The sequence below is a fragment of the Mobula birostris genome, chromosome 10, assembly GCF_030028105.1.
Source record: "Mobula birostris isolate sMobBir1 chromosome 10, sMobBir1.hap1, whole genome shotgun sequence".
NCBI lineage: Eukaryota > Metazoa > Chordata > Chondrichthyes > Myliobatiformes > Myliobatidae > Mobula > Mobula birostris.
Genome location: NC_092379.1, coordinates 73,606,493 through 73,882,749, shown reverse-complemented (window position 1 = coordinate 73,882,749; position 276,257 = coordinate 73,606,493). Strand labels below are relative to the sequence as shown.

The window sequence follows — 276,257 nt, the reverse complement described above, 5'->3', positions numbered from 1 at the left end:
ATTTTGTGTGGATGCACGATGATCCGGAGGAGCATTGTATGGTTGTATACATTTGTACAGTCAGATAACAAACCTGAACATAATCTATACCATAAGGAAATTACTGTGGTAGCCTAGTGGTTAACATGATTCTATTAAAGCTCAGGATGTCGGAGTTCCCGGTTCAACTTTGATACCGTCTGTAAGAAGTTTGTACGTCCTTCCCGTGAGTGCAAGAGTTTTCTCTGGGTACTCTGGTTCCCTCCCACATTCCAAAGACACACCAGTTAGCAGGTTAGTTGAACATTGTAAATTGTCTCGTGATTGGGCTAGGGTTGCTGCGTGGTGTGGCTCGAATGGGCCAGAATGTCCTGTTTCGCACTGTATTGCTAAGTAAATAAATAAATAAACCCACAAACTGTTGGAGAAACTCAACAGGCTGAGAAGCACCTGTAACATGCATCACCATCCTTTCCCTCCTGAGAAGCTGCTCAACCCGCTCAGCTCCTCATGCAACTTGGTTTTTGCTCCAGGTTGCAGCATCCCTTCAATGTGGAAGATACTCCACAACTGCATCTGCTGTCTTTTAATTCTCTTCCCCTTCCACCAATCCACTCCTCCCCACCTCTGCCCCACCCCCCCAAAGCTTTCAGGCCAGAACCTTTACGTTCAGCAGCGAGAGTGCAAACTGATGCTGCGCTGAAATGTGCTGGCAATCACTTGTGCACGTGCATCAGGGGCTGCGCTCAGTGCATAAGCGCGGTTCAGTGGCTGCTTCGTCTGTCTGCAGTCATGTTGCTTGGGGGGTAATTATTACTCAGCCTTTCAGTAAGTTCTTTTTCCTAATTTCTCTAACCTGATGTCATGTCTCCACCTGTATACGCGACGTCATTTTCCTCGCACAGATACTGTTTCACCCACTGAGTTCCTCCCAGATTCCAACATTTGCCATCTCTAGTGTCTCCAGAAAACAAAGGGATGAGTGTTTTGATGGAATATGAGGTGAGCCAAGTCAGAGCCAGATAATGTTATTGGAGGGCGATGCAGAAGCTGTTAATATTCCGCGGATTGTGCGCTTCCCAAATTTAGTAGGTTTATCTGGTGTGGGATTTCTGACCATCAGTCTGGTAAATTGATAGGGAATGGGTGCAGAGTGTTTGCTAAACGCATGTTATGCTGAAGCTGGGCATTATCAGTATATGTGCATAAACTGGCAATGTTTTCAGATTACACTGAGCAAGTGAAGTGTGAGAATGAGAAGGAGAATGCAACTATGGGTAGATTCTTGCACCACGTAAGGGAATGGCACAGGTACAGGAAAATAACCCATTGCTTTTGATTCTCTAACTACAGGGAGGGAGGAGGGAACGTCGACTCAGACCATGAGAAGCCTGCGTCGGGCATTTTCACACCTTACAAGGCGCAGATTGGAAGTCTGTGTGGGGCGCCACTCCTCACACAGACCAGAGCAATGTGTGGTTAAGTGCCTTGCTCAAGGGCACAAACACGCAGCCACAGCTGAGGCTCGAACTAGCGACCTTGAGGTAACTAGACCTTAACCACTTGGCCATGTGCCCAACACAACTACAACTAACTATTAATGAAACCAGAAATGTGATCTTACCCAGCTAGGTAAAGTAAAGAGCTTTTGAGAGAGGATGATGTGACTAATTATCAAGATGGACTAGGAGGGATAGATTATTTTTATCAAATTATATAGGGCATGATTATTGTCGTTGCTTTCCACGTCTCGTGGCACATTGGACGGCAACCTTGCCATTTCTCTAGCGTTTGTCTGTTTGTTACGAGGCTGCTGGCTCAACAGCATGGATGGAAAGAGTGCAAGGAGCCAGCCAGGTTCGAACCCGGGACCACTCACCTCGAGGTCCGGTGCAGATACCACTACACCACCAGCTGGCTATTATAGGGTGTGATTAGTGGCTTTGAAATGAGCTGTTTCAACACTGTAATTGTGATGAAAACCTAATTGGAGGGTCTAAAATATGACTTCTGGGTAAGAAGGGGATGAACTTTTGAGGCTACAACACATTCAACAAAACTGAGGGAAAGTCTTAATTGGGTCTTGCCCCAAAATGTTGACAGTTCCTTTCCCCCTACAGATGTTGCCTAACATGCTAATTTCTTTCAGCAGTTTGTTACTTGCTTCAGATTCCAGTATTTGCAGTCTATTTTGTCTCTAAGAATTTACAACCTTCTTCACTCCAAGAAAAATAAACATAAATTATTCGATATTTCTCCACAGGGAAAGCTTTCCATTCCAAGCAACACTCTGATGGATCTCCTCTTCACCTTTCCTAGCACACCCTTCCTATTGTATGACATCAAGAATTGTACAGAGTACCTCAAATGCAGCCCGGTAGCATAAAGTAGCAACATGGCATCCTAACTTATAGTCTATGCCCTTATCCATGAAAACAAACATTCTGTAGGCTTTCTTCATAACTCTATCAATTGGTCTTGCCAGTTTCAGAGAACTATGGAGTTTGAACTCCAAGGACCCTCAGCTTATCAATATTCCTCATTGTCCTAATGTTGGCCATGGAAGAATTAAAATATGGAAGAAAAATTGAACTTGAATGACTCAAAGACATAGAAGTAGACAAACCAATGGTCTTTGTTCTTGCCAAGTGGTTGAAGGAATGCAGGCTGCCATTTTGTGAATTTCCTCTGTAACCTCTATTTTGTTCTGCTCAGGAACAGCTGTATCAGTGCTTTAAAGACGATACGATGATGCTCCTGATAACCTGCTGAACTAGAGATAATTTCCGAATATGACGTTATTTGTGAGGTGTTCCTTGGTAAGGTAAAACATGCAAGTTTATGAATAGGGGAACACGAGGAAATCTGCAGATGCTGGAGGTGGGGCATTAACAGAAGTTAGAGAAGTCAGTGTTCATGCCATCAGGTTGGAGGCTACCCAGATGGAATATGAGGTGTTGTTCCTCCAACCTGAGTGTGGCTTCATCTTGACAGTAGAGGAGGCTGTGGATAGACATATCAGAATGGGAATGGGACATGGAATTAAAATGTGTGGCCGCTGGGAGATCCTGCTTACTCTAGCAGACAGAGCATAGGTATTCAGCAAAACGGTCTCCCAGCCTGCGTCGGGTCTCGCCAATACATAGAAGGCCGCATCAGGAGCACTGGATGCAGTATATCACCCCAGCCAACCCACAGGTGAAGTGTCGCCTCACCTGGAAGGACTGTCTGGGGCTCTGAATGGTGGTAAGGGAGGAAGTGTAAGGGCATATGTAACACTTGTTCTGCTTACAAGGATAAGTGCCGGGTGGGAGATCGGTGGGAAGGGATGGGGGGGGGCGCGAATGGACAAGGGAGTCATGTAGAGAGCAGTCCCTGCAGAAAGCAGGGAGGGGGGAGGGAAAGATGTGCTTAGTGTTGGGATCCCGTTGGAGGTGGTGGAAGTTACCTAGAATTATATGTTGGACCCGGAGGCTGGTGGGGTGGTAGGTGAAGACAAGGGGAACCCTCTTCCTAGTGGGGTGGTGGAAGGATGGGGTGAGAGCAGATGTGCATGAAATGGGAGAGATGTGTTTGAGAGCAGAGTTGATGGTGGAGGAAGGGAAGCCCCTTTCTTTAAAAAAGGAGGACCTCTCCTTCGTCCTGGAATGAAAAGCTTCATCCTGAGAGCAGATGCGGCGGAGACGGAGGAATTGCGAGAAGGGGATGGCATTTTTGCAAGAGACAGGGTGAGAAGACAAATAGTCCAGGTTGCTGTGAGAGTCCATAAGCTTACAGTAGACATCAGTAGATAAGCTGTCTCCAGAGATAGAGACACAAAGATCAAGAAAGGGGAGGGAGGTGTTGGAAATGGACCAGGTAAACTTGAGGGCAGGGTGAAAGTTGGAGGCAAAGTTAATGAAGTCAACGAGCTCACCATGTGTGCAGGAAGCAGCGCCAATGCAGTCGTGAAGGAAAAGTGGGGGAGAGATACCAGTACAGGCTCCATTAATGCCCCACCTCCCCTTTGTACCCCATCCGTTATTTATTTATTACTATTAATTTTTTTCCTTCTCTCTCCTTTTCCTCCCTTTGTTCCTCTGACTATACTCCTTGCCCATCCTCTGGGCTTTCCCCCTCCCTCTTTCTTTCTCCCTAGGCCTCCCGTCCCATGATCCTCTCGTATCCCTTTTGCCAATCAACTTTGCAGCTCTTAACTCCATCCCTCCCACTCTGTCTTATCCTATCATTTCGGATCTCCCCTCCCCCTCCCACTTTCAAATCTCTTAATATCTCTTTTTCACGAAGGGTCTCAGCCCAAAACATCGACTGTACCACTTCCTATAGATGCTGCCTGGCCTGCTGCATTCACCAGCAACTTTTATATGAATAGGGGAGTCTGTGTCTGACCTGAGTAACTCAAGCCTCACAATTGGCAGGTCTGCTCAGATTTGGAACAAAGTGACATCAATTACAAGTCGTTACTTGTGAGAAGGGCCATAAAATGATGCTGGCTTGGACCAGAGCCAATGGGAAGCTGACACATGTTAGCCGGATAGACCAGAGCCAATGAGCTTGAAGCACAACATTTGAACTGATAAGGATAGAATGTAAGATTGAGGAGCTTAGCATACAAAGCAGTGAGAAACTCTGAAGACTAACTATTGCAAGGAAGCCCCTCCTCCCAATGCTGGGAGTTGGGAGAAGAAGGATCAAACATTTGGTCAACAGGAGATCTCCATTTCAGTGTTATAAATTGGAGATATAGTCTGAATGAGTATTGGCATGGAGGGAGCAATGGAATTCATGGTTTAAGTTGTTAGCCCAGAGTCAACATGGTTACGTTGGTATTTGTACAGAGACAATAAAGTGCAAACTTTGATTAATTAAGAGTTGCGTAGTGAATTGCCTAAACCTTGATCAGTTGATGATAGTCAACACTACTGTTTACTGTATGTGTCTTCCCCTATTTAACTTCCCAAATTCCATCCCCCATCACTGTCCAGCTTTCCAGCTGAGTTAGATGTACTGTAGCCTTAGATAAACTTCCTCTCTGTCTGTAACATCAGCAGTATTCATGCCACGGGCATACTTACTAATCATACCCCCTATGTTTATCAAAATGTTTTTAATATATATTACAAACAACAAAGGTCCCAGCACTGATCCCAGTGAGACACTTTTCATCCCAGACTTTCAATCACAAAAACATCCTAACTTCACTACCCTCTGCCTCTGTTCACGAAGCCAATTGTGTATCCAGTTAGCCTACATGCCTTAGATGTGGCTTAACTTTTTGAACCAGCCAACCACACAAGACCTTGTCAAGGGCATAGTTCAAGTCCATATAGAGAACATCTGCAATGCTGCCTTCATCAGTTTCCTTTGTACCTTCTGAGAAAAGAAACAAATTAATGAGACAGTATTTCCCAGTCACAAACCGATGCTAAGCATCTCTAATCATCCCCTGCCAACAAAATCTTCTCTTTAGAATTGTCTCCAACAGCCTCCTTTCCCCTGATTAAGGCTCGCAATGTTGTACTGACTTTCCTGGCTTACTTCTGTTGCTCTTATTAAATAAAGAAACAACATTACCTATTCTTCTATCTTCTGGCATCTTGCCTGTAGTTAATTATGATGCAAAAATCTGCATCATAGCCCCACAAGTCATCTCCCTTGCTTCCCATTTTTATTTTACTGAGATACAGTGCGGAATTAGCCCTTCTGGCCCTTCAAGCTACACCCCCAATTTAATTCTAGCCTAATCATGGGACAATTTACAATGACCAATTAACCTACCAACTGGTACATCTTTGGACTGTGGGAGAACACTGGAGAAAACCAATGCGGTCATGAGGAGAACGTGGTACAAACTCCATACAAGCAGCAGGCTGGAAATGAACCTGAGTCAATGCAACCGTGAAGCATTGTGCTCACCACTATGCTACTCTGCCTGTCTCTAGAAACCTTGCAGTGATCTCATCTGTTCCTGGGGATGTATCCACTCTTTTCTCTGCAACTTGTGTTTCTCATTTCTGCTGCTGTAATGTTTCTCTATTTTAATGTCCTTTGTGTCTCCTTCATAGTTTTCTAAATGGTTCCTTCTGGTCAATACTTCAGAAGCTGCTGATAGTGATACTGGATTAGAGACCCAGAATTATGAAGCCTGTATCTCCTTCAAAAATCAAATTCCCAGCTTTTACTTCATCCCTCCCCACCCCCCCAGTTTCACCTATCACCTTGTACTTCTTTTTCCCCTTCCCCCCCCACCCACCTTCTTTGACTCCTCATCTTTTTTTCTTCAGTCCTGATGAAGGGCCTCGACCTGAAACGTCAACTGTACTCTCTTCCATAGGTGCTGCCCGGCCTGCTGAGTTCCTCCAGCATTTCGTGTGTGTTGCTTGGATTTCCAGCATCTGCAGATTTTCTTTTGTTGATTATTAAGCATGTTTGACAAATTCATATTCTGATTGTATAAAGAATAATTTGATAAACAAGAGAAATTCTGTAGCTGGTGGAAATCCAAAGCAACACGTACAAGATGCTGGAGGAACTCAGCAGATCAGGCAGCATCTACGGAAAGGAGTAAACAGTCGACGTGGCAGGCTGAGACCTTCAGGACTTATTTCAGGAAAAAAAATTGATAAGTTATTTAGTAAAAAAATACTCACCTACAGAGCCTGCAGACTCACTTTATGTGTGGATGTATTCCTTTATTATCCAAAGCATGGAGGTTTTACTGGAATTGAATCCAACAATAGCCGAGTTGTAGCTGGAAGATTGTGTATGGTACTGGTCACTATATTACAGGAAAGACTTGAAGTGGAGGAAATTTATGAAGTCTTTGGAAAATTGTGACTTTGAAGAAAGGTTGGATAAGTTAGGTTTGTTTCATCTAATTCAGAGATGAAATATAAGTGTGTAAAATGATGAGGGGCCTAGATAAAGTAAAAAAGATCTGTTTATCATAGCTGAAGAGTCAAGAAGATGCATGGATTGGTAGAAAGATTACAGGAAAAACAAGGCATTGTAATTCATTGTTTGAAAGCAGGATGGAAGCAGAAACCACATTTAAGAAAAAATGTCTGGTTGTGTACACGGAGGCATGACTGCAGTACTATACATTAGACGCTGAAAGATGGAACTAGGTTGGGGGGCTCTTCTTTAACTGGGATAAAAACAACGTGTTGAATGAACTCCTTCTCTTTTGTGAAAGTACAGTGACTCTTTGATACCAGGAGATACGCTTCCATTTCTACTAGTACATTTCCACTACATTGATTATGTGGTTACCCATTCAAATAAACAAAAATTGTATGCCAAGAGGAAGTATTTAATATAAACATTAACGAAGTATAAAAATAGGCTTGTAATGGTTGATGCTACTCTTTTTATTTCCCTTCGAGTCAACAACTGACAAGTTTGTGTCCCTCAGGATTTGTGCTGGAACGCTTGATGCCTGTAATAGATGTGAAAGGCACGATCAGTAAGTTTATGAGTGACACAAAGATGAGCAGCACACGCAAAATGCTGGAGAGACTCAGCAGGCCAGGCTGCAGCTATGGAAAAGAGTACAGTCAATGTTTCGGGCTGAGACCCTGCCGAAGGGTCTCGGCCTGAAACGTCGATTGAACTCTTTTCCATAAATGCTCCCTGGTCTGCTGAATTCCTCCAGCATTTTGTGTGTTGCTTGGATTTCCAGCATCTGCAGATTTTCTCTTGTTTGTGCAAAGATTAGCAGAGTTATTTATAGTGTGGAAGGTTGACTTTTGCTCCAGAGACGTATAGACATGCTGAAATGGTATGAAAATCAGCAGATGAAGTTTAATCTAGACAAAGGGGAAGTGATATTGAAGTGAGGACATACACCATGAACTGTATGCTCTTAGGGCATGTTGAAGAACTGCCACACGTCCATATATTTTTGCAGGTGACAACTCAAATATAATATGGTTTGGATGGTATATGAGATGCTGTCCTTCATTGGTCAAGGCACTGAATATATGGTCTGGTCACAATGTGTTGAAGTATTGAAGAGAATGCAGAGGAGATTCAGCAGGATGGAATATTTCAGTTATGAGGAGAGACTGGAGAAGTTCGGTCTGTTCTGGAACAGAGGGGCTTAAATGGGGACATGATTGAAATACAAAAGATAGGTCGTGTAGTATGCAGGAACCCTTTCTCCATATCAGAGAGGACAGACTCAGGGTAAAATGCAGAGATTTGGAGAGTATTTAAAGGGGGATATTATTCACCCAGAAAAACGTTGGTATCTGCAATGCACTGCCTGAGAGAGAGGTTGAAGTTGGGTTGACAACAACATTTAGCAGACATCTATGTCAGCATCTGAATCAATTGGGTATAAAAGGTTGCAGATCAAGTGCTGGAAGATGGGATTAAAACAGAAGTGCGCTTACTGGTTGGCATGGACAATTTGGGCTGAATGATCTGCCTCCACGCTGGATGATTCCATATTGAAATTATTAAGAGCTGTGTAGCACAGAATCATGTTTTTTGGCCCAACTCATTTGTAACACCAAAGATGCCTATCTCGGTTAATCCAAATTGCCTGCATTTGGCCCCATACTTCGCTAAACACTTTCAACCCATGTACCTGTCCAAATGATCTTTAAACATTATATTTGTATATTATGTACCTACATCATCTCCTCTGATAGCTTCTTCATATACCCACCACCATTTTGTGTGGAGAAGTTTGTCCCTCAGATCCCCTTTAAATATTTCACTACTCTCCTTAAAGCTAAATCTTCTAGTCCTAGAGTTCCCTACCCTTGGAAAAAGACTGTTACTGTCTATCCTACTTGTGACCCTCAACATTTTATAAATCTTTATCAAGTTGCTCTCTGCCTCTTTCAATTCTAAAGAAAGCAGTCCCAGCCTATCCAACTTGTCCTTATTTGGATTGATTTCTCTGGAGCATTGGAGGCTGAGGGGCAAACTGATGAAAAAATATAAAATTATGAGAGGTATAAATAGGGTAAATAGTCGGAATCTTTTCCCCTGGATGAAAATGTTAAATAGCAGAGGGCATAGATTTAAACTGAGAGGATGAAAGTTTGATGGAGATTTGCAAGGCAGTCTTTATACCCGGAGATTAGTGGGTACCGTAGCCAGGGGAGGTGGTAGAGGCAGCAAAGTTTAAGGACATTTAGACTGCACATGATCAGGCAGAGAATGGATGGTTATAGTCCATGGGCAGGCAGATAATCTTTAAATTGTCATTGTGAGCTAGCAGCCTGTTCCTGTGCTCTGTTTTATGCTCCAGTCCAGGCAACATCCTTGTGACTCTTCTCCACACACTCTCGCTGAATCATTTCCTTCCCATAGCATGCCACCCAAAAATGTACACAATTATCAAAGTGTGGTCTAACCAAAGTTTGGTACAACTGTAAGATGAGTTTTCAATTCTTGTTCTGAATGCCAAGACTGATGAGGGCAAGGACACCATATGGCTTCTTCATCATCCCGTCTACCTACATTACCATGGGAACTGTGTATATGTATCCCTAGAATACAACACACCTCAATGCCCTAATTGACTGAGAATTTCCTGGCCCATTTTAACTTTCCAAAATGCATCAATTCATACTTGTCCAGATAAAATTCCATCTGCCTTTCCTTTGCACATCTTCCCGATTGATGCATATCTTGTTGTCGCCTTAGACAACTTGGCACCTGGCACTGATTCCAGTGTTACATCAGTGGTTACAGGCCTTCCATCTGAAAAACTATCTTCTCCTACCATCCTCCATCTCCTACACCAAGTGAATTTTGTATTCAATTGGCCACCTCACCCTGGATCCTATGTGTTTTCACCCTCTGGAATAGCCTAAATTATGTTGAAGTTTTGTTCTATGTTGAACATGTTGAAGTCTAGAGATGCTGCCTGGCCTGCTGCGTTCACCAGCAACTTTGATGTGTGTTGCTTGAAGTTTTGTTGTTCAGTTGTTAAGTCAAGTCTGAATCTTTGTGACCTTGTGGACTCCTGCACACCAAGCCTTCTTGTTGGAAACTGCCTCCCTAAGATCCCCCAAGGATCATACACATTGTCTGAGCAATATAATCTATCCATCGTAGCCTCTGTTGTCCTCTCCTTTTACCTTCTGTTTTACCTAACATGAGAATCTTCTCCAATGAATCCTGTCTTCTCATGATGTGGCCAAAATATTTGAGCTTTTATCTCATAATCAGGCCTCTTAGTGAGCAGTCTGGCTGTATTTCTTCAAGTATTGACTTATTGGATCTTCTTGCTGTCCAATGAACTCTTAGCACTTTCCTTCAGCATCCAATTTCAAAGGCGTCAATTCTTTTGTATTCAACCTTACTAATAGTCCAGCTCTCACAGCCGTACATCACAGCTGGAAATACCATAGACTTGACTGTACGGATCTTCATAGACAATGTTATATCTCTGCTCTTCAGTATTTAATCTAAATTTGCCATTGCTGCCCTCTGCAGAAGTAAGTGCAGTTCAATTCCGTGGCTGCAGTCACCATCTATAGAAATCCTTGAACCGAGGAAGACAAAACCTGTCACTGCTTCCACTTCCTTTCCATTTATTACCACGTAGTTAATGGGGCTGGTTGACATGATCTTGGTTTTCTTAATATTGAGCAACAAGCCAGCTTTTGCACTTTCTTCTTTCACTTTGATTAGAAGCTTCCTCACATCCTCCTCACTTTCAGCCATTAGAGTAGTATCATACACATATCTGAGGTTGTTAATATTTCGTCTCGCAATTTTGATTCCAACATTTGAGTCCTCTAGGCCAGCACTCCTCATGATGTGTTCAGCATATAGATTAAATAAGCGGGGTGACAGTGTGCAGCCTTGTCGTACTCCTTTCCCAATCTTGAACCAGCAGGGCCACGCTTTCTCCTCTCTGTTGCCATCATGAAGAAGTTACAGGAGCCTCAGGATCTGCACCACCAGTTTCAGGAACCCCTCAACCATCAGGTTCTTGAAAAAGTGGGGATAACTTCACTTGTCTCATCACTGAACTGGATTCCCTTTCAAGGACTCTTCTTCTCATAGAACATAGAAACACAGAAATTTTACAGCACATTACAGGCCCTTTGGCCCACAATGTTGTGCTGCCCATGTAACCTACTCTAGAAACTGCCTAGCATCTCCCTAGCGCCGAGCTCTCTATTTGTTTCTAAGCTCCTTCTCAAGTTCTTGGTATTTATTGCTTATTTATTTATTATTATTTCTTTTGTTACTCTTCCTTTTTGTATTTATGCATAGTTTGTTTTTTTTCACATTGATTGTTGTCTGCCCCATTGGGTGTGGTTTTTCATTGATTCTATTGTGTTTCTTCTATTTACTGTGATTGCCCACAAGAAAGCAAATCTCAGGGTTGTGTATGGTGACATATATGGCTTTGATCATAAACTTCAAACTTAGATATCAGTTATGGTGCAGGACTCTGCAAGCCATGTAGGCAGAATCAGTCTTCTTGGAAACTGCTTGGAAAAAGTTCATCAGTTTTGACACTATTTCCCATACAGAGGGACACACTGACTATTCTTAATGAGTTTCTGTGTTTTTTTCCCCAAATACAAATAAACCCTGTCTGCCCTTCCAATAAACTTAAGAAGAAGAATGCAAGTGCTGGAAGAAGATATTTAGAAATAGAATCAGCTGTCACGTAGCCAAGACAGAGGAGAATGAGTTTTGTGTGAGATGCCAGTTGGCACTTGTAACATAATAAGCATGCAAGGGTCATTACGTAAGAGTACCGAGGGGAAAGGATACAAAAACTGATCGACTAACATCACGTCATTGAGGTTATTGAGAGGAAATTGCTACCTATGTTCATGTAATCGTAATTAATTCCTAATTTATCAGCGAAGACCATCATTTCATTCTACTTATTGTATCCATACATTTCAGTATCCTGACTGCTCTAAATGTGGTAATTCCCTGGATTTATTTTACCAGCTGATAGATCTGTCAGTGACCAACATAATGCTCAAGTACAAACACAGTGAATTTTGATTAACTGGGGCACATTGGCACCAGTATATTTTGGCCCAAGTAAGTGGCTGCCCCAATTAGCTAAAATTTCATGGAAATCATTGAAAGGAAAAAAAATAGACAAACTCCTGTTTAGCTGACTAACTATTTATGTAATACCTCTACAGTACTATGAAACTGTGTATTAGTTCCTACTAATTTTTGATGGAGGTTATCACCTGCTGTGTTCCTTTGATTGAACGTACAATGCCTATAAAAAGTATTCATCCCCCTTGGAAGTTTTCATGTTTTATTGTTTTACAACATTGAATCACAGTGGATTTAATTCGGCTTTTTTGACGCTGATCAACAGAAAAAGACTCACTCATGTCAAGGTGAAAACAGATCCCTACAAAGTGATCTAAATTAATTATGAATATAACACACAAAATAATTGATTGCCTAAGTATTCTCTTCACCCTTTAATATGATGCACCAAATCATCACTGGTACATCCAATACACATCAAAGTTGCTGGTGAACGCAGCAGGCCAGGCAGCATCTCTAGGAAGAGGTACAGTCGACGTTTCGGGCCAAGACCCTTCGTCAGGACATCCAATTGGTTTTAGAAGTCACTCAATTAGTTAAATGGAGATCACCTTGTGCAGCCAAAGTGTTTCAATTGATTGTAGTAAAAATACACCTGTATCTGGAAGGTCCAACTGCTGGTGAGTCAGTATCCTGGCAAAAACTACATCACGAAGACAAAAGATCACTCCAAGCAACTCCGAGAAAAAGTTATTGAAAAGCATAAGTCAGGGGATGGATAGAAGAAAATTCCCAAGTCACTGAATATCCCTTGGAGTACAGTTAAGCCAATTATCAAGAAATGGAAAGAATATGGTACAGCTGTAAGTCTGCCTAGAACAGGCTGTCCTCGAACTGAGTGACTGTGCAAGAAAGGAACTAGCAAGGAAGGCCACTAAGAGACCTATGCCATCTCTGGAGGAGATACAAGCTTCCTTGTCTGAGATGGGAGAGACTGCACATACAACAATTGTTGCTCAGGTGCTTCACCAGCCGCAGCTTCATGGGAGAGTGGCTAAGAGAAAGCAACTGTTGGAAAAAAAAACTCACATGAAATCTCAGCTAGAGTTTGCCAGAAAGCATGTGGAGGACTCTGAAGTCTGCTGGAAGACGGTTCTATAGTCTGGATAAGTCAAAATTGAGCTTTTTTGCCATCAGACTAAACATTGCATGTCACCAATAATGCACCATCCCTACAGCGAAACATGGTGGTGGCTGCATCATGCTGTGGGGATGCTTCACTGCAGCAGGCCCTGGAAGGCTTGTGAAGGTGGAGAATGAATGCAGCAAAATACAGGGAAATCCTGGAGGAAAACCTAATGCAGTCTGCAAGAGAACTGCGACTTGGGAGAAGATTTGTTTTCCAGCAAGACAATGACCTCAAGCATAAAGCCAAAGCGACACAGGAATAGTGTAAAAGCAACAAAGTTAATGTCCTGGAGTGGCCAAGTCAGAGTCTAGATCTCAATCCAATTGAGAATCTGTGGCTGGATTTGAAAATGACTGTTCTCTCATGATCCCCATGCAATTTAACAGAGCTTGAGCAGTTTTGTAAAGAAGAATGGGGGAAAAGTTGCAGTGTCCAGATGTGCAAAGCTGATAGAGACCTATCCACACAGACTCAAGGCTGTAATTGTTGCCAAAGGTGTATCTAATAAATACTGACTTGAAGGAGGTGAAAACCTAAACAATCAATTATTTTATGTTTCATATTTGTGATTAATTTAAATCACTTTGTAGAAACCTGATTTCACTTTGACACAAAATAATATTTTTCTGCTGATCAGCGTCAAAAAAGCCAAATTAAATCCACTGTGATTCAATATTGTAAAACAATAAAACATGAAAACTTACGGGGGGAGCGGGGGGAGGGTGCTGAATATATTTCATAGGCACTGTAAATGAAGAAAATCAGTGCAGGCACTGTGCAGATAATGAACAGCCATTATGTAATATTTTAAGCGATTGCATCCTCCAAATCTTCCATGTTATTGTAAAGTTCAAGATGATTGGTCGATACCTTTGTAATTCCTAACTTGTTGAAGTAGTGAAATCATTTCACCTTCATTCCCAGCCATCTCTGGCATCTCCAAGCCTGAATGCTTGAAACCATGGTGAGCAAACCTGTTCCAAATTGTCTCGCTGCTTATTTCTTGCCAACTATCACTGACAAAATTCACAGCTTTCTGAATACAAATATATGCAACTAATTTAAAAATTGATCTGTCTAAGCATGGATTCGCTTCACGGACTGTTTGGCAACAGTCTCCAGCACAAATTAAGTGCCATAATGTCCCAAATAAATAAAGCGAATCCCAGCTATTTTCTCGAATTAGTTTTTGTTCTCTCAGGGTTGTTCCAAATAAATGGCTGCCCCAAATAACTGATGGCCCATTTAAATGGAATCCATTGTATTAACAAATGTTTTCAATATTCATTAGTTCTGTCCCTGTAAAGAATACTGCACAGCTGGAATTCTTAAATCTGTAAGGATATATTGTACAGCATGTTCTGTTTAAAAGAATTAATGTGACAAATATCAGCTACAATTCACAACACACAGAGCACATCTAAATGCCCCCAAAACAGAAAAAAATTAGTCATGAAGAAGAGGCTGTTCCATTTCATTGGAAACCAAGGAGTTGGGACAACAATTCTAAGAAAGTATAAAAAAGAAAGAATGGCCACACATATGGAATGATGTCAATTATGGAGTAAAATTTCAATTCTGTGTTTCCAGGAAGGAGTGGGTTTGTTATTCTGCCAGAAATTAATCTGTATCGGTGTGTCAACATCTGGCCACCAGCTTCTACATGAATTCGTCTTTTTTCCTGTGTCGTCTTGTCATTTGTCATCTATGGAAAAGTGTGATTGAAGATAAACACCTCATATCTGGTACATAGCTTGTAAATCAGAATCAACATGTGAATACTCATTGATGGAATAAGAGAAATTTTCTATCAATCTAAAATTCTGGACTGGGTTTTGAGCAATGAGGAAGGGTTAATTAGCAATCTTGTCGTGAGAGGCCCCTTGGGTAAGAGTGACCATAATATGGTGGAATTCTTCATTAAGATGGAGAGTGACATAGTTAATTCAGAAACAAAGGTTCTGAACTTAAAGAGGGGTAACTTTGAAGGTATGAGACGTGAATTAGCTAAGATAGACTGGCAAATGACACTTAAAGGATTGACGGTGGATATGCAATAGCAAGCATTTAAAGGTTGCATGGATGAACTGCAACAAATGTTCATCCCAGTTTGGCAAAAGAATAAATCAAGGAAGGTAGTGCACCCGTGGCTGACAAGAGAAATTAGGGATAGTATCAATTCCAAAGAAGAGGCATACAAATTAGCCAGAGAAAGTGGCTCACCTGAGGACTGGGAGAAATTCAGAGTTCAGCAGAGGAGGACAAAGGGCTTAATTAGGAAGGGGAAAAAAGATTATGAGAGAAAACTGGCAGGCAACATAAAAACGGACTGTAAAAGCTTTTATAGATATGTAAAAAGGAAAAGACTGGTAAAGACAAATGTAGGTCCTCTGCAGACAGAAACAGGTGAATTGATTATGGGGAGCAAGGACATGGCAGACCAATTGAATAATTACTTTGGTTCTGTCTTCACTAAGGAGGACATAAATAATCTTCCAGAAATAGTAGGAGACAGAGGGTCCAGTGAGATGGAGGAACTGAGTGAAATACATGTTAGTAGGGAAGTGGTGTTAGGTAAATTGAAGGGATTGAAGGCAGATAAATCCCCAGGGCCAGATGGTCTGCATCCCAGGGTGCTTAAGGAAGTAGCCCAAGAAATAGTGGATGCATTAGTGATAATTTTTCAAAACTCGTTAGATTCTGGACTAGTTCCTGAGGATTGGAGGGTGGCTAATGTAACTCCACTTTTTAAAAAAGGAGGGAGAGAGAAACCGGGGAATTATAGACCGGTTAGCCTAACGTCGGTGGTGGGGAAACTGCTGGAGTCAGTTATCAAGGATGTGATAACAGCACATTTGGAAAGCGGTGAAATGATCGGACAAAGTCAGCATGGATTTGTGAAAGGAAAATCATGTCTGAGGAATCTCATAGAATTTTTTGAGGATGTAACTAGTAGAGTGGATAGGGGAGAACCAGTGGATGTGGTGTATTTGGATTTTCAGAAGGCTTTTGACAAGGTCCCACACAGGAGATTAGTGTGCAAACTTAAAGCACACGGTATTGGGGGTAAGGTATTGGTGTGGGTGGAGAGTTGGTTAGCAGACAGGAAGCAAAGAGTGGGAATAAACGGGACCTTTTCAAAATGGCAGGCGGTGACTAGTGGGGTACCGCAAGGCTTAGTGCTGGGACCCCAGTTGTTTACAATATATATTAATGACTTGAATGAGGGAATTAAATGCAGCATCTCCAAGTTTGCGGATGACACGAAGCTGGGTGGCAGTGTTGGCTGTGAGGAGGATGCTAAGGGGATGCAGGGTGACTTGGATAGGTTGAGTGAGTGGGCAAATTCATGGCAGATGCAATTTAATGTGGATAAATGTGAAGTTATCCACTTTGGTGGCAAAAATAGGAAAACAGATTATTATCTGAATGGTGGCCGATTAGGAAAAGGGGAGGTGCAACGAGACCTGGGTGTCATTATACACCAGTCATTGAAAGTGGGCATGCAGGTACAGCAGGCGGTGAAAAAGGCGAATGGTATGCTGACATTTATAACGAGAGGATTTGAGTACAGAAGCAGGGAGGTACTACTGCAGTTGTACAAGGCCTTGGTGAGACCACACCTGGAGTATTGTGTGCAGTTTTGGTTTTGGTCCCCTAATCTGAGGAAAGACATCCTTGCCATAGAGGGAGTACAGAGAAGGTTCACCAGATTGATTCCTGGGATGGCAGGACTTTCATATGAAGAAAGACTGGATGAACTGGGCTTGTACTCGTTGGAATTTAGAAGATTGAGGGAGGATCTGATTGAAACGTATAAGATCCTAAAGGGATTGGACAGGCTAGATGCAGGAAGATTGTTCCCGATGTTGGGGAAGTCCAGAACGAGGGGTCACAGTTTGAGGATAGAGGGGAAGCCTTTTAGGACCAAGATTAGGAAAAACTTCTTCACACAGAGAGTGGTGAATCTGTGGAATTGTCTGCCACAGGAAACAGTTGAGGCCAGTTCATTGGCTATATTTAAGAGGGAGTTAGATATGGCCCTTGTGGCTACGGGGGTCAGGGGGTATGGAGGGAAGGCTGGGGCGGTATTCTGAGTTGGATGATCAGCCATGATCATAATAAATGGCGGTGCAGGCTCGAAGGGCCGAATGGCCTACTCCTGCACCTATTTTCTATGTTTCTATGTTTAAAAGGAATTTTATTCAGACACCATATAAGAGTTATAAGTGTCCTTCAGTAAACATTTACCAGTGCAGTTAAGGAACTAATACAGAAACAATCGGTTGTAGTTAATGTATTGACAAAATAAGACAAATAAGTGCATTGTGTTTATACTTGGACTATTAATTAAACAAAGTCACGCAGTATAATTTTACATGCTTTGAATTCTCCAGCCCTGAAAGTGCCCAATTACATAGAGGTTGCAGATTGTGACCTCTTGCGATCCAAACTTGTTTCTTAAACTACAGGGGAGAATAAAGACTAACATTAATAAGACCTTGTAGGAGATATGTTAAAATGAAAACAAAGACCCATTTGTACATTTTCTATAGGTAACATAAAGCACACTCTGATATTACTACACAGAAGAGCACAGTGTAAGAGCCATGTCTATTGTCAAAACAGAGATTTCATTTCCATCTCTGTAAGACATCGTTCAAAGACATTTCACCAGTTTGAAGATGCTCAATGTCATCATGAAGAACCTGCAGATGTTGGAATGTGAAGTAACATAAAAGACACTGGAAGAACTCAACAAATCAGGCAGCATCTGAGGAGGGAAACGGGCAATCGGCATATCAGGTCAAGACCTTTCATGTGAACTTAGTTTAGTCAAGATGAAGGGTCTCGACCCAAAATATTGACTGCTCATTTACCTGCATGGACACTGCCTGAATTCCTCCGGTGTGTGTCGTCATCAACGATCCATTCTAGTTGTCAATAAAGCGTGTTACTGACCGGGCATCGTTTGTCAAAAATCACATAGTGCGATTGATTTAGGAGTAGTTTAAAAGGTTGGCACAGCATTGTGTCTGAAGAACCTGTGCTGTGCTGTACGGTTCAATGTTCAATCTCACAGTCTTTCATAAAAAAACCTTTTCCAATTACACACTCATTTCATTTTTTTCAAACTAACACAAGGTGATTATTCTTTTGTATTTGAAACCATGTTTTGACTTTCAATTCATGTCCATCACTGAAATAGTACCCATACATAAACTGACTTGATGAATAACATGACACCAATATTAAATAGCATTTCTAAAATCAGAGCAGCTCAGAAATATACACCCAGTGGCCACTTTAATAGGTATAGGAGGTACCAAATAAATTGGCTACTGAATTTATTTCTGGATATTCGCTGTCTTCTGATGCTGCATCCCATCCACTTCAAGGTTTAATGTGTTCATTCAGAGATGCTCTTCTGCACACCACTGTTGTAATGCTTGGCTTTTTGAGATACTGTCACCTTCCTGTCAGCTGGAACCAGTCTAGCCATTCTCCTCTGACCACTCTCATGAATTTTTGCCCATAGCTCACTTGGTGACTTTTGTTTTTCACACCATTCTCTAAGTTCTGGAGACAAATGTGCATGAAAATCCCAGAAAATCAGCAGTTTCTGAGATGCTCAAACCAGCCTGTCTGGCATCAGCAATCATTCCATAGTCAAAGTCACTTAGATCACATTTCTTCCCCTATGATGCTTGGTCTAAACAACAACTGCATCTGCATTGAGTTGGCCAATTGGCTATTTGCATTAACAAGCAGGTATACGGGTGTGCCTAATAAAGTGGGTGCATTGTCTGTAAAATAATCTGGGATTTCCCAAAGTCATGGAAATCCCTAGATAAATTCAAATCTTCCATCTTTTTTATCTGCAGTTGCTATAACATTCTAATATCAGTGCAATTGAAAAGAACAAAAAAAACATACAATCCACTACTTTCTGCCTAATTTGTCTTGTAATTAGATATAATTTATATATGTACACATCACAAGTTTAAGCAAATAACATGACAGTCATAAATAAATTTTAAGAGTATAATGATAATATTTATCTTCGCAAAATTTTAGGAAAAATACACTTAGAAATTCCAGGGCAGTAAATAAGTATGCGATCTCTTCAAGAGTATGAGATGGAGGGAGAGTGGCCTGCTTAAAAGGAGCATAGGATACTACACCTGGGTGAGTAAAAGGTGTGTGCAGACAGGGTCTGACTGATAGAAACAGAGCCCCATTGGATAAGATGGTGTGTGCAGGGAGACTTAGTAATTGAAAGGATGAGTTTTACAGGGAGCAGATACCCACAGCTTACTGCCACAAACTGTACTCGTAGGTACAGAAATCGAACAGCTGGATATGGAAACATTGTGGAAGGGAGAGTTTTGCACTTAGGTTAGATTAGATTAGATTATGAGGACACTCAGTCCTCGTTTATTGTCATTTAGAAATGCACGCATTAAAAATGATACAATGTTCTTCCAGAAAGATATCACAGAAACACAGGACAAACCAAGACTAAAACTGACAAAACTGCATAATTATAACATATAGTTACAACAGTGATTTGATAAAGAGCAGACCAGGGGCAGGGTAAAAAAAAGTCTCAAGTCCCGATAGCCCCATCATCTCACGCATTCGGAAGCACCGCAAACTTACCGATGCATTGGAAGCACCCGACCGCGGCCGACTCTGAGTCTGTCTGAAAACTTCGAGCCTCTGACACCGAGCACCATCTCTGCCGAGTGCTTTGACCCCGGCCCGGCTGCAGAGCAACAAGCAAAGCTGAGGACTCGGGGCCTTCCCCTCTGGAGATTCTTGATCACACAGAAGCAGCGACAGTAAAGCAGGCATTTCAGAAGTTTCACCAGATGTTCCTCCGTGCTCTCATGTCTGTCTCCATCAAATCAGGATTGTGCACGACACCCTACTTGACGCATAACAGATATCATTCACCGGAGTGGCCACTGCAAACTGCATCGCATCGCCATCTTCTCCTCCCAATCAGAGGATTTGTATCTTGCTGATGCAGATTGCACCTGTATGATTGAGAAGAGTTGGGCCTTAGTAGGGTGGGAGTTCCTTCGTGCTATTGAGGTAGACCCAAAAGCACTAGGAACTCCCAACCCAGTTTGCCAAGAAAATACAAACATTAAAAGGAATTAGGAATGGAGAGAAACAAAGCAGGAGGGGGATATCAAAATGTAATTAAAAGAAGACATTGACAAAGTCAAACAGTAATGGGTTTAAAATACAGAAAAAATGTTAAAATAACAATTAAATACACTGTATCACAAAGCTAGCATCTCTGAGTTGTACTCTGAATAAAGCGTAAATAAATCGATCAATGAGACAAATAGAAGTGAATAGATAATGTTCCAATTCCCACCATCAAAATGTACTGCAGGGTGTTCAAATTTCAGATTTCAATGTTCCAAGGCACTTGATATTTATGAAGGATATGCAATAAAGAAAAGAGGACAATGCTGTACCGTTAATAAGAGAGGACATCAATGAACAACAGAGAAATGAACTTAGTTCAGCTAGATTCAAATTTGTTCAATCTTAGAAGTAGCAAAATGCAGAAAGTATTAGACACCACCAAATAGCATTTGTAATATCTGGCATGGCATAATTCACCAAATTAGAGATGTGTGTAGCAGGAGTATTATGATAAGCATGACGAATTTTATCATACATACAAATTGGACAGTGTTAGGGAGTATTCTGGAGTTGTGTGAATATAGCACCTATTAATTCAAACAGAAATCAGGCTTCAGTCCTTATTGTAAATGTAAATAAATTTGAGAAGCTAGCAATTACCTTCAGTTTTTTTTGTAAATTGCATACAGCAAATTTAAGTCAAAAGCACAGGCTGTTCCTTAGACTAAGAGATTGTATATGAAAGAGCCAAAGGTTAAGACAATGGGTTTGTGTTAATTGGCTTGGATCAAATCAGGCAACATGGGCAAGTTATTTGTACCATTGTGACTGAACTCAAGCTGGCTGAGCTGGCTGACCCCTTCTCCCGTCTTCAATCCTCCTCTTCTTCATGACTCTTCCACCCCCACCGATGACCCCTTCTCCCAGCTTCAACCCTCCTCTTCTTCATGGACACCCCGCTCTGGTCTTCTGCCTGCTCTGGATCTCTTTATCACTAACTGCCGATGGGACATCAACCGTCTCGACTTCACTGCACCTTATTCCCATTCCAACCTTACTCCTTCCGAACGCTCTGCTCTCCACTCCCTCCGCACTAATCATAACCTTATTATTAAACCTGCCGATAAGGGGGGTGCTGTTGTAGTCTGGCGTACTGACCTCTACCTTGCCGAGGCACAGCGACAACTCGCGGATACCTCCTCTTATTTACCCCTCGATCGTGACCCCACTAAGGAGCACCAGGCCATTGTCTCCCACACCATCACCGACTTTATCCGCTCAGGGGATCTCCCATCCACTGCTACCAACCTTATAGTTCCCACACCTCGCACTTCCCGTTTCTACCTCCTACCCAAGATCCACAAACCTGCCTGTCCTGGCAGACCTATTGTCTCAGCTTGCTCCTGCCCCACCGAACTCATTTCTGCATACCTCAACACGGTTTTATCACCCCTTGTTCAATCCCTTCCGACCTATGTTCGTGACACTTCTCACGCTCTTAAACTTTTCGATGATTTTAAGTTCCCTGGCCCCCACCGCTTTATTTTCACCATGGATGTCCAGTCCCTATATACTTCCATCCCCCATCAGGAAGGTCTCAAAGCTCTCTGCTTCTTTTTGGATTCCAGACCTAATCAGTTCCCCTCTACCACCACTCTGCTCCGTCTAGTGGAATTAGTCCTTACTCTTAATAATTTCTCCTTTGGCTCCTCCCACTTCCTCCAAATTAAAGGTGTGGCTATGGGCACCCGTATGGGTCCTAGCTATGCCTGCCTTTTTGTTGGCTTTGTGGAACAATCTATGTTCCAAGCCTATTCTGGTATCTGTCCCCCACTTTTCCTTCGCTACATCGACGACTGCATTGGCGCTGCTTCCTGCACGCATGCAGAACTCGTTGACTTTATTAACTTTGCCTCCGACTTTCACCCTGCCCTCAAGTTTACCTGGTCTATTTCCAACACCTCCCTCCCCTTTCTAGATCTTTCTGTCTCTATCTCTGGAGACAGCTTATCCACTGATGTCTACTATAAGCCTACTGACTCTCACAGCTATCTGGACTATTCCTCTTCTCACCCTGTCTCTTGCAAAAATGCCATCCCTTTCTCACAATTCCTCCGTCTTCGCCGCATCTGCTCTCAGGATGAGGCTTTTCATTCCAGGACGAGGGAGATGTCTTCCTTTTTTAAAGAAAGGGGCTTCCCTTCCTCCACCATCAACTCTGCTCTCAAACGCGTCTCCCCCATTTCACTCACATCTGCTCTCACTCCATCCTCCCACCACCCCACTAGGAATAGGGTTCCCCTTGTCCTCACCTACCACCCCACCAGCCTCCGGGTCCAACATATTATTCTCCGTAACTTCCGCCACCTCCAACGGGATCCCACCACTAAGCACATCTTTCCCTCCCCCCCCTCTGCTTTCCACAGGGATCACTCCCTACGTGATTCCCTTGTCCATTCGTCCCCCCCATCCCTCCCCACTGATCTCCCTCCTGGCACTTATCCTTGTAAGCTGAACAAGTGCTACACATGCCCTTACACTTCCTCCCTCACCACCATTCAGGGCCCCAGACAGTCCTTCCAGGTGAGGCGACACTTCACCTGTGAGTCAGCTGGGGTGATATACTGCATCCGGTGCTCCCGATGTGGCCTTCTATATATTGGTGAGACCCGACGCAGACTGGGAGATCATTTTGCTGAACACCTACGCTCTGTCCGCCAGAGAAAGCAGGATCTCCCAGTGGCCACACATTTTAATTCCACATCCCATTCCCATTCTGACATATCTATCCACGGCCTCCTCTACTGTAAAGATGAAGCCACACTCAGGTTGGAGGAACAACACCTTATATTCCGTCTGGGTAGCCTCCAACCTGATAGCATGAACATTGACTTCTCTAACTTCCGCTAATGCCCCACCTCCCCCTCGTACCCCATCCGTTATTTATTTATATACACACATTCTTTCTCTCACTCTCCTTTTTCTCCCTCTGTCCCTCTGACTATACCCCTTGCCCATCCTCTGGGTTCCCCCCACCCTGTCTTTCTCCCCGGACCTCCTGTCCCATGATCCTCTCATATCCCCTTTGCCAATCACCTGTCCAGATCTTGGCTCCATCCCTCCCCCTCCTGTCTTCTCCTATCATTTTGGATCTCCCCCTCCCCCTCCCACTATCAAATCTCTTACTAACTCTTCCTTCAGTTAGTCCTGACGAAGGGTCTCGGCCTGAAACATCGACTGTACCTCTTCCTAGAGATGCTGCTTGGTCTGCTGCGTTTACCAGCAACTTTGATGTGTGTTGCTTGAATTTCCAGCATCTGCAGAATTCCTGTTGTGAGCAGATGGATGTTGTCTCTTAGCATATCAAACATGGCCACAGGTAAAGGCAAGCAATAATTATTGTGTACTTACGTATTTGTGTACTCAGAGACAGCCTTGACAACATTAGTTTTGTGTGACTGGGATTTCTGCCCCCAGAAGCTTTTGGACTATTTGTGTGAATGACCTTGTGACAAAGGTGATTGAACATCTGGAGGCACCTGTCACTGTTGCTATGTAATTCAATGGAAGCATTATCAATCCTAAGTTCTGAAGTATAGAATATCATTGTAACTATTGAAATTGTACTGAATCACCTTTGATATTAAAGGTACAAAACTGTTATATAACTTTGAGTTTGTTAGCCACTACTGACGGTGTCTCCAAATTGCTGCTTGCTTGTTGTGCTGAATGAAGACTTCGATATCACCAGCTTCAGTGTCTCTCCAGTGACTTTGATCACAGTCAGAACAAACGTTGCTGTAATAAGGAAGAAGATGAATTAATTAGACTACACAAGATGCTTTTTAGATCAATATATTGAAAAATGAACTTGCCTTGTGCCATGAGAAAGGGATGGGAAGTTGGGGGGGGGGGTGAGAGTTGGGGTATTAGCAGATTGAGCCAGTTAGCGGAGGGGTATGAGTGGAGTTCAGAGGCAAACAGAAAAAAAGAGGAAGATGGCCATCCCTGGCTCCAGTTGCATGCCATTTTGATTCCCTTACCCTTTCCTACACTGAGTTGCCCTTTTTAATTGCCAGGGTGAGGCCCAATGCAGATTAGAGGAACACCAGCTCATATTTTGCCTGAGTAAACCACAGCCTATTGGTACATACCATGTATTTTCCAATTTCAGATAACCAACACCTTGGTGTTTCCCCGCCCCCCCCATTCTAATTCAGATTCAGATTTATTTATCACATGTATTGATAAATAAACATATAGTGAAATGCATCATGTGTATTAACAACCAACAAACCCAATGATGTGCAGGGTGCAGTCCACAAGTGTCGCTATTCTGGTGCCAACATAGTGTGCCCTTAGTGTTCAGCAGAGCAACTCAATTAGCATCAACACCAACAACAGAGCAAAACAAGACAAGAGCAAACCAAGCCTCTTTATCACCACCTCACACTCAAAGGCAGGCCTCCTCTGGGCCTTCGGTCCCCAGCCCCAGGGTCTCAGACTTGAAGGCACCAGGCTTCAGGCCTCCAGGCCCTGGCCTGGACTCACAGACTTGATCTTTGAGCCTTGACTTTTGACCTTATTGACTGTGGTCTTCAACTTTCAGGCTTTCTACTTCACTGGGGTCTGGACTTCAACCTTTGGCTTTACCCTTTGGACTTTGCCAAACTATGGGTTTTCATCCCTCTTCCCTCCGGAAGAAGGTTCAGGAGCTTGAAGACTCATACGGCCAGATTTGGGAACAGCTTCTTCAACTGTGATAAGACTGCTGAACGGATCCTGATCCGGATCTGGGCCGTACCCTCCAAATATCCGGACCTGCCTCTCGGTTTTTTTGCACTACCTTACTTCCCATTTTTCTATTTTCTATTTATGATTTATAATTTAAATTTTTAATATTTACTAATTTTAACCGTTTTGAATATCTTTAATATTTAATATTTGTAATCCAAGGAGTGTGAAGCGCAGAGTCAAATATCGCTGTGATGATTGTACGTTCTAGTACCAATTGTTTGGCGACAATAAAGTATAAAGTAAGTAAAGTAAGTATTGACCCCAGCGCTTGCTGGTCACTGGTTTGACCTTCAGGCCTCACCCCCAGAACTCGACAATCATGGGTTTGATCCCTGGGCCTTGATGTCCAAATTCGTGCATTCCTCCGACCGTAGAGACCTAGGGGATCACTGTACTTCATAACTCCCATCCGTAATAACGTCCACTCGGAATGTCAGCCTGGGGATCTTGACCTCCTGGATCACTGACCTTTGACCTTGGCGGATTTTTGGCATCGACTCTTGGACTTGCACAGTCTCTGGCCCCGGTAACAAGGATGATCACCATCCCTTGTGACTCTTACCCATACAGACCTTCGACCTCTGACCCAGGACTCACTAACCTGGGGATTGCTGCCCTCGGCGCCTGTTGACTGTGGAACAGCCAACCTGGACTTCCAACACTGAGTCCTACTCAGACTCTTCATTCTTCCTCATGCCTGCCTCTAACCAAAAAATAAAACATCTACAGTAAGTCTGAACCACAACATCAACAGATACTTCAGCTCAGTACCCTCTCGTTTGATCCTGCTCTGGTTCCATTTTTGTCCTTTTTATCATAACCTCCTCCCGAACTATATCAGCTATTTTTATTCCCTTCCCCCTCCTGGTTCCATCAATTTAGTACTGACACACATCACCTCTTGGCTCTTCCCCTCTCCCGCAACTGGGTCATCTTTCACCTGCCGATCAACGTTCCCATCGTCACCTTACTTATTAGATTTCAGCACCATAAGCCTTTGTGTTCCTTCTTTTTCCCTCCCAGCTGTTTAGCTGTCTTCAATATTAAACACCCCACAACCTGGCCTCACTTGCCTCTCTTTTTTATGTCCACCTCCGTCTGTACCGAAAGTTAAATTTGCCAGAAGTCATATTTGACTCCTCCTTAGTATGTGCAAAAGTATGTAAGACAAAATGGTGGTTGTAAGTCAAAATAGTGTCAGTTTGGAATGTAGGAAAGTATTGAGAATGTAAAAGAGTACCAGTGCATGGCTTTGAGAGTAGATAATGATGAAAAACATGCTCTTCTGTGAAAGAAATTGAAGTGCAGGTGTGGGTATAGTTTGATACCATAAATAAATAAAAAATGAAAAAGTATTAAGCTAGAGGTTCTTAAGGATATAAAAAGGGGCTGCTTCGCTGTGCAAGGAAAATCTTGCTTTTGGCTGGAGTCATGGCCAGCCCTGAGAAACAACTTGTGGAGAGGAATTGGGAAAACAAATCTTGAAAAATAGATGTATTGCCTAAAAAGTGATCACAAAGCTGCCAGTTCCATTAACACTCAATGATTCCTCTTGGAAATCAGTCAGTTTTACCAGGATGAGCCAACGTTTGAGTCCGGTTCCATATACACATTTGACAACCCTTCGCTGGACTCCAGAACACTTTTTGTAGCATGAGACTATGCCACTATCCGAGTAAGACAAAAACAGAAAACCAAAATCAGAATTGTTTTTTTTATCACTGGCCAACATGTTGTGAACTTTGTTGTTTTGCAGCAGCAGTACTGTGAAAAATTGTACTTAAGTACGTAAAAAAAGTATTGAAGTTACAGTAAGAAATATAATAAAATACGTAAATGCAGAAAGAGTGAAAGATAATGAGAAAATATTCATGGGTTCACAGAACATTTAGAGTTCTGATAGAAAGCAGAGGAGATTTACGAGGATGTTGCCTGGATTGGGGAGCATGTCTTAAGAGAATAATTGAGTGAACTCAGCCTTTTCTCCTTGGAGCGACGGAGGATGAGAGGTGACCTGATAGAAGTGTAGAAGATGATGAGAGGCATTGATCGTGTGGATAGTCAGGGGCTTTTTCCCAGGGTTAAAATGGCTAGCATGAATAGGTTGCTGGCGGCGGTGGTGGAGGTGGAAATGATAGGGTCTTTTAAGAGACTCCTGGATCAGTACATGGAGCTATGGGTAAACCTAGGTAGTTCTAAGGTAAGGACATGTTCAGCACAGCTTAGTGGGCTGAAGGGCCTGTATTGTGCTGTAGGTTTTCTATGTTTCTATGAAATCTGAAAATACTGAACAACTTGACTACATAACTACGCAAACACGAGGATCATCTAGCCAGGTCTCATCTATGAAAAGAGAAACTGAGTTAATGTTTCAGGTTGGAGATCTTTTTTCCAGGACTGACAAAGAATCTTAAACTTGAAGATTTGAAATTTAAATTTTATTTCCCTCTCTGCAGGTGCTACCCAGCCTTCTGTTTATGTATCATATTTCCTTACAGATTGATTAAGAATTTGTATTCACTCTGTTTTGAGGAAGGTTCACCAAAAGACTAACATAACATGGCAATTTGTTTGAATTTTTTAATATATATTCGGAGAAGGACATAATATATATGTTCGGAGAAGGACATAAAGATATGGAAGGTGCTGGCGTGGAGGGCTGTGAAAGACATGAAGGAAATCTGGAAGTTGAACCTGACCTGGCTTAAAAAGTGGAGCTTCATAGCAGTCATAGAGTCCATTCTCACGTATGAATGCGAGATGTGGACACTCACCAAGACTATGCGGAAGTCTCTAGATGGCTGCTGTACACAAATGCTCCGGATGGCTCTCGACGTGAGTTGGCAACAGCACATGACGAACGTCGAGCTCTATGATGACCTACCAATGCTCACCACTAAAATCGAGCCGAGAAGACTGCAACTAGCGGGGCACTGTCTACGCCACCCCGAGCTACCTGCCAGCCTAGTCATCATATGGGAGCCCATGCATGGGAGGGTGAATCCTGGGCACCCTCCCAAGACTATGGTCAACACACTCCTAGAAGACAGTGGCGCGGCTAATGTAGATGAACTGAACACACTGGTGAGAGACAGGGAGAAATGGAGAGTCCGTCATCGTGCCCGACGCCGGCCCCCTAGGCCTGAGTTGATGTAGTAATGGTAGTAGTTTTATACATATACACAAATTAGATGATAAATGGAAGGAAGATTACAAAGGCATCAAATTGCCTTGGCATAAAAGGATCAAGGGTTGGAAAATGGGACTAAAATGCACGAGTCCCCAGAGTGAGACAATAGTCCACCAAACTACCCCTCCCTCAATTGTCACTGGGACATTGAAGAAGAAATATGCAGGCAGGTAAAGGAAAGGTGCAAAAACAGCAAGATTATCATTGTGGGAGATTTAAACTTCCCCAGTATAGACTAATCTTGACATTTAGGGAAGAGTGGTCACAACTCCATAATTTCTAAGATAGCAACAAATAAGGACAGGTATGGACCTTACAGGAATGTACTAATCTGGGGGTAGATAAATTATGAGGATGTTAGGCAGGAGCTAGGGAGAATGAAATGGGAATAGCTGTTTTTCATGGAGCAGTTGTTTGAAGACCAACCGCACAGAGTTGAGGACCAGTATATGTTCCAGTGAGAAGGAAGGACAAGGATAGCAAGGTAAGGGGATGGCAGATGACAAGAGAGGTGATGAATTTAGTCAAGAAGAAAGGGAAATGATATGTAAGATTTAGGAAGCTGAAATCAAACAGTGGCCTTGAAAGACAAAAAGAAGCCAGGAAAGAACACATTAAGGGAATTAGAAAAAGTCAGGACAGGCCATGAAAAGTCTTTGGTAAGTAAGATTAAAAAGAATCCCAAAGCATTCCAAATAATCAATAAGAGCAAGAGGATAACAAGGGAGAGGGTAAGACCATTCAAGAATAAAGGAAGGAACACGTGCTTGGAGGCAGAGGCTGAAAGTGACATCTTAAATGATGACTTTGCATTGGTATTCAGCAAGGAGAAGGACATGCAGTATTGCGGGGGGGGCAGGATTCGGTGCTAGGCATACTAACATGCTAGGTCATTTTGACATGGACATTTTGAGATAAAGAGTTGGATGACTTGAAAAATGTGATGGTGGACAAGCCTCAGGGCCTGATAGGATATACCCAAGGTTATTGAGAGAGACAAGAGACAAAACTGAAGGGCCTTGACCTGTGCTAATCAACCAGCTGGAAAGTTATCTGATTCTCGCTTTGGCATTCTGAGGTACCCACTTGCTTCAAGAAAGCATCAATCATACTGATGTCCAAGAAGAACATAGTAACCTGCCTCAATGATTATCATCCAGTAGCAGTCATATCCACTGTGATAAATCTAATTCACAGTGCCTATTTTTGCTAACTATCACAACAGGTCAGCAGTAAATATCATTTCATTGGCTTTTCACCCAGCTCTGGAACATTTGGACAATGAAGATGCATACATCTGGATGGCTTCATTGAATATGGCTCAGTATTCAAGAGTATCACCCCCTCAAAACTAATCACCAATGTCTAAGATCTAAGCCTTGATACCTCCCTGTGCATCTGGATCCTTGATTTCCTCACATGCAGGGCCCAGTCAGTACTGAATAGCAACAATATCGCCTCCACAATTAGCACAGGTGTACCACAAGATTGTGAGCTTAGCCCCCTATCTACTCGCTTTATACCTGTGACTTGGTGGCTAAGTACAACTCTAATTCCGTTAAGTTTTTTCATGACACCACTGTTGCTAGCCAAATCAAAGGTTGTAATGAATTGTAATGAATTGGCATAAAGGAGTGAGATTGACAATCTGGTTGAATGGTGCCACAATCACCATCTCTCAACCAAGTCAGCAAAAGCTGACTATTGACAACAGGAGGAAGAAACCAGAAGTCCATGAGGCAGCAACACACACAAAATGCTGGTGGAACGCAGCAGGCCAGGCAACATCCATAGACAGAAGCACAGTCGATGTTTCAGGCCGAGACCCTTCATCAGGACTTAGTCCATGAGGCAGTCCTCATTAAGGTATCGGAAGTGGAGAGGGTCAGTAACTTTAAATTCCTTGGCGTTATCATATCTCCGATCACATCGGACTTATCATAAAAAAGTTACAACAGAGCCTCTATATTACTAGAGCTTTACACAGATCCAGCATGCCATCTAAAACTTTGACAAACTTCTATTGATGCATAATGGGGAGTACCCTGACTGGTTACACCATGGTCTGGTATGGAAACACCAATTTCAAAGAAAAGTAAAGCCTGTAGCGGTGTGCTACACACAGCGTTAGAATAACCACTCGGAGTCGGTGAGTTGGAGTTGCGATAAAGAGATTTATTCAAACTTCGCGGCCTGCTTTAAAGCCTTCCCGTTCCCGCCCTCCCTGGGCGGGACTGCTGTGGGGAATGCTTTCCGCGCGCAGGATTTTTCCCCTGCTGGTGAAGATGGCCTGGCGCCCTTTTGGGGCCGGCCCTCTGCCCGCGCGTGCTGTTGTGAGCCGGTTCGTGTGTGCTAGAAAGTGGGTCACCACAAGCCTATAAAAAGTGGTGGATACAGCCCAGACCATCACAGATTATGTTTTCACCATTGTTGAGCTCATCTATAAGGAGCACAGCCACAAAAAAGCAGCATCCATCATCAAGGACCCCACTGTCCAGGCCATGCTCTTTTCTTGCTGCTGCCATCGGGAAGGAGGTGTGGGAGTCTTTTGTCTCACAGCACAAGGATTGGGAACAGTTATTACCCTTTAACCATCAGGCTCCTGGACCAAAGTTCAAGGTAAATTTATTATCAAGGTACATATATGTCACCATGTGCAACTATGAGATTCGTTTTCTTGTGAGTATATGCAATAAATCTATAGGATAATAACTATAACAGAATCAGTGAAAATCTGCCCAACTTTGGCATTCACCTAAAGTGCAGGAGACAACAAAATGAGAAAATACAAAAAGAAATAAATAATAATAAACAAAATAAATAGAGTAATGTCCTCTTCTCTCTGTGGAACCAGGTGGAAAACTTCACTCACCTCGACTCTGAACTGATTCCACAACCTATGGACTAACTTTCAAGGCCTCCACAAATCATATTCTCAGTATTATATATTTACTTATTTATTATTAATATTATTTTTATTTTTTTCTTAGCTCAAGCTGGTAAAACCTAAGGTACAGGCAGAGCCAAGTGCACTCATTTCTCAATTGCTAGGAACTTTTGGACTATTCTAGTGGTGTTTAGAATTGTGGCTTTCTGGAGATTTACCTACATATTGCTATGGAGCCCTAATTATTTAATGCTATTGTGTAGTGACTTTGGGATGTTACCAGTTGTAGATATTACTATTGGGATAATGTATACCCTGTTCATGTTCCAAAGCTTTTCAATTTCCTCTTTTAATTCAGCATATTTCTGGTGTTTTTCAAATTATTGATTTCTGTATTTTATGTGTGTTTGGAATAGCTATATTTCTTAAGTAAGTTGTTCTTGCTTGTTTGTTCATCTTTGCTTGTTTGTTTGTCTGCACTTTAAGTTCATCTGTTTGTCGAGGTAAGTGGGTGAGTAGACTTATTTTTCCTGTTTCATTCCTGTAGAATTAGATAGCATGCCTGCAGGGTTAGTGCTTTGTTCAGGGTGTCAGATGTGAGAATCCTGGGAGACCTCCAGCCTCCCTGATGGCCACATCTGCGCCAGGTGCACCGAGTTGCAGCTCCTCAGAGACCGTGTTAGGGATCTGGAGCTGCAGCTTGATGACCTACTGCTTATCAGGGAAAGTGAGGAGGTGATAGAACTACAGGGAAGTAGTCATCCCTAGGCTATAGGGGTCAGAAAACTGGGTGACTGTCAGGAGAGGGAAGGGAAATGCCTGGATAGTGGAGAGCACACTTGTGGCCGTCCCCCTCAGCAACAAGTATCTTGTTCTGGATGCTGTTGAGGGGGATGACCTGACAGGGGGTGCCCACGGTGACCGGGTCTCTGGCACTGAGCCTGGTGCTGTTGTGCAGGTGAGAAGGAGGGAGAAGAGCAATGCGATAGTCACAGGGGATTCCATAGTCAGGGGAACAGACAGGAGATTCTGTGAGCCTGATAGAGATACCCGCATGGTGTGTTGCCTCCCGGGTGCCAGGGTACAGGATGTCTTGGATCGGGTCCAGAATATTCTGAAGGGAGAGGACGAGCAGCCAGTTGTCCTGGTACATGTTTGTACCAATGACATAGATAGGAGAAGGGAGGAGGTCCTGAAGAGAGATTTCTGGGAGTTAGGAAGGAAGCTGAGAAGCAGGACCTCCAGGGTAGTAATCTCGGGATTGCTAACTGTGCCATGTGCTAGCGAGGGCAAGAATAGTAGGATCAGGCAGATGAATGCGTGGCTGAGAGACTGGTGCAGGGGGCAGGGCTTCAGATTCTTGGATCATTGGGATCTCTTCTGGGGGAAGTATGATCTGTTCAAAATGGACGGGTTACACCTGAACCCGAAGGGGACCAATATCCTGGCGGGAAGGTTTAAGAGAGCTGTTAGGGAGGGTTTAAACTAATTTGGCAGGGGGATGGGAACCGGAATGATAGAGCGGAGGAAGGGGAAAACAGAAATAAATATAAGATCGTGAGCAGTAAAGATGTCAGGAAAGACAGGCAGGTGATGGGGCAAATTTGTAGCCATTGGGATGAGTTGCAGTGCAATCAAAGCAAAAAGTACTAAATACTGGTCTTAAGGTGTTATACTTAAATGCACGCAGCATAAGGAATAAGGTGGATGATCTTGTTGTACAGCTACAGATTGGCATGTATGATATTGTGGCCATCACTGAGACGTGGCTAAAGGATGCATATCTCTGGGATCTGAACGTCCAAGGGTACATGGTGTATCAGAAGGATAGGAAGGTAGGCGTGGCTTTATTGGTAAGAAATGATATCAAATCATTAGAAAAAGGTGATATAGGATCGGAAGGTGCAGAATCTTTATGGGTTGAGCTAAGAAATCGCAGGGGTAAAAGGACCCTGATGGCAGTTATTTATAGCCCTCCAAACAGCTGCAGTGATGTGGACTACAAATTACAACAGGAAATAGAAAAGGCTTGTCAGAAGGGCAGTGTTATGATAATAGTGGGGAATTTTAACATGCGAATGGATTGGGAAAATCAGGTCGGCACTGGATCTCAAGAGAGAGAATTTGTAGAATGTCTATCAGATGGCTTTTTAGAACAGCTTGTTGTTTGAGCCCACTAGGGGATCGGCTGTACTGGATTGGGTATTGTGTAATGAACCGGAGGTGATTAGAGAGATTGAGGTGAAGAAACCCTTAGGAGACAGTGATCATAACATGATTGAGTTCACCATGAAATTTGAAAAAGAGAAGCCGAAATCCGATGTGTCGGTATTTCAGTGGAGTAGAGGAAATTACAGTGGCATGAGAGAGGAACTGGCCAAAGTTGACTGGAAAGAGACACTGGCGGGAAAGACGGCAGAGCAGCAGTGGCTGGAGTTTATGCGAAAAATGAGGAATGTGCAAGACAGGTATATTCCAAAAAAGAAAAAATTTTCGAATGGAAAAAGGATGCAACCATGGCTGACAAGAGAAGTCAAAGCCAAAGTTAAAGCAAAGGAGAGGGCATACAAGGAAGCAAAAATTAGTGGGAAGACAGAGAATTGGGAAGTTTTTAAAAGCTTACAAAAGGAAACTAAGAAGGTCATTAAGAGGGAAAAGATTAACTATGAAAGGAAGCTAGCAAATAATATCAAAGAGGATACTAAAAGCTTTTTCAAGTATATAAAGAGTAAAAATGATGCTGGAGAAATTATAATGGGAGATAAGGAGATGGCAGAGGAACTGAACGAGTATTTTGCATCAGTCTTCACTGAGGAAGATATCAGCAGTATACCAGACACTCAAGGGTGGCAGGGAAGAGAAGTGTGCGCAGTCACAATTACGACAGAGAAAGTACTCAGGAAGCTGAATAGGCTAAAGGTCGATAAATCTCTTGGACCAGATGGAATGCACCCTCGTGTTCTGAAGGAAGTAGCTGTGGAGATTGCGGAGGCATTAGCGATGATCTTTCAAAAGTCGATAGATTCTGGCATGGTTCTGGAAGACTGGAAGATTGCAAATGTCACTCCACTATTTAAGAAGGGGGCAAGGAAGCAAAAAGGAAATTATAGACCTGTTAGCTTGACATCATTGGTTGGAAAGTTGTTGGAGTAGATTGTCAAGGATGAGGTTATAGAGTACCTGGAGGCATATGACAAGGTAGGCAGAACTCAGCATGGATTCCTTAAAGGAAAGTCCTGCCTGACAAACCTATTACAATTTTTTGAGGAAATTACCAGTAGGCTAGACAAGGGAGATGTAGTGGATGTTGTATATTTGGATTTTCAGAAGGCCTTTGACAAGCTGCCATACATAAGGCTGCTTAATAAGATAAGAGCCCATGGAATTATGGGAAAGTTACATACGTGGATAGAGCGTTGGCTGATTGGCAGGAAACAGAGAGTGGGAATGAAGGGATCCTATTCTGGTTGGCTGCCAGTTACCAGTGGTGTTCCACAGATGTCGGTGTTGGGGCCGCTTCTTTTTACATTGTACATCAACGGTTTGGATTATGGAATAGATGGCTTTGTGGCTAAGTTTGCTGATGATACGAAGATAGGTGGAGGGGCCGGTAGTGCTGAGGAAACAGAGAGTCTGCAGAGAGACCTGGATAGATTGGAAGAATGGACAGAGAAGTAGCAAATGAAATACAATGTTGGAAAGTGTATGGTTATGCAATTTGGCAGAAGAAATAAACAGGCAGACTATCATTTAAATGGGGAGAGAATTTGAAGTTCTGAGATGCAATGGGACTTGGGAGTCCTCGTGCAGGATACCCTTAAGGTTAACCTCCAGGTTGACTTGGTGGTGAAGAAGGCGAATGCAATGTTGGCATTCATTTCTAGAGGAATAGAGTATAGGAGAGGCTCTATAAGGTGCTGGTAAGACCTAATTTAGAGTACTGTTGACAGTTTTGGTCTCCTTATTTAAGAAAGGACGTGCTGACATTGGAGAGGGTACAGAGAAGATTCACTAGAATGATTCTGGGAATGAGAGGATTAACATATGAGGAACGTTCGTCTGCTCTTGGACTGTATTCCTTGGCATTCAGAAGAATGAGGGGGGACCTCATAGAAGTGTAAGGGGGTTTTATCTCTTATGTTACTGCATAGGCTCATTAAAATGGCTTCTTTGTTATGTTATACTTGGCAATGCTTCTTTGTTATGTTAAACGCTGAGAAAGTTTTTGCGCTAGCAGCTTGTTTTGGTTTAGAGTGTGATAAGAATACGTTACAAACCAATTGGGATAGTTGTTATGTTCTTGGTGTATTTGAAGATACTGTATGCGCGGGGTTTTGTGGCAAATGGCGAGAGAGAGACAGAGGATGGACCAGGTGCTGTGATGTCCGCTAACGGGGTCGGACCCCGAGGAGCGCGTTTGGTGAGGAGACGGAGACGGATTCGTGTGGAGCGTCTGGTCAACCACCGTTGTTAGTCCCAGGCGGCCGGTTCACGTGGTCCGAGGGGGTCGCAGGGTGAAGAAGAAGGGTCCTGAGCTCCAACTGTTTGTGCACGAAGAGTTTGAACTTTGATAAGTGTGGTGCCTTTTATTTTCCTTTTATATTTTATTCTCTCTTAATTTTATAGTTCCAGTAATATCTATAAACTGTAAATCATTTAATCGTATCTGGTGTATTGTCTGTTATTTGGGCGGGGTGGGGTACATCACACAAACTCACTATCCAGTTTGGCGGGGCCAAGGGCTGTTTCCCTAGACAACAGCGAGCCGGCGACCCGGAGGTTGGCCGGGGGGGGGCTATATTGTTGGGGCTCATCCGAAATTGGGTCTACTGGTATGTGGTGTGAGTGCCCTGTTTAAATCTGTAATGAGTGTCTCTGTGGGTTATTTGCTGGTTATTGCTGTATGCGTGGTGGGTGCGGTCTTTGTTCGAGTTCAGGCTGGCATTGACGAGTTGGAGGTGGCACTCGGGGCTGTCCATGCTGTTGGGAGAGAGAGGAAAGAGTGGTCTGATTTGGAGGTAGTCTGTGGGAATAAATGTTCTAGCTCTGGCAGGCTCCGCCTAGTGTTTGGGATAGTGCCCACCCCAGGAGGGGCGGAGACGTGTGAGACGTGGGCGGAGCGGATCTCTCAGTTGTTAGATGAGTGGCAGTGCTTGGTTGAGGGAGAGCGACAGGGATTGGTTGAAAGTTTGAGTAGGCGGGCTGGTGACGGTGTTAGAGCTGTCAGGTTCACTTACACCGTAGTGACAGCTGTCAGTTATTTGAAAGAGGGGGGGAAAGTTTTCAGTGTGTCTTCTCTGGCTAGGAGGGCAGCTAAATTGCTTGCAGTGCCAGGGGGATCATTTCAGGGAATCAGCCCTTCGTTCAGTTGTTCAGCCGATCAGAGAGGTGTCGGGAAAATTAGTGGAGGCCCAGTGGGGGAGCGGTTTGAGGTCTCTGGGGAAGCACGTTCCCAGCAATGTACCAATGAACTTCCACAAGGAAAAGGCCCTATTCCTGAAGGCTTAGAGGGGCCACGCCCCAGGGTGTCGCTATGGATAGAGAGAAGCGATGCTAAAGCTATCCTCGACCCCGGGGCGCAGGTCAAGTTGTTGTACAGTTCGTTTTACAACTGGTGTCTGAAGCATTTACCCTTGACAACCGCAAGGGCACTGGAGACTTTGGGTACTAGTGGTAGTAGTTATCCAGAAGACGATGATTGGTTAATGACCCTGGGGTTCAGGGGAGCATTGTCTGGGCACCCAGCGTGTCGAGTTGCTTCTGAGGACGTGTGTAGCAGCCTTGAGCCAGTACCGAATTTAAACGAGACCCAGCGGTGGTACGGCCTGGGGAAAGTAGCTGAGGATGAGACCCTCTTAGTAGACGCTCCGAACTACCACGAGGGAGGGGAGTTGACTGCTGAAGACACCTCAGTGAGAGAGAGGTCACGGCAACTGGACCCTGGCGCCGTGGAAGATGAAGGTAGTGTGTGTGTGGATTATGTGACATGGTTTAATGTGCTGCATCTGAGGAGTGGATGTTGCAGATCCCGAGGAGTGCGGCTGTTAAGCCGAAGATAGCCGTTATTAGTTCCCTAAGATTCTTCCGATCCGAAAAGATGCCCAAGGGCATATCTGGAGCCCCTGCATCCTTCCCGCGGGGCATGAGGGAGACCATGGGGTAAGTGAAGGTGTGTAGAGTTTTGGCGTATGTGGATGACCGCCTAGAGCTTGGATTCGCCTGGGGGGACTATGAGGCGAGGTGAGTGGCTGAGCCCGGGCGACAGAAGCGAAGTGTCACATGTGGAGGAGTTTTTGGCCAGAGGAGTTTGGTGCAATGTGAGAAAAATGACCCGACATACCAGCTCAACTTCCTGGTGTTGGAACAGATGGTGGTGGATCTGGGGATGGAAACCCAGGTCGTCAATCTGAATGAGACACAGGGGAGATAGGGGATTTGCACCGCTGAACTGAGTGCTCAGAAATGTCGGCCGGAGACCGAGTGCTGCACTTGTGGGACGACCATTGCAGACTTGGAATTCACGCTCGTCAACGTGGAGAAGGAGCAACGGAATTCCGAGTTGACAATGCGGTCATGTACTGATGAATTAATCCAGCGAGAAGAAACAATGACCCACCTTCGAAGGGATCAGCAGAAACTCAAGACGTTGATTCAGAAAAGATTGGAAGACTTACAAGTTGGGGAAGATTAAGGAAGTGTTCTGACTAAGGTCAACAGAAAACCGAGAGCCCAGGGAGGGGAGTTTGACTATAGTCCGAGGAGGTGAAGAAATGGAGGACAGAAATCGGAAAAGGGAGGCAGACGCTTGAAAGGAACCTGAAGATGACTATTGCGAGTTTAAATGAAGTGGAAAAACTGAAAGCTGACCTGGAAGACGTCATCAGGAAGTAAAAACTGGAGGCTGAACATCTTTTAACTGCTGTTTTTCAGGTCAGGGTGGAAGGAGCTGGTGGGGTAACTACATCCCAGATGGAGATGGCCAAGAACCCTGAGTCAGAACTGCTGAGGCTGTGGTGAGAGTTGAAGGAGTCCCCGAAGAAGCTGACATCTTGACTGCAGGAGGCTGAAGGGGTAGCCCTGGCTAAATGTTTCAGTTTGGAGAAACTCAAACAGCAGCTACCGATCGAGGGGATGAGGGAGAATACGGGTTCAAAGGATGATGTGCTGCACATGTGGTACATGCTGCCTTTCGCTAACTTCCCCGTGATTGAGGAAGAGACCTTTGGCCCTTCTCCCACTGAGTCAGGTGTAGTGGGGAGGGCTCGCTGTGGGCAGTCTGAGTTACGGCAGGATCAGGAAGGAGGAGAGGCGGGGCCCCGGACACGGGACAGGGGGCTCCGAGCTGTAGTGGTGGCCTGAGTGAGAGAGGAGTTGGCAAGCAGGCCCAAGGTATCTCTAGTAATGTCTGAGCCTTGTGGGTTTAGGTGAGGGGGTACGGAGGTCTCAGAGGGTTAAGAAGCTCCCAGATAGGTTGGCCTATGTAGTGCCCGTGGGACGGGCGTAAGGTCCACTGTTTGAGGAGCACTGTCACTGTGTGTATCTGTGTATGTGTGTGTTGTGTGTCTGCAGGACTGGTTGGTGAATTATTTAGAAGTCATGAGGACATGACTTTATTTGGTGGGGGGAGAGTGTAAGGGGGTTTCATCTCATATTACTGCATAGGCTCATTAAAATGGCTTCTTTGTTATGTTATACTTGGCAATGCTTCTTTGTTATGTTAAACACTGAGAAAGTTTTTGCGCTAGCAGCTTGTTTTGGGTTAGAGTGTGATAAGAATATGTTACGAACCAATTGGGATAGTTGTTATGTTTTTGGTGTATTTGAAGATACTGTACGTGCGGGGTTTTGGAGCAAAAGGCAGGAGAGAGAGACAGAGGATGGACCAGGTGCTGTGATGTCCGCTAACAGGGTCGGACCCCGAGGAGGGCATTCGGCAAGAAGACAGAGACGGACCCGTGTGGAACGTCTGGTTGACCACCGTTGTTGGTCCCAGGCGGCCGGTCGAGGTGGTCCGAGGGGTCGCAGGGTGAAGAAGAAGGGTCCTGAGCTCCAACTGTTTGTGCACCAAGAGATTGAACTTTGATAAGTGTGGTGCCTTTTATTTTCCTTTTATATTTTATTCTCTTTTAATTATATAGTTCCAGTAATATCTATAAACTGTAAATCATTTAATCGTATCTGGTGTATTGTCTGTTATTTGGGCGGGGTGGGGTACATCACACAGCATCCACACAAACTGATTACCCAGTTTGGTGGGGCCGAGGGCTGTTTCCCTAGACGACAGCGAGCCCAGCGACCCTGAGGCTGGCCGGGGGGCTACAGAAGCATTTCGAATGTTGAAAGGCATGGACAGAGTGGATGTGGCAAAATTGTTTCCCATGATGGGGGAGTCTGGTACAAGAGGGCATGAATTAAGGATTGAAGGGCACCTATTCAGAACAGAGATGTGAGGAAATTTTTTTGGTCAAGGAGTGGTGAATCTATGGAATTTGTTGCCACGGGCAGCAGTGGAGGCCAAGTCATTGGGTGTATTTAAGGCAGAGATTGATAGGTATCTGAGTAGCCAGGGCATCAAAGGTTATGGTGAGAAGGTGGGGGAGTGGGACTAAATGGGAGAATGGATCAGCTCATGATAAAATGGCGGAGCAGACTCGATGGGCCAAATGGCCGACTTCTACTCCTTTGTCTTATGGTCTTATGGTTTATCCTGTAATATTATATCCTGATGGTAATTAGGGATTGTCCTATCTGTCTTTCTTTCTTTTTAAATCTTTTTATTGAATAAGTATACAAAAGGGTAAGCCATAAAGGCACTAATACACTGTTAGAATATAATAAAATTACAGGAGATATTAATACAAAAAATATGATACAAACAATGTAATTTAAACATAACATACTAAGGTAACATAATAGTATACTAATTTTTATATATATATATCAATAGAAAAAAAGAAACCCCCCCCCCCAAAAAAAACACCGTGCAACTAACTAAAAGCAAAGCAAAGCAATGGGCTAACTTGGAACCAAGCAGAGTTAAAAAACTTAAAATCACGTCCTCAATCCCGACCTCCATTAAAAACAGTAAAAAAAACAAGAAGGGTATATAAATATGGAGCAAAAAAAGAGGAGAAAAAAAATTACATTAAATGAAAATATGTCCTATCTGTCTTAATGGATTGGCTGTAGTATAATTTGTCGGACTTTGACTCTAAAACCAGATCAGACTTGTATTTACGGTAAGTTATGGTGTCTTTTCTGAGTTTGTATTTTAAAGCAAGTTTTTGGTGAATGATATTTGCCATTTGATTGTGCCTGTTTAAGTAATCTGCTGCAGGATCCTGTAATGTGTTGGATTGTTTCTGGTTTCTCTCAGCATTTTACGCATTTATCATCTTGAATTGGGGTCTTTTATTATGTTTTTTTTTGTGTGTTAACCACCTGTTCTTGTATTGTCACAACTCTGAGCCAGGTGTTTGATGCTTCCTTGTGGACATCTAGTCTGCTCAGATCGTGGGAATGTCTTCCATGGAGGGTCATGTTCATCCATTGGGTAACTTTTTCTTCTGTCGTGATAGAACATAGAACATAGAAATCTACAGCACATTACAGGTCCTTCAGCCCACAATGTTGTGCTGACCATGTAACCTGCTCTGGAAACTACCTAGAATTTCCCTACTACATAGCCCTGTATTTTTCTGGGCTCCATGTACCTATCTAAGAGTCTCTTAAAAGACCCAATTGTATCTGCTTCCACCACCACTTCTGGCAGTGCATTCCACGCACCCACCACTCTGTGTGAAAAACTTACCTCCGACATCCCCCTTATACTCATTTCCAAGCACCTTAAAACTATGCCCCCTCATGTTAGACATAAGTTCATTTATCTAGGCTGTGCTTTCATTTAAGTTTAGTAGTGTGTACTTCTTATCAGAATTGCATATGCTCGTGTGCAGTGCTGAATCCTGTTTTCATTGATGAAAGTATATCCTCATAAGTTTTATCTGACTGTTGTGTAAATTTTTATGTCTGTTATTCACCTTTCTCCTTCTGCCCTAAGTAGTGTTAATCTAAGTGCATTCGAGTGTACACAGTGTTTTCTACAATATGTCATTTCAGTTCTTACTTTTCTTTGTAAATTTGTAGATTATGTTAATATGGGTGCAGTGAAAGTGTTTATTGCCTTTATACTATTGAGCTCTGTTTGGTAGGTTCTCTTAAGCCTTGAAGTAAATTCTGTTGAACATTTTCCTTTTTTCAAAGTATAAACTATTTTCTTTGCTTGCTGATATCCCAGATAATTATAAGTTTCATATTCATCTGTCAGTTGTACTGTATCCTGCTGCTCTGTTTTGTATTCTATTAGCTCCATTGCACCTTTCTTTATGTTGAACGTTCTCCACTTACCTAGTCCAAAGTTCATGTTTGTATCTTCAGAAAATAGTTGTACTATTTGAATTAATTGCTTTAGCTTTACTGATGAAGGAGCGTGTAATTTCAAATCGTCCATGTATAGAAGGTGCGTCAAGGAATAATTCAAGGTTGTCTCTGAATTGATACCTTATTTTCATCCAATTCAGTAAATTAGAGATTTAAAGCTAGACAAAACCATAGTGGGCCTAGAAAGTCCCATGGAAAATGCCCTGGAAAATAATATTAACTATTTTTAGTTGCAGTTTTTCATCTTTGCACATTGTTTGTTAGTCAGTTACTGTGTGTAATTCTATGCAACTCAATGCGTAAAAGCATGCAGGCATGGTCAAGAGATTCATTTGTTGTTCAGACCAAACCTCAGAATAGAGAAATGTGATTCAACCATGCATTGATTGTTGGTGCTAAATTGGGTGACTTGAATATCTCCGACACCGCTGATCTCCTGGAATTTTCACACACAACAGTCTCTAGAGCAGGGGTTCCCAACCTTTTATGTGCCATGGATCCTTACCACTGACCGAGTGATCCATGGACCCCAGGTTGTGAACCTCTGCTCTAGAGTTTACAAAGGATGGTGCAAGAACCAAAGAGATATCCAGTGAGCCACAGTTCTGTGGGCAAAAATGACTTGTAAATGAGAGAGGTCAGACGGCCTCAAGCTGGCAGGAAGGTGACAGTAACTCAAATAATCACACGTTACAACAGTGGTGTGCAGAGGAGCATTTCTGAATGCACACGTCAAGCCTTGTAGTGAATGGACTGTAGCCTGCAGAAGACCTCTGGTCACTGAGTGTAAATGACCTGGATGAAAACTTGGAAAGATTTGTTAGTAAGTTTGCAGATGACATAAAAATTGGTGATGTTGTGGATGGCGTCAAAGACTGCCAAAGGATACTGCAGGATATAGATCAGTTGCAGATATGGACGGAGAAATGGCAGCTGGAGATTAACCTGCTAACATAAAGGGTAACTCTTTGGGAGATCAAATATGAAGGGATAGTACATGGTTAAAGGCAGGACCCTTAACAGCATTGATGTATGGAGGGATCTTGGGGGTCCAAGTTCATAGTTCCCTGAAAGTGGCTACACAGGTTGATAGGGTGGAAAAGCCGGCATATGGCACACCTCCTCTTATTAGTCGAGGTACTAAATTCAAGAGTTGCAGTTTCATAAAATTCTCGTTGGCTACATCTTTACTATTGTATTCAATTGTAGTCACCGATTATAGTAAGAACATGGAGTCTTTGGAGAGTGCACAGTAGAGTTTTACCAGAATTTTGCCTGGATTGGAGGGTAGGAGCTATAAGGAAAGGTTGAACAAACTAAGGTTGTTGTTTTCTGGAGCAGCGGAGGCTGAGAGGGACCTGATAAAAATTTATAAAATTATAAGAGGCATAGATAGAGTAGATAGGGTCTAATTGTGTAATCCTAGAAGGCATCCATTTAAGGTGGGAAGGGGGTAAATTCAAGGAGGCATTTTACACAGAGAGTGGAACGTGCTGACGGATAGTGGTGGAGGTAAGTACGACGGAAGTGTTTATGGAGCTCTTAGAAAGACACATAAATGTGCAGGCAGAAAAGATGAGTTAAGTGGGTACAATAAAGTGCTGGAGGAGATCAGTAGGTCAGGCAGGCTTTCCGGAGGGAAATGACCAGTTGGCATTTTGGGCTGAGACCCTTCTTTAGGACTGGAAAGGAAGAAGGCAGAAGCCAGAAAAGAAGAGTGGGGGGGGGGGCGGTGGAGAAGGAAGAGCATGAGCTGACAGATGATATGTGAATCCAGGCGAGGAGGAAAAATGGGTGTGGGATGGGAGCAGGTCTGGGAATGACGTCAGGAGCTGGGAAGTGATAGCTGGAAGAGGCAAAGGGCTGGAAAAGGATGAAATCCAACAGAAGAAGACAGTGCAATACGGATGAAAGGCAGGGAGATGGGAAACCAGAGGGAGGGGAGGGGACAAAGAAGGGGTAATAGGTCCGGAGGGATAAATGCAAACAAGGGGCGGGTGGGGGAGAGGTGTGTGGTTGTCAAAAGTTAGAGAAGTCAAGTTGGAGGGAAGCAAGATGGAATATGAGGTGATGTTACTCTAATATGCGTTAGTCTCAACTAGGTGTAGCGGAGGCTGTGGACAGTCAAGAAGTCCCTCAGTCTGCATCAGGGATCATCAATGCAGTAAAGACCACACAGGGAGCATCAGATTCAATCCATGACTCTGATTGATTCACATACGAATTGCTTCCTCACCTGGAAGGACCATTTTAGGTGTTTGTTTCGGATGGTTGCAGGAATATGTACATGGAGGAGGTTTGGTGGGGAGGAGCAAGCAGACAAGGACAAGAGAGTTCTGGAGAGAGTGATTTCTATGGAGTGCAGAGAGGGGAGGGGAGGTGAAGGTGTGGCTGAAGGTGGGATCCCATTGGAGATGATGGAAGCTGCAGAGAATGATATTTTGGATGTAGAGGATATGGACAACTGTTATGTCAGAGGCAGTATGGGCTGAGGGTAGATGTATGGAAAATGGAGGAGATGTGTGTGTAAAGTCGACATTGATAGCAGTGGAAGGTAAACATTGTTTCCTGATGTTCCGCAACAGAAAACATCACCCTGACAACAGATGCGGCAGAGGTGGAGGAACTGAGAGAAGGAAATGGCATCCTTGCAAGTGACAGGGTGGAAAGAGGTGTAGTCAGGGTAACTGTGGCAGTTAGTGGGTTGCAAAAGATGTCAGTAGATAATCTGTCTCCAGAGATAGAGAAAAAGAGATCAAGAAAGGGGAGAAAAGTGTTGAAGATAGTCCAAGTGAATTTGGGGGTAGTGAATTTGAGGAAGTTGGTGGGGAAGTAGATAAAATTGATGAGTTCCACATGAGTGCATTATATGGCACCAATGCATTTGTTAGTGTAGCAAAGAAAGCGTTGACAAGCATTATCAGTGTAGGTTTGGAACACGATTGTTCCACATATCCAACAAAAAGGCAGGCATAGCTAAGCTGAATCCCATGCAAGAACTCATAGTTACACCTTTTGCCTTAGCTTAGTTAGACTTGCACTACAATGTTGGTCAAAGGTCCTGTTCCCTTTCTATTGTGTTCTAAGTTCTATTGTTAACATGGATGTGGTGGACTGGCCTGTTTCCATGCCGTACAACTATGAAAGAGTTCATTCCCACCGTGAATTGAGAAAAGGTCCTTGTATGTGGGATGGCCTCTTATCTTCACAAGAATGGGAGATGATGCAGACATTAACAATAAAGAAGGAAAGCATGAAGTATAAATAAAGATAAATCAATTATCTTTTGATAATAATAGGCATCTGTTAGTCTCATGAGACCATGGATTTGTACCTTGGAAAGTTTCCAGGGCCCAGGGCAAAGTTGTATGGAAGACCAGCAGTTGCCTATGCTGCAAGTCTCCCCTCTCCACACCACCGATGTTGTCCAAGGGAAGGGCATTAGGACCCATACAGCTTGACACCGGTGTCATCGCAGAGTAATGTGTGGTTAAGTGTCTTGCTCAAGGACACACACGCTGCCTCAGCCAAGGCTCGAACTAGCAACCTTCAAATCACTAGATGAACGCCTTAACCACTTGGCCACGTGCCAATGCATTTGATAATGTCTTTTGATAATGTCTATAGTTTTATTATACAAGTTATTATTTATTATCAAAGATATATTATTAATCCTATATCTTTAAAAGCAGTTAGGTCACCAGAATGCAAGAAATTCTGCAGATGCTGAAAACCCAAAGCAAAACACAAATGCTGGAGGAACTCAGCAGGTCAGACAGAATCTATGGAAATGAACAAACAGTCGACACTTCGGGCTGAGACCCTTCTTCAGAATGAGGTGAAATCTAGCCCAGACTAGGCTAGATATAGTCATAGATCTAGTCATGTCATACAGTATGAAACTTCTGCTAATTAAGTAACAAGGAGTGTGAAACATGGGTTATGACTGATCAGAAAGCTAAAAACCTTTGGAATCCTAGGCTAAGTTCAAATTGGATCCAAAATTGTTCCTGAGATAGAAGGCAAAGAGTTACATTGAACTGATGTTTTAGAGATTGGAGTTGTGTGTGGGGTTTTGTTTGAATGCTATTTCTTCAGTTCATGTAATGTAGGCACCACTTACAATGCCAACGTGTATTGCTCATCCTTAATTGCTCCTAAATTGAGGGAGTTTTAAGAGTGAACCACATGAATGAGTCTGGCATCACATATGGGTTAGAATGAATGAGAAAGCCAGATTCCTCCAAAAGGAGACAATTGTGAACCCAGATGTCTCTTCTGAAATGAAAATCCAGTTGTTTCATTATTATTGTTACTTATGACAACTTTTAAAATGAATTTCTTGAATTAAAATCCCCTGCCTTTCAAAGTAGTGTTCTAAATCAGGTATCTGGATCATTAATGCAGAACCTTGTCTATTAGTCCAATACACTGAAGAGATTTGTTAATTCAAAGATTCAAAGTAGATTTATTACCCAAGTACGTACACAGTATACAGCCCTCGATTTGCCTTCCCACAGACAGCCATGAAACAAACACCATGGAACCAGTTCAAAGAAAAACAACAAACACCCAGTGTGCAAAATAAAAGAACAAATTGTGCAATTGGCGTAAAATGAGCAAAAAATACAGAATATAAAACATTAAACCATAAAGTCTTTGAAAAAGTTTAGAAATGCTCAGTTAGTTCAGCTCAGTTCAATTTGTCACTGTTCATTGACTGCAGGCTGCAGAAATAGTCCACCCTGCCAAAATCACACAAAGTAACAATAAAAAATCAATATGGGTAGAGCTGCGTAACACTAAGGGGCAGAAGACGCTGGTGGGAGTTGTGTACAGGCCACCTAACTGTAGTAGTGAGGTTGGGGATGGCATTAAACAGGAAATTATAAATGCGTGCAGGCAGTGACTAGTGGGGTACCGCAAGGCTCAGTGCTGGGACCCCAGTTGTTTACAATATATATTAATGACTTTGATGAGGGAATTAAATGCAGCATCTCCAAGTTTGCGGATGACAGAAAGCTGGGCAGCAGTGTTAGCTGTGAGGAGGATACTAAGAGGATGCAGGGTGATTTGGATAGGTTAGTTGAGTGGGCAAATTCATGGCAGATGCAATTTAATGTGGATAAATGTGAGGTTATCCACTTTGGTGGCAAGAACAGGAAAACAGATTGTTATCTGAATGGTGGCTGATTAGGAAAAGGGGAAGTGCAACAAGACCTGGGTGTCATTGTACACCAGTCATTGAAAGTGAGCATGCAGGTAAAGCAGGCGGTGAAAAAGGCGAATGGTATGTTGGCATTCATAGCAAGAGGATTCGAGTACAGGATTAGGGAGGTACTACTGCAGTTGTACACGGCCTTGGTGAGACCACACCTGGAGTATTGTGTGCAGTTTTGGTCCCCTAATCTGAGGAAAGACATTCTTGCCATAGATGGAGTACAAAGAAGGTTCACCAGATTGATTCCTGGGATGGCAGGACTTTCATATGATGGAAGACTGGATCGACCAGGCTTATACTCTCTGGAATTTAGAAGATTGAGGGGGGATCTGATTGAAACGTATAAAATTCTAAAGGGATTAGACAGGCTAGATGCAGGAAGATTGTTCCCGATGTTGGGGAAGTCCAGAACGAGGGAACACAGTTTGAGGATAAAGGGGAAGCCTTTTAGGACTGAGATGACGAAAAACTTCTTCACACAGAGCGTGGTGAATCTGTGGAATTCTCTGCCACAGGAAACAGTTGAGGCCAGTTAATTGGCTATATTTAAGAGGGAGTTAGATATGGCCCTTGTGGCTAAAGGGATCAGAGGGTATGGAGAGAAGGCAGGTACAGGGTTCTGAGTTGGATGATCAGCCATGATTGTACTGAATGGCGGTGCAGGCTCGAAGGGCCGAATAGTCTACTCCTGCACCTATTTGCTATGTTTCTATGTAAAAAGAGTAACTAGAAACCAGAAACACATCATAACATGAGCTACAGAGTCCAAGCCGCAAACTACATCAATTAAACCTTGCCAAGACCCAAGATTCCAGCACCATCCTCTGGAAGTATCGAAAGAGAGGGAAAGAGTTCGGTAGTTTGCAGGCACCTTCCTCTGGCAGCAAGAGTGACAGAGAAACTGGTCAACAGTAGAGCAGAAAGTTGCAGGCTGTAGTGGATAACAGTAAGATTGGTTCAATGAATAAACAATTAGCTGATTGAATCCAGAGAGGTGTGGGGTGGTTAGAAAACAAAGCTGAGGTATACGGAGTAGATATTGGGCTTTGACGAGTGTAAAGAATGCATGGATATTAGATTTGTGCCCATAGATCTCTAAATATAGAAAGATAGTGAGGCAAGGTGGTAATGGAAGTTTTAGATATGTTCCTCTCTGCATGGAGTATGGAGTTAATTTTGACACGATGTGGAATACTTATTTGGCCTTAGCTGATTGCTCTATAGTTTGTTATTATGCTCCTTGAACGAAGTTCATGTGGCTAGATGCGCACTTCTGTTTTAGTTTGAGGTTGTAAAGGTAAAGCTATTGCACAAGTTTAACCTAAATAAGCAATGATATAGTTTTGGTGGGAATGCGTGAAGAGATATTTGTTTTTGCAGGGGACGTTCATGAGTCTGCCTCCAGGATTGAAGGATTATGATTTTTAGATTATGAAGACATGCAGTCCTCTTTCATTGTCATTTAGTAATGCATGCATTAAGAAGTGATACAGTATTTCCTCCGGTGTGATATCACAAAACACAGGACAGACCAAGACTGAAAAAACTGACAAAACCACATAATTATAACATATAGTTACAAACAGTGTAGCAATACCATAACTTGATGAAGAAGTCCATGAGCACAGTAAAAAGTTCAAAGTTTCTCAAATGTCCCACATCTCATGCAGACGGGAGAAGGAAGAAAAACTCTCCTTGCCATGCCGACCACAATCCGTCTCTGAGTCATCCGAAAACTTTGAGCCTCCGAATCAGCTCTCCGACACCGAGTACTGAGTGCCATCTCTGTCTGAATGATTCGATCTCAATCTCGGTTGCCAACAGCAGGCAAAGCAGATTTTGAGGCCTTCCCTCTGGAAGATTCCCAACCACGCAGTAACGACAGCAGCGAACGAGCGTTTCAGAAATTTCTCCAGATGTTCCTCTGTGCTTTCACGTCCATCTCCATCAAAACAGAATTGTCCACGGCCCCTATTTAACGGATACGATATCATTTTTCACCAGAGGGCTGCGCACACGCGGCGCGCTGCTCTCTCTCCTCCCGCCTCAGGAGCAGCTGAGTAGAAATAAAAGAAACAGTGATGAGATATAACTGAGGTACACGATCATGTTTCATCTGACAGTGCTCCATTAGACTACTAGGTAGGATTTAAATCTCAGAACTCTGGCACCGACTAACCATACAACTTTAATGTTCAGAACGCCATGGACTATAATTGGTGGAACTATTCCATTTGTAAGGGTGGATCATTCCTGTAATTTTGTCTATCCCTTATTGTAGCTAACTCAGTTCTACTTGTAGGACCTTTCGGCTCCTGCACTGCTCCTCAACTCCTCCCTTTTCTTAGAAGCATTTTTTTTGTGTTTGTCCATTGTCGTCGATGAGGACCTCGACACCATTATGATGGTGTTGAGACTAGCACGTGATTTGGATTTAAGTGAGGGAGAGTTGCGCAGCGTCAACCTCACTCTCTCTCTTCCCAATTCCCATCTGGATCCAGTGGCAAGACAGATTCGAGACGGCTGGAGATGGGATTAGGCGCAGTGGATGATCAGGACATCTTCTGTGTCTTGTCCTGCTCTACACGTTCCACGACGCTTGCAGAGACCGCCTTCTTGACCGTTGGACCTTCCATTGGTCTTGTTGGCTCAGCCCGCCGGAGTCTGTCTTCACATGTGGGATAGACAACTCCCTATCTCATCAAGGGTTTGAGATCCATTGGCTACTCTCACCTGGTTTAACCAGCTTGTCGAAGCCGTTGCCCGGGGTGTGGCCACTGTCGCATGTAAACAGCTACAGGGAGCCACAGGTGAGAACTAAGTTCCAGGTGGGGACCAAAGGTGGACTAACTGCCTTGAAAAGGACGTGACATGTTCCCCCACCAGGGTGCTACCCCTCCCTGACACCCCTGGGACTAGAAACATAGAAAGATAGAAAACCTACAGCACAATACAGGCCCTTCAGCCCACAATGCTGTGCTGAACATGTCCTTACTTTAGAAATTACCTAGGGTTACCCATAGCCCTCTATTTTTCTAAGCTCCATATACCTATCCAGGAGGCTCCTATTGTATCCACCTCCACCACCGTCACTGGCAGCCCATTCCACGTAATCACCACTTTCTGCGTAAAAAAAAATTACCCCTAACATCCTTGTACTTACTTACAAGCACCTTAAAACTGTGCCCTCTTGTGTTAGCTATTTCCGCGCTGGGCAAAAGCCTCTGACTATCCACACGACCAATGCCTCTCACCATCTTATACATCTCTATCAGGTCACCTCTCATCCTCCGTCGCTTCAAGGAGAAAAGGCTGCGTTCACTCAACCTGTTTTCATAAGACATGCTCCCCAATCCAGATAACATCCTTGTAAATATCCTCTGCACCCTTTCTATGGTTTCCACATCTTTCCTGTAGTGAGGCGACCAGAAGTGAGCACAGTACTCCAAGTGGGGTCTGACTAGGGTCCTACATAGCTGCGACATTACCTCATTACCTAGTTTTTCGAACCTTTTGAAAGCTTTTCTTTTCTTATTTACTAGATTTACAACAGCCTTTTTACACCATGGATCCTGCACCGTACCATCCTTTCCGTCTCATTGGAATGTACCTATGCAGAACTCCACGCAAATATCCCCTGAACATTTGCCACATTTCTGCCATACATTTTCCTGAGAGCATCTGTTCCCAGTTTATGCTTCCAAGTTCCTGCCTGATAGCCTCACAGTTCCCCTTACTCCAATTAAATGCTTTCCTAAATTGTCTGTTCCTTTCCCTGTCCAATGCTATGGTAAAGGAGATAAAATTGTGATCACTATCTCCAAAATGCTCTCCCACTGAGAGATCTGACACCTGACCAGGTTCATTTCCCAATACCAGATCAAGGACAGCCTCTCCTCTTGTAGGCTTATCTACATATTGTGTTAAGAAACCTTCCTGAACACATCTAACAAACTCCACCCCATCTGAACTCCTTGCTCTAGGGAGATGACAAGCAATATTTGGGAAATTCCCACCACGGCAACCCAGTTATCATTACACCTTTGCAGAATCTGTCTCCCTATCTGCTCCTCGATGTCCCTGTTACTATTGAGTGGCCAATAGAAAGCACACAGTAGAGTTATTGAGCCCTTCCTGTTCCTAACTTCCACCCACAGAGACTCAGTAGACAATCCCTCCATGACTTCTTCCTTTTCTGCAGCCGTGACACTATCTCTGATCAGCAGTGCCATGCTCCCACCTCTTTTGCCTCCCTCCCTGTCCTTTCTGAAACTTCTAAAGACTGGCACTCTAATTAACCATTCCTGCCCCTGAACCATCCCAGTCTCTGTAATGGCCACAACATCACAGCACCAAATACAGATCCACATTCTAAGCTCACCTGCTTTGTTCACAGTACTCCTCACATTAAAATAGACACATCTCAAAGCATCGGTCTGAGCGCATCCCTTCTCTATCACCTGCCTATCTTCCCTATCGCGCTGTCTCCAAGTTTTCTCTATTTGTGAGCCAACCGCCCCTTCCTCTGTCTCTTCAGTTCAGTTCCCACCCCTCAGCAATTCTAGTTTAAACTCTCCCCAATAGCCTTAGCAAACCTACCTGCCAGGATATTGGTCCCCCTGGGATTCAAGTGCAACCCATCCTTTTTGTACAGCTCACGTCTGCCCCAAAAAAGGTCCCAATGATCCAGAAATCTGAGTCCCTGCCCGCTGCTCCAATCCCTCAGACATGCATTTATCCTCCACCTCATTCTATTCCTATACTCACTGTCGCGTGGCCCAGGCAGTAATCCCGAGATTACTACCTTTGTGGTCCTGCCTCTCAACTTCCTTCCTAATTCCCTGTAGTCTGTTTTCAGGCCCTCCTCCCTTTTCCTACCTATGTTGTTGGTACCAATATGTATCATGACCTCTGGCTGTTCTCCTTCCCACTTCCTGGATAACATTTAAGGATTAAATGTGTGACTTTATGGTTTTTCTCAAAGTCAGTCTTCCATTCTGGCAGCGCTTTCCCATGGAAATATGATTCAACAAAAGTAACCCGAATGTATGTAAATTTCTGGTCTTGCATTGACCTAAAAGTGAAAAATAAGAAACATATAATAATAGTTATATATCTAGTTCAACAAAACACAGCATTCCCCAATCCATTCTCCTGACCATGCTGGTATTGCGCATCGTGAATTAAGTATTGTAATCTCAGTTCGGAAAGTTTTAGGGACCAAATGCTTGCAAATGGAAATGACTCAGGAAGACGACTTTGTCAGCGTGGACGAGTTAGATTGAAAGGCTTTCTTTGGTGCTGAATAAATCAATGACTGTGATTACTACATACAGGGGCCATTGAGACAGACGCCTACGGAATAAGCCACAGAAGAAGACAATACTAATCCAGTCAAGCAAGATATATGTAGATGGTTACAAAAGTCATCATGGACACTAAGGCGCAATAGGATTATTTTTGTTATATGTGTCTAATAAATCCTAGGCTTGGCAACGCAAACTAACGTCCCTAAATTTGTGAATGACATTCAGCTTGGCAGGAGAGTGAACTATAAAGAGATAATAAATTGCGGTGGGATATAAGTAGGCTGGTGGAATGTAGAGAAGATTAACGTAGAGAAAGGTGAGGTGAATTGCTTTGCTACTAAAAATGAAGAGAGGTGATACAGAATAAAGAACATTATTCTGAAAAAGAGCCACTGGCAGAGGTAACTGGAAGACGCGTGCTCAAGTTATTGAAAACGACAGAGCAGGTTGGAAAGCATATGGGATACATGATACTGAGCTTTATCACTTTGAGGCACAGAGTATAAAACTGGAATAATTACTGAACAAAATGCTGCTTAGGTCACAACCAGAGTGTTATGTTCAATTTTGGGCATGGTGTCAGAAGAATGATTGTAAAGACATTGGAGAGAATCCAGAAGCTATTTACAGTGGTGCTAGAAAGTTTGTGAACCCTGTAGAACTTATGCAGAAATAGAAAAAATATGATCTAAAAAGTGATCAGATCTCTGTGCAAGTCCTATATCCAGATAGAGAACCCAATTAAATAACTAACACGAAAAACATTATACTTGTTAATTTATTTATTGAGAAAAATGATCCAATATTACAAGTATTTGTTGGAAGAAGTATGTGAACCTTTGCTTTCAGTAACTGGTGTGACCCCTTCTCACAGCAAATAACTTCTACTGAATAGTTTCGGTAACTGTTGATCAGTCCTGCTCTTCGGCTTGGAGGAATTTTAGGCTACTCCTCCTTACAAAACTGCTTCAACTCTGGGATATTCATGGGCTTCCTTACCCTTGCATGAACTGCTTTCTTCAGTCCTTCCAAAACTTCTCTGTAGGATTAAGGTCGGAACTTTGACTCGGCCATTCCAAAACATGAATGTTGTTTTTAAACCGTTGTGTTGATTTACTCTTGTCTTTCGGATCATTGTCTTGTTGCATTATTCAACTTCTATTAAGCTTCAGGTGATGGACTGCTACGCTGACATTCTCCTGTAAACTGTCTTGATACAATTTTGAATTCATTGTTTCCTCAACGATTGGAAGCTGTCTAGGCTTTGAGGAAGCAAAGCAGCCCCAAACCATGATGCTCCTTCCACCATGCTTCCAAGTTGAGATGAGGATTTGGTGTTGATGTGCAGTGCCCTTTTTCCTCCAAACGTAGCAATGTGTGCTTCTGCCAAGAAGTTTAACTTCTGTCTCATTTGTCCACAGAATATTATCCCCAAAGTGTTGAAGAACATCCAGGTGGTCTTTTGCAAACTTGAGATATGCAGCAGTTTTTCTTTTGGAGAGCTGTGGTTTCCTCCGTGGTGTCCTTCCGTGGACACCATTCTTGTTCAGTGTTTTCCTTATAGTGGACGCGTGAACAGTGATTTTAGCAAGTTCTAGAGATTTCTGCAGGTCTTTTGTTGTTACCCTTGGGCTCTTTTTTACCTCCTTCAGTATCGCACGTTGTGCTCTTGGTGTGATATTTGCAGAATGTCCACTTCCAGGGAGAGTAGCAACAGTACTGAGTTTCCTCCATTTCTAGACAGTTTCTCTTATTGAGGACTGATGAATACTCAGGTCTTTAGAAATACTTTATAGCCTTTTCCAGCTTCATGCATCTCTACAATTCTTCTTCAAAGGTCCTCTGAAAGTTGTTTTGATCAAGGTATGGTGCACATGAACAGATCTTTCTTGTGAAGTGCCAGCTCTGTCAACAACCTGACTTTGTCTTTTTTACAGAGCAAGGCACCTCTACAGCCCATATTTCCAATCTCATCTCATTGATTGGAATACCTGACTCCAAACAGCTTTTGTGGAAGGCATTACTCCAGAGGTTCACATACTTTTTCCAACAAATATACGTATTATTGGATCATTTTTCTCAATAAATAAATGAACAAGTATAATATTTCTTATGTTGTTTATTTAATTGGGTCTCTTTATCTAATTTTAGGACTTGTGTGAAGATCTGATCACATTTTATGTCAGATTTATGCAGAAATAGAGCAAATCCTACAGGGTTCACTAACTTTCTAGCACCATTGTAAGATAGTTTCTACCTTGAAGGTTGTACTGTTGCACTGTTCTATGTTCTAGGCAACATCCTGGTTAACATTTGCTGTACCCTCTCTGGCTTAACCTTGTGCCTCCTAACATGCGGTGACCAGAACAGCTCACAGTACTTCAAATGTGGTCTAATCAAAAATCTGTTATATTATTCTGATGCAGATTGATTTGTAGGGCAAAAATGGGAACTAATTTTTTTGACAAGGCAGTGTTTACGAGTGGAGTTTCAGACTGCCCATTTATCAATTGCCTTTCTCTTTCCTGCAGCATTATTCATTGTTCACTGCTCTCAGCAGCTGCAAGCTGTGCCTGACGAGGTACCTGAATGGTGATGGAGTAGGGGCAAACACCTACCCTCTCTCTATTTCTGGTCAAAATGAAGGGCAAATAAGATCTCATTCTGGAGTAGCCATTCAGCAAGAAGGTAAAGGAACGTCTTGATATCCTGCAGAATAAATGGGCAGATCCCATCAAGAAGATGGAGGAGTTTCATTCTACACGATGTTTCCATTTGTGGAGGACTGGGAAAACTGATGGTCTTAAATATAAGATTCACAGCATTGAAGCAGGGGTCCAACTTGTCCAGGGGGCCCATCTAAGCTAATCCCATTGGGTGGTGGATCTGTGGAATTCATTGCTATACATGGCTGTGGAGGCCAAGTCATCGAGGGTACTTAAAGCAGAGGTTGATGGGTTCCTGATTAGTAAGAGCATTGAAGGTTATGGGAGGAGGCAGGAGAATGCACGAGGGTTCTGATTAGGAGAAAAATAAATCAGCTATGATCTAATGGTGGAGCTAACTCAATGGGCTGAATTGCTTAATTCTGATCCTATGTTTTGAGATTGTCTTATGGCCCATATCCTTCCAAAAATAAGTATTTGATAAGCAAATACTTATCAAAATGTCTTTTAGATGATGTAATGTTACTTTCCTCAACTATTTCCTCTGGAAGCTCTTTCCCTATATGACCGCCCCCTGTGTGAAAAAGCTGTCCCTCAGGTCTCTTTTAAATCTTTCCCCTCTCCCTGTAAACCTATGCCCTCTATGTTTTTGTTCACCTTCCTTCATCGAAAAAAAAGCTATATGCATCCACCCTATCCATGCCCATCATGATTTTATACACTTCTATGGACTTGCTTATATGTAGATTCCGGAGAACTTTATCCACAATGGTTAGAATATGAGATGAATCACATCGAGAGTATTTGATGTGAATATTGTCCAATGGAACACTCATAAATCAGGGAGAAAGGAATAGGAGAAATTTATGGAGTTAGGAAAGTGGATCTGCTCCAATTTTCTTACTGAAGCAGCAGATACCATCTTATTGGCTCTTTATACAACCCTGGAACATTTGGACAGCAAAGGTGCATACATCAGGATGCTCTTTATTGATTAAGCACGGCATTTAATACCATCACCTTCTCAAAACTAATCAGTAAACTCCAAGACCTGGGCCTCAATATCCCCTTGTGCAATTGAATCCTGGATTTCCTCAATTGCACACCCCAGTCAGTTTGAATTGGCAAAAACATTTCCTCCACAATTTCCATCAGCACAGGAACACCACCGGATGTGTGCTTAGTCCCCTGCTCTGCTTGCTTTACACCTATGACTGTGTGGTGAAGTACAGCTCCAACACTATACAAGCTTGCTGATGACACCACCGTTGTGGGCTGTATCAAAGGGGTGATGAATCAGTATACAGGAGGGAGAATGAAAATTTGGTTGAGTGGTGTAATAACAACAGCCTCTCACCCAATGTCAATAAGACCAAGGAACTGATTGGAGACTTCAGGAGAGGAAACCAGAGGTCCATGAGCCTGTAATCATTGGAGGGTCATAAGTGGTGGGGGTCAGTAAACTTTAAACTCTTGGGTGTCACTATCTCGGAAGACCTGTCCTGGACCCATCATTTGAATATAATTGCAAAGAAAGCACAACAGCACCTTTACTTCCTCAGGAGTCTGCGGAGATTCCGCATGTCATCAAAAACCTTGGCAAACCTCTATAGATGTGTGATGGAAAGTGTGTTGACTGGCTGCATTGCAGCCTGATATGGGAACACCAATGCCTTTCAGCAGAAAGTCCTACAAAAGGCGGTGGATTCAGCCTAGTACATCACGGGTAAAACCCTCCCAACCATTGAGCACATTCACATGAAATGATGCCGTAGAAAAGCAGCATCCACCATCAAAGATTCTCACCACCCAGGCCATGCTCTTTTCTCACTGCTGCCATCAGGTAGAAGGTACAAGAGCCTCAGGACTCGCACCACCGGTTTCAAGAACAGTCCCTACCTCTCAACCATCAGGCTCTTGAAAAAAAGGGGTAACTACACGACTTCTTTCTACTTCTGGCACTCCCACAACTGATGGTCTCACTTTACGGGTTCTTTATCTTATTATTTCATGTTCATTATTTATTTCTATTTATTTATATTTGCATTTGCATAGGTTGTTGTTCATTGATCCTGTTTATAGTTACTGTTCTATAGATTTGCTAAGTATGCCTGCATGAAAAAGAATCTCAGGGTTGTATGTGGTGACATGTATGTACTCAGATAATAAATTTTACTTTGAATTTTGAACTTCACTGAGCACCATCTGCCAGAAAAAGTGACATCTCCCGTTGGCTACCCATTTTAATTGTACTTCCCATTTCCATTACAACATGTTAGTCTATAGCCTCCTGCACTGCCTCAATGAGGCTACACTAAGGTTGGAGGAGCAACACGTTATATTCCATCTGAGTAGTCTCCAATTTGATGGTATAAACATAGATTTTTTCTACTTCCGGTAATTGCTCCCCTTCACTATTTCCCCATTCCTATTTCCTTCTCTCACCTTATCTCCTTATCTGCCCACCACCTCTCTCTGGTGCTCCTCCCCCTTCTCTTTTATCCATAGTCTTTCTGTCCTCTTCTATCAGATTCCTCCTTCTCCAATCCTTTATCTCTTTCACCAATTGACTTTCCAGCTCTCTACTTCACCCCTCTGCCTCTCCCTCTCTCGATTTCACCTATTACCTACCACCTTGTATTTCTTCCTCTCCTTTCCCCACCTTCTTACTCTGACTTCTCATCTTTCTTCTCCAGTCCTGGTGATCGATCTCAGTCTGAAACATCGACTGCTGACTCTTTTTAATAGGTGCTGCCTGACCTGCTGAGTTCCTCCACCATTTTGTGTGTGTGACTTGGATTTCTAGCATCTGCAGATTTTCGCTCATTAACAAAATTTTAAAAAAATATTTATTTATATACAGAGGTACTGCACAAGAGCAGGCACTGAGCGCAAGAGCAATAGAAGCAGGGTTCTATCGTACCAGACAAGACCTGAGGTGCAAACTGGTCGAGGAATTTGCTGAAACCATTCAGCACATGTTAGCAGGGTGCAAGATGCAGGCAGGGACAATATACACTGAATGACATAACCGAGTTGCAGGAGTTGTGTACGGGAACATCTGCACTGAGTATGGATTGGAGACTCCCAAGTCCAGATGGGAAACACGATAGAAGGTAGTGGAGAATGACAGTGCTAAGGTCCTTTGGGACTTCCAGGTACAGACTGATAAGCAGGTACTAGCCAACCAACAGGACATAGTAATACTGGACAAGGAACTGAAGAAACCAATAGTATTAGATGGGGCAATACTGAATGACAGGAAGAAAGAATATGAGAAGCTGGAGAAATTTGGAGAATCATGGTCTGATCAGGGACAGTCAGCATGGCTTTGTGAAGGGCAGATCGTGTCTAACAAGCCTGAGGAGGTGACCAGGCATATAGATGAGAGTAGTGCAGTGGATGTGATCTTTATGGATTTTAGTAAGGCATTTGACAAAATTCCACATGGTAGGCTTATTCAGAAAGTCAGAAGGAATGGGATCCAGGGAAGTTTGGCCAGGTGGATTCAGAATTGGCTTGCCTGCAGAAGGCAGAGGGTCATGGTGGAGGTAGTACATTCAGATTGGAGGATTGTGACTAGTGGTGTCCCACAAGGATCTGTTGTGGGACCTCTACTTTTCGTGATTTTTATTAACGACCTGGATGTTGTGGTAGAAGGGTGGGTTGGCAAGTTTGCAGACGACACAAAGGTTTGTGGTGTTGTAGATAGTGTAGAGGATTGTCAAAGATTGCAGAGAGACATTGATAGGCTGCAGAAGTGGGCTGAGAAGTGGCAGATGGAGTTCAACCCGGAGAAGTGTGAGGTGGTACACTTTGGAAGGACAAACTCCAAGGCAGAGTACAAAGTAAATGGCAGGATACTTGGTATTGTGGAGGAGCAGAGGGATCTCGGGGTACATGTCCACTGATCCCTGAAAGTTGCCTCACAGGTGGGTAGGGTAGTTAAGAAAGCTTATAGGGTGTTAGCTTTCATAAGTCGAGGGATAGAGTTTAAGAGTCGCGATGTAATGATGCAGCTCTATAAAACTCTGGTTAGGCCACACATGGAGTACTGTGTCCAGTTCTGGTCGTCTCACTAGAGGAAGGATGTGGAAGCATTGGAAAAGGTACAGAGGAGATTTACCAGGATGCTGCCTGGTTTAGAGAGTATGCATTATGATCAGAGATTAAGGGAACTAGGGCTTTACTCTTTGGAGAGAAGGAGGATGAGAGGAGACATGATAGAGATGTACAAGATAATAAGAGGAATAGATAGAGTGGATAGCCAGCGCCTCTTCCCCAGGGCACCACTGCTCAATACAAGAGGACGTGGCTTTAAGGTAAGGGGTGGGAAGTTCAAGGGGGATGTTAGAGGAAGGTTTTTTACTCAGAGAGTGGTTGGTGCGTGGAATGCACTGCCTGAGTCAGTGGTGGAGGCAGATGCACTAGTGAAATTTAAGAGACTAGTAGACAGGTATATGGAGAAATTTAAGGTAGGGGTTTATATAGGAGGCAGGGTTTGAGGGTCGGCACAACATTGTGGGCCAAAGGGACTGTATTGTGCTGTACTATTCGATATGTTCTATATAAACACCAGGGCTTAAAAGAGCAAATGGAAAGGATGTGGAATGCTAAAGCCAGAGTAATCCCAGTGGTGATAGGAACACTTGGAGCTGTGATACCTGGACTGGGAAAAAGGCTCCAACATATCCCTGGAGCAATATCTAAGTTCTCGGTCCAGAAGAACGCATTACTGGGAACAGCAAGGATATAGCGCCAAACCCTCAAGCTCTCAGGCCTCTCAGATTGAGGGAAAAATGCACATACACACCAGCCACAAGGGGCGGTGAAAATTTAGAAAGTAGTGCAAAAAGGGAGAAAAGTACTGAGCTAGTGTTCATGGGTTCATTGTCCATTCAGAAATCTGATGGTGGAGGGGAAGAAGCTGTTCCTGAAACATTGACTGTGTGTCTTCAGACTCCTGTACCTCCTCCTCGATGGTAGCAATGAAAAGAGGGCATGTGATGAGTGATGCCAGAACATTTAATTTAAATTAATAATAGATGCTGTCTTTTTGAGACATCGCCTTTTGAAGGAGTCCTGGATGCCAGGGAGGCCAGTGTTCATAATGGAGCTGGCTGAGATTACAACTTTCTGCAGCTTTTTCCAATTCTGCTGTGGCCCCTGCATACCAGATGATAATGTAACCAGTAAGAATGCTCTCCACGATACTTGCAAATCTGTAGAAATTTGCACATGTTTTTGGTGATAGACGGAATCTCCTCAAAATCTGCTAATTAAATATAACTGCTTTTGTGCTTTCTTTGCAATTGCATCAGCATGTTGGAGCCAGGATAGATCTTCAGAGATGCTGATGTGCAGGAACTTGAAGCCGCTCACCCTTTCCACTTTTGACTCCTCAGTGAGGGCTGGTACATGTTCCCTTCACAATCATTCCTTAGTCTGACTGACATTGAGTGCAAGGTTCTTGTTGTGACACCACTCAACCAGCTGATCTACCTCACTCCTGCACACCTCCTCGTCACCATCTGAAATTCTGCCAACAATAGCTGAATCATTGCCAAATCTACAGATAGCGCTTGAGCTGTGTTTAACCACAAAATTGAGGGTGTAGAAGGAGTAGAGCTGTGGGCTAAGCATGCATCCTTGAGGTGCCCCGGTGTTGATTGTCACTAAGCATGAGTTGTTATTTTCAAACTGCACAGATTGCAGTCTCCCAGTGAGGAAGTCAAGGATCTAGTTGCAGAAGGAGGTACAGGGGCTCAGATTTTGGAGGAGTGAAGGAGTAAGAGGGGAGCTAGAATGAGAAATGAAAAAAAAGAGAGATGGAGAAGGGGAGAGAAATGATACAAAGTTAGAGAAATTGATGTTCATGTGCTGTCCGGTGGGCATCTCCTCCATTTCCCAGACTACCATTGACGCTGTCCTCACCCGCATCTCCTTCATTTCTCAGGCATCCACCCTCACTCCCTCTTCCCAGCACCTTAAGAGAGATAGAATTCCTCTTGTCCTTAACTACCACCTCATGAGTGTCCACATGCAACACATCGTAGTCTGCAACTTCTGCCATCTTCAACAGGATCCTACCATGAAGCACATCTTTACCTCCCCCCTTACTCTCTGTTTTCCACATCTCTCCGTTCATCCCTCCCCACTGATCTCCTTTCTAGTAGTTATCCTGCAAGCAGAAGAAATGCTACACTTGCCCATTCACTTCCTCCCTCACACCATCCAGGGACCAACGCAATCCTTCCAGGTGAGGAAACACTCCACTGCAAATCTGTTGGGGACATTTACTGAATCTGGTGCTTCTAGTGCGGTCTCCACTATGTTGGTGAGATCCGACATAGATTGGGGGATTGCTTGATCGAGCACCTTTACCGTGTCTGCAATAAGCAGGTTGCCACGGTAACCAACCACTTTAATTCCAATCCCCATTCCCATTCTGACACATGGAACCACAGTCTCCTCCACTGCCATGATGAGGCTATTTGCAGGCTGAAGGAACAAAAATCTCATATTCTGCCTGGGAGGCCTCCAACCTAGTGGCATGAACAAAGATTTCTCCAGCCTCTGGTTATTTCTTCCTCCTGCTCTTTCTTTCTGTTTCCATTCCCCATTCCCCTCTTACTCCTCCTCTCCTCTTTACCTGCCTGTCACCTCACTCTGGTGCTCCCCCTGCTTTCCTTACTTCCATGGTCTACTCTCCTCTCCTACCAGATTCCTCCTTCTTCGGCTTGTTATCTTTTCCACCTATCACCTCCAACTTCTCATTTCATTCCCCTCTCCCCGCTCCACCTATCTTCCACTCACCTGGCTTCACCTAGCACCTTCTAGTTTGTACTCCTTCCCCTCCCCCAACCTTCTTATTTTGGCTTCTTCCACTCTCCTTTCCAGTCCTGATGAAGGGTCTTGACTCTTCGTTCCTTTCCATGGATGCTGCTTGACATGCTGAGTTCCTCCAGCGTTTCGTGTGTGTTACTTAAAGAGAATTGAGACCAACACAAGAAAATCTTTCTTTTAATTCAGAGTGTGGTTGGAATCTGGAATACACTGTCTGTAGATGTTCTGGAGATGGGTTCTATTGTGCCCTCTAAGAGGGGACTGAAAATATATATTGTGGAGAAAAATTGGCCAGGCCACAGTGAAAGAGCCGGTGGATGGAACTAGAGAGTTGCTCTGATAAAGAGCCAGCATTTATTTTTTGGCCTGAGTATTCTCTTGTGCAGTAAGCTATTTTATGATTCTGTGAACCTGAACAGAATTTTAATTCAAACCTTTAGTTATAATATTGAACTGTTTTCTAACTGTTGTTTAATCTGGATTTGGCTCAAGCTAACTCGATCAGAAATTCATTTGGTTTCAGGAAATTATAAACACAAGAAAATCTGCAGATGCTGGAAATCCAGAGCAACACACTCAAAATGCTGGAGGAACTCTGCAGATCAGGGAGCATCTATAGAAGTGAATAACCAGTCAACATTTCTGGCCAAAACCCTTCTTCAGGACAGAGAAGGAAGGGGGAAGACACAGAAATTAAGGAAATTATGTTAAATTAGCACTAACATAGAAACATAGAAACCTACAACATATTACAGGCCCTTTGGCCCACAATGTTGTGCTGACCATGCAACCTACTCTAGAAACTGCCTAGAATTTCCTTACTGCATAGCACTACTTGTTAATCTGTGCTGGTTGCTCCGGTGCCTCTGGTGCCTGATATTTAACTATGACCCTCGTGCAAATGTGCATTGTAGGCATGAAACATAGCCCTTCCAATGTTGAATGTAAATGCCTGCTGATGGAACAGTACCTTGCATATGGGAACTGAACTGATATTGGCACTCCTGCTTTCGAGTTCCTGAGCAGTAAAGCACACCACCTGGAAGTCTTGCAGGTGCTTTCTGACTAAATGGTTGTAAGGATGTACCTGGAGCAGGTTATTCAATCTATTGAAGCAGATTTCAGCATTCCAGTTTCCAGGCTAGAGGAATATAAGGAAGTGATCCACATGTGATCCTGGAAAAAAAACCTATGGAAGGAAGTGACACTGGGAGCAAGTCACAAAGAAGTAAATGTCTCCAAGGGTCTGATAAAAACAAAGTAATTCTCATCACCTTACTCTATGATCAATATCATCTTCCTGTTAATACATTGGAACTTACTTTGTCATAGGCTGCATTGGAGTGGTGTCTGTAGTCTGGTCACCATGCTGTAGGAAAGATTATAGGATGATTGAGCTGGAGAAGGTGTAGAGAATTCTGGACTGGAGGGTCTGAGATTGGATAGGCTGGGACTATTTCTATTAGACTGAAGGTGACCTTACAGAGGTGTATCAATTTATGAGGGGAATAGATGGTGTAAATGTTTTTTTCCAGAGTAAGGAGTCTAAAAGGAAATGGCATAAGTTTAAGGTGAGATTGGGGAAGAATTAAAGGGAAGCTGTGGGGTACTTTGTTACAGAGGGAGTGGTGGGTACATGGAATAAGTGCCAGAACAGGTGGCAGAAACAGGTATAAAAGACACTTGGACAAGTTCATGGATAGGAAAGGGTTAGAGGGATACGGGCAATGCAATTAGCTTAGATTATTATCCTGGCTAACATAGATAATATGGGCCGAAAGGCCTCTTTCTGTGCTGAATAACTATTGATCAATCAATCTGCCATTTTAATTCCCAATCCTAATGATAGGACAAGCACTTCAGATTGTGTGTTTGGGTTCTGTGTGTCTAATTACAGCCAGAACTGATGATACAATGGGTGAAGATAATCTGCTCTTTCAAATGCATCCTGTCCTCTGTTTCTATCCAAGTGCATCTCCGTTGAGCATCATGGCGTCATTGTCACATGTTTTCACAAACAGGCATGTGCTTTTTCCCATTAGCAATGCAAAAGCACAGGATATCGCACCTGTCTGGTCCTGAGAAAGAGCATTCCAGCCAGAGGACGTGTCACTTTGATTAACAATCCAAGCATCTTTCAAAAGCAAAGCATGGATTAAAGAGACATATTTTCAATGTGATACAAGAACTAGTGTAAGGACAAAGAAATAGGGAAACTAGTTATGAAGTTACTCCTAAATTTAACTTCATAGGCCTTGAATGAGATAGGGAAGCCTCGCTGCGGATGTCAATGCAAAAGCAGATGGATACGTCTGACACATTTCCCTGCCTGCCCAAAGTCTGTGAGATATGTCAAGGAGTGTGGGGATGCGTGGGGCAAATCCTTCAACAACTTCTCATGGGACGTTACAGGAAAGATACTGGTATGGGTAGAGGAATGGTTGACAGGCAGGAGGCAGCAAGTGGGAATAAAGGGGGCCTTTTCTGGTTGGCTACCAGTGACTAGTGGTGTTCCTCAGCGGTCGATATTGGGACCAATACTTTTCACATTGTTTTTCGATGACTTAGATAAAGGAATTGATGGCTTTGTGGCAAAATTTGTGGATGATATGAAGATAGGTGGTGGGGTAGGTGGTGCTGAGGAAGCAATGCGGTTGCAGCAGGATTTAGGCAAATTGGAAGAATGGGCAAAAATGTGGCAGATGGAATACAGTGTTGGGAAATGTATGATAATGCATTTTGGTAAAAGGAACAGTCGTGCAGACTATTATCTAAATGGGGAGAAAATTCAAACATCAGAGGTGCAGAGGGACTTAGGAAACCTTGTGCTAGCTGTCCAGAAGGTTACTTTATAGATTGAGTCTGTGGTAAAGAAAGCAAATGCAATGTTGACATTGATTTCAAGGGTAATAGAATATAAAAACAAGGAGATAATGCTGAGGCTTTATAGACACTAGTCAGGCCACACTTGGAGTATTGTCAATAGTTTTGGGCCCCATATCTCAGAAAGGATGAGTTGTCACTGGAGAGAGTCCAGAGGAGGTTGATGAGGATGATTCCAGGAATGAAGGGGTTAATATGAGGAGTGCTCCTGTGTCTTATGGTCTTATAGACTCTGAACCATCTTGTAAAAAGGTAAGTACTGTATTTCTATTTCAGCTCTTACATCACAGCAGTTATAAAGTGGTCACTTTTATCCTCCATGTTTATGCCAGACTTTTTATTTATGCACACTCATCTGATTCTTTCTTCTTCAGCCCTTTATCCTTCCTACCCACTTATCCGTCTACCCCATCCTTTTATTCTGGCATCTTCTCCCTTCCTTTCCAGCCCCAAGAAGGGTCTTGACTAGAAACATTGACTGTTTGTTCATTTCCATAGATACTGCTGGACCTGCTGTGTTCCTCCAGCATTTTGTGTGTGCTACAGACTAATCCTATTTACTAACAATTGGTCTGCATCCTTCTATACCCTTCCTAATCAAGTGACTGTTTCTTAAATGTAGTGATTGCAACTGATTCCACTATCTCCATTGGCAGCAAGTTCCAGATATCACGCACTCTCTGTTGAAAACAAAACTATACCTATAAAAACTACTTTAAAACTCTTTCCTCTCATGTAAACCTATACCCTCAAGTTCTTTGATTTCTCTGCCATAAGAAAAATATTTTGACTACTGTATCTACCCTATGTCTGCCTCTTATACTCTTACTAACTTCTGTCAGCTTCTTTTGCTCCAGAGAAAGCAAGCTCTGTTTATCCAAAGCTTAACCATAATTATGGTTCTCCAATCTTGGCAACATCTTCCTCTGCACTCTCTTCATTTCAACCACATCCTTCCCATGTACTCAAGTACACAAGGCATACCAGTACTCAAGACTGGCACCAACCAGTATTTTACAAATTTGCAACAGAGTGTCACAACTTTTATATTCTGTGCCCTGACCTATGAAGGAAAGCATTATGCCTTCTGCATTGTTCACCACCACATCTACCTAGGTTTCAGGAACTTGAATCCCAAGATCTCTATTCATCAGTATTCCTTGGCACTCCATTTATAATTTAAGTTGTACCCCTATCTGACTACCCAAAATATATCACGTTGCACTTGTCATGATTAAATTCCATCTGCCATTGCTTCACCCGATGTATCCTGGTATAGCCTTTATCAGAGGGCACTACCTCAGAATAAAAGGACATCCCTTTAGATTACAGATAAGGAGCAATTTCTTAAACCGGGGGTGGTGAATTTGTGGAATTCATTGCTGCAGAAGGCTGTGGATGCCAAGTCATTGGGTATATTTAGAGCGGAGGTTGACAGGACCTTGATTGGTAAGGGTGTCAAAGGTTAGGGAGAGAAAATAGGAGAACGAGGTTGAAAGGGAATAATAAATGCAGAGGAAATTTACAAGGATGTTGCCTAGATTGGAGGGAATAGGTTGAGTGTACTTGGCCTTTTCTCCTTGGAGCGACGGAGGATGAGAGGTGACCTGATCGAGGTGTAAAAGTTGATGAGGGGCATTGATCGTGTGGATAGTCAGAGGCTTTTTCCCGGGGCTGAAATGGCTAACACGAGAGGGCATAGTTTTAAGGTGCTTGCAAATAGGTACTGAGGCGATGCCAGGGGTAAGTTTTTCACACAGATTGGTGGGTGTCTGGAATGCGCTGCCGGAGGCGGTGGTGAAAGCGGATAAGATAGGGTCTTTTAAGAGCCTTTTAGACAGGTACATGGAGCTCAGAAAAATAGAGGGCTATGTGCTAGGGAAATTCTAGGCAGTCTCTAGAATAGGTTACATGGTCAGCACAATATTGTGGGCTGAAGGGCTTGTAATATGTTGTAAATGTTTATGCTCTATATTCTATGTTCAATCGGGTATGATCAAATGGTAGAGCAGACGATGGACCAAATGGCCTACATCTGCCGCTATGTCTTATGGTCTATGGACTTAACTTCTTTGCTATCCACAACACTACCAACTTTCATGCTATCTGCAAATTTTTACTAATCATACTTCCTGCCTTAACATCCAAGTCATTAATATATATCACAGATGGTAAAGGTCCTACATCCGATGTTGGTACAGCACTTCCAATCAGAAAAATACTTTCTACTACTACTACTCTCTAACCCCTTTCACCAAGCCAATTTTGTTCCCTATTAGCCAGCCAACCTTGGATCCCATATGCTTTAACTTAGACCAACATACCACTTAGAAATTGGCAAATGCCTTACTGAAGTCCATAGGGACTGCATTTATCATCCCGTCTTCATCAACCTTCTTTGTTATCTCCTCAAAAAACTCAATCAAATTGGACAAGATTTCCCTGGACAAAGTCATGAGGAGTTATCAGCCTATGTCCTTCCAAAACTACATTACTGCTATCCCATAGGACTTTCTCCATTGGTTTACCTCCTAGTGATGGAAGACTCATCTGTTGTTACCTGCTGATCCTTGTTGCCCTGCTTAAATAAAGGATCAATATCAGCTAACCTCTAGAATTCTGGCATTTCACCTGGAGCAAATGAATAGGCAGAGCTATCTCCTTCCTTGCTTCCCACCGTAACCAAAAATAGGTCACATTTGACTTTGGGGTTTTATAAACCCTTGTACATCCCATTACATCAAATGCTTCCTCCTTAATACTGTCTTGTTCCCAATTATCCACAAAGCCCTCTATGAACTCACTATTTACCACTTGGTGAATACAGTTGGGATGTACGCATCCAGGACCTTGCCTGCATTTCCTGGCTCCACATGTAGGTTACCCTTTGGCCCATAAGGTTAACATACTCTTTCTCTGGCCACCCTCTCGCTCCTAATCTACAAGATGGGGTTCTCATAATCTTATTTGAGAAGAGTATCTCTCGGCCCCTTTTCACACACCTAATTTCCTTCCTAAATTCTTTCCAGTAGCCTATACCTGCCGTATGCTTCATTTTATTCATCTGATTAAAACCTTCAATTTTCTTTGTAACTTCTATAATCTTGCCACATTGGCCTATCACCCTTACCAAAACATTCTAGCCTGAAATATTCCTAACTCTTCCAAAATAACTCCCACTTGTTGGCTGCTGTTTTACTTGGAAGCGTCTGTTCCCAGTCTATTTTTGCCAGGTCTTCTCTTACATGATTGAATTTAATATTCTGCCAATTTAAGGACCAATCTTATTCCTTTCCATAACTATCTTACAGAATTATGGTCACTTTTTCCAAAGTACTCTGCCATTGACACTTCCACCAGCTGCCCAGTTACATTTCCTAAGACAAGGCTGAGTATTGTCCTGTCTCTAATAGGATTTCGCTATATTTTGTATCAGAGAACTTTCTTGGATGCACTAAGTGAATTCCAGCCCATAGAAGCCCCTTGTGCTGAAGCAATCTTGGTGAATACTGGGAATGTTATGTCTACTACTATACTCCCACACTGCTTTCACATTTTTGTTAACAAACCCGTTAATCAAATTCTTTCTACTCCTTGGGAGACCTACAGAGTCATGCAAAAGTTTGGGCTCCCCAGTCAAAATTTCTGTTACTGTGAATAGTTAAGTGAATAGAAGATGAACTGATCTCCAAAAGTCATAAAATTAAAGATGAAACATTCTTTTCAACATTTTAAGCAAGATTAGTATATTATTTTTGTTTTGTACAATTTTAGAGTGAAAGAAAGGAAAGGAGCACCATGCAAAAGTTTGGACACCCCAAGAGTTTTAAGCTCTCAGATACCTTTTACCAAGTTCTTAGACCTTAATTACTGCAGCTTGTTAGGGCTATGGCTTGTTCACAGTCATCGTTAGGAAAGGCCAGGTGACGCAAATTTCAAAGCTTTATAAATACCCCCAACAATCAGCAGCCATGGGCTCCCCTAAGCAGCTGCCTAGCATTGTGAAAATTAAAATAAATGATGCCCACAAGCAGGAGAAGGCTATAAGAAGATAGCAATGTGTTCTCAGGTAGCTGCTTCCTCAGTTTGTAATGTAATTAAGAAATGGCAGTTAACAGGAACGGTGGAGATCAAGTTGAGGTCTGGAAGACCAAGAAAACTTTCTGCGAGAACTGCTCATAGGATTGCCAGAAAGGCAAATCAAAACCCCTGTTTGACTGCAAAAGACTTCAGGAAGATTTAGCAGACTCTGGAGTGGTGGTGCACTGTTCTACTGTGCAGCAACACCTGCACAAATATAACCTTCACAGAAGAATCATCAGAAGAAAACCTTTCCTGCATCCTCACCACAAAATCCAGCGTCACATGCTTGCAAAGGAACATCTAATCAAGCCTGATGCATTTTAGAAATAAGTCCTGTGGACTGATGAAGTTAAAATAGAACTTTTTTGCTGCAATGAGCAAAGGTATGTTTGGAGAAAAAAGGGTATAGAATTTCATGAAAAGAACACCTCTCCAACTGTTAAGCACGGGGGTGGATCGATAATGCTTTGGGCTTGTATCGCAGCCAGTGGCACGGGGAACGTTTACTGGTAGAGGGACGAATGAATTCAATTAAATGCCAGCAAATTCTGGAAGCAAACATTACACCATCTGTAAAAGAGCTGAAGATGAAAAGAGGATGGCTTCTACAACAGGATAATGATCCTAAACACACCTCAAAATCCACAATGGACTACCTCAAGAGGTGCAAGCTGAAGGTTTTGCCATGGCCCTCACAGTCCCCTGACCTAAACATTATCGAAAATCTGTGGATAGACCTCAAAAGAGCAGTACATGCAAAGCAGCCCAAGAATCTCACAGAACTAGAAGCCTTTTGCAAGGAAGAATGGGTGAAAATCCCCCAAACAAGAATGGAAAGACTCTTAGCTGGCTACAGAAAGCATTTACAAGCTGTGATACTTGCCAAAGGGGGTGTTACTAAGTACTGACCATGCAGGGTGCCCAAACTTTTGCTTCGGGCCCTTTTCCTTTTTTGTTATTTTGAAACTGTAAAAGATGGAAATAAAAAAGTAATCTTGCTTAATATATTAAAGAAATGTGTCATCTTTAACTTAATGCCTTTTGGAAATCAGGTCATCTTTTACTCACTTAGCTATTCACAGTAACAGAAATTTTGACCGGGGGCGCACAAACTTTTGCATGCCACTGTATAGTATAAACCTCATTAAACTATCTCTTCAGGATATTCCAAGTACTGTCCTTATGTTGTCCATAGTCAATTTTGTAACTCCCTCTCTTCTGCATTCCTCTCTGTTCCTCATGAAACTTTAATACCCTGGAACATTAAATTAGAAATCCTTCCTTTTCCTCAATTAGATATCCATGATGTTATAACATTGTGCTTTCAAGCACATCTAACTTATCTGAGAGGCTCTTTGTGTTGAAGTGAATGTAGTTGAGCCTGTCAACCCTCCCTTGCTGCCTGTATCTGCCCTGTCCCCTGGACTTGCTTCATTTTTCTCTCCTCTTGCCTCACTGCTATTATGCTTCTAATCTCCCTCCCAAATCAGTTTAAACCTTTCAGAGAATGTGAACAAATCTCCTCTGCCTAGGGGTATCTGATCCTCTTGTAGGGAAGCAGTCCCTAGGACTCAAATACTGAATGTCCTCCTTCCTGCACCTGCAAAATGCTCATCTGCTGGTCCCACTTCTGCTTCCAGGTCTTAGTTGGCTTAGATAGGTTTTAACTTTTATTGAAACACAGGCAGAGTTCATCCAGAGTTTATATGCATTGGTGGGAATTCGGATGACCACATCAGAGGTCTAGTTGCTGTTAGCCAACTGCTGTTTTCTACCGGCAAAGTGCAGACAGCTGCTATCCAGGAGCAGTCACTTTCCATCGGTGTATTTTCTTTTACTCTCAAGTATTTTCACAGGATTGATGACTGTGGTAAAACCTGGCTTCCATAAGTCGCAAAGCCATTTATTACCTGGTCTGTTGAATGTTCCAGTGGCTCTGTGAGAAAGAAACAAATGGCAGCATCCACGTTGCCATCCTTGGCACTCCAGGTATACTCTTGTATGTAGCCCACAGGCAGTAGAGCCACCGTGCTGCTGTATACACCGAGAGTTTCTCCAACTCAATCATCTGGGCCTATTGTTGGTCTTCAGAGACACCCATTACTTCATCCACTATGCGAGCATAGCTTTTAACTAGTCTAGCACTGGGCAGAATTAGTAGGCTCAGAAAACCAAGTCAGATGGCTGTAAATAAAGGTTATCCCCAGTCATAGAGTTGTACAGCATAGAAATAGGCCCTGCAGCCCCCTGTGTCATTCCTATATATACTCCATCCACTGTGCATTTTGTACCTATCCAGGTGCCTCTTGTAGTGGTGGCTAATAGGTTAATAGGTTATTCCTGTGCCACTCAGTTAGTAACTTCCAGATGGGAGGAGTTTACATACTGTACAAGCAGAGTTATCAATAAGGTTCAGTTGAATAGCCTGTGTACTGGCCTCCTGGTGTGCTCCGCGCTCTCCCTCATAACCAACGCAACATGGTGTTAGAAGTTGTTCATTGTCAATACATTGGTGCTACAGAACAAGTCAGACCGACAACAAGAAAGAATTTATAATAAGACTGTTCTTGTTTGCTTATATCTATGAAGAATACCAAGAGACTGATCAACCTAAACTGCTTATGCTAGTTGCTAATTATATGCACCATGAGACTGAGCTGACAACTGGCCAGGGTTGCCAGGCAATGCCTTCTAGCTACACCCAAGAGTGGATAATTTGTAATAATCTGTGGGCAACTAGCCTAGGGAAGTGCATAGAGCCACAAACACAGCAGAGAAGTCAGTCAAACTCTCAGGGAGAGGAAAGAAGACTTTTGCAGTCCAAATAAATAAAATAATAAATAAACAAACAAACAGGAAAATGGAGCGAACACCTGAAGTAATTAAATCTACTTACCTAATAAACACCATCCCCGCACCCCCCCCCCCCAGACATTTGATTTCTCCAAACCAGAGGACTTTGACAGATGACTCAGAAGCTTTCAGAGATTTAGGTTTGCAAGCTAAGATGATGAGAGGGATGATTGTGTGGATAGTCAGAGGCTTTTTCCCAGAGCTGAAATGACTAATACGAGAAGCACAGTTTTAAGCTGGTTGGAAGTAGGTACGGAGATGTCAGAGGCAAGTTTTTTTACTCAGAGTGGTGAGTGCGTGGAATGGGCTGCTGGCAGCAGTGGTGGAGGCGGATACGATAGGGACTTTTATGAGACGCCTGGACAGGTACATGGAGCTTAGAAAAATAGAGGGCTATGGGTAACCCTAGGTGATTTCTAAGTAAGTACATGTTCAGTACAGCATTGTGGGCAAAAGGGCCTTTATTGTGCTGTAGGTTTTCTATATGTTTCTAAGCAATCTCAATCAGGCTTCAGAAGAGCATCAAGTAAGCACTTTCTTGCATGGGACACAAAGCAGATGAAACAATGGGTGGATTGGAACTCAGATATTTAGGAAAAGGAGTACAAAACACTACAGGAGAAATTCAAAGAATATTTCATGGGAAAATGACATATAAATGTGATATATGAGATGAAACAAGGTGCAATCAGAAAGGCTACAGAAGGGGGTGACAGTAGAGCTCGGCTCAAACAAAACAGGCAAGTGCAAAAAAAGAGCAGGTAAAATGTCCCACTGCAGGAGATGTGGCAACTCTCCATTCCATGTCAAAGAGCTCTGTCCAGCAAAAGAAGTGAAATACCACCAATGCTGTAGATCTGGACTTTATAAAAGCCTGTGTCACTCAAGAGCAGTTCTTCAGTGTCAGTACCTCAGGTTGAACTCTGTCTTTTTATGTGTTTCCCCTAGCCGTCATTAGTCATAGTCATACTTTATTGATCCCAGGGGAAATTGGTTTTCGTTACAGTTGCACCATAAATAATAAATAGTAATAGAACCATAAATAGTTAAATAGTAATATGTAAATTATGCCAGTAAATTATGAAATAAGTCCAGGACCAGCCTATCGGCACAGGGTGTCTGACCCTCCAAGGGAGGAGTTGTAAATTTTGATGGCCACAGGCAGGAATGACATCCTATGACGCTCTGTGCTGCATCTTGGAGGAATGAGTCTCTGGCTGAATGTACTCCTGTGCCCACCCAGTACATTATGTAGTGGATGGGAGACATTGACCAAGATGGCATGCAACTTAGACAGCATCCTCTTTTCAGACACCACCGTGAGAGAGTCCAGTTCCATCCCCACAACATCACTGGCCTTACGAATAAGTTTGTTGATTCTGTTGGTGTCTGTTACCCTCAGCCTGCTGCCCCAGCACACAACAGCAAACATGATAGCACTGGCCACCACAGACTCGTAGAACATCCTCAGCATCGTCCGGCAGATGTTAAAGGACCTCAGTCTCCTCAGGAAATAGAGACGGCTCTGACCCTTCTTGTAGACAGCCTCAGTGTTCTTTGACCAGTCCAGTTCATTGTCAATACGTATCCCCAGGTATTTGTAATCCTCCACCATGTCCACACTGACCCCCTGGATGGAAACAGGGGTCACCAGTACCTTAGCTCTCCTCAGGTCAACCACCAACCTCCTTAGTCTTTTTCACATTAAGCTGCAGATAATTCTGCTCACACCATGTGACAAAGTTTCCTACCATAGCCCTGTACTCAGCCTCATCTCCCTTGCTGATGCATCCAACTATGGCAGAGTCATCAGAAAACTTCTGAAGATGACAAGACTCTGTGCAGTAGTTGAAGTCTGAGGTGTAAATGGTGAAGAGAAAGGGAGACAAGACAGACCCCTGTGGAGCCCCAGTGCTGCTGATCACTCTGTCGGACACACAGTGTTGCAAGCACACGTACTGTGGCCTGCCAGTCAGGTAATCAAGAATCCATGACATCAGGGAAGCATCTACCTGCATCACTGTCAGCTTCTCGCCCAGCAGAGCAGGACGGATGGTGTTGAACGCACTGGAGAAGTCAAAAAACATGACCCTCACAGTGCTCGCTGGCTTGTCCGGGTGGGTGTAGACACGGTTCAGCAGATAGACGATGGCATTCTCAACTCCTAGTCGGGGCTGGTAGGCGAACTGGAGGGGATCTAAGTGTGGCCTGACCATAGGCCAGAGCAGCTCCAGAACAAGTCTCTCCAGGGTCTCCATGATGTGGGAGGTCAATGCCTCCGGTCTGTAGTCATTGAGGCCGCTGGAGCGCGGCGTTTTTGGCACAGGGACGAGGCAGGACGTTTTCCACAGTACAGAAACCCTCTGTTGCTAGTTTGCCAGAACCCAGTGATGGTCCTCAACCCCCTCCAGACCTCTCTTATGTTGTTCTGCTGGAGTTTCCACTCAAGCTTCCTCCTGTACCTGTCTTTATCCTCCCTGATCCTGGCTTTCAGGTCCCTCTGTATTGCCCTCAGCTCCTCCCTAGTTCCATCTCACAACACCCTCTTTTTAGCGTTCACAATATTCTCAATGTCCTTTGTCACCCATGGCTTGTTATTTGACCACATTCTGTGGTTTTCTATTGCCATGTGCTCTTGTTTGTTTTCATGCCCCATCAGCTCCTGTCCCTGTCCCTGTCCCTGCTCTACTCCGGCCCCTGTATTACTGATTACTCCACCTCTCACCTGTTTCTCATTATTACCTGTTCTGCTGCCACCTGTGTCTCATTGTGCTCCACCTATCATCTCCCTCTCTGTTTATTGCTGTGCATTTTAGTCCTGTGTTTTCAGCTGTTTGTTGCCAGATTATGCCAGTGAGTTTTCCTGAGCTTTTTCAGCATTTGTAGCTGAATTCTGTCCACCTGAATATTGACTCTGCCTGTTTCCCAATTCTGGTTTTTGGATTTCTCTGGAACTTTTGGCCTCTGCCTGAGCTTTGATGCCGACTTTGTTTGCCTCTCTGGATTTGCTACTCAAGAAATATCACCGTGTGCATAATGCTTGGTCTGTGATTGGGTCCCTGCTTTAGCGTCCTGACTCTTCAGAAGGTCAAAGACCATGATTCATATGAATTGAGATTTCCTTGGGACTCCAGATTCAAATAGACAAATCTGGTGTACTACGGTTCAGTTGTAAAATGAGGCAATGACATTTAAAATGGATACTGTGGCGGATGTCACAACTGTCCCCGAATGTCTGTTCACAAAATTGGTGAAGAAAACTGGCATTATGCTAAGCTGAATAAAGAAAGTATTCATGAGCCAGGGAAACATAAGCTCAGTGTGAAAAGAATGTTTGTCTTCCATCGTAAAAATGAGAAACAGTTAAATGTCTATGTTGTTCAGAATTGCTTCTTACCACTACTGTCATCAAGAAGCTGAACCTCATTGCAAGGTTTGGATTCACTAAGCAATATTCAGTGACAGGAAAAGTGCTTGGAGTTATTCACAGGCCTGGGGGTACTGAAAGACGAGTATCATATCCAACTGAGACCAGCACTGATGCCCTACACGCTGACCACAGTAAGGTATAGACCAGTCCCATTGATGAACAAGGTCAAAGCTGAACTTGAGAGAGTGGAGGCACTTGACATCATAACTAGAGTGAATGGACCTTCCTACTGGTGTACAGGCATTGTTCCCAAGCCAGATGGCACTGTAAGGATCTGTGTTGATCTAACAAAATTGAAAAATGCTGTGAAGTGGGAGAAGTTTACTCTCTTCTCTGTTGAGCACACATTGGGTATGCTGGGTGGAGCAAAGTTCTTCACCAATCCAGATGCAAACTCGGGATTCTGGCAGATCCGTTTAGCTCCTGAGTCACAGAAGCTCACAAAATTTATCACACCATATGGATGCTATGCCTTCAAGGGACTCCCTTTTGACATTTCATCAGCCCCTGAATTCTTTCAGATGAGGATGAAGCAAATTTTGCAGGGATCGGAAGGAGTTGTCTGTTATATGGACGATATACTCATCTTCAGAGACTCACGTGAGAAACGTGACCAAAGAGTGGAAGCTGCCTTGAGGAAACTGAAACTGGCCGGAATTACCCTGAACAAAAAGAAATGAGAATTTGTGAAGTTGGAGGTGAAGATCTTGGGTCACCAACTGTCCTCAGAGGAAGTGCAACCAGATTCAAACAAACTCGTAGGAGTTCTAAATATGCAACAAGCTACAAATACATCAGAGATCTGCAGTTTCCTTGGCATGGTGAACCAACTGGAAAGTTCACTACAGATTTGGCAGAAGGAAAAAAAAAACTCCTTATGAGACCTCATCTGTCAGAGAAATGTTTGGACCTGGGATGCACAACAGGAGAAGTCATTTTCATAGCTTAAAGCAGAGCTTATCTCTCTGCCAACACTGGCATTCTTTGAAGTGAATAAAGCAACCAAGGTCTCAGCAGCTGCCTCTTCCGTTAGCCTAAGGGGAGTGCTTATGTAACACTGCAATAGTGTATGGAAACTGATGGCATCGGCATCGAAAGCACTGACTCCAACTGAACAGCGTTATGCCCAAATCAAAAAGGAGATGCTGCCTCTCATGTGGGCTTGTGAACGCTTCAGCTACGACTTGAAAGACGCTAAGTTCCTACTTGAAACAGACCACAGCCACTTGTCAGCCTCCTCAGCTCAAAACACTGGGATGACTTACCTCCATATCTGCAAAGATTCAGAATGAGGCTTATGCAATACTGTTGTGACATTGAACCTGTCCCTGGCAAATCCTTCACAACACCAGACACTGTCGAGGATGCCATGCAAAAGTGAGTGGTGATCATCAAGGCATTGAAAACTGTCACCTAGGAGCCAAAGTAATATGCGTGGTGGCCCGGTTTGAGCACACAGCTGGGAGATTATGTAGAGCAATGTGAAGCATGAAGAAAACCAGACAAAATCATGTTGGATCTCTCTGTCCCACTGAATTCCCAGACTTCCCATGGTAAATTGCAGGCACAGAAATGTTTGAGCTGAAGAGAGACAAGTATCTTTTCTGACTGTGGATTTCTACTCCTGGAATGTTGAGATGTCCAAGCTCTCCTCTGCATCCTCAGCAGCAGTTATACAGCACCTGAAAGCTGTAGTTGTTTGCCATGGAATACCAGAGACGTTTGTGTCAGACAACGGTTCACAATTCAGCTGTTCAGAATTTAAAGCCTCTTCCAGGGACTGAATTCAAACACCAGACAAGCAGTCCGCAGTATCCACAGGCAAACAGAGAAGCAGAAAGAGCAGTTCCAACCATTAGGAGCCTCCTATTGAGGTCAAAAGACCCCTACAAAGCACTACTAGCTTATCACCCCACACCTCTCGCGCATGAGAGCTGTCAGAACTGTCAATGGAGACTGTGAACAAGTCTGCCCATTCTTCCTTTCCTCCTCCAACCTCACTAACTGGACTTAGACAAAATGAGAAATTTTGAGACAACACAGTGTGAGAAAATGAAGAGCATGCACGATCTCAGACACAGAGCAAAAACTTTGTTGCCGCTCAGGAGCGGTGAAGCTGTTTGGGTTTCAGGCCAACTCACCAAAGGAACAATAGTTCGGCAGTATGCACAACTATAGTTTGTGATCAGAACATCACAAGGTGAAATCAGGCTGAACAGGCATGTGTCCGTGAATCTTCAAAGTCCACGAAAGATAGAGAAAGAAATAGAATGACCTGATCCTTATGATGAGGACCACTTACCTGAGGTGGATACAACTGTTCAAGAATCTCCATCACTCCAACACTTCCAGGAACCTATACCAGGTCAAGTAATTTATCTGTTCTATCACAGAGATAAACTTACTCCATAGCGTAATAGCTTTGGGCAATCCTCTCACTTTGTCGGAGTGTTCAAGTAGTCTTACCTAACCTCCATTTGATTTAGTGTCTTTTAAAAAGAATTCTAATGTTGAAAACATTGTACAAAATGGGGCTGTTCTTAAGATAAAAGGAACTGGTGAGAAAAGGAGGAAAACAAAGTGAGAGACTGTTGAAAACAAAGAGAAAGACTGTTAGAATGTGAGCAATTTTTTATGTTATGTAAGGAGCATAAGTTACATGCTATGGGTAAAGTAGACAGAATCACTCAATTTCAGTACTATAATTTCAATGCATATCTGTGAACAAGAAGTACATAGTTAATTTTTTTCTTTTTTAAGAATGGGAGATGTTGTGGTGGTTCATAGAGTTATTGTTATGCCACTCAGTTAGCCACTCCCACATAGGAGGAGCTTACGTACTGTACAAGCAGAGTTATCAATGAAGTTAAGTTGAATATCCCACATGTAGGTCTCCTGGTGTGTCCTTTGCACTGTCCCTCAAGTAAGAACACAACACCTCTTATACGTTGTTATTTTTCCTACCTACATCACTTCCAACAGCAGTTCATTCTAGATATGAAGTTCTCTTTTGAATGCTTCCCCCTCAGCTTAAACTTATGCCCTCTCATATTCCCACCCCAGCAGAGAGACTCTGACTACTTGCCCTATGTATATCCCTCATCATTTTGTAAAACTCTATTAGGTCACCCCTCAGCCTCTGACACTCCAAAGAAAACAATGCAAGTTTGTCCAACCTCTCCTAGGTAATAACTCTCCAATCAAAGCAACATCTCAGTGAACCTCTGCAACCTATCCAAAGTCTCCATATCCTTTCTGCAGTGTGAGAACAGAACTGTGCACAATACTCCGAATGTGGCCTATCAAAGCTTTGCACAGCCGCAACACGACTTGACAACTTTTATACTTTGTGCCCTGACTGAAGAAGGCAAGTATGCTTTATAATGGGGAAGGTTAGCAAAGGATGCAGCAGGATGTTCAATAGTTGCAATGTTGGGCAGAGAAATGGCAGATGGAGTTTAATTTGGTGAAGTGAGAGGTGTTGCATTACAGGGAGTCAAATGCAAGAGGGAATTTTACAGTAAATATCAGGAACTATAGGAGTTTCTATCTTAGAGCACAAGTTCATTGTGGTGGAAAGAAAGACAAAGAAGGAATGTGGTATGCTTGCCCTCATCATTCAGAGATTTGAGTATAAAAGCTGTTACACCTGAATAGAACTTTGGTTAGATCCTATTTGGAATATTGGGGGCAGCTCTGGTCATGTTACTATAGGAAAAATGTTGAGGTTTTGGAGAAGGTTCAGAGAGGTACACCAGGATGTTGCTTGGATTGAAGTGTAATAGCCATAGGAAGCAGTTGGACACATTTGAAATATTTTCTCTGGAATGCTGGAGGCAATGGAGTGACCTGAGAGAACGATATAAAATTGTGAGTGTAGATAGTCTAGGTTTTTGGTCCAAGGCGGAAATGTCAATTACTACAGGGCACAGATTTAAACAGAAGGCAAGTTTAAAGATGTTGTGCAAGGCAAGTTTTAACATAGGGAGTGGTTTGTTCCTGAAACATGCTGCCAGGGGATTGGTAGAAGCAAATGCAATAGCAATGTTTAACTGATACTTAGACAGACAAATGAACAAGCAGGAGATAGAGATATAGAGATACAGACTATGTGCAGCCAGATGGGATTAGTTTATAGAACATAGAATAGTACAGCACAGTACAGGCCCTTTGGCCCACAATGTTGTGCTGACCCTTAAACCCTGCCTCCTATATAACCACCCACCTTAAATTCCTCCATATACCTGTCTAGTAGTCTCTTAAATTTCACTAGTGTATCTGAATCCACCACTGACTCAGGCAGTGCATTCCACGCACCAACCACTCTCTGAGTAAAGAAAAAAAAAAAAAATTCCTCTAATATCCCCCTTGAACTTCACACCCCTTACCTTAAAGCCATGTCCTCTTGTATTGAGCAGTGGTGCCCTGGGGAAGACGTGCTGGCTATCCACTCTATCTATTCCTCTTAATATCTAGTATACCTCTATCATGTCTCCTCTCATCCTCCTTCTCTCCAAACAGTAAAGCCCTAGCTCCCTTAATCTCCAATCATAATGCATACACTCTAAACCAGGCAGCATCCTGGTAAATCTCCTCTGTACCCTTTCCAATGCTTCCACATCCTTCCTAGGCGATCCTTGTGGGACACCACTAGTCACAACCCTCCAATCCAAATGTACTCCCTCCACTACAACCCTCTGCTTTCTGCAGGTAAACCAATTCTGAACCCACCTGGCCAAACTTCCCTGGATCCCATGCCTTCTGACTTTCTGAATAAGCCTATCATGTGGAACCTTGTCAAATGCCTCACTAAAATCCATGTAGATCACATCCACTACACTACCCTCATCTATATGCCTGGTCACCTCCTCAAAGAACTCTATTAGGCTTGTTAGATACGATCTGCCCTTCACAAAGCCATGCTGACTGTCTCTGATCAGACCATGATTCTCTAAATGCCCATGATCCTATCTCTAAGAATCTTTTCAACAGCATTCCCACCACAGATGTAAGGCTCACTGGTCTATAATTACCCGGACTATCCCTACTACCTTTTTTGAACAAGGGGGACAACATTCGCCTCCCTCCAATCCTCTGGTACCATTCCCGTGAACAACGAGGACATAAAGATCCTAGCCAGAGGCTCAACAATCTCTTCCCTTGCCTTGTGGAGCAGCCTGGGGAATATTCCATCAGGCCCCGGGGACTTATCTGTCCTAATGTATTTTAACAACTCCAACACCTCCTCTCCCTTAATATCAACATGCTCCGGAACATCAACCTCACTCATATTATCCTCAACATCATCAAGTTCCCTCTCATTGGTGAATACCGAAGAGAAGTATTCATTGAGGACCTCGCTCACTTCCACAGCCTCCAGGCACATCTTCTCACTTTTATCTGTAATCGAACCTACCTTCACTCCTGTAATCCTTTTGTTCTTCACATAATTGAAGAATTCCTTGGGGTTTTCCTTTACCCTACTCACCAAGGCCTTCTCATGCCCTCTTCTTGCTCTCCTTGCCCCTTCTTAAGCTCCTTTCTTGCTACCCTATATTCTTCCATAGACCCATCTTACCCTTGTTTCCTAAACCTCATGTTTGCTGCCTTTTTCCACCTGACTAGGTTTTCCACCTCACTTGTCACCCATGGTTCCTTCATCCTAATAATCTTTATTTTCCTCACCGGGACAAATTTATCCCTAACAACCTGCAAGAGATCCCTAAACATTGACCACATGTCCATAGTATATGCAAAACTATGCATAGTATATGCATCTGCAAAAACATCATCTCAATTCACACCTGCAAGTTCTAGCCTCAGAGCCTCATAATTTGCCCTTCCCCAATTAAAAATGTTCCTGTCCTCTGATTCTATCCTTTTCCATGATAATGCTAAAGGCCAGGGAGCGGTGGTCACTGTCCTCCAGATGCTCACCCACTGAGAAATCTGTGACATGACCCGGTTCATTTCCTAGTACTAGATCTAGTATGGCATTCCCCTGGTCGGCCTGTCCACATACTGTGACAGGAATCCGTCCTGGTCACACTTAACAAACTCTGCCCCATCTAAACCATTGGATCTAATCAGGTGCCAATCAATATTAAGGAAGTCAAAGTCACCCAAGATAACAACCCTGTTATTTTTGCACCTTTCCAAAATCTGCCTCCCAATCTGCTCCTCTGTATCTCTGCTGCTACCAGGGGGCCTACAGAATACTCCCAAAAGAGTAACTGCTCCCTTCCTGTTCCTGGCTTCCACCCATATTGACTCAAAAGAGGATCCTGCTACATTACCCACCCTATCTGTAGCTGTAACAGTATCCCTGACCAGTAATGTCACCCCTCCTCCCCATTTTCCCCCCTCTGTATCCCTTTTAAAGCACTGAAATCCAGGAATATTGAGAATCCATTCCTGCCCTGGTGCCAGCCAAGTCTCTGTAATGGCCACTACATCATAATTTCATGTATGTATCCAAGCTCTCAGTTCATCACCTTTGTTCCTGATGCTTCTTGCATTGAAGTACACTTTAGCCCTTCTACCTTACTGTCTTTACACCGTTTATTCTGCTCCTCTTTCCTCAAATCCTCTCTATATGTTAGATCTGGCTTTACTCTGTGCACTTCTTTTGCTGTTCTATCGCTCTGGGTCCCATCCCCTTTTCACATTAGTTTAAACCCTCCCGAACCATGCTAGCAAACCTACCTGCAAGGATATTGCTCCCCCTCGAGTTCAGGTGCAACCCATCCAATCTGTACAGGTCCCACCTTCCCCAGAAGAGATCCCAATGATCGAAAAATCTAAAACCCTGCCCCCTGCACCAACTCCTCAGCCAGGCATTCAACTGCCATCTCCTCCAATTCTTACCATCACTGTCACGTAGCACTGGCAGCAATCCTGAGAACGCCACCCTTGAGGTCCTGTTCTTTAGTCTTCTGCCTAGTTCCCAAAACTCACACTTCAGGACCTCATCCCTCTTCCTGCCTATGTCGTTGGTCCCAACATGTATCACGACTTCTGGTTGTTTTCCCTCTCGTACCAGGATGTCGTGCACCCGGTCAGAGACATCCCGGACCCTGGCACCCGGGAGGCAACAAACCATGCAGGTGTCCTTCTCACATCCACAAAATCTCCTGTCTGCTCCCCTGACTATAGAGTCTCCAACGATGACAGCTCTCCTCTTCTCCATTCTACCCTTCTGCACCACAGGGTCAGACTCAGTGCCAGAGGCCCTACCACCGTGGCTCACACCTGGTCGGTCGTCCCCGCCAACAGTATCCAGGAAGGTATACTTATTGTTTAGTGGAATGGCTACAGGGGTGATCTGCACCACCTGTCTACTCACTTTCGCTTTCCCCCCTCTGACTGTCACCCCACGACCTGCTTCCGGCACCCTAGGTGTGACTACCTCCCTGTAGTTCTCATCTACGACTGCCTCATTTTCCCTTGTGAGTCGAAGGTCATCCAGCTGCTGCTCCAGATTCCTTACACAGTCTTCCATATCACCCAGCCACATGCACTTCTGGCAGATGTGACTCTGCGGGAGAGGGGCGTTCCCCCAAGACTGCCACATCTCACATGAGAGGTACATCACCATCTCAGGAGGCATTGTAAAGCCTAACTGGGAGCAAGCTCGTCCTCTGCCTCTTCTTGTCGAAACCTTAAAGCACCACTCCTTCACTGGCCCGCTCACTCACTGGCCACTCCGCTTGAGCTACCCCTCTATTTATTTGTTTGTGCTTTTCAAACTGCTGGTCACCTGACCTCGATTTCCCAATCAGCTGCTTCCTGCTGAGTCTGAGCTATTCAAATCTTAATTGTCTAATCAACTGCTTTCTGCTGAGCTATTCAAATCTTTTTTTAAAATTTGTTTTATTTATTGCAATCAAACAAACAGAAACAAAAAAAATACAGCACTTCCACAAAAACCACAACCATAACAAAATCAAATTAAATATTGAGCAGCAAAAGGGAGAAAAATATTAGATTATTAGATTAGATTAGATTATGAGGACACGCAGTCCTCTTTTATTGTCATTTAGTAATGCATGCATTAAGAAATGATACAATGTTCCTCCAGTGTGATATCACAGAAACAGAAGACAGAACAAGACTGAAAAACTGACAAAAACCACATAATTATAACATATAGTTACAACAGTGCAAGCAATACTGTAATTTGATAGAAGAACAGATCATGGGCACGGTAAAAAAAAGTCTCAAAGTCTCTTGAAAGTCCCAAAATCTCATGCAGACGGTTGAAAGATGAAACTCTCCCTGCCATGAGCTTCCAGTGCCCCAAACTTGCCGATGCAGCATCCTGGAAGCACCCAACCACAGTCCGACTCTCAGTCCGTCAGAAAACTTCGAGCCTCTGACCAGTCCTCTGACACCGAGCACCATCTCTGCCGAGCTCTTCAACCCCAGTCCCGGCCGCCAGCAACAGGCAAAGATGAGGATTTTGGGCCTTCCCTCCGGAGATTCTCGATCGCACAGTAGCAGCGGTAGCGAACTGGACATTTTAGAAGTTTCTCCAGATGTTCCTCCGTGCTTCTCACATCCATTTCCATCAAATCAGGATTATACACGGCCCCTATTAAACAAATATGATATCATTTCACTGGAGAGGCCGTGCGCGCTGCGTTGCGCCGCTATCTTCTCCTCCCTCCGATATAAAGGCAAAAGTAAACACACACAGCAGAGGTGCACCGCACCAAAAAACCTCAGTCCTCACCCCGTGAGAAAGTCCAATACAGGGCCCCATATCCTTTCAGAGATATCCCCTCTGTCCTCATTATATAGTCTCAGTCTCTCCAAATATGAAGTATTTGCCAGTTCTCTCAGCCATAGATCGTACATAGGCACAGAGTCCATTTTCCACATTTGCAGGATTAACTTCTTAGCAATCACCATTCCAAACAATACAGCCATTTTTTCATACATATTGGCTGAAGATAGGGAGCTTGTTGCTCCAAGGATGGCTATGAGTGGGTCTGGTTCCCACCGCTTCCCAAAAGCCTCAGAGAAACAGTGAAAAATACTTTTCCAGTATGCATAAAGCTTACAACATGACCAGAATGAATGTGACAAATTACTGTTCACAGATTTACATCTATTATAAACCAATGAAACATCAGGGTAGAAACTGTGCAACTTTTCTTTGGAATAATGGAGTCTATGTATCGTTTTAAACTGTATAAATCTGTGTCTGACGTTGACTGGACAATGATGTATACTCTTTAAACACTCACCCCAGACCTCCTCTGTCAGTTCTATACCCAGTTCATCCACCCATGCCTGTTTAAAACCTGCAGTATTCACCCGAGCTCCATTATGTAGGATCTGATAACAATAGGATACCGCACTTGGAGTAACAGGATCAAATTTATTTATTGCCTCCAGGGACTCATGTTTGTCTAAAACTTCGAAGTTAGGTATATATTTCCTAACATAATCCCGAATTTTTAAATATCTAAAAAACAACTAGATGCAGGGATATCATAAACTGCTTGTAACTGCGCAAATGAGGCAAAGTTTCCATTAATATATAGGTCACCTACACTACAGATGCCTCTCTGTTTCCAGGTAGGGAAAACAGTATCATTCAGGCCAGGCAAAAAGGAATGATTGTCACAAATCGGAGTGTCAATATAAGTTTTTGGGGCCTTCATGTGTAGTTGAATCTGCTTCCAAATCCTTACAGTGCTGCCAACCACGAAGCTGTTACTAAAATGTGACTTATTAACTGCAGTGGGGCTATTAAAGAGAGCTGGTGAGGAAGTCTTCTTACAAAGCATTCGCTCTGATTAATCATGCTGGGCATGAGTCTGAGGTAGAGGGTGGGCCTTTTTTCCACCATGCAAGAATGGATAGGTGAGCACCCCTGTGATACATTTTAACGTTCAGTAGGGAAAACCACCTGCTTCCTTGGGCTTTGACAAGTGTTTTTTAGTAATTCTAATGGCTTTATAATTCCAAATGAAGGGTATAATAATTGAATCCAATCGCTTAAAACATGACAGAGGAATAAAACATGGAATTGACTGGAAAAGATGAAGAAATTGTGGCAGTACAATCATCTTGATTGCGTTAACCCTCCCCTTTATTCAAATCTTGATTGATTTGATTGCACAGTCCAACTGCCAAAACTGCCAGAATCTCTCGAGTCAAAGCATCAAAGCTCCACTCCTTCACTGGCCCACTCAGTCACTGGCCGCTCCGCTTGAGCTACCCTCTATTTATTTGTTTGAGCTTTTCAAACTGCTTGGTCACCTGACCCCGATTGCCCAATCAGCTGCTTTCTGCTGAGTCTGAGCTAGTCAAATCTTGATTGTCTAATCAACGGCTTTCTGCTGAGCTATTCAAATCTTGATTGACTTGATTGCACAGTCCAACTGCCAAAACTACCAGAATCTCTCAAGTCAAAGCCTCAAAGCTCCACTCCTTCACTGGCCCACTCACCCACTGGCCACTTTCCACTGGCCAGCAACATAGCACAGACATGGTGAGTCACGTTTCTATGTTGTTGTTATATTTGATTTTGATGGTGAATCAAAGCTGCAAACTACAGTGAGCTAGAATGATACTGAGGCTATGGGTTTCAGAATGTCACGTCAGCAGGCAGAGCTGTCCAGATGCTGGCTGGTGTTCCTTCTGCAGATGTTTCCGCTGTTTTGAAAGAACTTGGTTACCAAATACCTTGCCCCTCAGAGGGCCTGACATGGATGAATAGCTTCTTATAGACTTGAGGTAATAAATGGGCCAGATTCCTTCCTCTTACTTTGGTGACAAGTGAAGCCAATTTTCCGCACTTACAACAACATCTCTGTGACTCCTACAAAGTCCACTGTTAAGGTCAAAGAGATTATAACTGGAAAAATAACATCATGGGTCCGTCAAAACTCTAATAGATGGATATTTCCTGTCATCTCTGATTACCTCAAAACTCATGTATAGCACACAGACACTTACATGAAAAGTGATTGTGGCCCTTTAAATAGCACTCCTGATGCTAAATAAGATGCTGTGAAACTTTCAATCTTGCCAAATAATAATAATTTACACCATTCAATTTTATCTGCCATCTGTCTGTCCATTCCTGCAGTTTGTCCACATTTCTCAGCTTACTTTGCAAGTTATGTCTCTTCTGCTGACTGAACACACTGGACAACAAAGCCATTAGTATATATTAAGAAAAGAGGTTGTATTGGAACTTACCACCAGAGAACTCCACTGTACAATTTCTTTTATTCACAATGAGCTTCCTATAATCAGCAGAGTGTGAAACTTATTTAGCTAATTTTCTCTTCATGTTTTTACATCCTGTGTAGCTAGCCAATATAGCTAAAATCCTGATGATATGGCATGTATCAATGGCTTTTGGAAGCTGATAGAAGCCACTTCAACCACAATTTAGCCACTGACTGCCTTCATTTCCCTTTAGTAATGCGTATTGGTTTTGTCTCAAGTTACACTTGTTGAAGTGATCGCTGGCACTGTCCTTGAGGATTGCTTCAGAAACTTTCCCACCAGTGAAGATAAACAAAAGTACTCAATAGAACCAGGAGAAGACCAATTAGCTCCTCGAGTCTGTCCAACCTTTCAATACAAATTGAAGTTGATCTGCACAGAGCCTCAGTCCCTTTTGGTGCAGGTCCCCCATAGCCCTGAATTCCCTGTCTTTGAAAAATATATATCTCCCTCTTGTGTACATAACCCTCGTGATATAGCTTCCACAATCATCCAATATAGAGAACTCTGCAAGAAGAAATTGCTACACCTCAGTTTTAGATGAGTGCCCCTTATCTTGTAAATTTATTCCCTCATTTTATACTCTCCCCTAGTGGAAAAACCTCAACATCTACCCTGTCACCTGCTCTTTGGATCCCACCTGTTTCTTCTAAACTACAAAGAATAACTTTTTATTAGGACAATCTTATCTTCACAGCGGTTAATCTAGTGAATCTTTTGTGGACTGCCTTCAATGCTGATACATTCTTTCTTAAATGAAAGTATCAATTCTAGACACAGTACTCCATTCTCATGCTGCAGAATAATAATAAATCCCTACCCCTTGTAAGAGAGACCAGCATGACATTAGTGTCCTTAATCACTCCTGTACTTGCAGAGAAACTTTCTTTATGTTTTATTTTTCTTTATGATAAGAGGCATTGATCGTGTGGATAGTCAGAGGCTTTTTCCCAGGGCTGAAATGGTTGCCACAAGAGGACACAGGTTTAAGGTGCTGTGTAGAAGGTACAGAGGAGATGTCAGGGGTAAGTTTTTTTACACAGAAAGTGGTGAGTGCGTGGAATGGGCTGCCGGCAACGGTGGTGGAGGTGGATATGATAGGGTCTTTTAAGAGACTTTTGGATAGATACATGGAGCTTAGAAAAATAGAGGGCTATGGGTAAGCCTAGTAATTTCGAAGGTAGGGACATGTTCAGCACAATTTTGTGGGCTGAAGGACCTATATTGCGCTGTAGGTTTTCTATGTTTCTACGTTTATGCAAGAACACGTAGATCCCTTTCATTTGTCTCCATTCAGATCCTCTGATTCCTCCTAACAAAGTGCATGTTCTTGCAGTTGCCCATTTAAAAACAGATTTGTCAAATCTATGTTCCTGTTGAAGATCCTAATTACTGTTTGCCTTCCCACCAATTTTGTTGTCACAGGTAAACTTGGAATAACTTGGAAACTTGCATTTTGCCCCCTGCTCGAAATCCTCACTATAGGTAATAAAAAGTTGAAACATACCACTGTGCAGTAACTTCTTCCTGTAGATGATCACTGCTTACTGACCTCCAATTACAATGACTATGCTCCATCACTACACTGCCTTCATTGGTCAGGCCAATTTTGAATCCAATCTGACAAGTTTCAATAGATTACATGTGCCTTAGTCTCTGGATCAAACAACCATGAAGGACCTTATTGAAATTGTTACACCTCACCTCAGTTTTAAATGTACGTCCCTCATCTTGTAAATTAGCAGTCTATGTATATAACATCCATTGTCCTTCCCTCCCTCCTCCTGAAAAATCTCAGCCAAGTTTGTAAGACATGTCTTACCCCACAAAGGTTCATATTGACTATCCCTAATAAGTGTATGCTTCTCCTGTTATAAGTAAATCCAATCCCCAAGAATCTTCTTCTTAAATAATTTCCCTACCATGGATGTAACACCATCTAATTTCCTTTGTTTCCTTTCTCAAACAAAGGAGAACCTTGACAATTCTCCAGTCCACTGGTACCTCACCTCTGGTTAAAAAGGATATGAAGATCTCTGTCTGGGCACAAAGGACTTCCAGGGTTGAATTCCATCACGCCCTGTGTACTTAATGTACTTCAAGAGCTCCTTGACATCAACATGCCCAATATCATCTCCTCCTTGGTCTTACCATTCTCTTTGGTGAATACCAATGCAAACCATTGCATTGCCTACTTCCTCTAGCTTTAGTCTTAGCTTCCCTTCTTTGTCTTTAGGTGGTCTTGCCCCCTTCCTATGTATCCTTTGCTTTTTAATGTATGTATAAATACATTAGGATTCTTTGTTAGCGAACTGACCAAGGATATTTCACGGCCTGTAGTTCTTTCCTGCTTCCTTTATGTGTTTCAAGGTCCCTGTCTAATTTCAGCTCCCTACATCTTGCACAATCTTCCTTTTTCTTTTTGAAGTTTACAACATTCCTCATCATCCAAGGTTCCTGAAATCTTCAATAATTGTCTTCCTCAAAAGAACACGTTGGTCCTGAACTATAGACTTTAAATGACTCGCACATGTGAACTCAATAACAGTTTCTCCAATCGACTCACCCTAGTCCCTGCCTTATTATTGTTGCAATTAGTGTCTAGCATTTGCGCACTTCCACTCAGGGACCAGTCTTATTCTCATCCATAAATATATCTAAAAATATCAGGAATTATGATCCAGACTTGATCCTTGGGGCACTCCATTAAATTGAATGTCCTTGTTTGAAAATGACAAACTTTCTTCTGTGTGACAATTAGTCTTCATTCCACCACATTAAAATCCTTCTCCCAAGCCTGTGGCCTTCAGTTTTGTGTTTTTTTTTTATGACACTTTCTTGGCTTACTGGTCTGTCATTACTCTATTTATCTCTGCACTATTCTATTAAACAAGGATGTAGCATTTGTAATTGTCTTGCTTCATCCCTGAATCTGAAAGCCTGGTTGATTAAAACCAGTGTCTCTGCAATTTCCTACCTTGGTTTCCTCAGCAACTTATGATGAAAAGTTTTTTGTACCAGATGGCTTACCTACTTTAGGTGTATTTATTCCTTTTGATACCCTTTTTTTAAAAAAAATATTGTTTGACCTCTCTAGGAATGTTCCTTTATCTTTATTTGCTGACACTCAAGCAGCATCTTCACTGGTAAAGACTTGCGTAAAATATCACTTACAATGCCCTCTGCACCATTACTAGGTATCCTTTTCAGTCTCTGATTAGCCTCACCCTTTTCTTATTCACATCCATATAGAATAATTGTAACAATCATTGTTCAATATGCTTCTGTCAAGTGTTCTTGTTCACTATTGTTACTTCAACCATTAAATCAGTTCCTGTTTCTGTTCAAGAAGTAACTTAACACTTAGAGTATTGCACTTTCATGATATCCCAAAGCACACCATGGTCAATAAATTTCTTCTAATTATATGTGCATGTACTTTCTACTCAACTCCCTGTACAGTAAGATCCACAAAGTATGGAGAAGTAGTTGATGCAATTGCATTAAATTCAAGTTGCATTATGGTATAAGCTTTCCTTATTAGTCAGTTTCTAGGTTCTGTTTTCTTTAAGGAATGACACAGCAATGCACTTTGAATAAAGGCAGCATAAGAGCTGCCAGAAATAATGGATGAGGCAAAGAACATTTAATAGCTATAAGTACATAAAAGGAGAGCTTAAATGACTGTAGGCCAAATAAGGGCAGATAAGACTAGCTCTGCGGCAGCACAGTTTTGGTGTTGTATTGGGCCAAAGGGCTTAATTACACTGAGTACCTAAGACTCTAAACAATAGAATTGGGTGAAGCTGCAGTCGTTATAGCTCATTCTAAGTTAAAGCAAGTTGAAAACGTCACCACACTTTAATTTAGGTACCGCAGTAGCCAGAATCCTCGGATTTCCCATTCACCACGTATCAAATGTCACATCTTCATCATTGCAATCTTCATAGCAGCATAATATGTAACTCTGTTTTGACCTGAAAGATACAAAGGCACTGTATGTATTAACTGATATTAGATATCCTACTGGAGCTAAAGTTTTCAGGGATTTTACTAGAGGACATTCACATGTCTTTACTACCCTAATCTTGATTTAAAAAAGTGATTTAAATGATGCCTTACCATTCCATCAAATAGGAAGATTGAAACTAACCAGGCAACTGAGTTTTAATGACTGAATTCTCAATAGTGAAGCCTAAGAAATGACTCTTGAATTGCTTATTTCATTAACACTCTTAAACCTCCAAAATGTATTTGGACATATAAAATTGTGTTTTAATTTGTTGCACCCTAATTGAAAGAGTCCCACTTTCAGTTTCTTAATAATTCTATTAATGCAATATAAATTGACTATCACTTGGCATACACTCCCGTACCTAATAAAGTGGCCACTAAGTGGACGCTCATAGTCCTCTGCTGCTGTAGCCCAACTATTTCAAGGTTCAATGTGTTGTGCATTCAGAGATGCTCTTCTGCACACCACTGTTGTAATACGTGGTTATCTGAGTTATTCTAACTTTCCTGTCAGCTTGAACTAATCTGACCATTCTCCTCTGACCTCTCTCATTTTTGTTCTCAGAACTGCTGCTCACAGGATTTTTTTTTTGGTTTTTTTTGCACCATTCTCTATAAACTCTTGGGACTATTGTATGTGAAAATCCCAGGAGATCAGCCGTTTCTGAGAAACTCAAACTACTGCATTTGACACTAACAATCATTCCACAGTCAAAGTCACTTAGATCATATTTCTTACTCATTCTGATGGTTGCTTTGAACAACTGAACCTCTTGGCCATGTCAGTATACTTTTATGCATTGAGTTGCTGCTACATAATTGGTTGATTAGATACTTGCGTTAAAGAGCAAGCATACAGATGTACCTTATAAAGGAGCCACTGAACGTACATCCAGGTGAATATAAATCAGGACATTTGCTGAATAGACTTGGTCAACTGAGTTTTTAAAAAAATTGAACTGAAAGTATATAATATCATAATTCCACACATATCCCTATATGTGTAAATCATATTTTATGTTTAAATACAAGACAAATTAAGGAATGTTGTTATATCATGTAAATAATTGCCTTTTCCTCTTGGTTGGCATTTGACTTTACAGACATTCCATCTTCTTACTCCCTTCTAAACTTACAACTACTGCCAAAAAATTAAACTAACTTATAGCACTCTTCAAGTACATACTTACATAGCTAGCTATTAATTTAACTTGCCTTTTCTGGACCTTGGCTTTTACATAGGGACCTCTGGAATTGGCCTTGGATGTGAATTCAGAATCAGGATTAATATCATCGGCATATGTTGTGAAATTTGTTAACTTAGTGGTTGCAGGACAATGCAATACATGATAAATATAGAAAATAAATTACAGAAGTATATATGTATATTAACCAGTTAAGTTAAAAATAGCTCAAAAACAGAAATAATAGAAGTAGTGAAGTAGAGTTCATTGGTTCAACGTCCATTTAGAAATCGGATGGCAGAGGGGAAGAACATTTTCTGAATTGTTGAGTGTGTGCCTACAGGCTTCTGTACCTCCTACCTGACAGTAACCATGAGAAGAGGGCATGTCCTGGGTGTTGGGGGTCCTTAATAATAGATGCAATCTTTCTGGGACACCGCTCCTTGAAGATGTCTTCGATACTACGGAAGCTAGTACCCAAGATGGAGTTGGCTGATTTTACAACTTTTTGTAGCTCTTTTGGGTCCTGGGCAGTAGCCTCCCCCCCCCCCCCCCCACATACCAGACAGTGATGCAGCCTGTCAGAAGACTCTCTACGGTAAACTGTAAAAGTTTGAGTGTTTCATCTGAGAAACCAAACCTCCTCAAATGTGTAATGAAATATAGCCGCTGTCCTGCCATTTTTTTATATAGCTGCATCGATATGTTGGGATCAGGTTAGGACCTCAGAGATCTTGACACCAAGGAACTTGAAACTGCTCACTCTCTCCACTTCTGATCCCTTTGTGAGGATAGGTATATGTTCCCTCATCTTACCCTTTCTGAAGTCTACAACCAGCTCTTTCGTCTTACTGACATTGAGTGCAAGGTTGTTACTGCGACACCACCCAACTAGCTGGTATATCTCACTCCTGTACACCCTCATCTCCATCTCAGATTCAACCAATAATAGTTGATTCATCAGTAAATTTATAGAAGGCATTTGAACTGTGCCTAGCCACACACTCATGGGGAGAGTAGAGCAGTGGGCTAAGCACATATCCCTGAGGTGCACCAGTGTGGATCATCAGCAAGGAGGAGATGATATCACCAATCTGCACAGATTGTGGTCTTCTGGTTCGGAAGTCAAGGATTCAATTGCAGAGGGAGGTACAGAGTCCCCAGGTTCTTAAGCTTTTTGATCAGGACTGTGGGAATGATGGTGTTAAACGTTGAGCTATAGTCAATGAACAACATCCTGACATAGGTGTTTATATTGTCCAGGCAATCTAAGGCCATGTGAAGAGCCATTAGGATTGCTTCTGCTGTAGACCTATTGTGGTGATGCAGTGGGTCCAGGTCCTAGCAGAGGGAGGAGTTGATTCTAGCCATGATCAACCTCTCAAAGCATTGCATCACTATAGATGTGAATGATAGTCATTAAGGCAGTTCACACTATTCTTCTTGGGCAGTGGTATAATTGTTGCCCTTTTGAAGCAGGTGGGAACTTCCAACCATAGCAGTGAGAGGTTGAAAATTTCTTTGAATACTCCTGCCAGTTGGTTGGCGTAAGTTTTCAGAGCCTTACTGTTACAAGATGCTCCCAACCTCTGCAGCTTCTGAAATTTAAATGCTCTAACTCTCCGGAGTACGAATAGCTGGTACAGCCTCTTTAAGGGCTTGGCGAGTTCCCATTAATTGATAACCATGTTTTGGGCCCAAAGAACTGAGTATTTAAGGAATACGTGAACAAACGTGGCCAAGTGGTTAAGGCGTTCATCTAGGGATTTGAATCACTAGTTCAGCTGTGGCAGCGTGTTTGTGTCCTTGAGCAAGGCACTTAATCACACATTGCTCTAGTCTGTGCGAGGAGTGGCGCCCACACAGACTTCCAATCTGCGCCTTGTAAGGCATGAAAATGTCTGACACAGCCCTCTCATGGTCTGAGTCGACGTTCCCCCTCCCCCGAACAAAAGTTCAGTGCTCACTTGTAAGCCTACCAGTGATTTCATCTAGCGATTGTTTTGTGCTCAGTTTCTCAATCCCGTTTGAGACCATGTCTCAATCCCAGCCTCAGACTCCAGCATTTGGGTCCAAGCCATCCTCATCAAGGGCTCTCATCACAGTACGATTGAGCCAACATGGACCCAACGGGGTATCATTGTGACCAGCCACGTTGAAGATATTTCTAGACAGAGCCTGGAGATCCATGACCCTCCAGGTAGCCATTCTCAACTTTTGCAAGGAGGAAGGCAGAGTCGCTCAACAGAGCCAGTCGGTCCCACCCCAGAGAGGTTCAACGGTAACCCGGGCTCTTGCCGTGGCTTCCTCATTCAATGCTCAATAGTATTTGAACTTCAACCATCCCATTTCTCTTTGGAGCATGGAAAAGTGGTCTTCATTATCTCTCTCCTGACTGGAAGACCCCTGGCCCAGGCCACAGTGCATTGGGAATGTAGGTCAGAGATCTGCGTGGATTCGGAGGAGCTCATGGCTGCCATGAGGGAGGTGTTTCATCACCCCACCAGAGCCAACCGAGCCTCAGACAGCCTGATGAAGATTCGATTGGGGGGACGGTCAGCGGCTGATGACATGATCAAATTCTGGACCTTGGTTCAAGTGGGTGGTTGAAGCAGGAGGCTTTGGCCACGGTATACCACTATGGACTCCAAGACAAACTGAAAGAAGAGCCATAAGAGAACTTAGAAGTTCTCATCGACCAGTCCATCTGTCTTGATAATCATCTGGCAGAACAAAAGTGGGGCCACTTCAGAAGATCGAGGTGAGCTGGTCTGAGCCCAGTCCCTACAAGTCGCAGTTCCACTCTGCAACCGCGGGCCATGACCCGCCCGTCACCTGCACAAGATCCAGTCAAGCCCATGCAGGTCGGTTGCACTAGGCTCTCCACCGATGAGAGGTCCTGATGTCTGAGTCATGGTTGCTGCATTTCCTGTTGGGAAGCGGGTCATCTGTAGGCCAAATATCTGAACCTACAGCCACCTGGGGAACTGCTAAGACCATTCAGTGTTGGGAGGTCTGTGATAGTAGGGGCCACTACGCCCAATCCCACAGATTCTAGTTTTGTGCTGAAGGCAGAGTTCACCTGGGGGAAGAATTTGAGGCAAGTGAAGGACCTTATGGACTCGGGGGCAGTGGGTAATTTTCTGGATTTAGAAATTGAGCCAGTCCTTGCCCACAACTGCCTTGGACAGCTGATTGGTAGGTTCCAGGCAGATCCAGCAGAAGACTGGAATTGCAGATGAGTCTAAAAGATCAAGCGAAAGACATTAGTTTCTACAATATTGACGGTCCACATTCTCCTGATTCTCAGGAATCCTTGGCTGTCCCAGCATAAGCCATCCATGGACTGAAGAGCAGGGAGAATCATTGCTTGGTTCAGTTCTTGTAAGATGCTTTGTTTACAGTATGGTGTTCCAACACCCAGACTCTCTAGTGACTAATGCCCTCTAAGGGGGCAAGCTTCCCTGCAAGGGAACCCGAGACCTTCTGGAGTCCTAATACAGTCCTCGAGCTTACAAGCCAATTTTGGCCAACAGGATAGTTCAAGTCCCGACACCATCTTGTGAGAATCCCACAGGAACTAGAGAGAGGGAACTTCTAGCTCAGGAGAAGACCAAGAAGATGCCCGAGCAGTCTGAGATACCTGCCGTTAAGCTGAAGGGAACTAGCCGCCAGGTCTCAAGGAAGTGAAAGACTCCTTTAAGCCGATCCTTGAAGCCTATTCCAGGGAATGCAAGAACCCTCTGTAACACCTCACAGTTGATTCCTGTCAAAACAGATGGGAAGTTGGACCCTGATTTGGCTCCTGTTTCCACGGATGAACTTTGTGCGCTCAGAGAGAGGACTCTGAAGCCAGTTGAATCACCCCATCACCAAAGAAGTCTCAGGAGTCATCCTCAAAGGAAGTCTAGAGAAGATAGCAATGCCCAAACTGGTTGAAATCCCCTCTGTTTACAAGGACTTAGAGGAGATCTTCAGCAAAGGAAAGGCCTCGATTTTTCCACTACACTGACCCAACGACTGTGCCACAGACATGCTGCCTGCTACTTGTCCTCCGTGGGATCATTTGTACGTGCTCTCAGGGCCAGAGAGAAGCACTGTGGAGGAGTAGATAACGGAAGCTCTTACCACAGGCATCAATCAGCCTTCTAACTTGCCCGCTGATGCAAGTTTCTTCTTCGTACAAAAGAAAGATGGAAGCCTGCAGCCGTGTATTGATTACAGGGGATTAAACCACATAGAATCTCAACTCCTTTCCTCTTAGGAATAAGGTTTTTGAGATGCTCCAAGAGCATGGACATTTACAAAATTAGACCTCCAGTGTGTCTACAATCTGCTCTGTACCAGGGAGGGAAATGAGTGGAAGATGGCATTCAATACACTGGCAGGGCACTAAGAATACCAGGTTATGCCCTTCAGCTTTGCGAATGCCCCAGCCATTTTCCAAGCCTTAATAAAACACATGCTCAAAGACACTCTCCAGAAGTATGACTTTCTGGACTTGGATGATATCTTAATCTTCTCAAAGTCCATGGAGGAATACGTTGCTCATATCAGGGACATTGTAAAGAAACTACTAGACCATGGACTTTACACCAAATCAGAGAAGTCTGAGTTTCACGTGATAACTGTTTCATTTTTGGGTTTTGTCATCTCTAATGGTAATCTCGAGATGGACCCTAGCAAAACCCAGGCAGTCAGAGACTGACCACCACCATCTAATATCAAACAAGTTCTGGGGTTTGCTAACTTCTACCAGAAGTTCATGAGGAACTTCAGCTCAATGGCGGTTCCACTGACAGCCTTAACTAAGAAATCCGCAAGCCCTTTTGTCTGGACTACTGAAGCTGCGGCTGCTTTTGCAGAGCTTAAACAGCAGTTTACTACAGCTCCCATCCTGGTTCCTCTTAACCCAGAGCCTCCCCTCATCGTGGAAGTGGAGGCTTCAGATATCGGACTCAACGATCACATTCGAACAGTAAACTGAACGCGTGTGCATTCTTCTCCAGGTGGATATCCCCGGCAGAGAGGAACTATGACATCGGGAATCATGAACTTCTTGCAGTTAAGTTAGCTTTGAAGGAATGGTGTCACTGGCTGGAGGGGGCCAAGAACCCTTTTATCATCTGCACTGACCATAAGAACCGAGCCTATATTCAGGAGGCCAAGAGGCTGAATTCCAGGTAGACGAGGTGGTCTTTGTTTTTTAACCAGCTTAATTTCATCCTGACCTATCGACTTGGGTCCAAGAACTAGAATTCTGATGCCTTGTCCCACTAGTTTGATGGACCACAACAGGAGCAGCAGCCACCATAACTTTGCCCCAAGCCAGGGTCGTAGCAGCAATTCATTAGGGAATTGACGTTCTTGTTCACAAGGTCCAAGTACAAGGGGAGATTCCTGAGAACGGTCCTCCGGGTCGGCTGTTCATCCAAAGTTCCATCCGGCCCAGGTACTGCATTGAGGTCATTCGTCAAGAATGACTACACAGCCAGGGAATGCCAGGACCCTCGAGTTTATCAAGAGGAAGTATTGGTGGCCTGGAATGATGACAGAAGGTTGGCAGGACGTGCAGGCATGTGAGGTGTGCAACTGGAAAAAGGAGCCCCATACTGACCTCAAGGGCTTCTCACCTCCTACCATTCTGAAAACACCCTGGGCACACCTCTCCATGGACTTTGTCATGGGTCTCCCGCCATCCAAGGGGAAGTCGGTCATCACGGTGGTTGTTGATCAGTTTTCGAAAGCCTGCAAGTTCATTGCCTTGGAGAAGCAGCCTTCCGTGACAGAAATGGCTAAGATTGTCCTGGATCTGGTCCTTAGGGTCTACAGATTCATGGTGGACATTGTCTCAGATCGTGGTCCTCAATACTCATCACATTTCTGGAAGGATTTCTGTAAACTGATAAGTGCAATAGCGAGCTTTTCCTCCAGGTTTCAATCACAGTCCCATGGCCAGACGGAGTGGACCAACCAAGATTTAGAATGGACCCCGAGATGCCTGGCCTCAGAAAGACCAGATGAGTGGTGTGACCATTTGATGAGGGCAGAGATCGCCCACAACACCTTACAGCACTCAGCACATACGATGTCACCATTCGCATGCTAATTTGGTTATCCTCCGCCTCTCTTTCCAGAACAAGAAGTCAAGGTTCAGGTCACTGTGGCGGAAGATCTTGTCCAACACTGCAAGGAGAAATGGATGAGGGCAAGAGAAACTTTGCTGGCCTCTACAGAGTATGGATACTAAGGCAAACCAAAGGAGAAGTCTGGGACCCACGTTACAGCCTGGGCAACAGGTCTGGCTGTCCACTCATGATTTGCCTCTCTGAGTGGAATCTAGGAAGTTGGTGCCCAAGTTCATGGGTCCCTTTAAGTTCCTGAAATAAAGTAAACCTGGTGGCTTACACCTTGCAACTCCCCAAGACCCTAAATATCAACCTAACCTTCCACATCTCCAAATTAAAACCTGTCTTCACCAACCCCTTAACTCCACCATCATCGGCCCCGTTGTCACAGAGGTTTATCGAGGGGGAACAGGTTTTCACAGTGAAAAGACTTTTGGACTTGTGTACTGTTCGAGGTGTTTAGCAATACCTAGTGGATTGGAAGGGAGATGGACCGGAGGAAAGGTGCTGGGTGGCAGAAAGAGACATCTTGAATCCAACTCTCATCCATGATGACCATCACCAACTCACCAAGCAACTAGGGCTGCCCGGAGACAGCCATAAGGGAGGGAGTCCTGTTACTAGATGCTCCCAACCATGCCAGCTTCCGATATTTAAATGTCTAACTCTCCAGAGTACAGATAGCTGGCGTGGCCTCTTTAAGGACTTGGGAAGTTCCTGTTAATTGACAATCATGTTTTGGGCGCCAAGAATTGAGTATTTAAGGAACACCAGAACACAAGTTCAGTGTTCAATTGTAAGGCTAACAGTAGTTTTGTGTAGCGTTTGTTTTGTGCTCAGTTTTTCGATCCTGTTTAAGATGTGCCTCGATCCCAGCCTCGGATACTCCAGAATTTGGGTCCGAGCCATCCTCGTCAAGGACTCTCATCACACTTACCAGGTACTCGACCAGGGCCTGCTGTTTTGTGAGGGTTCACCCTCCTGAAAGACAGCCACATTCACATTTCAAAGTATCATTGGACTGAGGCTTCAGTCTTGGTTTGAGGTCAGTTTGGTTCTCTGAAGCTTGGATGTTTTTTGGAGACTCAGATGCTATCTCATGAAATGAATTGAATTAGACCATAATAAGGCCATAGATATAGGAGCAGAATTAGGCTGATCCAATTTTCCTCTCAGCCCCAATCTCCTGCCTTCTCCCAATATCCCTCAGGCCCAGACCAATCAAGAAGCTATCAGCCTCTGCCTTAAATATACAAAAAAACAAGCCCAGAGCCTTCAAAAGCTTCTCGTATGACAAGCCATTTAATCCTGGAATAATTTTCACAAATCTCCTTTGAACCTTCTCCATTTTCAGCACATCCTTTCTAAGATGTTGGGCCTAAACCTGTCACAATACTCCAAGTGAGACCTCACCAGTACTTTATGAAGTCTCAACATTACATTCTTGATTTTATATACTAGACTTCTTGAAATGAATGCTAACATTGCATTTGCCTTCCTCACCACAGACTCAACCTACAAATTAATAATTAGGGAACCCTATACAAGGACTCCCAAGTCCTTTTGCAATGGAGAGACTGCTGAACCTCTCATCACAGCGCTAAGCAGTATTGCATCCGTATTGTACTGTTTTAGTACTTTTATATTTGTGTGCTGTAGCACTTTTTTTATTCGCAGTTATTTTGCATATAACACTATTCTTTGCCTTTCTGGTCAGATGTTAAGTGCATTTCATTGGCTTTGTATCTGTACTTAGCACAATGACAATAAAGTTGAATCTAATCTAATCTAATGTAATTTTCTCTCCATTAAAATAGTCAACCCTTTCATTTCTTCTACCTGTGTGCATGGCCACATACTTCCCAACACTATATTCCATGTGCCATTTCTTTGCCCATTCTCCTAATCTAAGTCCTTCTCTAGCCTCTCTACTTCCTCAAAATTACCTGCCCCTCCACCTATCTTCATATCATCTGCAAACTTTTTAACAAAGCCATCTATTCCATCATCCAAGTCATTGACATATAACATAAAAAAGAATCAGTCCCAACACAGACCCCTGCAGAACACCACTAGTCACCAGCAGCCAGCCAGAAAAGGCTCCCTTTATTCTCACTCTTTGCCCTCTGTCAATCAGCCACTGCTTTATACATACTAGAATCTTTCATACTATGGGCTCTTAATTTATTAAGCAACCTCATGTGTGGCATCTTGTCAAAGGCCTTTTGAAATCCAAGTACGTAACATCAACCGATTCTCCTTTGTCTATCCTGATCGTTACTACTTCAAAGAATTCCAACAGATTTATCAGGCAAGATTTTCCCCTGAGGAAACCATGCTGACCACGGCCTATTTTATCATGTACCTCCAAATACACTGAGACCTCATCCTTAATAATCAACTCCGACATCTTCCTCATCACTTGAGTTCAGACTAACTGGCCTAGAGTTTCTTTTCTTCTGCCTCTCTCCCTTCTTGAAGAGTAGAGTGACTTTTGCAATTTCCCAGTCATCCGGAAACATTCCAGAAAATAATGATTCTTGAAAGATCATTACTAAAGCCTCCACAAGCCCTTCAGCCACCTCTTTCAGAACTCGGGATGTACACCATCTGGCCCAGGTGACTTATCTACTTTGAAGGTTTCCCAAGAATCTTCTCTCCAGTTATGTTAACTTCATACACTTCATGGTGCCTGACACCTGGAACTTCCACTAGGAATGATCTGTAGAGTTGTTTATATGATGACAAGAATTTCTTCAGGAAGCCAGGATGTAACATTTTTTGGCAATTATGGCTGTTCCACTTTGTCTCTGATACTCTCATTCTAAATTCTGTTGCTGAAAATGGGGATTTTGTTGATTACTTATCCACCGTTATTCATGATTAGATATGGCAGACATTATAGCTGTAAGCTGATTCAGTAGTTGTGAGATTGCATAGCTCTCTTCAACATCCTCATTGCGGCAGAGCTCTGGTCACCAAGGTATAGGAAGGATGAAATAGACCTGGAGAGGGTTTAGAGGAGATTCAACAGGCCAGTGCATTTATGAGGAGAGACTGGGGAAGCTAGGACTATACACCGTGGAGAAGAAGGTTAGGTGGAGTTGTGATTGAGATGTATAAAATCATGGGTGGTATAGCTAGGGTAGGGAAGACTGCCAGAAACCTTTCTCCATATCAGAAATTTAAGGTAAGGGAGAATAGATATAGAGAGATTACGAGGGGACTTCACAGTTCACACAGAATAGTAAGTATTAGGAATGTAGTGCTTGAGAGAATAGTTGAAGCTGGGTCATTGACAGTATTTAAGAAGTGTCTAGAAGTGCAATTGCATCACTTTGGCGTATGGACTAAGTGCTGGGAAATGAGATGAATACAAAAGAATAACCACTGATTAGCATGGATGTTCTGGGCAAAATGGCCTGTTTCCATGCTTTGAGGTTATGATTGTGCAATTTTACTAGTGAGAAGGAACATGTTGCAGTTTACAAGGTATACCCAATGCTGGTGATGCTGGTGCCACTTTTCAGCATAATTGTATAAGGGCTAAGAGAGTTGAAAAAGAGCGCCTGAAGGCTTTGTGTGTCAATGCAAGGAGCATTCGTAACAAGGTGGATGAATTGAAAGTGCAGATTGTTATTAATGATTATGATATAGCTGGGATCACAGAGACATGGCTCCAGGGTGACCAGGGATGGGAGCTCAACGTTCAGGGATATTCAATATTCAGGAGGGATAGACATGAAGGAAGGGGAGGTGGGGTGGCGTTGCTGGTTAAAGAAGAGATTAACGCAATAGAAAGGAAGGACATAGGCCGGGAAGATGTGGAATCGATGTGGGTAGAGCTGCATAACACTAAGGGGCAGAAGACGCTGGTGGGAGTTGTGTACAGGCCACCTAACAGTAGTAGTGAGATCCGAGATGGTATTAAACAGGAAATTAGAAATGTGTGCAATAAAGGAACAGCAGTTATAATGGGTGACTTCAATCTACATGTAGATTGGGTGAACCAACTTGGTAAAGGTGCTGAGGAAGAGGATTTCTTGGAATGCATGCGGGATGGTTTTTTGAACCAACATGTCGAGGAACCAACTAGAGAGCAGGCTATTCTAGACTGGGTTTTGAGCAATGAGGAAGGGTTAATTAGCAATCTTGTCGTGAGAGGCCCCTTGGGTAAGAGTGACCATAATATGGTGGAATTCTTCATTAAGATGGAGAGTGACATAGTTAATTCAGAAACAAAGGTTCTGAACTTAAAGAGGGGTAACTTTGAAGGTATGAGACGTGAATTAGCTAAGATAGACTGGCAAATGGCACTTAAAGGATTGACAGTGGATATGCAATGGCAAGCATTTAAAGGTTGCATGGATGAACTACAACAATTGTTCATCCCAGTTTGGCAAAAGAATAAATCAAGGAGGGTAGTGCACCCGTGGCTGACAAGAGAAATTAGGGATAGTATCAATTCCAAAGAAGAAGCATACAAATTAGCCAGAGAAAGTGGCTCACCTGAGGACTGGGAGAAATTCAGAGTTCAGCAGAGGAGGACAAAGGGCTTAATTAGGAAGGGGAAAAAAGATTATGAGAGAAAACTGGCAGGGAACATAAAAACGGACTGTAAAAGCTTTTATAGATGTGTAAAAAGGAAAAGACTGGTAAAGACAAATGTAGGTCCCCTGCAGACAGAAACAGGTGAATTGATTATGGGGAGCAAGGACATGGCAGACCAATTGAATAATTACTTTGGTTCTGTCTTCACTAAGGAGGACATAAATAATCTTCCAGAAATAGTAGGGGACAGAGGGTCCAGTGAGATGGAGGAACTGAGCAAAATACATGTTAGTAGGGAAGTGGTGTTAGGTAAATTGAAGGGATTGAAGGCAGATAAATCCCCAGGGCCAGATGGTCTGCATCCTAGAGTGCTTAAGGAAGTAGCCCAAGAAATAGTGGATGCATTAGTGATAATTTTTCAAAACTCGTTAGATTCTGGACTAGTTCCTGAGGATTGGAGGGTGGCTAATGTAACTCCACTTTTTAAAAAAGGAGGGAGAGAGAAACCGGGGAATTATAGACCGGTTAGCCTAACGTCGGTGGTGGGGAAACTGCTGGAGTCAGTTATCAAGGATGTGATAACAGCACATTTGGAAAGCGGTGAAATGATCGGACAAAGTCAGCATGGATTTGTGAAAGGAAAATCATGTCTGACGAATCTCATAGAATTTTTTCAGGATGTAACTAGTAGAGTGGATAGGGGAGAACCAGTGGATGTGGTATATTTGGATTTTCAAAAGGCTTTTGACAAGGTCCCACACAGGAGATTAGTGTGCAAACTTAAAGCACACAGTATTGGGGGTATGGTATTGGTGTGGGTGGAGAATTGGTTAGCAGACAGGAAGCAAAGAGTGGGAATAAATGGGACCTTTTCAGAATGGCAGGCAGTGACTAGTGGGGTACCGCAAGGCTCAGTGCTGGGACCCCAGTTGTTTACAATATATATTAATGACTTGGATGAGGGAATTAAATGCAGCATCTCCAAGTTTGCGGATGACACGAAGCTGGGTGGCAGTGTTAGCTGTGAGGAGGATGCTAAGAGGATGCAGGGTGACTTGGATAGGTTGGGTGAGTGGGCAAATTCATGGCAGATGCAATTTAATGTGGATAAATGTGAAGTTATCCACTTTGGTGGCAAAAATAGGAAAACAGATTATTATCTGAATGGTGGCTGATTAGGAAAAGGGGCGGTGCAACAAGACCTGGGTGTCATTATCCACCAGTCATTGAAAGTGGGCATGCAGGTACAGCAGGCGGTGAAAAAGGCGAATGGTATGCTGGCATTTATAGCGAGAGGATTCGAGTACAGGAGCAGGGAGGTACTACTGCAGTTGTACAAGGCCTTGGTGAGACCACACCTGGAGTATTGTGTGCAGTTTTGGTCCCCTAATCTGAGGAAAGACATCCTTGCCATAGAGGGAGTACAAAGAAGGTTCACCAGATTGATTCCTGGGATGGCAGGACTTTCATATGAAGAAAGACTGGATGAACTGGGCTTGTACTCATTGGAATTTAGAAGATTGAGGGGGGATCTGATTGAAACGTATAAAATCCTAAAGGGATTGGACAGGCTAGATGCAGGAAGATTGTTCCGGATGTTGGGGAAGTCCAGAACAAGGAGCCACAGTTTGAGGATAGAGGGGAAGCCTTTTAGGACCGAGATTAGGAAAAACTTCTTCACACAGAGAGTGGTGAATCTGTGGAATTGTCTGCCACAGGAAACAGTTGAGGCCAGTTCATTGGCTATATTTAAGAGGGAGTTAGATATGGCCCTTGTGGCTACGGGGGTCAGGGGGTATGGAGGGAAGGCTGGGGTGGTGTTCTGAGTTGGATGATCAGCCATGATCATAATAAATGGTGGTGCAGGCTCGAAGGGCCGAATGGCCTACTCCTGCACCTATTTTCTATGTTTCTATGTTTCTATCTCGTACTCAGAGAAAGTTTCTCCTTAGGCTCATCGATGAACTTTTTGATATTCCGAACTCCAGACCTTTTTTTAGTCAACTGAAAATATAGTTGGACAGGTACATTCATAGGAAAGGTTTGGAAAGTTATGGGCCAAATAGGACAAGCTTGAATGGGCTCCTTGCTTAGCATGGACCAGTTGTGTGAAGGGCCTGTTTCTATGCTGTATGACTTTCTGACCCAGAGTTCTGACCATTTGCCTTCCACTCACCATCATACGCCTGGGTCATTTTTGCAAGTCTTTATTTTCTCAGGCTCCTCTGCACCTTAGTGGTCCTTCACACCTTTCTCTGAGGTTTGGCTTTGTAATTGATTGGGTCACTGCATCAAGGACTTAGCAAAAAGCTTGACAAAGGAGAAGAAGCAAAAATGTTGACACCTTGAACTTTTACAGGAAGGGCATGGAATCCATCAGTAATTACATTAGCGGCTGATGGTTCAAGCTAAGTATAAAGTGTATTTATTGTATGCTGCCTTGTTTTGTGTGAGCACTTAACATAATTTTAACCTTTATATCGCTTTGAATTAAGGTTTGAATTTAGGTTTTCAAAGCTTGCAGGCAGATTTAGGCCAGTTGGAAGAGTGGGCTGAAAGATGGCAGATGGAGTTTAATGCTGATAAATGTGAGCTGCTGCATTTTGGTAGGACTAATCAAAATAGGACCTACATGGTAAATGGTAGGGCATTGAAGAATGCAGTAGAACAGAGGGATCTGGGAATAATGATGCATAGCTCCCTAAAGGTGGAATCTCATGTGGATAGGGTGGTGAAGAAAGCTTTTGGTATGCTCGCATTTATAAATCAGAGCATTGAGCACAGGAGTTGGGATATAATGTTGAAATTGTACAAGGCATTGGTGAGGCCAAATTTGGAGTATTGTGTACAGTTCTGGTCACCGAATTATAGGAAAGCTGTCAACAAAATTGACAGAGTACAGAGAAGATTTACTAGAATTTTACCTGGGTTTCATCTCCTAAGTTGCAGAGGAAGGTTGAACAAGTTGGGTCTTTATTCTTTGGAACATAGAAGGTTGAGGGGGGACTTGATAGAGGTATTTAAAATTATGAGAGAGATAGATAGAGTTGAAGTGGATAGGCTTTTTCCATTGAGAGTGGGGGAGATTCAAACAAGAGGACATGAGTTGAGAGTTAAAGGGCAAAAGTTTAGGGGTAACATGAGGGGGAACTTCTTTACTCAGAGAGTGGTAGCTGTGTGGAACGAGCTTCCTGCAGAAGTGGTTGAGGCAGGTTCGATGTTGTCATTTAAAGTTAAATTGGATAGATATATGGACAGGAAAGGAATGGAGAGTTATGGGCTGAGTGCAGGTCGATGGAACTAGGTGAAAGTAAGAGTTCGGCACGGACTAGAAGGGCTGAGATGGCCTGTTTCCGTGCTGTAATTGTTATATGGTTATCTGCGGCAAGTGTGAGGTCTCCAGAAAATTAAAACAAATGAAACACTGACTGAACTGTGCAGTCCTTTACAAAGTCTGACAGATGCTAACTGTGAGCTAGCTGATATAATCAATTCGTTCCAAACTCAAGTCATAAATGTGAAACTTGATACCGTATTTCCGGGTTAATAATTATTCAATTGTGACATATTTGAAATTGAGAAATACCTTCACAAATTCATAATAATGAACAGATAACATTGCACAATGCAATGATTAATAACTGTTGTTCTTAAACAACAATCTGGTCTATTCAGTTCTGAATTTCAAAATTAATTGAATTTATTGACTACTAGTTCTGAGTGTTGACATGTAATTCTGATGCCTGGATATTTGACAGTAAACGTCATTGTTTAATTAGCATTCAAAGTAGTTATAGTGCTATTTACAAACTACACACACGCACCTTCCCTCCCAACCCCACCCCCAGTCCCCAGTCTCATGCATCACCCGCCAGCTTGTACTCCTTCCCCACCCCCTACCTTCTTATTCTAGATTCTGCACGTTTCCTTTCCAATCCTGATGAAGGGTCTTGGACCAAACCGTTGACTGTTTATTCCCTCCCCCCATAGATACTGCCTGACTTGCTGAGTTCCTGTACAATTTTGTGTTTTATTCATTATCTGTAGAATCCTTTGTGTCTATAGTTATACATGACAGAATTTTGATTAGAAATGTTACCTCTATTTCTCTTTCCACCACTGTGGCCTGACCTGCTGAATGTTTCCAGCATTTTTTTTTAAATCTTGGATCAGTACTCACACCCTAATTTCTCGCATTCAATTTCCATCTGGTCTTTTGTCCTGCACCTCATTCCTCCAACTCCACTTTGAAAAGTGACACACCTCCTCTCTTTCCTCAGTTCTGACCCTGGACAGTAATGTTATTTGGTTTCTCTATCCACAGATGCTGCTTGACTAGTTGAGTTCTTCAGGTAATTTCTGTTTTTGTTTCAGATTCCAACATCTGTTTTATTTGCTTACCATTTGTGTACTTTTACACTTATGCTTTATACTTTATTGTCGCCAAACAATTGACACTAGAGTGTACAATCATCATAGCAATATTTGATTCTGCGCTTCCCGCTCCCTGGATTACAAATCGATAGTAAATATTAAAAATTTAAATTATAAATCATAAATAGAAAATAGAAAAATGGAAAGTAAGGTAGTACAAAAAAACCGAGATGCAGGTCCGGATATTTGGAGGGTACGGCCCAGATCTGGGTCAGGATCCGTTCAGCAGTCTTATCACAGTTGGAAAGAAGCTGTTCCCAAATCTGGCCGTACGAGTATTCAAGCTCCTGATCCTTCTCCCGGAGGGAAGAGGGATGAAAAGTCTGTTGGCTGGGTGGGTCGTGTCCTTGATTATCCTGGCAGCACTGCTCTGATAGCGTGCGGTGTAAAGTGAGTCCAAGGACGGAAGATTGGTTTGTGTGATGTGCTGCGCCGTGTTCACGATCTTCTGCAGCTTCTTCTGGTCTTGGACAGGACAACTTCCATACCAGGTTGTGATGCACCCTGGAAGAATGCTTTCTACAGTGCATCTATAAAAATTAACGGGGGTTTTAGGGGACAGGCCAAATTTCTTTACTTTTCTCAGGAAGTAAAGGCGCTGGTGGGCCTTCTTGGCAGTGGACTCTGCTCGGTTGGACCAAGTCAGGTCATTTGTGATATTGACCCCGAGGAAATTAAAGCTTTTGACCTGTTCCACTTGCGCACCACTGATGTGAATTGGGTCGTGTGGTCCGCTACTCCTTCTGAAGTCAACAACCAATTCCTTCGTCTTGCTGACGTTGAGGGATAAGTTATTGCCTTTGCACCATGCCACCATGTTCTTAATTTCCCCTCTGTACTCAAACTCATCATTACCCGAGATACGGCCTACAATTGTTGTGTCATCAGCAAACTTATATATTGAGTTTGATGGAAACTTGGCTACACAATCATGGGCATATATGATATGAAACAGATAGAGCATATCATGTTTCATTAATATGGTTACTTTACAAAACAACAAAAGTAACACCACCCTAAATACATAACTCCATTGTAACTGACAGTCCATTTGATGTGCCACAGTAGTGTAAAATTAACCCCATTGTAAATTTATGTTTGATCATCTGGAATCTAAATCACAATTGAGACATGGTAATGTTGTATTTGGAGCTCATCCAGAAATCAGACAATTGATGAGGTACGAGATGAAGTTCAGATTTTAAGCTTGAGTGAGAATACTGTAGCAGCAGAGAAAAGGGGGGAAAACACATATACATCATTCAACGTCTAGCAATGATAACCTCAAATATAAAGCCTCTCAGTCAAAAGAGCACAGCAATCAGGGAAGGGTGGACACATCAGTCACCAGGAGTCTTTGGATTGTTAACAGATTGACCCCACCCCACCTCTCTGAGGACAATTATGACTTGTGAACCTGAGTTCCTAGCATTGAAGAAGTATTTCAAGCAGTAGTAAATGAAGGCAACCACACTTGCTGTCAACGTTTTGGGCCTTGGGTCTTGGCCCGAAACGCCAGTCCTGACGAAGGGTCTCGGCCCAAAACATCGACTGTACCTCTTCCTATAGATGCTGCCTGGCCTGCTGCGTTGCTTGAAATTCCAGCATCTGCAGATTTCCTCGTGTTCACTGTATTGTCTAGAAGGTGTCCCGCCCCTCATCTGAGAGGTTTCTTCAGTTTTGATTCATGGTGGGCAGTTTTCCAGTTTATAAACTCTGAGTAGTTTAAAGGTTATAATATTTATAGCAGTCACATGAGGGTCATTAAGAATTGAAGAGGTAATGAGAAAGTCATTAGTCTTATCAGGTAGTTTGAAAGAGGTGTTGAAGAAGCCATCTTTGTCAAACTGGAAAACCCATCCCTGAACAACACCTATCAGCTACTTACAATGCAGTCCTAACACCTCTACCTACCCTGGTGTCTTCACACCCTCCATTCATGCAAAGATAAGACTAATGACCCTCTTATTATCTCTACGACTCTTGACAGCCCTCAAGTGGTTGCTATACCTTTAAACAACTCAGAGTTTATAAACTGGAAAAACCACGCACAATGGATCAGAGCTGAAGAAGCCTCTCAGATGAGTGGTGAAATGTTTTCTTGACAACACAGCAAGTCCAGTTGCCTTGATTTACTACTGCTTGATACATAATGGCCTGGACGGCTCAGAACCTTCACAGACATCTTAAAGGACATATCAACTACCTCTCAAATTTTACCACTCATCTGTGCATTTGGGGCAATTTACAGCCACAATTTGCCATGTTTTAGGGATGTGGACCGAAGCCAGAGCCCCTAGTGGAAACTCATGCAGTCTCAAGGAGAACATGCAAATTTCACACAAACAGAGCTGGAGGCCAAGTTTTGCAAGTGGCGACGTGTTGAAGTTCAATTTCAACTGCTATCTCAGGGTATTCCTGAAGGAGTTCTCCATTGTCAAGTACTATTTCACTGCTGAGCAATTAAAACAGGGTCTATTTTTAGGTGGTGTATGAGAATGATTACCTGCACTTTTGTGAAAGAACACTAGAAGTTCCTCTCATAGCCCTGGAAAATATTTATCCAAATTCCCAAAGCATTTAAACAATGTTGTCTCTTCATAAATACCTGTATTAAAGCTTTGCCCTCTAAAACTTTGCTGCTGCATTATTCTGCATCAATGACTGCACTTCAAAAATATGTTCTGCATTGTGAAACTGATTGGAACTGACACTTTGAAGTTATAATTGCTGGCTTCTTTACTTCTTTGTTTCAAGTTTCATATTTTTATCCTTACCAGCATTCCAGTTTTTGACTACTAAACCCATGAATGAGGGGTTCATAGTTAAATATTTTAATTATGTTCTTGTCAACAGGCTGATCCAGAAATGCAAATGCATCAAGCAATTTATTTTTAGCTCCACATGGAAAAAATGTGGTCAGAAATGTGATGTATTCCAGCTCAAGTTGTGCCATATTTCAGTTATTCAAAAAAGCAATTTCAATCACATCATGATTGCCAAGGATGATGTGCATTCCATACTAGACATGAGCCGGGATTATTGATGGGAAAAGTAGGTCACGCTGTTCCCAGGAGTGCCTCTTTATTTTATTTCTTTGCTCATGTAGCATGAGTTACAACTGGACTATTGTGTGTAGGTCAGGTATCTGCACCAAAGGGACGATGCACTTGTGATAGATGGATGCAGGTAATGACAGAATTTATTGTCTGCTCCTTTTTTTTGAAACCTTAATTGAGGATCAGCTAACATTCTAGAGCCTAGTGTCAGACCAGGTGAAGATGAATGATTTCATCTCCTGCAGAGCTTCTGTTGATCCAACATTTTTGTTATTATTATAATTAAACTTTATATTTCATGTCCTGTGCCATTTATTTGCTGCAATTTAAACTTATTAGTTGTTATGGTGGGCTTTTGGATCAATGGATGAATTAGAACACCATCATGCGAATGCAAGGATAGCCTAGGGCAGTTGTAATCAAGCGAGATCTTTGAAGTGAGCCCTCTGGAGACACTTTTGCTTACTACAGACACGATAGTGTGTACTCAAGCCAAGGGAATGAAGCCTTTGAAGTGAGACCTTTCCAGAACAGTCTTCCTAAAATATGGCTTCCCTTTACACAATAGGGGATGCCAGAAACGGACAGGAAAACAGAAAAATGTGAACTATACTAAACAATTTAGGTTCTATATCATTGGCTGTCTGTTTAAAGTTTTGATTGAATTTAACACCTCTTTTGTGAATGGTGCTTGTTCTTGCGAATAAGGAATTCAATCATACTTTATACTTTATACTTTATTGTCGCCAAACAATTGGTACTAGAAAGTACAATCATCACAGCGATATTTGCTTCTGTGCTTCACACTGCCTGGATTACAAATATTAAATATTATAAATATTAAAAATGGGAAGTAAGGCAGTGCAAAAAAAACCAAGAGTCAGTTCCGGATATTTGGAGGGTACGGCCCAGATCCGGGTCAGGATCCGTTCAGCAGTCTTATCACAGTTGGAAAGAAGCTGTTCCCAAATCTGGCTGTACGAGACTTCAAGCTCCTGAACCTTCTCTCAGAGGGAAGAGGGACGAAAAGTCTGTTGGCTGGGTGGAGGGGAGAAAACAATCAGTCCCACAATCATGTACAACTTACCAAAACTAATTCTGTATTAAAAATAGCAGATTTCTGTTCAGAGTTCAGAACAGTATGGGTAACAAGCTCCATGCTGTTCTCCTTGTGCACAAATAAAATGAAAGGAAGGTTTGAGTCGTAAGAGTGTGTGTGTTCTGGGCTCAGTTATTTCATTTTATTATCGAGGACAACAGCTACTTGGAGGTTCCACTGGATTAGTTATAAAGCCTGATTTATACTTATGCGTAGGGCTACATTGTAGCCTACACCGTAGGCCTGATTTATACTTCTGCGTAGCTCTACACTGTAGCGAGCATGCATTGTTGTGTCTGCGTCGCTCTGCAATTCACTGCCAAAACGCTAGTTGGCAGTGGGGCTTCTATGCCTCTATGTTGAAGTTCTTCTTGACAGACATGGACGAGGAAATGCATTTCAAATATTTTCAGATGTGGGCAGGTAGATTTGATGATTTGGTTCTTCGTCTCCAACCATTTGTTTCGCTTCAGTGTACAGACGTGGCGGAGAAAAGCAACCGGAAATGCGACGCTACCAAGCAGACCAATCACAGTTGTTGCGGTCTGCGTTGCTGCGATGTGTGAGTTACTTTTTTGGGGAGGTGCACGTCACCCTACGGCGTAGGGTATGCGGTACCTACAGCGTAGATTTGCCGCAGAAGTATAAATCAGGCTTAAGGGAGAAAGGAATTTAGACCCAGTAGCTGATTAGTCCTAAATCCTAGGCTGCTCATATTTGAGCAAAGGCCTGAGTCTGCTGCTGGAACAGACATGTTCTTCTGTGTGGAGCAGTCTGGTACACCACTTCAGTCACTGACGTAGGAAAACTGCTCTGTTATAAAGAAAAGATGAAGCTGACTTAAGGGTTGGATCCTGCATGAGGTGTTGCCATGGTCTGGGTTGAAGTCTGCAGGAAAATTCAGTGTTTTTAAAAAAAGAGGAATTCTGAAGTGAGTGTGTGTGTGTGTGTGTGTGTGTGTGTGTGTGTGCACTCATGTGACTGTGTCTGTGTGTATGCGTGAGTGTAAAGAAACAAAGAGAACAAGCAAAGATGATGGTGTCTGTTTTAAGGGGAGAAAACAATCAGTCCCAGAATCTGAAGATGAATTAGATGATAATCATCCTCTGTATGCCAATTACCAATACCACAGAGCCTATACCAGGTGCTGCCTCACAATTATTGAAAGGTAGAGAAAAACAACAGGGAGTCGTGGTGGGGGATACCGTTTCACTGGGTAAAGGTCTGTTGGCAGAACATTAACTCTAGTGTTGGTCTGTGCCATATGCCCGTAGTGGCAGGACTGCTTGGGTGCCTGCTTTATCCTTACAGACCATTGTCTAGCTCTGAATTACAAGTTATAATAGGGTCAACTTCTAATCCTAAGAAGGATGTAGAAAGAGTTACCTTCAAGATGGAAATCCTCCATAAATGTCATAATCCAAATACCTATGATATATATGTAGTAATTGGATGCCTATTTGAGGACGGTTAAGTGGAAACAAGCTAGAGAGCACATTGAATGACCAGGGCAGGCCTAAGAGATTAATGCACTGTGGGCTAATCTACTGAAGTTTTGAGGAAATATTTCCCTCACATCGTAATTAGCATAAGATGCACAGTGTCACGCAGCAAATAGACAAAACTGTTGATGAATACATGGAACGTGTGCGTGATGCATTTCAAAGATATTCTGAATTGCCCTCAAAGGTGGGGATGCCTGCCTTGGTAAATGTTGTTGCGAGAAGACTGAAGCCCAGGCTAGAAGAAATGTTCGCTGCAACTTGTGTGGGATGGGAGGAGAAAGAGTTAAACAAAGTAGTCAACCTTTACATTACCAGAGGCAGTTACAGTTTCAGAAGATTAGAACTTTTAAAGGAAATGAGGATAAAATATTTTTTCCGCACCCAGGGTTTGGTTGGGGTGGTGGATGCGGCAGAGGGATGGGAAGGAGACATACATGGGTTGGAAAGGTGCTTTGTTTGTGGGCAGCCTGGCCACTGGGCTCGAAGATGCCCTAGCCAAAAAGGTAACTTTAAAAACAATCAGCTCCTGCCTCCATCGCCACCAACGCAGTGCTCTACACAATTTACGGCAAGTAACCCATTTGCAAACATCCCCAGCCTCCAGACTAGGAAAGCCGTGCCCAAATCATGCCCGTTCTTAAGATTTTTGAGCCTGTTATTCCTTTAATTGTAGATGGAAGAGAATTAGGCTTTTTGATTGGTACCGCAGCCTCTTTTTCTACAATCCACTCATCTCTCAGTGATGAATCAATAAAGGTCTTGGCACTCATGGGACACCAATTTCTCTAACCCCTTCCTGTTAGGTCACATCAGCTTTTTGGAACATCAGTTTCTAATAGCACCAGAATCAATGATTAATTTATTGGGCCAGTATCTTCTTTGTAAGTTGGGAATTATATTAGTATACCACCCCCCCAAGAAGGGGTACATCTCGAGGTGCCTGAGGCAGTCTACCCAATTGTTTGTGCCTCATTGAAAGACTCCGTTTGAATGACCGGAGATCTGGTGGTGGCATTTCACTGATGAATCTTTGTCTGCTAATACAATACAATTAAGCAACTGTTAGGACTTTCCAAAGCCCTGTATTGCTAGAGAAATATACATAAATAATGTCTGTGGCACATGACTGTACAGCTCACAAATCCATGGAGGGGCCAGACTACCCATACAGTAACTTGATTGCTCGAAGATCAATGAGTCATTTCCTCACTACTTTTGCCCTCTGTTTGTGTCCCAAGCGTGTTTCTGTTGCCGTATGGCTGCCGGATGTGAGCCCGCTCATTGACCTTTTAGCTGCACCATCAAATCCCTCACTGGATTTGGGATCCATGGTTAATTGTCTCCTACATAAGCCATCGGAGGTTAACTATGCCTAATCGAAGGGAACTTTTTCAATGTTTCCCCATGCAATCACTTTATGATAACTATGAGAAGCCGTACGGCCAGATTTGGGAACAGCTTCTTTCCAACTGTGATAAGACTGCTGAACAGATTCTGACCCGGATCTGGGCCGTACCCTCCAAATATCTGGACCTGCCTCTCAGTTTTTTTGCACTATCTTACTTTCCATTTTTCTATTTTCTATTTATGATTTATAATTTAAATTTTTAATACTTACTATCAATTTGTATTCCAGGGAATGGGAAGCGCAGAATCAAATATCGCTGTGATAATTGTACATTCTAGTATCAATTGTTTGGCGACAATAAAGTATAAAGTATCTATTTCCTATTCTGCTGAGTTTGAACATCAAGTCCTAAGTCTCTCTAGGCTAAGAGATGATTAAACAACCCAACACTTGCTTGCTCAAATACCAGAAACACTGTGGGCAAAAGGATAAATAGCAATGTGGGCTGAGAACTGTGTGCAAAACCTTTTAAAGTGTGACTGGATTTGGCAAAGCCACTCCTACACATACTTCAGTGTCCCTTGAACCCAGATGAAGAGAAAGCTATTAAGCCAAAATGGGAAACATTCCTGTAAAGGCAGATTGTCATTCCATCTGTGAGCCCATGTAATACCCCTATATTGCCAGTGTGGCAGCCAGGAAAGGACACCTGGTATTTTGTCTAAGATCTGAGGGCTGTTAACGAATCTGGATACTAGGCCATCCCATAGTCCCAAACCTAGCTACGATCCTCAGGTGCTTTCCCCCTAACGCTAAACACTATTCATTTGTTGACTTATGTGGGGAGATTTTTTCAATCCCAATTAATTCAGATGCCCAATATTTGTTCACTTTCACCACCAAGGTAAACAGTAAACATGAACCCACCTCTCACAGGGATATACTGAGAGCTCAGCAGTCTTTTCTCGAATGCTGCAGAAGGACTTGACAGATGTAGTCTTTCCATCTGAATCCACGTGACTGCAATACGTAGATCATATGCTTACATGTCCTCGGGATCGTGAAGCCATTGTAGACCTGTCTGACAAGGGCCACAAAGTTTTGTCAACCCAAAGTGCATTACTTTGGCCATGTCTAGAGTGAGGCCTGCTGCTTATTTTCTGACAAAAGGGTGAAGGCCGTTGTCAGCTTGCCTAAATCAGTCTTCAAGAGAGATATTGCTCAGTTCCAGGGTATGGCCGGGTATTGACGACAGTGGACTCGTAACTACACCGAAATTAGTTGTCCCCTTCAGGACTTTGCTTCACCGTTTGCTTCAGAACAAATGAAGAGGTCGACTGACACTGATGGATCCTTTACGGCTCTCATGTCTGCAGTGGCCATCAGGCTCCCAGATTACGTCCGAACGTAGAAATCTACAGCATATTACAGGCCCTTCGGCCCACAATGTTGTGTCGACCATGTAACCTACTCTCGAAACTGCCTAGAATTTCCATACCGCATAGCCCTCTATTTTGCTAAGCTTCATGTACCTATATAAGAGTCTCTTTAAAGACACTATTGTAGATTATGGTAAGTCTTTGCATCTGTTTGTACATGAAACCAGATTTTTTTAAGCAGCACTTACTCAACAAGATGGCAATGCCTATCATCCAAAAGCCTGTTATAGTATTCACCTGGACCCTATAGCTCAAGGCTATCCTAGTTGCCCAAAAGCTGTGGCAGCCGCCCACGTGCAATAAATTTGTCTCAAAATCTGAGCATGGGCTACTCAGTTGTGCTACATGTGCCTCACGCTGCCTCTACTTTACTTAATCATTCAACCACCCAACATTTTACAGCCATCTGAATGATTGGTTATGAGGCTGGTTCGCTGCCTGACCCCTCTGTTCCTATCGTCTGCTGTGTGATGTTGGGCCCTGCCATGCCTTTGCCTGAAGATGATGGAGAGCCCACAATTGTGAAAAAGTGAGTCAAACTACCTCCCTTCAAATTCTTTTTCAAAATCTGTGTGGTACACCTGAGGCTGAAAAGACTTCATGAACTAAAGCACATTGCGTGCAAGGTTCTCAGGCCCTCTGGCATCACTCAAAGGTCATCCTGGGGTGTCCTCCACTCACCTCCCCTGGCTTGACTGTATAGTATAGGATTTGACACATGTGAGAAAAGGGGCAATGACGGGTATGGTTGAAAAGGTGTGACGTGCCAGAGTTTCCAGCCTTAGTGAGAAAGGTAGCAGTGAACCATATTATTTGTCTGAGATGTAATACTGGAAAAACACTGCCAGTACCAACCAGTGTTGGACCTTCCCCCTGGGGACTATTCATGGACTTGCAAATAGACTTTACGTACTTATCAGATGTATGGTTTATAATTATGTGCTGGTCATTGTATGTTTGTTTTCTTGGTGGGTTGAAGTGATGCTTGTAGAAATGATGCTCTAACTGTCACTAAACTCTTATTACAAGAATTTATTCCTAAGTTTGGAATCTCGAGTGATAACGGCAAGGTGACACAGGAGTAATGAAAGCCTTACAGTGTAAAAATCATTTCACCTGTCCTTACCACCTTCAATCTACTGGGGCAGTTGAAGGGTAGAATGGAGCCCTGAAAAGCAAGCTGCCTAAATTGTGTGAGGAAGCTGGACTGAGGTGGCCAGACGTACTTCCACTGTTCCTCATGACAATGCACTGCACACCAAACCGTGTGACGGGATTCTCCCTGCATGCCGTTGTACTGGGATGTCCCATGTGCTTGCTGGTCACTCCTTCCTTTTGGGAAAACAGATGGACATCCATACCAAGAGTGAAGTTGTGTTACAGAATGCAGATCCTTAAAGGTTTCCACTACCAGCTATCGGAAGCCCAAAAAGTCGTGACAACTGCAGTAACATGCTCTTGCCATACTGAACATCCAGGAGATTGGGTACTGGTCAGAGCCTAGTGATGAAAGAACTGCCTGGACCCTCATGAGGAAGATCCATTCCAAGTGTTGTTGACCACATACACTGCGTTAAAGGTCCAAGGAAAGCTGATGTGGATACATGCCGTGGACGTTAAGCCAGCGGTACCACCCGACCAGGGAACAGGTGGGCAGAAGAAACTTAATGACAAGGACTGATGGACTGAACTCTCGATCTTTGCTATTTACCACCTTAAGTAATCACTATATTTTAAACACTTTGGGTAATCTGGACATTTATTTTCTACCTAAATGCAGAACTATCCTAATACATCAATACTCCTTAACACTTTTCCTTGTAGTTATGAAAATGCATTGTGTACTAACTGGCCAGGTTGGGTGTGCTCTAAAGGGCCCATACATTTGGAAGGTGGCTTGCCAAATCAGCCTATATCCCTGACTTATAGTGAATTTGATTTTGTGTTTTGCTTTGATAACAAAGCTAAATCCGTGTAGAGAGCAGGGAGCTGCACTGCCCACGGGAACGACTCTTGCCAATGCAACTGTTTTGAGGGTTGGTATCAACCTACCTACAACGGCGTGAATAATCTCCCTGCATTGAAGATGCTTCATAGGGATAGGGATGAAGTATGTTACTGTGATCAGCAAAGGACAGGACTAGACTGGGGTAACAGTACATGCAATGACTACACAACTGGTAACCCTCCCAATTTTGTTAATGGTACTTACTGGGTGTGAGGCTGCTAGGCCTATCACTGGCTACCAGAAGAAACCAAAACAAAAGAGGTTTTTGACCTAAACCAAAGCCATGGAGGGGTTGCTGTTATCTGGCTTGTGTACCAGCTGCCCACTCTCTCTCTGTATCCCATTGTGCACAGCCCCATCAAAGGAACATTACAGAAACTGAGCATTTCTAGACAATAGCATCCCTGTTCTGGGGGCCTGCCAGACATAGCCTACAAGAGCATCAAAGTACACCAGCTCTGGAGAACTTGGCTGATGATACAGCCATAGTGCCTTCAATATCATTAACGTCAAATTTGCACTGTGGCCCTTCAAAATTGATTAGCATTGGACTTTTTGTTGGCCAAAAAAGGAGGTGCTAGTGCTAACATTGGCCCGGAATGTTGCACATACATCCCTGATAGGTCCAAGAATGTCAACAATTTAGCTGTGCACATCCAAGTCGAAGCTGCTAAGGTTGGAATGGTTGGGAAAGAGCTGCATGAGACTCCATCCTCACCTTAAGGACCTTCTAGCTGGCTTCACTCTTTACACAGGAGCTGGGGCAGCTCCATTGCACACCGGGCAATTGGAGCCGTATTCTTGTTAGTTGTCATATTCCTTTCAGTCTCTTGCCTGAGATTACTCTGTTGAATGTTAGCCCAGAGCAGCTGCCTCCATCATGATACTACAGCTGATCACCCCCGAGTTTTAGAGACTGCGCTATTGAAATTCAGTAAGATTTATGTTGTCGTCTGCAGGACAAAAAGGGGGGAGTGTTGAAGGAACAGTAAAGCAAGGATAGCCTGGGGCAATTGCAGACAAGCAAGACCTTTGAAATGAGACCACCGGAGCCCTCTCTGCTTACTACAGACAAAATAGTGGGTCCTCAAGCCAAATGAATGAGGCTTCTGTTGTGAGACTTTTCCAGAAAGGACATGGTCAAGATAGCGCCTGCAAACAATACTTCCTCGGGCTACATCTGTCAGATACTCCACAAAGCTGTCTATTTCCCTTCTTCTCTGTCTTTGTTTTTGTTTTAAATATGTTTCTGGTACCATTAGAGCCTGCAATTTACAGATTGAAGATTGATTGAATGATCTAGTGCTTTGCTCTCCGAGAAAATTCCAGGAGGCAAGCGGTCTCAAGGCAAAGAAGCTTAGAGATGGGGCATGAGCCCATGATCGACTCCACTTCTTGCCAATTAAAGCATCAAGGAAGACCGAAACATCGAGGTGAATGCTGGAGGCGAGCAAGTGTTCAGCGCCAACTACCTGTCTCTCACTCGCTGCTGGAGAAGATGTCTGCGTGTGTCAGATCTCTTGCTTGTTGCTTCCAAGGGAAGTCCACTGTGTTCGAGTGGACCTTCTCTCCCTCAATGCTGTTGGAGGAAAGTTCTGTGATTTATGAATCAGACTGTGGACTATGGTTCAAATACGACTCTTTCAGCTTTATGCTTTTTTGTATTCTGTGTTTTTGCCCATTCTTGTTGCTGTTTGCATGATTTGTTTCTTTTTGTGGGGGTGGTTGGAGTTGGACATTCTAGTTGACCTTGGCACAATTTGTTTTTTTGATGTGGGGGGTTTTGATGTTCTTGTTGTCATTTGTGTGATTTCTTTTTCACCTGGGGGTTAGTAATCAAGTTTCTATTTGTGTGCTGTTTCTGTGCGTTGATGTTTTTCTTTGAATAGCTTTCATGGTTTTCTTTGTTTCGTGTCCGTTTGGAGAAGTTGAATTTCAGAACTGCATACTTACTTCGATTATAGATATAACTTTGAAACTTTCCCAAAAAATGGCTTCCTTTACACAATAGGGGGTGCTAGAGACAGACAACATAGCAGATGGATGTGAAACATACTCAACAACTAAGCCTCTATCGTCCTTACTAACTGCAAACTATCATTAGATGTACGCTCGAAGTCTCGATGGACGTTAACACCCCTTTTCTGAATGGTGATTGATCTTGTAAGTAAGGAATTCAAACATGTATAATTTACAATGATTAATATCAGCAACTCAGAAGCCAATTCTGTATAAAAATAGCAGTTTTCTGTTCATTCTGGGTGACAAGCTCCATGCTGTTCTCTTAGTGCACAAGTAAAATAAAAGGAATATTTGAGTTATTAGAGTGCGTGTGTTCTGGGCCAAGTTCTTTTAGTTATTTCAATTTTTTATTGGTGGTGACAGTTACTTTGACACTTCTAGAATAAATCCTATTATCGGAACCCTACCTAGATCCTATTTATTTAATTACTTTTCTGTTTTTCAACAGGGGTAAAGTGCACTCCTACTGCACTCCCTAGTCACTACACAGTTTCAATTAACATTATCAGTCAGATCCTAAGGTCTCATGGCCCTGTTCTCAGACTGTATTTCGGAGTTTTGATCTCCCTCCCAATCCGTTCCATGTTCCAATTTGTTTCTAACCCATAAGAACGGCCCATATCACACCATGAGGACACCTTCTCCTAAATGCTGGGCTTTTACTCTCCCCACCAAGAGCGATGTTGCATCTACTCATATGGCAGCATGATTCTGAACAGTTTCTAAACTTATCTGCATTCAGTTAGATCAGAAGGTGATAGGTGTTGAATGACAATGCAGACTGAGCGGCCTTCTCCTAGTACATACATTCTTAAACCAAACTTATTCAGCATCTGCTTGAGTTACTACTAAGGCCCAAATGTTTATAAGTTACAATCAATGAATTGAATGAGAGATCAAGTTTAATATATTCAAGTTTTCTGATGATGCAGAGTTAGCTGTGGGCTCTGAGGTGGATTCAGGGAGCTTTTGAAGGCAATGTAAATAGGACAGGTGAATAGAGAATGAATATAGTGTGGGAAAAATTGTTAGAGAGCAGATAAAAAGGCATAAACACAAGAAAGTCTGCTGATGCTGGAAATCCAAAGCAACACACACAAAAAGCTGAACTGAAGAAGTGTCTCAGCATGAAACATCAGCTGTTCATTCATTTCCTTAGATGCTGCCCGACCTGCTGAGTTCCTCCAGCATTTTGTGTGTGTTGCTTTAGGTTAAAAAAAAAGTCAGAGTGTGTTCTCAGAGGGTGTAAAACTGAACACAGTTGTTGTTCAGAGGATCTTGGTGTACATATTTACAATGTAGATAGCAGGGATGTGGAGGGTATTGTAGAGCAGAGAGTTCTAGGGGCAAAACTTCATAGTACCATAAAGAGTTGTCTCACACTGACAGGGGCCATGTTTGGTTCTGATCTTGAGTCCTGTTTGTGTGGAGTTTGCACATTCTCCCTACAAATGTTGGTGAGTTTCCTCTGGGTGCTCCTGTGTCTTTCAAACGTCCTAATGACATACTGACTGGGCAGTTAAGTAGCCACTGTAAATTGCATCTAGTGTGTAGGCGAATGGTATAATCCAGGGGAGTTAAAACAAACATGGAGAGAATCAAATCATAAACACGAGAAAGTCTGCAGGTGCTGGAAAAGCAAAGCAACACACATACAGTGCTAGAGAAGCTCAGCATGTCCGGCAGCATCTATGGAAAAGAGTAAGCAGTTAACCTTTCGGGTCGAGACACTTCTTCAGGACTGAAAAGGAAGGGGGAAGACATCAGAATAAAAAGGTGGGGAAGGGGAAGGAGGCTAGCTAGAAGGTCATAGGTGAAGCCAGGTGGGTGGAAAAGGCAAAGGGCTGGAGAAGAAGGACTCTGATAGGAGAGGCGGTGAGTCAGAGGACTGCAGAGAACACAGAGGGGGAGTAGTGACAAAAGAGTTTCACTGAAGTTCCACCAAAGAGAAGATTTAAACAACTTCAGAAGTTGCAGAGGAGATTCCCCATCAATATGCTGTTTCTTGGGAAGGAGCAGTTCAGTCTGGAGAAACTAGATCTTTTTTCCCTTGAGAGAGAGGTTAAGAGGGAAGGGTATTGATAGGGTATTGATAGAGTAGCCTGTAGGTAACCAGGGAAGAAGGAGAAAAAATGAGAAAAGATAGGGTAAGGTGAAAGAGATTCAAAGGAGATATGATCTGCTTCACCCAGTAGTTGAAGCTGTCTAGGTAAAGACCTGAATCATTTTGTCTTAGAGGGTTCTAGTTTAAGTGCTGGACAAAGGGCTTAATATGGAATGGTGCCCCTATTGGGCTGGAGGTGTTGAGTTGAATGCCTTTTTCATGTTATGCAGTTCCCTGACTCTGTGACTCTCCGATATGCTGGAGAGGTCTTTTGTAGGAAGGTTTAAACAAGGAACCAGGAAGGCTAAAAGATGCCATGAAATATTCTTGGCATGTAGGATTAAGGAAAATCTGAAAGCATTTTATTTATAAATTAAAATCAAGAGCATAGCTAGGGAAATTGTAAGTATATGCTGCGATGGAATTTGTGTCTGGGGCCTGAGGAAATGGGTGAGGTATTAAATGAATATTTTGTATTGGTATTCACCAGGGAGAAGGACATGGATGACAGTGGGTTTAGGAAAGGGTATGTTAACAGTCTAAGACATATTAATATCAAGAAGAAGTTGTTGGGTCTCTTGGAGTACGTTAAGTTGGTTAAGAAAGGAGAGTGGAGAGGAAGTATGACAAGCGAGGAGGAAAATGGGGTACAGAGGGAAAACTTCAAAACTTAAGATCATAAGACACAGGAGCAAAATTAGACCATTTGGCCCATCGAGTCTGCTCCACCATTTAATCATGGTGATCCTTTTTTCCTCCTCCTCAACCCCATTTCCTAGCCTTCTCCCTGTAACTTTTGGTGCCCTGTCCAACCAAGAACCTATCAATCTCTGCCTTAAATAAACCCAACGAACTGTCCTCCACAGCTGCATGTGGCGACGAATTCCTCAAATTCATCACCTTCTGAGTAAAGAAACTTCTCCACATATCTGTTTTAAATGGACACCCTGCTATCCCGAGGCTGTGCCCTCTTGTCCTAGACTCCCCCACCATGGGAAACATCCTTTCCACATATACTCTCTCTAGGCTTTCCAACATTTGAATGGTTTCAATGAGATCTTCTCCTCATCCTTCTAAATTCCAGCAAGTACAGACCTAGACCCATCAAATGTTGTTCAAATGATAAACCTCTCATTCCCAGAGTCATCCTTGCAAACCTCCTCTGGACCTTCTCCAATGCCAGCACATCTTTTCATAGATGAAGAGCCCCAAACTGTTCACAATATTCAAGGTGAGGCCTCACCGGTGCCTTATAAAACCTCAGGATCACATCCTTGCTCTTGTATTCTAGACCTCTCGAAATGAAGGCTAACATGACATTTGCCTTCCTCGCCACTGACTCAACCTGCTAGTTAACTTTTAGGGCAATCTGCACAAGAACTCCCAAGTTCCTTTGCATCTCAGATTTTTGGATTTTCTCCACACTTAGAAAATAGTCTGCACATTTATTTCTACAAACAAAGTGCATGACAATGCATTTTCCAACGTTGTGTTTCATTTGCCACTTTCTTGCTTATTCTCCTAATCTGTCTAAGTCCTTCTGTAGCCTACTGTTTCCTCAACACTACCTCCCACTTCACCAATCTTTGTATCATCTGCAAACTTGGCAACAAAGCTATCTATTCCATCATATAAATCCCTGATATACAGCATAAAAACAAGTAGTCCCAACATCAACTCCTGCGGAACACCTCTAGTCTACGGTAGCCAACCAGACAAGGATCCTTTTATTCTCACTCGCTGCCTCCTACCAATCACCCAATGCTCTAACCATGTTAGTAACTTTCCTATAATACCATGGGCTCTTAACTTGATAAGCAGCCTCATGTGTGGCACCTTGTCAAAGGTCTTCCGAAAGTCCAAGTATACAGCATTCTCTACATCACCTTTACCTATCCTACTTGTAATCTCCTCAAAGAATCCCAACATGTTTGTCAGGCAAGATTTTCCCTTAAGGAAACCATGCTGACGCTGTCCTATCTTGCCCTGTCACCAATTACTCCATAACCTTATCCTTAACAAGTGACTCCAACATCTTCCCAACAACTAAGGTCAGGCTAACTGGTCTATAATTTCCTTTCTGCTGCCTTCCTCCTTTCCTAAACAGTGATGTGACATTTGCAATTTTGCAGTCCTCTGGCACCATGTCAGAGCTCAGACATTTTTGAAAGATCATTGTTAGTGCTTCCACAATCTCTACCACTACCTCTTTCAGAACCCGAGGGTAAAGTTCACCTGGTCTGTGTGACTTCTGTATCCTTAGGTCTTTCAGCTTTTCCCTTGTAATAGTAACTGCACTCACTTCTCTTCCTTCACACACTACAACATCTGGCACACTGTTAGTGTCTTCCACAGTGAAGGCAGGTGCAAAATACTCACTTACTTAATCTGCCATCTCTTTGTCCCTGGTTATTATTTCTCTGGCCTCATTTTCTAGTGTTCCTATATCCACTCTCATCTCTCTTTTATCTTTTACATACTTGAAAAAGCTTTTACTATCTGCTTTGATATTGTTTGCGAGCTTGTTTTCATATTTAATCTTTTCCCTTCTAAGGATTGTTTTAGTTGCTCTCTGTAGCTTTTTAAAAGCTTCCCAATCTTGAATCTTTCCGCTATTTTTTGCTTTGTTGTATGCCCTCTCTTTTGCTTTTACATTAGCTTTCACTTCCCTTGTCAGCCACAGTTGTACTATTTTGCTGTTTGAGTATTTCTTCGTTTTTAGAATACATTATTTTCCCAGAAACTCATAGCATTGTTGCTCTGCTGTCATCCCTGTCTGCAGCTCCTTCCAATTTAGTTTAGCCAACTCCTCTCTCATACCACTGTAATTTCCTTTACTCCACCAAAATACAGCCAGGTCCGACTTTGCTTTCTCCCTATCAAATCCCAAGTTGAACTCAATCATATTGTGATCATTGGCTCCTAAGCGCTTTTTTACTTTAAGCTACCTAATCGCCTCTGGTTCACTACGCAACACTCATTCCAGTATAGCCCATCCCCTAGTAGACTCAGCGACAAACTGCTCTAAAAGGCCACCTTGTAGGCATTCAACAAACTCACTCTCTTGCGATCCATTACTAACCTGATTTTTCCAATCTACTTGCATGTTAAAACCTCCCATGACTATCATAACATCACCCTTATGACAAGCCTTTTCTATTTCCCATTGTAATCTGTGGTCCACATCCCAGCTACTGTTGGGAGGCATGCATATAATTGCCATCAGGGTCCTTTTACCCTTGCAGTTTCTTAACTCAACCCATAAGGATTCAACATCTTCCGATCCTATCTTTCCACAGATTTGATGCCATTCTTTACCAGAAGAGCCACACCACCCCCCTGCCTACCTTCCTATCCCTCTGATTCAATGTGTAACCTTGGACATTCAGCTTTCAACTGCAACCATCCTTCTGCCACGATTCAGTGATGGCTGCAACATAATACCTGATAATCTGTAATAGTGCAACAAGATCACTCACCTTAATTCTTATACTCCGTGCATTGAGATATAACACTTTGAGTGCTGTATTTGCTACCCTTTTTGATTCTGCATCCCTAATGCACTAATACTCACCCTGCTGGCTACAATTTTGTTCTATCATCTGCCTGCCCTTCCTGACAGTCTGACTGCACGCTATCTTTGCTTTTTTACCATCCATCCTACCCTGAGTCCCTTCATTCCAGTTCCCAACCCCCTACCCCCTGCCAAATTAACTTAAACCCTGCCCAGTAGCTCTAACAAAGCTGCCCGCCAGAGTATTGGTCCTGCTCTGGTTCAGGTCCAAACCATCCCTCTTCTACAGTCTACACTCCCTCAGAAGAGATCCCAACACATTGCCTTAGCAATAAAACAGATCCAATCAGCACATAGATTTGATTGCCCAGATCTTTCGCAGTTAGGTTGTATGAATGAAGGAACGAACCTGGGACAATTCAGCAGTCACAGTCCAAAACTTTCTCACTGGTGACTGATAATTCTATTAAATTAAAACAATTGAAAGAAAGAACATTTTCTTAAATGTAAAGTTTATTTTAAGTTATACATGTTTCTGTACTTTCAGTGCCATACTTTCCTTGTTGAACTGTGTGCCTATAACCCAAGTCATAAATCTTGGTTCCTTAATCAATTTCATATATTTGAAATAAACAGAGAGTTTTCCATAAGTTGACATTAGTTACCATCATTGCAGGAATTTTCTGAAGGCTGGAATTTTACCAGGATATGTGTGTAAAATGTGGCCCTAAGCATAGGTATGCCCTATTAATGCCCAAAAGAAAGGGTCCCGATTAATCTTCTCAAATCCATTTTACAGACTGCAGTTTCTCTTTATTTAGTCTTTGAATCAGAATTCGAGTCAAACTGTGAATCAGGTTTATTATCATCGGCATGTGTCATGAAATTTGTTAACTTAGCAGCAGCAGTTCAATGTAATGCATAATATAGAAGAAAATTAATAAGTAAATCAGTTACAATATATGTATATTGGAGATTAGAAATCATGCAAAAACAGAAATAATATATATTGAAAGAATAAGGTGGTGTTCCTGGTTTCAATGTCCATTTGGGAATCGGTTGGCAGAGGGGAAGGAGCTTTCCAGAATCCGGCTCTGGCAGACTGTTAGATCAAGCCTCCAGCTCAGTGATGTTTATTGGCTGTGATTTTACTCCTATCTGGCACTGGTGCATTTTCATTAATTTATTCTCTATATCTGAATACTATGGGGATTTCAATATGTAGGTAGATTAGGAAAATCAGGTTGATGCTGCTTCCCAAGAGGGGGAATTTCTAAAATGCCTACGAGATTTTTTTTAGAACAGCTCATGGTTGAATCCACTAGGGCATCAGTTATTCTCGATTGAGTGTTGTGCAATGAACCAGAAAACCAGAATTGATTAGAGAGCTTAAGGTAAAGAAACCCTTAGGGGTAAATGATCATAATATGATAGACAAGCAACACACATCAAAGTCGCTGGTGAACGCAGCAGGCCAGGCAGCATCTCTAGGAAGAGGTGCAGTCGACGTTTCAGGCCGAGACCCTTCGTCAGGACTCTCGGCCTGAATGAAGGGTCTCGGCCTGAAACGTCGACTGCACCTCTTCCTAGAGATGCTGCCTGGCCTGCTGCGTTCACCAGCGACTTTGATGTGTGTTGCTTGAATTTCCAGCATCTGCAGAATTCCTGTTGTTTGCGATAATATGATAGAACTCACTTTGCAATTTAAGAAGGAGAAGCTAAGGTCACACACATCAAAGTTGCTGGTGAATGCAGCAGGCCAGGCAGCATCTCTAGGAAAAGGTACAGTCGACATTTTGGGCCGAGACCCTTCGTCAGGACTAACTGAAAGAAGAGCTAGTAAGAGATTTGAAAGTGGGGGGGGAGGGGGAGATCCAAAATGATAGGAGAAGACAGGAGGGGGAGGGACGGAGCCAAGAGCTGGACAGTTGATTGGCAAAAGGGATATGAGAGGATCATGGGACAGGAGGCCCAGGGAGAAAGAAAAGGGGAGGGGTGGGGAAACCCAGAGGATGGGCAAGGGGTATAGTGAGAGGGACAGAGGGAGAAAAAGGAGAGAAAGAAAAAGAATGTGTGTATATAAATAAATAACGGATGGGGTATGAGGGGGAGGTGGGGCATTAGCGGAAGTTTGAGAAGTCACCTTATTCCTTAAGGTGAGGAACAACACCTTATATTCCATCTGGGTAGCCTCCAACCTGATGGCATGAACATTGACTTCCTAACTAAAAAAATCATTAAGAAGGAATAGATGGAATACAAAGGTAAGCTAGCCAATAATACTAAAAAGGATATCAAAAGTATCTTCAAATACATAAAGTATAAAAGAGAGCCAAGAGTAGATATTGGACCACTGGAAAATGATGCTGGAGAAGTAGTAATGGGGATCAAGGAAATGGTGGATTAAGTGACTAAGTACTTTGCAACAGTTTTCACTGTGGAAGATACTAGCAGTATCCCTGAAGTTTGAGAGTGTTGGGGGCAGAAGTGTGTGAAGTTGCTTTTACTTTGGAGATAGTTCTTGGGAAACTGAAAGGTCTGAAGGTAGATGTCACCTGGACCAGATGGCATACACCCCAGTGTTCTGAAAAAGGTGACTGAGAAGATTGTGGAGGCATTAGTACTGATTTTTCAAGAATCAATTGGTTCTGGCATGGCTCTGGATGAACGGGAAATTGCAAATATCACTCCACTCTTCAAGAAGGGAGAGATACAGAAGAAAGGAAATTTTTGGCCAGTTTGTCTCACTTCAGTGGTTACGAAGATGTTGTAGTCGATTGTTAAGGATGTGGTTTCAGGGAACTTGGAGGCACATGATAAAATAGGCTGAAGTCAGCATGGTTTCCTTAACAGCAAATCTTGCCTGACAGATCTGTTGGAATTCTTGGAAGAAATAACATGCAGGATAGACAAAAGAGAATTGGTGGATATTGTGCACTTGGATTTTAAGATGGCTTTTCACAAGGAGCTACACGTGAGGCTGCTTAATAAGTTAAGAGCCCACGATATTGCAAGACAGACACTAGCATGGATAGAGCATTATCTAATTGGCAGGTGGCAAAGTGTGCGAATAAACAGAGGTTTTTCTGTTTGGCTGCCAGTGACTAGTGGTGTTTCACAGGGGCTTGTGTTAGGACTGTTTTTTATGTTATATGTCAATGACTTGGTTGATGGAATTGATACCTTTGTCGCCAAGTTTGTAGATGAGATGAAGATAGGACGAGAGGCTGGTGGTTTTGAGGAAGTAGAGAGGCTGTAGAAGGACTGAGACTTATTAGGAGAATGGAAAAAGATATGGCAGATGTAATCGTGTCAGGAAGTGTATAGGCATGCACTTTGGTAAAAGAAATAAAAGGGTAGACTATTTTCTTCTTGGGCAGAAAATTCAAAAATCAGAGGTGCAAAGGGACTTGGGAGTCCTTGTGCAGGTTTCCCTAAAAGTTAATTTGAATTTTGAATTGGTGGTGAAGAAGGCAAATGCAACGTTAACATTTACTTTGAGAAGACTAGAATATAAAAACAAGGATAAAATGTTGAGGTTTTATAAGGGTCTGATGAGGCTTCACTTGGTGTATGATGAGCAGTTTTGGGCCCCTTATCTTAGAAAGGATGTGCAGACATTGCAGAGGGTTCAAAGGAGTTTCACAAAAATGAAAGGCCTGTCATATGAGGAATGTTTAATGGCTCTAGGACTCCACTCACTGGAATTCGAAGAATGAAGGGTGAACTCGTTAAAATCTATCGAATGGTTAAAGCCCTAGTTAGAGTGGATGTGGAGAGCATGTTTCCCGTGCTGGAGCAGTCTAAGACCAGGACACAGCCTCAGAATAGAAAGACATCCTTTTAGAATAGAGATGAGAAGGAAGTTCTTCAAATAGAGCGTAGTGAGTCTGTGAAATTCATTGCCACAGGCAGCTGTGGAGGCAAGGTCATTGTGTGTATTTAAGGCAGAAGTTGATACATTCTTGATTAGTCAGGGCATGAAGGGATACAGACAGAAAGGAGGAGATTGGGGCTGAAAGGCAAAATAGATCTGCCATGATGAAGTGGCAGAGCAGACTCGATGGGTTAGATGGCCTAATTCTACTATATCTTATGGTCTTATGTATAAACCTAAACCACTTCCTTGATAAAAATCATGAGAAGGTTAATAAAAGCAAAAATAAGTAATTATGCTTCTTGTGCCTGTTATTCCATTAAGTATTTTCATTGTTGATCTATTTTTCAGTGTGGAAACCACTCAAACAAAACAACATTGCTTAGAGACTAAGCACAGGGAAGGGTATGCGGAGAGGGGGTTAATCCTCAGAGACTCATTCTCCAATCTTGATCTAATAACAAGGCTCCAAAGTTGAAAAAATGTTCAATCTTTTGTTAAGAAACTAGCAGAACAAACAATCTGAAAGCAATAAAAAGTAATGAAACTAAAACCAACAATATAACAAAGTAATTGTCTTAGCATATTAAATGTACTTAAACTTTCTTCAATGTAATTAAGTATAATTAAGTTTACTTAAGCTATCTTAAATGTAATTAAGGTAAATTAAGCTTGCTTAAATGTAATTAGATAGTTAGACAGTGTATACATATCTTGCAAACCCTTCAGTAGTTGTATAGACACCTGAAGAGTAGACTATCTGTTGGATGGAAGTGACCACCAACTCTGATAGAGGCAGGTGCCAAGTTTTTAAACTCACCAGTGGGAGGTGGTGCTTTAGCACTGCTGGCCCACCACCTCGAGGGAGTCTTGATCATAAGCGGGCCGAAACTCCTGAAGACAGGTGGCAGATCAACTGATGATCCCACTGGTGATAGCACAGGATGGTTAACATCTTAGTCCATGTGCATTTTGTAACTCTTTTGTTCTGGACACCAGTGACTACCAGGAATAGTCCGGTGACAGCGTGGAGAGACAGCGGACAGCCAGGAAAGACTGGCACCGGGGGTGTCAGGATTGGCAGTCCGGGCACCAGCTCAGAAGAGCACCCACCTCTTGAAGCTTCTAGTTTACATGGAGAAACATACCCTCGGGGTCCTCTGAGAGGGAGAGAGAATGATGGACCCAATCGGACGGATACAGTTAATTAAAGGGAACGATTATGACCAAGAGCTAGGATAAGAGGCTCTGAGTGTCCAGTATGTTGGTGTGGGAGAGTGTTTTCCAGCATTAAAGGTTTACGAGTCCACCAAGCAAAGTTGAAGTACTATTCCATCCCAGTGGATGAAGATGAGATTTCTTCACCAAGCACAGATGATGTGGTCTTTTCAACCACTCATTCACAAGCCACAGCGATTCGCTCTGGAGAGCATCAGCATACTCCAGGTCAGACGAGAGATAACCCAGGTCAGGTTTCAGACCACAGTACCCAGGTAGATTCTTTGCATGATGGCGGTGGTGAGGAGGTAGAGAAGAAGAGGAAGGTCAAGTGGCCAGCAATGGCAGATGAGAAGGCTTGGCGTGTGTTTGATGAGGATATCAGTATGATGTTGGAGAACACGCTCAGCGGAACATCAAAAAGAAAGTTGGAAGTGGTGGGCGATATGATTTACGATGTTGGAAAGTACAGGTTTGGTTTGGTTGAGTTGAAGAAAACAAAGCCTACACAGCAACCAAGCAGGCACCAGAAGGAGATTAGTAGGTTGAGGAGAGAGCTTAGGTTGTTGAGACAGAGGTGGAAGGTAGCAAGTGAGGGTGACAAGCCAGGGCTTGCTGATCTCCGAGAACATTTTCGAATAAAGTTAGCATCACTCCATCGTGCAGAGTCACAACGTAAGAAGAGAGAGAAGGCAAGAAAGTCGTTCTTTGAGAACCATCACGAGTTCACAAAGAAACTGTTTGAACAAAGTAAGAGCGGGCAGCTTAACATCCCTCAACAAGAACTTGAGGATCACCTGGCAAGCACTTACTCTAATGAACAGCAGGATGCTCCTTTGCTTGACATTTCAGGGCTTGTGAAGCCTACCAGGCCAGGAGTGAAGTTCGATCTATCAGAACCCAAACTGGCAGAAGTCAAATGGTTCATCAGAAAGGCAAGGTCAGGCTCAGTGCCAGGACCTAATGGAGTGCCGTATAAGGTGTTCAAGAAGTGTGAACAGCTGAGGAAATACTTGTGGAGATTGTTAAAGGTGGTGTGGAGACAAGATGTTGTTCCTTTGTCATGGAGTGAAGCTGAAGAAGTATACATCCCGAAGGAAGAGAATTCTTCTACTTTGAATCAGTTCCAACCAATTTCACTCCTGAATGTAGAGGGGAAGATTATGTTTGGCATTCTGGCAGAAAGAATATCTTCATTTGTGATGGAGAATGGATTAGTAAATACATCTGTGCAGAAGGCAGGAATACCAGGCTTCCCAGGATGCCTTGAACATTCTAGTATGATATGGCATACCATCCAGGAGTCAAAAAGGTTGAGAAGAAATCTGGGGTGTAGTTTGGCTTGATCTGGCAAATGTGTATGATTCTGTTCCCCATTTCGTGATTGAGTTTGTGATGAAATTCCTACTGATTCCTGCGAAGGTGAGGAACTTTGTTATGCAGTACTACAACGATTTCCGGATGAGGTTTTCCACTCAGCAATTTACAACTAGGTGGCAGAGCTTGGATGTTGGAATCCCAATGGGATGTGCAATTTCACCCATCCTTTTTGTGTTAGCCATGGAGGTCATTGTGAGGGCTGCAGAATCAGTGGGACCAGCTGTCGCACTTGATGGCGGAGAGGAGTTACCACCAATACGAGCGTTCATGGACTATCTTACCCTTTTGGGTTCCAGCACGGAGGCAGTGGAAAATGTACTATCTAGACTCGAGGAGTTAATGGATTGGGGAAGAATGAATTTCAAGACCAAGAAGTCAAGCAGCCTTGTTCTTAGGAGAGGAAAGCTGGTTGACTTTCATTTCACCCTTTGCGGAGAGGAGATTCCATCCATTCAGGACCAACCAGTTCAGAGCCTCGGGCGATGGTACACGGAGGAGCTGAGAGACACCAAGAGGGTTCAGGAGACAGCAGAACAGATCAGCAGAGGTCTGATGTCTGTTGACAAGTGTGGCTTACCTAGCAAGTTGAAGTTGTGGTGCTTGCAGTACGGACTGATGCCACGGATAATGTGGCCGCTAACTGTCTATGAAGTGGCAATGTCCCACGTTGAGGCAATGGAACGGAAGATCAACAAGTATGTGAAGAATTAGCTTGGAGTACCGAGCAGCCTCACCAATGTTGCAATCCACAGTAGCCAGACAAAGCTTACCATCCCAGTGCATTCCCTTGTTGAGGAAGTCAAGGTAGCCAAGGTAAGATCATTCTTGATGCTTTGAGACTCAAAAGACTCTGTCATCAAGAACACCCAGCTGGATGTGAGACCAGGCAGGAAGTGGTCAGCCCGTGTAGCAGTTGATGAGGCAGAGTCCAGATTGAAGCACAAGGAGACGGTTGGGGCTATCCAGCTAGGCCGCCAGGGACTTGGATGGGCAACCCAGAAGTGGTGGTCATCTCCTACAGGTAAGGAGCGTCGTGAGCTTGTAACACAAGAAATACGAGCGGTAGAAGAGGAGAAGAGGTTAGCTAAAACAGCTGGCCTGACCAAACAACGGGCTTGGACCCGGTGGGAAAGTGTTGAACAACGACACCTATCTTGGAATGTTCTGTGGCAGATGGAACCGCTCCGCATTTCTTTTCTATGCAGAGCAACGTACGATCTGCTCCCAATACCTACCAACCTCAGCACCTGGTATGAAGATAAGACAGATAGGCGTGCTGCTTGTGGCAAGAAGGGAACACTTCAACATATCTTGAGTGCATGCAGAGTCAATCTTTCCAGCGGCATGTACACTTGGAGACATAACAACGTTCGGAAAGTTGTAACAGAAGCGGTTAAGCAGAGAGTACTGCAGCACAACTTATCTCATGCCCCATGCTGCACAGAACATCGCATATCATTTGTGAAAGAAGGCTCCAAGTCAAGGGTGTACAGCACAGGCTCACGATCAAGCATACTTTCTTCAGCCAATGATTGGTGTGTCAAGGCTGACCTGGATGGGAAAGGCAGTTTCCCAGAGCAAATAGCTTTCACCATATTGTCTCCAGATATAATCGTATTGTCTGACAGCAGTAGAGAAGCGGTTATTGGTCAACTCACAGTCCCCTGGGAAGACAACATCGATGAAGCCCACGAGCGCAAGTTAACCAAGTATGCAGAATTAAGATCAGAGTGCAGAGACAGAGGGTGGAAGGTCTCATGCTATCCATTCGAAGTAGGCTGACGTGGGTTTATTGCGCTCACTCTCCAGAAGTGGCTGCGTGACCTTGGCTTCACTAGAAGGGAGATCAAGTCAACCAGCAGGGCTGTAGCTGAGGCAGCAGAGACAGGATCAGCATGGGTGTGGACCAAGTATGTCCAGAGGGGCAGATAGTCAGACAGTGTATACATATCTAGCAAACCCTTCAGCAGTTGCATAGACACCTGAAGAGTAGACTATCTGTTGGATGGAAGTGACCAACAACTCTGATAGAGGCAGATGCCAAATTTTTAAGCTCACCAGTGGGAGGTGGTGCTTTAGCACTGCTGGCCCACCACCTCGAGGGAGTCTTGATCATAAGCGGGCTGAAACTCCTGAAGACAGATGGCAGATCAACTGATGATCCCACTGGTGATAGCACAGGACAGTTAACATCTTAGTCCACGTGTATTTTGTAACTCAGTGATCAACAAAAAAGGTATCACGCCCTTAGCTCAACTGAACTAAAGACAAAAGCCTGAATATGTAACTAAAACTCTTTGCTTCTACCACATCTCCACCCACATGACTAACTACCACAATATACATAATAAACATTCAACACAACATATAATGCAGATCCATATATCCCAGCCCCTTAATTACTATACTATAATGATTACAACTACTCTTCTTTTCATGTGCCTTGCACGTTACACACCCGGGCGATCATGGCTCTCCACCTCGAACGATCCCTTGTAGCATCAATGATATCTCGCACACTTAGATCTGTTAGATCTTTCGCAGTGTCCATATATTTTCTTCTTTGCCTTTCTCTACCGCATTTCCCAGGCATACGGGCTTGTAATGTAAGGCATTCTATTTCTCCCTTTCCGATGACATAGCCCAGGAATTCAAGTTTCCTCTCGTTTAGTGTTCTCATTAAAGATCTTTTTGTATGGGTACATTGGAGTACTGTCTCATTAGTTACCCTATCTCTATATGATATTTTAAGCATTCGTCTAAGAAACCACATTTCTGTTGCTTCTAAGTTTCTTTGGAGTTCTGGTGTTATAGTCCATGTTTCGGAAGCATATAGCAAGATTGACCAGATGTAACATCTTAGTAGCCTAATCCTTATTGTCATAGAAATGTGTCTGTTGGTAAAAGTGGGTTTCATTTTTTGGAAGTTGGTTTTGGCAATGGCAATTCTTCTTTTTATTTCTACTTTACTTCAAGTGTCTTGTGACATAAAGCTACCAAGGTAATTAAAGCTGGTCTTTTGTTCAGTCTCTTGGTTACCAATGTACAATTGGCAGTTGGGAGTATCCTGCTGTTTTGATATTACCATACATCTGTTTTTTTTACAGTTGATGGTTAGACCAAAATCTGCACTTGTTTGTACTACTTTATCTAGGAGGATTTGTAGGTCTCCTGCAGCACTTGCTATTAGGGTGGTATCATCTGCATATCTTATATTGTTGATGTTAACACTTCCAATTTTTATCCCATCTAGGTCTTCTATTTCCCTGAGAATTATTTCACTATAGATTTTAAATAATTCCGGTGAGGCAACGCATCCCTGTCGCAACAGAAATGAGGTTTCTTTGACGAATGCTGAAAATATCATATAGAGATAGGGTAACTAATGAGACAGTACTCCAATGTGCCCATACAAAGAGATCTTTAATGAGAACATTAAATGAGAGGAAACTTAAATTCCTGGGCCATGTCATCGGAAAGGGAGAAATAGAATGCATTACATTACCAGGCTGTATGCCTGGGAAATGCGGTAGAGGAGCGCAAAGAAGAAAATATATGGGCACTGTGAAATGGTGGCTTGAAAGGAGATAGCTGTCACAGGAGAGGAGGTTCAGAGAGAGTCAGTGGGATATTACCTTAAAGATGGGGTGTTAATGAGGAAGTGGAGACCAGCAACTGTGCCTGCAAGTGAGGACCGGGTTATTGAACATCATGTGGTGGTTCCGAAAGTTTACAGGGCTGAAATTTAAAACCTGGCTTACAGTATGCCTTTAGGTGGACATTATGGAGTGAGGAAGACAGTGAACAGGATTATGAAGGAATTTTACTGGCCTAGTTTAAGGAAGGATGTTGTGAATTTTTACAGGATTTGCCATACCTGTCAAGTTGAGGGGAAATCTAATCAGGTTATTCAAGTAGTACTACTAAAACTGATATCTCCTTTTGGTGAACCCCTTTCTAGGGTGATAGTGGATTGTGTAGGCCCATTGCCAAAGACTGCAGCTGGTTATCAGTATGTGTTAACAATTGTGTGTGCTGTGTCTAGGCCCCCTGAAGCCATGTTTTTTGAAAATATCAAGGCCAAGACTGTGGTGAGGTCATTCAGTAAGCTTTACACACTGGTAGGTTTGCCCAAAGAAATTCAATTTGACCAGGGCAGTAACGTTACTTCGAGAACATTCCAGGGGGTAGTTAGAGAATTGGAAGCTAAGCACATTGTGTCATCTGCATATCACACAGAGTTCAAGGGAACCTTGGAATGGTTCAACTCCACTCTTAAGACCATGATTAAAGCATATTGTGTGAGAAATGGGAAAAATTTGGATGAGGGGGTTCCCCTCCTCTTATTTATTGTTGGAGATTCTATTCAGAAGGCATTGAAGGGTAGTCTGTTGGAACCTGTGTTCAGTTACAGACCAAAAGGACCTTTGACCCTACTCAGAGAACTGTGGTCTGATTTAGAAACATGTGTCAGTGTGCTTAATTATGTTTTGGGACTCTGGAAGGGATTTAATAAGATTTGTGACCTTGCAAAGGGAAGTTTACAGAATGGTCAAATTAAAATAAAACATTTGTTTGCTAGAATGGCACCTGGGAGAATGGTTATGGAACAAAATAGAGTCGTGGAATCTGATAATGGGATGGAAAAACATGTTTACCCACTGAATCTAGTCTCATCAAGATGTCAGAATTCTACTCTTTTGAGAAATATTACTGATAAGGTCCATCAGTTGGACCCTACACTGCAAAAACTAGTGAGAGGGCTGATTGGCATTCTGAAATGGTGCCCAGGTTCAGTGAATGACATCATTATCAATTCAGCCCAGCCCATGAAACAGCATCTTCACAGAATGAACTTTAAGAAAAGTAAAATGGTTGAAGAAGGAATTAGAAACAAGAAAGAACAAGGAAAGAAAATGGATGACTGTATTGATGACGTGGGGAAGGCTAAATACCTTATAAAGATTGACCTGTTAAAAGGATACTGGGGTGTTCCTTTAACAGAGAGGGCTAATGAGGCATCAGCATTTGTGACACCATCTAGACTGTATGAGCACAATGTTTTACCCTTCGGGATGGAAAATGCTTCAGAGACATTTCAAAGAATGATCAATTCTGTGAAAACACAGAAAACACGGGCTTATATTGATGATGTAGTGGTCTGGATTGACACGTGGGAGGAGCATATTGCAGGGGTAGAAAGACTGTTTGACAGACTTTCCAAGGCCAATCTTACTGTGAACCTTGATAAGAGTGAGTTTGGCCATGCTACTGTTATTTATCTTGGCTATGTGGTAGGCCAGGGCCAGCTGGCTCCTGTAGAGGCCAAGGTTCAAGCTATTGCTGAAGTTCCTGTTCTGACCGGCAAGAAAGCTTTGAGAAGATTTTTAGGAATGTTTGGGTCTTATCATAAGTTTTATAAGAACTTTGCTGACATCGCGCTCCCCCGAACAAAACTCCTAAGGAAGAGTGAAAGATTTGTAAGGAATGACCTTTGCCAGGAGGCATTTGAACGTCTGAAAACCATCCTGTGTTATCATCCTGTGCTCAAAGTACCTGATTTTTCAAAGCCATTTTCTATAGCAGCCAATGCTAGTGATGAAGCTGCTGGGGCCGTACTGTTACAGGAGGGTGTGGATGACATTGAGCATCCAGTAGCTTATTTCTCAAAGAAATTTAATGTGCACCAGCAAAATTATTCAACTGTTGAAAAGGAATTGGTAGCACTTATTCTGGCTTTACAACATTTTGAGGTCTGTGTTCAGAGACCTCAAGATCTCTCTGTTGCCCCGAGACCACTTGTGGTTTACATGTACTGTAATCTGTTGGTGTTTCTAACTTCTAACTAAGATGAAGGATAAGAATGGAAGGTTGTTAAATTGGAGTCTGATATTGCAAGAATTTGATCTGACAATCAAACATGTCAAAGGTACTGACAATATTATAGCTGATTGCTTATCCAGATATTAAGTTGGAAATTGTGCACATTTTTGCTCTGTTATCTGATGATCATACATGTATTGTTTCAAACTCCGTAATTTATATTTAGACTAAAAATTTCGCCTTCATTGAAATTTTTTTTCTGAAGAAAGGGGGTGTGACGGGATCCTGAATTGCCCCTATGAACTGTGCTTTTGAAAAGAGCATATTGCAGTTTAGAAGATTCTGGTCTTAACTTGTTTTTAATTTGACTCAGAACAATTATCAACAAAATCTTTATTATGTGACTTATAAGACTGATTGTTCTATAATTTTCACAGTCAATAGTTCCAGAAATTTATGGCAGAGTTATAAATACTGATTTTGAGAGATTGTCAGGTAGTACACCAGATTCATATATGCCATTAAACACTTCAGAAAGAATATCTATGCCCAGATACTCTAGGGCTTGTATCATTTCCACTGAAATTTCATCAGGTCCATTGGCTTTACCATGTTTCATGCTTTTCATTGCTTTAGTTATTTCTTCTTTGGTAATAGGTGTGCCAGAATTAAGATGTTTAATATCTGGGGGTTCCCCTCTATTATCTTCAAAAAGCTGCTCTATATACTGAATCCACCTCTCAAATACTTTATCTGGATCTGTTAGTATGGATCTGTCTGCTGATTTTATGCATCCTGTAGAGGAGGTTTTCTTAATTCCAGTAATTTCCTTAATTTTCTTGAGCATTTCTTTGCTGTTGTTAATATGGCCTTCTACTTCATTGCATTTTTGATTCAGATATTCTTCCTTTTCAATATTGCACAACTGTCTGGTCGTCTGTCTAGCTCTCTGTATTGCACTTCATTATTCTTCACTAACATTTCTTGTTCCATCAGATCTAGAATTTCTTTGGTTATCCACCCCTTGTTGATGTGTTGGATTTCTTGTATTGGGATTATCTCTTCTGCTGATTGCTGTATAGCATATTTAAATCTGTCCTAAATAGATGTTGTTTCGTTTTCGTTGAGGTGTTCTTCCACAGCTGTTTTAAATTGTTACTTAAGTATGTTATCATTTTAAAGTTCTCCCAATATATACTTCTCTCTCTTTTTTCCACGTTTCAGTTTCTTTAATTTTGTTTTGATGGTAGCTATTACTGAATGGTGATCTGAACCACATTCTGCTCCGGGGTGGGCTTTAGAATTTGTGATATTATTTCTAAAGCGTTCATTAATGGTAGTGAAATCTATTTGATTCCTTGTTCTATCTCCAGGGCCAATCCAAGTACACAATCTACGTGGATGGTGTTTATGCCAAGTATTGGTGATAACTTGGTTGTTTCTGACACACCAATCAGTAAACCTTTCTCCATTTTCATTTTTCTCCCCTAATCCAAAAGGTCCTATGATGTTATCAGCCCTTCCCTGTCCAACTTTGGAGTTAAAATCTCCCATGATTAGTTTTATATCCTGAGATTTACATTGCTCATAAGCACTGTGGAGATCGTCATAAAACTTGTTGATATCTTCTTCATCCACATTACTTGTTGGTGCATAGGCTTGGATTATGCTACTGTTAAAAGGGTTATCCCTTAATTTAACTAAAAGCAGCTAGACGGATATTGCCCAATATCCCATAAGACATTCTGATACTTGATTACTTAAAATAATTCCAACTCAGTACATATGCTGTTGACCTGCAGAATACATTATCAGAGAACTATTCTTAGTGAATTTGCCATTGTCAGTCTAAGTTCTGACAGGCTTAAGATATCAACTTCTAACCTTTTCATTTCTTTTAATGTGTTGTCCAACTTTCCTTTCTGGTAAAGTGTACGGATGTTTGATGTTGCTATCCTTAGCCTTTCCCTATTGCTTACAGTGTCTGGATGATGGTCTGGTGTCACCTGCAGCACATGACTACCCCTACCGAGCGAGGTGTTGTTCTGTTGATTAGACTCAACTCCACTCACGCTGTTGTCTGGTTTCCGTCTTTTGTTTCTTTCCATGATTCACTAGGCAGAAATTACAACTGTGGTTTGCCATTGCTTTCTGTTGCCGCAGTGCTCAACTAACTAGAGCACTTGACTTCTACTGATATTCTTAATTGGGAATCATACACTAGACGTCGCCCAACCTTTGCTGTTGTTGTACAAAGACAATCCTCCACCAAAGCTGGGAATTCATCTCCCTGCTGCCAAAAACTTCAGTGATTTTAGGTGACACCACCACCATTGGTCTGGTTATTTTTCTGGCACCAAACACTCGCCTTCAGCAAGACATGGTGCACCCGGACCTGAGTCCTACATGAAGGTGGAGTTGTCTTGGGTGGTAGAAGCTATATAATCATTACTGGCATTTCCTGATATTTAGTCAGGACTCAACCACCCCATACATCTCGATTACAACTACATACTACTAAAAACAGGAGACATGAAATCATTAACATTCATGCAAATATTATATTTCATCTTTCTTCTTCCAGACAAGTTATGCAACATCATCTAGGCCAGAGGTTACCAGCACTTAGACAAGTACAGAGTGATCGTTATCACCACTCTTTGACAAGACCGAATCATGAAGCTTCTCGAGCTGTAGCTGCTCAAACCTCTTCTTCCTGTAGAAGACAGATCTTGGTTAAAAGGCCAACCCTAACAACTGATCTTGGTCTTGATGGGGGTATCTGTTGCACAAATCCTTTTCTATCTGGAAAAGCTTGAATGATTCTTCCCATGACCCATGAGTTTTGTGGTGCTGTATTTTTGACTATAAGCACAATATATTCTGGGAGAAATTATGTCCTATACTTGACCATTTCTGATGTTCCAATAGCTGGGGTAAATACTCGTTGACCCACTGTTCCCAAAACAAAGTTGACATGTATTGGACTTGCTTCCATTAACGATGAACATAAGCATCTTCTTTTTGGAACTCTCCTGGTGGTGAGGATGGTGAGGTCTTCAGAAGCAACAGATTGTTGTGTGTCATTGGGATCAAATAATGCTTTCGTAATCAGATGATCATCAATAATAGCTTCTATTATGTGTGAAGACCCTCTTCATCAAGATTCTGCACCTTCATGGTAAAGTTAAGAACATTTACTATCGAGATGCTCAGTCTCTCCCATGCTCCTCCATGATGTGAGCCAGCCTGGGGTTTAAAAATTCACTTAATTTCTTTCTGGAGAAGTACACCATTGACCTGAGAATGATTCCACTTCGCAATGGCTTCTCCCAACTCATGCTCAGTTCCAGTAAAGTTTGTCCCACTATTGGTAAGGCCTAATATGGAGTATTGTGCGCAGTTTTGGTCATCCATCTACAGGAAAGATGTAAATAAGGTTGGAAGTGTGCACAGAAGATTTACAGGGATGTTGCTGGGACTGGAGGGCCTGAGTTACAAGGAAAGATCAAAAAGGTTTGGATTTTATTGCTTGAAAAAGAAAATTCAGATGAGATTTGACAGAGTATACAAAATTATGGGTGGTATAGATAGGATTAGTGCAAGCAGGCTTTTTCCACTTGGGTTGAGTGGAACTACAACTAGAGGTCATGGATTAAGGGTGAAAGTTGAAAAGTTTAAGGGAAACATGAGGGGAGACTTCTTCACTTAGAGGGTCATGAGAGTGTGGAACAAGCTGCCAGTGCAAGTGGTGCATGTAAGCTCAATTTCAATGTTTAAGAGAAGTTTGGATAGGTACATGGATGGTCGGGGTATAGAGGGTTATGTCCCAGTGCTAGTCGATGGGAATAGGTGGTTTCAGTGGTTCGGTATGTACTAGATGGGCCGCAGGGCCAGTTTCTGTGCTGTATTTTCCGATGACTCTATGACTCCATCATTGTACAGTTCATGAACCTGTCCTCGTATTGCTATAAAGTGTTGAAGTGCATTAACAAAGGAATCTGTATACAAAGAAAGTGCCATTTCGGTATGAATAGCTCACTTAGTTCTTCACTGTACTCCTTCTGATTTTCACCTCAAAAGGTCCGAAGTAGCCCATTCCTACACATATGAATGGAGGTTCATCTTGGGAGACCCTGCATAGAGATAGATCTACCATGCGCTAACGTCCTGCAGTTGCGTTCAACCATCGGCAAACAACGCCCTTAGACAGGATTCTTCTTACAGCCGTACTAGCACCAAGAATCTCATTAATGTTGGTGCAACCTGGATAAAATGAGGTTACAACCATGTCCCACTTCTTGATCTACATGCCTCAGAATGATGTCTGAGGTATGGAGATCCTTTGCCGGCATAACAGGATGTTTAGACTCTTCAGGCATGGCCACCCTACTAAGCCATCCACCAACTATCAAGGCATCATCTTCAAGAACTGGATTGAGCTTGAAAATATGACCATTATTTTTCACACTTTCTCCCCTTTACAAACTCGAGAATTCATCTGGAAACCTCTTTCTTTAACAAAGAACCAGTTATCTCCATTTCAGCCTTTCTGAGCTCCTCCACTAAGAGAGAATCTTGGTCAATCTGACATTTGGCCTTCTCCATCTCTCTCCCCAAATGCCCTTCATGTTCTTCATCCAAGTTATTTTGGGACTAAACAATATTCAATCGTTTCCTCTTCCTACTAAGAAATATCAGCAAGTCTTAAACCTAAGAATGCAGCCCACTGTTTTCCTCAACTGGGACCAAGATGGGAAGTGATGGATTATATGTGTTACCACGTCCAACTTCTCTTCAGTCTTCCGGGCATTCATCATAGCAATCCTCTTGACTTCTGGATCATCTAGCACAAGTTCTCCAGAGCAATCCAAATTCACAGGCTTTTCACTTTCAGGCTGAAGAAGATACCAAGGCCCTGGCACCCAAGCCTTATTCTTCAGAAAAGCCTTCATCTTCAGCCCTCTAGAGACCACATGTGTTGGGTTGTTTGAAGTATTTACAGACCTCTATTGAGATGTCTGTGAGACATTAAGGATATCTGAAACACTGTTGGCAACTATGATTCAGAACCTGGAGGTTTCAGAAGTGCTATTAGTCAAAAAAACTAAGACCTGAAACTGCATGTGCAACTCCTTCCTCCACAATGTGTCCACATAGCTTGCCATCGTAGCAGCAATGAGCTCCACGTGAGAGATGGGAACTGAGTTCAAAGGAGCTACACTAGATCTTCTCTTGATAAAAGCACTGTGCACTTGCGAACATGAGTCACACAACAATAGATAGTCACTGCATCTTCACTTGTAACTGTGCAGTCGCAACTTTTCCAAAATCCAAGGGTTTCAAGCACCTAGCAGTCCTGAAGTCTTCCAATTGGCAAGTTTCTTCCAGCCAGCTTGTCCACTCATGACGATCTGATGTTGGTAGAGTGTCATCCCAGCCAAGCCCTTTCTTACATAGGTCTTGTAAAATCTTCTTAGCAGATAACACCACCAGACTCAAAATTCCTAAGAGATCATACATGGAGCTGACCGTGGAGAGGATTTCCCCTTCCGGTAAGTGGTCTGTCTTGGACTGCGATCTTAAACTTGAAAGTATCAGACTGAATACACAATTGCACACCTAGTATTCTCTCAACTAAAGGAATATCTTGATTAAATCCAAATCCTTCATGTCTTTCACTCTTTGCTTTTCTGGTATTACAGATAGCACACAATGTCTTATGCTTATCCACTTTGTGAGCCAAAAACTGGCCTTAGCACAAATGGATACAAGATGCTGATAAGGAGTCACTGCTTCTTCCTCAGGAGATACTGACACAAGGCAGTCATCAACATAGAAGCAATTCAAAACCCTATCCAGCGCCTCCAGCTGAACTGTTCTTCATTGTCTTCTGCACAATTCCTAAGAGTGAAATTGGCACAACTTGGTGATGAAGTTGCTCCCAAGAGATGTGTCACCATTTTAAAGTCTACCATATCTTGGTTGAGGTCATCATCAGGCCATCAAGGAAACCTGAATAGGTCTCTTCTAATGATACTTTAAGCTGATGGAATATTGATTCAATATTCACCATAATCGCCACAGGTTCTTTTCTGGGTCTGCTTATGACTCCAATCAATTTACCAGTAAGATCTGGTCCCTGTAATAACTGAGCATTAAATTACATTCCTGAAAAGTCAAACACAACAGGAAGTTTCCCTTTTTCTGAGATGATAAACACCATGATGTGCAATATACCAGACTTGCCCATCACTGCATTCTAGATCCTTTTCTGGAACTCTCTTGGCATAAGCTTTGGTAATGTCATCCTTCATGAAAACTGTGTAATCAATATGAAATGATATGTCCTTCTTGAAACTCTTCCTTAGATTCAAAGCATATTTCTCAGCAATCTTCCTATTATTAGGCATGTTAACTTCCTTCTTTCCCAAAGATAAACTAATCTGGTAGTGACCATGCACCAGTTTTGCAGAATTGTCACCACCTCCATGAAACTGTGATCCTCCTTTGACAAACTAGATTGTTCATCTTGACTGCATTCAGGGAAACCTGTCTTGAATTGCTGCTGCCAAAGTTCATCCAAGATCAAAGCTGAAATCCTGTTAACCGTCAGCTCTGGCTGTGCACAGTCTCTTTCATCACAATGGTCTCCTTTCAGTAGCCCATTCACAGTCCAACCCAACATTGATCTATTTGCATAGGGTCCATCATTAGCACTGCAAATCACTTGCAATGGCTCCAGTGCTTTAGGCACATGCATCCTTATCAGCAACTCAAATTCTAACTCAACTTCTGGCAAATGAAAATATTTCAGGTGAGACCATTCCTCAAGATCCCTCTGATGAAGGATATCCCCTCTGTGGACAGGCATACTTCCCTGCGTACAGATGTTAGGTAGTTCACAGAAGTCTAAGCCAGCCACTTCCAATCCTGAAATAATGTGGCTACTTATAACCTTCTCTTGACCCATGTTGCGTAAGAGAATGCATGTTCTTTTCCTGTCAGGTTGAGCTTGTTTATGAGCCTCACTATTCAGAACACTGCTGTACTTCCTTGATCTCGGAAAGCATACGTAAACACTCACTTGTTACCCTTCTTAGACTTCACCTGAACTGGAATTATAGGAAGTTTACAATCCCAATCGCCAGCCCCTGTAAGTCCATTAGAAACCAGGGCAGTACTCACTGCTGTGTTAGATTCATTCACAGTCTGTTTAAAATCTTCAAAGTGAATATGAAGTATGCTAGGATGTTTCCCACTGTATACCTTGCATGAAAGATGCTTCCTGCAATCCTGCACTCGAACAGCCAAAGCAGACACCATTTTCTTTTTTTGAATCTTTTTCTTCTGCTGGGAGCATGAATCCAATGTACGTCCACCATCACAGAACAGACAATCCCTTTTGGCTGACAGAACCATTTTCCTTTCATTAGATCTAGTCTTACTTTCACAGTGGCCACAGTAGTGGCAAAGCTGCTTCCTTTAGCCTTGGAACAAATTTGTGAAGTAGTTTTTTCATTCCTTTGCTTACTGCAGGAGATGTAGTATTCTGTATATTTCCATACACAAAGTGTGCAGAAATCCTTATTAGTTTTTTTGATAAACTCAACAAGGTTGGTGAAAGTAGCCTCATGGTTATACTTATCTTGTAGTTTACAGGCTACACATCTCCATTTATCCCTAAGAATATAAGGCAACTTCTGCACAGCAGTGGATATATTAATAGGCATATCCAGCTCTTACAGATGCTGAACATCTCCCATTGCATTACAACAACCTCTAAGAAAATGACCGTAGTCTTGAAGAATTCTCTCATCTTCAGGTTTGAAAAGTGGACAAGTTTGCCTTTTGCATGTAGAACAATGCAATTTTCTGCTCATCAACAAAATGTTCCTGCAGTAAAGCTTTGGGCTTTAGATATCCTTCCTCCAGGTTAACCTACTGTCAACTTTTGACAAGCTCCCTAGAGTGACCTCCAGTGAACTGTTCAAGGAAATAAAGGTGGTCACCATAATTGTCAGTCTCGCCTTTAACACTACTCCTAAAAGCCCTCATGAATATATGCTATTGCAATAGATTGCCATCGAACCTTTGAATCTCTCTTTTAGGCAGAAATGCAATGCGCTGTTGTTGTACCAATAAGGCTGCTATTTCATTTTGCGTTCTTATGGCCCTCAGTGCACTCTTTGGATATCACATGAGTGTCACAGCCATGGATTCGGCAATGAGGTAGATATGGCAATTGCGCTTGTCAGTTAATCATTTAATCGTGATAATATTTAACTCCATACCGGTCGTCGTAGTGCTTGTCGAGAATTGAACAGAGAACAGCAATGCTTCACTGTCTCTTTTGCTTTCAGACTTTTCCCTGAGAAACTGGACTTCTGAGTCAACTGACTTCAAAGACTAGCAGTATTTGTTTAATGTTTAAATTTTCCTTTCAGCCGCAGTGTAGGCTTTGATTTCCCTTTGAGAGCTTTAGTTAACAGCCCTATTTTGTCTAGCGTTTATTGTTTATTTTCCCTTAAACACTGTTCGCAATAAAGATTGTGAACTATTGATCTGCTTCAGTGTCTCTCACTCCGCACTTGGGCCAATCTGAACCTGGTAACAATGAGTGTTTCCATACTGTGTTAATGTCCCTAGAAGCCTCTTGAGCTGTTGAATATGACATAGGTTCAGAGTGTTTCCTTAGTGCAGGCAGAGAATGAACACCCTCAACTACATCTTGCTGTCCTAACTCCTGGCTCATGAGATGTTTGCAAAACAAATGGATTCACATTGACATTAAGTTGGATTTTCTCTGTGTCATGTCGACATAGGACCTCACACTATAGAACTGTCTTGCTGGAGCACTTGTAGCACACACAGCACTTGAAGCCTTTAGCGCTTCAGCTTTGGCCAACTTGGCTGCAATTACCTCCTGCAACTTAAGCTGCCCCAACTTTCTTCATATCTGCTCTGCTTATTCTTCTAACACATGTTTATCCTTCAAAGTTTTTTGTTGTGCAAGTAATTCAGCTAAATCAACCTCCCCTCTAATATGTGCCAAGGAGGTACCAGACACATGGAACACTCTGCCAGGAATAGAACTTGGAGCATGCGCATTTGATCTACTGTCATGGGTGTACATCATCCTATAAATTCTTAGTCGTATACATAGTCAAAGCATGCTCTGGAATTGGAGAAACAATTTCATTTGTTTCAGCAACATGTCCTTCATCACTGCATATTTGTTTCAGTCATTGTTCAGCTTCTGCTATGACTGTATGAATAAGAATCTCAATATTTCCAAAGCTTGTCATATACTTACCTTTCTCTGAGATGGAATTAAAGACAACACCATGTTATGTTGCTTAGCAACAGTTTCACGAAGCCGTTAAAATGAGGCAGCACTCTTGAGAGATTTTCTTTTTCTTGCATAAGACTTCCAATTAATGATATTAAACTTTCAATGTTGATCACAATTTTCTTATATTCCTTTTGAAAACTTTCATTTTATTCACTGGAGCTTTCTCAGTAAGTTTTATTTCCTTTTTGTCCTGACTTCAAGATCACTGCCATCAGCTTGACTCATATTGCTTTTACACCTGTGTGAACCAGGCCAAACAAACAGTGTTTGATTCAAATGTCAGCGGTTGAAATATTTCGGCATTTCAGTAGAACTAAGTGATGAACCCTTAGGCAAATACCAAACTATTGAGCAATGACTATTCAAAACTGTGTTCCAAACCCCAATACACAGCATGAGACAACAAAAGGACATTGCTTGCCACAAGTTGCTTTCGGCTTATCAATGCTGCAATTCGAATTTCACTGCCAAGTCTGAATGTGGATATTCGTGTGTTATAACTGTCAATCCTTTTTTGTTGATCAAGTGTAGCGCCTACTCAAACAAACAAACAAACACTGCTTAGAGCATAAGCAAGGTTTGGGGCGAGGGGTGCGGTGACATCTGTATTACTTACTCTCAAATCCTGATTCAGAAGAGTTTGCAAAGTTAAGAATGCATTCATGTTTTTATTATGAAACAAGCAAACCCATCATGAAGTGATCTAAACTAATTAAACTAAAACTAGATATAATATGATAAACAGTCTTAGCATATTAAATGTACTTAAGCTTTCTTCAATGTAATTAATCATAATTAAGGTAACTTAAGCTAATTTAGGTGATTTAAAAAGATTTGAAAGTGGGAGGGGGAGGGGGAGATCCGAAATGATAGGAGAAGACAGGAGGGGGAGGGATGGGGCCAAGAGCTGGACAGGTGATTGGCAAAAGGGATATGAGAGGATCATGGGACAGGAGGCCCAGGGAGAAAGAAAGGGGAGGGGAGCCCAGAGGATGGGCAAGGAGATATAGTGAGAGGGACAGAGGGAGAAAAAAACCGAGAGATAAATAAATAAATAGATAACGAATGAGGTACGAGGGGAAGGTGGGGCAATAAGGGAAATTAGAGAAGTCAATGTTCATGCCATCAGGTTGGAGGCTACCCAGACGGAATATAAGGTGTTGTTCCTCCAACCTGAGTGTGGCTTCATCTTGACAGTAGAGGAGGTCGTGGATAGACATATCAGAATGGGAATGGGATGTGGAATTAAAATGTGTGCCACTGGGAGATCCTGCTTTCTCTGGCGGACAGAGCGTAGGTGTTCAGCGAAATGATCTCCCAGCCTGCATTGAGTCTTGCCAATATAGAGAAGGCCACATCGGGAGCACCGGACGCAGTATATCACCCCAGCCGACTCACAGGTGAAGTGTCGCCTCACCTGGAAGGACTGTCTGGGGCCCTGAATGGTGGTGAGGGAGGAAGTGTAAGGGCATGTGTAGCACTTGTTCCGCTTACAAGGATAAGTGCCGGAAGGGAGATCGGTGGGGAGGGATGGGAGGAAACGAATGAACGCGTAGGGAACGATCCCTGTGGAAAGCAGAAAGAGGGGGGGAAGGGAAAGATGTGCTTAGTGGTGGGATCCCGTTGGATGTGGCGGAAGTTACGGAGAATTATATGTTGGACCAGGAGGCTGGTGGGGTGGTAGGTGACGACAAGGGGAACCCTATTCCTAGTGGGGTGGCAGGAGGATGGGGTGAGAGCAGATGTGCGTGAAATGGGAGAGGTGTGTTTGAGAGCAGAGTTGATGGTGGAGGAAGGAAAACCCCTTTCTTTAAAAAAGGAGGACATCTCCTTCGTCCTGGAATGAAAAGCTTCATCCTGAGAGCAGATGCGGCGGAGACAGAGGAACTACGAGAAGGGGATGGCATTTTTGCAAGAGACAGGGTGGGAAGAAGAATAGTCCAGGTAGCTGTGAGAGTCCGTAAGCTTGTAGTAGATATCAGTAGATAAGCTGTCTCCAGAGATAGAGACAGAAAGATCAAGAAAGTGGAGGGAGGTGTCGGAAATAGACCAGGTAAATTTGAGGGCAGGGTGAAAGTTGGAGGCGAAGTTAATGAAGTCAACGAGCTCAGCATGCGTGCAGGAAGCAGCGCCAATACAGTCGTCGACGTAGCGAAGGAAAAGTGGGGGACAGATACCAGTATAGGCTTGGAAAATGGATTGTTCCACAAAGCCAATGAAAAGGTAGGCGTAGCTGGGACCCATACTGGTGCCCATGGCTACACCTTTAGTTTGGAGGAAGTGGGAGGAGCCAAAGGAGAAATTATTAAGAGTATGGACTAATTCCGCTAGATGGAGGAGAGTGATGGTAGAGGGGAACTGGTTAGGTCTGGAATCCAAAAAGAAGCGGAGAACTTTGAGACCTTCCTGATGGGAGATGGAGTTATATAGGGATTGGACATACATGGTGAAAAAAAAGCAGTGGGGGCCAGGGAACTTAAAATCATTGAAAAAATTCAGAGTGCGAGAAGTGTCATGAACATAGGTGGGAAGGGATTGAATAAGTGGGGATAAATCAGTGTCGAGGTATGCAGAAAATGAGTTCGGTGAGGCAGGAGCAAGCTGAGACAATGGGTCTACCTGTACAGGCAGGTTTGTGGCTCTTGGGTAGGAGGTAGAAACGGAAAGTGCAGGGTGTGGCAACAATGAGGTTGGGAGATCCGCTGAGCTGATAAAGTTGGTGATGGTGTGGGAGACAATGGCCTGGTGCTTCTTAGTAGGGTCATGATCAAGGGGTGAAAAAGAGGAGGTATCCGTGAGTTGTCGCTGTGCCTCGACAAGGTAGAGATCAGTATGCCAGACTACAACAGCATGCCCCTTATCCGTGGGTTTTATGTGTTAGGATTAGTGCAGAGGGAGTAGAGAGCAGAGCTTTCGGAAGGAGTGAGGTTGGAATGGGAACAAGGTGTGTTGAAGTCGAGACAGTTGATGTCCCGTCGGCAATTAGCAATAAAGAGATCCAGAGCAGGCAGAAGACCAGAGCGGGGTGTCCATGAAGAAGAGGAGGGTTGGAGATGGGAGAAGGGGTCATCAGTGGGGGTGGGAGAGTCCTTGCCGAAGAAGTAGGCCTGAAGACGGAGCCAACGGAAGAAAAGTTCAGCATCATGGCGAACGCAGAACTCGCTGAGGTGTGGGCGAAGGGGGACAAAGGTGAGGCCCTTACTGAGGACAGAGCGCTCTGCCTCAGAGAGTTGAAGGTCATAGGGGATGGTAAAGACCCAGCACGGATGAGAAGTGGGATCAGAGGGGGGAGGGGGGAGGCTGGGGGTGTCAATGGAGAGGGGAGGGTTGGGGTGAGAGGAAGATGGAGCCTCTGAGGGCCCAGGAGTTGACGGTGGGATCTGAGGAAGACGGGGCTGCGGAGTGGTGGTGGGGGAAGGGGAGACGGGAGTCACAACAGCAGCACATAAAGACCCGGCCTGGAGTTCAAGGCTGGAGTCACAGTTGGTGGTTGCCCAATCGCTGTGAAGGTGTCCATGGTTGTTGGAACCTGCGTTGATGGTATTGATTCAAAACCTGGACTCCAGCAACGACCATGGACACCTTCACAGCGATTGCGCAACCACCAACTGCGACGCCAGCCTTGAACTCCAGGCCGGGTCTTCACTTGCCGCTATTGTGACTCCCGTCTCCCCTTCCCCCACCACCACTCTGCAACCCCGTCTCCCTCAGATCCCACCATCAACTCCTGGGCCCTCAGAGGCTCCATCTTCCTCTCACCCCAACCCTCCCCTCTCCATTGACACCCTCAGCCTCCCCCCTCCCCCTCTGATCCCACTTCTCATCCGTGCCGGGTCTTTACCATCCCCTCCGACCTTCAACTCTCTGAGGCAGAGCGCTCTGTCTTCAGTAAGGGCCTCACCTTTGTCCCCCTTCGCCCACACCTCAGCGAGTTCCGTGTGTGCCATGACACTCAACTCTTCTTCCGCCCACTCCATCTTCGAGCCTACTTCTTCGGCAAGGACTCTCCCACCCCCACCGATGACCCCCTTCTCCCGTCTTCAACCCTCCTCCTCTTCATGGACACGCCGCTCTGGCTTTCTGCCTGCTCTGGATCTCTTTATTGCTAATTGCCATCAGGACATCAATCGTCTCGACTTCACCGCACCTTGTCCCCATTCCAACCTCACTCCTTCCGAACGCTCTGCTCTCCACTCCCTCCGCACTAATCCTAACCTTACTATAAAACCCACCGATAAGGGGGGTGCTGTTGTAGTCCGGCGTACTGACCTCTACCTTGCTGAGGCACAGCAACAACTCGCAGATACCTCCTCTTATTTACCCCTCGATCATGACCCTACTAAGGAGCACCAGGCCATTGTCTCCCACACCATCACCAACTTTATCAGCTCAGGAGATCTCCCATCCACTGCTACCAACCTTATAGTTCTGACACTCTGCACTCCCCGTTTCTAACTCCTACCCAAGATCCACAAACCTGCCTGTCCAGGTAGAAACATTGTCTCAGCTTGCTCCTGCCCCGCCAAACTCATTTCTGCATACCTCAACACTGCTTTATCCTCCCTTGTTCAATCTCTTCCTACCTATATTCATGACACTTCTCATGCTGTGAATTTTTTCAATGATTTTAAGTTCTCTGGCCCCCACCGCTTTATTTTCACCATGGATGTCCAGTCCCTATATACCTCCATCCCCCACCAGGAACGTCTCAAAGCTCTCCGCTTCTTTTTGGATTCCAGACCTATTCAGTTCTCCTCTACCACCACTCAGCTCCGTCTAGCGGAATTAGTCCTTACTCTTAATAATTTCTCCTTTGGCTCCTCCCACTTCCTCCAAACCTAAGGTGTAGCCATGGGCACCCGTATGGGTCCCAGCTACGCCTGCCTTTTTGTTGGCTTTGTGGAACAATCCACGTTCCAAGCCTATATTGGTATCTGTCCCCCACTTTTCCTTTGCTACATCGACTACTGCATTGGCGCTGCTTCCTGCACACATGCTGAGCTCGTTGACTTCATTAACTTTGCCTCCGACTTTCACCCTGCCCTCGAGTTTACCTGGTCCGTTTCCGACACCTCCCTCCCCTTTCTTGATCTTTCTGTCTCCATCTCTGGAGATAGCTTATCTACTGATGTCTACTATAAGCCTAAGGACTCTCACAGCTACCTGGACTATTCCTTTTCCCACCCTGTCTCCTGCAAAAATGCCATCCCCTTCTCACAATTCCTCCGTCTCTGCCACATCTGCTCTCAGGATGAGGCTTTTTTTATTCCAGAGACGAAGGAGATGTCCTCCTTTTTTAAAGAAAGGGGCTTCCCTTCCTCCACCATCAACTCTGCTCTCAAATGCATCTCTCCCATTTCATGCACATCTGCTCTCACCCCATCCTCCTGCCACCCCAATAGGGATAGGGTTCCCTTTGTTCTCACCTACCACCTCACCAGCATATAATTCTCTGTAACTTCCACCACCTCCAATGGGATCCCACCACTAAGAACACCTTTCCCACCCCCCCACCTTCTGCTTTCCACAGGGATCGCTCCCTACGCGACTCCATGGTCCATTCATACCCCCCTCCATCCCTTCTCACTGATCTCTCTTCCAGCTCTTATCCTTGTACGTGGAACAAGTGCTACACATGCCCTTACACTTCCTCCCTCAGCACCATTCAGGACCCCAGACAGTCCTTTCAGGTGAGGCGATACTTCACCTGTGAGTCGGCTGGGGTGATATACTGTGTCTGGTGATCCCGATGTGGCCTTCTATATATTGGTAAGACCCAATGCAGGCTGGGAGACCGTTTGGCTGAACACTTATGCTCTGTCTGCCAGAGAAAGCAGGATCTCCCAATGGCCACACATTTTAATTCCATGTCCCATTCCCATTCTGATATGTCTATCCACGGCCTCCTCTACTGTCAAGATGAAACCACACTCAGGTTGGAGGAACAACACCTTATATTCCGTCTTGGTAGCCTCTAACCTGATGGCATGAACTTTGACTTCTCTAACTTCTGTTAGTGCCCCACCTCTCCTTCGTACCCCATCACTTATTTGTTTGTTTGTTTGTTTGTTTGTTTGTTTATTTATTCATTCATTTATTCTCTCTTTTTTTCTCTCTCTATCCCTCTCACTATAACTTTTTGCCCATCCTCTGGGGTCCCCTCCCCTTTCTTTCTCCCTAGGCCTCCCGTCCCATGATCCTCTCCCTTCTCCAGCATCGTATCCCTTTTGCCAATCAACTTTCCAGCTCTTAGCTCCATCCCTCCCCCTCCTGTCTTCTCCTATCATTTTGGATCTCCCCCTCCCCCTCCCACTTTCAAATCTCTTCTTTCAGTTAGTCCTGATGAAAGGTCTCGGCCCAAAACGTCGACCGTACCTCTTCCTATAGATGCTGCCTGGCCTGCTGCATTCACCAGCATTTTTTATGTGTGTTGCTTGAATTTCCAGATTCTGCAGATTTGTTTGTGTTTGCGTTTTTAGGTGATTTAAATGTAATTAAGTGGTCAATAAAGAAAGATATCACCCTTAGCTCACACCCTTAGCTCAACTGAACTAAAGACAAACATAATTAAGATGCAACACGAAGTACGATGCAAATAGAAAGCAGATACTTGGCTCCTACAATCATTGTCACCATCTTGCCATGCTCTCAGACTAAAAAATCTATCTTGAATGTACATGCGAGCACAATTTCAATGATTAACAGAAGTTTGGATAGCTGTGTGGATGGTAGGACTATGATGCTTGTGCAAGTGGAAGGGAGTAGGCAGTTTAAATGGTTCAACATGGACTAAATGGGCTGAAGGGCCTGTTTCTGTGCTGTTCTTTTCTATGACTTTATGACTCTATTCAGCATCTGAGCTTGTACAGTCGCTTCTGAGGAGGATTCATAAAGTTCTGCGTAGTTCTAGGTGTAGATAGTTCTCCTTTCTACCCATGTTCAGATATTAACAGCAGGGAATATTAGAAGCATTCAGTATTCCTGGAACGAAGCTGAGTGTCTTGCTGAGTGTTTTCATTTCCCTATTCCCAGACTGCAGCTTGAACCCACGCAGGTGAGGTAAACCTCATTAAGACCCACAGAGTAATACAACCCAATGCTCTTTTTAAAAGCTTATTAAAACTAAGGAAATGCTGTAGCTGAAATACTGCATAACACTGATTCTCCAGAAATCACAGTCTCCTGATCCTGAATATGACTCTTCCATTCTAACTCTCTGCCTATTAACAAATATTAATGAATGCTTAATCCTTTTCAATGTATTACTCCCATGTGTTCCAACTTTGTGTGGTATTTTATACAAGACCTTTTGAAACACTACATCATCTTGTTTCCCTTATTTAGTCTGCCAGACACAACTCAAAAACTTCTAGTGTATCTGTCAGATTTATTGTTAATAAATTCATGTTTATTTTGCCAATGATAGAACAGAAAAACATAGCAACTGGCCCTGCAGCCCTCCATGTCTGTACAAATCATGTTACGAGGGATGATTGAGAAGTTTGTGGCCTAAAGTAGAAGATGAGGAGAAACTTCAAGCTTTCTGCAGTTTCACTCAAGAGTTGAACTGCACGTGCATATAACGAGAGCTGTATAACTTATCACCTTCTAACCGAGGCCACAAACTTATCAATCACCCCTGCTGTGGACCACCTGGAGATCCAAGATGCTCTCATTACATGCATGTGCAGTTCATCTCTTTGAGTGATAATGCAGAGAGTTTGAAGTTAATAACTCATCTCCTTCGTGGCCTAAAGTAGAAGGAGGTGAGTTATTAACTTCAAACTTTCTGCATTTTCACTCAAAGAGTTGAACTGCACTTGCATATAATGAGAGCTGTATAACTTATCTCCTTCTTCATTGGCCACAAACTTATCATTCACCCCTGCTGTGGACCACTTCTACAAAGAAGGGATCCGTATGCTCCACGACCGCTGGACTAAGTGTGTACATGTAGGAGGGGACTACGTTGAAAAATAAATGTGCTAGGTTTTCTAAAATTGACTCCTTCTACCTTAGGTCACAAACTTATCAATCATCCCTTGTATATAGCACATAAACAGGTCTTTTGCCTAAACTTGTCCACACTGACCTAGTTGCCTACCATTTACCTGTAATTTGGCTCATACCCTCTCAGCCTTTGCTATCTATGTATCTGTTCAAATATCTTTTAATCATTATAATTATGCCCATCTCTACCATTTCTTCTTGTTCCTCATTCCACATACCCACTACCACCCTCTTTCTGAAAAGGTTGCTCCTTAGGTTTCCTTTAAACGTTTCCCCTCTCACCTCTGGTTTTAGAGTCTCCTGCTCTGGGAGTGGAACTGTGACCATTCACCTTAACTATGCTCCTCTTGATTTAGTAAAGTTATACACCATTCCTTTTAATTTGTCACTAAGTTTATTTTGATTATCAGGGCTTAATTGTTTTTGGCGTCAATTGGTAGAAGTTGAAGAAGTCTTCAGAACAGTTCCTCAAATATCTAAAGGTTTTTTTTTGCTTTTGCAGCTATAGTAATTAGGATGCTATTTACAGGTTTGCTGATTACACCATTGGATAGTAATGAGGTGGTGTACAGGAGTAAATGACTAGCGTCATTATAACAACCAGATTGTGGACTTTAGGAAGGGTAAGTGAGGTGAACATGCACCAGTCCTCATTGAAGGGTCTGTGGAGTCAAGGTGAGCAGCTTCAATTTCCTGAGTGTCAACATCTCAGAGCATCTATCCTCGTCCCAGCTCAGAGATGCAACCATGGAGAAAGTGCACCAACATATCTATTTTCTTAGAAGTTTAAGAAGATCCAGCATGTCATTGAACACTCGAACAATAATTTCCATATCATTCCATGAGGCAACCAGTCAGAATGCCTTCACGGCATGGTACGGAATCTTCAATTCACAGGAATTCAAGAATCTCCAATAAACAAGAATAGAAGTCGACTCAGCCATTTCCAACATAGGTACAGTTCTCCCTACCTTCCAGGGCATCTACATGAAATGATGTCTCAAGAAAGCAATATCCATTATTAAGCACCCCATATGGGCCATTCCTCTACTCATTGCTGCCATTGAACAGGAGGGAAAGGAAGCTGCAGATCCACAGCTCAGATTTCAGCAACAGCTTCTCCTCCACTGCTATCAGGTTCTTCAACTGACATGAAAAACCCTAATGCTACCTCTGAATATATTGCTTTTTTCTTGCTCAACTTAAATAATAAAATAAACATAGCAATATTACTGCCAATCAAATATAATTTACTGAATGTTAGCTTATGTTTATATTGTGCGCTGTTTCTGCCAAAACAAATTTTCATGGCATTTATACCCCATGTATGTATGGCCAAGACAGTGAACTTGAATTTGATTTGAACTTCTGATCGCTGGGGGATCGTTCTGCTATCAGAGACTGCCGCTGGCCATGGAAAATGAAACACAGATTCTCTGTATTTTGCATATGGACTTGGATTACCAACTACTTTTTCAGTCTTAAATATTGTTTTTTTACATATCGTATTTTTGCCAGATCTTTCTCACTATTTTTGTATGCTGGGGAGGGTCATTTGGGGGTTGATGATCTTGCTGCCATTCACTTCATTCTTGGTTTCTTAGGTAACAGGAGAAGAAGAATTTCAGAGTCGTATACTTCGATAATAAATGAACCTTTGAACCTTTTTGAACTTGACTTGATATCCTTTTGCACAAATGGTGCTGAGTTCTCTGGAGGCTCTTATCCATAATTGCTTGGAATACTTATGGTGATAAATTTACCCTATAAATTAACCTGGTAAATAACCAAAGGCATATACATGAGACACCAAGGCCTCAAAAAAGATATACAGCTTACTCCAAGAATCCTCGTGTATTACCATAAGACCATAAGATATAGGAGTGGAAGTAGGCCATTCAGCCCATCGAGTCTGCTCCGCCATTCAATCATGGGCTGATCCAATTCTTCATTCATCCCTACTCCTCTGCCTTCTCGCCATACCCTTTGATGCCTGGCTAATCAAGAACCTATCTATGTCTGCCTTAAATGCACCCAATGACTTGGCCTCCACAGCTGCTCATGGCAACAAATTCCACAGATTTACCAACACTGACTAAAATAATTTTGCTGCATCTCTGTTCTAAATGAACAGCCCTTCAATCCTGAAGTCATGCCCTCTTAATCTAAGTCTCTCTGCAGGCTCTCTGTTTCCTCAACACTATCCACTCCTCCACCTATCTTTGTATCATCGGCAAATTTAGCAACAATTCCATTAATCGGATAGTCCAAATTACATACATACATTGTAAAAAGCAGCAGTCCCAACACCAACCCCTGTGGAACTCCACTGGTAACCAGCAGCCAGCCAGAATAGACTCCCATTATTCGCACTCTCTTGTTTTCTGCTGACCAGCCAATGCTCCACCCATGCGAGTAACTTCACTGTAATTCTATGGGCTCTTATGTTGCTAAGCAGTTGCATGTGTGGCACCTTGTCAAAAGCCTTCTGAAAATCCAAGTACACCACACCTGCTGCACCTCCTTTGTCTACCCTGTTTGCAATTTCCTCAAAAAATGGCAGTAGGTTTTTCAAACACAAAGAATCCTGCAGATGCTGGAAATTCAAGCAACACACATCAAAGTTGCTGGTGAACACAGCAGGCCAGGCAGTATCACTAGGAAGAAGTACAGTTGATGTTTCGGGCTGAGACCCTTTGTCAGGGCTAACTGAAGGAAGAGTTAGTAAGAGATTTGTAAGTGGGAGGGGGAAGGGGAGATCCAAAATGATAAGAGAAGACAGGAGGGGGAGGGATGGAGCCAAGAGCTGGACAGGTGATTGGCAAAAGGGATATGAGAGGATCATGGGACTACCCTTGCCCATCTGGTAGGTTTTTGTGGCAGGATTTTCCTTTCAGGAAACCATGCTGGCTTTGGCCTATCTTGTCATGTGCCTCCAGGTACTCCATGACCTCATCTCTAACAATTGATTCCAACAACTTCCCAACCACTGATGTCAGACTAACAGGTCTATAGTTTCTGTTCTGCTGCCTCCCACCTTTCTTAAATAATGGAGTAACATTTGCAATTTTCCAGTCATACAGTACAATGCCAGAATCTATCGATTCTTGAAAGATCATTGTTAGTGCCTCCGTAATCTCTCCAGCTACTTCCTTCAGTACCCAAGGGTGCATTCCATCAGGTCCAGGAGATTTATCCATCCTCAGACCATTAAGCTTCCTGAGCACCTTCTCAGTTGTAATTTTCACTGCACATACTTCACTTCCCTGACACTCTTGAATGTCCGGTATACTGCAGATGTCTTCCACTGTGAAGACTAATGCAAAATACGCATTCAGTTCCTCTGCCATCTCTGCGTCTCTCATTACAATATCTCCATCGACATTTTCTATTGGCCCTATATCTACCCTCAACTCTTTTAGTATCTTTGATATTAGTCGCCAGGTTCCTTTCATAATTCATCTTTTCCTTTCTAATGACCTTCTTAGTTTCCATCTGCAAGTCTGTAAAAGCTCCCCAATCCTCTATCTTCCCACTAGCTCTGGCTTCCTTGTATATCCTCTCTTTTGCTTTTACTTTGGCTCTGACTTCACTTGTCAGCCATGGTAGGGTCCTTCTTCTATTCGAATATTACCTCTGGAGCATTCTCAAAACTTATTTGCAGTATAGAGAGAGGTTAGTCATAAGACATAATTCTTAAATGTGTGACAACCTTAAATAAATACTTATCATTCATACCCAATTTGCATAAACTCATTTAGACTTCTTCTTTGCTACTATGAATCAGACAGAATACAGTGGTTATAGTTTGCAGAACCCTTTACAAAGGTCTGTGAAGTTGATCTCAGTCTCTCTTTCTGATGAGTGTTGAAGCTGAGCGTGTTACTCTTCCCTTGTGACACTGGGAAACATACTCTTTCTAATAAGGGCCATCGCTAGTAAGGAGCAGTCTTGTCTGTTTATTTTGTCCCAAGCTAGCCATTAAATAAAAAAAAAATTATAATGGGATCAGTTCTTTTAATAGTAAAGGTCAAATATAAGATAATACTGGTCTGTGCTCATCTGGACAGTAAGGAAAATGACATAGATATTGTTTTTATTTACAATCTTTCATGTCCTTATTTGTAGAATGCATGAAGTTATGGCTTTCTGCTTAAGTTGACAGGAAAATCTGGGATAGAGGGGTCACTTTGCTATTCTTTCTTTAGGTTTTGGGTTTCTATGCAAAATATTTATAATGTGACTGATGGCCAGCAAATTGCAATAAATGCAATTGTAAACCCACGTTTGAAAGGAAGGTATGGCTTGGGGACAAGCTCTTCTCTGCTGAGGAGGAACTGATCATCCAGTGAACTTTTTTGGACCAAATTATCTAGTTCCAAACAATGTAACTAGGAGTGCAGATGCCATTGTTTAAAGACTATGTCATAACACAGAGCTACATCACTGCTGAACTTCAGTTGACATCTACATTAGAACGATGGTCATTTTTCTAATGGGAAACCTGAAGTACAAGTTTGCAACAGATTCTGGAAAAGTTAGTAGCAGGATCTGCTTTAAGTACCTTTAACAGAGTTCCCATCTCATAGATGGTGAAGCAGGTAAACGGGCCACAATATGGCATTGTAGCAGTTGTAATTTAAGCACCCATTCCCTGCTCATTAAGTTTCCAACTGAGGACGTTACTGAAAAGGCAAATCAAGTTGATGGCCAATGAATGTACAACTGTTCTTTGACTTTTTTTCCATTTTCACTTTCCTTCTCACACCACATTCTCATAAACTGCCAGATTCTGTACTCACCTACACACTGGGGACAATTTACAGTGGCCAATTAACCTACAAACCTGCAGTTCTTCGAAATGTTGGAGGAAATCTGAGAGTCTAGAGGGATCCACTCAGGGAGAATGTGCAAACTCCATTTAGGCAGGGCCCGAGGTTAGCCATCTAGTTGAAAAGCAGGACCTCGAGGGTGTTAATCTCAGGATTGCTACCTGTGCTACGTGCCAGTGAGGGTAAGAATAGGATGCTCTGGAGGATGAACAAGTGGCCGAGGAACTGGTGTAAGGGGCAGGGTTTCAGATTTCAGGATCATTGGGACCTCTTCTGGGGCAGGTGGGACCTGTACAAGAGAGACGGGTTACACCTGAACTACAAGGGGACCAATATCCTTTCAGGGAGGTTTATTAGTGTTATTGGGGAGGCTTTAAACTAGATTTGCAGGGGGATGGAAACCACAGTGCCAGAGCTGACAGTGTGGCTGGGGTGAAAATAAATGATGTTAAAAGTTCAAGCAAAGCCGCAAATAGAAAGGTTGTGAATGGTGGTAAAAATCTTCTGAGGTGTATATATTTCAATGCTACGAGTATTGCGGGGAAGGCGGATGAGTTGAGGGCGTGGATTGACACGTGGAATTATGATGTTATAGCAATTAGTGAAACTTGGCTACAGGAAGGGCAGGACTGGCAGCTTAATATTCCAGGGTTCCGATGTTTCAGATGTGATCGAGGCAGAGGAATGAAAGGTGGGGGGGTAGCATTGCTTGTCAGGGTAAATGTTACAGCAGTGCTCAGGCAGGACAGATTAGAGGGCTTGTCTACTGAGTCCTTATGGGTGGAGCTGAGAAACAGGAAAGGTATGGCCACATTAGTGCGGTTGTATTATAGACCACCCAATAGTCTGCGAGAATTGGAGGAGCAAATCTGCAGAGAGATAGCAGGCAACTGCAGGAAACATAAAGTCGTGGTGGTAGGGGATTTTAATTTTCCATATATTGATTGGGACTCCCATACTGTTAGGGATCTAGATGGGTTAGAGTTTGTAAAATGTGTTCAGGAAAGTTTTCTAAATCAATATATAGAGGTACCAACTAGAGGGGATGCAATATTAGATCTCCTATTAGGAAACGAGTTAGGACAAGTGACGGAAGTGTGTGTAGGGGAGCACTTCGGTTCCAGTGATCATAACACCATTAGTTTCAACTTGATCATGGATAAAGATAAATCTGGTCCTAGGGTTGAGGTTCTAAACTGGAAGAAGGCCAAATTTGAAGAAATGAGAAAGGATCTAAAAAGCGTGGATTGGGGCAGGTTGTTCTCTGGCAAGGATGTGATCAATAAGTGGGAAGCCTTCAAAGGAGAAATTTTGAGAGTGCAGAGATTGTATGTTCCTATCAGGATTAAAGGCAAAGTGAATAGGAATAAGGAACTTTGGTTCTCAAAGGATATTGCAACTCTGATAAAGAAGAATAGAGAGTTGCATGACATATATAGGAAACAGGGAGTAAATAAGGTGCTTGAGGAGTATAAAAAGTGCAAGAAAATACTTAAGAAGGAAATCAGGAGGGCTAAAAGAAAACATGAGGTTGCCTTGGCAGTCAAAGTGAAGGATAAGCCAAAGAGCTTTTACAGGTATATTAAGAGTAAAAGGATTGTAAGGGATAAAATTGGTCCTTCTGAAGATCAGAGTGGTCGGCTATGTGTGGAACCAAAAGAAATGGGGGAGATCTTAAATGGTTTTTTTGCGTCTGTATTTACTAAGGAAACTGGCATGAAGTCTATGGAATTAGGGGAAACAAGTAGTGAGACCATGGAAACTGTACAGATTGAAAAGGAGGAGGTGCTTGCTATCTTGAAGCAAATTAAAGTGGATAAATCCCCAGGACCTGACAGGGTATTCCCTTGGACCTTGAAGGAGACTAGTTTGAAATTGCAGGGGCCCTGGCAGATATATTTAAAATGTCGGAGGCGAGGTGCTGGAGGATCGGAGAATAGCTCATGTTGTTCTGTTGTTTAAAAAAGGATCGAAAAGTAATCCGGGAAATTATAGGCTGGTAAGTTTGACGTCGGTAGTGGGTAAGCTATTGGAGGGAGTACTAAGAGACAGAATCTACAAGCACTTGGATAGACAGAGACTTATTAGGGATATCCTTTAAAAATATGAATATTTTACGAGTTAGGCCATCAAACCCGCCAAAAAACAAATGTAGCCTGATAAATTTAATTGATCTAGTGGATATTCATCTAGTATTTAGAACCATGGTGCCCATCTAATTTAGTCCTGTTTTTCTTCATTTGATTGATATCCTCTTTAGATATTTCCTATTTAGGTATCTCTCCCAATTTACTCGAGGCTAATTCCTTCTATTTGAGTTCTTATTGTGCTGTATAACTGCCCATCCCATGCCAAAACTGTGCTCCTTTGACTCAAGTCCCTTATATTTTACTTGACATGAGGAGATGAGATATAGAGATAAGATGCATCTATCTTTTATACTTTTACCAGTCCCATGCCACCATTGTTCTTTTAGCTTTATAATATTTCTCCGTTCCAGCCCATCACATTAACTTCTGATTTGTTCTTTATGTAGACACTGCTTTGCCTTGAACAATAAGATCTGCTAACCTCGAAGAAGGGTCTTGTGGCACCATATTCTTATGCACTCCGCAACTCATTTCAATGAAAAATAAAACTTTTGTATGACCGTTCAGAACATGTGCAACTGCATCCACAACATGCAACATTTGGGACCTATGTAGTTTTCAATGTCTTATGAGTGGTTTGCACTGTCCGTAGGCTATTTATGCAGCAGCAGAGTTTCACAGAATCAGAGAAGCCTACTTTTACATGACCTGACCTAATTCAGATAGATTCCGTTTAAGGTAGGATCTTACCCGTCCTTTAGCACCCCAGCCCAAAGTGATTCTCTCCCTTCATGTGACCACCATTAACCTCTACCACCAGATGGCCATTCCAAAATTCATCAGCCACAGCTATGCCATTAGTTACACTCTTTCAACTACCAATCCCCAAACCTGGAAGTCCTACCCAAGACTATCGCATGCAATAAATCAAGATTTTCTAGGTGGCAGGACTGTGAAAAAAAAGATTCATGGGCATATAGGCAGGTTAAGTAAATGCATAAGACTGTTAGAAAAAGATAGAAATGTTTAGTATTTTCTAATAGTGGGAAATTGAAAAATGTTGGTGTTCAGGGGGACCTGGATAAATCACTAAAGGTTAACACTTGGCTTGAGTGACTAGTTATGAAGAAAAATGATATTTGTAAGATGACTTGAGTACAGAACCGGAGACATCTTGCTCAAATTTTATGGGACCCTGTTTAGAAAGCAGCTGCAATGTTGTCCAAGGCTCTAATCTCCCTACTTAAGGAATGATCTGCTTACAATAATTGAAGTACGGCAACAATTCATTTGATTGATTCCTGGAGCATTGTTTTGTTATACAGTATGTCAGAAATTAAGCAGACTGTGCTGATACTCTGGAGCTTAGAAGACTGTGAGGTGATTTTATTGAATCATACAAAATCTGGAAGTGGCACGATAGGGTCTATTATGGAATTGTGATTGCATCCGGTGGGGGTGTCTTGAACCAAGGATTAATCTCAATATAAGGGGGCAGGGTCAATCACTCAAGAATCAGGATCAGGTTTATTATCACCAGCGTGTGATGTGAAATTTGTTAACTTAGCAGCAGCAGTTCAATGCAATACATAATCTAGCAGAGAGAGAAACAAATAATAATAAATAAAATAAAACTAATAATAAATAAACAATTAAATCAATTACGTATATTGAATAGGTTTAAAAGAATGTGCAAAAACAGAAATACTGTATATTAAAAAGTGAGGTGTGTCCAAAGCTTCAATGTCCATTTACGAATTGGATGGCAGAGGGGAAGAAGCTGTTCCTGAATCACTAAGTGTGTGCCTTCAGGCTTCTGTACCTCCTACCTGACGGTAACAGTGAGAAAAGGGCATGCCCTGGATGCTGGAGGTCCTTAATAATGGATGCTGTCTTTCTCAGACACTGCTCCCTAAAGATGTCCTGGGTACTTTGTAGGCTAGTGCCCAAGATGGAGCTGACTAGATTTACAAACTTCTGCAGCTTCTTTTGGTCCTGTGCAGTAGCCCCTCCATACCAGACAGTGGTGCAGCCTGTCAGAATGCTCTCCGCGGTACAACTGTAGAAGTATCTTTCCACGGAACTATAGACAGCCCTGAGGTAAGCGTCTTTACCCATGGTAGAGTGAGCCTGTGGAATTCTGTACAAAAGACTGTTGTGGTGTCCTGAAGACAAAATCAATAGATATTTAGATGTTAAAGGAATAAAAGATTAATATGCGGAATGCCACTTTTTTACCCCACCACCCTCTCTCCAAGAACCTGTTTCTTATAAACATCTATTGGACCCAACCTTGATCTAAACCTCCAATCCCAAAATGTTCATTTCTCACTCTGACTCCAAACCTACCTAATTTTCTTTGTACACTAGCAGAATGTGTGAAAGATTATCCTTTGATTTTTCAAAGTTAGTTCAGTGGTACACACTTTGGGTTCATGGGTGACTGAATCTTTCAACATTAAGTCTTGAACTGAAGTTTTTTGGACTTGTGAGAGGTAACTGAATATCAGCACAAATTTATTGTTAAGTTGCTATTCACAGTTATTAAATCCCAGCTGCAAGAGCCAATCAGTCTGGGTGCATGTCAGGTAAGCTCTTCCATAAACTACTACTTCATTCTCTGCTGAGTCAAGGTCAGGGAACATGCAGATGTCAAAAGAAATATTACAAATACACCCATAATGCATCTCTTGATTAATTTTTTCATTATTTCTGAGAAGTTCCAGTACTAAAGAAGCCAATTTAGAGCAGCATTTATATGAATGATCCACAAGCCTAAAGACAATGCTAAACAAATGCCATTCTAACTGAATTCCATTTGCCTATGTTTGGCTCGTATCCCACTAAACCTCTCCTATTCATATTCTCTGAAATATTGTGATTGCACCAACCTCTAATACTCCCTTTGGCAGCTTCTCACTTTCCCAATTGATCTATAATCTTGTGTAATTTTTGCCAACCTTCTTCACTGTCCACTGTACAGTATCTTGATAAAGGCCTTGCTTAAATCCATGAGGACAATATCTCGCAACCTTCTCTCATAAATCCTCTTCATTTTATTTGCCAGGAATATCTCATGGCCTCTTTCTGCCCATCTAATTTTTTTCTTAAGTGTACTCCTTCTTCCCTTGCACTCTTCAAAAGATTAGTTTAATCCCTGTTGCCTACATACCATACGTCTCTTTTTTTTTACTTGACCCAGAGGCTCAATATTGCTTATCAACCAAATTTTGACATTCTTTCCTTTCGTTATTACAGGAACATGTGGGCCCTGAACTCCCTGTCTCACTTTTAAAAGCTCCCCTTTTGTCAGATGTCCTATCACCTACAACAGCCTCTATCAATCAGTTTCTTCAGTTTCTGCCTCATGCCATTGATATACAAAATATGTGTTCCTTTGTTAATGCAAGATAAGATTATATGTTCTACAAGTGACATGCTGTCCAAACATTTCAGAGTGGCACAGGAAGCTAGAATGTGGTTTCCTCTGACTAGTTTCATACATGCTGAGTCAATAGTGCTAGTTAATTAACAAAAAGGGTGTGGTGCAAAAGAAAACCACTTTCCAAAATGAAAGCGGTCACACCATCATAGAGTCATAGTCACAGAACAGAAACAAGCCATTTGGCCCATTTAACCTGTGCCAAGTTTGTCTTCTGTCTAGCCCCATCTACTTGTATCTGGTCTAGACTCTTCTCGACATCTTTTAGCAGTAAATTCAGAATTGCACTGATAAAAGCTTGTTACTCTGTCAGTCCACTGACACCCCTTTCCACAGACCTCACATCACTCACCTTTATAGCAGAATGAACGTAGAACATAGGACATTGAAAACCTACAACACAATATGGGCCCTTCGTCCCACAAAGCTGTGCCAAACATGTTCTTACCTTAGAACTACCTAGGGTTTACCCTTATCTCTCTATTTTTCTAAGCTCCATGTATCCATCCAGGAGTCTCTTAAAAGACCCTACCATTTCTACCTCCACCGCCGCCGCCGGCAGCCCATTCCAAGCACTCACCACTCTCTGCGTAAAAAACTTATCCTTGACATCTCCTCTGTATCTACTTCCAAGCACCTTAAAACTATGCCCTCTCGTGCTAGCCATTTCATTCCTGGGGAAAAAGCCTCTGACTATCCACACGGTCAATGCCTCTCATCATCTTGTACACCTCTATCAGATCACCTCTCATCCTCCGTTGCTCCAAGGAGAAAAGGCCAAGTTCACTCAACCTATTCTCATAAAGCATGCTCCCAAATCCAGTCAACATCCTTGTAAATCTCCTCTGCACCCTTTCTATGGTTTCCACGTCCTTCCTGTAGTGAGGCGACCAGAATTGAGCACAGTACTCCAAGTGGGGTCTGACCAGGGTCCTATATAGCTGCAACATTACCTCCCGGCTCTTAAACTCAATCCCATGATTGATGAAGGCCAATGCACTGTATACCTTCTTAATCACAGAGTAGAAACATATCTAAAGAATAATGATGCTTTTGTTTTAATTCAGCAAAATGAAAAGGTCATTTACTCTACTTAAAGTACTTTTTGTGTACCACATATTTCTCACAAAATACCCAAGGGAATTAGTGCGCAGAGTGTGTACTGCTTAATGGCGAATCTAACTCTTCTTCTCTTTCAAACCTAAAGAAAATAGAGTTGCAGAAAATATTGAACAAAAGAGGAAGTACTTTGAGAATGGAACGACTGGTAAGTCTGATGCTGTATCAGAACGGAGCTAATATAATTAGCCTTTCAGGATGAGAACAAAATCATTGCTGAAAATTCTTTAGAAATCAGCAGTCAGTATTTCACCACATATTGTTAACTGTAACTTCTGTACCAGTGAGAAATGACTTGGTAGTTCTGTTATTAGTCTACAGAGTAAAAAGTAGGGCACAGTTTAAATGTTATAGATAGATTTAATCATGATAAATCAATTCAAGTCGCAAGTTTTAGGCAAAAGTTATTCCCCCACACTAAAGTAGCTACTCTTCTTTTAATGTAATTCCATATAGTGACTGTGGAATATGAATGTATAAACTAGGGAAAGAAGTTTGTCCCCTCAAGCCTCCTGCACCATTTAACAAGATCATAGCTGATCCGATTGTTAGCCCAAATTCACATTCTGGTCAACCACCAGAAGGCACAACAGCAACTATATTTCCCTAAGGGTTTGAGGAGATTTGGTATGTCACCAAAGACACTTGCAAATTTTTACAGATGTACCATGGAGAGCATTCTGACAGGCTGCATCATCTTCTGGTATGGGGTGGGGCGGGGGCTACTGCATAGGATTGAAATAAGCTGCAGAGAGTCATAAACTTAGTCACTTCCATCATGGCACTAGCCTCCGTGGTATCTAGGACACCTTCAAGGAGTGATGCCTCAAAAAGGTGGCACCCATCATTAAGGACCCCAATTACCCAGGACTTGCCCTGTTCTCACTGCTACCATCAGGGAGGAGGTACAGGAGCCTGAAGGCGCACACTCAGTGGTTCAGGAACAGCTTCTTCCCCTCCGCCGTTAGATTTCTGAATGGACATTGAACCCATGAACACCAGCTCACAATTTTTTAAATTCTTATTTTTGCACTACTTATTTAATTTAACTATTCATATGTATACTTACTGTAATTTATGCCTTTTTCTCTATTATTATGTATTGCATTGTACTGCTGCCTCAAAGACAAATAAATTCAGGACATATACCAGTGATATTACACCTGGTTCTGACCATGGCTTGCAAGAACCATTCATTCCTTTGCTGATTGAAGGGCTGCTGTAAATGCCAAAGTGTTGGTGGGTATGTGAGAGAGAATAAGTTGCAAGCAGTACTGTGAAAAAGAGAAGGGGAACAGGACTGATGCAATTGCTGTGCTGAAAAATTGCACAGGCCCAATGGGCTGAATGGCCTCATTCTCTACTCATAATAAATAGTTACCTATCTACCTTTGCCTTAGAGATATTCAAAGGCTCCACTTCCAGTGCCTTTCAGGGAGACGATTTCCAAAAATCCATGACCCTTCGAAAGAAGAAAATTTGCCTTGTATTGGTCTTACTTTTACATAAGGAGTTTTGGTCCTTCCAATGTTAGATTTATGTCTGCTCCTGACTCAAGGGCTTGAGATTTTCAGGTTCTTGACACATGGACCCAAGGTTTGCCACCAATGGTCAGAGAATAGAAATGATTGTTCACAAGAAAGTGCATTTCTCTGGTTCACCCAAGTTGAAAGTGTTTGCAAGGATGTTAGGAGAATGGGACCTTCCTTCATCTTCTACAAAGCAAAAATCCTGGAAACACAAACAAGAGAAAATTTGCAGGTGCTAGAAATCTGAGCAACACACACAAACTGATAGAGGAACTCAACAGGACAGGCAGCATCTATGGAAAAAAGTACAATTGGCGTTTCAGGCTGTTTTCATAGTTGCTGCCTGGCCTGCAGAGTTCCTTCAGCACTTTATATGTGTTGCTACCAAACTGGCCCACTGGAACACACCAGCTCCCTTCTCCCAACACTTTCTCTATCCTGGAAGTCACCTCACAATAAAGACATATATCATTGTTAAAGTGCACCAGTGCCAACACAGCCTATGGCCATTTGAAGAATGGTTGTTTACTGCAGTCATCTCCAAGCAAGAGAGAGAGGTACCACGAACGCTCTCTCAGCAAGGGATAAACAAACCAACAGCAGTGTTCCCTTCCAGGCCATCATCCTCAGGACTGAGGCTCTAATTACACTCAGTCATCTTTGATGCCATATTGTCTGTATCCCGGACACCAGACTTCAAAAGTGAACACTCTATTCCAGGTTGAGTCATGAGAGGCTCTAGATAATGGAATCTGAAGCAATACACATAGTGTTGGAGGAACTCAGCAGGTCAGGCAGTGTCTGTGGAGGGGAATGGACACTGGACAGCCTTCATCTTGACTCTGATCCAGTCCAGGTAGAAATTCACCTGGTCTTGGTGAAAATGATCCAATGATGTTCTTAAAGCCTCTTTGAAAAACTGTAATATCCCCAATAGTTAGTGGGAATTCCTGGCCAAAAGCCTGGAAGTCCCTGTGTGAGGAGCAGGCAGAGTCCTATGTGAATGGCCAGAGGAGAAAGGCCTGGATGTCAAGGCTTCAGAACAGTTTCCTCACTGCTATCAGACTGTGAAGCATGCACCATTTTCACACTCCCTTACCGGCGGTGCTGCCACCTTCTCCTTTTCTTAACTTTGCCTCTCTTGGCTATTCTTCAACTTCAAAGCTGCACAGTAATCTTTGCACCATTCTGCCACTTTGTGCCCGTTGTTTTTATGACTACCATGTATACTGCTTATGCTGTGATCTTCATGTGAACAGTAAATGTTATTGCTCTGTGGTATATATGATAACAACCTAATCTAATCTGTCAACCACTGGATCCCTCTTTTCCTCCCCAGATGGTTCTATCTGCCCATCATCCCTCACTTATCTGGTGCCATTTATCTTCTCTACGTAACAGATTCCAGAACCAGCAGCCTTTTGTTGTCCCTTCTTATCACCTTCCAGCTTCTGTAACTACCTCCATTCTCTCCCCTCTCCCCATCTGACTCGAAGTGCCCATCATCTCCTCCTTACATGTCACCTGCCTGCTCCTGCCTCACCCCTCCACCTCAGCTCCTTATGCTGACCATCCCCCACCTCTCAGTCTTCTTGCAGAATTTCCACTTGAAATGTTGGCCGTTTCCCTGCGTTCGCAGTTGCTGCCTGACTCAATCAGTTCCTTCAGAGGTTATATTTTATCCTAAGATCTGACAGACAAAGAGAATATGACCTATTGTGCATTTTAACATAAACAGTCCAAGGAAATCATGGCAGTATTAGAATTCTATTCAAGCTGATAATATGTTTACAATGCTTCATTTTCCTTAAAAACACCAAACTTTAATGTTGTTAAAGGATGCCCTGTTAACCAGCTGAGATGGCTTTTGAAATCCATTTTTGACAGATCTACATCTGTAGGCTTACAAATGAAATGCCCTGGTTTCCTTGGCTGCGTGAGTCTAGCGAAAGACAAGCTTCGGCCCCGTCAAACTTCTGAGATTGAGACGTGCTCAATCACACCCCAAACCCCGGTGTGTGTGGATACTGTGTCATTTGCTACCCCGTTACAAATTAATGCCATGAAATAACAGCTAGTACACTGCATACAATTAAAGGAATTATATTTATGAATCTTCACTAAAGGTTTAGCAAAGCATTTTAAAAAGAAAAGGGCCCATACTAATTAAATAGTTAAATGTGCACAAGTTGCAGCTCATCTTGAACTTCTCTGACACTCACACGCTGGGCCCTCGGTCAATGTGAAAGCACACACCACCTTCCAAACATCGCTCGCAATCCTTCTCGAACAAGTGGGTCTCCCACCGGATCGTATGCTATGACCGGTTCTTCCCAGTGTCTTCTCTCTTCACCTCCTCTCAAACAAAAGCTCCAAACCCAACCTTAGTATCCCTCACCAGAGAAACCTCCACTTAATCTGACCATCCTAATTGGATGGCGCAAATCTCTCCCCTCTCTTACTTTCATGAGTAACCCACACAAGCATGAAAACAGAATAGACTGCTCTTACAGATCTGCCAAAATGAAATACATAAAGCATAACAATAAAAATGTGAACCAGGACATTACACAAAGAAGAAAAGGAAGATGAATGAAGAACTTTAACGGCAACGGGGGGGGGGGGGGGGGGGAGATGGATAAGATTCAGATTACAAAAATGAGATTTGGAGTAATTTTCCAAAATAGGAGAAACAAAGTTTCTGATCAGAAAGCATAAGCAAGCACAGGAAATCATTTTTACCATCAATTGGATGTCGCAATGAGGACTAAGCTTTTGGAAATCTCAGATTGTGACACAGAATTTCAAGAAACCAACACTAGGGAGTTCCATAATCCAATTGATTATGAAAATCAGTTCTTTTTTATGTATAGAAACATAGAAACATAGAAAATAGGCGCAGGAGTAGGCTATTCAGCCCTTTGATATGATTACCGCCATTCAGTATGATCACGGCTGATCATCCAACTCAGAACCCTGTACCTGCCTTCTCTCCATACCCCGTGATCCCTTTAGCCACCAGGGCCATATCTAACTCCCTCTTAAATATAGCCAATGGACTGGCCTCAACTATTTCCTGTGGCAGAGAATTCCACAGATTCACCACTCTCTGTGTGAAGAAATTTTTCCTCATCTCGGTCCTAAAAGGCTTCCCCTTTATCCTTAAACCGTGACCCCTCGTTCTGGACTTCCCCAACAACGGGAACAATCTTCCTGCATCCAGCCTGTCCAATCCCCTTAGGATTTTATACGTTTCACGATTTTATACGATTTTATGCCTTTTTCACCGCCTGCCGTACCTGCATGCCCACTTTCAATGACTGGTGTACAATGACACCCAGGTCTCGTTGCACTATCCCTTTTCCTAATCGGCCACCATTCAGATAATAATCTGTTTTCCTGTTTTTGCCACCAAAGTGGATAACCTCACATTTATCCACATTAAATTGCATCTGCCATGAATTTGCCCACTCACCTAACCTATCCAAGTCACCCTGCATCCTCTTAGCATCCTCCTCACAGCTAACACTGCCGCCCAGCTTCGTGTCATCCGCAAACTTGGAGATGCTGCATTTAATTCCCTCTTCTAAGTCATTAATACATATTGTAAACAACTGGGGTCCCAGCACTGAGCCTTGCGGTACCCCACTAGTCACTGCCTGCCATTCTGAAAAGGTCCCGTTTATCCCCACTCTTTGCTTCCTGTCTGCCAACCAATTCTCTATCCACATCAATACCATACTCCCAATACCATGTGCTTTAAGTTTGCACAATAATCTCCTGAGTGCGACCTTGTCAAAAGCCTTTTAAAAATCCAAATATACCACATCCACTGGTTCTCCCCTATCCATGCTAAAAGTTACATCCTCAAAAAATTCTATGAGATTCGTCAGACATGATTTTCCTTTCACAAATCCATGCTGAATTTGTCCGATGATTTTACTGCTTTCCAAATGTGCTGTTATCACATCTTTGATAACTGACTCCAGCACTTTTCCCACCACCGATGTCAGGCTTACTGGTCTATAGTTCCCCGGTTTCTCTCTCCCTCCTTTTTTAAAAAGCAGGGTTACATTAGCCACCCTCCAATCCTCAGGAACTAATCCAGAATGTAAAGAGTTTTGAAAAATTATCACTAATGCATCCACTATTTCTTGGGCTACTTCCTTAAGCACTCTGGGATGCAGACCATCTGGCCCTGGGGATTTATCTGCCTTTAATCTCTTTAATTTACCTAACACCACTTCCCTACTAACATGTATTTCCCTCAGTTCCTCCATCTCACTAGACCCTTGGTTCCCTACTATTTCCGGAAGATTATTTATGTCCTCCTTAGTGAAGACAGAACCAAAGTAGTTATTCAATTGGTCTGCCATGTCCTTGTTCCCCATGATCAATTCACCTGTTTCTGACTGTAAGGGACCTACATTTATCTTAACCAATCTTTTTCTTTTCACATATCTATAAAAGCTTTTACAGTCAGTTTTTATGTTCCCTGCCAGCTTTCTTTCATAATCCTTTTTCCCTTTCCTAATTAAGCCCTTTGTCCTCCTCTGCTGAACTCTGAATTCCTCCCAGTCCTCAGGTGAGCCACTTTTTCTGGCTAATTTGTATGCTTCTTCTTTGGAATTGATACTATCCCTAATTTCTCTTGTCAGCCATGGGTGCACTACCTTCCCTGGTTTATTCTTTTGCCAAACTGGGATGAACAATTGTTGTAGTTCATCCATGCGATCTTTAAATGCTTGCCATTGCATATCCACCATCAACCATCATTTGCCAGTCTATCTTAGCTAATTCACATCTCATACCTTCAAAGTTACCCTTCTTTAAGTTCAGAACCTTTGTTTCAGAATTAACTATGTCACTCTCCATCTTAATGAAGAATTCCACCATATTATGGTCACTCTTACCCAAGGGGCCTCGCACGACAAGATTGCTAACTAACCCTTCCTCATTGCTCAATACCCAGTCTAGGATGGCCTGCTCTGTAGTTGGTCCCTCGGCATGTTGGTTCAGAAAACCATCCCGCATACATTCCAAGAAATCCTCTTCCTCAGCACCTCAACCAATTTGGTTCACCCAATCTATATGTAAATTGAAGTCACCCATTATAACTGCTGTTCCTTTATTGCACACATTTCTAATTTCCTGTTTAATGCCATCCTCAACCTCACTACTACTGTTAAGTGGCCTGTACACAACTCCCACCAGCGTTTTCTGCCCTTTAGTGTTATGCAGCTTTACCCATATCTATTCCACATCCTCCAGGTTAATGTCCTTCCTTTCTATTGTGTTAATCTCCTCTCTAACCAGCAACGCCACCCCACCTCCTTTTCTTTCACGTCTATCCCTCCTGAATATTGAATATCCCTGAATGTTGAGCTCCCATCCCTGGTCACCCTGGAGCCATGTCTCTGTGATCCCAACTATATCATATTCATTAATAACAATCTGCACTTTTAATTCATCCACCTTGTTACGAATGCTCCTTGCATTGACACACAAAGCCTTCAGGCTTGCTTTTACAACACTCTTAGCCCTTATACAATTATGTTGAAAAGTGGCCCTTTTTGATTTTTGCCCTGGATTTGCCGGCCTGCCACTTTTATTTTTCACCTTATTACTTTTTGCTTCTACCCTCATTTTACACCCCTCTGTCTCTCTGCACTTGTTCCCATCCCCCTGCCACATTAGTTTAAATCCTCCTGAACAACAGTAGCAAACACTTCCCCTAGGACATTGGCTCCAGTCCAGCCCAGTCCAGTATAATCAGAGACACAATGATTAATCAGCTTAAAACAAATCATCGATATATTCTGAAAAGTATAAATTGCTGAGATCCTTTGGGTTGAGAAATATCAGTGAACTATCACAATCTATGAGCATTGTAGCCTAGCAAATAACTCCAAGGCAATGCTGAGCACAATGTAAAAGGTCAAATGTGATTGATCCAAAGAGAAGTTTTGCAGAACTTCTCAGAAGCATTTAGTTAGTAAAAATAAAAGTTTTTCTGCTAAACTCCTTCAGTCTCAGGCCTTCCGCAAACACTGAATGCTGAAACTTCAACCCCTCCCCTGAAAATGATTGAAATGCATTAATGCAGTTCCTGTTAAAAGACAGTTGGGCAGTTACATGGAAAGATTTAGAAGGTTATGGGCCAAACTCTGGAAAATGGGACTAGCTTGGATGGGCCATCTTGGTCAGCATGGATCAAGTGGGCTGAAGACCCCACTTGTGTGCTGTTTGACCCTATGACTGACAGCGTGCATAAAGCAGTTACAGCTTTCAAGATCAGAATCAGAATTGGGTTTATTAGTGCCGGCATATGTTGTGAAATTTGTTAACTTAGCAGCAGCAGTTCAGTGCAATACATAATATAGAAAAAAATAAGTAAACCGATTACAGTATACATATATTGAATAGATTAAAAATGATGCAAAAACAGAAAAAAAATCTATGTTTAAAAAGTGAGGTATTGTTCAGGGGTTCAATGTCATTTTAGGAATTGGATGACAGAGGGGAAGAAGCTGTTCCTGAATCACTGAGTGTGTGCCTTCAGGCTTCTGTACCTCCTACCTGATGGTAACAGTGAGAAAAGGGCATGCCCAGGGTGCTGGAGGTCCTTAATAATGGACGCTGCCTTTCTGAGACACCGCTCCCTGAAGATGTGCTGGGTACTTGGTACCCAAGTTGGAGCCGACTAAATTTACAACCCTCTGCAGCTTCTTTTGGTCCTGTGCAGTAGCACCATCCTCCCCCCCCCCCCCCCCCCCACCATAACAGCCTGTCAGAATGCTCTCCATGGTACTTCTATAGAAGGTTTTGAGTGTATTTGTTGACATAACAAATCTCTTCAAACTCCTAATGAAGTTGCTGTCTTGGCTTCTTTATAACTGCATCAATATGTTGGGACCAAGTTAGGTCGGTCCTCAGAGATCTTGACACCCAGAAACTTGAAACTGCTCTCTCTCTCCACTTCTGATCCCTCTATGAGGAGCTGTGGTTAAACTTGCTATGAGCACGCAGAAAATGGCAATGGTTATGACACGGGCACAGAAAGAGAGAAGATGGATGACCACTCAAACAGATCTGTTATTTTAGACAGTGTCAGGGGATGTTTTCCTGGGGGCAAGCAGCAGGGAAGAGTCCTTTGGAGCACTAATGCTTACAGAATTATTAGAGGGGAATGGACAGGTATTTCTGAATCCAACAGTGAAATTCTAAAGTGGGATTTTGCCTTGCTGCTGCAAAAGTCAGGGAAATCTTGGATCAGATATAGAAAATTCTATAGGGAGAGGGAAAAAAGCCAGAGGTCAAAGTTTAGATTGGTACTAAAGACATAGATAGAAAAACTGAAGCGATTCTGCAAAGTGAGTTCAAGGAATTAGGCAGAAGTTTAAAAGCAGGACCTCTAGGGTTTTAATCTCAGGATTACTCACGATGCTCCGTGGTGGTGAGGATGAAAATAAGGGGTTGGAACAGATGTATACTTGGCTAAAAATGTGGTGCAGGAGGGTTTGTATTAGGTGCTTAGATCATTTGTGATCATTTCTGGAGTAGGTAGGGCTGGTAGCAGTAGGACAGGTTGCACGTAAACTGAATTGTAAGTGGACCAGAATGCTTGGAGGGAGATTTGCTCATGCTACAGATTGGGTGCAGTGGGGTGGGTGTTAAGCTAATTTTACAGGGGTTGGAGGGGTGCTGCGGGTAGGTAGAAAGAATTGCAGATGGTGGAGAAGAAAATGTGGAGGATAAATAAAATGTCACTGGGCAAAGCAAACACAGGTAGACTAAGGAGCATGGTAGGGCTGATGGACTCAACTGTGCTTATGTTAATGAAAGGAGCTTCACAGGTAAGCTTGTTAGGCGAGTTTAGAGTTTGGATCACCATTTGAAATTATGATGTTATTGCAAGGGAATGTGAGGGAAATGCAGGACTGGCAGCTTAACTTTCCAGTGTCCTAAACTTTCAAAAGTGACAGAGATGAATACAATTGAGGTGGGGTCATACCATTGATTAGAGAAAACAAGACAGTGGCACTTGGAAATAAGATCTTGGAGGGACCATTCAATGAGACCATGTGGGTAAAATTCAGGAAAAAGAGGAAGGCAATCGTTAAAACATAGGTCTCCCAATAGCCAACAGGAAGAACAGATATATAAACACATTGCGAAATGGTGTATTAGGATTATAGTAGTGGGGGAGTTTAACTGTACTCATTGGGATTGTCTTAGTGCAATGGGCGTAGACAGGACAAACTTCACTTTGCATATCCAATAAAGTATATTGAGACAATCTGTAAATAGTCCTACTAGAAACATGGGGAAGGATTTGACCTTGTCTTGGAAAATGAAACTGGGAACATGATGGAAGTGTTGTGATGGAACACTTTATGAACAGTGACCACAATTCTATATGTTTTAAGGTGCTTATGGGAAGGAAGAAGATTGGTCCCCAAGTTAAGATCTTGAATTGGAAGAAAACTGATTTCAATAGGAGGACAAAAATGTGCCTCGAAAACATTCTTGACAAGTAAAATTAAGAAGAATATCAAGACATTCTGTAAGTGTAGGAGGAGCAAGAAGGAAGCCAGTGAAAATGTAGGTTGCTTTGGGGAAAGTGGGCAATCAATGTGTGGAGCTTTAAATCTTTGCCCTCTCATCTTAAGCCTATGCCCTCTAGTTTTAGGTTCTCCCACCTAGGGAAAAAAGGTGTAACAATCTGGTGTTGAAGTGATCTGTACAAAAGGGACAGGCTGCGCTTGAATCCAAGGAGGAGCAATATCTTTGTGGGCAAATTTAATGGAGCTGTTGGGAGTGGTTTAAACTAATATGGCAGGCGGATGGGAACCAGTGTGATGGAGCTGAGCATGAGCCATCATGTTTACGAGTAGATGATGGAAGTAATATCAATGTAAGAAAGGACAAGCCAATGAATGGGTACCAATGCAGACAGTGCAAAGAGTTATATTGTATCACAGAGACAAAATTCCAAAGGATGAAGATGTTGTATTTTAATTTGCTTTGAATTTGGAATAAGGTGGATGAAATCATAGCACAACTAGAGATTGGTCAGCATGTCGTTGTGGGCATCACTGTGTCGTGGATGAAAGAAGGTCATAGTTGGGAGCTTAGTGCCAAAGGATATACTTTGTATCAAAAGGACTGGCAGGAAGGCATAGGCGGTGGTGTGTCTCTGTTGGTAAGAGGTGGAATCACATTTTGACATAGAGGTGACATAGGATCAGAGAATGTTGAATCTTTGTGGGTGGAGTTAAGAAACTGCACGAACAGAAAAAAATATTATGGGAATCATATATAGGCTTCCAAATAGTAGCCAAGATGTGCGGTTGAGATTACAAAGGGACATGGAAAGGGCATGTAATAAGGGTAATGTCAAAATTATAATTGAGGACTTCAATAAGCAAGGGTACTGGGAAAATCAGGTTGGTGTCAGATTGCAAGAAAGGGAATTTGTTGAATGGCTATGAGATGGCTTTTTAGAGCAGCTTGAGCTTGCGCCTATACGGGGAAAGGCTATTTTAGATTTGATGTTTTTTAATAATCCAAATTTTATTAGGGAGCTTAATGTAAAAGAACACTTAGGATGCATTGATCATAATATGATTGAATTTATACTGCAATTTGAAAAGGAGAAGCATAAGTCACATGTATCAGTATTGCAACAGAATAAAGGGAATTACAGAGGCATGAAAGAGGAGCTTGCATAGGTGGATTGTAGGAGGATTCTGGCAGGGATGATGGCAGAGTAGAGGTGGCTGGTTTCTGGGAATAGTTCACAAGGTGCAGGATAAATATATCCCACAGAAGAAGAAGGTCTCAAATGGCAGGGCTAGACAATTGTGGTTGACAAAGAAAGTTAAGGACTCATAAAAGTCAAGGAAAAGGCATATAATGGGAATTTGGATGACTGGAAAATTCTTAAAACCTCACAAAAGGCAACTAAAAAAGCAATAAGAAGGGAAAAGATGAAATATGAGGGCAAACTAACCATTAATATAAAGCAGGACACTAAAAGTTTTCTCAGTTATATAAAGCATAAAAGGGAGGTGGGAGTTTATATTGGACTACTGGAAAATGATGCTGGTGAGGTCATAATGGGGGACAAAGAAATAGCAGATGGACTTAATGATTATTTTGCATCTGCCTTCACTGTGGAAGACACTAACAGTGTGCCAGAGGTCCGTGAGTGTCAAAGGGAAGCAGTGAGTGCCATTGCTATTACAAAGGAAAATGTTCTAGGCAAGCTGAAAGGTCTTAAGGTGGATAAGTCATCTAGACCAGATGGACTACAGCCCAGAGTCCTGAGAGAGGTTGCTGAAGAGATAGCGGATGCATTGATCATGTTCTTTCAAGAATCACTTGATTCTGGCATAGTTCTGGAGGACTGGAAAATTGCAAAGGTTATTCCACTCTTTAAGAGGGGAGGATGGCAAAAGAAAGGAAATTATAGGCCAGTTAGTCTAACATCAGTGGTAGGGAAAATGGTGGAATCCATTATTAAGGATGAGGTTTCAGGGTATTTGGAAACCAATGATAAAATAAATCAAAGTCAGCATAGTTTCTGTAAAGGAAAATCTTGACTGACAATTCTGATAGAGTTCTTCAAGGAAGACAGAAGCAGGGTGGACAAAAGGTGTCATTTACTTGGATTTTCAGAAGGCATTTGATAAGGTGCCACACATGAGGCTGCTTAACAAAGTTAAAATCCCATGGCATTATACGAAAGATACTGGCATGGATAGAGGAATGGCTGACAGGCAGAAGATAGTGAATAGGAATAAAGGGGGCCTTTTCTAGTTGGCTGCCAGTGACTAATGGTGTTCCTCAGGGATCAGCATTGGGACCACTAATTTTCACATTGTTTGTCAATGATTTGGATAATGGAATTGATGGCTTTGTGGTAAAGTTTGTAGATGATACAAAGATAGGTGGAGAGGTAGATAGCACTGAGGAAGTAATGTGATTGCAGAAGGACTTAGACAAATTGGAAGAATGGGCAAAAATGTGGCAGATGGAATACAGTGTTGGGAAATGTATGATAATGCATTTTGGTAAAAGGAACAAAGATGCAGACTATTATTTAAATGGGGAGAAAATTCAAACATCAGAGGTGCACAGGGACTTAGCAGCCTCATGCCAGACTCCCAGAAGGTTACTTTACAGGTTGAGTCTATGGTAAAGAAGGCATATGCAACGCTGGCATTTATTTCAAGGGGAATAGAATATAAAAACAAAGAGATAATGCTGAGGCTTTATAAGCCACTGGTCAGGCTGCACTTGGAGTATGGTCAATAGTTTTAGGCCACATATCTCAGAAAGGATGTGTTGTCATTGAAGAGAGTCCAGAGGAAGTTGATGAGGATGATTCCGTGAATGAAGGGGTTAACATATGAGGAGTGTTTGGCAGCTTTGGGCATGTACTCACTGGAACTTAGAAGAATGCAGGGGGGATCTCATTGAAACCTAGTGAATGTTGAAATGACTAGATAAAGTGGATGTGGAGAGGATGTTTCTTATGGTGGGGGTATCCAGAACTGGAGGGCACAGCCTCAAAATTGAGAGGTGACCTTTTAGAACAGACGTAAGGAGGAATTTTATTTTAGCCAGTGCGCAGTGAATCTGTGGAATGCTCTGCCACAGACAGCTGTGGAAGCCAAGCCTGTGGGTATATTTAAAGTGAAAATCGATAAGTTTCCTGAGTGGTCGGGGCATCAAGGGATATGGTGAGAAGGTGTATGGGTTTGAGTGGGATCTGGCATCAGCCATGATTGAATGGCAGAGCACACTTGATGGGCTGAATGGCCTAATTCTGCTCCTATGTCTTATGGTCTTAATGGTCTAATCATAGTTAACAGGAAAATGGGATAGCTCAGGAATACAATCTGGTCAGCACAGACAAGCTGGGCCAAAGGAACTGTTTCTGAGCTGTGTAGTGCTCTGACAGTTTCAGGATGATAATCACTTAGTAGGTTTTCGCCAGCTCCTTGAGAAGTTATATTGTGCAGAGCAATGCCATAGGCAATCTTCTTACAGATTTCTCCAAATTTTTGCTACATGAATAATTATACAGAAGTCACTAGTAGGCTTACAGAGCCTGAAACCAACTTCTGCAAAATCTTCTGAAAGGAATTCAACTGCTTTTGATTGCATTTTATTACTTTTATTTTTTTAAAAACTGCTAGTTCTGTCAGGTGACGTTGGCTGATCCAGTTTGTTCAAACACATTTGTTGGATCGCTTTCTCCCTGCTTTACAATTGCTGACAACAGGAATTCTGCAGATGCTGGAAATTCAAGCAACACACATAAAAGTTGCTGGTGAACGCAGCAGGCCAGGCAGCATCTCTAGGAAGAGATGCAGTCGACGTTTCAGGCCGAGACCCTTCGTCAGGACTAATTGCTGCATTGCTTTCCATGCTGGATATCTACTGACACCACAGAAGGTCATCAGATATGTATGAGTCACATCTCATTCTTTTGGTGTAACAATCAACACAGGTGCACCTCAGGGATTCACACTTGTCTACTGCTCTACTCTTTTGACACTCATGACTGTGTGGCTAGGCACAGCTCAAGTGCCATCTATAAACTTGCCAATGACACCATTGCTGTTGACAGGTTCTTAGATGGCGATGAGGAGGTGTACAGGAGGTAGATTGGCTGTTTAAATGGTGTCACAACAACCTTACACTCAACATCAGCAAGACCAGGGAAATGATTGTGAAGAAGTCAGGACAACACACACCAGTCTTCATCGAGGGGCCAGCAGTGCAAAGGGTGAGCAGCTTCAAGTTCCTGGGGGTCAACATCTCAAGAGATCTATCCCGGGCCCAACACATCTGAAGATCATGAAGTAGGCACACTAGTGGGTGTACCTCATTTGGAGTTTGAGCAGATTTGGTATGTCACCAAATACTCTAGCAAACTTCTTAGATGTACCGTGGAGAACATTCTGAGTGGGTGCATCACCGTTTGGGATGGAGGCTGCAATTTGCAGGATCGAAAGAGGCTGCAGAGGTTTGTAGAGTCAGCCAGCTTCATCACAGGTACAAGCCCTCCCACCATAGAAACCATAGAACCATAGAAACCATAGAAACTACAGCACAGAAACAGGCCTTTTGGCCCTTCTTGGCTGTGCTGAACCATTTTCTGCCTAGTCCCACTGACCTGCACACGGACCATATCCCTCCATACACCTCCCATCCATGTATCTGTCCAATTTATTCTTAAATGTTAAAAAAGAACCTGCATTTACCACCTCGTCTGGCAGCTCATTCCATACTCCCACCACTCTTTGTGTGAAGAAGCCCCCCCTAATGTTCCCTTTAAACTTTTCCCCCCTCACCCTTAACCCATGTCCTCTGGTTTTTTTCTCCCCTTGCCTCAGTGGCAAAAGCCTGCTTGCATTCACTCTATCTATACCCATCATAATTTTATATACCTCTATCAAATCTCCCCTCATTCTTCTACGCTCCAGGGAATAAAGTCCTAACCTATTCAACCTTTCTCTGTAACTGAGTTTCTCAAGTCCCGGCAACATCCTTGTAAACCTTCTCTGCACTCTTTCAACCTTATTTATATCCTTCCTGTAATTTGGTGACCAAAACTGAACACAATACTCCAGATTCGGCCTCACCAATGCCTTATACAACCTCATCATAACATTCCAGCTCTTATACTCAATACTACGATTAATAAAGGCCAATGTATCAAAAGCTCTCTTTACGACCCTAACTACCTGTGACGACACTTTTAGGGAATTTTGTATCTGTATTCCCAGATTCCTCTGTTCCACTGCACTCCTCAGTGCCTTACCATTAACCCTGTATGTTCTACGTTGGTTTGTCCTTCCAATGTGCAATACCTCACACTTGTCAGTATTAAACTCCATCTGCCATTTTTCAGCCCATTTTTCCAGCTGGTCCAAGTCCCTCTGCAAGCTCTGAAAACCTTCCTCACTGTCTACTACACCTCCAATCTTTGTATCATCAGCAAACTTGCTGATCCAACTTACCACATTATCATCCAGATAATTGATATAGATGACAAATAACAATGGACCCAGCACTGATCCCTGTGGCACACCACTAGTCACAGGCCTCCACTCAGAGAAGCAATTTTCTACCACCACTCTCTGGCTTCTTCCATTGAGCCAATATCCAATCCAATTTACCACCTCTCCATGTATACCTAGCGGCTGAATTTTCCTAACTAACCTCCCATGAGGGACCTTGTCAAAGGCCTTACTGAAGTCCATGTACACAATATCCACTGCCTTCCCTTTATCCACTTTCTTGGTAACCTCCTCGAAAAACTCCAACAGATTGGTCAAACATGACCTACCACGCACAAAGCCATGTTGACTCTCCCTAATAAGCCCCTGTCTATCCAAATGCTTGTAGATTCTGTCTCTTAGTATTCCCTCCAATAACTTACCTACTACTGACGTTAAACTCACCGGCCTATAATTTCCCGGATTACTTTTCGATCCTTTTTTAAACAACGGAACAACATGAGCCACTCTCCAATCCTCCGGCACTTCACCCGTAGACAGTGACATTTTAAATATTTCCGCCAGGGCCCCCACAATTTCAACACTAGTCTCCTTCAAGGTCCGAGGGAACACCTTGTCAGGTCCCGGGGATTTATCCACTTTAATTTTCCTCAAGACAGCAAGCACCTCCTCCTTTTCAATCTGTACAGTTGCCATGGTCTCACTACTTGATTCCCTCAATTCCATAGATTTCATGCCAGCTTCCTTAGTAAATACAGACGCAAAAAACCTATTTAAGATCTCCCCCATTTCCTTTGGTTCCGCACAAAGCCGACCACTCTGATCTTCAAGAGGACCAATTTTATCCCTTACAATCCTTTTGCTCTTAATATACTTGTAAAAGCTCTTTGAGAATTGAGCTTATCTATTCACCATTGAGAATACCTTCAAAAGCTGGTGGCCTGTGCAAGGTGTAAAGGACATTCATCACCTCCAATTTTCTCTCTTCTCATTACTACCCTCAAGGAAGAGGTAAGTCTCGCATTCAACATTTTAGGAACTGCTTCATCCCCTCTGCCATCAGCTTTCTGAATGGTCCATGAACCCAGGAACACTACCTGATTATTCCTCTTTTGCAATGTGTATTTTTTATTGTAGCTCACAGTAATTCTTTTTAATTACACTGTAATGCTGCCACAAAACAACAAATTTCATAACGTATCTCAGTGACAATAAACCTATTCTGATTCTATTCCAATAACTAATTGACATAAAAATTGTGTATTTATTTGAGCGTAGCTTTGGAATTGAAAGCCAATTTGGGGGGATCTTGTCAAAATTGTAGCTCTGGGACATACTGTATGTACATGTGTTGCATTTAAACATAGATTCCATGAGATACGCAACAGTGATGTCGATCAATATTCAACACATCTTTTTGCATTGATTCTCTGGAATATGTGTTTAGAAATTACAATGGCAATGGACACAGCACAGGTTGAGTAGCTGTTCCTACCCAAATCATAATCAGGGAATCCATCAGTGAAACAAATCCTAGCGTTCTCTTTCAACGTTGGCTGAAGTGGAGAAGGAAGGTATGTATAGTAACCTAAGCTGCTCTGTGCCTATGGAGTCCGAGGCATCCAGTAGCTTTCCAAGAGTTCAATTCTGCCCATCTCTACCAATCTTCTCAGTCTCCTCAGGGTCACCAATTTCCTCATGGATCAACAGAATTGTTTTGCATCCACTTCAGGGATGTGGGTTTCACAGGCTGGGCCAGCATTGAATTGCTCTTCCGTTGTTACCCTTGAGAAAGTAGTGCTGAGCTGCCTTCTTGAATTACTGATTTAGCCCAGGTCTCGCTGCATTGAGTTGTGAGCTGCCTGATCATCTGAGTACTCGTGAATAATGCTGAACTGTGTACTTATGAAAGAAGGAAGATCATTGTCAGAGCAGCTCCGGATAGTTGGGCTACAGCATTACACTGAGGAACTCCTGTGTCTGAGATGATTGACCACCAACCACCACAAACACTATAATGATCTTCCTTTGTATTAGGTGTGATTCCAAACCGTGGAGGATTTTCCACTAATTCCCATTAACTCCAATTTAGCCAGAACTACTTGATGTTAAAGTTAATCTGAAGCTGCCTTGATGTCTAGTGCTTAAGGAAGATACAAAAATCCTACAATTTTTTTCCTTGTTTCCTGCAATGTCCTAGGAGACAGCTACTTAGCCATGGGGTTTAATCACTTTTATATGCCTCAGCAATTCTTTCAAAATGTCAGTATGTTTCAGGACATCACTGCTGTCTTTCCCAAATTTCCTACCTTCTCTGACCTTCTTCATAGTAAATACCAACACACAATATTGATTTGTCCTCACCCATCTCCAATGGCTCTAAATGTGGACAACCACATCGATCTTTAAAGGGACCAATTTTCTCTCTAGTTACACTTTTGCTCTTAATATACCTTATACATATGTTTAGGATTACTCCTTTTTGCCTTCCTTATTTCTTTAAGTGCATTTCTATATCCCTTCCACTTCTCTTGCTTGAGCCCAGCTGCCCATATCTGACAAATACCTCTTTGCTTTCTCTGATCAGACTCCCAATACCCTTTGGCAACCAGGCTTCCCTAATCCTGCCAGACTTGCCCTTCACTCTAAGAAAAATCTTGGCCTTGAACTTTTCCCTATCTCACTTTTAAAAGTCTCCCACTTGCCAGACATTCCTTTTCTTGCTCAAAGCCTCTCCCAATTAATGTTGCCTTGATGTCTTGTGGTTAAGGAAGATACAAAAATCCTTGCAGGGCTCCTGTAATTTCTTCCCTTGCAAACTCTTCTTTCTGAATTTAGGACCTTAACATGTGGATCAGTCCTATCTTTATCAAGAACTACTTTCAGACGAATAGAATTATGATTACTGGTCCCAAATTACTTTCCCACCAACCACCATCTACTTCCCCAGCCTCATTTCCCATTAATAGATTGAGTACGCCCCCACTGCTTATTTTAGAAGGATCATCTACATATTCACTGGAAAAACTTTTCTGGACATACTTAAATTTTATGCCATACAAACCCTTAGTACTATGGCAGTTTCAATCAATACTTTAAAAACTAAATTCATCTATTACAACAGTCCTACAACTATCTGTGATATTTTCTAATTCCTGCTGACTTAAAGTGCATATTCATCAGAGTGATCAGCCCCTTCATATTTCTAAATTCCCCCCATCTAGCCTCACTGGGCGATCCCTCAAGCACTGTATTTCCTTCTTAAGTATTGCCATAATGTTCTCTTAACTCCACCTCTATTATGTCTGAGTATCTATACCTTATGACACTGAGCTGCCAGTCCTGCCCATCCCTCAACCATGTTTCCGACAAGGCTATAATATCTAGTTCCATGGGCACATACTTGACCTGAGATCATCTGACTTACCTGCATTCTTGAATTAAATGAATGGTATTTAACTTACAAGGAATTTGTCACTCTCTGCTTCATCATTCCTCTGCCTATCCCATCCCGACTTTCCTGCTTTAACTTTTACATATGCCTTGGCTTTCTCATTTGCTACACCAGTACTTTGGGTCACACCCTCTGCCAGACTAGTTAAATCTCTCTTGAGCAGTTCTAGCTAATTGACAGATATTGTCTGCCCTCCATTTTGTATATTTCCTTCATTTTGTGCATTTATTTCTGGCCACATCATACACTCCAGAAAAAGATTTATAAATTCTAGTTACAACAATAATTCAGACATAGGTCACATCCTTAGTGAAATTTTACAACGTATAAAAACAGAGGTATTCAGAAATTAAAATATACAAAATTGTATGTAAAATTAATTTTAAAAAAACTGGGTTATTATTTCTGTGTTTTTCTCTCTTAGTCAAATTGACCTGACATTCCTTTACCCACGTTTTTATTTATCTGTCTCCTTGCAGAAGTATCACTGTGTGGGACACAGGTCAATTCCTTGTAATAAACAACCAAAGTTCATTAATTATGACATTTAACCCATTGTGAATCTGCAGTTCTGGCCAACTATCATCTTCCAGAAATAACTGGGTTAATTTTAACTATTTAATAGGATGTTAGAATCCTATTAGACAGAGTATAAAGGCATAATGTTCTCCAGTTATTTCTTTGCTGCTGTGAATCTCTGAAATTACTCATGATATGATTTGTAGAATTATGAACACAGTAGGCTTGCCAATATCTAAGTGCAACATGCTAATCTGCTATACATTTAGAAGTCAGTGCATTTTCATTGTAAATATTCTTCGAACTTCAATACATATTGATATTGAGTCCATTACAGTGAAGCAAGGTTGTCCAAAACATTTTGAGAGAGAATTTCATGGACTCTCAGGCACCATCTTCAAAGTCTGAATCAACTAATTAATTTGCTCTAATGTCAAGTTGATCTTATCACTAGCTCTTGGTGTTTTATTTATCATTTAGTCTTCAAGGATGTTACATCAATAGGAATAACTATATTAAAATTTCCAGCTTTATATAATCAACCTGAGTAAAATCTTAATTGATTTGTAAAGTACACAGAATTTCATAAACTAGCTTGAGGTGGATTGCAGAGACGTAATCTGGATACTTTAGCAACAAACTATGGTAACTGTTTTAAACACTTAACCTAGCAGTCATCACCATCTGCCTCTACGTAAGGAATAGTAGACCATTTGGTCCGTGTGCCAGTTCTGTTATTCAGTAAGATTATAGCCAACAGTTTAACTCAGTGGCAATTTCTTATAGTAGTACTATATACAAGAATCTCTACTTTGAACCTACTCAGCAACTGAGTCTCCATAATCCTCTGGACATATGAGTTTTAAAACTTCACTATTCGCAAGATGGAAATATTTTTCCCCATCTCTACTTAGCATGCCAATTCCTTTTGAGGCTCTGCACACGGTTGTTCCTCTGCCAGAGGAAACATTAACTCCATACCTGAGCAACACACAAGGCCTGACAAAGGGTCTCGGCCTGAAACGTTGACTGTACCTCTTCCTATAGATGCTGCCGGGCCTGCTGCGTTCACCAGCAACTTTTATGTGTGTTGCTTGAAATTCCAGCATCTGCAGATTTCCTCGTGTTTGCGCTCCATACCTGAACTGCTTACATAATTTTGTATGACATCCCAAATCCTTTTCTTCACTTAAAGGTTTTTGTTTTGGACAATTTTGCTTCATTGCTCTGCAAAGCTTTAATTTCAATAAAATACTGCGCGTGAAAGGATGGTGGAATTTTTCCAGAACACCCTTTAGTTTTGCAATGAGACCATATGGATCAACTATTATTTTTGTGCTTAGGAACATTTGTCTTAAACAGATTTATGTACATATTTAAATATAAACAAAAGTAGGCAGTTGTTAAAGGATAAAAAGCTGTTTCTACCAGAATTAATGTGATCAACTACTTTCTTCTTGTTTACTGGAGCCAAATAGCTGTTTTTATTTCCTTTCCTTCACTGGCAAAGATGGGCATCACTTGTTCACCCACTCTCACACAGAAGGACATGTGGGAAGTATAGATATCAGCAGACATTTTGAGTGTGAGGTAAATTAACAGACAAGGCTCAATGAGACCAGAGTCATAAACACTTCCAGTGCACGTTGATGAGCAAGTAGATAAAGTGATTCGATAATAATTGGATACTGGCTTGGCTGTGATGCTGAACTCAATAGTGCAATATGGTGACAGTCTTCAATTCCACTGTCTCTCCTCAATAAGTGAGGGTATTTTACAGTTCCCCTTCAGCCTTGCTATCAATCAAAGAATTCCACAGATTTTTCAGACAGTCTAATAGCCCATTCTTTTTAAGGAAACAATCCTTCTTGTCCTTTTTTTGATGCACGTTCATCTTAAACTTGTGCTCCCTAGCCCCAGCTCAACATTCTGTCCCAACGATCTGGTGAAGTCTACACTTGACGCTATTCAGATTAGATCATATCCCCTTTCAGAGTTTCTTCAATTGAACAGAAGTTGAAAATAGACACGATCCAATGTAGGAAAGCTTCGTGATGCTGTGGAGTCTGTGAAAGTCCCAGAAACTTCACCATCAGTGTTTTTGAAGCAGTCGTCATTAAACCAATATTAATCAGCATGTAGAAGGCACATAAAACTCCCAATCAGCAGCCTAGGAAAGGTGAATCTACCCCAGCATTTACATTTCAGATACCTTCAGCGCCAGCACTTGTAAATAAGCAAAATGTTTTTGGGGAAGCAATGCCTTTTTAAAGAATCATGGATTCTGGGATGTCTTTGTTGTAAATGAGGAGATACTCTTTGACTGCTCCTCTGCTTGAATCTAAGGGCCTAACAGTGAAACTTGGTTTGTATTTGTTTTGCATAATGGAAACATGATAGTAACGAAAGTTATTTCACAAATTGAAAGGTTGTTCCAAAGCTGTACAACATTGGATTTAGTTGATGCTGTTGCTTCCACTTGTCCCTGCAGGAGTGTAAGCATTTCCATCAGACTTTTCATTTTCCTGAAGCATCAACGAGCGTTTCCTTTTGTTAGATATTTGGTGGCCTGACAGTGACGATTTTCTGCTGAAAGAAATTGTGAGCCTTCGTCTGAAGTTTTCACCTGAGAAGAAGTATAATAGTGGGTCAAAGCAGGTGTTGGCAGCAGCCAGACAGAGCGTGATCACGACTGACTTTTGCATATAAATGATGTCTTCACAGCTTTTCATCTCTCGGTTCAGGAAGTGCAAGTGCACTGTACGTTGTACGTGATACGGCATGAAGCTGATCAGGAAGGCAGCAAGCACAATTATGATTAGATGCACTGCTCTTCGACGTGATGCCTTTTTCTTATGAATAGCTGCTGTGCTTTTCATTAAAGTCCTTACGATAAAGGTGTAACAAATAAGGATGATGAGGAAGGGTAGGATGAAGCCCAAGACCAGAGATATGTAGTTCATGATCAATAGGCTTTTCAGGCCCTTTTTATCTCGAAAAGCTGGAGGTTCAAAACACTTTGTTTTGTTTTCTGCTTGGTGAGAGCCGGACATCAAGAATGGAGTGCTTGTCAATGTCACAAAACTCCATATGACTGCACAGACAATCTTAGCCTTCTTAATATTCACTATTTTCATATTTTTAACGGGGAACACAATGGCCAGGAATCGGGTGAAACTCATGGCAGTCATGAAGTAAATGCTGCAGTACAGGTTAACATAGAGAGAGTAAGAGGTGACTCTGCACATTATGTCCCCAAAGATCCACCTTCCTTTGTAAGAGTAGTATAACACTCTCAAGGGCAAGGTGCACACACACAGCAAATCTGACACTGCCAGGTTCAGCATGTAGATGTTGAAAGCTGTCCTTTGTTTAAAAGTCTTCACCAGCACATAGACAGCAAAAGAATTTCCTGCTAAGCCCACCACAAAAACTAGGGAGTATACCGTGGAATAGACTTGATTACGAAAATCATCGATCATCGGGCAGTCAAGCTGACCGACCCCTGATTTGTTAGTTGGGGCCACCTCCGGATTCATTTTAGCCTTTTGATATGTCTTCAGGTTCTAAAAGGTAAAACAAAGAGAAACAATCAATGCAGTGAAATTTGGCATACAACAACCCAATACCTACACTTTTCAAATGTATATATTTTTATTCAATAATAGGATAAATGTGAACTAACAAGGCTAATGTTTATGGCTCAACCACAGATCCAAACAATCTCACAGCTCATTCCTCTTTCAGTGGGAGAGCATCTTGGAAATAGTGAGTATAACTTGGTAGACACAAGAGATACCGCGGATGCTGAAAGTCTTGGACAACACACAAAATGCGGGTGCAACTCAGCAAGTCAGGCAGCATCTATGGAGGGGAGTAAACAGTCAGCACTTTCAACGAGACAGCCTGATGAAGTTTCTTAGCCAAAACATCAACAGTTTATTCCAACCCATGGATGCTGCCTGACTTACTGAGTTCCTCCAGTGCTTTGTGTGTGCTTCTCATAATTTGGTAAGTTTTCGGGTAGTTAAAGTTAAGGACTGGATATTGGGGGAAAGTGCTAAATTTGGTAAAAATAATTGCAATAGTATTTGGCAGGAGCTGGGGAGAGTAGATCGGGAATGACCATTGTTGGGTAAGTCTTATGTCATAAGACTAGAAGTCCATTGATACAGGAGCAGAATCAGGCCATTCTGCTCACCGAGTCTGCTCTACTATTTCATCATGGCTGATTTATTATTCCTCTCAACCCCATTCTCCTGCCTTCTGCCCATAACCATTTATGTCCTAACAACCAAGAAACTATCAACCTCCACTTTAAGTATACCCAATTACTTGGCCTTCACAGCCGTCTGTGGCAATGAATTTCACAGATTCACCACCCTCTAGCTAAAGAAATTCCTCCTGATCTCAGTTCTAGGGTGATGTCCTAGACTCCCTGACAATGAGAAACGTCCTCTCCTTATCCACTCAATCAACAGTACATCTTTCAAATTCCCCTTTCTTCCAAACTACAGTGAGCACAGGCCCAGAACCCTCTGGACTCTCTCCAATGTCAGCATATCTTTCCTTAGATAAGGGGCCCAAAACTGTTTACAATACTCCAAGTGCAGTCTGACCACTGCCTTATAAAGCCTCAGCATTACATCCTTGCTTCCATATTCTTGTTTGCTTGTTATGTCCCTTATCATATGATGTAGGCGATCATGGTCTCTCGATAATCAGGATTGTTCTTGGCAAATTTATCTACAAAAGTGGTTTGCCAGGATCAATAGTCCTCAGAGATTGTACGCCTGGTGTCAGTTGTCGCATAATCAGGACTTGTGATATGCGCCAGTTGTTCATACGGCCATCCACCGCCTGCTCCCATGGTTTTACGGGACCCTGATCGGGGAGAGGGGGCTAAGCAGATGTTACACCTTGCCCAAGGGTAACCAGCAGGTTAGCAGAGGGAAAGAGTGCCTCACACGTCCCATGTCCTCTGGTAGAGAAGTATCTCCGTCCCACCTCAATTTTATATTCTAGTCCTCTCGAAATGCATGCTAACATTGCAAGGTTCTCTCTTAAGATGCCACTGGTTTAAGACAGCGACTACTTACAGGTGGCAAAAAAACGAAACGAAGGAAACTACTGTACAGCTTATTAATAATGATCAACATTATCAATCCTAACAAAAGGCGAGCGAAGGGTGGTTGAGGTGAGCGGAGGTGGAGGCGCTGTCGTGGCATGGCCAGGGCAAGTGGTAGCATTGGCACAGGGAAGACCTGGTCACGGCAGGTAGAGTCAGGGTCGAAGCAGAGTCGTGGTGTCTCCAAGAGGGAGAGAAGTCCCGGTGTCTGATTGATTTAAGTGCGGGGCTGAAATGGAAATTTCGGGTACGGGCTGAATCGTGCTGGGGGCGGGGGGGGTCCTGGACCCAGAGCGGCCCGAGAGCGAGGAATAACACGATGTCTTGGATGATTTAAGTGCTGGGCCAGACTGTAAAGGTCAGGCTGTCAGGACCAGAGGCGGTGGGGCGGGGAGCTGGTTCTGCTGGCTGACCCATGACGTTTACTCAGCTCTGCTCTGAAATGCAGTGATGCCTGGCTTTGTGTCTACGGTGTGTGGCCTCACATCCACTGCCCTTGCTGCAGTGATGCCCAATTTCACGTCTTTCGTAAAACTTCAGTTCTGAAGCTATTTGCTTATGTTTATTGTCTGCATGGTTTATTTCTTTTCACCCTCTGCACATGGAATGTCTGACGGACTTTTTATTTAATGGATTCTTTTGTGTCTTTGTGTTGTGGCTGCCTGTAAGAAGATACATCTTAAGGTTGTATGTACTGTAGAATGCATACTTCAGTGACAAATATACTTTTGTCTTCCTTATCACCTACTCAGCCTGCAATGCCAATCTTTAGGGAATCATGCACGAGGACTCCCAAGTCCCTTTGCACCTCCAATTTTGAATATTCTCCCTGCTTAGAAAATAGTCTACGTCTTTATTCCTTCTATCAAAGTGCATGACCATACACTTCGTTACACTATATTCCATTTGCCATTTCAAGCCCGTTCTCCTAAACCCTCCAAGTCCTTCTGCAGACTCCCTGCTTCCTCAACACTACTTGCCCGTCCATCTGCCTTCTTTTCACCCACAAACATGGCCACAAAGCCATTAACACTGTCGTTAAAATCATTGACATTTTATATAAAAAGAGGTGGTCGCAACACAGACCCCTGTAGAACACTAAAAGTCACCAGCAGCCAACCAGAAAAGGCCCTCATTTTTCCCCTGTTTGCCTCCTCGCCAGTCTGCCAGTCTCCATGCTCATGTATTTCCTGTCATACCATGGGCTCTTGTCTTGTTTACCAGCCTGTTATGTGGCACCTTGTTAAAGACTTACTGAAAATCCAAGTCAACAACATCCATCAATTCTCAAACACAAGGAAATCTGCAGATGCTGGAATTTCAAGCAACACACATCAAAGTTGCTGGTGAACGCAGCATCTCTAGGAAGAGGTACAGTCGACGTTTAGGGCCGAGACTAACTGCCCTGACGAAGGGTTTTGGCCCGAAACGTCGACCGTACCTCTTCCTAGAGATGTTGCCTGGCCTGCTGCGTTCACCAACAACTTTTATGTGTATCCATCAATTCTCCTTTGTCTATTCTGTCTGTTATTTCCTCAAAGAATTCCAACAGATTTGTCAGGCCAGATTTCCCCTTAAGGAAACCATGCATGCTGACTTGGGCCTATTTTATTATGTGCCTCCAAATCTCTGAAACCTCATCCTTAATAATGGTCCAACATCTTCCCACTGATGTCTTTTGCCTTCGTCCTTTTTTAAGGAGTGGAGTCACACCTGCAATTTTCTAGTCCTCTGGAACCATTCCAAACTATGGTGATTCTTGAAAGCTGATGTTTCCTCAATCTTTTCAGCTTCCACTTTCAGAACCGTGGGGTGTCGTCTATCTGGCCCACCCAATAACAACTGGTCTGAAGTCAGGACCAACATGTTCTGAGGAAGAAAAAATGGTTTAATGGTAAGATGTTGCAAATATAGTTGGAAAGGAAAAAGAAGCACATGTAAGGTTTGGGGAGTTGGACCTTGATTGTTTTCTCTGGAGCATGGGTGGTCATACAGGGTATATAGAATTACGGGAGGCATGGATACTAGATAGCCAGAGTCATTTTTCTAAGGTGGATTTGTCATAGATTTAAAGTGTGGGAGAAAGTTTACGGGAGATGTGTGAGGCAAAGATTTTTTTTACCTCCATGCCAGACAGTGGAAGGTCCCTGGAATGTGCTGTCAGAGAAATTTATGAAGAAGGTTACAACCTACATTAAAGGGCACTCAACCAGGCCACGTGAGCAGAAAGGGAATGAGGTGACATAGATTACATGCAGGCAGATAAGGTTAGCTTGGCTTGAAATCAAAGCCAGCACAGACATTGTAGGGTAAGGAGTGTGTTTCTGTGCTATACTGTTCTATGTTCTACGTTCAGTCTGCTGTGCCTGTTCAAGCCATCAAAGTAATTATCATTACTAATCCCATTTTCCAGTACTTGGCACAAAGCCTTCCCTGCCTTGCCATTTCAAATGTTCATCTAAGTACTTATTAACCGTTAAGTGACGCGGTCCTTCAGCACTCCCTCAGGCATAAAGTTTCAGATTTTAACTGCTATCTGGGTAAGAAGAATTCTTTCTCCAAGACCCTCTAAATTTCATCCCTTAAAATTTTAGCCTCTGATTATAGATATCTCTGCTTTTTACTGTATTTGTTATGCATGCCTTTCATAATTTTGCTTATTCTCAATCTTCTCTGCTCCAAAATAAGCAAACTCACACAACCCAGCCTCTCTTTATGCTCATTTGCACACAGTACTTCCGGTTTAAGATGGTGCTAGAGATGCCCAGTGACTACTTACCAGCAGCAAGAAACAAAACAGATACAACCACTAAATACCTTATTAATAACACTTTGTTAATAATGATCAACCCTAACAATGGAGAAGCCAGTGGTGCAGGTGAGAAATGGCCGAGGAAGGTGAAGGCGGAGGCCATTGAAAGCATGGCTGAGGTAAGCGAAGGTGGGGTCTAGACAGAGTAAAGGCAGAATCACGACGTCCTTTAGAGTGGGGAGATCCTGATGTCTGATCAATTTATGTGCCAGGCTGGATTGAAAAGGCTGGGTACAGGCCAAACCCTGGCAGCGGGGTCCAGGCCCCAGAGCTGGCCGAGAGCAAGAACAACACGATGTTTGGATGAGTTAAACACTGACCCAGACTGAAAAGGTCAGGGTGTTGAGTCCAGAGGCGAGGCGAGGCTGGTTTTGCCTCCTGCTCCATGATGCTTACTCAGCTCTGCACTGAACTGAGGATGTTGCCTGTGCTGATGCCTGGCCTCATGTCTCTAGTCCTGCGACATGTATTCAATCCGTACTGAACTGAGCTGTGGCCTGCTCCAGCTGTAGTGATGCCTGGCTTCGTGTCTTTCGTAGAAATTCAGTTCTGAAGCTATTTGCTTACGTTTATTGTTTGCATGATCTGTTTTTTTTAAATCTCTCTGTGCATTGAGTGTTTGATGGTCTGTTTTTTAAGGTTTCTTTGTTTTGTGGCGGCCTGTAAAATGATGAATCTCAAGATTGTATAATGTATGCATACTTGGATAATAAATGTACTTTATACTTGAACTTCTGCACTGGTGAATTGCCTCTGCATCACTTACAGTGCAGTCTTATCCTTCGTATAGTGTGGTGACTGGAGCTACACCCTCTGGCTGGCTTTCACCTAACCCGTGTTTTACATAGTTGTACATAACCTCTCTGCTCTTATATTGTACACCCTGGCTAACGAAGGCAAGCATTCCATTTGTCCTTTTAACCAGTGATGCTGCTGCCCTAGGGAATTTTCTATTCTTCAAAACATCATTGGATCCTTTATATCCCAGTATTATTAGTCCTTCCAAAATGTAAGACCTTAAATTTTCTGGGTTAAATTCCATTTGTTGTGGCCAACTCATCAGTATTGTTCTGCAGCCAAAACTGCTTTTTTTTTACCATCAACACTGCCATCAATTTTCATATCAACTGTGAATTTAAGATTCACACCTCCTCTATTAACATTCATTTTACATCCAATCGACTAAATTGTCAATTTCCCACGTAGGTCCTTGTCAGCACGTGGACTGCATTAAGAGAACTATCTTCATCTACACTCCTGTTTAACTCATTGCAAAATTCAAAATCAAGAATACTCAAACCATAGTATCCATGACTGTAAATACAAATGCAAAGCATTCTTTTTAGAGCTCAGTTATAATCTTTGCATAGATTGCCACCTGGACCTTAATCTTTCCCTTGTTACCTTTGTGCCTTTAATGTACTGATAAAATGCTTTGAAATTTACTTTAATCATGCCTACCAGTACCAGTTCATTATTCCTCTTTCCCTTCCTGCTTACATTTTATTTTCAATAGGAAAGGCAAGTACTGATTAGCAATTGCCAGCTTTATGCATGGAAAATCTTGTCTCAGGAATTTGATGGAGTTGTTTTGAAGGAGTAACCAAGAGGGGTGATGGAGTGGAGAGACGTCTCTACCAAAGGGGCTGTAAGGCTCTCCTGCCCCCTGCTAGCCTGCAGATCACCCTTGGGCAAGTTGTAGCCCCTGCTTAGCCCCTGGTCAGGGTCACATGAAGCCATGGAAGCAGGTGGTGGATGGTTGTATGAGCAGCCGGTGCATATCGCGTCCTGGCTATGCGACCACAACTACCAGGCAGACAATCTCCAAAGAGTATTGACAATGGCTGGGGTGACCTGTCTTGTAAAGTCAATGTCCAGAAGAAGGCAATAGCAAACAACTTCTGCAGAAACATTTGCCAAGAAGAATCACGGTTGAAGACCATGATTGTCTACATCATAAGGCATGCACATAGTGATGATGTTAATGATGAAGGAAGTGTGTCATTCTAAGGCCGGCCTCCAGAGTCAGACATGCAATCTATTACATAAGTTAACAAATTAATGGTGTGTATATCTCTCAGGTGAATGTAAAAGATCCCATTACAGTAATCCAAGAAAAACAAGGACCAAAGGGTAATCATTAACCTTCATAACTGCAGGCAATTGGCAGTCAGGAAGTTTGCAGATGATATCAGAACTGGTGGTGTGGTGGAGAACTGATGAAGGTTGTCTAAGGTTACAACAGCATCTAAGACAGCTGAAAAAGTTGGTAAAAGGAATAGCAGATAGAATTTATCATATATGATAAGTCGGGTTGTGGGGTAGAGGTACGTCTCTGTCAAAGAAGGTGTAAGGCACTCCTTCCCTCTGCTAGCCCGCAGGTCACTCTTGGGCAAGGTGTAGCACCTGCTTAACTTCCCCAGACAATGTCACGTGAAGCCATGAGCAGCTAGAGCATATCACAAAGTCCGGATTGTGCGACCACTGACACCAGGCAGACAATCACTGAAGAGTACTGATAATGGCTGAGGTCACCCGCCTTGTAAAGTCACTGCCCAGAAGGCGGCAATGGCAAACCACTGCTGTAGAAAAATGTGCTAAGAACAATCATGGTCATAGGAACACACATCAAAGTTGCTGGTGAACGCAGCAGGCCAGGCAGCATCTCTAGGAAGAGGTACAGTCGACGTTTCAGGCCGAGACCCTTCGTCAGGACTAACTGAAGAAAGAGCTAGTAAGAGATTTGAAAGTGGGATGGGGAGGGGGAGATCCAAAATGATAGGAGAAGACAGGAGGGGGAGGGATGGAGCCAAGAGCTGGACAGGTGATTGGCAAAAGGGATATGAGAGGATCATGGGACAGGAGGCCCAGGGAGAAAGAAAAGGGGGAGGGGGGGGAAACCCAGATGGGCAAGAGGTATAGTCAGAAGGACAGAGGGAGAAAAAGGAGAGAAAGAATGTGTGTATATAAATAAATAATGGATGGGGTACGAGGGGGAGGTGGGGCATTAGCAGAAGTTAGAGAAGTCAATGTTCATGCCATCAGGTTGGAGGCTACCCAGATGGAATGTAAGGTGTTGTTCCTCCAACCTGAGTGTGGCTTCATCTTTACAGTAGAGGAGGCCGTGGATAGACACGTCAGAATGGAAATGGGATGTGGAATTAAAATGTGTGGCTACTGGGAGATCCTGCTTTCTCTGGCGGACAGAGCGTAGGTGTTCAGCAAAACGATCTCCCAGTCTGCGTCGGGTCTGCTCGCTTCAGCAGCACATATACTAAAATTGGAATGATACAGAGAAGATTAGCATGGCCCCTGCGCAAGATGACACGCAAATTCGTGAAGCGTTCCATATTCGTTCACCAGCAACTTTGATGTGTGTTGCTTGAATTTTCAGCATCTGCAGAATTCCCTGTGTTTGCGTTTTTAATGGTCATAGGACATGATTGTCTACGTCATTTGACACGGCGCATAATGATGCTGATGGACCCAGGACAATGAAGAGGACTGGGAGGTTTATGTTGACTATGTGGATCTTTACCAGACCTTTAACAAGCCCCCACATGATAGTCTGATCCAGAAGGCTGAAACGCATGATTCCGTTGTGAGCTCAAATTGGAGACCTGTGCACAGTGATATCTCATAGGCATCGACGTTGGATCCAGTGTTGCTTGTCTTGCATATTAATGATTTGGAATAGAGTAGAATGTAAATGCATGTAACGTTGCCAGTCTATAGGAAGAATATAACTGAGCTAGAGAAGGAGCAAAAAAGATTCACAAAGATGTTGCCTGAACTGGAGGGCTTGAGATATAAGAAAAATTGTACAGGTTGGAATTGTTTGCCTTGGAGCAAAAGAAAAAGTGAGATTGTGATATGTTAGAGGTGTGTACTGTAACACTATGCTAAACAAATATGTTTACCCTTAACATACAAATGCCTACCGTTTGTTTACTTAGTAACTTGATAATGTCAAATTATAACAAAGTAATGTAATAATATCGAATTATAACAAGCCTTTTTTTTTACTTTTGGTCTAGGACCCATTTATAACTCAAGTCTCTGGGGGAGTCTTTTCTGCCTCTCAGGGAAACGTCTGTCAATAAACTTGTTTATGCCCCACCTCCCCCTCATACCCCATCCGTTATTTGTGTGTGTATATATATTCTTTTTCTCTCTCCTTTTTCTCCCTCTGTCCCTCTCACTATACTCCTTGCCCATCCTCTGGATCCTCCCCCTTTCTTTCTCCCTAGGCCTCCTGTCCCATGATCCTCTCATATCCCTTTTGCCTATCACCTGTCCATCCCTCCCGCTCCTGTCTTCTATCATTTTGGATCTCACCGTCTCCCTCCCACTTTCAAATCTCTTACTAGCTCTTCTTTCAGTTAGTCCTGACGAAGGGTCTCGGCCCAAAACATCGCCTGTACCTCCTCCTATAGGTGCTGCCTGGCCTGCTGCATTCACCAGCAACTTTTATGTGTGTTGCTGTCAATAAACGTGTTTGTTTTAATACAGAATTCCATATAAAAGTTATGAAAAGTTGACCTCTGAGCATAGGGAGTTAAGAAGATGTGCGCCTCCAACTTGCTGAGAGTTCTAGGCAGCAGATCATCTCCATATAATGAAGACTCCTCTGTGCAGCTGTCCTAGACATATATGCATCTTTGTGCTATCACTTATCTTCCTTACCCATATCTCATTTGTTCCAACTGAGCTAATTACACAGCCAATCTTCGTATTCTCCTTAGATTCAAAATAGATAGCCTAACCTTTATGATACCATCTCTTATCGTAGTACAGGTCCACAATCCCTTATCCGAAATCCTTGGGGCCAGTTGCATTTCGGAATTCAGAATTTTTCGGATTTCAGAAAATTGATAATTATATTGATAATTAATCTGGTTCAGTGCGATGGACATTAGGACCCGGGGGAGCTCCAGACCTACACATATCCTTTCGTAAATTTCAAATCATCTCTAGATTACTTATAATACCTAATACAATGTAAATGCTATGTAAATAGTTGTTATACTGTATTGTTTAGGGAATAATGACAAGAAAAAAAAACTGTACATGCTCAAACAATGAGTGCTGGTGAGAGAACTTCCAGGTTTTCCCGATTCGCGCTCTTTTACAAATACTATTACAGTTTATTTATAGAGTAATATACTGATAAATGAAATAGTGGGATAATTATAGACCATAAATACACTAGTACATTTTATTTCTAACAAAAACATTCAATAAAACATAAAAATATACAGCTTCAAACAAACCGAATCAAACTTATGGTAAATGACTTATTGGAATAAAAGTAGAATGTAAATACTGTAGGACATATACAGGTTCAAACTAAGCTAAGTACGTACAGGTGCCTCTAGTTAAGTTGCATTACATATAACTTTTCATCTTCTCTTTGTACTTCATATCTTTGTGCTGGTGATACTCAGGAGAAGACAGAGATGCTGTCACTTTTTGTGGAACACATCACTTTGGGAGTTAAAGAAATACATGATAAATTAGAGAACAAGGTTGCATTCTACACGGGTCAACTTGCAAAGAGTTTGAACAGTAACTCTGATATGAGATCCGGAACGCTCTTTCGGGCTATGATTCAGGTCCTCAGGGACTGTAAAAGTAGTGCAGGATGTCTGTTCTTCAGGTATGATCTGAAAGAATGTACAATTTGCTTAGGAGAACTCACGATCCCATCCTGCTTCCATGTGATCATTTTTATTGTTTAAAATGTATAAAGCGGTGGCTTGAATCAGAACAACGACTCTGCCCACTGTGCCGTACTTCTCGAGATGGTGATTATGTACCAGCGGTAACAGAAGAAATGAGTGAAGCTGTAGCAAAATTAGTCATATTTCGCAAGAGGTGTGATGCATTTTTCGTAGCTTCGGTTTCCATGGTCTGCTTCAAAGATGACTTGCCACCAACAAAAGAAGTGGTTGATGATCTGCTATCTCTGCTAGTTATTCAAAAGTCAGGGCAATCCAATGACTCACAGAAAGATCATTACTTTACCAGTAATCGTTCATCATCTTATGAAGCAGTTGATCAAAATCCTGTTGTTCGTTCCATTGGTCTTAAGTTGTTATTAAGCAGCTGCAGTGCTATCTGTCTGGCTCAGGAGGGAGAATTCCTTCAGGTGCACATTCAGCACAAGCGTGAAGATACAACAATAGAAACCTTACAGCTTGTTGCCAGAATTCGCCTCTGTTTTGACGCTGTTTCCCAACTTCTTTGTACAAAACAAGACACATTGGCTGAGGATTCAAAATATGTACATGCAAAAGAAACTTTCCTGCAAAGGATTAAGTGTATGATTCTCAATGGAGGAAATGATTGGTTCGATATTTACCTTGTGTGAAAGCTGTTCTGTTTGAATGGGGATGCTGGTCGTTTCAGAGATTTAAGCTTATTGAGAGTTCGCAGATCTTCCATTATCTGTTCAACTGTTAACAAGTAATTTAACTGTGCAGGTGCAGGTTTTTGTCTTTTGTCGGTAATTGGAACAGGGTCATTAGGTCTCCTCCTTAGCTTCCTAATGGTTATTGACCTTACCTCCATAGAATCTCCTGTGAGTTCCATTGTTAGCCTCTCATTCTCAATCATCTTTTTCTTTTCTGCTAACTCAATCTTTTTATCTTCAAATTACTTCACTGCTGCTTTCTTCTCTTTAATATAATTCCTTTCCACTTGTTCTGTCTCCAGCTACAGAAAAAGCTCTGCACTTCGTATTCTTTCCTTGTATTGTTGATCTAGTTTCTTCATCCTTTTCTGATACTCCTGCAAAGTGCCTTCCTGTAACTGCTGTAGCTGTCTCTTGAGAGATGTCAATTTCTCCTGGTACATCTGCTCTTTTACTTCCAGGTAGTCTTCATCATCCTGCCTATTGGCAATATCTGTCTCCCTTGCATCCTCTGTGTCTTCATCCGAGTCACGGCCACGGATACTGCATTCGTCCTCGTCGTTGACACTGTCTAGCTGCTCCTTATCATTGTAATAGTCGACAATGGGTGAGAGGAGATCTGTGGACATCTTCCCCTCGGAGCTGTCCTCCTTTGTTGACACACGTAGTGCCTTGATGGTGTGCCAATCCAACAGGATTTTCCTGAGCCACTCACGTCCCGGCAACAGTGGTCCTCCATTTTTCAGTACATAGAGATTCAGCTGCTGTGTTTTGTCTCCGCAAGTCACTGTCACTTTAATTTTACCTTTGGGACGTACATTCTGTCCTGTGTAAGTCTTCAGCAGTAGTTTAGTTCGTTTCAGAGGTATGTGTGAAAACAGTCATTTGTAGTCGTGTACAGAGATCACTGTTAAAGCTGAGCCTGTGTCCAACTCCATTTTCAGTCTCACGCCTGCCACTTGTGGAGTGATCCTTATTACTCTTTGATCATCTGTCTCTTTCGTGCTCTGAAGTTGCTGACAAGACAATTCACTTTTGTCTGAGTCGTTTTCATCAGAACTGCTTTCTTCCATTTTGTGTACAGTGTTGTATTTTCCTTTCTGTGGTTTCTTGTTTCTCTGTATTTTGCCCTTTTCCTGCTGTTCACTAGCTTTGCAGACTCTGCCAGTGTGGCCCTGTTTGCCACAGTTTCGGCATTCTTTATCTTTAAACCAACAACCATCAGGGTCATGTGACCTATTCCCACAATGGTAACATTTCTTTCCTTCATTTCTGTGCAGTGACATTCTATTCGTAGCATATTCCAGAGATTTTTGTTGTATCTCTGAAGCACCTCGTGCGGCTAATTTCAATGATATTGAAATGTTTAGCACTTTCTCGAATGTAAGGTCTCTTTCACCCAGGAGCTTCTTCTGTGTGGTTTCACAGTGCATGCCACACACTAACCTGTCCCTCAATGTGTCCGATAGACCAGCTCCAAGTTGACAATGTTCTAATAATTTGCGCAATTCAGCACAATATTCAGAAATGCTTTCATTTTTGCTCTGATTCCGATTGTGAAATTTAAATCTTTTACCAATAACCAGTGGTTTGGGGTTTAAATGCTGCTGGAGAGTGTCTACTATTCGTTTGAACGTTCTGTCAGCTGGCTTTTCAGGGGTTAACAAGCTCCGTAGCAGGCCATATGTTTTTGTTCCTATAATACTGAGTAAGACGCTAGCTTTCTTTTCATCCTTAACACCATTAGCCTCACAATATAACTCCACTCTTTCAATGTAAGTTGCCCAGTCCACAATGCCACTATCAAATGCCGTAATGGTTCCAATCATCGGCAATCTTTGTTATGTTAATTAAGCTCCATTTTTCCCTTATTTTCCTTTTTGACTCATGTCCTTTTTGCACCCGCCACGAGCGCACTCTGTCTAGATGTGTGTGTGTGTGTGTGTGTGTGTGTCGCTCATTTTTATCTCCCTTCTGGGGCAGTCAGACCCTTAGTCCCTTGGGGTCAGCGACGGCTGTGTTCTTGGCTGGACGTGCTGCGGCTGTGACGATGTCTCTTGGTCTCCTGACGTTCCCGACCCCGGCTGTGCTCCTGCTTCCTTTCAGATTCACGGCCTTGCTCTGCCTCCTTCTGCCGCTCCTTGGCTCGTTCCTTGAGCTCTTCTTCCAAGTGTCGTTATCAATTAAAACACAGCGTTCCGATATGATGTTGATTCATTAACCTCGTTGCCAATTTGCTGCGTATGTGGCCTGGTTACACAGCAATGCTATTAATAAAAACGCTGGAGACGGGAGCTAAGGTTCATGGTTCTTTACTGGCAGAAACTGAACTCGGCACACACGTACAGATCAATACGCGCCTAATAGCACATGTTCAATATGCACCTAATAGCGCATTCAATGACGTGTTACTAAAACATAAAGTAGTCCCTTATTACACTATAGGCAATACAGTACAATAATGATTCTTCATTGTTGCTGATCAAGATGCCTAACTTGAGGCAGTCCCACTTGCCTATGTTAGACCCATATCCTGTTGTTTTTCTTCTATCCATGTATCTGTATAAGTGTCAGTTAAGTGTTGTAATTATTCCTCTCTCTACTACTTCCCTGACAGTTATTGCACATATCCACCATGCTCTGTGTGAAAAACAAAATTACCTCTCCAACACTCTTTAACTCTTTCCTCTCTCACTTTAAAACTCAGTGAAGGAGATGTTTGTGACTGGGGAAACAAGTTTCCAGGCAAAATTATTTGGTTGGGGGTGGGGTGTAACTCTTATATAAGATAGCATAAATTCAATAGATCATTAAATCCTAAGGAAATAGAAAAATCAGGGACAGACTAATTCAGAGACAGAATCTTTGAGGAGTTAACATTGATGCTATTTATACAGCTTTTGATAATGACTCACATGGCATGATGATCAAAAAAGAGAAGTTTAAGAGAGAGAAACAAAATGGAGCCAAGTTTGGCTCAATATCTGGAAGCAAGGTGTAAACACAGAAAAACTGTTTATCTGAATGGAAGGCTGGAAGCACGGGGGTTCCACACAGTTTAGTATTCAATATTTGTTTTGTTTATTGCTCTGTGTATGGATGAATTACAACATAGAGCACAAGAACAGGCCCTTTGGCCCATGAGACCTGTGCCAGCTATGATGCTAATTTAAACTGTACTTTTGTCTATAGTTTCCATTCCCTGTCCATGCACGGTCAGCAAAGCTCCATTCTCTCTCTGTGCACAGTCTATAACTCTCCGTTCCCTGTCTGTACATGATCTGTAACCCTCTGATCCCTGTCCGTACGCAGTCTGTAACCCACCATTCTCTGTCCGTACGCGGTCTGAAACTCTCCGTTCTCTGTCCATACACAGTCTGTAACTCTCTGTTCTCTGTCCGTAACTCTCCGTTCCCTGTCCGTACACGGTCTATAATTCTCCGTTCTCTGCCCGTACGCAGTCTATAACTCTCCGTTCTCTGTCCGTACCCGGTCTGCAATTCTCTGTTCCCTGTCAGTACACGGTCTGTAACTCTCCGTTCCCTGTCAGTACACGGTCTGTAACACTCCGTTCCCTGTCCGTACGTGGTCTGTAACTCTCCGTTCTCTGTCCGTAACTCTCCGTTCCCTGTCCGTACACGGTCTATAATTCTCCGTTCTCTGCCCGTACGCAGTCTATAACTCTCCGTTCTCTGTCCGTACCCGGTCTGCAATTCTCTGTTCCCTGTCAGTACACGGTCTGTAACTCTCCGTTCCCTGTCAGTACACGGTCTGTAACTCTCCATTCCCTGTCGGTACACGGTCTGTAACACTCCGTTCCCTGTCCGTACGTGGTCTGTAACTCTCCGTTCTCTGTCCGTAACTCTCCGTTCCCTGTCCGTACGCGGTCTATAACTCTCTGTTCCCTGTCCGTACGCAGTCTATATCTCTCCGCTCTCTGTCGGTATGCGGTCTATAACTCTCCGTTCTCTGTCTGTATCCAGTCTGCAACTCTCCGTTCCCGTCCATACACGGTCTGTAACTCTCCGTTCCCTGTCGGTACCCGGTCTGTAACTCTCCGTTCCCTGTCTGTACCCGGTCTGTAACTCTCCGTTCCCTGTCAGTATGCGGTGTATAACTCACAATTCTCTGTCCATACGTGGTCTGTAACACTCCGTTCCCTGTCGGTACGCGGTCTGTAACTCTCCGTTCTCTGTCCATTCACGGTCTGTAACTCTCCCTTCCCTGTCGGTACGCGGTCTGTAACTCTCCGTTCTCTGTCCATTCACGGTCTGTAACTCTCCCTTCCCTGTCGGTACACGGTCTGTAACTCTCTGTCCTCTGTCCGTTTGCGGTCTGTAACTCTCCCTTCCCTGTTGGTATGCGGTCTGTAACTCTCCGTTCCCTGTGAGTACGCGGTCTGTAACTCTCCCTTCCCTGTCTTTACGCGGTCTATAACTCTCCGTTCCCTGTCCGTACATGGTCTGTAACTGTCCGTTCTCTGTCGGTACACTGTCTGTAACTCTCTGTTCTCTGTCGGTACACTGTCTATAACTCTCTGTTCCCTGTCCATACACGGTCTATAGCTCTCCATTCTCTGTCTGTACATGGTCTATAACTCTCCGTTCCCTGTCCATACACGGTCTATAACTCTCCGTTCTCTGTCTGTACACGGTCTATAACTGTCCATTCCCTGTCCATACACGGTCTATAACTCTCCGTTCTCTGTCTGTACACGGTCTGTAACTCTCCGTTCCCTGTCCGTACACGGTCTATAACTCTCCGTTCTCTGTCTGTACACGGTCTATAACCCTCTACTCTCTGTATGTACGTGGCCCATGACCCTCTATTCTCTGTCCGTGCACGGTCTTCACTCTCTGGAATCTGGTATTTCCACTCTGGAAGTAAAGGCTCTTTCATTGGAACTACCATAGTTCATAACAATACAAAAATTGACCATATGATTGATATGGGCACAAACTGTTCAGACTGCAAGATAAAGATGTGCAGGAAAAAGAGCAAATGCAATTTAATGCAGAGAGATGTGAGGTAACATGCAATGAAATAATGGAATACTAAACCATTAGAAAGATACTGAATGCAATCAGGAACAAATGGGCCTTTCAGATTATGGTCATAAATGCTTAAAAATAGAAGAACAGTTTAGTTGAAAGATATAAGGAAATGCCACTTTATTATTTGAGGCACAGAATATAATAGCAAAAAGGTTATGCCAGAACTGTATACAATACTTGGTAAGACATAACTTGGGAAATGTATACAGTTCTGGTCACCACTCTGAACAGGAAGGATGTGGTGAGTATCTGGAACAACATGTTAGAGGAAGCTGCAAGAGGTGTGTTCAATTATGTTTAAAAGACATTGGGACAGCTATATGCTTGGAATGATTTGGAGGGAAATGAGACAAATGCAGTCCATGTGACTTGCTCTGGTAGGGATGGATGAGATTTGTTGAAGTATCTGTTTTCAATATTGTACAATTATATGAGTGAACTGGAGAACACGTGGAGAAAATATACCACGACTGGAAATTAGTAGCTACAAGGAATAACTAGATGAGCTTGATTGTTTTGTAAGAATTAAGAAAGCTGTTCTAATTTTACACACACAAAATACTGGAGGAACTCAGCAGGTCAGGCAGCGTCAATGGAAAGGCTTACTTGAATCAATTCTATCCCCTTGGCTCAGTCCATTCCAATCTACATCCATGACACTTCACATTCTCTTGATCTGCTCAACAACTTTCAATTCGCTGGTCCTGTCCACGTCATTTTCACCATAAATGCCCAGTCCCTATACAATTCTATCCCCCATAAAGAAGGCCTTAAAGCTCTCCACTTTTTTTCTCAACAGAAGATACAACCTGCTCACCTCCATTACCACCCTCCTCTGTTACAACTACTCCTTGCCTTCAACAATTATTCTTTTGGCTCTTCCCACTTTCTCCAAACTCAACAGGAAGCCATGGGTATCCGCATGGGTCTCAGTTATGTCTGCCTTTTCATTGCTACATGGAACTGGAACATTCCATGTTCCAAGACTTCCCTGGTAATGCTCCCCAACTCTTCCTACACTACATTGGCATCTGCATGCATGCACCCATGCTGAACTTGTCAATTTCATCAATTTTGCCTCCAACATCTACCCTGCCCTTAAATTCACTTGCTCCGTTTCTGACACACCCCTCTCCTTTCTTGATTTTTCTGTCTCCAATGCTGGAGAAAAATGGCCTACTGATATCTTTTATAAATCTACCAATACCTGTGGCTATCTTGATCATATTTCTTCCCACCCTGCCTGCTGTAAAAGAATGCTATTTCCCTGTCTCAGTTCCTTCATCTCCATCACATCTGTTTCCAATATAAGGCTTTTCTTTCCAGGGCATCAGAGATGTCCTCCTTCTTTGAAGAATGGGGTTCCCTTTCCTCCATCATTGATGTTGCTCTCACCATTTCCAAGACATCCGTGCTCACCCCATCTTCCTGCTGCCTTAACAGGGATGGAGTTGCTTTTGCCCTCACCTAGCACCCATTAGCCTCCGCATCCAACACATCATTGTCTGCAACCTTTGCCATCTCCAAAGGGATCTTACCACCTAACACATCTTTACTGTCCCCCATACTCTCTGCTGGCATTACTCCCTTTGTGATTCACATGTCCATTTGCTCCCTCCCTACTCATCCCCCTCCTGGTACATATCAGCAACAGGCAACAGAAATGCTACACTGCCTACTCACTTCCTCCCTCACCTCCATTCAGGATCACAAACAGTCCATCCATGTGAAGCAACGCATCACCCGTGAATCTGTTGGGGTTGTCTGTCGTATCCAGTGCTCTTGATACAGCCTCTTCTACACTGGTAAACACTAATGTTAATTGGTACCTCCGCTCCATCTGCCAAAAGTGGAATTCCCTGGTGGCCAACCATTTTAATTCTATCTCCTTTCCCATTCCCACACGTTGACCCATGGCCTCCTCTTTTACCACAATGAGGCCACACTCAGGGTGAGGAGCAACACCACATATTCTGTTTGGGTAGCCTCCAACCTGATAGCATCAATTCCTCCTTCCAGTAAAAATTACTTTTATTTCCTCTTCCCTCTTCTTCTATTCCCCAATTTGGCTTCTTACCTGCTTACCTCCTCCTCCTCCTGGTGCCCGTCCTTCTTCTTATTCTTCCATGGTCCACTTTTCTCTCCTATCAGATTCCTTCTTCTCCAGCCTTTTACATTTCTCATCGAGCTGGCTTCACCTATCACCTTTCAGCTAGTTCTCCTTTCTGTCCTCCCACTTTATTTTATTCTGGCATGTTCCCGCTTCCTGTCCACTCCTGAAGAAGGGTCTCGGCCCAAAACGTAGGTACTGCCTGGACTGCTGAGTTCCTCCAGCATTTTGTGTGTTGTTACTCTGGATTTCCAGCATCTGCAGAATCTCTTGTGTTTCTAATGTTACATTTCTCACTTAATTGAAGTGTATGAGATTATGAGGGGGCTGAATAGAGAATGAGAAAAAGATATGCCAATCTGAGCACATGGATAGTCAATGACTGGGAGGATTACAAGGGGATGAGGAAACAAAATCTCTCTCGTAAAGGGTGATAGGAATTTGGAACTCAGTGACTGAACGGATGAATAAATGTTTATCACATTTTAGCTATGTAGATAAGAACATAAAGAGTTGTTAATGCATGGCTATGGAACTAATTCTATAGGGAAATAGGATAGATAGATCTATTTTTATTAGCACTGACAAGGCCTTCTCTGCCTTAACTTTTCTGTGGGTCTATTTCTTCTATTCCCCATGAGAATTCACTGCCACGTCAGTATTCAGAACCAAGTTCTAAGAAGAGAGCAAGATGCCCTCAGAAGTTTTCCAGACCATATGCTTCCCTTTTTCTGTCTGTTCACCCATTACTTGGTCTCTCTCTGCCTATAGTCTGAGCTGTAAGATGACCACCTTGTGAAGCATGCTTTCTACAACACACAGAGTCTTGTCAATAGTGTGCAATGACATTAAGCTAAACCTTGATATCCTTTGACTGTTAATACTTCCGGCACCTGCAGTTTCTGAGATATGGAATATCCTAGATATTTTCCACACGGCACAAGATACTCGTTCTGCAAGCTGTTACCCTGACATGCCTCTATTCAAAGGTAAGCTTTTTTTTTAAAGCAAAAATAAACAGTTTTTAAAAACAAAAAGTACTTACCAGCAACCTTTCCTTGTTCTGAACTCATCCAGTGAGGATTATCCTTACCATCTTGTGAAACCTTACTGTTTTTCAAACTATCGTCCTTCATCATCTAATCTCAATGCTCTATCTCTACTCTAAGGTTTTGCCATGTCTTGTCCTTTTTCTTGATTGCTCCAAGAGAAACACCAGAGTGGGTGTTACTAACAGTTGGTATATCTAGCCTACCAAAAGCCCCAGCTCACTTATACTGCAGATACAATGCTGCAGGTGCTGGAAACGGCCACAAGACCATCAGTTGGATGTACTGAGCAGGCTGAGCAGCATCTCTGGGTGTAAAGGATCAATGGTCATTTCTGACACTTCCTTTCCTTTTCCAGATCAGTCTCTCTCTCCGAAGACAAACTACCAACTGATATTTCCTACAAACCCACTGACTCCAGGAGATACCTCTTCCCATCCTATCTCTTGCAAGGGTGCCAGCCCATTTTCAGCATTGGGTCTTGAGATGAGGCCTGCAATTCCAGGACATCTGAAAAGTCCTCCTTTCTCAGAAAATGCAACTTCCCTTCTATTGTGGTTGATAGAGCCCTCTCTCACATTTCCTCTGTTTCTTGAACTTCTGCTCTCACCCTACCCTTCTGCATACAGGACAGAGATAGTCTAAGTCCAAGCACAAACTAGTGACCAAGTCACAGTTTCAAGATTTTTTAGTGTCATTTCCAGTACGCAAGTGTAAAGGAGAATGAAATAATTGTTACTCTGGATCCGATGCAACACAAAAAAAAACACTATAAAATAAGGAAAACAATAATCATAAAACACAATCAACATAAATACATAAGATAGCTTGTATACATAGATTCATTGTCCATAAATTGACGCTAGGCACAGGTGTGCCTATACATACTACAAGGTGACTCTGTCTGGAATGGCTATTCTGAACTTCCGATTGCATGCCATTTCAATTCCCCTTCCCATCCCCACTCTAATCTGTCTATCCCCAGCCTTCTGCATTGCCAGGATGAAGCCCAGTGCAAGCTACAGAAAGAACACCTCATATTCCTGAAGAATGATTGCTGAAATAAATTTCCAACGAGGGAAATCCTTCACACTCACACCATTCTAGTTCTTCATTCAATTTCCTTCTCCCTATTTTAAAAAGCTTACAACCTGAGTAGTAATTCCAAACCATGACCCATCAAGTCTCATTCTTTCCATTTAGCTTTTAATTTCCAGGATTCTTGCTTTTCTTCCCTCTGTGTCTTTTCAAGAAATATCAGAATGTTTGACAGCCAGTGGGATTCCCTTTGAAGCCACTCTTTGTCAGTGGAGTACTGAAAGTATGCTGCACTGCCAAGGGATTCTTAATTTAAACAAACCATCAAAAGAAACCCTCGAGCTAACTGTTCAGGTGGACATAATCCCACAGAAACACCTAGAGGCACACTTCAATTCCCAGTGTCCCGGTCAAGACTTCCTCTCAACAAAATTGATGAACTGATTTCTGGAACATGTTCTGTTAATCACCAAGTTTGCACATTACAAAAGTGAATTCACTTCATTAATATTTTAAGCTTAGAATAATTTTAAACCAGAATAATGTCCCTTCTTCTTTAATGCTCATTTATCTGTTTCCCAACCATTCTCTCTTGCATATTGTTACAGCCGTTCAATCGTCCATGAGCAACTCCTTTGAGTGAATTGCCAATGGTGCTTTAGGTTGCTAATCATCTGAGAGTAATGTGGAAGATATCCTTCAAAGGTTTCAAAGGTACATTTAATGTCAGAGAAATGTATGCAATATACATTCTGAAATTCTTTTTCTTTGCAAACATCCACGAAAACAGAGTGCCCCAGAGAATGAATGACAGTTAAATGTTAGAACTCTAACGTCGGCCCCCCCAACTCCCTCCCCCCCCACGCATAAGCAGCAGCAAAGCAACAATCCCCCTCCCCCAGCAGCAAAAAAAGCATCGGCACCCCCTCCCACCTAGCACTCAAGCATGCAGCAAAGCATCAATAAAGACACTGACTTGCAGTACCCCAAAGACTACTCGTTCACCCAGTAGTTCAACATACCACAGGTTCTGTCTGTTGCTAACAAGGGAAAAAGATATATCTCCATTTCACAAGCTTACTGAAGGAAGGTGGCTAATCTTGACTTGAGTTCACAGTTTACTGTTGTATCTGTAGGAATGCTATGGAACTGGAGATTGGACCTGCATCACATTCCTACATGCCGCCAACCACTAACGCTCATATGTTTTGCTGCCACTGGAGGATTTGTTTAGTGGCTTCATGCTTCTAATGGGAAGTTTTAATGAACAGGAATTCAAGTGGAAGTTTGGCTGTGAAGGTGCCTGACTTGCACATCCGCTGAGTAACACTTCTCATTAGAGCACAGAGCAGACTTATAGAGTGAATCGGCAGAGAAAGAGGTCCATCAACTGCTTAGCTATGCCTATGCCTATCAATAGAGTGCTGGGAAGTTACGCTGAACACTTACACATTAAGGTTAGCCTAAAAGTTCAAAGTTCAAAGTAAATTTTATTATCAAAGTACATAGGGTATGTGTCAACATATTCAATCCTGAGATTAATTTTCCTGTGGAACTTCTCGGCGAATCTATAGAATAGTTACTATAACAGGATCAATGAAAGATCAATTCAAGTGCAGAAGACAGCAAACTGTGCAAATGCATATAGAAGTAGAGAGCAGTAAGTAACGAGAACATGCGATAACAAGATAAAGAATCGATAAGGTGAGATCATTGGTTGTGGGGCATCTCAATGGATGGGCAAGTTGGTGATCTGCCAATGCTGGAAATCCATGCAACACACATAAAATGTTGGAAGAACTCAGCAGGCCAGGCAGCATCTATGGAAGAGAGTACAGTTGACGTTTTGGGCCGAGACCCTTTGACAGAACTTTAGTTATCCTCTTTTGTTCAAGAGCCTGATGGTTGTGGTGTAGTATCTGTTCTTGAACCAGGTGGTGTGAGTCCTGAGGCTCCTGTACCTTCTACCTGATGGCAGCAGCAAGAAAGGAACATGGCCTGGGTGGTGAGGATCTCTGATGATGGATGCTGCTTTCCTATGATAGCGTTTCATGTGGATGTGCTCAATGGTTGAGAAGGTTTTACCAAGATGTACTGGGCAAAATCCAGTACCTTTTACTGGATTTCATAATACTGAGGTATTATCTTTAAATCTAGCCATCGTATTAAAGCAAGAATGGAAGGTAGTACAGAAAGTCTGGAAAGAATCTACAAAAATAGCTCCAATGGATGAGGCACCACAATTACAAGAATAGGTCAGAGAGGCCATAATGTTTTTCTTTGGAGAGACGACTAAGGACAGATTTGATCGAATTGAATAAAATATATACAAATTGGGATAGTGAGGCACTGTTTCCTTTGGTAAAAAGTTTGAGGACTACAAATCACAGATATTAAAGTTTTTCTTTAAAAAAGTATGATTGAAATACAGAATACATTCAATAGCCACTTTACTAGGTTCACCAGCTTGTTAACGCAAATATCTAATCAGCCAATCATGGTGGCAGCAATTCAGTGCATAACAAAGCATGCAGACATGGTCAAGAAGTTCAGCTGCTGTTCAGAACAAATATCAGAGTGGGGAAGAATTGTGATCTAAGTGACTTTGACCATGGAATCATTGTAGGTACCAGCCGTAGTGTATCTCAGAAACTGCTGATCTCCTGGGATTTTCATGCACAATAGTCTCTAGAATTTACAGAGAATGGTATGAAAAGCAAAAACAAAATATCCAGCGAGCAGCAGTTCTGTGGGTGAAAGTGCTTTGTTAAAGACAGGGGTCAAAGGAGAATGGCCAGGCTGGTTGAAGTTGACAACAAGGCGATATTAACTCAGATAATCATGTGTTATAATAGTGGTGTGCAGAAGGGCATCTCTGAATGCCCAACATGTTGAACATTGGAGCAGATAGTCTACAGCAGCTGAATATAACACCAGGTTCCACTCTTGTGCCTAAGAAAGTAGCCACTGAATGTATTCTCATTGGGCACCCAAAGACTCTCTGTGTTAATCAGGATGTTTGACTGTGTGGGAAATGCCACTCAGAAAGATACTACATATTTTGTTCAGGAACTGCACATTATGTGGTATTTACTTGTAAAGGTTGGTGTGTGCACCACTACAAAGGATGGATGTGCTCCTTTTATTTCCTTTCATTCCTTATCTGTTGTTTGTTATTGGAAATTAAACAGAAACAGAACTGCAGGAGAGGAGAGAACAAGTTGATGATCACAACAGACAACACGTGACACCAGACAGCAGAACTAGAGGTGAAAATGGACTAGTAGAGAGAAGAGTGAGGAAATGTGCAAGTGAAGTAGAATTAACACAGGAAACAGAAAGAACAGCTATAGCACTAACAAAGAGTGAGACAAAGAGATGGGCAAGAAAAACTCAGAACAATTTAAACAATACAAGAAATTAACCAGAGATCAGGGTAACTAAGAGGTAAATGGGATTGAGAGGGATATGTGGTTATGACCCAAGTACCAAAAGAGAAACACTGAAATGGATCAACAGTTCACTGACTTTTAATAGGAACTGTGCAGAAATAAAGGGAAGAACAACAATAAAAGCTACATCACCAGGGCTGTCAAACTAAAGCTAACGCTGATATAGTGGCTCAGCAGTAAAAACCCATTAAATAATTACTGCTCCTTAACAGCATCAATCTAAATGATAGTCCTCTTTCCCAGGTTCAGGACAATGGTCAACAGGGAGCACCGACTTTGCTCTGTTTTGGTCAAGTCTTGACAAGACTGAAAGGAGAGAAAGGGAGCAAAATACCTCCAGAATGAAGCACTAATTGTCTGGTACGTGCATGCTCACGAGCACGACTGCTGAACCTGTTCCGCAGCCCGTCTGAGAGTCCGCGGTGGTGATAGGGCCCCCCCCTTTGTAGGCGCAACTCCTAAGATGACAGACCTGTGTCTGCTGGAAGTCCTAGATGGGATATCTGTACAGCATATCATGGACCGGAACCCTTCCCAATCCATGAGATACTGACCTATGACCTGCAACTGGCGAAGAACCAGAACATGTCGCGCAGAATAAATCACAGACCCATCCACCAAGCAGGGAGCTGGGGTGACTGGAGCAAGGGCAGAAGTCGTGACTGGCTTGAGCTACAATCATTGTTGATTGTAGGTGCAACCTATATGAGACGTTATTGATAACCTTCTCCACTATAAATAGTCCCATATGGGGACAATTTGCGGCTCTTGACTTTCAAGGGAAGATCGCTAGACTTCAGCCAGACTTTCTCCCCTGGGTTGAGAGGTCTCAGCTGTGGGTGGTGCTGGTCAACCTGCTGGGCATGTTGTTTCTGAGTGCGTAGCAAAGAATCCCTTTAGCATTGGACAAACTATTCAGCAGCAGGAAATCCCATGTTAATCTTTTGGTCAGTGACAGGAATCCCTTCTGGCATTCAAACGGGGACATGCTGGTGGAAGATGACTACACAATATAGGAGGAAATCTCTGCCCAATCAAATCGGGCACTCCAGGACGTGGGATTGGAAGAGACAAGGCAATACGGAGTTGTCTCCAGCTGCTGATTCACTCTCTCAGTCTGGCCTTAGATTGGGGGTGGAAGCTAGGTGAGAGGCTGGCTGGGGCTCCTGCAAAAGAACAGAGAGGCTTTCAAAAGTGGGATGTGAACTGTGGTCCTTGATCAGACTCTATGTCCTGACGGAGACCATGTAGAATGAACACGTGCTGAATCACAAGGGTGATGGTTTTATGAGCCAAAGGGAGCTTAGGGAGAACAATGAAGTGGGCAAAGTTGAAGAATTGGTTTACACCCAGCAGAATGGTAGCATTTTCATCAAACATTCTACTTTATCAGACGCTTGTGTAGATTTGGCATGTCACCAAAAACTTTGACATACTTCTATAGATGCAAATTGGAGAGTATCCTGACTAAGTGAGGAAACATATTGAATATTGAAACACATAGTTAAAGAGGATGTGGAAAGGATGTTTCCTAAGAGTGGGTAAGTCTAGGACTGAAGGGCACAGCCTTCAGAGGGACATCCTTCACCATGAGGAGGAGGAAATTCTTTCACCAGAAGATAGTGAATCTGTGGAATTCATTGTCACAGGTGGCTGTGGAGGTCAAGTCATTGAGTATATTTAAAGCGAAGGTTGATAGGTTCTTGATTAGTAGGGGGGAGTCAAAGGTCACGGGGCGAAGGCAGGAAAATGGGGTTGAGAGGGATAATAGATCAGCTAGGATGGAATGGCAGAACAGACTTGATAGGCTGAATGGCTTAATTCTACTCCTATGCCTTAAAGTCGCGTCACAGCCTGGTATGGGAAAACCAGTGCCCAGGAATGGAAGACGCTAGAGAAAGCGGTAGCTACACCCATGTCTATCACAGGCAAGACCCTCCCCACCATTGAGTACATTCACATGGAGCGCTGCCACAAGAAAGCAGCATCTATCATCAAAGACCCAGGCCATGCCTTCTTTTCAGTACTACCAGCAGCAGGAGATACAAAAGCCTTAGATCCCACACCACCAGCTTCAGGAATAGTTATTATCCTGCAACCATAAGGCTCCTGAACTGGCATGGAAAACTTCAATCACCGCTAGTCTGAACTGTTCCTACAACCTACAAACTCACTTTCAAAGACTCCTGGTTGTTTGTCAGTCTTCACTGTTTACGTATAACTTTTCATAAGTTCCTCTGCTCTTGTTTTCCTGCAAGTTCCCGCAACAAAACGAACCTCAAGGTAGTATATGGTAACACATATGAGCTTTGATAATAGATTTACTTTGCAAAAGGCCAATGAGATCAGCATGGATTTCGGGGAGTAGAAATGTCAGACTTACAGGTAAGCAGGACAGTCCAGATTAGGATGAATCTGTCTTTCTGCATATGCTCAAGGAAAGCCTGAGCTCAACCTGCCAGGAGATTCTGGTCTGGCCCTGGGTATAGCAGTGTTACCCACTGCCTGAACAATAATACCATGGGCCCAAGAGGGAGGAATGGCCACACAATTGCTGCAATAGGTACATCTGCCATTAAGAGTCAGTAGGGAGAAAACAAGTAAGATCTACACATCTTCCAGACATGATTGGAAGCAAGGAATTGAAATTCAGGATTGCTGAGGAGGGAGATATTTTAAATTTGTAAAGAGAGACATATTGCTTCGGACTGTAGGACAAACAGTCTTACTATTCGGGTCCCTCTATGGATCAGAGGTTGGATTGTAACAAAACATGGAAGTTGTTTCAGCTTTGGTGCTGTGAGAATGTTTGAACGTGTGCTTCTCCATTACCAATAACTTCCTGTATTATTTTGTTTTAAAGTCTTAATGTTTAAAAGACTCCTTAATTGTATTTCAAGCTGTGTGGTCAACTGTTTAACTCTTAAGAGCAAGGAATTTTTTTGACCTGATTCCAAGTGTGAATGGTTTGTAAGTGTTGTACAAAGTATGACAACTTGTGAGTTAATATTGATTTGCACGTAGTGGGGAGGAGGGAGCAGAAAGAGTTGCATTCCATACTGAATGCAGGTTGATCGTACCTGTAGGACAAATGCAAGGGGTAATGCACCTCTAACATCACCTCTTGGATCACTCTTTTTTTCCGGCTTACTACTCGTACATTATCGTCCTTCTTAACTAACCATTTCTGCAGTACTCATTTTAAGAGGTAGGACTACATCTTTGGATGGTGTCTAGATATTTTTTCACTCCCTAATCCAGCACAGCAATCAATTTTTCTAGACTCCAGCTCATTGACCATAGTTTGAGCTCATAGGACTAGATGTTTCAATCCCTTTGATAAGCAGACCCTAACTCGGGTCATAGCATAGAGATCTTGAGGTGGGGCTTGGTAGAGGGTAGATGCTTCCCAGGGGTCATCAGGTGGGCACCCCCCTTCTTAGATATTGGGTCATTTATGCCAACTACATCTCCAGAGGGCTGAACAGTGCGACCCAGCGTCCCAGGTGCACCTCCCTTCACATCTGTCCACTCATGGGTTATTTTAGGGCCCAGCTGCTATCACTCCTCTTAATCCATAACCAGTGGTTGCTTCGCTGGGCTCCCTCCGAGAGCTCTTTTATAGTTTGTGGCTAGCCATGGCCTCAGACTCCCGGTCCCTTCAGCAATCTGACCATGGAAGTAGTGAAACCTAAGTTTTGAGCTACAGATGTTTTCTGAGGATGTGGCTGCCACCATTGATCAAAGTTTTCATCAACTTTCGTCCTGTCATGTGCATCATAGAGACAGAGCCACAGAGCACAGAAGCAAGTCCTTCAGCCCATCAGGGCCAGCATGGATAGCATGGACCTTTATGCTGGCCATCACATTCCCATCAATATCATTCCAATTTGATGCATGCCTTTGCTGTTGGTGCTTATCTAAAGACATAAATGTTGTGAAAGTTCTGCCTCACTCTTAGGCAACACGATTCCAACCACCCTTGGGTGAAAATGTCCCTTACATTTCCTCTAAGCCTCTTATCCCCATCTAAAATTTGAAAGCAGGATACCATTGCCAGGGACATAGATTTCCTACTATTTATCACATCTTTAATTCTTTGCCATCAGGCACCACTTCAGTCTCTTCTGCTTTAGAGAAAACAAATCCAACCTATCCAGTCTTGTTTCATATCTGAAACTGTCCACCCCAGAAGCCGGTGAAACTCCTGTGCACCTTCTCCAGTGCAATCATGACCATCCAATTGTGCGGCATCCAAAACAATACCTAATTCCCTGGTGTAGCCCAACCAATGTTTTCTTAATGTGAACCATAACCTTACTGCTCCTAATTTTATGACCTGCCCAATGAAGGCAAGTATCTTTTATGCCTTTTTGATCACCTTATGTACTCTCACTTTCAGAGATCTTTAACTTCTATACTAGGGTCACCATCATTCAGTGTGTAAATGATAATGTGTCATTTTACCCTTATTAACCATAGCTTCTACATTCCTGTTGAAATTATTATACAACCATAGCCCCAGCACCTAGTACATCACTGGTCACAGGCTTCCAATCACAAAAGCAACCCTCCCTATTATTCTCTATCTCCCATTACATGTAATTTTGGATTCAATTTGCCAACTCATTTTGGTTTTTGTATTGATTCTAAACTTTAGGACCTGTTTTTCAATGTTAAAGACTACATCAACCACACTGCTGATGGCAATGCATCTTGTTACCTTTCTATTTGGTTACTCGGGATTGAGACACTGATTCAGAAAGTCAAGAGATATGGGATTCAGGGAAATCTGGCTATTTGGATACATAGAAGGCAGAGGGAGGTTGCAGATGGAGCATATTCTGCCTGAAGGTCAGTGACCAGTGGTGTTCCGCAGGGAACCTTGCTCTTCGTGATTTTTATCCATTGACTTGGCAGATGACATAAAAGTCGGTGGAGTTATGGATAATTTAGAAGGTTGTCATAGGTTACAATGGGACATTGACAAGATGCAGTGCTGGACTAAGAAGTGGCAGATGGATTTCAACCCAGAAAGGTGTGAAGTGATTTACTTTGGAAGGTCGAATCTTAAGGTAGAATAGAGGGTTAATGGAAGAATTCTCAGCAGTGTGGAGGAACAGAGTGACAATTGGGTCCACTCCTATAGATCCCTCAAAGTCACAGCAAAAAAAAATTAGTGTTTTTACAAAAGTGTATGGTGTGCTGACTTTCAATAGTCAGGAGGATTAACTCAAGAGGAGCGAGGTCATGTTGCAGCTCTATAAAACCCTGGTTAGACTACACTTGGAATATTGTGTTCAGTTCTGGTCACCTCCTTTATAGGAAAAATGTAGAAGCATTAGTCAGGTTGCAGAGGAGATTTACCAGGGTGCTGCCCGGATCAGAGGGCACGTCTTCTTAGGGAAAGTTGAGGAAGCTAGGACTTTCCTCTGGAGTGAAGGAGGATGAAAGGTCATTTTTTCCCAGGGCAGAAATGGCCAGTGTGAGAGGCCATGGTTTTAAGGCGATGAGAGGAAAGTGCAGGGGAATGTCAGGGGCAAGTTTTTTTCTATATATAAGCACAGAACGGTAAGTGTGTGGATTGCCCTGCCTTAGGTGGCAGTAGAGACATATACATTAGGGGAATTTAAGAAACTCTTAGATAGGCACATGGATGATAGAAAATGGAGGACTATGTCAGAGGAAAGGGTTAGATTGATCTTGGAGTAGGTTAAAAGGTCAGCTTAATGTCGTGGGCAAATGGCCTGTGCTGTGTTATAATATTCCGTGTTCTGTGGGCTATGAGACATGAAGGACTGCTTCAGGCCAAAATGTTAAAAACTCTTTTTCTCTTATAGATGCTACTCAACCTTCTGAGTTTCTCCAGCAAATGGTTCATCAGGATATTCCCCTATAAACCATGCTCACCATCTTTGATTAATCCCTGATTTTCCAACTGTAGATCTTTTAAATAATTCTTTACAGCTAAAACTAATCCATTATACTTGAAAATCAACTCTCACCCTTGATAGCAATCTACTATTACAAAATATACAAGTTCTGGCTGTATCAAATGGTACTGTATGTGGTTATAACTGATTAAGATCATGCTTAACAGCAAACTGTAACTTAAAAAGTACTTTCCTGAAGTTAGTGAAAGTTTAAGATAACAGAGATCAGAGCCATAAGTTTCCTATTTTTGAGGAAATGTGTAAATGCCATGTGTTGTCAGTTCATTTCGATATGGTCCAAATGTGGAGGGAGAGAGACACTGAAGTGGGTCAATAGTTCAGACTTTAATGCAAACAGGGTTTTAAGGGAAAGGAAAACAATAAATACTAGACCAAAGAGGGCTGTTAATTAAACCTCTCAAATGGAAAACGAGATGCCAACACTGCAGCTGAAAGGAATATCTAAATATAAAATGAATACTGCTAGTCTTCAGCATCATTCAACTCGAGAGTCCAATTCCAATTTCTCAGGCAAGGCCAAATGCAAGCAGGTAGCGTAATGTTGCTGTACTTTGCTCAAGTCTTGACAAGCGCTACAACAAAAAGGATGGAGTTAAATACCACCGTAATGAAATCATAATTAGCTGACACATACATATCCAGGAACGCAATTCCCAAATCTGCTGCGCTGCTGAGACTGTGGTTGTGACAAGTACAGCTCCCAAGGCATAATAGACATGTACCCACTGGAAGTCCCAGATGAGTGGCTTGTCCAAGATGTCCTTCGCTGGGATCTAAAAATGTTCTTCAGGACCATTCCTTTCCCAGTCCTCAAGGTACTGGATCTTACCATGTACCCAGTGAGATGCCAGGAGGTTCTGCACAGTATAGACCAGGGAACCATTTACCATATGACCATAAGACCATAAGATATGGGAGCAGAAGTAGGCCATTTGGCCCATCAAGTCTGCTCTGCCATTCAATCATGGGCTGATCCAATTCTTCCAGTCAGCCCCACTCACTTGCTTTCACCCCATACCCTTTGATGCCCTGGAGGAGGGGGTGGTGGGATGTCTGGAGCTAGGGGAAAGGTAGTAACTGGCTTGAGCTGGGAAGCATGGAATACTGGGTGGACCTTTTTCATTTTGTGGCTCTTGACTTTCAGGGGAAGATCTCTTGATGCCGACCAGACCCCCTCTCCTGGTTTGAATGGCTTTTACCTGTTATGGATCCAATCAGCCTGCTGGGCATGTTGTTTCTGGGTGCACAGCAGAGAAGCCCTGGCTTGTCTTCAGGTGCGCTTGTAGCACTGGATCAGCTGTTCAGCAGCAGGAATTCCTACATCAACCTCCCGATCAGGGAAGAGCAGGCACTGGAATCCCTTCTTTCTTACATTCAAAGGGAGACATACCTATGGAGGATGACTGGAGGTTATTGTGTGTTATCTCCGCCCAGACCAGTTGGGAAATCCAGGACATGGGGTTGGAAGAGATAAGACAGTGCAGGGTTGTCTCCAGCTCCTGGTTCACTCTCTCAGTCTGGCCATTGGATTGGGGGTGGAAGCCAGACGAGAGGCTGGCTGTGACTCCTGCAAGAGAGCAGAAAGCCTTCCAAAAGCAGGAAGTGAACTGTGGTCCACCATCAGACACTGTCTTGAGGAAAACCGGGGAGCCTGAACACATGTTGAACCATGAGCGTGGCAGCCTCACGAGCTCATGGATTGGCATTGTCCTCAGATCCATCGAACTGCCCGGAGAGAGCGTCGGCCTTTGTATTCTTGCTGCCGGGACGATAGGTGAGGATGAAATTGAACTGTGTGAAGAAGAGAGCCCACTGGGCTTGATGCAGTGTCTTTGCATCCTGAATACAGGAGAGGTTCTTGTGATCGGTACAGCCCAAGAATGGATGCTCTGCCCTCTCCAGCCAGTGTCGCCATTCCTCCAGGGTCTCCTTGACTGCTAGAAGTTTCTGGTTCCCGACATTGTAACTCCTCCCGGCTGGAGTCCAGTGACGGGAAAGAAAAGAACAAGGGTGCGGCCGGCTATCCGCAGAATAGTGCTGAGAGAGAACAGCTCCAATGCTGGCATCCGATGCATCCAACTTGACTATGAGTAGCTGCGATGGGTCTGGGTGTTGCAGCACCAGGCCAGTGGTGAAATGTCGCTTTAGTTCTGAACATGCTTGGCTGGCACTGCCTGTCCAATGGATTCCTGCTGAAGTCTTTCTGGTGGGTGCATTTATGGGAGTTGCAACAGAGCCAAAATTCCAGTTGATGCAGCAATAAAGGTTTGCAATTCCCATGAAGCACCATATCTGTTTAACTGAAGCTGGTTTGGGCAACTCTGCAACTGCCTGAACTTTACTCGGGTCCATTTGAACACTGGATGGGGCAAGTGTATAGCCCAAAAACAACACCTGGTCTTTATGGAATTCACATTTCTTGGGCTTGGTATACAGGTTGTTTTTGAGCAGCCATCTGAAAACCCTCCGGACATGCTGGATATGTTCCGGATGAGAGCAGGAACAGATAAGGATGTCATCTAAATACACAAAAACCAACTGGTTCAACATGTCCCTCAGCACATCATTAAGTAAGGCCTGGAAAACAACGAGAGCATTGGCCAGACAAAAAGGCATCGCAAGGTACCTATAGTGGCCATTAGAGGTGTTGAAAGCTGTCTTCCACTCATCCCCTTCTCCCATATGAACAAGACTGTAAGCATTGCGCAGATCAATTTTGGAAACTATGGTTGCTCCCTGGAGATGTTCAAACACAGATGCCCCGGGAAGATTTAGTGCAAGGTAGAAGGTCTATGAACAGTCGTATAGCCAGTGTGGGTGGCCTTCATTTTACTGAAGACCTCAAGAAGATCAACATATTCAGCGGGAATCCCAGACAGGTCCACATTCTTAGCTGACACAGGAGGGGATTCATAGACTGCACCCTGAGCTGGAGCCACACAGATAGACAGACATCCCAGTCCCCAGTCCAGGAGTGCTTTAAGAGACCAATGAATCCATGGGTTATCTCAGAACAACCGGGGAGACCAAGCCCCAGTGGCAGTTCAGGCAAATCAACCAGATAGAGAGTTCTTCATGATGGTTGCCTTCGAGCACCAGCTGGAGGGGTTGGGTGGAGAGGTGAATCTGGCCGGTGGCCTGAGGTCTCCTTGACGTTGGTCTTTTCTCTTAATTCCTGAGTCAGAACTCCCTGGAGCTGAGCCAAAGAGATGTCCATGAGATTCCCGGCTGTACCAGAGTCGATAAATGCCTGTTCATGGGTCTGAGACAAGGAAGCTGGGAGCATCGCACAATTAGGAGAAGCTGATTACAGAGAGACCCGAACCATCAGAACTCCACTTCCTGTTGGGCAGTGTCCTCTTTTACTGGACAATTGTGTCATGCGGCCTGGAAATGTCCTGGATCGCCATAATAGAGGCAGGAAACTATTCTCCTGTGCCAATCTCGTTCCTCCTGAGATAGGCATATGTGCCCCACTTGCAAAAGGCCCTTTGTGGACTGATTGATGGGTGATGAGGGAAAGGGAGGAAAGACAGTGATCAGATGGTGCGTAGGAAGCTTGAAACGTTCTTTCCCTGCGCCACTCAGTTCAGTCATCAACTCGGATAGCCAGATTAATCAGGTCATTCAGAATATCCTGCTTGTCATGGACAACAATCTTGTGCTGGACCCCTGCGTTCAGTCCACGCTGGAAAGCGGTGAAGAGAGATCTCTCATTCCATGCCACATCTATTGCAAGTGTGCGGAAATTGACTGCATAGGCTTTCACCGTCCCTCTGCCTTGGCGCAGGTCCAAGAGTCGGCGGGCAGCCTCCTAACCCCATACTGGAAGCTCAAAAACCCTCCTTAACTCTGCCACAAAGTGTCAGAATGACTGGGCTGTAGGGTATCCTTGCTCCTTTAAGGTGTTGAACAGACTGAGTGAACGTCCATCTCGGAGATTGATCATGTACACCATTTTTCATGCATCATCACCAAAATGATCAGGCTGGGCTTGAAATGTCAGCTCACATTGGGAAATAAAATTGCTGGAGCATCGGGATCACCAGAATATCTGCCAGGTGGTGGAATACTCGGTTCCTGTATGGTCACAGGAGTCCGTGGGGGTCCGAAGGCGGAAGTCTGTTCTGGTCTGGGTGCAGGAGTGGGACCATTAGTGACAGAGACTGTCGGGGCTTCAGGAAAGGAGAACCTGCGAGATGCTGGGAATAGGACTGACATGGCCAGAGGCTGCTGAATTGCGTTGGCGAGAACTTTAATGGCTGTCACCTGACACTGGCTGACCACAGTGAGCTCGCGGACGACAGCTGTGAAAGCGGAAATTGCAGACACCTGAGTCCGATTGTCTGCGGTGAGCTGTTCAACCGTTACGGCTAGGGATGATACCTGTTCCTCCAGATGAGACCGGGCTTGTCGGCACGAGATTATCTGCCTCATTGCCTCCGTAACGTCACTCAGAACAGACTCCATTGCCCGTAACCTGTCTGCTACCTGACCAATGAATCTTACGGCCAAGGTCAGCTGCTCTCCCTCTGCTAGGTCCATCTTTGTGTGGTCAAGACTTGCCGTCAGTTCATTCGGATATGGCCAAAGTGTGGTGCAAGAGACATTGAAGCAGGTTGATGGTTCACAGACTTTAATGCAAACAGAGTTAGAGGGGAAAGAAAGCAATAAATGCTAGGCCAATCAGGGCCATTAACTAAAACTCTCAAATGGACAAACTAAATGCCAACATCGCAGCTGAAAGGAATATCTAAACGTAAAATGAATACCACTAGCCTTCAGCGTCAGTTCAACTCAATGGTCCACGTCTCAGGCAAGGCCAAATGCAAGTAGGCAGAGTAATGTTGCTGTGCTTTGCTCAAGTCTCGACAAGCGCTACAATGAAAAGAAAGGAGTTAAATAACAGCATAATGAAATAATAATTAGCTGGCACATGCATATTCACAAGCACAATAGCAGAATCTGACGTGCTGCTGAGTCCATGATTCTGACATTTCTGGAAGAACGGAAGAACGTCCTCTTTAGTGTATTTTAGTATATTAATGTGTTTTAAAAAATAAAAACGCCTGTTAAAAAAACCAGGAAAGCTTACAATAAGCTGGAATCCTAAGCCTGCTTGACATTCCAACGCAGAGGTAAAAGCTGGCAAAGCACACTGAATAGAGAGGAGTTCAAAATAAAACAATTGCTTGGCATATATCACTTGATTTCCCATCTACTTACAAATGCCAACACAAACAGACTGCTGCCTGATGAATTTTCCAAATTAATGAAAGGGATAAACAGACCCAGTTCAAGTTGCTCCAGGGACTGTTTTGACACTCCCGTAGCTTCCATTGCAATTCAACATAAAATGATCTCAAGAAGAATTTTAAAGCATCTCCACTGCACAATACAGCAAAATAGTGACAGTATAAAATAAATCCAAAGCAGTTTGGGTGATTTCATTGTCAAATATTACTGAACAATTTGGGTAGAGTAAATGCCTCTAGAATATTGCTACTGTACCAACTCCTACCACTTCCCTTGGCTATGCATTCCTAACACCAACTCCTCTGTGTAAAAATACTTGTCTTGCACATCTCCTTTAAATTTCTCCCCGTCACGTTAAAGTTTTGCCCTCTAGTACTTAAAATTTCCATTCTACTCTATCTATGCCTCTCAATTATTTATACATCTGTGAGGTTATCTCTCAGTCTCTGCTGCACCCAAGAAAACAATTCAAGTTTGCCAAGCCTCAGCCTTTGGCTAATACTTTCGAATCCAGTCAACATCCTGGTAAACGTTCTGCCACGGCCTCAAAAACCTCTACATCCTTCCTGACCAGAACTCAAGAAAAAATTATAAAATGGCCTAACCAAACAGGAGCATGAATTCCTGACCTTTATTCTTAATACCCAACTGATGAAGGCAAGTAAATTGTGCACATTCTTTACCACTGTCTACTTGTGTCCTATTTTCAGAAAACTATGTACATGTTAAGAAACCTGGAGCAATAGAATGTGAATGACATCGGACCATAAGTTTAATGAGTCTCATCATCAAGATACTTATAAGTATTTTGATGACAAGAACTAAAAGTAAGGCACAAGCTGAAATAGGTAAAGAACAATGTGGGTTTGTGAAAGACAAAGGTACAAGAAATGCAATACTGATGTTAAAGATACTACCAGAATGAGCTATTCAAGTGTAGAAAGATTTGTTTGTTTGTTTTATCGACTACACAAAAGCATTTGATAAGGTGAAGCACAATAAGTTATTTGAAATATTACAGAAAACTCTAGATCAAGGTTCGAAAGACCTCCGCCTAATCAGAAATCTGTACTGGGAACAAACTCCCGCTGTAAGAATAGATGGAGGAGTGAGTCAGTTTATGAGATTCAAGAGAGGCGATAGACAAGGGTGTGTTTTCTCCCCTGATTTATTTAATTTGTACAGTGAAACAATATTACAAAAAATAAGAGACATCTTGGGAATCAAAGTTGGTGGTGAAAACATCAATAATTTCAGATATGCAGATGACACTGTGTTAATTGCAAGTACAGAGGAAGAACTACAAAACTTAATTGATATAATTGTTGAAGAAAGCGCAAAAATGGGTCTATCTATCAATTACAAAAAGACAGAACGTATGATGATATCCAAAAAGAAGGAGAATCCTATCTGCAGGCTGAGAATAAACGGGGAAGACATAAAACAAGTACAGAACTTTTGCTACTTAGGAAGCTGGGTGACATCAGATGGCAGGTGCGACATTGACATCAAAAGAAGAATAAGGATGGCAAAAGACACCTTTACGAGAATGAAGAGTATACTGACCAATACTAAACTAGGCATGACAACCCGCCTCAGAGTACTGAAATATTACGTTTATCCAGTTATGTTATATGGCTCAGAATGTTGGATAATATCTAGTAACATGAGGAATCTAATTGAAGCAGCATAGATGTGGTTTTCGAGGAGGATGCAAAGAATATCATGGACGAAACGAATATCTAACGAGGATGTCATGAACAGAGCAAACACAAAAGGAGAAATAATGTATGAGATCATGAAAAGGTAACTTCATTGGACATGTGATTAGGAAAGAGGAGTTAGAATACACGGTAATTATGGGAAGATTGAAGGGAAGAAAGCAAGAGGAAGACAAAGACAAATGATGATAGAGACAGCAGCCAGAGAACTGGAAATGAATACCAATGAATTGATCCACTTGACCCGAAACAGGAGTGTGTGGGCCATGGCAGTCAAAGCTCACCTGCTGATGATGATGATGCACATGCACCCAAGATCGTCCTGTACATCAGCACTTCTGAGGGTCCTGTGATTTACTGTCTACTTTCTGGTTTCATTCAACCTCCCCATGCACAATGGCTCACACTTGTCCCAATTAAACTCTTCTCTGCCCATTTTTCTGAAAGTTTTCATGCAATTTGCTAAGTTAGTAATTAACCCTCCTATATTTTCATCTAATTTGTTTTATTATGTCATAATCAAAAGAGAACTAATCCATTGGAATACACCCTCTGTCAGAATTTCACTCCTTCACCACTGCCACGTGTTTTCTGTGGCCAATCCAATTTTGAATCTAATCTACCAAGCCTCCATGGATCCCATGTTCCTTAATCATCAAGACTGGCCTTTCATGAGGAATGTTGCCAAAAGTTTAAAATCCATTTATACAATATCTCAGGCCCTACCCTCATTCTCATTCATTTTCATCACCTTCTCAAAATAACAAAAATCATTTTCATGAGACATGGCCTCCCCTGCACAAAACCATGCTAACTTTCCCTAATGTTTATGCCTTTCCAGATGTGAGTAGATCTTATCCCTAAGAATAATCACAAATAATTTCCTAACATGGACGTAAGGCTCAATAGCCTAAAATTTCCTGTTTATCTCTTTGAAACAGAGGAACATTCTTGAGTTCTCTGTCATGAGACAGGATACAAAGATCACTGTCAAGACTCCAGCAATCTCTTCTTATCTCTCTCATTAACGTGGATTGATCAGATCTTCAGGATTTATCCATCTCTATGTTCAACAGAACCACCTCCTCCTCCATCTTGATAGGAACATGCCCTAAAATATCATCCCTGATCCATGTCCAGACCGCATTTTGGAAAATCTGATCACTTGGCTGTGCTTCTCTTACCTGCATAAAGGCAGAGGTTAAAGAACAAGGATCCAGAGATTAGTACAATAAAGAGGTGGTATCGGTAGGCGGAGGAGCAGCTATGGGATTGCTTCAAGTCAGTGGACTGGGCCAGGTTCAAGGACTCATCTGAGGATCTGAATGAATACACCGTACTTGTCACAAACTTAATAAAAACAGTCATAGACGTGTGTTAGCACAAAATCATCCAGACTGTTCCCCAACCAGAAGTCCACGGTGACCCATGAGATCTACAATCTGCTGAGGGCCAGATAAGAGGCATTGAAGGCTGGCAACCAAGAATGTTACAAGAGATCCAGGTACTATCTCCAGAAAGACATCTCATGGGCGAGGTGACAATTCTGGACGAAACTTGAATCAACTTGAATAAACTTGATGCTTTACATTTTGGCAGGACTTGAATGCTATTACATCTTACAAAGTGAAATCAAGTGACACAAGTGACATCAGGTCTTCACTTCCAGGTGAGCTCAATGCCTTCTATGCTCACTTTGACTATCAAAACATGGAGGAACCAACACAAAATCCTACGGCCCCTGATGATCCTGTGATTTCAGTCTCTGAGGCTAATGTGAGAACATCCTTCAGGAGGGTGAACCTATGGGAAGCATCTGGCCTAATACAGGCCAAGTATTAAAGACCAGTGCTGATCAACTGGCTGGAGTATTCTCTGAGATCTGTAACTTCTCACTTGAGCAGTCTGAGGTACCCATCTGCTTCAAGCAGGCTTTAATTATACGGGTGCCTAAGAAGAGCATGGTAACCTTCCTCAAAGACTATCATCCAGTAGTACTTACATGCACAATGATGAAGCGGTTTGAGAAGTTGGTGAAGAAACATATCAACTCCTGCCTGAAAAGCGACTTGGATCTACTTCAATTTGTCTGTCGGCAAAACAAGTCCACAGCAGATGCTCTTCACTCAATCCTGGAACAAAGATGCATACATCAGGATGTTCTTTATCAGCCACAGCTCAGCACTCAATACCATCATCCTCAAAGCTAATCAATAAGCTCCAAGATCTTGGTCTCAATACCTCCTTGTGCAATTAGATCCTCGATTTCCTCACTTACAGACCCAGTCAGTTTGGATTGACAACAACATTTCCTCCACAATTTCCATCAGCATATGTTCACCACAAGGCTGTGTGCTTAGCCCCTGCTCTACTCACTTTACAACTATCACTCTTTGGCTAAGCACAGGTCCAATGGCACATTTAAGTTTGCTGATGATGTCGCCGCCACAAGCCAAATTGAAGTGGTGATGAATCAGCAAATACAAGGAAGACTGAAAATCTGTCTGAATGGTGTCATAATAACAAACTCTTACTCAATGTCAGCAAGACCAAGGAACTGATTATTGACTTCAGGAGGAGGAAACCAGAAGTCCAGAGCTAGTCCTCATCGGAGGATCAGAGATGGAGAGGGTCAGTGTTAACATTTCAGAAGACCTATCCCTGGAAATCACGAAGAAAACATGGCAGTGCCTCTACTTCCTCAGGAATTTGCGAAGGTCTGGCATGGCATCTAAAACTTTGACAACCTTGTACAGTTGCTTGTTGCAGATGGCTGCTGGGGCACCATCAAGAAGGCAACTCGTGCGAGCAGCTCTGATGGAAGCCATAGAATATTCTCACTTCAGCCTGCTGCAGCTGAGAACCACAACTATGTCTAAGGTCAGATTCAGGTTTATTATCACCAGCTTGTATTGTGAAATTTCTGAACTTAATGCAATACATGAAAACATGGACAGAAAAATAAATAAGTAAGCAAATCAATTACAATAAGCATACATGTATATTAAATGCATTAAAAGTAATGCAAAAACAGAAATAATATGTCTTTTTAAAAAGTGAGGTAGTGCTCATGGGTTCAATGTCCATTTAGGATTTGTATGGTAGTGGGGAATTGCTGAGCGTGTACGTTCAGGGTTCTGTACCTCTTTCCTGATGGTAACAGTGAGAAGAGGGCATGTCCTGGGTGATGGGGGTCCTTAATATCGGACGCCGCCTTTCTGAGACACTGCTCCTTGAAGATGTCTTGGGTACTATGGAGGCTAGTACTCAAGATGGAGGTGACTAATGTTACAACTTCCTGTAGCTTCTTTTGGTCCTTTGAATTAACCCCTCCCCCCATACCAGACAGTGATGCAGCCTGTCTGAATGCTTTCCACAGTACATCTATAGAAGTTTTTGAATGTTTTAGTTGACAAAGCAAATCTCTTCACACTCCTAATGAAAAATAGCTACTGTCTTACCCTCTATATAACTGCTTCGATATGTTGGGACCAGGTTAGATCCACAGAGATCTTGACACTCTGGAATTTGAAGATGCTCACTCTCTCCACTTCTAATCCCTCTTTGAGGATTGGTTTGTGTTCCCTCATCTTACCCTTTCTAAAGTCCACAATCAGCCCTTTTGTCTTTCTGACATTGAGTGCAAGGTTGTTGCTGTGAAATCATTCAGCTAGCAGGTATATCTCACTCCTGAATGCCCTATCACCTCCACCTGAGATTCTACCAACAATGGTTGTATCATCAATGAATTTAAAGATAGTATTTGAGCTATACCTAGCTACACAGTCATGGGTATAAGGGGAGTAGAGCAGTGGGCTAAGCACACACCGTTGAGGTGCACCAGTGTTGTTCATCAGCGAGGAGATATTATCACTAACTGTCTGGACAATTAGTAACATTGTTTTAAGGTGACTAAAAAACCTCTTACTACTTAAAGTCGACAGAACTCGAATGGACTCTGGTGGCTGGCACAGTCCCCTTTAAGACAGCGGAGGAGAGGTTGCTGTTCTAATTTAAAAGTTCCTCTAAGGAAGTGTGGCTTTCAACTCCCAATACCGACCATCTTGCTGGCAAACATACAGTCTCTGGTAAATGTCAGAGCTGGATTTCTGTACCAGAGGGACTTTAGGACCAGTTGTGCTTTTTGTTTCATGGAATTTTGGCTAGCCCCCTCCATTCCCGACGCAGCAATACAGCTTGATGGGTTCAATAGACACCACCGAGACAGGACTGCTCAGTGTTTCAAAGGCAGAGGAGATGGCGTACGTTCCATGTACAAATGTTGCAGTGCTATCCCAGTCCTACTCTTCTGACCTGAGACACCACGTGATCACGTGTCGTCTGTTTTATCTGCCGCGGGAGATTTCAGTGATCACTTTGGTCATGGTGCACATCCAACCTCAGACCAGTGTCTAACAAGCTCTAGGCAAACTGCGCAATGTAATAAACAGGTATGAAACAGTGCATCCTGATGCCTTCTGTATCATTTTGGGGTGTTTTAACCAGGCTAACTTGAAATAGTCTCTAAATAATTATTACCAACAAATCACTTGTAGTACTAGAGGAACCAATACACTGGACCACTGTGACCCCATCAAGAGTGATTACTGTGCCATCCCACGCCCACACTTTGGAAAGTCTGATCACCGACTGTACGTCTACTCCTTGAGTGTAGGCAGAGACTGGAGACGGGAGCACACATGGGAGGCTCTGGAGCGCTTGCAGGACCACTTCAAATCAGTGGACTAGACTATATTCAGGGATTCATCTTCATGTCTGAATGAGTATGCCACAGCTGTCACTGACTTCATTCAAACCTGTGTGGATGAGTGTGTGCCTACGAGAACATACTGTACACACCATATGAATGAACCAGGGGCTTTGTAGCCTGCTGAGGGCTAGATCTCTGACATTCAAGTCTGACGATCCAGGAATGTACAAGAAAAACCATGTACGACTTGCAGAGGGCTACCTCAAGAGCTAAGGAACACTTACGAATGGGTTGAAGGCGAAATCGTACGCACGTCAACTCTGGCAGGGTTTGCAGGTGCTACAAGGTGAAACATAACGTCGTGAATGGCAGCGACGCTTCACTCCCAGATGAGCGCAATGCCTTTTAAGCACGCTTTCAAAGGGAGGATAAAACTACAGCTCAAGAGAACCCTGGCAGCGCCCTGTGATCTTTGTCTCGGAGGCCGACATCAGCTGTCTTTCAAGAGGGTGAACCCTCGGAAGGCAGCAGGCCCTGATAGAAAACCTGGTAAGGCTCTGAAAGCCTGTGCCAACCAACTGGTGGGGGTATTCAAACAGACTTTTCAGTCTCTCATTTCTACAGTCAGAAGTTCCAACCTGCTTCAAAAAGGCAACAATTATACCAGTGCCCAAGAGAGCAGAGTGTGCTGCCTTAATGACTATTGTCCAATCGCACTCACAGCTACAGAGATGATTTGCATGAGAGGTTCTTTATGGCTAGAACTGACTATTCTCTCAGCAAGGACCTGGACCCCACTGCAATTTGCCTATCGCCACAATAGGTCTAAGGTGAATGAGATCTCATTGGCTTTTTACACAGCCTTGGATCATCTGGATAATACAAATACCTATGTCAGTATGGTATTTATTGACTGCAGCTCAACGTTTAACACAATCATTCCTACAGTTCTGAATGAAAGGTTTTAGAACCTGGTCCTCTGTATCTCCCTCTGCAAATGGAACCTTGACTTCCTAGCCCACTGCTCTACTCTCTCTACAGCTATGACTGTGTGGCTAGGCACAGCTCAAGTGCCTTCTATAAATTTGCTGATGATAGAACTAGTGTTGGCAGACTTTCAGATGGTGATAAGAAGGAGATACATTAGCTAGTTGAGTGGTGTCGCACCAGCAACCTTGCACTCAACGTTAATAAGACCAAAGAACTGATTGTGGACTTCAGAAAGGGTAAGATGAGGGAACACACACCAGTACTCATAGGCTCTTTTACCTACAGCTTCAACTAAGTAGTTTTATAGATGCTATCTGCCAGTAAATGTGATGTAGCCTAGCAACAGTAATTGGCTATGTATGGTATATAAGATTTTTAGAAAAGAAATAAGGTATGAATTTCTCTTTCCCTTAAAAACAGCTGCTGAAAAGTTTTGGCACTGAAGTGCAATTTTCAACCACGGCCACACTGCCTGACAGAAGACCCATAATGCATTGCTTTCCTCACTGGTATATCCCTGTGCCATTTTAGCAGAATTAGTGAAGGTGAAACTCAGCAGGGGTGTTCAGGGTTCAACTGCAAAGTGCACATGGCAACTTATTCAAACATTACTATCATTCCAGGCACCTTGCATCTTGACCTTGTAGTTGGCAAGCCAAGGGCTTCAGAATCCTTCCTGCACTCTGAGATGATGTGTTAATGGGAGAACATGGAAAAATAAATCAACATCAGTTGTGAGGAGCTGCTCGACCAATGGAAAGGGTTCCACCTCAGGGAACTAAGTGATGGTAACGGTGTTAAGTTTTGGTAGTGTTTTTCTTTCCCTCTCTTTAAAGTTTTACCCAATGCAATATACTGACAATGCAAAGCTTTTTCTTGCACTATTTCTTTCTTATCGAGAATAAAGTCTACTTTTAGGGGCAAAAAAAGTCAGGTGTGAGGCACAGTGGCCCTGATACAAGTGTGAAAGACTTCATTCATTTATTCTAGGTAAATATGTTTGCCATAAATCCCATCCCAATTGTAAACTGGAAGTTCCACCCTTTAGTCTCAGTGACACAGTTCTTTTGAGAACCTAGTGCTGTTAATCATTGCCTTTGTACTGTGAATCTAGGTTAGGGCCCAACATTATTGCAAATCACAGTATGTACAAAACTTCCTTAGGATATTGTATAATCTTGCTGTATCTTCTGCTCCTATTCATTAACAAATCACATGAGCACCTCGATTACTCGTATCCTCTCCCCTCTCCACTTGCTGTTATGCTTTTTAAAAAAAATTCAGACCGGCAGTGGTCCCTTTGGAGGAGAGACACATGCCATTTGGCCAGGAGAACAAAGGGTACCAATTTCCACCAAGGTCAAGGTCAATGCTAGTTTTGTTGTGGATGATCAATAGGAAAGTCTGTTGCTGAAGCATCTGGAGAACACTGGCATGTTATCTGGTCTGTCAAAAATCCAAAAGTGGAGAAGTGGAGTACTGGACTATCCTGCTCCAATTGTTTGGAAAACTTTACTTACTACATGGCAGTTTTGTCTGTTAAAGGTGACAGATCTCCTGATGCTTCAATCCTAGGAAACTGATAGTGGGAGTGTGACTTGTCATGTACTCTGACAGATAGGCCCTTCAGACACATCTATATGCAGAGCCTCCTATAGATTACCTCATCATAGTATAAAGTTCAAACGAAATTCATTATTAAAGTACATATATCTTCATTTCTTTGAAGGCATTTTCAGGGAAAAAAGAAATACAATGGAATTTTACAAAAATCTATACATAAACAGACAAAAAATGACAAAGAACCGATGTGCAAAAGAAAACAACCTGTGCAAATACAAATAATAGTGAGAACGTGAGTTGTAAAGAGTCCTGGAAAGTGAGTCTGTACGTTGTAGGATCCATTCAGAGTAGTGGTGAGTGAAGTTATTCACACCGGTTCAGGAGCCTGATGGTTGTAAGGTAATAACTGTTCCTGTACCTGGTGGTGTAAGATACAAGGTTCCTTTACATCCTGTCCGATGGTAGTAATGAGAATAGGGCCTTGCCTCGATGGTGGTGTTCTTTGACAATGGATACTGCTTTCTTGTGCTCCATGTAAATGTATTCATTTGTGGGGAGTGTTTCATCTGTGATGGATAGGACTATCTACCCCTTCTGTAGACTTTTCTGTTTCTGGGCATTGGTGTTTCCATATCAGCCTCTAATGCAACCAGTTAAGATACTCTCCATTGTGCAACTATAGAAGTTTGTCAAAGATTTTGGTGACATGCAGAATCTACAGAAGCTTTTCATAAAGTATAGATGCTGCTGTGCTTTCTTTTTGATGGTACTAACGTGCTGGTCCCAGGACAGACCTTTGCGTACGTTAACAGCAAGGAATTTAAAGCTACTGACTCTCTTCACCTCCAAACCCATAATGAGGCTCTTGGACCTCCAGATTGTTCCTCCTGTACTGTATAATCATCTCTGTGGCTTTGCTGATGTTGAGTGAGGCTGTTGTTGTGACACCACTCAACCAGACTTTCAACCTCCCTCCTATAAGCCAATTAGTCACCACCTTTGGTTGGCCAATAACAGTGGTGTCATCAGTAAATATAAATATTGCATTGGAGCTGTACTTTTTTTTAGATTATGAGAACACTCAGTCCTCCATTATCGTCATTTAGAAATGCATGCATTAAAAAATGATACAATGTTCCTCCAGAATGATATCACAAAAAACACAGGACAAACCAAGACTAAAACTGACAAAACCACACAATTATAACATATTGTTACAACAGTGCAAGGCAATACTATAATTTGATAAAGAGCAGACCATGGGCACGGTAAAAAAAAGGTCTCAAATTTCCGATAGCCTCATCAGCTCGTGCAGGTGGTAGAAGGAAGAAAATCTCCTTGCCATGAACCTCCAAGTGCCGCAAACTTGCCTACACATTGGAAGCACCCGACCGCAGCCGACTCAGAGTCCGTCCGAAAACTTCGAGCCTCCGACTAGCCCTCTGACACCGAGCACCGAGCACCACCCACTGCCGAGCGCTTCGACCCCACCCTGGCCACCAAGCAACAAGCAAATCCTTCCCCTCCGGAGATTCTGGATCACTCAGTAACAGCAGCAGCGAAGCAGGCATTTCAGAAGTTTCACAGATGTTCCTCCGTGCTCTCACGTCTGTCTCCATCAAATCAGGAATGTGCATGGCACCCTACTTGACAGATAACAGACATCACCACTGGAGTGGCCGCCATCAGCTGCGTCGCACCGCCATCTTACCCATGCAGTTATAATTATAAAGTGAGTAGAGAAAGGGGCTACGCACACAGCCCTGTGGTGCATCTGAGCCAATGTAAGTGTGGAGATGTTGATTCCAATCCGTATTAACTGGGGTCTGCTAAGGATAAAATAGAGGATCCAGTTGCACAGGGAACATCCTCCTCCAAATCCACTAGAGCAGAGCTGCCATGCAGCTTTGATTTGGAGGAAACCTGCACCTTGCTCTCCTGGCCTAATTACTGCCCATTACAGGTAGCTCTCTCTCCATACGAAATTCAGAGGGAACTTCTGCAGTAATAAAAGGGTAACAGTGGGCAAAGAGGGAGTACAGCTAATTGGAGCAACACACTCAAAATGATGGAGGAACTCAGCAGGTCAGGCAGCATTTATGGGAATGAATAAAAGGCCAACATCCTTCTTCGTCACAGTCCTTTCCTTCCTTCTCGTAGGTCCTCTGGCACTACTAGGTTGCTTTTAGACCCTCTTGTGTCTTGGTTGTGCTATATAGAGCTAATAATCACTACGTACCCTGGATTCCTCAACTACTTGTGGAAGCGAGGCACTTGAAATGATCAGCTAAGATACACTTGATTTCCCAACATTGTTATATTAGTGAATTAAATAACAGAGAATAGTTCTGCTGGTGAAAATTTTTCTTGTGTATGGCCCAAACTGTGTATAAATTACATAGACGGGGCCACATGGGAGCGAATGCCATTGTTACAGACTCTGAGCACCAATGTGTACAGAGCATGCCACGATCTTCCTAAAGAAGCAAATGCAGGTAATTAAATGTGGTGTTCCAATTTTGGGGGGAAAGCAAACACTAGCATATTAAATCTGAGATATGATATTTGCAAACCAGTCACAAAATCCAAAATCTCACACCGCCTCATGTGCATCTTTAAGCATAGATATTTGATCTTGGTTGCAGAGACCTAATTTCCAGGAATGTACCAATGTCACACCTAGTCAGCCAGTTGGTGTATTAAGTGGGCTACTTTGGAAATAAATTATTGCGCATGTAAACACAAAGAGGTCTTGTCTCAATCCATTTGTAAAGACATTACTAAGAAATTCCCCGCCCCCAAGAACAGGCATGAACTTGTTACTCCTCACTGCTGTGCTGTGCTCAAACTACAAAATCTGGTTGGTCTTTAATCTCATATTTTATCTACAGTAAAACAATCAAGTAATTTCCTGAGCTGGAATAGATTACTTCACGAAATTGGCTTGGAAATCCGCTGAACCCTCTAATTTATCTTCTCAGCAAGGCCTTCAAAGGCAGGAAGAGCAGAATCAAATATCGCTGTGACGATTGTACGCTCTAGTATCAATTGTTTGGCGACAATAAAGTATAAAGTAAAAGCGCCGTATTTCCTGATTTGATGTTCCTTTCCATACTTGAGATGGTTACTTATTTACTTAGGTACTTCGCATTACAGCGTGGAATAGGCCATTCCAGCGCAAAAGCTGCGCTGCCCAGCGACCCACCTATTTAACCCAAGCCTAATCACAGGACGTCAGCCAAGTGAAGAGGGTAAACTCGTTCCACCTATGCTGCTTCAGGCGCATATTGCCCATCTCCTGGCAGGACAGAATCACTGACACAGAGGTTCTACAGTGGGCTGACACCACCAGCGTCTACAGACTCAGCCACAGATGGTTCCCCCACATCAAATGGATGGACCAGGGATGCATTCCCAAGGACATGCTGAGTGAGGGTTACTGCCCACAAGGAAGACCATGCCCCCGCTCCAGGGATGTCTGCAAACACGGACATGAAGCCGGCAGGCAACGACCTCACACATGGGAGGAAACAGCATGGAAGGCCACAGTCAAAAGCGTTGTACAACGTGCTGGGATAGCAGGGACCACCATGCTCATCAACAAGAGAGCCAGAAGAAAAGCCAGAGCACCTTCCTCCTTCACCTGCAGCAGCAGTGAAAGAGACTGTCACTCGAGATTGGAGCTGTACAGCCACTCCAGAAAGTTCAAATAGCCCCAAATCTACAACCCCAAGAACCATCAGAAAGAGTGTCAGACCATCGTCTCTCGAGATGTATGGATGTTGCCGCCGCTGTCGGTGAATCACTGGACAATTTACAATGACCAATTAACCTACCAATCGGTACATCATTGGGGGAACATGGGAGGAAACCCACGCCGTCACGAGTAGGGACATACAAACTCCTTACAGATGGTGTCGGAGTTGAACTCTGAACTTAGACGACCCAAGCTTAACAGTGTTGCGCTAACTGCTATGCTTCCGTTTTTAGAATCAGTGAAGTTGCAGACCCATCCATTGCTGCTTTTTGCTGACACATGATATTTAATTTTCATTCTAAAAGGCAGATAAGGGAAAGCTAGCTGTAGTGTTTGTAGAAAATACTTCATTGCAACAGCTGTCAAGGCTATGAAAAGGCAAAGAGAAAATCTTTAGTGGATAGCAGTGAAACTTCACCACGGGTGGTTCCAAGCCCGTTAGCAAAAGGAGGAAGGTTAGGCATGTAAAAACACAGACCTACTGAAACGCCAGCAGAAGTTCCAAAGACCTCATCCCAGGAAGAGGAAGGATACACCAAGAGGTTGGGCTATACCTGGAGGCAACGTGAAAGACTGGCCCAGGACAGGACTCTCACGAAGAACTGTTGGTGGCCTATGCTCCAGTAAGGATGATGAGGTTAAGTACGTAAATATGGTAGCAGTAGCAGTGCCAATTCAAAGTCAATTTGAGCTTGAGGGCATCACACCAGAATGAGATTTCAAGATGGATGCAGGAGAAGGGACTCAGAATATTTGTGCAGTTTTTGTCAGGAGATTTTCCCACACTGGATTTTATCTAACTAAGACTGACAGAAAATAATGTTGATAGATCATTTTAAAATTACTTTAGGACAACAAACTGTTTTACTCATTTTTTATGAATTCTGTACAGAGAATTCTGATATCTATAAAAAGAGCAAATTGTGTGATATTATCATCAAGAACATTACTCATTTATTTGTCTTCAAATAACAAAGTCTAGTATTTTTGGTATTTCATTTAAAATAAAGATAATGCCCTTTCAAATTTTAAACAAAATTGCAACACCATTAACAATGGGGTAGAATTTCCCACAGGCATATGCACAAAAAGAGAATAGAGAGTACTGCTGTCCAACTCGCACAAATTTCAACATGCCCATACCTACAGTACATAAGGTTAAATCTGAGAAATATATTTTTACATCTTATATCTGTCTTCTAGTGAATTTCATTGATTAAAATGTGTAGCCTGTAATATTTGTAGATAAGTCAATTCGAAACTTTTGAGAACACAAGCCGAAATAATTTTTCACTGACAACTAAATGAGACAGACATGAGTGAATGATGTTATTACTTCAAAGCGATTAATTGACTTTAAATGAAATGCTTAGAATACATTTCTCAAAATAAAGGTCAGAGTTCAATGATCTAAGAGGTGAAACATATTTATCATATGGTCTCTGAAGAATTAGCTTAACCAGTTGTACATAAATTTAAAATGTAACACAAGTACTTTTCTCCTTGAACTATAGATACTGACTAATACTTCTGAAGTTAGTGCCAGTGATGCATAATCTTCTGCAAAAGTATGTCCTACAAGCAGAAAGAAATTGCCAATCATTTGCTCAAATCAACAGTTATTTCAAAAGTCCCATGTAAATACTCAGCTAAATAATGAAAGTTTATTAACTGGTTACATATGCTTAGAGCATAACAGAGCACCTCATAGCCAACAAATTGTTTTTGGAGTATAGAGATTATCACTGTATAATTATTGTGTGGCGAGGCTCACATATGCAAGTATTGAGTCAGGAATTAAGCATATCACTGATGATAAGATATCAAAAGTGACATTTCTGTACGAACTGGGAGAAATACCACCCTGTAAATAATGTTGAAAATGGGACCTGCCTTGCAGTATCTGAGAACAGAAAAAAAAGTATAGTTCTTGTTGAAGTCAGGAAAATCCACTGATGTGCCTAAGTCAATACTAGCAAAAATAAATGGGGGAATAGATTCCACATCCGAGTAATCAAAGCTTTACACAATTATCCAACATGAAAGATTGAGCAAACTCAGGTATAAATCTATTGCATATGAAGTTACACTATGGTAAACATACCTTTTATGCATACATTTCTATTTTTTTCCAGCCAGTTCCCCATAGCTCATTATAATGCCCTTTCCTCACCGAAGTTCAAAGTTCCATCAGTCATTGGGCCTAGCTGTAAAATTGTTCACAATAGTAAATAATATAGTATTTTTTCTGATGGTTTGTGAGTAGTTTTATTTATCTTCACATGCATGTTCTGTTTCAAACATCAGTATAAGCCGTGTAAATAGAATCTTAAGCATGTGAATGTTAGACATCCCTCAGCTCTAACTTAAAACGGAAACTAATGGTGTGATTTAATAACTTTAATCCTTTACATAACAGTGAAATACAGCAATAAATATGAGGCACAATAGACATCTGCCTTATTCAGTTGAATATACTTCCTAATAATACTGGACAAATAAACTCGCGAGCTTCTGTTTTTTATCTATTTTTTATTGCTCGTTTCTGTTTGAAGTGTTATAAGGGCTGTAAGTACTTCCAAAGTCAGCCAACACATTCCTTTCTCTCAGGGTGGCTCTTTACTGAGTTCCCAGTAGAGGTTTAGTGCATAGTATTTGTTCAATGATGAGAAATTCAGCACTGCTAATCTTCAAAGGGACTGAAAGCCAACACACAGGTGGAACAAGTGATTGCAAGAGCAAACAGAATGTTAAGCTTCATTCTGATTGGATAATAGGAGTAAGGAAGTCTTAATAAAATCTTGATGTAACTCACTTGGGATTTAGTGTAATGATTTGATCTCCATACTTAAGAAAAGAACTACTTGCCGTAGAGGGAGTGCAGCAGAGGGAAATCACTAGACTAGTTCCAGGGATGGTGGACTTGCTATGCCAGAAGAGATTGATGAACCTGGTTTAGCTGCCATAGACTCTGAATAAAACAGCAATAGAAACAGGCTCTTAAGCCAATCTTCCTCATGCCAACTCTGGTGCCCACCAATCTAGTCCTATTTGTTGGTGTTTGGCCCAAATGGCTCTGAACCCTTTTCAAACCCCAATCACTACTGCTAAATAAGAGCATCAGACACATAACCAAGTTGCACACTATTCTGATTTGTAAATATATCACAGGTCCTTCACCATTATTGCATCTGAATCCTGGAATTCTCTACCCAACAGCAATACGGGTAATCCAAAAGGATTGCTGCTGTTCAAGGTAGTGAATCATTCTACCCCTCAGGGCAAAAACTGTGGGCTTACTAACAGTGCCCAAATCACAAAACAAGAATGAAAAGTGAAAAACATCTTAGAAATCTTCTACAAAGTCAGCGTGACTGGAAATTACTTTTACTGGAAATATTTTGTTATGCTTCCACACACACATCCAATTATAAAACTTCCTGTGTAATATAAGTTATGGATCATTGCCAAAGAAATTAGATCAGCTTCTCCTGCAAGCAGCTGCCTTGGAAATATTGGACCCCCACACTGCAGCAGAGCACAGGGTGTTCCCCAGATTCCATGTTAATTGTTTCATCCTTTTACTATCCTCCTCCAATCAATTGATCTTCTTAGTTCTCTCAATACACACAAATCCTTAAAGAATCCATCTTGCCCTGATCTCTTAATCACAACCCCCACCCAGCAACTCCTACACAGATCTCAGACTTGAATCCAGATGTCATGTTTTCATTCTAAGCTTCCTAATCTGCCCTATATCTCCACCATTTTCTCATTTTTTGCAGCTTTCCAACATCCATGTCACTCTTCTTCCAGGAATCACAGCTTGAAACAAGCCTTGCTGGACCCTCCCCACCATTTTCCAACTGGGTCTCCAAAGCTGCCCTTCTCACCTTCATTGGTTTCAGTTCCGTTCTTAGATTTGGAAAGGTATTTATCAGAATTAACTTTCATGGCCACAACTCTTTTCTTGGTAAATGCTGCTGGCTCTGACTTAGCCCATGTAGTTTCATTCCAACTTCACAGTTTAGAACACTGATTATAGGCAGCTTCTGGAAAGGTCCATATGTCTGCCTTGGCAGCCCCGCTCAGTGTGTTGCTTTGTGAGTTTCAATAAACACAAACCACACCACAAAGATATTGTCTGAGAGGTCAGTAAATTCAGTTAAAAACCACACAAGCTCTCTGCTGCAACTTAAACATTCTTATTCCCAGTTAAGACATTATCTTTACCACAGACACGCCAGTCCTCACAGGGATCAGGAGCATAAAGAGTGAGCAATTTCAGGCTCCTGGATATCAAAGTTCAAAGTAAAATTTATTACCTGAGTACATACATGCTACCACATACAACCCTGAGATTCTTTTTTCTGCGGGCATACTTAGCAAATCTAGAGAATAGTAACTGTAAACAGGATCAAGCTGTGCAAATGCAGATATAAATAAAAAGCAACAAATAAAGGGCATGAAATAAGAAGATTAAAGAGTCCTTAAAGTGAGAGCATCGGTTGTGGGAACATCAGAAACAGAATGAGTGTAGTCATCCTATTTTGTTCAAGAGCCTGATGGTTAAGGGGTAGTAACTGTTCTTGAACCTGGTGATGCAAGTCCTGAGGCATCTGTACCTTCTACCAGTTGGAAGCAACGAGAAAAGATCATGGCCTGGGTGGTGAGGATCTTTGATGATGGATGCTGCTTTTCTACAGTAACGTTTCATGTCGATGGGCTCAGTAGTTGGGAGGGTTTTACCTGTGATGTACAGGGCTGAATCCACTCAGAGGCATTGGTGTTACCATACCAGGCCATAATGTAGCCAGCAGCACACTTTCCACCACACGTCAAAAGAAGTTTGCCAAGGTTTTTGATGGCATGCTGATTTTCCACGGGATCCTGCGGAAGCAGAGATGCGGTTTGCTTTCTTCACAATTATATTTATCTGATGGATCCAGGACTGGTCCTCTAAGATAGTGACATCCTGGAATTTAAAGTTACTGACCCTCTCCACTTCAGATCCTCCGATGAGGACTGGCTCATGGTTTCCCTCTCCTGAAGTCTACAATCATTTCCTTGCTCTTATTGATATTGAGTGAGAGGTTGTTGTTATTACACCACTCAGCCAAATTTTCAATCTCCCTCCTGTATGCTGATTCATCACCACCTTTGATACAGCCCACAACACTGATGTCATCAGCAAACTTGTATATAGTGTTGGTGTTTTACTTAGCCACACAGTCATAAGTGTAAAGCAAGCAGAGTAGGAGGCTAAAGTACACATCCCTGCGGTGCTCCTGTGCTGATGGAAATTGTGGAGGACATGTTTTTGTCCATCCAAACTGATTGGGGTCCACAAGCGAGGAAATCCGGGATCCAATTGCTCAAGTGGGTACTGAGGCCCAGGTATTGGAGTTTACTGATTAGCTTTGAGGGAACGGTAGCATTAAATGCTGAGCTGCAATCGATAAAGAGCACCCTGATGTGTGCATCTTTGCTGTCCAAGTGTTTCAGGATTGCATGAAGAGCCAACAAAATGGCATCTTCTGTAGACCTGTTGCTTCTGTAGGTGAATTGAAGTGGATCCAAGTCGCCATTCAGACAGAAGCTGACATGCTTCAAGACCAGCCTCTCAAAGCACTTCATCACTGTGGATGTAAGTGCCACTGGGCATTTGTCATTTAGACAGATTACCATGCTTTTCTTGGGAACTGGTACAATTGAAGCCTGCTTGAAGCAGTGGATACCACACACTGCTGGAGTGAGAGGTTGAAGATATCTGTGAAAACACCAGCCAGTTGATCAGCACAGGTCTTTATCACTTTGACAGGTTCTCAAGATGGACCCGATGTTTTCCTTGGATTCACTCTCTTGAAGGCAGTCCAGATGTCATCTTCAGATACTGAGAGCAAAGGATCATCAGGTAGACACGTGGATGCGCAAATGTTGCTCCCTGTCCTGGTGATCAAAGTGAGCATAGAAGACATTGAGCTCATCTGGAAATGAAGCTCTGCTGTCCCCTATATCGCCAAATTTAACAGAGATGTCAACATCTCTGAGGATACATCCTGGGACCAACATATCAATGCAGTTACAGAAAAGGCAAGGCAGCGTTATATTTCATTTGAAGTTTGTGGAGATTTGATATGTCACCAAAGACACTCGCAAATTTCTACAGATGTACTGTGGAGAACATTCTAACTGGCTGCATCAGTGTCTGGTATTGGGGAGGGGCACTTTGCATAGGATCAAAATAAGCTACAGAGAGTTGTGAAGTCAGTCAGCTCCATCACAGTACTAGTCTCCCCAGCATCCAGGACATTTTCAAGGAGCAACGCCTCAAAATGACAGCATCCATCATTAAGGACCCCCATCACCCAGGACATGCCCTTTTCTCATTGCTACCATCAGAAAGGAGGTACAGAAGCCTGAAGACACACACTCATCGATTCAGGAACAGCTTCTTCTTCTCTGCCATCAGATTTCTGCATGGACATTGAAACGATGAACACTACCTCACTACATCTTTTTTCCACTACTTGCTTAATTTAACTTTCATGTATATATAAAACTTCCCACTGTAATTCACAGTTTATATTATATTATTATGCTTTGCAATGTACTGCTGCCACAACGACAAGAAGTTTCATGACATATACTGGTGAAGTTACACCTGATCCTGATTCTAACCAATCTCCAGAGTGTTTACAGCATTTCCTTTTTGGTAATTTTAGATTTCCATTATTTCCAGGGTTGTTTATTTTTCCACTTCACATGTTTCCTGAAAGGGTGAACCAATGAACAAAAAAAAGTGCTAATTTTCCATTTCCACTTGTCCTACTTCACTTTTTTTTTGCTAGAGAGCTAGATATTTGGGCAGTCCAGACTATGTCAGCATTGTGTGGTTTCATGTGTTTTGAACATTTCAGAATACTCACTCTGCTTTTTTACTGTCACACATTTGTACACCAGTAAAGAACAATCCACCAGTTGAAATGGTTCCCTTTCTACAAGTGAGAAGTGAATTCCATAAGGAAGGAAGAGGAAGGCTTTGTATAAGGCAGTCAGAAGGTCACAGAGCTATTCAGCATAGAGACAGGCCCTCTGGCTATGCTAGCCAAGTTGTCAACCTGAGCTAGTCTCTTTGCCTGCATTTGGCCCATATCCCTCTCAATCTTTCCTTTCCATATACCTATCTGTCTTTAACCATTATAATTGTACCTAACTATATACTTCCTCTGCCATCTTTTTCCATATACCCAACACTCCCTATGTAAGATGTGCCCCTTCCAAATCCTTTTCTTCTCACCTGTACCCCATATTTTGCCCCACTAGACGCTTCAAGTCTTTTTCTTCTCACCTATGCCCCCAATTTTTAGACTCCCTTGTATTGACCACTCACATTATCTAAGTAGAAGGAGAAGATAGCGGCGTAACGCAGCTCTCCGGTGAAATGATATCGTATTTGTTAAATAGGACCGTGGACAATTCTGATTTGGTGGAGACAGATGTGAGAAGGCACAGAGGAACATCTGGAGAAATTTCTGAGATGCCCGGTTCACTGCCGCTGCTACTGTGCGATCGAGAATCTCCGGAGGGTAGGCCCCAAAATCCCCAGCTTCGCCTGCTGTTGGCGACCGAGGCTGAGGTCGAAGCGTTCGGAGAGATGGCGCTCCGTACTTGGTGTTGAAGGGCTGATTGGAGCTCAGAGTTTTTCGGACGACTCAGAGTCGGACTGTGGTCGGGCATGGCAGGGAGAGTTTTCTTCCTTCTCCCGTCTGCGTGAGATGTGGGACTTTCAAGAGACTTTGAACTTTTTTACTGTGCCATGGACTGTTCTTCATCAAGTTATGGTATTGTTGTACTGTTGTAACTATATGTTATAATTATGTGGTTTTTGTCAGTTTTTCAGTCTTGGTCTGTCTTCTGTTTCTGTGATATCACACTGGAGGAACATTGTATCATTTCTTAATGCATGCATTACTAAATGACAATAAAAGAGGACTGTGTGTCCTCATAATCTAATCTAAATCTAATCTCTGCCCCTTATAATTTTATCTATCTCTATAAGGTCACCCCTTCTGCCTCCTATTCGGAAGAAAAAGCCTCAGCCTACTCAGTCTATCCTTAGAAATCCAGTTCTAAGTGTGAATGGCAAATATGACAAGATTAGGAAACCTCATTGCTAACCCCCGCCCCCCAACTCCATTCATTGATAATTATTGCTTCTTGCATTCAAATAAAACTTGATAATTTTATGCAACACACACAAAATGCTGGAGGAACTCAGCACGTCAGGCAGCATCTATGGAAAGGAGTAAGCAGTTGATGTTTCAGTCCAAGACCCTTCACCAGGACTGGAAAGGAAGGGGAGAAGTCAAGATAAGAAGGTGGGGTGGCGGGAGGAAGAAGTACAAGGTGGTGGGTGATAAGGTGCGGGGAGGGGTGAGGTAAAGAGTTGGGAAGTTGATTGGTGAAAGAGATAAAGGGCTGACGAATGGGGAATCTAATAAGAGAGGACAGGAGACCATGGAAGAAAGGGAAGGGGGAGGGGCACCAGAGGGAAGTGATGGGCAGATAAGAAGAGAAAGTATGAGAGGGAAATGGGAATGGGGAATGAAGAAGGGGGCGCAATTACCAGAAGTTTGAGAAATCAATGTTCATGCCATCAGGTTGGAGGCTACCCAGACAGAGTATAAGGTGGTGTTCCCCCAACCTGAGTGTGGTTTCACATAGGCAGTAGAGGAGGCCATAAGAAAGAGAGGTAGAATTGAAACAGGTGGCCATTTGGAAATCCCGCTTTTTGTGCTGGACGGAGTGAAGATGCTTGACAAAGTAGTCTGCCAATCTACATCTGGTCTCACCTATATACAGGCCACACCAGGAGCACCAGATAAGGTATATGACCCCAATGGACTTAAAAGTCAAGTGTCATCTCACCTGGAAGGACTGTTTGGGACCCTGAATGGTAGTGAGGGAGGAGGTGTAGGGATAGGTGTGGCACTTGTTCCGCTTGCAAGGATTGTGTCAGGAAGGAGATCAGTGGGGAAGGACAAGTGGACAAGGGAGTTCTCTCCCTTCAGGCTCCCTTTTCCAGTTCTTTATCTCTTTCACCAACTTCCCAGCAGCCCCCCAACCCTCTCCTGGCTTCACCTATCATCTGTCACTTTGTACTTCTTCCACACGCCCCCCAACTTCTTATTCTGACTTCTCCTCTTTCTTTCCAGTCCCGATGAAGGGTCTCAGCCCAAAATGTTGACTGTCTACCCTTTTCCATAGATGCTGCCTGGCCTGCTGATTTCCTCCAGAATTTTGTGTGTGGTGCATGAAATTGTTAAGTTCTATTTGAATGCAAGCAGCAAGTTCTCAGTAATTATCAATGCTGGGGGGGCAGGGAGAGGGAAGAAAGATTCCCTCATCTTGTCATATTTGCCATTCACACTTAGAGCTGCATTTCTAAGGTGAGACTGAACAGGCTGGGGCTGTTTTTCCCCTGGAACATTTTCTGTGTGTTGCTTTGGATTTCCAGCATCTGCAGAGTTTCTCATGTTTATTGATAATTTTATTATCTTTACTGTCATTGTCCAACTTGCTCCCACTTTCACATGTGTACAATATATGTCTTTTCCTTTCCTTGACATCTTAGTTGCCATCTCAAAGGACCGGATAAGCTACAAATATTCATTATATCAGCTCAGCAGGGACTGGGATCAATTGGGAGAGTGGGCAAGGGAATGGCAGGTGGAGTTTAATTCCAACTGTGCAACGTGGGATGATGCATTTTGGGAAGTCAAACCAGAGCAGAATAGACATAGTGAATAGCAGGACTTGGGTTTGTTGTTGAATAAAGAGACATGGCCGTACAAGAAGACAGTTACCCAAAAGTGGGAACACAGGCTGGCACATTTGTGAGGAAGGCACGGGACATGCTTGCCTTCATTAGCCAAGGTATCAAGTATAAGAATTCACACGTCATGTTACAGTTGTACAATACATTAGTTAGGTTGCATTTGGAACATTATACTCAGTTCTGGCCACTAAAATTCAGGAATTGCATTGTTAAGCCAAAGAGGGTGCAGAAAAGATTCACAATAATGTTGCCTGGATTGGAGGAGTAGAGCTATCAGAGAGATTGGATAGGTTAGGTCTGTTTTTTCCTTGAGCCAAGGAGGCTGAGAAGTGACATGGTAGAGGTATATACAATTATGAGAAGTGTAGATAACTGTAAACTGTTTACCATGTCTAAAACTAGAAGGAGCAGCTTTAAGGATAGGGGTAGGAAGTTTCAAGGGGATATGATAGGTAATTTTTTTCCAAGTAGTTGGTACCTGGAATGAGCTGCCAGAGGAGGTGGTGGAGACAGGAACAGTAACAATACTTAAGAGGTATATGGACAGGTACTAAAATAATCAGGACACAGAGGGAAATGGAATCAATGCAGGAAAATGGGACTAATGAATTTCATGACATATGCCAGTGATATTAAACCTGATTCTGACTAGCATAGACAGGCATGGTGGTCAGTGTAGACCCAGTGGTCCGGAGGCTCGTCTATGCTGACGATACTGTGATTCTTCCAGCTGTCTCATCTATACCTCCTCTCATCCTGCTTCCTGGAAGGACGCCATTCCTCTCTCCCTCTTTCAGTCATATCTGTTCTGATGAAAAATGAGATCTCTATTAAGATGCTTTTCTCCCGCTTAAACATAGCCTTTTCTCTGCTATAATTGTCAGGGTCTTCAATGGCATTTCCTGAAATTTTTTTTGTATGCATCGTTCGCTTTCTCAACTCCATCCCAGCAAGCTAACATTCAATGGGATGTCCATTAAATGAAATTTTGTTCTGTCATCTCCACGAGGATTCCACCACCAGACATATTTACTCTTTGCACATACAGCATTATGAGGGGACCATTCCTTCCATGGCCCCCTGACCATAAAATACACTTTCCTATGCAGGCATGATCGGTCACCCTTTATCTCTTCACTTTCCACCACCCAGCCAGGGGTTGATAAAGTCCTTCCTACTGAAACAGCCACATTCACTTGCATTGTTTTGATTTAAGTCTACTACATTTAGTGCCCACATTGTGGTTCTTGCATTGGAGATACCAAGCACAGATTGATTGCCCGCTTTGCAGAATATCGCCAATTTATCCCTGAGCCACCGGTTTCTTTTCACTTACCACCCTGCCCATGTCCCACTCTGACCTCTGAGAGTGCAGAACAAAAATTACATTAGTGTTGGATCGGTGTAAAAGTGAGTATTGTTTGTTATTACAGACTCTGTGTGCTTAAGGGTTCATTTCCTTGTCAGACGACCAAAGATTAATATTAATGAGTTTTGTCAGAAGTAAGCATTGAATCTCATTGTTGGAAATAGAAAATGTACAGTACATGATATCAAGCTAGTAATAAAGTGCACAGAATGAATATAAATGTCTAAAGTAAACTGGATGTTATGATTAGTTACCAAATCATTCTTTGTTGATATTTGACATCCAAGTTTGTGTCATTTTAACATTGACAATCAATGCCATTATAGTCAATTGATGATATTTTCACTTTTCTAAAAATGACCTCAAACAAAATGCAATTGCCTGGAAATACTGCCAAAAGAAATTTCAATTTGACAAAGAAGTAAGGCAAGTTAAATTGGAGGATTTTCTCCAATGTAGGGTGGGGTGATGTCTGTTCTAAGACTTGCCTAAAAATTAAATCAAAGTTTAAAGTTGGATCTTGAAAAGTTACGTTTTCCAAGTTGCTGAAAATCCACAAAAAAGTTAAAAATGCTTCAGCAAAGGTTTTGTTTTTCACTTCATGTGTACACTTCATGATAACAATCGTTCGATCAAAGTCAGCAAAGCAAAAGAGTTTCTCATTGACTTCAGGAAGTAGGGCAGAGTACACGCCACAGCTTGTATCAATGGTACCAAGTTTGAAATGGTTGGCAGCTTAAAGCACCTGGGTCTAATTAGCACCAACCACTTGCCCTGATCTAGCCTCATGGACAATACAGCTAAGTACGCACACTAAAGTCTCTACTACTTCAGAGGCCAAAGAAATGTGCCACGTCCCTGATGACTCTCACCAATTGTTTTTAACCATGCACATTGAAAGCATTCTTTCTATCCCAATCTTTCACCGCATGGTATGGCCGCTGCTCTGTGGAAGGCCACAAGAAATTGCAGAGAGTTCTAAGCGCAGCCCTATTTATCAAGAAAACCAGCCAACCCTCCATTGACTGTCTATACTTCCTGCTGCCTTAGGAAAGCTTACAAAGTAATCAAGGAGCCCTCTTTCTCTCCCTCCCCAAACATAGGGCAGAAGGCCCTTACACCTTATTTGTCTACCTGCACTGTCTTTTCTCTGTAACAATCACATATCTGGAGGAGGAGGAGGGAGGAGAAGATGGTGGCGCGATGCAGCGCGCGCAGCCATTCTGAATGATATCGTATGTGTTAACTAGGGGCTGTGCACAATTCTGATTTGATGGAGACAGCTGTGAAAAGCACGGAGGAACACCTGGAGAAACTTCTGAAATGCCCTTTTCACTGCCGCTGCTACTGTGCGATTGAGAATCTCCGGAGGGGAAGGCCTCAAATCCTTGGCTTTGCCTATTGCCTGTTTCCGGGGCCGGGGTCGAAGCGCTTGGCAGAGATGGTGGATGGTGCGTCGGTGCTCGGTGCTCAGTATCGGAGAGCTGGTCGGAGGCTCGGAGTTTTCGGATGGATTCGGAGTCGGACTGTGGTCAGGTGCTTCCAGGATGCTGCATCGGCAAGTTTGCGGCGCTGGAGGTTCACTGTCTGCGTGAGATGATGGGACTTTCGAGAGACTTTGAGACTTTTTACCATGCCCATGGTCTGTTCTTTATCAAATTGCAGTATTGCTTTGCACTGTTGTAACTATATGTTATAATTAAGTGGTTTTTGTCAGTTTTTCAGTCAGTTTGTCATGTGTTTCTGTGATATCATTCTGGAGAAACATTGTATCATTTCTTAATGCATGCATTATTAAATGACAATAAAAGAGGACTGCATGTCCTCATAATATAATCTAATCTAATATCATTCTGCATTCTGTGTTCTTATTCACTACTTCAAAATAATTGTGTACGGAATGATCTTTTCACTGTTTTTCAGTACATGTGCCATTAATACATCATTCCAGTTGAATATGACAAGCATCATAAAATCAGTCAGCTTTGAAACAGGCTATTCTGCCCACCAAGTCTATGCTGACCATCGTGTCCATTAATTCTAGTTTATTCCCTCACATTCCCATAAACTCCCCAAACTCTGGCAAAAGATATTGAAGTAAAACAAGTGCAAGTGGTAAATTACCACTGCGCACTAGAAATAATTTTCAATAGCCAAATAAACTACTAACCCATGCCCCTGCAGGATGTGTTTGGAAACTAGAGCATCCAGAGGAAACACACACGGTAACAGGGAGAACATAAAAACTCCATAAAGACAACACTGGAGATCGGAATAGAAATGGCCAGCTGAAATGTAAAGCCACAGCTTTATCAGCTCTTCCACTGTGGACCTTTATTTTCCCCAGATTACAAAACCTGTATTTCCTGTAATTATGTAGGTATGAACATTTGTTAAATATAAGTCAGGGAAGAGTAAATCTTCGTGAGGGATGGACTGGTTCAGCTCGCCGCTCGGCTCCATGCTGAACTAAGGGTGTGTGGACGGACTCTCTGTGGAGTCAGAACACTATTTGATTGTGCTTAATGGTTGGATGATTTGCTCTTTTTTCTGCACATTTGGGTGTTTGGCCGTCTTCTTTTTCTGTGGGTTCTTTTGGCTTTCCTTGTTCTGTGGCTGCCCTGTTATGAGATTCAAGGCTGTATAATGTATACATACTTCGATGATAAATGTACTTTGAACTTTGAAGTTCACTCCAAGTAAGGCTTGAAATGTGCACAACCTCCTACGTAATTTTTATGATTCCTCCAGAGTGAATACACAGGTTAACCAGCGCGTTGCGATAACGGGACGATTCTGGTTATGAGAAGTGATTAGTTAGAGTGAGGTTGTTTTCTTCAGAACAAAAGGAAGCTGGAGAGAAGTTTTAAAGAGAATAACCATAACCACTCACTGCAGCAAATGAAAAATCAAAAACTGCCGATGTTGGAAATTGGAAATAAAAACAGAAAATGTAAATACTCAGCTGGTCAGCAGCAGCTGTGGAGAGAGGGATTTAACGTTTCAGGTCTGAAAAGGTTCATCATCTTTTTGTGTAGTCTGACTTGTTGGGCATGTTCCACAGCTTTACCTGTTGGCAACATATTTTAGAGTCTTTGACCTGTACAGTACTCTTCACCCCACCTTGGCCACACCAACAGTGATGCCTATCTATGCTAATCTCATAGGTCCTCATTAGGCTCGTATCCCCCCACGTCTTTCCTTTCTAAATACCTGTCCAAATACCTTTTAAATGTTCTAATTGTACCTGCCTCCAACGCTTCCTCTGGCAGCTTGTTCCAGATAACTACCTCCCTCTGTGTGAAAATCTTACCCCTCAGATCTCCTTTAAATTTCTCCTCTCATATCTTAAGACTGTGCCTTCTAGTTCTGGACACTCTTGTCCAAGAAAAATAAACTCTATCTCTGTCCCGCTTAATATTATAAACTTCTGTCAGGTCACCCCTTAGCTTCCTTCATATCAGTGAGAATAAATCCATCCCATTTAGTCTCTCCTTATAACTACAGCTGTCCATTCCACGCAACATGCTTAAGAAGTTCTTCTGCACTCTCTCTATTGCCACGACATCCTTCCTTTAGTGTGGCAATAAGAACTGTGCACAATGCTCTAAATATCATCTAACCAATGTTTTGGACAATTGCAACATTACATCTCAGGACTTACACCCAATACCTTGGCTTACAAAGACAAGCACACCAAATGCCTTCCTCACCACCTTATCAAATGTGTCAATACTTTCCATGAGCAATGGGCTTGTGCCCCAAGCTTCCTCTGTACATTAACACTCCTGAGGTCATTGCCATTTGTTTTATATCCCATCAGAATTTGACTCCCCAAAGTGCATTATGTTAGTTGTTCCTGGATTAAATTCCATCTGCCCCTACTCTGCTAACTTTCTACGTATCTGATCTAAGTCCTGCTGTATCCTTAGACAATCTTCTTCACTATCTACCACTCCATCATTTTTTGAGCAATCTGCAAACTTACAAATGAGACCACTCACGTTTTCATTTGAGCAACAAAGCTTCCAATGTCAATCCCTCGGGTTCACTGCTTGACAGAGATTTCCAATCAGAAAGACACACTCACCACTACCTAATTTCTCCTATCACCAAACCAATTTTGGAACCAGTATGCCAATATGTGTCAAATTTCAAGTCCCTTAACCTTCTCTAACAACCTCTACCATGTGGGACTTTGTCAAAAGCTTTATCCAAGTCCATGTAAACCACATCAATCTTTCTGCCCTCAATTTTCCTAGTTAGCTTTCTTTGACATTCCATGATAGATAAGAGGCTGGGAACTTATCCACTAGAATGTATGCCAATATTTTTAATGCTTCTCCTTCCTAATACAGATATACTCCAGAATATAAGCATATACCTCCCTTGTCTATTTAGCCACCAAAACTTCTCCTTCGTGAATACAGTTGAGCTGTATTCATTCAGAACTTTGCTCATATTTTTGAAACCACACAAGGATTACCTATAGTCCTGGAAGAGATCTACTCTTTCATTATCTACCCTCTTACTTGCAATATACAACACATTTTTCCATAAGTATTTCCTTTTCTCCATGCAACCCTGTCACCTATCTTCTTTGCTACCTAAAACCAACTTGTATTTTCTCTTTCTGGGCTCCAATGAGGGATTCCAGGCCTGAAACACTAAATATTTCTCTCTCCATAGATGTTGTCCAACCATCTTGGTGTTTCCAACAGGTTCTTATTTTATTTCATTCACTGCAGTAAACAATTTTCCCTCTGGCATTTTTCTGTCCCCCAATCATTTTGGAACATTGACCTTTGACTCTTGACCCATCTACACAAGGAAAGTTTCTCTCTATTTAGTCAATCTAAAGCCATTAAGCTTTGTGCATCAAATCACCTTTTAGCTATCTTGTCCAAAGAGAGAAATGTATATATCCTTATTATGGAAATAAAATGATAAGAAGCTGAGGTGAATCATATGGGACAATTAGCTTTATTGGGAGTGCATGCTATAGAGTCATACAATTACACAGCATGGAAACGAGCGTTTTAGTTTAATTCTGTGCTGACCTGGTTGTCTATCTGAGCTAATCCCATTTGCTTCTGTTTGTCCCACACCTCTCTAAATCTTTCCCACATTCACATCTGCCCAAATATATTTTAAGCATTGTAATGTACCAGCAATAATTGAAGCACAATAAGTTATTTAAAATATTACAGAAAACTCTAGATCTAGATTCGAAAGACCTCCGCCTAATCAGAAGTCTGTACTGGGAACAAACTCCCGCTGTAAGAATAGATGGAGAAGTGAGTCAGTTTATGAAAATCAAGAGAGACGTTAGACAAGGGTGTGTTTTCTCCCCTGATTTATTTAATTTGTACAGTGAAACAATATTACAAAAAATAAGAGACATCTTGGGAATCAAAGTTCGTGGTGAAAACATCAATAATTTCAGATGTGCGGATGACAGTGTGTTAATTGCAAGTACGGAGGAAGAACTACAAAACTTAATTGATATAGTTGTTGAAGAAAGTGCAAAAATGGGTGTATCTATCAATTGCAAAAAGACAGAATGTATGGTGATGTCCAAAAAGAAGGAGAATCCTATCCGCAGGCTGAAAATTAATGTGAAAGACATAAAACAAGTACAGAACTTTTGCTACTTAAGAAGCTGGGTGACATCAGATGGCAGGTGCGACATGGACATCAAAAGAAGAATGGGGATGGCAAAAGACACCTTTATGAGAATGAAGAGTATACTGACCAGCACTAAACTAGGCATGACAACCTGCCTCAGAGTACTGAAATGTTACGTCTATCCAGTTATGTTATATGGATCAGAATGTTGGACAATATCTAGTAACATGAGGAAACCAATTGAAGCAGCAGAGATTTTGAGATCTCTGAAGTTTTTGAGATGTGGTTTTTGCAAAGAATATCATGGACAAAACAAATATCTAATGAGGATGTCATGAACAGAGCAAGCACAAAAAGAGAAATAATGTATGAGATCATGAAAAGGCAACGTAACTTCAAATGACGTGATTAGGAAAGAAGAGTTAGAATGCACGGTAATTATGGGAGAGATTGAATGGAAGAGAGCAAAAGGAAGACAAAGACAAATGATGATGGAGACAGCAGCCAGAGAACTGGGAATGAATACCAATGATTTGATCCACTTGACCCAAAACAGGAGTGTGTGGGTCATGGCAGTCAAAGCTCAGTCTGGGCATGGCACCTGATGATGATGACGATGAACGTACCAGCACTTCCACTTCCTCTAGAAGCTTATTTCACATGCACACCATCTGAAAAAGTTGCCCCTCAGGTTCTCTTTAAATCTCTCCCCACTCACAAATCTTTGCACTCTAGGTTTGGACCCACATACCTTGGAAAAGGGGTTGACCATTCATCTTGTCTGTGCCCCAACTGATTTTATATCCCTCTACAAGGTCATGTTTCGTTAATTTGCAGATGGGGCCAAAATAGGTGTCAAAGAACAGTGAAGCTGATTACAAGGCTTACAGACAGATCGTTATCAGCTGGGCAAATGAGCCAAGAAATAGCAAATGAAGTTAAATTTGGATAGGTGCAAGGTTTTGCATGATATATCAGTGTAGAACTTTCTCAATGTATTGCAGGGCCCTGGGGAATGTGGTAGAACAGAGGGACCTCGGAGTATAAGAAAAAGGTTTGAGTGAAAGTGCCTTTGCAGGTACACAGGGTGGGATGTTACGCCGCAGTTGTATGACACATTGATGAAGCTACTTCTGAAATATTGCTCTAGTGTTAATCACCCTGCAACAGGAAATATGTAATCAAGCTGGAAAAAGTGCAGAAGATTCCTGGAGAGTAATGGAGTTACGGAGAGAGATTGAGCTGGTTAGGATGTTTTTTCTTCTGTGGGAGAAGAAAGGGTGATTTTATGGAGGTGTGTAAAATCATGAGGAGCAGAAGTATGGTCAGTATACACAGTTCTCCCACCCTGCACTGAGCTGGGGAATCAAGAACTGGACAGCAGAAATTTTTAAGATGAGATAGAAGAGAATTAATTGGAACCTGAAAGGGTAACTTTTTCACCCAGAGGGAGGACAGCTTATGGAATGATCTGCCAGAGGAAATGGTTGAGGCAGGTACAATAACAGCATTTCAAAGTTACTTGGACAGGTACATGAGAAGGAAAGGTTTAGAGGGATAAGCCAAACATGAACAGATTGGGCTATTTTACATGGTAATCTTGGTTGGCGTTAACCATTCGGGCTGAAAAACTTGTTTCTGTGAGATATGACACTATGACTCAAGCTGTCCAGCCTGATACCATCCTTGCAAACCTTTTTCACACTCTTTGCAGTTCAATGACACCTTTCATTCAGCTGGGAAACCTGAACTGCACACAATGGATTACCAACTGGAATCCTAGGTTTAATTTAATTGATTGAATTATCACAAAATTGAGTCAAGGTTCTGGAGCTCACTGTTCTAAGTAGGGGTAGAACGTGGATAGCATGAAACCTCAAGATGTTTCAAAAGTACTTAGATGAGCTTAACATGTGGACTGAGAACTACAATTTATCAGAATACTGGATGGCACATACAAAATGCTAGAGGAACTCAGCAAATCAGGCTGAGACCCTTCATTAGATCTTATCATTTTGTGGGTGCTGCTCAAGATTGCCAGCATCTGCAGAACCTCTTGTACTTATGTTCATGCTGTGCAATTCTCTTTGGTCCAATAAGCACACAGTGGGTCCACTGCTTTCCCCTCTGCCAAAATTGTCCGTGATTCTATCTGGTTCATGAGGGAGGGGGGTGGGCGGGGAAGAGAGAGAGAGAGAGAGAGAAAGAGAGAGAGAGAGAGAGAGAGAGAGAGAGAGAGAGAGAATGAGAATCACATGATAGCTTTTAAGCTGCAGAAAAATATATGGGCTAACATCTTCAGTCTAACAATTCAACTAATAGCTAAATCACTTGTGAGACAAGTGGTAATTTGTTTATCTTTACAGTAATAATATAATACACAGGCCACAAAATATGTTGGCACAGTCTGAGAATATGTTTCTCCCATGCATTTATTTCTGCCCTTGTTTATTGAAATAAAGAATAAAACAGCTAGCACTCAAAATATGTCTAAATATTTTTAAATTAAAGGAAGTAAAACATGCAAAGTCACATGCTGGGTTATTTAGCTTCTGTGTTCTGCATCTTATATGTAAGTATTAACAGATTAGCATTCATTAAGACTGGCACTTTGTAATTGTATTTTCTTCTTTGAGCCAAGCCAATGGACCTGTTATTTAGGGTAACTCGATTATAAAAATCTAGACATGCAGAATGATCATTTGGCGGCTTTTTCCTGAACTATTTCTAATTTAGCAGCTTCTGAAATTTGTATGCTGACAAATGTGCAAATGTTATACTGTAGATGCAAAAGGCTTTAACAAAAAAAAACAAAAGTCCAATGAAAAATCTTTTAATATTACATTTACAATATGTAAATTAAAAGTAGCAACTTTTAGACTGCTACCATTAGTCTGTGGATATGTCATAGAATATATAAGTCAATGATATGACCTGGGATTCTCAGTGAGGGTGGAGTGAACACTATCAGCAAAAAAATAGACAGTAATTCACAGATTTTGAACACTAAATTTCTGTTGGCCTGATACCAAAGAGTATTTACCATATTGTTTCATAAAATCCAAAAATATGCAATTTTGGCAAATGATAATAACAGAGAAGTCAGACATAGCTAAAAATAAAATCTTGTTAAATATCAATTCTTAGTATAAAGGTAACACAGATTGGTGGCCTTGTGAAAATCTATACATTATGAGGGCAATAAATTACAGAAAGATGGCTCTGCCAGTAAGCAAAAGAACTCAAGATGAATGGTAAGAGAACTTAACATCCAAAATTTTGATAGCAGAAAATTCAGAAGTAAATGCAATAAAATTGCAGTAAAAACAACATCCACGTTCAGTGAAAGAACAAAAAGGAGAGCAGTTCTATTCTTTCTACATGCAAGGCTGTGGGGCTAGGCACAGCTTAAATGCCAACTATCAATTCACTGGTGACACCACTGTTACTGGCAGAATCTCAGATGGTGGGGAGGTGTACAGGACTGAGACAGATCAGCTAGTTGAGTGAGGTTGCAACAACAACCACACATGCTACATCAGAGAGACTAAGGAATTAATTGTGGACTTCAGGAAAGGAAGTTAGTTGTACACCACCAGTCCTCAGTAAGGAGTCTGTGGTAGAAAAGTTGAGCAGCTTTAATCTCAGAGGGCCTATCCTTGGTCCAACACATTGACACAACCATGAAGAAGGCACGCTAGTGGCTCTACTTCATTAGGATTTTGAGGGAGATTTGGCATGTCAACAAAGACTCTTGAATTTCTACAGACATACAGCAGCAGTCTGACTGGCTGCATTACAGCTGGTATGGAAACTCCAATGACCTGGATCATAGGAGGCTGCAGGTGGCTGTAGCCAGTGCCATCACAGGCACAACCTTCTCCACCAGTCAGTGCCTCAAGAAGGCAGCATTTATCATTAAATACTCTCACCATTCGGGATACACCCTCGTTTCATTACTACCTTCAGAGCCTGAAGACCCACAATTACAACAGCTTCTTTTACTCCACCATCAGATTTCTGATTGGTCAATGAATCCACAAAACCTACCTTGTTATTCTTCTTTGATTTATTTACTTACTCAATTTATAGTAATTTTTATTTCTTACACTGTGCTGCTAATGGAAAACAAATTTCATGACATTTGTCAGTAATAACAAATTTGATTCTTATTCTGGTTCTTAAATAAAATGGTAACTATATCTGAACGTAAATACATGAAATAGTTATTGCTATCGAAAATGAATTGCTGAATACATGAACTCAGAGAGAAACTAAAGCAGTTGCTTATAGTCCATGACAAGAACACCGTAAAACAAAACTAGCAACATATAATAGGTATATACGTGTAACTTATAGAAAGTTACAGGAGATGTCGAGAAAGGAAGCATGGATTCTAAACTGCACCTCAAAAAGAGCTGGAGAGGCACGGAAGCAAATGGATTTAGGGGGGAAATTCCAGAGACTGCAGTCCCTACAGCTAAAGAGCAAGGATTAAAATGACTGATGACCAAGAGGTCAAATGTGGATTGAAGAGCAGGTGAGAGACAGAATGTTCAGACTACAGAAAGATTTTATATATATATATACTAAAAAGTTTAAAAGACCAAAACATTTGCATAGTCTTCAATCTGATTTTTTTTCTGCAGGAAATGCAATAGTTCTGCAGCACCTGGCTTTGTTTCTTGCTCCTTCTTAACTCAGGGCGACCTGTTTCTTCATTCAGTTTAACCTCACCTGGTTTACTGGAAAATGTATTGTGTAACACCAAAAAAGGTGAATTAAAAGTCTGTTGCAGTAACAGGAAGTAAATTCATTAGACCAGAAAATATGCCAGTCTAGCACCACTAATGTCCGAGAATACCAGTTTTTTTGGAGTTCTACTGTACATCAGTAAGACAAGGTGGAATCAGATAATTTTTTTTAAAGTTTAAGCCTGAAATTAAAAGTTAACAGCTTTCTGGAACAGGAAATATCCAAGTGCCTGATCAGAGAAGACTGAATATACTTTTACACCAATCCCAACCGGTATAAAACAGAGCACGCGACCTACTATAACTGGCATCCCTGGTCTCAATAGCTGGTGGGAATTGTAGTGAAAGCGGGAAGTTTGGTTGGTCCAGGGTTCACTCGGATATGGAGACTCCGGTAGCAACTGACTGCAGGAGATCTGGTAAGCGTTAAATCCAAAGGAAGGCAAACATGTAGAAACAAATTCCAAGGGGGAAAGAATGAACTATGAAAATGTAAAGTGGATAAAAAGACAGTGACAATTATAGCAAATCGACCTCAAATTCATCTTCCCCTCATTAAGATCCTTTCCCTTCAAGTGCCAGCTTATTCTACCGTCTGGCCTCTCCGGCACCGTCCGGTGAAACTACCCGTGACTTGGATCAACCTGTTACTGTTCAATCGGCATTCCTGTGAACGAGAACTAATTCTAAAAGCTTCCATTGCCACGTTATGTACCGTATACCTGTGGCGATGCTCCAAACAAGTTTTTTTCATTGCACCAGAGCGTGTGTGTATATATATATATATATCCACATGTGTCTATGGCAATAAACTGGACTTCTTGACTTTATATCGGCAGCACTGACGGACTGGCGCAGGTTTAGCGATGAACTGGTTACATGAGAGAGCAGGTGTTGGGGCGAACGCTGAGCTAGGGCGCAATAACTGACACAGCTATCGTTGGCGGAGGGTAGTTCTTACACACCGCCGAGGTCCTGAGCCGTTCCTTTCTGCGCTGCTCTTGCCCACCGGAGGATTCCCTTCGGAACACTCTCAACAAATGATGTCCACAGCGTTAGAAAGACGAGTGAGTGCCGCATAGGACACCGATTTTCCTTCTAGCTCGAGGAGAAATTTCCATTCTAAGAATTTTTTTTCCCCTTGATACTTCTCTTAGACCCCGAGATAATTATCAGTGCAACAGCGCTGATTTCTATACACCGTTGAGGAACGCTTTGGTTAAAAGGCAAAAACTGCTGAAACGGGGAAGCCGGATGAAAAGCCGACCTGAAATTTTTACTCCGTTTTTCCCCTTTTACAGATGCTGCCTGACTTCCCAGAAGGATTTCCAGCATTTTCTAATTATATTCCAAAGTTTTAGATTCACCATGAATAGTTTATGCGTTCAGTCTTCTAAAAAGACGGCATTTAATTTCTTTATAATTGCTGTTTGATTGCATTAGTTACAATATTTACTGACGCAGGCACATCAGCCCAAATTCAAACACATCCTCGGTGTAATACCGCCTGCTTTAAGAGATAAGATATTTGCCTGAAGTTTACACGCAAGACGATTAGTCTCTGCTAACTCACTAGACTTATCAGCGGTGAATTCGCGGAACTTATGTCTTTCTGTATAAATACAGAATGAACACAATTTTCCAACCTCACCTTACGAGCCACTTCTCAGTTCGTCAACTTTCTTCGCACAATTTATAATTGGCCAAAATACATTCATCCGCGATCGCTCCTCTTTCTGCTTGTGAAGAAACGACAGCTGGACAATGAGCAGGAAATCCTCCTGCATTTTAAAAGACATTACACCGTGTCAGAGAGCCACCCCCCGTTTTATGCAATAACAGATAAGACTGGTGAAATGCCAGAAACGGACGCAAAACCTCAGGACGCGACACCAGGGATTCCAGATGCATCAGAAGGGAAGACAAACAGACATCTTACGGAAATTAATTGGCCCGCATAACCTTCAATCATAGGAACCTGACGGAAGGGCGCGGATCTGGAACGGGATCTGGGTTTCGGAGTATTTGTGGCGAGTTTTCTCCGTGTGTCCGCCTATCTGTTAAAGGCTTGCAAGCATTTTAAGCCAGTCGGAACAGAAACACAGTTCCGACTCCTTTCTTTCACTTTAGCAAACGTACTTCGGCATTTAGGAAATGAAATTCGCAGAAATATTGTCAAAGTCTCGGAATTTTCGGGGCCGTTTTTGTAGGAATCTAGATTAGGGTGTTTAGGGTAATATATGAAAAGCAAAAATATGTTCACATATTGACTGAAATATCAGTCTCACAGTGTAGAAGAGGACAGGTCAAGGTGAGGTTAAAGGACAATATCATTAGTTACTGATGCACACTGAGGTGTTTTGACCCCCTTCTTTGAGTATGTGCCTCCCAATCCAGCAGTCTTTCTTTTAGTTCTCCAATCCACCACTCTGTCTCTCCCTCTCTCAATGCTTCTCTCGCCCATTCCAGCTCTCCTACTCTCTATTCCTCTGGCTGGTTATCATGGTCAGTGTCAGATATTCCCTCAGGGTAAAGTTTCCTCAGCCTGAATTACATACCAAGAAACACATTGTGGCATTATTCCTTATACCACTTCCTGTGGCAGCTCTCAGAGATATGGTGATAAAGTAGAAGTGGTTTGTGCTATGGAAGCAGCTGGGTATTAGTAAAACTGATTTATTTCGCCCTCATATTTAAATTGAGTATGAGAGTGTAATTGTCCAGATCTGAGTCTTTTAGCCAAAGCACGTACTCAGAGAGGTATTCAGCCCACTTGTTTCCATTCAAAATGGAATGACTTATCCTAACCATCCCCTCGAGCTTTATTTACTGCTGTTGTATCTCAACTTCCAATCTAGATTCTGCAAACAATGATCTACAGCTGACTACTTGCCCTAAAATCAGAAATTGATCCAAAAAAGTTTGTAAATCGTAAAATTATTGCTGAATTCCACAAAGGACACGTTGTGACTGATAGCCTTTCTAGTCTGACTGATTGTTCACAGTGTTGAAACATCTTTTTCAATTTTTGTTTATGAAACTGTGTATGATATTTATCAACAGTGCACATTGCTGTGTACAGGATGTCCAGACGGGGGCAGCACCTCTGGTGAATGGGCTTGTTGTGTGCAGTCTGGGGCAGTTCACTCACATTTGTACCCACTGGACTCTCAGCTTTCAGCTGTGGCTTGAGGTACAGTAGCTGTTTGCATGTGACAGCGGCCGCGCCCTGGCACTCCACTTCAATAGGCAGGCTAAACCAGGTGAGGGTAACCGGTGGGCCTCATACCCTGGCAAAATAGAGACAAGCCTGTCCTACCTGGTGAAGTTGGCGAGCTTAGTGGATGAGAATAACAATGAGAACCAATGGCCAAGAAGGCGGTTCTGCAACGCCTCATGGAGAGCAAAGGGCAAAGGAAGGCAAAGGGGAAGTCATAGCAATCAAGAAGACCCCAGTTTGTGATGACTGCTTCTACCATTGCACCCAGACTTCTTTTTTTTTTGCAATATTTTTATTGTTTTTTTTTAATAAAGAGAACATAGTATAAAGGAAACTTGTGCAGTTCATAACAATTGTACCAAATGTACAATTTACCTCTATGAAAGAGATGCACCCATAGTACAATTGTGCTTTAGTTACCTCCTTGCCCCAATCCATTCCTCCCAATCCCCATCTCCAAGCCATCTTTGCATTAGTAAAAAGGGTTAAGCAGAGCCTTTGTTCCCCCAGAACTGCATTGGTATAGAGAAGATGTATTTTACTAATACATAGACTGTTGTATGTTTACAAGTCTGGGTCCGTGGAATTTTACCGGGAAATGCTGGAAGTCAGGGATTTATATACTGAGGAAAGGAAGAAAGGATGGACCTTTAGTTTGGCTGGGAATTCTGAAAATATTCAAGAAAGGGTCCCCACACCTTTTGGAACTTTATGTCTGAATTGAGAACAGAATAATGGATCTTCTCAAGGTTTAGACTGGACATGATGTCCCTGAGCCACTGAGCGTGGGTGGGCAGGGCAGCATCCCTCCACCTGAGCAAGACTGTGCGTCTGGTCAAAAGAGAGGCAAAAGACAGTGGCAACGTTTGGTCAGAATTAGGTGCGTGTCCCCCTCTCCAGAGATGCCGAAAAGAGCAATCAAAGGGTTAGGTTCCAAATTGTAATTAAGTATTTGAGATAGAATTTGGAAAACACCTTTCCAGTATTTTTCCAAGCTAGGGCATGTCCAGTACATGTGAACAAGGGAAGCCTTGCCCCTTTTGCATTTGTTAAAACAGGGATTAACATCTGGGTAAATGCGAGGTAATTTAGTTTTAGACATATGGGCCCTGGTTACGACCTTGAACTGTAATAAACAGTGGCGGCACGTAAACAGGTTGAGTTAACTAACTTAAGAACTGAATCCCATACATTGTCTGACAGTGAGAAATTTAAATCTTGCTCCCATGCAGTTTTAATTTTGTCAAGGAGGGCTCACCTCAGGACCACCAGCTTGTTGCAAATAGTAGATATTAGACCTTTGCGCAATGGATTCATGCAGAGAAACATATCAATGACGTTTGTGTCGGGTTGTCTCAGGGAAGTTGTATATCAAAGGGCTGATAAAATGTCTAATTTGCAAATATCTGAAGAAATGAGTGTTGGGTAGGTTAAACTTTGCAGACAGTTGTTCAAATAATGCAAAGCAGTTGTCTATAAAAAGATCTTTAAAGTGCCTGATGCCCTTTCTATACCAGTTTTGAAATGTTGAATCATGTATAGAAGGCAGGAAGAGATGATTATATAGAATAGGACTTGAAAGAGAGACACCATGGAGACCACTATGCTTTCTGAACTGAGCCCATACTCTCAGGGTGTGCCTGATAACAGGATTAACAGTTGGTTTAGGAGTAAGAAAAGGGAGTGCGGATCCAAGAAGTGCGGAGATGCAGAAATTCTTAATAGAGTTTAGCTCCATTGCCACCCATATTGGGCAGTCAGATTAGTTGTAACAATGATACCAAAAGATGAGACAGCATATATTAGCTGCCCAGTAATATAAGCGGAAATTGGGCAAAGCCATGCCCCCAACACTTTTAGATTTTTGAAGATGGACATTATTCAGGCGGGGACGCTTACCCTTCCATAAGTAGGATGATATGACTAAGTCTAACGAGTCAAAGAAGCCTTTAGGAATGAAAGTTGGTGTGGATTGAAAAAGGTATAAGAATTTAGGAAGGATGTTCAATTTGACAACATTAATTCGGTCCATCAGAGACATGGACAAGAGTGACCATGTGCTAGGCTCTGTTTTGTCTGATTTAACAGACCCAGACTTCTGAGGTTGTGAGAGTGGAATTTCCCAGTGCAATGGCTTTTCCACTTTAAAAACTCTCCCACACAGGTTTCACCATCATTATTGAATACAATTAACAAGCAACGTGCTAACGTGCATTTTTGATTGACTGTAAATCCACAAAACTAGTGCAGACGCCCAATGGACTGCCTTCATACAATGCTTTCGGCAATTGCGTCCTCTAAATCTTCATTTTCATTGTAACATTCAAGATTATTGTTGATATCGTCAAATTCTTCATAGTACCTAACTTGCTGAAGTAGTGAAATAGTTTCATTTTCACTCATGGTGGTTTCTGTCATTTCCAAGCCTAAATGCTTGAAACCACAGTGAACAAAACAATTCTAAATTATCTTAATGCTTATTTCTCACCAACTATCAGTGACAAAATTCACTGCTTTTTGAACACAAACACTTGCAAATAATGCTATTTAAAAACTGGTCACTCTACGCACGGTAAAGTGTCTATCGGCTATACAAGTTCACGTTACTGATGCTGGTTAGAAATTGTTCAGCAACAGTCTCCTGTCCCAATTAAGTGGCATAATGTCTCAAATAAGCAACAGGATTCCTGGTTATTTTCTCTCATAGTTTCTGTTCCTTAAGAGTTGCTCCAAATAAGCAGCTGCCTCAATTAACTGAAGGAGCAATTAACTGGAATCCACTGTATTTTAAAAGAGCTCCCTAAATCTGCTAGTGGTGATGTGATTCCAAAAGATTGTAAAGACAAAATTGCAGGACTTAAAATCCAAAATATGTTACATAGGGTTCAGCTAATTTTAAAATTTAAATTTTGGTGACAATTCATTAACGCAGTCAAAGGTTTTCATGATCAGGACTTACCTGTGCAATTTTGAACATATTAAAGTTTGAACTGTAGTCAGTGTTCTAATGGTACCGAAACAGCTTGTTAGAGATGTGATTAGCTCTGGAACAAATTCTCGTGATGATTCTTTCCCTTCACTGCACTTTCTTTGTGGCCGTTAACTTTATCCTCAATCATTTTTGTATTACTTTGCACTATCTCAATGCCTATGTAATGACATTATCTGTATGAACAGTATGCAAGACAAACTTTTCATTGTATCTCAGTACATTTGTCAACAAAAAAACAAATGCAACTCCAATTTCAATTTTAACTCCTCTTTAGTCCTAATGCACTGCTGAAGGAGAAGGAGGTTCTATTGTCCACTTGGGGAAAATCCACTGCGCGTTACCTCTTTTCACTTCTAATCTGTTTCCTGTAACTTGTTGATTTACTATCCATGACATTACAATGTTAATGACAAGCTTCTTCACGAAGTGAATCAGAAATCCATAGGTACAGCACAAAACATATTTCCCTCACTGACCCTGTCTGTTACATCATACAAAAATTTAGTAAAATACAATTAATCTTGAACAAATCTGTCTGGCTTTCTCAAGTCAGTCCATACTTGTTCAACTGTTTATTGACTCTTCACCACTGAGATGAAGCTGGTTAATCTATAACCATAACACCATAAGTCATAGGAGCAGAAATAGGTCATTCAGTCCATCAAGTCTGATCCACCATTCTATCATGGCCGATTTATTGTCCCTCTCAACCACATTTTCTCCTTACTCCCCATAAACTTTAACACTCTGACTAATCAAAAACCTATCAACCACAAGTTTTGTGGCAATTCCTCCTCATCTCTGTTTTAAATGGACATACCTTGATTCTCATGCTGTACCGTCTGGTCGCACACTCCCCCACTATGGGAAACATCATTTTCATATCCATGCTATCTAGGCCTGTGTTGGTGCGTGGCCAAGTGGTTACGTCTAGTGATCTGAAGGTCGCCAGTTCGAGCCGTGGCTGAGGCAGCGTGCGTGTCCTTGTGCAAGGCACTTAACCACACATTGCTCTACAACGACACTGGTGCCAAGCTGTATGGGTCCTAATGCCCTTCTCTTGGACAACATTGGTGGTGTGGAGAGGGGAGACTTGCAGCTGCGCCCTGGAAACCTGCCAAGGTACAAATCCATGGTCTCATGAGACTAACGGATGCCTATTATTAAGGCCTTTCAATATTTGATTGGTTTCAATGAGATCTCCCCTCGTTCTTCGAAACTCCAGTGGGTTCAGGCCCAGAACCATCTAATACTCCTCACGTATTAACTCTTTCATTCCCAGACTCATTCTCGTGAGACTCCTCTGGACCCTGTACAATGCCAGCACACCTTTTCTTTGATAAGGAGCTCAAAACTGCTCAGAATACTCCAGTCAGACCAGTGTCTTATAAAGCCTGAGCATTACCTCCCTGGTTTTGCATTCCAGCCCTTTTGAAATGAATACTGGCATTGCATTTGTCTTCCTTGCCACCAACTCAACCAGCAAGTTAACCTTTCGGGATCCCTGCACAAGGACTCCCAAGTCCCTTTGCACCTCTTATTTTTGAATTTTCTCACTGTTTGAAAAACAGTTTCTGCTTTTATTCCTTCTACAAATGTGCTTGACTATACACTACCCTACACGATATTTCATCTTCCACTTCTTTTCACATTCTTCCAATCCGTCTAAATCTATCTGTTAACTTCCTGCTTCCTCAACACTACCTGCCCCTCCACCTATCTTCACATCACCTGCAAACTTGGCTACAAGGCTATCAATTCCATTATCCAAATCACTTGCATATAACATGAAAAGAAATGGTCCCAACATTGACCCCTGCGAGGCATTACTAGTGAGGCAGCCAACCAGATATAGCCCCCTTTATTCACACTGTTTGCCTCCTGCCAATCTTCTATCCATGTTAGTATCTTTCCTTTCATGTACTGGGCTTTTATCTTGTTAAACAGTCTCATGTGTTACACCTTGTCAAAGTCCTTCTGAAAATTCAAGTATGATTATGAAGATACATAGTCCTCTTTTATTGTCATTTAGTAATGCATGCATTAAGAAATGATACTTTATTTCCTCCGGTGTGATATCACAAAACGCAGGACAAACCAAGACTGAAAAAACTGACAAAACCACATAATTATAAAATATAGTTACAAACAGTGTAACAATACCATAACTTGATGAAGAAGTCCGTGAGCACAGTAAAGTTCAAAGTTTCTCAAATGTCCCACGTCTCACGCAGACGGGAGAAGGAAGAAAAACTTTCCCTGCCATGCCGACCACAATCCGATTCTGGGTTACCCGAAAACTTCGAGCTCTGATTGGCTCTCCGACACCGAGTACTGAGCGCCATCTCTGTCCGAATGATTCGACCTCCGTCTCGGTTGCTAAAAGCAGGCATGGCCGGTGATTTTGAGGCCTACCCTCCAAAAGATTCCCGACCACACAGTAACGACAGCAGCGGACAGGTGTTTCAGAAATTTCTCCAGATGTTCCCCTGTGCTTTCACGTCCATTCTCCATCAAATCAGATTTAACAGATACGATATCATTTTTCACCGGAGGGCTGCACACATGCAGGCGCGCCGCCATTTTCTCCTCCCATCAGTATACAGCATCCACTGACTCTGCTTTGTCTATCCTGCTTGTTATTTTCTCAAATAATTCAAACAGATTTGTCAGATAAAAGCTCCCCTTAAGGAAACTATGCTGACTTTGGCCTATTTTATCATGTGCCTCCAATTACCCTGAAACTTCATCCTTAATGATAGAATCCCACATTTTACCAACCACTGAAGCCAGGCAAAATAGTCAATAATTTTCTTTCATTTGCCTCCCTTTCTTCTTAAAGAGTGAAGCGACATTTGTAGTTTTCCATTCCTCTGGAACCATTCCAGAATCCAATGATTTTTGAAAGATCACTACCAATGCCTCCACAATCTCTTCAACAACCTCTTTCAGACCTCTAAGGTGTAGTCCATCTGGTCCAGATGACTTATCTACCTTCAGACCATTCAGTTTCCCAGGCACCTTCTCCTCTGTAATTGCTTCTAAGCTCACTTCTGCTCCCTGACACCCTCAAATTTCTGGCATACTGCTAGTGTCTTCCACAGTGAAGGCTGATGGAAAATACTTTTTAATTTCATCTGCCATTTCTTTGTCCCCATTACAACCTCTCCAGTATCTTTTCTGATTTCCACTCTCACCTCCCTTTTATTCTTTTTATACTGTATCTGAAAAAAATTGGGTATCTTCTTTTATATTATTGGCTTGCTCAGTGATTCTCAAAGTGAGACAGTAATAAGTACAGATCGCTAAATTTTCTGGCTTGTTATGCATGTCCACTATTTCCTGTCCTTATGTATTTTTTTGGTTTTCTTTTTCTTTTCAATTCACCCACCTTCAGCCAATCCTGAAGTTCTTTTCCACTACTCTTGATGTTAAACATTAACTGCATTTCTCTCTCCACAGATGCTACCTGACTAGATGAATGTTTTTTTTTTACCATTTTATGATTTTACTGCAAATTTTTCATTGCTTTCAAAATAAATATTTCAAATGTTTTTTCTAATAATAATGCATCAATTTAACTGTGGAATCATGCCTAGGTAATGATAATGGGTAAAAAAAAGTAGATTACATCACTGATGTTGCTATCAAATGCAAGTAATAAGACATTTTGGAATCTGGAAAAAATACAACCTGCTGATGAAACTAGCTGTTAAAGAGTGAAAACAACACTGGGAGAACAGTGAGTAAGGAATTCACAGAACTCCTTCTGAAGAGAAGAGCAGGATCTCTGAATTCCTCTAACAGTTTTTTTTCCATTAACATAAGCTGGATATTAATAAACTATACTCTTCATTTTATCTATTCCCACTCTGGAATGGTCTCACTGGAATATTTTTGCATTCTCATGGTCCTTGTCATCATGAGGTCTCAATTTGAGGCTTCTTGGAATACAACTTCATTAGTTACATCAATTAATATTTCTGAACTTGCGCTGAGTATATTTGCAATCTTTCTAACTGCTTCATGTGTACTTTATTCTGTTCTTTGATCTGATAGTGGTCCTTTCAATTTGCTCTTCAACATATCCACGCTTCACTTGTGTTGAGGAGGGTAAAGGGTTGGAAAAGGCTGACGTGCAGGACAATGGCAGGGGTAATGTTAACCTCAGCATGTTGAGAAGGAACAAGCTAAAAGCATAGGAATGGTCCAGCAAATACAGTCAAAAGAAGGAGAGGTATTAAGAGAAAATTAAAGAGAAAGAATTAAAATGAAATGGGAAAGATAGTTCACAGTATGTTAAGTCAGTTTAAAGATTTTAATGGAGTCAGTGAAAATAGAAATGACAAAGGAATTACATTTAGTGGCAGAAATTTGCAATACTACAGAGACACTACACGTATGCTGCATCATGGTATTTCACATGCCCCTACAGAGAAGAAGTCATCACCCTGACACAGTGGTGTCAAGAGAACAACCTCTCCCTCAATGCGAAAAACAAAGGAGCTGGTTGTGGACTACAGGAGGAACGGAGACAGGCTCACCCCTATTGACATCAATGGATCAGGGTTTGTGAGGGTGAACAGCTTCAAGTTCCTTGATATACACATCACTGAGGATCTCACGTGGTCTTTACATACTGGCTGTGTGCTGAAAAAAGCACAACAGCGCTTCTTTCACTTCAGACGGTTTAAGAAGTTCGGCATGAGTCCTCAAATCCTAAGGACTTTCTACAGGGGCACAATTGAGAGCATCCTGACTGGCTGCATCACTGCCTGGTATGGAAACTGTACTTCCCATCACAGGACTCTGCAGAGAGTGGTGCGGACAGCCCAGCATTTCTGTAGATGTGTACTTCCCACTATTCAGGACGTTTACAGAGATAGGTGTGTAGGATCATTGGTAACCCAAGCCATCCCAACCAAAATCTATTCCAGCTACTACCATCCGGGAAACGATACCACAGTATTAAAGCCAGGACCAACAGACTCCAGGACAGCTTCTTCCACCAGGCTATCAGACTGATTAATTCATGCTGATACAATTGTATTTCTAAGCTATATTGACTGTTCTGTTGTACATCTTACTGTACATACTATTTTTTACAAATTACTATTACTTGCACATTGCACATTCAAATAGAGATGTAACATAAAGATTTTTACTCCTCGCGTATGTGAAGGATTTAAGGAATAAAGTCAACTCAATTCAGTTCAATACTATTATTCTATATGGGTTTGTTGAGTTTCTGTGCGAGGACTGGGCATCGAGCTGTGGTGCCACGGAGGTGGGGTCGCTCAGGACCTTTTTATTCTGTGAATGTGTTCTGTGTGTGAGGCTGTTGGTGATGTGCTTTAGCACCTCGATGCCGTAGTAATGCTGTCTCGTTAGTTGTATTCATGTATGGTTGAATGACAATTAAACTGGAATTGAATTGAACAAGCTGATAGGTGGAAGTAGAGAGTTGTTCTGGCAGAGAACTGGTGTGGACATGATACACTGATAGTCTCCTGTGCTGGAACAAGTTTATGATTCTATAATGTTGATCCTGCACATTATACCGGCTGGCTGTGATCCAGCCACTGACAGCTGTAGGAATTTGAAAGACTCTTTGTTGACATAAGAATCCTCCACTAACTTCTAAAGAAGCAGAACTGTGGGTGTGTGCCTTCTCCATGGTCACATCAAAGCATTGGACACAACATAGATCCACCAAGATGTTGACACCCAGGGACGTGAAACTGTTCACCCTTTCCACCACTGACCCCTCAATGAGGACTGGTGCTGTGCCCCTGACTTCACCTTCCTGAAGTCCACAATCAATTGCTTAGTCCTGCAGACACTGAGCGCGAGGTAGCTGTTGTGACATCACTTAACCAGCTGATCGACCTCACTCCTTTGAGCCTCCTCCTCTCAGAATCTGAGATTCTGGCGATAACAGTGGTGTCATCAGATGGTGTTTGAGTTGCGCCTAGCTACACAGCTGTGAGTGCATGGAAGTAAAGCAGTGGGCTAAGCACACATCCTTGAGGTTCTCGTGTTGATTGTCAGAGAGGGAGATATTATACTGATTCACACCCTCTGTGGTTTCCCAATAAGGAAAATGAGGATCCGGTAGCCGACAAAGGTACAGAAGCCCAAATTACTACTGAGTGGATAATAGTGTTGAACGCTATGTTGTGATTGATAAACAGCAGGCTGGCATATGTTCTGTTCCTGTTTTCTAGGTGCTCCAGGAAAGGTTGGACAGCCAGTGAGAATGCACCTATTGTAGACCTGTTGTAGTGGCAGACAACTTGCAGCATGTCCAGGTCTTGCTCGGGCAAAAGTTAATGGTAGGTATGACCAACCAGTCAAAGCATTTCATCGCAGTAGATGTGGCTGCTAACAGATGATAGTCATTCAGGCATTTCTTACTGCTACTCATGGGCACTTGTCTGATTGATGCCCTTTTATAGCAGGTAGGAACCTCTGATTGCAGCAATAAAAGTTTGATGATGTACTGCAACACTGCAGCTAGTTGGTTAACACAGTTTTTTAGTACCTTGTCTGGTACAACGTTTGAGCCTGGTGCCCTGCAATGGCTTACCCTTTTGAGGGATTTTCTAATGTTGGTCTCTGAGATGAAGATTGCAAGGTTGCCGGTTGCTGTGGAGTTTTGCAAAGGCATAGTATTTTTTTCCTTTCAAAGTGTGCAAAAAAGGAATTGAGTTCTTCAGTGTGTGAATCATCGGCTGATGTATGGCTTTGTCTATAGGACAGAGTGGCATGCAAACCCTGAATCTGATTGTATCTCGAACTCCATACAGAATTGCTTTTTCACTCTCACAATGGGCTCTTGTAGACCATATATGGACTTCTTGTGGGGTTCTGGACTACAGGTCTTGAATGCCACAGATCTAGCCCTCAGCAAACTGCGAATTTCCTAACTGATCCAGGGCTTCTGGTTTGGAAAGACTAGGCATGATCTCAAAGGCATACTCTTGGTCGGCCTCTATGCAAAACAAACGCAGACTCTCCAATCTCTTCTCATGACTGAACTATTGTGTCCCGGGTAACATTCTGGTGAATCTCCACTGCACCCTTTTCAATGCATATCCATCTACTCGCCACTTCAGCTTAAACACACACACACACACACACACACTCACTCACTCACAGACTCACAGACACAGCGCACGCAGACATACACACATTCACACCCGCCCACACACACTCACACCCCCCCCACACCCCCCCACACACACACACACACACACACACACACACACACACACTCACTCACAGACTCACAGATACAGCGCACGCAGAGATACACACATTCACACCCCCCCACACACACTCACACCCCCCCACCCCCCCCCCACACACACACACACACACACACACTCACTCACAGACTCACAGACACAGCGCACGCAGACATACACACATTCACCCCCCCCACACACACTCACACCCCCCACACCCCCCCCCACACACACACACACACTCACTCACAGACTCACAGACACAGCGCACGCAGAGATACACACATTCACACCCCCCCACACACACTCACACCCCCCCCACACCCCCTCCACACACACACACACACACACACACACACACACACACACACACACACACACAGAGCACACACACTGAAAAAAAATATTCTTAGAAACTAAATTATGTAACATCATGTTTTTTCTGTACTGATGGGTCTATTTCATTACCCAAGGCTTCAGGACTTAGTTTCTCAGATGAAAGAATGTGAGAAGCCCAGGATGGACTGAGGCAACCACTCCTGTTCTACATTTTCTCATTTACACTCAGACATGTGACTTCCTTAGGCAGGCTAAGTGAGTCATCCAAGATCTTGACAATATAATATTGAGTATGAGAAATCTCAATTAATCTGGGATGTTCCTCTTTGCAGTTTTTATAGAACCTAGAATCTCAGAGGTTGATCAGTATTTCACCCAAATGCAATCTAACCTTGACCTTTTGTGATGCGTACCGTCTATTTTGAATAGAAGAATCAGTGATCCTTCTTAATGTGATGATGAATCAAAGCTGTGAATTTAGCTGACCGGCCATGACTCCAATGCAAAGTTGTTTAGAATGTTAGCAATTTTCACATCACCAGAATGAGCTGTATGTATGGTGGGTGTGGTTGCTGCAGGTGTTTACTCCAACTATGAAAAAACAGTTACACTCCAATTAATTTGCACTTCAGAGAGAATGAGGTGGGTAAATAGTTCTTTGTAGACTTGAGAATAATTGGACCAATGGGAATGACCCCTTCTTTGGCATATAAATTTTAAATCTTCTACCAAAATGTAACACTCTACACCATTCATTTTCCTCTGTCATCCATCTGCCTGTTCCTGAAGCCAAACCATATCGCCTGGAGCTTTGTTACTATCTCCTCCCAGTTTACTCTCTCTCCAAGTTTTTGCCTTCTGCTGACTCAACACCCTGGATACACAAGTTCAAGTAGACTACAGAACATTGTATAGTACTGACAGTAGTTCAGTGATGGCCCGAGTGCAGAGGGAGAGACACAGACACGGAATGAGCAGTTCACTGAGATTTGATAAGAACTGTTCAGAAGAAAGGAAAATAGTAAAGGCCAGACCAAATGGACTGCCAACTTAAAGCTGTCAACTTAACAAAAAAGTAACACCACCACCATGGCTTGAAAGCAGTAGCCCAGAACTAAATTAATACTCCTCTTTAAAAGCATCTATCTAAATCACTAATCTGTCCTGGAGTGTGGACTAAGGTAAGCAGGGAGTGTTGTCATCACTATGTTTCAATCATGACTTGACAACGCTGAAGTAAAAGGAAGAGAGCTAAACACCTTTACAAAAAAACCCGAATTGGCTGGAACGTGTGCACTCTCATGTGTGTGATTGCCAATCCTTCAGCTGCCCACCACGAGAGCTCCCAGGCTCCACAGCAGTTGTGACAAATACAGAAGGTAAAGGTCCCTCAGCTCATGTTGTGACGTTTTAACCTACTCCAATGCCAACCTACCACTCCCTTTACCTATAGTTCACCATTTTTCATTCATCCATGGAGTCTCTTAAGTGTCCCCGATGTATTTGCCACCCAAGGAAGTGCGTTCCCTTCACTCTGTGAGAAATACTACCTCTGACCTTTTCCCCTATACTTCCCTCCAATCATCTCTAAATTATGTCCACTTATATTAGCCGTTGCCACTCGGGGATAAAGGCGCAAGATATCCACTCCATCAATGCCTCTTATGATCTTATACAGCTCTATCAAGTAACCTCTCATCCTTCATTTCAAAGTGAAAAGTCCCAGCTCACTCACCCTTTCTTCCTAAGACAAGCTCTCCAAGATTCAAAATTCAAGTTTATTTATCGTGTGTATATCAAAGCAGACAGTGAAGTGTCTTGTTTGCATTAACAACCAACACACTGGAGGTTGTGCTGGGGGCAGCCCGCAAAGTTGCACATGCTTTCCAGTGCCAACATAGCCTGCCCACAACGCTCAACTGAAAAACACAAAGCGCAACACACAGCACAACAAATAGCAACACAACAGCAAAACACCCACGCGCATATGTGGTCCCCTGAACTCAAGGTAGTTCATATTCTTCAGCCTCCAGTGGAGCCGGATCATGACTCACATTCGGATGCAGACACGCAGACTTCGAGTTTTGGACTACCTCCCAGAAATTTGTACACTCGGTGCTTGAGTCAGTGAGCCTCAGCTTCTAGACTTTCAATTCAGCCCTCAGGCCTCAATCTTTGGCACTGACTATAGGACTGACCGATCACTGAACACCAGGCATCAAATTCCGTACTCGCCGATGATGTGACGCTGAAAACTAGGCCCTGAACTACGGTCTCAACAATTCGTGAACCCAAGGGGCATCAGACCTCATTCCTCATGCCTGCACAAAAGTCCAGCTCCAGAATCCTCCAACAACTCTATGACCCTGGGGGAGCCACCAGCCTTATCAGCTGAACATTCGGCCTGGTCCATGGATCTCTCACGTCCATGTCACTGTCCTTTGAAAGTACAGTGCAGAATTAAAACTCCAGAATCTAACTCCTCTAACTCCCCCAAATCCCTAAACCCTAAGCTCACCTCTGACTCCCAAAACTATCCACACAAACCCCAAAAAATCACTAAAAAACAATAAAAACTGAGCCGTGTGTTCAAGTCGCCAATAGGCAGCGTCCTGGTAAATCCTCGCTCTGCATCCTCTCTAAAGCTTCCACATCCTTCCAATACTGAGGTGAACAAAAATCAGCAGAATACTCCAAGAATGTCCTGACCAGAGTCTTATTGAGCCACAAAACTATCTTGCAGCTCTTGAAGTCAAGACCAACATGCCATCCACTTGGCAACCTTGAGGGGTCCGTAGACATGGATCCCAAGATCCCTCTGTTCCTCCACACTGCTAAGAAATCCTGCCAACTGTCAAAATTGTATCACTTCACACTCTTAATACCATGGGTCACAGAAGCAGAATTAGGCCATTTGGCCCATTGAGTTTGCTCCACCATTTCATAATGGCTGATCCATTTTTCCTCTCAGCCCCAATCTCCTGCCTTCTCCCCATATCCATTCATGCCCTGAACAATCAAGAATCTGTCATCCACTGCCTTAAATATACCCAATGACTTGGTCTCCACAGCTGCCTATGCAACATCCACTCTATCACGCCTCATTCTAATTCCAGTGAATACAGGCCCTGAGCCATCAAATGCTCTCCATATGATAAGCTGTTCAAACCTGGAATCATTCTCAGGAAATTCCTTTGAACTCTCTCCAGTTTCAGCACATCCTTCCTAAGATAAGCAGCCCAAAACTGCTCGCAATACTCCAAGTGAGGCCTTACTCATTCTTTATACAGTCTCAACATCACATCCTTGCTTTTATATTCCGGTACTCTTGAAATGAATGCTACTATTGCATTTGCCTTCCTCACCATAGCCTCAACTTGCAAATTAACATTTAGGGAATCCTACAGAAGCACTCCTAAATTCCTTTGCATCTCATTGTTTTTGTATTTTCTCTCCATTTAAGAAATAGTCAACCCTTTAATTTCTTCAACCAAAGTGCATGACCATACACTTCCCAACACTGTATTCCAACTGCCACTTCTTTGCCCATTCTCTTAATTTGTCTGGGTCCTTCTGCAGCCTCTCTACTTCCTCAAAACTACCTGCCCTTCCAACTATCTTCATATCGTATGTACACTTTGCAACAAAGCCATGCATCAATTCCTTCATTAACATACAATGTAAAAAAACTCGGTCCCAACACCTGTCCCTGTGGAATACCGGTAGTCACTGACAACTGACCAGAAAATGCTCCTATTATTCCCACTCTTTGTCTCCTGCCAAACAGTCACTGCTTTATCCATGTTAGAATCTTTCCTGTCATTCCATGGGCTCGTAGCTTGTTAAGCAGCCTCATGTGCGGCACCTTGTCAAAAGGTCTTTTGAAAATCCAAATACACAATATCAACCAATTCTCATTTGTCTATCCTGCTTGTTATTTCTTCAAAGTATTCCAACAGATATGTCAGGTGAGATTTTTCCTTGAGGAAACCATACTAACCATGACCTATTTTATCATGTGCCTCCAAGTAACTCGAAACCACTTTCTTAACAATTGACTCCAACATTTTCCCAACCACTGAGCTCAGACTAACTGTCTTATAATTTCCTTTCTTCTGCCTCTTTCCATTCTTGAAGAGTAGAGTGACATTTGAAATTTTCCAGTCTTCCTGAATCATTCCAGAATCTAGTGATTCTTGGAAGATCATGACTAATGCTTCCGCAAACACTTCAGCCAACTCTTTCAGAACCCTGGGGTGCACACTAACTCATCTGGGTAACCTATCTACCTTTGGATCTTTCAGCTTCCCAAGAACAGTCTCCCTATAATGGCAACCTCAAGCACACCTCTGATACCTGGAACTTCCACCATACTGCTAGTGTCTTCCACAGTGAAGACTGAAGCAAAATAATTATTCAGTTCATCTACTGTGCCTTGTCCCCCACTACTACCTCTCTAGCATCATTTTCTAGCAGTCTGATATCTTCTCTCACTTTTCTTTTACACTTTATGTCTTTGAAAAAACTTTTGGTATTCTCTTTAATATTATTGGCTAGTTTAC

General features: G+C 42.7%; 1 protein-coding gene and 1 non-coding gene across 13 annotated transcripts; one reads left to right on the top strand and one right to left on the bottom strand.

The window, feature by feature from the left end:
* Positions 1-82,911: 82,911 nt before the first annotated feature.
* LOC140204115 (cysteinyl leukotriene receptor 1-like) lies at positions 82,912-259,730 on the bottom strand. Of its 12 annotated transcripts, none has more exons than XM_072270470.1 (6): positions 259,546-259,689; positions 246,889-246,951; positions 227,284-227,413; positions 223,084-223,182; positions 192,134-192,289; positions 180,844-188,858 (listed from the first exon to the last, which is right to left on the bottom strand). In XM_072270470.1, the coding sequence occupies exons 5-6, from the start codon at positions 192,284-192,286 to the stop codon at positions 187,749-187,751; spliced, it is 1,263 nt and encodes a 420-aa protein (XP_072126571.1). In that variant the 5' UTR covers positions 192,287-192,289; positions 223,084-223,182; positions 227,284-227,413; positions 246,889-246,951; positions 259,546-259,689; the 3' UTR covers positions 180,844-187,748. The 12 variants fall into 12 exon arrangements, 10 of the variants coding, with proteins under 10 accessions (XP_072126579.1, XP_072126571.1, XP_072126572.1 ...); XM_072270471.1 differs by having other exon boundaries at positions 246,889-246,946; XM_072270468.1 differs by lacking the exon at positions 246,889-246,951.
* Positions 196,483-196,588, top strand: LOC140204622 (U6 spliceosomal RNA). The gene has a single exon (XR_011887691.1). It is a non-coding gene; the product is annotated as a U6 spliceosomal RNA (small nuclear RNA).
* Positions 259,731-276,257: the final 16,527 nt, after the last annotated feature.

Excerpts from the sequence above, each read along its gene's own strand:
- LOC140204115 (XM_072270470.1), bottom strand. The coding sequence starts at position 192,286 with ATGTTGGTCCTGACTTCAGACCAGTTGTTATTGGGTGGGCCAGATAGA. Across the intron at positions 188,859-192,133 it reads AGAGGACTAGAAAATTGCAG|AACCTGAAGACATATCAAAA; the intron begins GTGTGACTCCAC and ends TTTACCTTTTAG.